General features: G+C 44.2%; 11 protein-coding genes and 2 long non-coding RNA genes across 25 annotated transcripts; 4 read left to right on the top strand and 9 right to left on the bottom strand.

The window, feature by feature from the left end:
• The first annotated feature begins 12,676 nt into the window (after nucleotides 1-12,676).
• Nucleotides 12,677-19,006, top strand: cckb (cholecystokinin b). Its single transcript, XM_029732285.1, has 4 exons — nucleotides 12,677-12,761; nucleotides 13,652-13,772; nucleotides 14,075-14,233; nucleotides 17,676-19,006. The coding sequence occupies exons 2-4, from the start codon at nucleotides 13,652-13,654 to the stop codon at nucleotides 17,816-17,818; spliced, it is 423 nt and encodes a 140-aa protein (XP_029588145.1). The 5' UTR covers nucleotides 12,677-12,761; the 3' UTR covers nucleotides 17,819-19,006.
• A 16,565-nt stretch (nucleotides 19,007-35,571) lies between these two features.
• trak1b (trafficking protein, kinesin binding 1b) lies at nucleotides 35,572-62,458 on the bottom strand. Its single transcript, XM_029732286.1, has 16 exons — nucleotides 62,319-62,458; nucleotides 61,942-62,136; nucleotides 52,064-52,257; nucleotides 51,645-51,748; nucleotides 43,336-43,517; nucleotides 41,730-41,860; nucleotides 41,555-41,629; nucleotides 41,320-41,457; nucleotides 41,101-41,177; nucleotides 40,705-40,953; nucleotides 40,208-40,482; nucleotides 38,955-39,073; nucleotides 38,685-38,880; nucleotides 38,300-38,405; nucleotides 37,005-37,136; nucleotides 35,572-36,811 (listed from the first exon to the last, which is right to left on the bottom strand). Exons 3-16 carry the CDS (start codon nucleotides 52,229-52,231, stop codon nucleotides 36,112-36,114), a joined length of 2,652 nt encoding a protein of 883 aa, XP_029588146.1. The 5' UTR covers nucleotides 52,232-52,257; nucleotides 61,942-62,136; nucleotides 62,319-62,458; the 3' UTR covers nucleotides 35,572-36,111.
• Nucleotides 62,459-70,698: 8,240 nt separating this feature from the next.
• Nucleotides 70,699-88,150, top strand: LOC115173843 (organic cation transporter protein). Its single transcript, XM_029732287.1, has 10 exons — nucleotides 70,699-71,864; nucleotides 72,099-72,202; nucleotides 73,244-73,398; nucleotides 73,776-73,944; nucleotides 77,888-78,002; nucleotides 78,081-78,181; nucleotides 80,542-80,753; nucleotides 82,465-82,573; nucleotides 82,656-82,868; nucleotides 87,981-88,150. Exons 1-10 carry the CDS (start codon nucleotides 71,487-71,489, stop codon nucleotides 88,072-88,074), a joined length of 1,650 nt encoding a protein of 549 aa, XP_029588147.1. The 5' UTR covers nucleotides 70,699-71,486; the 3' UTR covers nucleotides 88,075-88,150.
• Nucleotides 88,151-91,430: 3,280 nt separating this feature from the next.
• On the bottom strand, nucleotides 91,431-99,604 carry zgc:110239 (C1 family peptidase). Its single transcript, XM_029732288.1, has 11 exons — nucleotides 99,447-99,604; nucleotides 98,200-98,259; nucleotides 97,928-98,020; nucleotides 97,194-97,366; nucleotides 96,851-97,112; nucleotides 96,554-96,749; nucleotides 96,218-96,411; nucleotides 95,898-95,989; nucleotides 92,555-92,716; nucleotides 92,177-92,366; nucleotides 91,431-91,913 (listed from the first exon to the last, which is right to left on the bottom strand). The coding sequence occupies exons 1-11, from the start codon at nucleotides 99,490-99,492 to the stop codon at nucleotides 91,726-91,728; spliced, it is 1,656 nt and encodes a 551-aa protein (XP_029588148.1). The 5' UTR covers nucleotides 99,493-99,604; the 3' UTR covers nucleotides 91,431-91,725.
• Nucleotides 99,605-100,057: 453 nt separating this feature from the next.
• LOC115173845 (synaptotagmin-like protein 1) lies at nucleotides 100,058-110,873 on the bottom strand. Of its 3 annotated transcripts, none has more exons than XM_029732291.1 (16): nucleotides 110,697-110,873; nucleotides 110,370-110,502; nucleotides 110,074-110,196; nucleotides 109,310-109,458; nucleotides 109,118-109,229; nucleotides 105,401-105,464; nucleotides 105,279-105,312; nucleotides 105,102-105,157; nucleotides 104,878-104,979; nucleotides 103,032-103,198; nucleotides 102,817-102,919; nucleotides 102,493-102,654; nucleotides 102,233-102,311; nucleotides 102,034-102,133; nucleotides 101,657-101,862; nucleotides 100,058-101,587 (listed from the first exon to the last, which is right to left on the bottom strand). In XM_029732291.1, the coding sequence occupies exons 3-16, from the start codon at nucleotides 110,190-110,192 to the stop codon at nucleotides 101,445-101,447; spliced, it is 1,596 nt and encodes a 531-aa protein (XP_029588151.1). In that variant the 5' UTR covers nucleotides 110,193-110,196; nucleotides 110,370-110,502; nucleotides 110,697-110,873; the 3' UTR covers nucleotides 100,058-101,444. The 3 variants fall into 3 exon arrangements, with proteins under 3 accessions (XP_029588151.1, XP_029588150.1, XP_029588149.1); XM_029732290.1 differs by having other exon boundaries at nucleotides 110,370-110,626; XM_029732289.1 differs by lacking the exon at nucleotides 110,370-110,502.
• Nucleotides 110,874-112,268: 1,395 nt separating this feature from the next.
• Nucleotides 112,269-130,143, bottom strand: cd164l2 (CD164 sialomucin-like 2). 2 transcript variants are annotated; one of them, XM_029732292.1, is made up of 7 exons: nucleotides 129,775-130,143; nucleotides 124,975-125,134; nucleotides 121,676-121,762; nucleotides 121,317-121,394; nucleotides 121,078-121,113; nucleotides 120,795-120,942; nucleotides 112,269-112,769 (listed from the first exon to the last, which is right to left on the bottom strand). In XM_029732292.1, exons 1-7 carry the CDS (start codon nucleotides 129,787-129,789, stop codon nucleotides 112,754-112,756), a joined length of 540 nt encoding a protein of 179 aa, XP_029588152.1. In that variant the 5' UTR covers nucleotides 129,790-130,143; the 3' UTR covers nucleotides 112,269-112,753. The 2 variants fall into 2 exon arrangements, with proteins under 2 accessions (XP_029588152.1, XP_029588153.1); XM_029732293.1 differs by lacking the exon at nucleotides 129,775-130,143 and adding an exon at nucleotides 129,154-129,460.
• Nucleotides 130,144-130,360: 217 nt separating this feature from the next.
• LOC115173213 (G-protein coupled receptor 3-like) lies at nucleotides 130,361-133,570 on the top strand. The gene is made up of 2 exons (XM_029731131.1): nucleotides 130,361-130,580; nucleotides 132,118-133,570. Exon 2 carries the CDS (start codon nucleotides 132,136-132,138, stop codon nucleotides 133,135-133,137), a length of 1,002 nt encoding a protein of 333 aa, XP_029586991.1. The 5' UTR covers nucleotides 130,361-130,580; nucleotides 132,118-132,135; the 3' UTR covers nucleotides 133,138-133,570.
• A 13,416-nt stretch (nucleotides 133,571-146,986) lies between these two features.
• On the bottom strand, nucleotides 146,987-163,231 carry wasf2 (WASP family member 2). The gene is made up of 9 exons (XM_029732294.1): nucleotides 163,101-163,231; nucleotides 155,423-155,586; nucleotides 154,804-154,938; nucleotides 154,226-154,379; nucleotides 154,026-154,143; nucleotides 149,398-149,519; nucleotides 148,946-149,107; nucleotides 148,267-148,754; nucleotides 146,987-148,181 (listed from the first exon to the last, which is right to left on the bottom strand). Exons 2-9 carry the CDS (start codon nucleotides 155,553-155,555, stop codon nucleotides 148,024-148,026), a joined length of 1,470 nt encoding a protein of 489 aa, XP_029588154.1. The 5' UTR covers nucleotides 155,556-155,586; nucleotides 163,101-163,231; the 3' UTR covers nucleotides 146,987-148,023.
• Nucleotides 161,782-178,462, top strand: LOC115173850 (uncharacterized). 7 transcript variants are annotated; one of them, XR_003871677.1, is made up of 8 exons: nucleotides 161,783-161,947; nucleotides 164,569-164,780; nucleotides 174,654-174,990; nucleotides 175,270-175,363; nucleotides 175,512-175,792; nucleotides 175,952-176,145; nucleotides 176,277-176,398; nucleotides 177,436-178,462. It is a non-coding gene; the product is annotated as an uncharacterized LOC115173850 (long non-coding RNA). The 7 variants fall into 7 exon arrangements; XR_003871676.1 differs by having other exon boundaries at nucleotides 174,654-174,787; nucleotides 174,855-174,990; nucleotides 175,270-175,792; XR_003871678.1 differs by having other exon boundaries at nucleotides 161,784-161,947; nucleotides 175,536-175,792.
• Nucleotides 163,622-184,549, bottom strand: LOC115173849 (methyltransferase-like protein 24). 3 transcript variants are annotated; one of them, XM_029732295.1, is made up of 5 exons: nucleotides 183,789-184,544; nucleotides 170,329-170,427; nucleotides 167,865-167,995; nucleotides 167,126-167,378; nucleotides 163,622-164,801 (listed from the first exon to the last, which is right to left on the bottom strand). In XM_029732295.1, the coding sequence occupies exons 1-5, from the start codon at nucleotides 184,050-184,052 to the stop codon at nucleotides 164,565-164,567; spliced, it is 984 nt and encodes a 327-aa protein (XP_029588155.1). In that variant the 5' UTR covers nucleotides 184,053-184,544; the 3' UTR covers nucleotides 163,622-164,564. The 3 variants fall into 3 exon arrangements, with proteins under 3 accessions (XP_029588155.1, XP_029588157.1, XP_029588158.1); XM_029732297.1 differs by having other exon boundaries at nucleotides 167,126-167,318; nucleotides 183,789-184,404; XM_029732298.1 differs by lacking the exon at nucleotides 170,329-170,427 and having other exon boundaries at nucleotides 183,789-184,549.
• A 1,158-nt stretch (nucleotides 184,550-185,707) lies between these two features.
• ahdc1 (AT hook, DNA binding motif, containing 1) lies at nucleotides 185,708-211,300 on the bottom strand. The gene is made up of 4 exons (XM_029731144.1): nucleotides 209,978-211,300; nucleotides 208,107-209,836; nucleotides 205,945-207,844; nucleotides 185,708-186,810 (listed from the first exon to the last, which is right to left on the bottom strand). The coding sequence occupies exons 1-3, from the start codon at nucleotides 211,064-211,066 to the stop codon at nucleotides 205,951-205,953; spliced, it is 4,713 nt and encodes a 1,570-aa protein (XP_029587004.1). The 5' UTR covers nucleotides 211,067-211,300; the 3' UTR covers nucleotides 185,708-186,810; nucleotides 205,945-205,950.
• A 77-nt stretch (nucleotides 211,301-211,377) lies between these two features.
• Nucleotides 211,378-242,680, bottom strand: LOC115173851 (uncharacterized). Its single transcript, XR_003871680.1, has 3 exons — nucleotides 242,356-242,680; nucleotides 212,040-212,201; nucleotides 211,378-211,557 (listed from the first exon to the last, which is right to left on the bottom strand). It is a non-coding gene; the product is annotated as an uncharacterized LOC115173851 (long non-coding RNA).
• Nucleotides 242,681-245,156: 2,476 nt separating this feature from the next.
• Nucleotides 245,157-250,496, bottom strand: yrk (Yes-related kinase; the record flags this gene model as incomplete). 2 transcript variants are annotated; one of them, XM_029732301.1, is given in 12 exon segments in its annotated part: nucleotides 245,157-245,634; nucleotides 246,323-246,454; nucleotides 246,541-246,694; nucleotides 246,967-247,043; nucleotides 247,137-247,316; nucleotides 247,988-248,143; nucleotides 249,011-249,160; nucleotides 249,455-249,558; nucleotides 249,687-249,785; nucleotides 249,884-249,986; nucleotides 250,123-250,371; nucleotides 250,476-250,496. In XM_029732301.1, coding segments are annotated over 11 exon segments (1,593 nt in total). In that variant the 3' UTR covers nucleotides 245,157-245,425.

Below are 250,496 nucleotides of genomic sequence, written 5' to 3' on the forward strand. Positions count from 1 at the left end.
TGTGGAGGGTGCTGGGCAGTTGATCGGGGTAGTGGTAGCCAGGTGGAAAGCATGGCCAGCCGTAGAGAAATGCTTATTGAAATTCTCAATTATAGTGGATTTATCAGTGGTAACAGTGTTTCCTAGCCTCAGAGCAGTGGGCAGCTGGGAGGAGGTGCTCTTATTCTCCATGGACTTTACAGTGTCCCAGAACTTTTTTGAGTTTGTAATACAGGATGCAAATTTCTGTTTGAAAAAGCTAGCCTTAGCTTTCCTAACTGCCTGTGTATATTTGTTCCTAACTTCCCTGAAAAGTTGCATATCACGGGGGCTGTTTGATGCTAATGCAGAACGCCACAATATGTTTTTGTGCTGGTCAAGGGCAACCCAGTCTGGAGTGAACCAAGGACTATATTTATTCCTAGTTCAATTTTTTTTGAATGGGGCATGCTTATTTAAGATGTTGAGGAAAGCACTTTTAAAGAATAACCAGGCATCATCTACTGACGGGATGAGGTCAATGTCATTCCAGGATACCCCGGCCAGGTCGATTAGAAAGGCCTGCTCGCAGAATTGTTTTAGGGAGCGTTTGACAGTGATGAGGGGTGGTCGTTTGGTCGCAGACCCATTACGGATGCAGGCAATGAGGCAGTGATCGCTGAGATCTTGATTGAAAACAGCAGAGGTGTATTTGGAGGGCGAGTTAGTTAGGAGGATATCTATGAGGGTGCCCGTGTTTACGGATTTGGGGTTTTACCTGGTAGGTTCATTGATAATTTGTGTGAGATTGAGGGCATCAAGCTTAGATTGTAGGATGGCCGGGGTGTTAAGCATGTCCCAGTTTAGGTCACCTAGCAGCACGAGCTCAGAAGATAGATGGGGGGCAATCAATTCACATATGGTGTCCAGGGCACAGCTGGGGGCAGAGGGTGGTCTATAGCAAGCGGCAACAGTGAGAGACTTGTTTCTGGAAAGGTGAAATTTTAGAAGTAGAAGCTTGAATTGTTTGGGTACAGACTTGGATAGTAAAACAGAACTCTGCAGGCTATCTTTGCAGTAGATTGCAACACCGCCCCATTTGGCAGTTCTATCTTGGCGGAAAATGTTATAGTTAGGGATGGAGATTTCAGGGTTTTTGGTGGTTTTCCTAAGCCAGGATTCAGACACGGCTAAAACATCCGGGTTGGCAGAGTGTGCTAGAGCAGTGAGTAAAACAAACTTAGGGAGTAGGCTTCTAATGTTAACATGCATGAAACCAAGGCTTTTACGGTTACAGAAATCAACAAATGAGAGCACCTGGGGATGGGAGTGGAGCTAGGCACGGCAGGACCTGGATTAACCTCTACCTCACCAGAGGAACAGTGGAGAAGTAGGATAAGGGTACAGCTAAAGGCTATGCGAACTGGAGTATCAACTTAAGTATCAAGTTTTCATTAGCATGCTGTTTGTACTGTTTTCCCTCCTCTCATCTCCTCTCTTCTCATTCCTTTTTCCTCCTCTCTCATCATGCTCTCCTCTTCTTTTATCCCTCTCCTCATCCCTCTCTCCTCTCCTCATCCCTCTCTCCTCTCTTCACCACTCATCTACTCTACTCTTCTGAAAATGGGTGCTAGTTCCATAAGTTAAAAAAACTGTGTGTGAGAGCTTGCCTTTTCTTTGACTCTAATGTCGCATGTTGCATCCGCTTGGAGCCAGTGGCTCATTCACACCAGTAGGAATAGCCACCTGACGACTCCTTGGAGAGAATTGACAAATCTTGACGTCTTGGAATGACTCATCTTGGGCTCGATTCCATCTATATCGCCGAAGTTCAGTGCTAGAGCGTGATTTAAATTTAAAGGCAACGTTCCCACGTTCACGGAGACTGTAGCCCTGTAGGGGCATGAATATTAAGCCTGAGGCCCTACCCATACCCGCGACATTCAGGCCTTACCCTACCCAGACCCGCAACATTCAGGCCCTACCCTCCCCAGGCCTGATTGCTTCTGCCAAATTTAAGGCCCGGCTCTCTTCGAACCCGAAATCGGGAAAAAAAAAAAATGAGTATACATTAGCTCCTCATCTCTGTCTGTCCTTGCTCCCTGTGCTGCTCATGCTGCATGCAATCTGCTGCTAGTCTGCGTGTTTTATTTTACATAGCAACGGCTACACCTTGGGCTGTTCACGAGACATGACAGAGAGCAGTTAGCAGGTACCTCGCTACTTTTCTTCACTCTAAACTCAGACAAAAATCAAGGAACGTTACTATTTCTGTGAAATAATCTCACCTGTCGACTCAGGCAATGTTCTGGTCTTATATTTGACTAGGTTGAAGCACTTCTGACACCATGTTATGATCTTAGTCAGATATGACTTTACTGCGCAGCAGAGCACAAGCAAATGTCGGGGCCCTTCGGGCTCGGTTCAGGTAACAGAGCTCTAATTCACGGTAAACACTGCATATGTCGGCTAAATCGGAAAATACCTTTACAATTCAAGCGCGCTACAGCGCTGGACTTCAGCGATCAAGATTGAATCAAGCCCCTTAACCGCTTCACCCTCTCATGACTTGTGACTGTACTGGGCTTCCATATAGCAGAGGCAGTTTGATGTCTTGCCTGATGAGTATCCTTGCTTGAGACAGAAAGACTTGTGTTAGCTCCTTAATGCCTAGGCTTAAGTTCAAAGGGCAAACTCGGACTAGGAGTTGTGAGCACCACCCAGATTCGATACCTGGCCAGTCATACAAGAAAACTATTCAAACTATCTTTTCAGAAGCTTGAGGACATAACACCTGTCTCCAGATCACCATGTGAACATAGAATGCCAAACCACCCCCTCCAATACACTAGCATACAGACAGACTGACAGACAGACTGCCTGAGGAGCTTCAACACCATCCAGGACATCAAACTGTCTAATTAGTCTTCCTTAATAAACTTCACACTGGAGATTCAGTGACAGAGAAATGACTGTAAGTGTTCAAACTGAATTAATTCTGTCAGAAACCTCCCTTTTCCCATCAATACTGTCTAAGGATAATTATGCACACATAAATTATGTGTGTAATTGCTAGTATAGTTACGATGAAGCAGCTACAAACACTTGATCTGAGGATCAGGGACCTGTGTGTGTGTTCACATGTGTGGTCATGGATGTGCACTTAATAGGTCACGCATTTACGCACTTACGTATGCAAACTCACACGACACGACAAGACAATTAGCAGTAGGAATACCCGCATGGGTTCAAACCCTGGTTGATCTATGTGCCACAAGCCCGTGCTAGCCCTCTGAGCTAAAGCCTCTGAATTAACTAGGGGAGCCAACAAACGTTCCCCAAATCATCTCTGTTACATTAATAAATGTTGTTTGCTTGTTAGAACGTTGTCCTCTAACCAGTTTCTGCCCAGTTTTTATGTTTTCTCACAGGAAGTTTTGTTATCTCAGAAAGATGCATTAATAACGCGTGTGTGTGTGTGTGTGTGCATGTGTGTGCGTGTGTGTGCACGTATGTGTGTGTGTGTGTGTGCATGTGTGTGCGTGCGTGTGTGTGCACGTATGTGTGTGTGTGGGCGTGTGCGCGCGCGTGTGTGTGTGTGTGTGTGTGTGTGTGTGTGTGTGTGTGTGTGTGTGTGTGTGTGTGTGTGTGTGTGTGTGTGTGTGTGTGTGTGTGTGTGTGAAAAGGTGATGCTACAGAGACAGATGTATTAATACCTCTGTGAATAATTGATTGTGTTTACACGGAACTGGAGGCTCTGTCTATAATGTGTTATTTACATGCCCTCGGCAAGAGTTTCTCTCTCTTTCTCCCTCTCTCATTTCATTCTGTTTCTGTCCCCCTCTCACTCTGTCACTCTGCCTTTTTCTTCCTCTCCCTCTCCTTCTCTCTTTCTCTCTCTCGAATGTGTTTACATCGATAGAGGTCTGAGGAATGGTTGAGATGTTTCAATTCAAGGAGTGTTTCTATAATGGTGGAAGGTTTATATTGATAAAATAAAATTCATCTCATAAAGAATCTCTCTATGACATGGCAAAATGCATTCTGGGTCGTACATTCTGAGTGCCTTTTATGTCCTTCAGAGGTTATGTGAGTACATTTTGATAAAGTGTTACATTTAACAGCTGGATTACATACTGTATATCTATGCTCTAGAATAAAGTTCTAGGCTAGCAACCCAGAGTCGCCTCTTCACTGTTGACGTTGAGACTGTGTTTTTCGTGTACTATTCAATGATGCTGCCAGTTTAGGACTTGTGAGTCGTCTGTTTCTCAAACTCGACACTCTAATGTACTTGTCTTCTTGCTCAGTTGTGCACCGGGGCCTCCCACTCCTCTTTCTATTCTGGTTAGAGACAGTTTGCGCTGTTCCGTGAAGGGATTTGTACACAGCATTGTACAATATCTTCAGTTTCTTGGCAATTTCTCACATGGAATAGCCTTCATTTCTCAGAACAAGAGTAGACTGACGAGTTTCAGAAGAAAGTTCTTTGCTTCTGGCCATTTTGAGCCTGTAATCGAACCCACAAATGCTGATGCTCCAGATACTCAACTCGTCTAAAGAGGCCAGTTTTATTGCTTCTTTAATCAGAACAATAGTTTTCAGCTGTGCTAACATAATTGCAAAAGGGTTTTCTAATGATCAAGTAGCCTTTTGAAATGATAAATTTGGATTAGCTAACACAACTGGCCATTGGAACACAGGAGTGATGGTTGCTGATAATGTGCCTCTGTACGCCTATGTAGATATTCCATAAAAAATCGGCCATTTCCAAATTTCTTAGTGACCCCAAACTTCTGAACGGTAGTGTAATTTCTGAAGATTTGTACTTATTTAAAGGGGCAATCTGCAGTTGCTGTTGCTACATACAGTTTTGGATTTATACATTTATGAAAGGTACCCATTGATTCTTGAAGAAAATAACTTAGAAATGCCGCATGAGCTTAGTTCAATTGCTATACCCCATCAGAACCCAAAATATCAGCTTGTTTTACTCCAATGTTTTTAAACAATGTAAATGCAAACAATATATAGCCTCAAAACATGGTTAAAACTATATTTTGGTCAGTCATTGCATCCATACAGTAGCTCTGTCTATGAATTTGAGAGTGGGAACATTTCTTCAGCCCCATCCCTCAGCTTTTTAGCGAAACAGGGTTGGGGAGTCCACTTTGTTAGTTACAAATGCTGATTGGTGCTTTAAAGCGGTTTGTGATTAAAATGTTTCCCTTAGGTCTAAGGTCAACCCTGTAATGTGAACTGACCTCTTGTTTTAATAAGGTAAAACGATTCCTTTTTACATATTTTTATGGAAAGAAACACTGAACATCTAATAGTCATATCATAGTGTTAAAGCAGGTGAGCTGGTTCCACTCTTTTTGGCTACTTTCTAGTGTTTTGTGATGGAAAATGTAGCATGTCGAGCATCACACATCAACCCTGTTACCCATAGATAGGCAGGCTACAAATAAAACATTCCCAGGCTTTCAATTGTCCCTCCCTGTTGCGCACAACACTCTTACATTCCCCTTGTCGCAAGGGGAGTTTGGACTGATTTAAGATGAAAACAAACCCTTTAACTGTCACTGTCATTTTTTCTTGAGATGGGAAAATATGTTCGTTATGAAGTTGAACATGTGCTCTTTATGACAGTATTTTAAAATTAGGTTAAATAAATCATTCTTTTTTACAAAATGACACTACCCAAAATGTACTCTGTTCATAAAATGACACTTCTCTTTCAGTAGGTTTATTTAAGTACTGGATCACATTGGTTTCAGTTTTGTGCTGTCCTTACAAGTTGTGTGCTGTCCTTACAAGTTATGTGCTGTTCTCACATTTGCAAAAACGTTTCAGACAAAACACACACACCAAGCTCACACACACAGACACACACACACACATTCCTGCCGTAAAAAATGATAAAGATCGACAAGTGTCCAGGTTGGCTCGACACTGCTAAGGATCCAATCCCACACACCCACACACAACCACACACACACACACAACCACACACCCACACACAACCACACACACACAAATGCACCCACATTATCATACAAACAAACACACACACACACACACACACACACAAGCACGCAACTACGCTATTACACAAACACATACCCATGCTCTCACACACACCTCATACGCCACCCACAGAAGAGATAATCAATTCAAATTGGAACAGGCTTGGCTGCGCCTCCCACACTAGTGTATGTGTGTATGTGCAGAGTGCGAATTAAATGGGGTGTGTGTTAGTATGGGTGTGTGTGTGTGTGTGAGGGAGAGAGAGAGAGAGAGCGAGAGAGTGTGTTTTTAGCAAAAGGCAAGAGGGATAGTTTAGAATATGAGAAAAAGAGAAGGAGGAAGTATAAGAGAAAGACTCTCAGTTCACATGCTTACAAGCTTAATCTATGGTAATGGTATCATAATATAAGATTCAGGAACATTTAACAAGTGGCTTGAAAGTTTCCTTGGAGCTGGAGGAGACCAGTGAAAAGACAAGTGAAGACTTTCTCTCTGTGACCCTCTGATAGATCGCTAGAATGTTGTTCCCTTAACGAGGATATTAACCTGAGACAGCTGATCAATGCCTAATGATTGACCAGGTCCCACAGTAATCAATGAGTCGCTTTAATCCCTCTTATTCCCATCCAATCAACTGAGAGAGAGAGATAAATGGAGGATGAAGGGGGAGAAAGGAAAAAGAGAGAGAGAGGGGGAAGAGAGAGAGAGAGAGGTGGGGGAGAGAGAGAAAGGAGAGGGGGGACACAGTTGAAGTCGGACTTTTACATACACTTAGGTTGGAGTCATTAAAACTCGTTTTTCAACCACTCCACAAATTTCTTGTTAACAAACTATAGTTTTGGCAAGTCGGTTAGGACATCTACTTTGTGAATGAGTAATTTTTCCAACAATTGTTTACATACAGATTATTTCACTTATAATTCACTGTATCACAATTCCAGTTGGTCAGAAGTTTACATACACTAAGTTGACTGTGCCCTTTAAACAGCTTGGAAAATTCCAGAAAATTATGTCATGGCTTTAGAAGCTCCTGATAGGCTAATTTACATAATTTGAGTCAATTGGAGGTGTACCTGTGGATGTATTTCAAGGCCTACCTTCAAACTCAGTGCCTCTTTGCTTGACATCATGGGAAAATCAAAAGAAATCAACAAAGACCTCAGAAAAAATTGTAGACCTCCACAAGTCTGGTTCATCCTTGGGAGCAATTTCCAAATGCCTGAAGGTACCACGTTCATCTGTACAAACAATAGTGTGCAAGTATAAACACCATGGGACCACGTAGCCATCATTCCACTCAGGAAGGAGACACGTTCTGTCTCCTAGAGATGAACATACTTTGGTGCGAAATGTGCAAATCAATCCCAGAACAACAGCAAAGGACCTTGTGAAGGTGCTGGAGGAAACAGGTACAAAAGTATCTATATCCACAGTAAAACGAGTCCTATATCGACATAACCTGAAAGGCCGCTCAGCAAGGAAGAAGCCACTGCTCCAAAACTGCCATAAAAAAGCCAGACTACGATTTGCAACTGCACATGGGGACAAAGATTGTACTTTTTGGAGAAATGTCCTCTCGTCTGATGAAACACAAATAGAACTATTTGGCCATAATGACCATCGTTATGTTTGGAGGAAAAAGAGGGGAGGCGTGCAAGCCGAAGAACACCATCCCAACCGTGAAGCATGGGGGTGGCAGCATCATGTTGTGGGGGTGCTTTGCTGCAGAAGGGACTGGTGCACTTCACAAAATAGATGGCATCACGAGGAAGGAAAATTATGTGGATATATTGAAGCAACATCTCAAGACATCAGTCAGGATGTTAAAGCTTGGTCGCAAATGGGTCTTCCAAATGGACAATGACCCCAAGCATACTTCCAAAGTTGTGGCAAAATGGCTTAAGGACGACGAAGTCAAGGTATTGGAGTGGCCATCACAAAGCCCTGACCTCAATCCCATAGAAAGTTTGTGGGCAGAACTGAAAAAGGGTGTACGAGCAAGGAGGCCTACAAACTTGACTCAGTTACACCAGCTCTGTCAGGAGGAATGGGCCAAAATTCACCCAACTTATTGTGGGAAGCTTGTCGAAGGCTACCCAAAATGTTTGACCTATGTTAAAGAATTTAAAGGCAATGCTACCAAATACTAATTGAGTGTATGTAAACTTCTGACCCACTGGGAATGTGATGAAAGAAATAAAAGTTTAAATAAATCATTCTCTCTACTATTATTCTGACATTTCACATTCTTAAAATAAAGTGGTGATCCTAACTGGCCTAAGACAGGGAATTTTTACTAGGATTAAATGTCAGAAATTGTGAAAAACTGAGTTTAAATGTATTTGGCTAAGGTGTATGTAAACTTCTGACTTCAACTGTATAGAGAACATGGCTGTGTAATTGTGGGACTGGAGAGGTAGATACCAAGGACCTCTCTCTCTCTCTCTCTCTCTCTCTCTCTCTCTCTCTCTCTCTCTCTCTCTCTCTCTCTCTCTCTCTCTCTCTCTCTCTCTCTCTCTCTCTCTCTCTCTCTCTCTCTCTCTCTCTCTCTCTCTCTCTCTCTCTCTCTCTCTCTCTCTCTCTCTCTCTCTCTCTCTCTCTCTACATGTGGAAATCTGTCATACCTAACTCAAAATCTAAATTCCGTTGATGTGTTTACTGGTTGCAATCCAGGTTAGCTGGTCTGGTCTAACATTACATTTACATTTACGTCATTTAGCAGACGCTCTTATCCAGAGCGACTTACAAATTAGTGCATTCACCTTAAGATATCCAGTGGAACAACCACTTTACAATAGTACATCTATATCTTTTTTTTGGGGGGGGGGGTTAGAAGGATTACTATATCCTATCCCAGGTATTCCTTAAAGAGGGGGGGTTTCAGGTGTCTACGGAAGGTGGTGATTGACTCCGCTGTCCTGGCGTCGTGAGGGAGCTTGTTCTACCATTGGGGTGCCAGAGCAGCGAACAGTTTTGACTGAGCTGAGTGGGAACTGTGCTTCCGCAGAAGTAGGGGGGCCAGCAGGCCAGAGGTGGATGAACGCAGTGCCCTTGTTTGGGTGTAGGGCCTGATCAGAGCCTGAAGGTACGGAGGTGCCGTTCCCCTCACAGCTCCGTAGGCAAGCACCATGGTCTTGTAGCAGATGCGAGCTTCAACTGGAAGCCAGTGGAGTGTGCGGAGGAGCGGGGTGACGTGAGAGAACTTCGGAAGGTTGAACACCAGACGGGCTGCGGCGTTCTGGATGAGTTGTAGGGGTTTAATGGCACAGGCAGGGAGCCCCGCCAACAGGGAGTTGCAGTAATCCAGACGAGAGATGACAAGTGCCTGGATTAGGACCTGCGCCACTTCCTGTGTAAGGCAGGGTCGTACTCTGCGAATGTTGTTTAGCATGAACCTACCGGATCGGGTCACCGCCTTGATGTTAGCGGAGAACGACAGGGTGTTGTGCAGGGTCACGCCGAGGCTCTTAGCACTCTGGGAGGAGGACACAATGGAGTTGTCCACCGTGATGGCGAGATCATGGAAAGGGCAGTCCTTCCCCGGGAGGAAGAGCAGCTCCGTCTTGCCGAGGTTCAGCTTGAGGTGGTGATCCGTCATCCACACTGATATGTCTGCCAGACATGCAGAGATGCGATTCGCCACCTGGTTATCAGAAGGGGGAAAGGAGAAGATTAATTGAGTGTCATCTGCATAGCAGTGATAGGAGAGACCATGTGAGGATATGACAGAGCCAAGTGACTTGGTGTATAGCGAGAATAGGAGAGGGCCTAGAACTGAGCCCTGGGGGACACCAGTGGTGAGAGCACGTGGTGCGGAGACGGATTCTCGCCACGCCACCTGGTAGGAGCGACCTGTCAGGTAGGACGCAATCCAAGAGTGAGCCGCGCCGGAGATACCCAACTCGGAGAGGGTGGAGAGGAGGATCTGATGGTTCACAGTATCAAAGGCAGCAGATAGGTCTAGAAGGATGAGAGCAGAGGAGAGAGAGTTAGCTTTAGCAGTGCGGAGAGCCTCCGTGACACAGAGAAGAGCGGTCTCAGTTGAATGACCAGCCTTGAAAGCTGACTGATTTGGATCGAGAAGGTCATTCTGAGAGAGATAGCAGGAGAGCTGGCCAAGGACAGCACGTTCAAGAGTTTTGGAGAGAAAAGAAAGAAGGGATACTGGTCTGTAGTTGTTGACATCGGAGGGATTGAGTGTAGGTTTTTTGAGAAGGGGTGCAACTCTCACTCTCTTGAAGACAGAAGGGACGTAGCCAACGGTCAAGGATGAGTTGATGAGCGAGGTTAGGTAAGGGAGAAGGTCTCCGGAAATGGTCTGGAGAAGACAGGAGGGGATAGGGTCAAGGAGGGAGTGAAAAGATGCCAGGTCCGCAGGGAGGCTAGTTTTCCTCCATTTCCGCTCGGCTGCCCGGAGCCCTGTTCTGTGAGCTCGCAATGAGTCGTCAAGCCACGGAGCAGGAGGGGAGGACCGAGACGGTCGGGAGGATAGGGGACATAGAGAGTCAAAGGATGCAGAAAGGGAGGAGAGGAGGGTTGAGGAGGCAGAATCAGGAGATTGGTTGTAGAAGGATTGAGCAGAGGGAAGAGATGATAGGATGGAAGAGGAGAGAGTAGCAGGAGAGAGAGAGCGAAGGTTGCGACGGCGCAATACCATCTGAGTAGGGGCAGAGTGAGTAGTGTTGGAGGAGAGCGAGAGGGAAAAGGATACAAGGTAGTGATCGGAGACTTGGAGGGGAGTTGCAGTGAGATTAGTAGAAGAACAGCATCTAGTGAAGATGAGGTCAAGCGTATTGCCTGCCTTGTGAGTAGGGGGGGACGGTGAGAGGGTGAGGTCAAAAGAGGAGAGGAGTGGAAAGAAGGAGGCAGAGAGAAATGAGTCAAAGGTAGACGTAGGGAGGTTAAAGTCACCCAGAACTGTGAGGGGTGAGCCATCCTCAGGAAAGGAACTTATCAAGGCGTCAAGCTCATTGATGAACTCTCCAAGGGAACCTGGAGGGCGATAAATGGTAAGGATGTTAAGCTTGAATGGGCTAGTGATTGTGACAGCATGGAATTCAAAGGAGGCGATAGACAGATGGGTCAGGGGAGAAAGAGAGAATGTCCACTTGGGGGGTACATAGGCTGATATGAACTCTGCCTTGTTGGCCGCAGACCGGCAGTTCCAGAGGCTGCCGGAGACCTGGAACTCCACGTGGGTCGTGCGAGCTGGGACCACCAGGTTAGAGTGGCAGCGGCCACGCGATGTGAAGCGTTTGTATGGCCTGTGCAGAGAGGAGAGAACAGGGATAGACCGACACATAGTTGATAGGCTACAGGAGAGGCTACGCTAATGCAAAGGAGATTGGCATGAAAAATTAACTAAACAACTGGGGAAGCGAGAGAGCAGGGCCTCCCTCACTAACAATTCACTGAAACACTAAAACACAAAAATATAACTTTTCTAGCTACCACTAGAAATTAAAATTGATGTAAACTACAGTGGTTCAATGTTTCCAGGAATAGGCTCAAACTTAGTTTATTCCGCTAAATAACTTGGTACAGTATTCTTCCGTGAAAACCCACCTAGTGCATCGTGTCCTATGACGCCGTAGCTAACTAGCTAACTAGCATGCTAACATCCTATAACACACGGTTAGCACCAATACTTGGTAACAACAAGCTACCAATGGATCATTCGTGTCCGTGTCTAGTTCATAACTCAGAAGTAATTAAACGTTGGCTAGCTAACACAAAGTCAGTCCTGCTAGTTACACAAATGGACTACACATCTCGTTTGTTCAGAATGTTAAGCTTACGTTGCAAAAATCTTATTGACTAAAAATGATACAGCTAGCTGGTAGGGTTAGCTAGCTAGCAGTGGGCGCGTTGTAGACTATGTTAGAAAATGAAGCTGGCTAGCTAACCTCGATAGTTACTCTGTACTACGCCTTTATCTTGATACAAAGACAACTATGTAGCTAGCTAACATTACACTAGTCAAATCGTTAAGTTGTAATGTATATAGTTTCTACAGTACTGCTAACTGGTAAAGTTGGCTAGCTAGCAGTGGTGTTATGGTGTTGACGCCGTTTCGGGAAAACGGCGTGAACGAACGAATACAGCTGGCTAGCTAACCTTGTTAGTTCCTCAGAGCTACACCTTTATCCTTGATACAAAGACAGCAGATACAACTATGTAGATAGCTAACAATACACTAATCAAATCGTTCCAATGTAATGTAATGTAATGAAATGTAATATTACCCGCGGAGCGAGGTGCAGCACGACCACTCACTCCAGCATCCGGAGTAACATATAGGTAATGCCCCCTAGAGGCTAGCTGGTCTGGTCTAACATATAGGTAATGCCCCCTAGAGGTTAGCTGGTCTGGTCTAACATATAGGTAATGCCCCCTAGAGGTTAGCTGGTCTGGTCTAACATATAGGTAATGCCCCCTAGAGGCTAGCTGGTCTGGTCTAACATATAGGTAATGCCCCCTAGAGGTTAGCTGGTCTGGTCTAACATATAGGTAATGCCCCCTAGAGGTTAGCTGGTCTGGTCTAACATATAGGTATGGGCATAACCAAGCTCTCACGCTGAGAAAACCCACTGACACACACACTGACTCATCATTGAGGTAAAAGCTGACACAAAACTCAGCGCGCACACAAACACACACACTGGGTGGAGAGCTGGGGTGTATATAAGGGTTGTCTCTCTCTCTGAGCAGAGAAGTCCCTTCATCCCTCTCTCAAACACTCCTCCAACACAAGGACTCTCTCTTTCCTCAAGGTAAGAACAGAACTTCTTCCTTCCTTTTCTCTCTCGCTCTGTGAGTGTTTTTCTTTGTATTTCTCTACCTTTATTCAGTTAATTGAGAACAAATGAATTACCAAGTTGGATGTAGTTGTTCTTCAGTCAGGAATAAGAACAAGATCTCTGGAGAACAATATTTTAACGTAATTCTTTTTTTCATGAATAGAAATGCTATATTTTCTTGTTAGGTTGTGTTTGATCAAGTAGATAAACGATGTAGCGTGGACTGCTGTGTGTGTAATGAGTGATGTGTTGAAGTGTATGTAAACGATCAGTTGAAGGGCAGCAGCTGAAGTGTAGGTTTAGTGATGGGAACAACTGACAGTGACCTCACTGGTCTCCCCATAGACCACTTTACAGACTGTCGACATTTATCAGTCATTCAGATTGACAATTACTGTGCCACACTTACATTTGTGTCATTTTATCTTTTAGGGTAAAATATGTACAATTTTTAAAAGATCACTTTAGTCTACATTCTATTATATTCTGTTATATTCTATTGTAGCATCTTTTATTTTGACTAATAATCTGGACAAGAAGTTCAGTAATACAGTTATATTCTGACTCAATGAATGAAGAGATCTCTGAGGGGAGGGAAGAAACAGATCAGGAGTGAAAGAAAAGGAAAAGGTTTTGCTAAGTCTCTCCAGAACATTTCAATGACCACATCACATCACTAATGCCTCTTTGGGATAAACAAGTCAAGACTTCCAGTAAATTAGTGAAGGGGTATCTTGGTTTTCACCGAAGCAGCGCTGAACATAGCAGATAGAAGAGAGAAGTAGTTTAACCATTCACACCTTTATGTCACATTCCTCTCCACTCCTCTCACCGCTACCCCTCTTCCCCTCTCTCTCCCCTAGATGACGGCGGGGTTGTGTGTGTGTGTTCTGTTGGTGGTCCTGTCCACTAGCTGTTTGGGACGACCCCAGTCCTCTCCCCCCCTCCAAGAGGGTGGCCCTGCCATGCCCCCTTCCTCTGAAGGTAAGAACAGTACCACATCTGGATGTCAAATACATTTCAATCAAATACGTTCAAATACTTTAGCTGCACTTGATTTATCTTTCCTGGTACAATGGAACTGATGGATACGTTTTGTTCAAACTGGTGTCCTGATGATATGATGAATGTTTATGCTTTTACGGAAATCCTTGGGCTCTAGAAAGACGCACTAGCAATAATCAATCAATTATTATCATATTTTTTTACCTATGTCATTGAATTGCACCAACCAACCCAAGACAGTAGACAAACGCTAACAAGGTGTTTCGTCCTCCCTTGGATAGCACGTCTTGAAGCCTACGCCCACTTCCTCTCCAAGCCACGCCTCAGACAGACACGCTCCGCCCCTTTGGACAATACCGTCCCATATACGGCAGAAGAAGATGGAGACTCCAGAGCCAACCTCAGTGAACTGTTGGCTAGACTCATCTCTTCACGGAAAGGTGAGTGAGTGAGTGAGTGAGTGAGTGAGTGAGTGAGTGTGCATGCATGTAAGAGACAGAGAGAGAGATTGAGAGAGAGAAAGAGAAAAAGAGAGAGACATGCAGGAGAGAGAGAGAGGCTTGAGGGTGAGAGTGGAAACAGAGATGAGGGAGAGAGAAAAGAGAGAATGAGAGAAAGGTATGAGGGAGAGAGAAAAGACAGAATGAGAGAAAGGTATGAGGGAGAGAGCGAAGAGAGAATGAGAGAAAGGTATGAGGGAGAGAGGGAAGAGAGAATGAGAGACAGGTATGAGGGAGAGAGGGAAGAGAGAGACAAAGGGGAGAGAGAGGGAAGAGAGAGAAGATGAATAAAGCTCACATTGTTCTCTTCAAGTCATTTTTAAAGTCCGTTCAGGACCTCTCCCTCTCTCTTTCACTTTGACCTCTAGTACAGTGAGAGTTGTTTGGTCTAAATGGCTGGTGGTTTAGAAAAGCTTTGGTGGTTTGTACATGAAAGTTTGTGAGTGTGTATATCTTTCCGGTCTTTGGCTTTTGTTCCATCTCCTTGTCTCTGCTTTGTCAGTGACAGGATCTATAAAGATACTTGTTCTGTGACAGGATCAGGGAAGATCTCAGTCAGGGCTTTTACACTAGCTGACAACAACTGTAGAGATATTCTGTCTGAGCTTTAGATATTCTGTCTGAGTTAGTGTGACGTTATACACATGCACACACACCTCCTTTCAGAAGATAACAGACAGAGAACAGCATGATGACACCATGTGGACAGATAGACTGTCTTCAGTAGCCCCATGGTGCTATCTAATGAGTTAGTATTAGACGTATTCTGCAAGAGGTGGCATTATACTCAAGCAGTTGAACATGTAAGTGCCCACTTCAACAACTGTTTTGTTAAAGTTCACAAAAACAATTTACTACTACTTCCATCTGAGAGAAATATATAAGTGCTGAGTTCACATGTTAAACTCATGGGTTAAAAACTGGTTAAGGATCGGCCCCGTTTTTTTCAATTTTTGCCTAAAATGACATACCCAAATCTAACTGCCTGTATGTAGCTCAGAGCCTGAAGCAAGGATATATATATTCTTACTACCATTTGAAAGGAAACGCTTTTAAGTTTGTGGAAATGTGAAAGGAATGTAGGAGAATATAACACAATAGCTCTGGTAAAAGATAATACAAAGACAAAAACAACGGTTTTTTTTTTTTTGTACCATCATCTTTGAAATGCAAGAGAAAGGCCATAATGTATTATTCCAGCCCAGGTGCAATATAGGTTTTGGCCACTACAATGCAGCAGTGTATGTGCAAAGCTTTAGACTAATCCAATGAACCATTGCATTTCTGTTCAAAATGTTGTATCAATACTGTCCAAATGTGCCTAATTTGTTTATTAATAACTTTTCAAGTTCAAAACTGTACACTCTCCTCAAACAATAGCATGGTATTATTTCACTGTAATTGCTACTGTAAATTGGATAGCGCAGTTAGATTAACAAGAATTTAAGCTTTCTGCCAATATCAGATATGTCTATGTCCTGAGAAATGTTCTTGTTACTTACAACCTCACGCTAATCGCATTAGCCTACGTTAGCGCAACGTCCCGCATGGGACCCACCGATCCTGAAGAAGTTTTTAAAGGTCCAATGCAGCCATTTTATTTCAATATCAAATCATTTCTGGGTAACAATTAAGTACCTTACTGTTATTGTCTTCAATTAAAATGGTTAAAAATAATAGAAAATAGCTTCTTAGCAAAGGGACATTTCTCAAGCAAGAATTTTGCTAGGACTGTTTGGATTGGTCTGAGTGGGGAGGGAAAAACAGATAATTAGCTGTTATTGGCAGAGAGGTTTGGAACACTTTCTTATTGGTCCATTAACTAATTTACCACATGGTGATGTCACCTAGCCTGATGACTCACACTAAATTGTTCCTCTGCTCTGTTGTTCGCTACATACTTTAGTCTGAGGCTGCCATCATTGAAGTTGTTTGTGGTGAAGAGAGACGTTGTACAAAACAAAGACATCATCGATCTGATTGTCTTCAACAAATCAGAGTATCAAAGCCAACGACGAATCTTCCACATGTGTTCTGGCTCTGGCCCAACCCATTGGTTTCTGGACCATTTACACGGCCCCAAATGTGTTCGCATCCGGTGAACGGTCGGGACGTACCCAGATCCATACTTACTGCGAAGAAGAAACTAAAGTCCGTAGACGTGGCGTAGCGTTTGGCCGGAGCAAGGAGTCTGGGTTGCCAGATGTCACCATTGAAGGCCAAAACTCCATACCACCAAAACAAGCTGAAATTTCAGGCAACCTTTTCAAACAGCTCTTACACTGAAAAGGCATTATAATAATTGTAAAAATATTATTCCAACCTCATTATGTGGAAATATACATAAAACACGGGAAAATCTCATTTTTGGACTGCACTGGGCCTTTAAAGCAACAAGCCAGAAATTCTAACTTTATAGTTTCAAAAGTTCATGTTCACAGTTTGTACCATGAAATCACAACCTACACAGCTAGTCTTTTATTATGTGCATCACTCTACTGTGTCAATGAGACAGAGGCAGGGGGAAGGGTCAGAGAAACAGATGTAGAGAAAGAGAGAGAGAGGGAATAGAACAAGCCAGAAAAAAGAGAGAGGGAGAAAGAGAGATGGAACAAAAGGGGCATGATATTGCAGCTCTGAACCCTGTTAGTAAAGACTGTCATTAATTCTATAATCAGACGGAGGGTTGGGCTTAGAACACTGGCCTCTGACACACACACACACACACACACACACACACAGAGAGAGAGAGAGAGATCATTCTGAGACCTGTGAAGTGTCTTTACTCACAGGAAGCATGTGAAAGACTCTCTGTAACACGCTTGACATTTACACCTCCTACAATGAGAGTCTGTCTGTCTGTCTGTCTGTCTGTCTGTCTGTCTGTCTGTCTGTCTGTCTGTCTGTCTGTCTGTCTGTCTGTCTGTCTGTCTGTCTGTCTGTCTGTCTGTCTGTGTCTGTGTGTGTGTGTGTGTGTGTGTGTGTGTGTGTGTGTGTGTGTGTGTGTGTGTGTGTGTGTGTGTGTGTGTGTGTGTGTGTGTGTGTGTGTGTGTGTGTGTGTATATATGTGGGTGGCGTGGGAGGAGTGTTAAAAGATTCCCAGTGACACGAACACCATTGATATTACCATAGTTCACAGTCAAACAACCACGGCCAGATATCTCCAGTGTTAGCCATGTCGTATGTTACCTACTCTCAATCTGGGTAATTCATTAGCTAATAAATTACATTCCCACAGCGCTTCTGTTAATACAGTATGTTTCTGCATGCGTGTGGGGCAGCCAAATTGTTCAAAACGCCACAAAGACTCACACCAGTAGAAGATAAACAGGTGTTATAGCTCTCTCTCTCTCTGCTTTCCTCTGTTCCTCCCTCCCTCTAGGTTCTATCCGTAAGAACTCAACAGTGAACAGCAGAGCTAGCGGTCTCAGTGCTAACCACCGGATAAAAGACCGAGACTACAATGGGTGGATGGACTTCGGCCGCCGCAGTGCAGAAGAGTACGAGTACGAGTACTCCTTGTAAAAAAGTAGTCACTCTCTACGAGAAAACAACAAACTCAGTCACTGTCCCGCGATAAGAGTATATTTATTCTGTATTTGTTTGTAAACACTAGATGATGCAATATATACATATGCCAAATTTTTCAGGAAATCTTTAAAGTTCTGGTTTTCTTTCCTGGTTTTCTGTCTGTTTATGGTTTTGGAGGGAATTGAATGGAATGAAAAAAGGTCAGGTGTTAATGGAAAAATATATATGATGTCATGAGATTAACTTGGATCAATAAAAGTGAAAAATGAAGAGTATCTTAACAAATGAGTTCCCAAAGACACATGCTCACACCCACGTAAGCACGCATGCACAGATAACAACTCACACAAATAACATAATACCCTCATGGTATCACCCTAAGACGTTAAACTAGAAATATAAATAGTGAGCAGTGGCTCATTATAATACATAAAACTGGTAGAACACAGAGCTCACTTCTCTAGGACCCCAGTCCTGCTGCTTTTCAGTTCTCTCAGTTAACCAATGAATATCATTTCTGATGTATAAAGTGCACACACCTGGTTTCCCAGGTCTGAATCAGACTTTGATTAAAAGGATGAAAACAAGCAGACACTGCAGCTGTGCTCCCTTCACGTACAACATGTCCTTTGTGAGCAACAGTACTGCCTGACATAACTGGTGTGCTACAACAACCCACTGGGGACACACTTCAACATCACGCTGTGATTCATATTTACGGTATGTTGTTGACCAACATCATTAAATGGCAGATGTACCAAACATCAAGCCCAGTCACTGAAATTGAAGTTGAAATTATATAGGGAAATGTAGATCTTGATGTGTTACCAATTCAATTTCCTTTTTTGTTTTTTTATCAACTACTTAAGTTGACAAAACGTTTAAATAACATGAATGTGACATTAGGTTAACCTGTTTGTGCCCGATCGGAATGTTGGCTTACATACTAAACTGAAAATGAAAGCGTGTTTGGAGATACAGTATCGTGGGACAGACCACAGTGAAGTGTTCTATTACTTGATGTGAATATCATACCATGAATCCGAGATGAGAAAACACAGGAATCTGGAAAATACTCTAATCATAAAATAGCCTTTATTTTATGTTCTGCTTGGTTTGTGTTCAGTCTGTTCTGTTTCTCTGTACCTGCTGAAATAAAGACTGTTGGAGATAGACTGTAAAGTGACTGGAATGATGGTGTTCTAACTGGTGGAAATAAAGAGATACTGCTCGTTCATTTCCTAATAAATAAACCAATTAATAACCAAATCACATCATCAATAAGACAATCTGGAGACAATCTCATGAGCACAGTAAACACAGAAGGGGTAAATATTGACAGAGCTGTGGGAATGAAGAGAAATGGACAGAGATTAAATGTGAAGAACATATTCACTTATTCACCTCAGGACAGAGAGTAGTGCATGACAAGTAGAAGAATAGACAGAAATACAGCACATCATTGCTATAATGAATATTCAGCAATGGGTATTATAGCCCAGACGTTCCCAAACTTTTTTGCTTCCTGACCCACCAACTGAGGTGTCTTTCGAGTCGCGGTCCATCATAAGGGTTGAGCGGTGAAGAAACATACACAGACCAAAGAATAAGTAAATAATATTATCAAGGCAGTGGAGAGAACATTCTGCCCCTTCATAGTTCATCTCCTACAATCCTATACATCCTGCCATGTTGCAGTGTTCTTATGCTCAAACATAACAAAACCAGTGGAGGCCCGATGGTGTAGCTACAGTTCTGTTGATTGTAAATGCTCAAAGATTATAGGCTATTATTGAAGAATATATAGCTCCATTATCTTTTCTACATTATCTTTTCTACATTTCTATTTGGTTTTAGTCATTTAAGTTTACACAGTTTGCGAACCACCGCTATAGGCCTACATTGGTGGTACATGGAGTGAGATTAAATGCTTCAGTGATAATGGTTCAGATGTCCTACAGAGAATTTCAAAGGGCATTTCCATGTAAAGAGCCCTATGAGCATTAACATGAAGTTCATAAGAGCACATTACATTTGGTTGCAAATTAAAGCTAAGAGTCAGTTTTTTATGCTTTATTAAGGCATAGACGCATGTCTACTTTCCATTAAAAAAGTTAGGAATAGGCAAAGGCTTAGATTTTTGGTCAAAGCGATGGAAAAGGGTCTTAGAAAACAGTTAGCAGCAAAAGTCTTAAAAGGTATTAGAAATACATCCAAACACAATGTTGAAGTAAAGACCCCTGACAACTAATAGCAACACTTTGATTTAGTTTTGCAAAAATGATTTGCCTTCTGTAAGTTTAAGAAATATTGCCTAGTGTCTTTTCATTTTCAAAATACAGTATAACTTACTGTATTGTGTACTATATTGTACTGTACTGTACTCTACAGAACTATACTCTACTATCAAGGCACAAGGCGAGACCCAGATGCAGACACAGGAGACAGATGGTTGGAGTCTTACAATGTTTAATAATCCAAAGGGGTAGGCAAGAGACAGGCAAAAAGGTCAAAACCAGATCAGAGTCCAGGAGGTACTGAGTGGCAGACAGGCTCGTGGTCAAGGCAGGCAGAATGGTCAGGCAGGCGGGTATAAAGTCCAGAAACAGGCAAGGGTAAAAACCGGGAGGACTAGAAAAAGGATGATGCAAAAATCAGGAGAACGGGGAAACCGCTGGTTGACTTGGAAACATACAAGACGAACTGGCACAGAGAGACAGGAAACACAGAGATAAATACACTGGGGGAAACTAGCGACACCTGGAGGGGGTAGAGACAATAACAAGGACAGGTGAAACAGATCAGGGCTTGACACTCTACTGTACTGTACTGTGATGTCATGACTTGTTTGGGGGGGGGGGGGGCGCCTTACAATAATAGCCAGTGTGTAGAATAATACCCAAACATGCAAAGGAGGATATTACATATTTCTACCTTTGTGTTGCTATTCAGGATACATCACCATGAAGAGAATGACATGCATAATGATGCATTTCTTTATAGTACAGATCAGGAACCCATGATATCATTCTGTTACCGTCATTCTGTTACAGTGTGTTAATTCACTTCACTTACTATAGTTCAATAACCAAAGTCAAGGTGTCATGTCATAGCTGACACCCCATTTTTTCTGCAGGTCACATAAAAAACTGAGGGAGATTTCATTCATTATGTTACCAAATTTTACATGTGCACTTTTATTTGAGTAAATGTGTTTTTGGAAAAGAATTCAGTGTAAATTGTTAAAAATAGTAATTGTGTATGTACAGTATTGGTGGGGTCTGAAATGATTGAAACCCTTCATAAAGATATGCAATAATGACGGTATGATCAGTGACAAAGTTACAGAGGGTCAAAGATCATAACGCCAAGATATGGTAATTGTAGCATGTCTTGGCTGTATGATCTTTGAACCTCTAACTTTCTCATTCATCATTATTCACGATTAATTCATGATTATCCGTTCCCATGGTAGCATCCAGATTAATTTAGAAGTTTTTCGAAACATATTCTATTCTAATTTACAATAAAAGTGACTCTTGTCACCTTTATTGTCACGGTTGTCGTAGGAAGGAGCGGTCCAAAGTGCAGCGTGTGTGTCGTTCCACATTTTATTTACACTGTGAAACTATGCAGTACATACAAATAAACTCAAGAACAAAAACAACAAACCGTGACGAAGCAGTGAAACATACACTAACTCGAAAACAATCTCCCACAAACTCAAGTGGGAAAAACACCTACTTAAGTATGATCTCCAATTAGAGACAATGATGACCAGCTGCCTCTAATTGGAGATCATCCCAAACAAAACCCAACATAGAAATACAAAACTAGAACATAACAACATAGAAAATCTAAACCCTAACAACCCCCTGTCACGCCCTGACCTACTCTACCATAGAAAATAACTGCTTTCTATGGTCAGGACGTGACAAAAATGACATAATCAGTTATTTATTCGGCACAAAACATTTGAATCTCTTTCTCTGAGCATTTGTGTTAGTATAAAATACATACAATATAGCTCAGTATTTGAATTATTTATTTTATACAGTCATTTTATACGCTCCCCAAAGCACACATATCCTTGGGTTGCTCGTCTTTTCAGTTCGCTGCAGCTAGCGACTGGAACGAGCTGCAACAAACACTAAAACTGGACAGTTTTATCTCTTCATTCAAAGACACAATCATAGACACTGACAGTTGTTGCTGCTTTGTGTGATGTATTGTTGTCTCTACCTTCTTGCCCTTTTTACTGTTGTCTGTGCCCAATAATATATATATATAATTTTGTATTTTTTCTCAGGGGGTGGATCAGCTTTAATATTGAAGATAGATTGTTGCTTCCATCAATGTAATTATCTGCATCACTTTCCAATCCCTCATATATTTTTGGGGTAAATATATATATCTATATACACATATACATACACATACCCATATACATATACATATATACACACATAAACATTCATACATACATATACATACATACACATACATTTATACAAACATACATATATATACACCCTTTTTTTTTGAATATACCTTTATTATTCCCCGCGAACCTACCGCCCCTCCCCCAACTAGAGGAAGGTCAGGACTAAAAACAAACAAAATATAACTATTGTAAAATGGATTGTGTCTATAAAATGTGTATAGTCTGTATAAACTGAAGGTAGAAGCCTAAGTGCTATTGTTTATTAGTTTACTCCATTTCTGATGTCCATCACGCTTGATTTCTATTTGTAACTGTGCTATTTCACAACATTTCTGAACCTATATATATTTTACAGACCCCGTATGTTTTACATGTGTTATCTTGTTGTTAATAGTCCCACCCTTCAGCTCCATTCAACCCTTCCCATCCATCTCTTAACACCATCCATTTTGGATTTCTATTTGCCATATATTTTTCAACTGTGCTGTGATGCTTCACAACAGTACTGGCCCTTTCTATTATCATAGCTTCTACATATTGTAAATTAAAGATAAGCATTTTTGCTAAAATAATTATTATATTATTGATTGATTGACTATGACTTTTCAAATCACCCAGTATTGCTATCTGCAGCGTTAGTTCTAGGCAAATGTTGCAATTCTCCAGCCATTCCTGGACCCGTGACCAAAAACGAGCTACATATGGACAATACCAAAATAAATGATCTAATGACTCTGCCTCCTCACAGCAGAATCTGCAGAGCTGGGAAGATTGTATCCCCCATATATATAACATTCTATTGATTGTAAGAATTAATTATAATAATCTAAATTGAAAAATCTGAAGTTATCTGTGCCCAATAATGTTTGTACCCTGTTTTGTGCTGCTACCATGTTGTGCTGCTGCCATGTTGTGTTTCTACCATGTTGTCATGTGTTGCTACCATGCTGTGTTGTCATGTGTTGCTACCATGCTGTGTTGTCATGTGTTGCTTCCATGCAATGTTGTTGTCTTAAGACTCTCTTTATGTAGTGTTGTGTTGTCTCTCATGTTTTGTCCTTTATTTTAATTTTTTTTATTTTAATTTTAATCCCAGCCCCCGCCCCCACAGGAAGCCTTTTGCCTTTTGGTAGGCCGTCATTGTAAATAAGAATTTGTTGTTAACTGACTTGCCTAGTTAAATAAAATTAAATAAACAATTATTGCTAATCTTTATCAAGGGCGTCAACAATTTCAGACCCCACTGTAGTTATATGGTTTGTTTTTTTGTTTTTACATTTAAAGTGAAAAAGTCTCAGCGTCTTTCTGTTACTGTGGAATTAGTTAGGTCTCCTCCTAATGCAAAGTGCTTTGAAAGCTTTAAAGTGTGATACGGTACTGTACAGTTCAGCCAGTCCATTCAGTATCACATGCTCTGACTGCTGCTGTCGAACCCATATAGCAGAGCAATCCAGACCCTATATCTAATCAAAGGTTTTAAATACAATTTGAGATGTTTTAGAGAGAATTTCTGATTTGACAGTTTGACATCTCTTTCAGTCATAGGCTAACTTATTAAATAATTTAACTGAAGGAAAATGTGTGTGTGTGTGTTGGTAAAAGTAGTGAATTATTCAGGTGGTGTGATGAGATCTTTAGGGAGAGATGTGAGGAGTGAGTGTAAACAGAATTCCCTGAGGAGCTGCTAACAACAGATCTAGGATCAGTTTACTCTCCCCAATCCTCACCTCAATCATTAGGAGAGGAAACATAACACACTGATCATCGTCTAGTGGACACTTCATCCTTCTCCCTGAGGAAGTTCGTACTATCACGATTCAGGATAAGACCCAGATGCAGACACAGGAGGCAGATAGTACGATTCACACAATATTTATTAGAACAAAGGGGGAAGGCAAAAGGCAGGTCGAGGGCAGGCAGTGGTTCATAAACCAGGTCAGAGTCAGGCAGGTACAGGACGGCAGGTAGGTAGGCTCAGGACAGACAGACAGAAAGGTCAGAACCAGGAACATTAGAAAACAAAAACTTGAGAACAGGAAAAACGTGAAACACGCTCGTACGACCTGACAATACGAACTGGCAACAGACAAACAGAAAACCCAGCAATAAATACACAGGGGATAATGGGAGACACTTGGTGGGGGTGGAGACATTTTACATTTTAGTCATTTAGCAGACACTCTTATCCAGAGCAACTTACAGTAGTGAATGCATACATTTCATTATTGTTTTTTCTCCATACTGGTCCCCCATGGGAATCGAACCCACAACCCTGCTCTACCAACTGAGCCACAGGACCACTCAAGAGAGACAAGCGAAACAGATCAGGGAGTGACAAACTCCTAACATTAGCCCTAACCCCTAGAGCTAGCTAACATTAGCCATAACCCCTAGAGCTAGCTAACATATTGTACATTTAGCATACATTTAGCATATTTAGCATATTCAGAGCATTTTTTTTTGCCTTTATTTAACTAGGCATGTCAGTTAAGAACACATTCTTATTTTCAATGACAGCCTAGGAACAGTGGGTTGACTGCCTTGTTCAAGGGCAGAACAACAGATTTTTACCTTGTCAGCTCAGGAATTTGATCTTGCAACCTTCCGGTTACTAGTCCAAAGCTCTAACCACTAGGCTACCTGCCTCCCATAGCATACAAATTGTAATTCGTAACATATCATACGAATTGTAATTTGTAACATATCATACGCAATGAATGATGGAGATCCACAAATTAATATTGTACATACCATACGAAACATAACATATCATACTAAATGGAGTATCTCGGATTGACACGGAAAATAATACAAAATACTCTGAAACCAGGTCATAAGCAATGCTTACCCTGTGATAATCTAATAAAAAAGCTGTTATGAAAAGCCAAATAATAATTAAAAAAAATATGTAATTAAAAAATGTAAATAAAAATCATAATTTTTTGTTATCTATTGTTTTTTCTCAATGATTCTGGTGGCTTTTATGGTCAAAATAAATCGAAAAAAAAATCTAAAACTGCATCAGATCCTCAGGAAATGCGACAATGTATTCATGCCTTCCTTTTCATCCATGCAAATGATTGACACGCGTGGCCATTCCTGACTCCAGTCACTGGTAATGGACAGGGTCAGCACACTGCTTTACCTAGCTTGAAGTAGCTTCATTCGCTGCACTGAGCGGTTTTTATATTTTGCGCATGCGTATTGCCTAAACGTGAAGAGGGCACGACAAAGCCTTTTCCCTCTCAGGAAACAAAAAAGATTTGGCATGGGTCCTGAGATCCTCAAAAGGCTGGGGCTAAGCTGCCTGCCATCCAGGACCTCTACACCAGGCAATGTCAGAGGAAGGCCCTAAAAATTGTCAAAGACCCCAGCCACCCCAGTCATAGACTGTTCTCTCTACTACCGCATGGCAAGCGGTACCGGAGTGCCAAGTCTAGGACAAAAAGGCTTCTCAACAGTTTTTACCCCCAAGCCATAAGACTCCTGAACAGGTAATCAAATGGCTACCCGGACTATTTGCATTGTGTGCCCCCCAACCCCTCTTTTACGCTGCTGCTACTCTCTGTTTATCATATATGCACATTCACTTTAACTATACATTCATGTACATACTACCTCAATTGGGCCGACCAACCAGTGCTCCCGCACATTGGCTAACCGGGCTATCTGCATTGTGTCCCACCACCCGCCAACACCACCCGCCAACCCCTCTTTTACGCTACTGCTACTCTCTGTTCATCATATATGCATAGTCACTTTAACCATATCTACATGTACATACTACCTCAATCAGCCTGACTAACCGGTGTCTGTATTTAGCCTCGGTACTTTTATAGCCTCGCTACTGTATATAGCCTGTCTTTTTACTGTTGTTTTATTTCTTTACATACCTATTGTTCACCTAATACCTTTTTTGCACTATTGGTTAGGGCTTGTAAGTAAGCATTTCACTGTAAGGTCTACACCTGTTGTATTCGGTGCACGTGACAAATAAACTTTGATTTGATTTGATTATGTTATGTAGTTAACCTGGGGTAAACTCTGCACATCTGGGGGATGTCTACATAATTTTGCATTCGCATCCCTTGAAATGAACAAAGGTGAAGCTAGCTAGCTAGGAAAAACAACCTGGCAAATGGAAACTATACTGCACCACAAACAATTTCCCAAGTTGGAATAATGTAACATTACATTTGGAGGGTTCGTAGAGTGAAACGTCAACTACACTGAGTGTACAAAACATTAGGAACACCTTCCTAATATTGAGTTGCACCACCTTTTGCCCTCAGAACAGCCTCAATTCATCAGGGCATGGACTCTACAAGGTGTAGAAAGCGTTCCACAGGGATGCTGGCCCATGTTGATTCAATGCTTCCCAGAGTTGTGTCAAGTTGGCTGGATGTCCTTTGGGTGGTGGACCATTCTTGATACACACAGGAAACTGTTGAGCATGAAAAACCCAGCAGCGTTGCAGTTCTTGACACAAACCGGTACACCTGGAACCTACTACCATACCCCATTCCTGGATTCACCTGGTCAGTCTATGTCATGGAAAGAGCAGGTGTTCATAATGTTTATACACTCAGTGTATAATGAAAGGTAAGGCCAGACAGAGGCAGCATACAAGAGCTCTACAAGACATTATTATATTTATGACTGGCAACCACCATCTCCCTCACTGCTAGCTGTCGGGGAGGGGAACAATGAGTGCTGGACTGTCCATTTGTCTGAAACGTCATTACCAATTAATACTTTTTACCCTGACTTTAATACTTTGACATTTACTTTTGCTTTGTGGATGTTATGGGAATGGGGCTTCTCCTGCCACCAAATGCGGGCTTGAGCCTTGGCTTCTACAAAATGGATACGACTAACATGATTCTACATGTATTGATGCATGGGGGCGCACTCGGCGGGAGGAGTCTGCTCTCTGACCGGCTGGATGCCCTAATGGAGGTAGCTGCCTTTCTGTGTGCTGAGTGGGAGAACTGTGCTACCAGCTACTGTTTGTGTGTGTGACTTGTGTCAGTGTGAAAATGGAACCGAAGGAGGCCTTAGGGATGCATCTCCAGTCCCACACGACCGTTGGCCTTTTGTGTGCATTCCCAATAAAATAATGGAAATAGGGTTTTGCTGTGACTTCCACAACGCAGTCCCCGAGAGGTTCACCCTGAAGGACAGACGACTGCACTTCATTTAAGGTAGGCCAAAATGCATTTTTCTTTGCAATTTTCGGGTTAGGCTACTGAACATGAGAACAGACAACATCTCTTTGAATGCATTTTATATAAAAAGCTAGAATTTTGTTTTGATGAGAAAGTTTTTTGACATTTGTACTGCATTTCTCAGTCATTTCGATGGTTGTTATGGAAATTTCATTAGAACATTATTTATTATTCAGTTCATTCGGAAAGTATTCAGACCCCTTGACTTTTTCTACATTTTGTTACGTTACAGCTTTATTCTAAAAATGATAAAAATATAATTTATACCACATAATGACAAAGCAAAAACAGGTTTTTAGAAGTTTTGGCATTTACAGCCTTGCTTCTTCTTGGGTATGATGCCACAAGCTTGGCACACTGGTATTTGGGGAGTTTCTCCCGTTCTTCTCTGCAGATCCTCTCAAGCTCTGTCAGGTTGGATGGGGAGCATCGCTGCACAGCTATTTTCAGGTCTCTCCAGAGATGTTCGATCAGGTTCAAGTCTGGGCTCTGGCTGGGCCACTCAAGGACATTCAGAGACTTGTCCCGACGCCACTCTTGCGTTCTCTTGGCTGTGTGCTTAGGGTCGTTGTGCTGTTAGAAGGTGAACCTTCACCCCAGTCTGAGGTCCTGAGGACTCTGGAGCAGGTTTTCATCAAGGATCTCTCTGTACTTTGTTCATCTTTCCATTGATCCTGACTAGTCTCCCAGTCCCTGGTCGCTGAAAAACATCCCCACAGCATGATGCTGCCACCACCATGCTTCACCATAGGGATGGTGCCAGGTTTCCTCCAGACGTGATGCTTGGCATTCAGGCCAAAGAGTTAAATCTTGGTTTCATCAGACCAGAGGATCTTGTTTCTCATGGTCTGAGAGTCCTTTAGGTGCCTTAAGACAAACTCCAAGTGGGCTGTCATGTGCCTTTTACTGATGAGTGGCTTCAATCTGGCCTCTCTACCATAAAATCCTGATTGGTGAAGTGCTGCAGAGATGGTTGTCCTTCTGGAAGGTTCTCCCATCTCCACAGAGGAACTCTGGGGATCTGTCAGAGTGACCATCGGGTTCTTGGTCACCTCCCTGACCAAGGCCCTTCTCTCCCGACTGCTCAGTTTGGCCGGGCGACAGTCTTGGTGGTTCCAAACTTCTTCAATTTAAGAATGATGGAGGCCACTGTGTTGTGGGGGACTTCAATGCTGCAGAAATGTTTTGGTACCCTTCCCCAGATCTGTGCATTGACACAATCCTGTCTTGGAGCTCTACGGAGAATTCCTTCGACCTCATGGCTTGGTTTTTGCTCTGACATGCAGTGTCAACTGTGTGACCTTATGTAGACAGGTGTGTGTCCAATCAATTGAATTTACCACAGGTGGACTCCAATCAAGCTGTAGAAACATCTCAAGAATGATCAATAGAAACAGGATGCACCTGAGCTCAATTTCGAGTCATTATGGGGTATTATGTGTGGACAGGTTTTTTTAATCAATTTTAGATTAAAGCTGTTACTTAACAAAATGTGGAAAAAGTGAAGGGGTCTGACTACTTTACGAATGCACTGTATATGTGTGGGTAATAATATTTCACATAATAATATTATTGTGTGTGTTTGTACTGTGCGTTTCCCGGCCTCTGCTATTATCCTATTGCTAGTTACCCATTCTAAAACTGGCTATATGTTAAGGGTGTCAGTTATTTATTTTACTGTTGCAGCCGACGTGTATAGTTTTGAGTTGTCAGCGTACATAGACCCACAAGCTTTATTCAAGGTCAGTCGTATATCATTAGTAAAAACAGAAAACAATAATGGTCCTAGTCAGTTGCCCTGCAGTACACCAAACTCAACTCAATTTGCATGAGAGAGGCTTCCATTAACGAAAACCGTCTGTGTTCTATTAGACAGGTAACTCTCAATCCATAATAAGGCAGAGGATGCAAATTCATAACACCTAAGTGTTCAGCAATAGATTATGATCAATGACATCAAAAGCTGCACTGAAATCTTACAAATCAGCTCCCACAATCGTCTTATTATTATGGTGGCAGAATCTTTGGATAACATTTTCCACAACACTATCAATTTCTTTCAGACAATTATCATTTGTGTCAGTGCCGAGCATGTTGAGTGCCCTTCCCTATAAGCATGCTGAAAGTCTGTTGTTAGTTTTCTGTAAAATAACTTTATATTTGATCAAACCATTTAAAAAAAAATGTTTTGCTGAGCACTTGTAACAGGCTTATTGGTTGGCTGTTTGAACCATTAAAGGGTGCTCTGCTATTCTTGGGTAGCGGAATGACCTTTCCCTCCCTCCATGTTGGAGTGCACACAGTCTTCTAGGCTTAAATTGAAGATGTGGCAAACAGGAGGGTATTCTGCTACCAACCTCAGCAATTTACCATCCAAGTTGTCGGTACCAGGTGGTTTGTCCTTATTTATAGATCTGCCTCAATGAAGGATGGAGCCGAGTTTGCTTTTTTTGTCCTAGAATTATTTCAATTACTCCAGACATTTTTACTATTTCATTCTTTATATCATTCAACTTTGTTCCATAGTGTAGTTTCTTCTTCTTTTTGTTTAGTTATGTTATTTCTCAACTTACTGTATGTTTGCCAGTCTGCTGTGTTTCAAACTTATTTGCTATTCCCTTTGCCTCATCGCTCTCAGCCATACAGTTTTTCAATTAATCATCTATTCACGGGGATTTGGCAGTTCTGACAGTCAGTTTCTTGATGAGCTCATGCTTATCCATAACCGGAAGAAGCAGTTTCATATATGCTTCAAGTGTAGCGTCAGGATATTGGTCATTACACACATCAGACCAACAAATATTTTTCACATCTTCGACAGGTAATGGCTCAGGTGTGTTAGGATTGGAGACCGGGGGAAATGTATGACCCGGGGACCCAAACTGCCATCCCTTCATCTGGAAGATAGCAAAAATAATAGTGTTCAGACTGCTAATACCCTGGAGAATTGCTCATCAATCCAAACTCACTTCAGTCTGATACACGACATCTCTCTGTCTCTGGCAATCACTCTCCCCATCTCTCTTTCTTTTTCTCTCTTTTTCTTTTTCTCCCTCACTCTCTCTTACTCTTCCTGTATCCCCTTTATCTTTCTATCTTTCTTTGTTTCTCTCTCCCTCCCTCCCCATCTCTAACCCCCTTTATCTCTGTCTCTTTTCTTTAAAGGAACTCAAATCTGACACACAATCATTTCCGTTCACATTACATTACTGAAAACAAGTTTCACCGTTCCTCAGGTACAGTTTGATCTCAATGACTTATAGAATGTGATTACAATATTATGAAACTTTACACACATTATCTTAATGATCGACACCAATGGCATTTGAAACGCAATAATCGTCTGTTGTCATCTAATTGTGTTGGATTAGAGGCAGCCGCAGTGATATTTGTGGTTATTGAAAGGAGAACACACACACACACAGGTATGAAGGTTGAATTGTTCCTGTTCATTTCTCATTTATCCACCAATCATCCTCCATCTTCCTCTCAGCGGCAGTCGCAACACTTATGGAGAGGGAAACATTATATCTGAGTGTGTGCGTGCACGTGTGTGCGTGTTCTGAAAACAAGACATATTCTAGGAAATAAGCTGTCAAACAGTGCCATCAGCTGGTAGTGTTGTGCAGGCTTTTGCTCGCCCCACGCTCTACCGAAATAACTCTACAAATTATTAAGACCTTGATTAGCTAAATCAGGTGTGTTACAGTATGGCTTGAGCAAAAGCCTGCACTCCAAGCAATTAATCATTATCAGGAGAAGGGTTAGCCACAAACTCTTATAACTCTATACAGTGCCTTGCAAAAATATTCACCCCCTTGGTGTTTTTCCTATTTTGTTGCATTACAACCAGTAATTTAAATGGATTTTTATTTGGATTTCAAATAACTTGTTTCAAAAAATAAAATAAAAATGGAAAAGTGGTGTGTGCATATGTATTCATCCCCTTTGCTATGAAGCCCCTAAATAAGATATGGTGCAACCAATTACCTTCAGAAGTCACATAATTAGTTAAATAAAGTCCACCTTTGTGCAATCTAAGTGTCACATGATCTGTCACATGATCTCAGTATATATACATCTGTTCTGAAAGGCCCCCCGAGTCTGCAACACCAATAAGCAAGGGGCACCACCAAGCAAGCAGCAGCATGAAGACCAAGGAGCTCTCCAAACAGGTCAGGGACAAAGTTGTCCCTGACAACTTTGGGTTGGGTTAGGGTTAGGTTATAAAAAAATATCAGAAACTTTGAACAACCCATGGAGCACCATTAAATCCATTATTAAAAAATGTAAAGAATATGGCACCACAACAAACCTGCCAAGAGATGGCCGCCCACCAAAACTCACAGACCAGGCAAAGAGGGCATTAATCTGAGAGGCAACAAAGAGACCAAAGATAACCTTCAAGGAGCTGCAAAGCTCCACAGCGGAGATTGCAGTATCTGTCCGTAGGACCACTTTAAGCCGTACACTCCACAGAGCTGGGCTTTATGGAAGAGTGGCCAGAAAAAATAAGCAAACATGTTTGGTGTTTCGCCAAAAGGCATGTGGGAGACTCCCCAAACATATGGAAGAATGTACTCCGGTCAGATGAGACTAAAATTTAGCTTTTTGGCCATCAAGGAAAACACTATGTCTGGCGCAAACCCAACACCTCTCATCACCCCGAGAACACCATCCCCACAGTGAAACATGGTGATGGCAGCATCATGCTGTGGGGATGTTTTTCATTGGCAGGAACTGGGAAACTGGTCAGAATTGAAGGAATGATGGATGGTGCTAAATACAGGGAAAGTCTTGAGGGAAACCTGTTTCAGTCTTCCAGAGATTTGAGACTGGGACGGAGGTTCACCTTCCAGCAGGACAATGCTAAAGCAGCACTCGAGTGGTTTAAGGGGAAACATGTAAATGTTTTGGAATGGCCTAGTCAAAGCCCAGACCTCAATCTAATTCAGAATCTGTGGTATGACTTAAAGATTGCTGTACACCAGTGGAACCCATCCAACTTGAAGGAGCTGGAGCAGTTTTGCCTTGAAGAATGGGCAAAAATCCCAGTGGTTAGATGTGCCAAACTTATAGAGACATACCCCAAGAGACTTGCAGCTGTAATTGCTGCAAAAGGTGGCTCTACAAAGTATTGACTTTGGGGGGTGAATAGTTATGCACGTTCAAGTTTTCCGTTTTTTTGTATTATTTCTTGTTTGTATCACAATAAAAAATATTTTGCATCTTCATAGTGGTAGGCATGTTGTGTAAATCAAATGATACAAACTCCCCCAAAATCTATTTTAATTCCAGGTTGTAAGGCAACAAAATTGGAAAAATGCCAAGGGGCGTGAATACTTTCGCAAGCCACTGTAACTGCAGAAACACAACTGTTTAAATATACACTGAATTAAAATATAAACACAACATGCAACAATTTCAAAGATTTTACTGAGTTTCATATAAGGAAATCAGTCAATTGAAATAGATTCATTAGGCCCTAATCTATGGATTCCACATGATTGGGAATACAGATACGCATCTGTTGGTCACATATACGTAAAAAACAATGTAGAAGCGTGGATCAGAAAAACCAGTCTGTATCTGGTGTGACCACACATTTCCTTCCCATGGAGTTGATCAGGCTGTTGTGGCCTGTGGAATGTTGTCCCATTCCTCTTCAAAGGCTGTGCAGAAGTTGCTGGATATTGGCGGGAACTGGAACACGCTGTCATACGCATCCCAAACATGCTCAATGGGTGACATGTCGGGTGAGTATGCAGGCCATGGAAGAACTCTGACATTTTCAGCTTCCAGGATTTGTGTACAGATCCGTGCATTATTATGCTGATACATAAGGTGATGGCGGCGAATGAATGGCACAGCAATGGGCCTCAGGATCTCATCACGGTATCTCTGTGCATTGAAATTGCCATCGATATAACTTTGACATCAGCAAACCGCTCACCCACACAACGCCATACACTCTGTAGGCCATCTGCTTCGTACAGTTGAAAACGGGGTTCATCCGTGAAGAGCACACTTCTCCAGCGGGCCAGTGGCCATCGAAGGTGAGCATTTCCCCACTGAAGTCGGTTACGACACCGTACTGCAGTCAGGTCAAGACCCCGGTGAGGACGACGAGCACACAGATCAGGTTCCCTGAGACAGTTTCTGACAGTTTGTGCAGAAATTCTTTGCTTGTGCAAAACCAGTTTCATCAGCTGTCCGAGTGGCTGGTCTCAGACGACCCCGCAGGGGAAGAAGCCGGATGTGGAGGTCCAGGACTGGCGTGGTTACACGTGGTCTGCGGTTGTGAGGCCGGTTGGACGTACTGCAAGATTCGATGTTGGAGGTGGCTTATGGTAGAGAAATTAACATTAAATGATCCCTGCAGTCAGCATGCAAATTGCATGCTCCCTCAAAACTTGAGACATGTCTGGCATTGTGTTGTGTGACAAAACTGCACATTTTAGAGTGGTCTATTATTGTCCCCAGCACAAGGTGCACCTGTGTAATGATCATGCTGTTTAATCAGCTTCTTGATATGCCACACTTGTTAGGTGGGTGGATTATCTTGGCAAAGGAGAAATGCTCAATAACAGGGAGGAAAACAAATTTGTGCACAAAATTTGAGAGAAATACAAAAAAAATGTGTGGACAATTTCTGGTATATTTTATTTCAGCTCATGAAACCAACACTTTACATGTTGCGTTTATATTTTTGTTTAGCATAGAACTCCACCACTCTCACCGGGATTGTTTTAAATGAGTGTTCCAGTACTAAAGACAATGAATGAATATAGTGTTATATACCGTATATACCACAAATGTGTTTTATGTGTTAAATCTTAACATGTGAAAAGCTTGTGAATAATAATAGTTTTGCATATTCAATCAAAAGACTGTTTAGTCAATAAATTACATAATTACACATGTCAATGTAAGAGCTAACGAGCTAACGAGTGTGACTCAGTGGACAACTCTTTTGTTAGAATAAGAACATAAACATCCAGTATGAGCATAGTGATGTAGAAACCATATTGAGGCACTAATGCTTTTTTATTCATTTAAGCAATTGAAATTGTCTGAAGTAAGAAGCAGGAAAAGCTTCTGACCACAAAGACGGTTTAACCGCTATCCATTTCCCTCTGTTCCTCCTTCCCTGTCTCCATTCCAGCAGTGGATATATTGATCCTTTCAGAATTCCCTCACTCACTGACCACTCTGAAACCACTATCCCTTTCCCTTTGTCTATCGTCATTTAGAAAAATAACACTAATGAAACTTTAACACACAGACAAAACATTAACAAGACTCTTAAAGGTGAACTATGACTTATTCTTCTCATTTAGAACAGGGTTGGGGGGGAGAGAAAGAGAGAGTCGAAGAGAAAAAGGAAGAAGGAGAAAGAGTTGAGCAAAAAAGTTGATCATCTATTTCATGAATATGGTGGAAAATCTTTACCATTAGCAATGGTACATATTCAACATTATCTGACAATCCATTATTACTTAGGAAGAAAGGTTTAGACTATAGTTAATGGTGCTACATGATACTAGTCATCTAAATGCATGGTGATGAAGAAGCTCCAAATCCAGCTGACATGACAATCACATGACGTGTAAGTTTGATCTAACTTACTCAGCAAATTGTCAAAGACTCCAGCTACCCAAGTCATAGACTGTTCTCTCTGCTACCAAATGGTAAGGGGTCTGAAACAAAGTCTGAAACAAACAGGATCCTGAACAGATTCCACCCCCAAGCCATAAGACTGGTAAATAATTAGTTAAATAGTTAACCAATAGCTGCCCAGACTATCTGCATTGACCCTTTTTGCACTAACTTTAACTCATCACATACTCTGCTGCTACTGTTTATTATCTGTTACTTTATCCCAACCTATATGTACATATCTACCTCAGTTACCTCGTACCCCTGCACATGGACTCGGTACTGGTACCCTGTGTATAAAGCCAAGTTATCGCTACTCATTGTGGATTTATTCCTTGTGTAATTATTACTTATTTCTCTCTCTGCATTGTTGGGAAGGGCCCTTTAGTAAAACTTTCACTGTTAGTCTACACCTGTTGTTTACAAAGCATGTGACAAATACAATTTTATTTGAACTACATACAGTAGGCTTAGTCTACATGTGAGGAGCTTACCCCCCCACTGGGCGCAGACATCAATTCAATGTCTATTCCACATTGGTTCAATGTCATTTCATTGACTACAGCAGGGAGAAGTAGTTGTGTTCAAGGGCTAGAGAGGAAAAGTTTGAGCTATTATGGAAGATCATTGTTTATTGTTAGTACTAGTTTGGTAGCTGGTTAAACAGTAGCAGACAGCAGGGTAGCCATTTGGTTTTGGAGCTGGAAGGATAAGCATCGGATAGAACAAGAAGACCAATTCATTGTCAGTAGCTGATGACTGGTTGTCAGGTGACTGGTTGTCATTTGTCAATAGCTAGACCAGGAGTACCAATAGTTTGTAGGATTTTGAAAAACTAGCTATAGTACCAGAGGTCTAACAGGTAAGTAACAAGTAAGAAGTTCAGTCTCCTGGGGAAACTAGTTGGTTAGTGTTAATATTAGGGGTCAGGGGTTAGAGGCCAGAGGTCCCAGACTCTACTTGAGGCTCTTCTCTTTATGCATTTTGTTAGGAGGCAGGAGTAGTTCTGAGTCCTCCTGGGGCCCCGGGCCCTTCATCGCCATACTGGCCCCTACCATAGCTGGATAACTCCTGTTCCTCCTCATCCCCTCTGGTCCAAAGGGCGACCCGGGCCTCCGTAGCCCACCCAGAGGCCCCAGGAGGGGGCTTGGTCCCCCGGTTACACCCCCTGATCCTGGAGGACACCCAGCCACACCCAGGCGCCTCACCTTGTCCACCAGGTTGAGGTTATGAACTGTGACGCTAACATCTGTCTGGCTCTCACAGTCTCTCCCCCTCTGCTGCCTCCTGCTCCGGCTGCTCCCAATCCCCCCCGCTACTTCCTTCAGAATGGACCGTGCTGGCTTGGAGGCCAGGAAGTTGTCATAGGAAGGAGACTTGAAGTCGAAGCCCGCGGGGGTGTTGGTCCCCGAGGATGGGGGGTCGTGTCCTGTGGGGGAGTTGGGGGGAGTGGAGGGGCGGAGGGAGTCGGGGTGGGGGGCTGGGTGGAGGTTAGGGGTGATAGATGTACTGAATAGCACCCCTCCGCTCCCCACTCCGGGCCCGCCAGCCCTGTCCCAGCCCTGGGTCTGGTGGTGGTACATGGCTGCAGAGATGCCTCTCTCCTGCAGAAGACGCACTAATCCCAGAGAGGTACTGGTGGTACGTGTGGCTTCCCTGAAGAAGGGGAAATCATATACACACACGGGCAGGTGCACACACACACACACACACACACACAAAGTCCTGGGAATGAGACGTAGTAGCTAGAGTCAATCTATCAAGTTTTATATATTGTGTGTGTGTGTGTGTGTGTGTGTGTGTGTGTGTGTGTGTGTGTGTGTGTGTGTGTGTGTGTGTGTGTGTGTACCTGAGGTTGGTAGAGGACTCAGAGGGTCGTAGTAGACTCATCCTGCGGGGTGTGTGACAGGGCGTGGCAGCGGGAGTGGCCAGGATAGATGATGTCATCACACAGGATGACGAGGACATGCCGGGGTTAACACTGGAGAGGAGGGAAGGGAGAACAACACCATTTGAAAAAGACGGGCAGAGAAAGAACAGAGAACATTGAGACTGCACACTGCAACAATTTTGATCTATTAGATAACGTGTGGACAGTGAACAAGTGTACACTGTAGAGAGAAGAGGGAGGAGGAGTATGGTGGTAGAGAATGAGGACAGGGAGGTGTATGGTGGTAGAGAAGGAGGAGAGGTAGGTGTATGGTGGTAGAGAAGGAGGAGAGAGGGGTGTATGGTGGTAGAGAAGGAGGAGAGGTAGGTGTATGGTGGTAGAGAAGGAGGAGAGGTAGGTGTATGGTTGTAGAGAAGGAGGAGAGGTAGGTGTATGGTGGTAGAGAAGGAGGAGAGGGGTGTATGGTGGTAGAGAAGGAGGAGAGGTAGGTGTATGGTTGTAGAGAAGGAGGAGAGGTAGGTGTATGGTGGTAGAGAAGGAGGAGAGGTAGGTGTATGGTGGTAGAGAAGGAGGAGAGAGGGGCGTATGGTGGTAGAGAAGGAAAAAAGGTAGGTATATGGTGGTAGAGAAGGAGGACAGGGAGGTGGATGGTGGTAGAGAATGAGGAGAGGTAGGTGTATGGTGGTAGAGAAGGAGGAGAGGTAGGTGTATGGTGGTAGAGAAGGAGGAGAGGTAGGTGTATGGTGGTAGAGAAGGAGGAGAGGTAGGTGTATGTTGGTAGAGAAGGAGGAGAGGTAGGTGTATGTTGGTAGAGAAGGAGAAGAGGTAGGTGTATGGTGGTAGAGAAGGAGGAGAGGTAGGTGTATGGTGGTAGAGAAGGAGGAGAGGTGGGTGTATGGTGGTAGAGAAGGAGGAGAGGTAGGTGTATGGTGGTAGAGAAGGAGGAGAGGTAGGTGTATGGTGGTAGAGAAGGAGGAGAGGTAGGTGTATGGTGGTAGAGAAGGAGGAGAGGTAGGTGTATGGTGGTAGAGAAGGAGGAGAGGTAGGTGTATGGTGGTAGAGAATGAGGAGAGGTAGGTGTATGGTGGTAGAGAAGGAGGAGAGGTAGGTATATGGTGGTAGAGAAGGAGGAGAGGTAGGTGTATGGTGGTAGAGAAGGAGGAGAGGTAGGTGTATGGTGGTAGAGAAGGAGGAGAGGTAGGTGTATGGTGGTAGAGAAGGAGGAGAGGTAGGTGTATAGTTTGTCTCTGTACCTGGGTGTGACGCGGGTCAGCTCGTCAGTTGGGTGTAGGATACGACAGGTAGTGAAGGTGTAGGTAGAGCTGGTATGGGCCATGCATTTACCTGGGTAGTACACCGCTGAAAATACAAAGACACAAACACACAGAATAGTCTATCTGTTCTCCTCTACCTTTCCTGGCTGGAAAAGTGGCAGTGAACCACTGAACCACTCAGTGAACCACTCAACCATTCAGTGAACCACTGAACCACTTTCTGTTTCTCTATTTCTATCGCTCTCTCTGTCTTTTGAATCGCTCTCTCTATATCACTTTGAATATAAATGGTTAAGTATTCTTAGTATCTAACATGTTCTTGTAGCATATATCATAGTATCTGTATGTGCATATAGAAACATACCTGCAGGATCAGTGTTGCTTAGGTGAGGGGAGGGAGAGGGGGTTGAGGGTGAGGCGAGGTGGCTGGGGGGGGTAGAGGGGTGAGGAGGGTGAGGCTGAGGGGGGAGGGCGGGGGAGGCGGAGGCTGAGGAGGTGGGGAGACTCTGGAAGTACTGCTCTCCTGGTTCATCCTCCTCGAAACCACCCCATGGATACACCTGCAACACCCAAACGCACAGGTTATTCCATATACACACACACCCATGGGAAACACACACACACACACACGTACCTGTTCCAGCTCTAGTTCCAGAGGCCTGAAGCCTTTAGGTACAACCCCAGGTCTAGCATCCAGGATCACTCCTAAGTGGGGCTGAGCCAACTGCTGCCAGTGGTGAAGGGTCGCAGAGCCTGGAGAGGACAGGACCAAGAGGGAAATGCAAAGGGTGAGGGAAAAATAATACACTCAAGCACAGGCACACACACACACACACACACACACACACACATACATTTTCACAATTTGCTATACATGGTTAAACATTTGAGAGACGTGAGGAAAGTGGGTGTGTTTTATAATACTGCATGAAAACATCTCAACTGTAGACTATGGTTAAAGCCATAACAGTAAAGCCCAACACAAAGCTAGGGACGCTGCAGAGAAAATGAAAAAACACACACAGCTAAAAACAGGAAACAGAAGTGAAAGAATAAAGAGAGCAAAAGAAGAGAATGAGATCAGGTTTTTATTGAAGATGCAGAGTAAAAGTTGAGTTAAACAGAAGATGAAAAATGAACAAAGGATTTCATTAAAATGAGTAAATGACATGACAGAAATGAAAGTATTATAACAAGATAGAAAGTAGCAGAGGAAAAAAAAGCCCACCAAAACAGATGGAATGGTAAACTAAAGACAAAATAAAGAGTTAGACTCAGATATCTAACATATTTAGGGGGTGGTAAAGTTGACTAAAACATTAACGTTACATCAAAATGTTATCATGTTGTATGTTTCTCCCCTCACCAGCAGAGGGTAGAAGCAGCACGACCAAACACCACACTGCTCATGATTAAACTTATATTTTTAGGTTATCCCCAGCCAGCCTCTAGGCTGAGGGTCTCTATAGTAGGAGTGTTGTGAGGTGGAGAGGCCTGACTTACGATGGTGATGCATCAGAGACCAGAAGGAGTTAAACAACATTAAAGATACAGGACGCTCTCCTCTTTCTATTCCTTCTTCTGTCTCTCTCCCCTGTTCTACCTCTCTAGCCCATCTCCTCCCTCGCTCCCTCTCTCTATCCAACCCCCTCTTCCTGCTCCAACTTCTTCTCCCTCTCTCCCTCTCTCCTCCACTCTTTTCCCCATCCCTTCCCTCTCCCTCTCCTTCTCTCTCTACCTCTCTCCCTCCTTCCACATCTCGCTGCCATTCCCTACCTCTCTCCCACGGCTTGGCCAGCCCCTCCCTCTCTTCCCTCTCCCTCTCTCTCCTCCACCCCACCTTTCTCTTCTCCTCTCCCCTCATCCCCCTCTCCTTCTCTCCCTCACCTTCCAGGGGTTTAACGATCTGTAGTTTGTCGGGGAGGTATGGTCGGGAGGCCCACAGGTGTAATGACCCCAGAGACATGATGCTATCTGAGGGGGTCATCCCGCCCCCCTGCCCCCCCCCATCCTGCGCAACTCCTCCTCCACCTCTCCTCCTTCCTCTCTCCTCCTCGAAGAAGCGTCTCTCGCTCAGATTGTTCTGGCGACGCAGGGACAGGCGGCGTAACGCCAGCCTCAGGTCCTCAACACCAGCTGCTTTCTTAGCACGGGCGTCCACACTAAAGCCCAAACAGAAATACATAAATATTACTAGACTGATGCACAGAAATTGACCATTTAAAAAAATGTACCTGGTGAATATGAAAAGATTGCTCTAATTTCATTTTAATATGGTTTGTTAGATTTTAAACATTTCTTCAGGCGAGATCTGGTAAACTGTACAACTATACTGTGTCAAAGACAGGCTGGAACAATCACAGCTTCAGGTATGCACGACTTACCTGTCCTGATTGTCTGCTGCTGACTCCATGAGCATGCTCTGTTGTCGGTTGTCAAGGGCGACGCCGTCACCTCTGACATCCCAGCTAATGCTACCAGCCATGGGCGTGGTCCTGCCACTTGAGTGAGCGGAGCTAAGAGACGACGCCTGATTGGATCCCGGGATGTTGGCGTTGGACGGGATTGGAGAACGCTGTCGGACCATCTGGTTGATGTTCTTCACTGTCTCAAACACACGCTTGTGGTGCACCCTGTTCACGCACATGAAATGAAATAGGCATGAGTGTAGGCATGTATGGTAGCTATGAGTATATATTATGAGTATAGGTGAGTTTATGTTACTAGATAGTATTGAGAAAGATTAGAAGAGTGTTATAAACTAATAGAAGCATGTGTACTTCTGTTCCTCGCACTCAGGGTCGTCCAGACTCATCTCCTTCCTCATCGTCCCCTCTATCTCTGCTGCCAGGGAGTCCTGCCGTACACACACAGCATACACACACACACACACACAGCATAGACACACACACACCATCAGCTCTATGATACGCACCTACACTCTCAAAAGGAGATCACTCTTTGAGAGTGTATGTTGTGATAACCCCTACCACACATACCATAGGGTAGAGACCCAGAGGGTGGAATCTACGTGGTGTTCCAGCAGGATGGTTTCTGTTCCTCAAGTACTTCAGCTCTTCCTGAGCCTCATGGAGCATCTCTATACACTCTGAATACTTATCATCCAAATCTGTTAGCTAGAGAGAAGGAACAAAAGAGAGCAGGCTTGATTACTTTTTCTCATTGGTAAAGTATTCATGAGGTGTAGGTTGGCAAAGGGGTAGGATGTCTAACCTCGACTGTGAGTTGTCTCTGGGCATCTTTAGCTGCCCCTAGGTGCTGAGAGAGCTCCTCATTCTCCACTGCGTACTGAAGAAACACACACACACAAAGAGAGTATTGTACTGAGCATATACCACATTGCGTGCAGTGTAGAACTGAGTGTAAAGCATGCGTATGCGTCTCTCACCGACTTGGCTTTCTTCTGTAGGTCAACTATCTGAGAGAGCAGGTGTGTGATCTCCTCCTGCTGTCGCATGGCGTCCTCGGTCTTCCGAGCCAACTCCTCCGCTATGGTGTTTATCTGCAGACTGGACTGTCCTGGAGACAGGAGAGAGGAGAGGGGAGATTCATTAGGGGTTCATCTGCAGACTGGACTGTCCTGGAGACAGGAGAGGGGAGAGGGGAGATTCATTAGGGGTTCATCTGCAGACTGGACTGTCCTGGAGACAGGAGAGGGGAGAGGGGGGATTCATTAGGGGTTCATCTGCAGACTGGACTGTCCTGGAGACAGGAGAGGGGAGATTCATTAGGGGTTCATCTGCAGACTGGACTGTCCTGGAGACAGGAGAGGGGGATTCATTAGGGGTTCATCTGCAGACTGGACTGTCCTGGAGACAGGAGAGAGGAGAGGGGAGATTCATTAGGGGTTCATCTGCAGACTGGACTGTCCTGGAGATAGGAGAGGGGAGATTCATTAGGGGTTCATCTGCAGACTGGACTGTCCTGGAGACAGGAGAGAGGAGAGGGGAGATTCATTAGGGGTTCATCTGCAGACTGGACTGTCCTGGAGATAGGAGAGGGGAGATTCATTAGGGGTTCATCTGCAGACTGGACTGTCCTGGAGACAGGAGAGGGGGATTCATTAGGGGTTCATCTGCAGACTGGACTGTCCTGGAGACAGGAGAGGGGAGAGGGGAGATTCATTAGGGGTTCATCTGCAGACTGGACTGTCCTGGAGACAGGAGAGAGGAGAGGGGAGATTCATTAGGGGTTCATCTGCAGACTGGACTGTCCTGGAGACAGGAGAGGGGAGAGGGGGGATTCATTAGGGGTTCATCTGCAGACTGGACTGTCCTGGAGACAGGAGAGGGGAGATTCATTAGGGGTTCATCTGCAGACTGGACTGTCCTGGAGACAGGAGAGGGGGATTCATTAGGGGTTCATCTGCAGACTGGACTGTCCTGGAGACAGGAGAGGGGAGAGGGGAGATTCATTAGGGGTTAATCTGCAGACTGGACTGTCCTGGAGACGGGAGAGGGGGGATTCATTAGGGGTTCATCTGCAGACTGGACTGTCCTGGAGACAGGAGAGGGGAGATTCATTAGGGGTTCATCTGCAGACTGGACTGTCCTGGAGACAGGAGAGGGGAGAGGGGGGATTCATTAGGGGTTCATCTGCAGACTGGACTGTCCTGGAGACAGGAGAGGGGAGAGGGGGGATTCATTAGCTGCTCTGGCAACATTCTTTTAAATCCATGCCAATAGAGGCATTCAATGCCAGTGAAGTATATTTTAATCGATAGAAAAGGAAGGAGAGCATAGAGAGAGAGAAAGAGAGAGAGAGGGAGAGAGAGAGAGAGAGAGAGAGAGAGAGAGAGAGAGAGAGAGAGAGAGAGAGAGAGAGAGAAGAGAGAGAGAGAGGAAGAGAGAGAGAGAGAGGAAGAGAGAGAGGAAGAGAGAGAGAAGAGAGAGAGAGAGAGAGAGAGAGAGAGAGAGAGAGGAAGAGAGAGAAGCTCAGGAGGTATGGATCATGAGGAAAGAAAGAGTATAAGAGAATAATACTCCTCCACTCACTGAGTTCTTTAACACAGTCGTTGACCAGCTGTTGTTCCTTCTCCTCGTAGGTCTCAGTCTCAGTCTTCAGATTACAGGCCTCTGAGCGAAGAGATAGGTTCTCTTCCTCCAGATCTCTGAGTTTCCTCTGCATAGAGTCAGCTCCAAACCCTGATACACCCAGCAGCTTACTCCGCTTACTCCTAGATGTAGAGAGAGCGGGAGAGGGAGAGAGAGAGAGAGAGAGAGAGAGAGAGAGACAGAGAGAGAGAGAAAGCGAGAGAGTGAGAAAGAGAGAGAGCGAGAGAAAGAGGGAGAAAGAGAAGCTCAGGTGGTATGGATCATGAGCTCAAGGGCTCCTGAGTTCTTCTGAAAAAAATAGAATTATAGTTGGATAAATGTGGATAAACTTCAATTTTTTTGCAAGGACTTATACAGGTTACTACCCTCTACATCAAAACCTTCAAATAAAAATTCCTTGATGTTGGACAAAATTACCTGAATGGATTCTTACTACCAAGGACTATCAAAAAAGGATTATCAACAAAAAAAACGTCTAACAAACCAAAACCTGCAGAAGAAACACAGCAGAAACCTGGAAACACCATCCAACACAAAACTGGGTGAGTAATGTTCAGTCTGAACCTACTTTTAAAGTCAAAAAGTATAAGACAATAATCTCTAGGTAATTTTGTTATATAAAGCTTAATAAATAAGGCTACTAAGCTACCAAGCTGCTAGGACAGAACTGACCTGTCTGCAACTTCAATTAGCACTGAAGTGTGAAATGAGAGGTGTGAAAAGTCTTGAGCCCAACAATGGCAGCAGTTTCACAGCCTCCCCCACCCAAATGCAGAGGCCTTTGAAGTCCCTCTCTTAACAGACCCCCTGTCAGCTCTCCCGATAGCTCTCCTGACAACCCCCACGCATCCACTGAGGACACCCAAAAGCAAGAAATTGTGCTCCTCATTGACTCAAATGGCAAATACATTAAAGAGAATAAATGTTTTCCCAAACACCAAGTGGCTAAATTCTGGTGTCCAAACACTAGGCATGCCCTGGAGTGTTGTCAGAGGACAGACTAGGGTCCCCCAGCCACATCATAATTCACACGGGCACAAATGACCTGAGGGCCCAGCAGGAATGGGTGGCCACAGCACTCAAGGGAGTGATTGAAAAAGCTTCTTCCACTTTCCCCAATGCACAAGTGGTCATCTCCACCCTGCTACAGTACCAGGAAAAGAAAATCGCCTTTGCACCATACAGCGGGTGAATGCAAGCATTTCCCGGGACTGTGCCTCAAAACCTAATGTCTACCTGGCACACCACTCCACCCTAGACTTGAACAGCCTTTATGACCAGGTCCACCTCTACAAGGCAGCAATCCCAACTTTTGCCAGGACCCTGGAGGACGTCACCCTCAACCGTAGCCGCAACACCTCACACACGAGCAACAGAGCAACGGGCATCTTACCCAGACCAGCGAGACACCCTCCCAGACCTGCAAGACCCCCTCCTGAAGGACCTGCATCGAGAGAACCCACGCCAAGAGAACCTACACCCAGACCACAGCTTCACCAGCTAAGACCACCCCAAACTAACCAAATTAGCTTAATTTGGTATAGAGCAGACCTAACTCACTCTATTAAATTAGTCAAAACAGGAACAGTTTACATCTGGCTCGAAATTAATAAGGAAATGATCTCAACAGAGAAAAATGTCCTCATGTGTGCTACCTACAGTATCTCTCCCCATACTTTAACGATGACAGCTTCTCCATCCTAGATGGGGAGATGAACCATTTCCAGGCCCAGGGACATATACTAGTCTGTGGCGACCTAAATGCCAGAACTGGACAAGAACCTGACACTCTCAGCACATAGGGGGACAAACACCTACCCGGAGGTGACAATATTCCCCCCCAAACTATGACAAAACAACCAACAAAAACGGGTCACAACTCCTGCAGCTCTGTCGCACACTGGGTCTGTACATAATCAATGGTAGGCTTCGAGGAGACTCCTATGGTTGGTACACCTATAGCTCATCTTTTGGCAGGAGTACTGTAGACTACTTTATCACTGACCTCAACCCAGAGTCTCTCAGAGCGTTCACAGTCAACCCACTGACACCCCTATCAGATCACAGCAAAATCACAGTCTACCTGAACAGACCAATACTCAATCATGAGGCATCAAAGCCAAAGGAACTGCACAATATTAAGAAATGCTATAGATGGAAGGAAAGTAGTGTGGAAACCTATCAAAAAACAATTAGGCAACAACAAATTCAATCCCTTTTAGACAACTTTCTGGACAAAACACTTCACTGTAATAGTGAAGGTGCAAACTTGGCAGTAGAAAGCCTAAACAGTACACTTGACCTCTCAGCTTCCCTATAAAATCTAAACATTTTAAGCAGACTACCTAAGAAAATGAACAACAATGACAAATGGATTGATGAAGAATGCAAAAACCTAAGAAATAAAATGAGAAACCCATCCAACCAAAAACATAGAGACCCAGAAAACCTGAGCCTACGCCTTCACTATGGGGAATCACTAAAACAATACAGAAATAAAGTACCGAAAAAGAAGGAACAGCACGTCAGAAATTAGCTCAATGTCATTGAAGAATCCATAGAATCTAACCACTTGTCACGATTCCCACCGAAGGTGGCGCCCCCTCCTGCTCGGGTGGCGCTCGGCGGTCGTCGTCACCGGCCTACTAGCTGCCACTGATTCCCTTTTTGTTTTCCCCCCTTTTGTGATTGTTTGCACCTGTTCGTAGTGGGGGTGATTAGCGGGGCTATAATTATTAGCTGGCCCGCCTTCTCTTTGTGCGGGATTGTTTATTCTGTTGTTGCTTGTGTTTGCGCTTGTACGTTGGTTTTGCGCCGACTGTGTTTTCCCCTGTGTTTGGGGCACTTTGCTTTGTGTGCGCGCTTATCGCTGTTTGGGGTGGCTTGTGTTTGTTCGCCTCTTGGCCCATTAAAAGCCACTACCCTGTACTCGCTGCTTCCTGCGTTTGATTCCTCACCCACGACGCCCGAGCATTACACCACTTCTGAAAAAATTGGAAAACACTAAACAAACAACAACATGAAGAGTTATCTGTCCAAAACAGAGATGTATGGATAAACCACTTGTACAATATTTTTGGCTCTATAACAAAGTACAAACAGCAAAAACATCTATATATGATCAATTACAAATCTTAGAATCAGCTATTAAAGACTACCAGAACTCACTGGATTCTCAAATTACATTGAATGAGCTACAGGACAAAATACAAACCCTCCAACCCAAAAAGGCATGTGGTGTTGATGGTATCCTACATAAAATGATAAAATATACAGACCACAAATTCCAATTGGCTATACTTAAACTCTTTAACATCATCATCAGCATTTGGAACCAAGGACTGATAACCCTAATCCACAAAAGTGGAGACAAATTTGACCCCAATAACTACCGTGGGATATGCGTCAACAGCAACCTTGGGAAAATCCTCTGTATTATCAATAACAGCAGACTTGTACATTTCCTAAGTGAAAACAATGTACTGAGCAAATGTCAAATTGGCTTATTACCAAATTACTGTACGACAGACCACGTATTCACCCTGCATACCCTAATTGACAAACAAACCAAAACAAAGGCAAAGTCTTCTCATGCTTTGTTGACTTCAAAAAAGCTTTTGACTCAATTTGGCATGAGGGCCTGCTATACAATTGATGGAAAGCGGTGTTGGAGGAAAAACATATAAAATCCATGTAGACAAACAACAAGTGTGTGGATAAAATTGGCAAAAAACACACACATTTCTTTCCACAGGGCCGTGGGGTGAGACAGGGATGCAGCTTAAGCCCCTCCCTCTTTAACATACATATCAACGAATTGGCGAGGACACTAGAACAGTCTGCAGCACCCGACCTCATCCTACTAGAATCTGAAGTAAAATGTTTACTGTTTGCTGATGATCTGGTGCTTCTGTCCCCATCCAAGGAGAGCAGTGAGCAGCACCTAGATCTTCTGCACAGATTCTGTCAGACCTGGTCGCTGACAGTAAATCTCAGTAAGACAAAAATAATGGTGTTCCAAAACAGGTCCAGTTGCCAGGACCACAAATACAAATTCCATCTAGACACTGTTGCTCAAAAGCACACAAAAAACTATACATACCTTGGCCTAAACATCAGCACCACAGGTAAGAGACAAGGCAAGAAGGGCCTTCTATACCATCAAAAGGAACATAAAATTTGACATACCAATTAGGATCTGGCTAAAAATATTTTAATCACTTATAGAACCCTTTGCCCTTTATGGTTGTGAGGTCTGGGGTCCGCTCACCAACCAAGAATTCACAAAATGGGAAAAACACCAAATTGAGACTCTGCATGCAGAATCCTGCAAAAATATCCTCTGTGTTTTTTATTTTATTTATTTCACCTTTATTTAACCAGGTAGGCTAGTTGAGAACAAGTTCTCATTTACAATTGCGACCTGGCCAAGATAAAGCAAAGCAGTTCGACAACATACAAAAACACAGAGTTACACATGGAGTAAAACAACATACAATCAATGATGCAGTAGAAAAAAATAAGACTATATACAATGTGAGCAAATGATGTGAGATAAGGGAGGTAAAGGCAAAAAAGGCCATGGTGGCAAAGTAAATAAAGTATAGCAAGTAAAACACTGGAATGGTAGATTTGTAGTTTGAAGAAAGTTCAAAGTTAAAATATAAATAATATGGTGCAAAGGAGCAAAATAAATAAAATAAATAAATACAGTAGGGGAAGAGGTAGTAGTTTGGGCTAAATTATAGATGGGCTATGTACAGGTGCAGTGATCTGGGAGCTGCTCTGATAGCTGGTGCTTAAAGCTAGTGAGGGAGATAAGTGTTTCCAGTTTCAGAGATTTTTGTAGTTCGTTCCAGTCATTGGCAGCAGAGAACTGGAAGGAGAGACGACCAAAGGAGGAGTTGGCTTTAGGGGTGACCAGAGAGATATACCTGCTGGAGCGCGTGCTACAGGTGGGTGCTGCTATGGTGACCAGTGAGCAGAGATAAGGGGGGACTTTACCTAGCAGGGTCTTGTAGATGACCTGGAGCCAATGTGTTTGGTGACGATTATGAAGCGAAGGCCAGCCAACGAGAGCGTACAGGTCGTAGTGGTGGGTAGTATATGGGGCTTTGGTGACAAAATGGATGGCACTGTGATAGACTGCATCCAGCTTGTTGAGTAGGGTATTGGAGGCTATTTTATAAATGACATCGCCGAAGTCGAGGATTGGTAGGATGGTCAGTTTTACGAGGGTATGTTTGGCAGCATGAGTGAAGGATGCTTTGTTGCGAAATAGGAAGCCAATTCTAGATTTAACTTTGGATTGGAGATGATTGATGTGAGTCTGGAAGGAGAGTTTACAGTCTAACCAGACACCTAGGTATTTGTAGTTGTCCACAAATTCTAAGTTAGAACCGTCCAGAGAAGTGATGCTGGACAGGCGGCCAGGTGCAGGCAGCGATCGGTTGAAGAGTATGCATTTAGTTTTACTTGTGTTTAGGAGCAGTTGGAGACCACGGAAGGAGAGTTGAATGGCATTGAAGCTCGTTTGGAGGGTTGTTAACACAGTGTCCAAAGAATGGCCAGAAGTATACAGAATGGTGTCGTCTGCGTAGAGGTGGATCAGAGATTCACCAGCAGCAAGAGCGACATCATTGATGTATACAGAGAAAAGAGTTGGCCCAAGAATTGAACCCTGTGGTACCCCCATAGAGACTGCCAGAGGTCCGGACAGTAGGCCCTCCGATTTGACACATTGAACTCTGTCAGAGAAGTAGTTGGTGAACCAGGCGACGCAATCGTTTGAGAAACCAAGGCTACTGAGTCTGCCGATGAGGATGTGGTGATTTACAGAGTCAAAAGCTTTGGCCAGGTCAATGAATACGGCAGCACAGTATTGTTTCTTATCGATGGCGGTTACGATGTCGTTTAGGACCTTGAGCGTGGCTGAGGTGCACCCATGACCAGCTCTGAAACCAGATTGCATAGCGGAGAGGGTGCGGTGGGATTCGAAATAGTCGGTAATCTGTTTGTTGACTTGGCTTTCGAAGACCTTAGAAAGGCAGGGTAGGATGGATATAGGTCTGTAGCAATTTGTCATCCCCCAATTTGAAGAGGGGGATGACAGCAGCTGCTTTCCAATCTATGGGAATCTCAGACGACACGAAAGAGAGGTTGAACAGGCTAGTAATAGGGGTTGCAATAATTTCGGCAGATAATTTTAGAGAGAAAGGGTCCAGATTGTCAAGCCCAGCTGATTTGTAGGGGTCCAGATTTTGCAGCTCTTTCAGAACATCAGCTGAATGGATTTGGGAGAAGGAGAAATGGGGAGGCTTGGGCGAGTAGCTGTGGGGGGTGCAGTGCTGTTGAATGCAGTAGGGGTAGTTAGGTGGAAAGCATGGCCAGCCGTAGAAAAATGCTTATTGAAATTCTCAATTATAGTGGGCTTATCGGTGGTGACAGAGTTTCCTATCCTCAGTGCAGTGGGCAGTTGGGAGGAGGTGTTCTTATTCTCCATGGACTTTACAATGTCCCAGAACTTTTTAGAGTTTGAGTTGCACGAAGCAAATTTCTGTTTGAAAAAGCTAGTCTTGGCGTTTCTAACTGCCTGTGTGTATTGGTTTCTAACTTCCCTAAAAAGTTGCATATCGCGGGGGCAGTTCGATGCTAATGCAGAACGCCACAGGATATGTGTGTACAACGCAATACACCAAAGAATGCATTCAGAGCAGAATTAGGCCGATACCCACTAATTATCAAAATCCAGAAAAGAGCCATTCAATTATACAACCATCTAAAAGGAATCGATTCCTGTCACGTCTGCTCCTGCTCCTCCCGCCGGCGTACGATGGACTCCATTACCTTCATCATTTCCTCCCCTTTATATGTCACTCTCCCATGTTCACTCACCAGTTGGTATTGTTCTTGTGTATCAGCGTACTGCCTTATGTTAGTGTCGTGTTCTTGGTTTTGTTGTTTTATTAAAACGTTTCACCTGCACCTACTTCTGACTCCCTGCCCATCATTACAATTCCCAAACCTTCCATAACAAAGCCATCACCTACAGAGAGATGAACCTGGAGAAGAGCCCCCTAAGGAACACAATTAGACCCAACCAAATCATGAGAAAACAAAAAGATTATTACTCGACACATTGGACAGAGCAAATTGAAAACAGAGCAAACTAGAATGCTATTTGGCCCTAAACAGAGAGTACACAGTGGCAGAATACTTGACCATTGTGACTGACCCAAAATTAAGGAAAGCTTTGACTATTGTTAGATTCTATTATTAGAGTAAGAACTCGACGGATACTCTGAAAGCTTAAACCAAGTTTATTCTTCCCAGAGGGTCAATATATTTAAGCTTTCAGTGTCCGTTGAGTTCTTCCTCCTACAGATAACAATTAACTTCTGGTGTAGACCCTCTAAACCTCAGCACCAAATATTTTAATAGGATACCTGATAATGAACCCTATCCCAAGTTTAGGAGTTAGTACCCAGAATCCATCACTATGTACAGACTCAGTGAGCATAGCCTTGCTATTGAGAAAGGTCGGCGTTGGCAGACCTGGCTCTCAAGAGAAGACAAAATGAGGTAGAAACTGAGCTGCACTTCCTAACCTCCTGCCAAATGTATGACCATATCAGAGACACATATATCCCTCAGATTAAACAGACCCACAAAGAATTCGAAAATAAATCAAATTTTGATAAACTCCCATATTTATTGGGTGAAATACTACAGCGTGCAATCACAGCAGCAATATTTGTGACCTGTTGCCACAAGAAAAGGGCAACCAGTGAAGAACAAACACCATTGTAAATACAACCCATATGTATTTATTTTACCTTTTGTACTTTAACTAATTGCATATCGCTAAAACACTATATAGACATAATATGACATTTGCAATGTCTATTATTTTGGAACTTGTGTGAGTGTAATATTTACTGTTCCCTTTTTATTGTTTATTTCACTTTTGTTTATCCATTTCACTTGCTCTAGCAATGTAAACATATGTTTCCCATGCCAATAAAGCCCATTGAATTGAATTGAAAGGGAGAAAGAGATAAAGCGAGAGACAGGGAGAGAGAAAGAGGAGGGGTGAGAGCGAGAGAGAGGGGGGGGGGGGAGGGTGAGAGAGTGAGACAGAGAGAGAGGAGGGGGTGAGAGAGTGAGACAGAGAGAGAGATGAGGGGGTGAGAGAGTGAGACAGAGAGAGAAAGACAGTCAGGAATAGTAAGCACACAGACAATACTAACGTGGGTGAGCCAGTAGTAGAGTCCTCTTCACTCTCCTCTGATGCATTGGTGTAGAACTGCAGCAACTCATCCTTCAGGTTCAACTCATGATGCAGCTGGGCCACCTGAGAACACAGATATCACTGAGCTGCTGATGCAGCACTAGCACTGTGTTGTTTACTGATATCAAAAACGAAATACCTACAACAGTGGACCTTTAAAAAGTCACGTTTATACTACTGAAAAAATTCTGTTTACTCTTTCATATACCCAAAATGTATTGAAAGAAAAAATTACCAATGACACCTAACTTTGCAACATTGGCAAAAACCAGAGCTGGGTGTATGCATGAGGAACTAGTGCCCTTGTAACTCAGTTATTATAAATGCATGTGTGTGTAAATGCACGTGTGCTCTTCTGTGACCCAATGTCTCTCTCACCTCCTCTGTGATGTGTCCCACCTGTACCTCCAGGTAGTCATTCTGCTCTGTGAGCGTTCTGTTCTTCTTGAGCAGGGATTGGCCGATCCGAGCAGCCAACTCCAGGTCCCTCTCTTTCTCCTCCAGCAGACGTGTGACAGCATCGATGTCATTGTAGGTCTTCGTCATCTGGCCCACTCTGTCTGCACATAGCACTGTGGATGGAGAGAGGAGCTAGAATACACACACCTGACTTGACACACACTGTTTATAGAGAAGAGTAAGAACACATTGAAATCTGATTTTAACCAACAGCCATAACCTCAACATATCCTTAACCATACCCCTAAACCAAACACTAAATTACACTAACTTACTTGCTAATCAATTCGAATGATATTGTCCATTTCATCATTTACAGCATGGCCATCTAGTGAGAACCGGGGAATAGTGGTGCGCGGGTCAGCTGTTTGTTTACCCGCACCCACCCGCAATTGTTAATAACCAATCCGCAAGCACCCAACTATCAGAGACTATATGTGATAAAGTGAAAATCTGATGCCCGATCTTGACACTAACCCGCTAATACAGAACAGTCAGACACGTAAGAATTTGTTTTTTAACAGGAGTGCAGGATTTTTGTTTGCCTAATTTAGATATAGTGCCTTCAGAAAATATTCACACCCCTTGACTTTTTCCTCTTTTTGTTGTGTTACAGCCTGAATTTAAAATTGATTATATTGAGATTTTGTGTCACGGATCTACCCACAATACCACATAATGTAATAGTGGCATAATGTTTTCAGAAACGTTTACAAATTTATAAAAAATGAAAAGCTGAAATGTCTTTAGTCAATAAGTATTCAACCCCTTTGTTATGGCGTACCTAATTAAGTTTAGGAATAAAGATTTGCTTTAAAAGTTACATAATAAGTTGCATGGGCTTACTCTGTGTGCAATAACAGTGTATAACATGATTTTTTTAATAACTTCCTCATCTCTGTACCCCACACATGCAATTATCTGTAAGGTCCCTCAGACGAGCAGTGAATTTCAAACCCAGATTCAACCACAAAGACCAGGGAGGTTTTACAATGCCTTGCAAAGAAGGGAATACTATTGGGGAACTGTGGGGGGGGGGGGGTCTTGGAGGGCTGGTGGCCTGGCGGTTGGGAGGTTGAGCCGGTGGCTGGTGGGTCGCTGGTTCGGGAGTCTGTTAGAATAATGACTAATGTGATGTAGACGTTGAGCGGCTTCATTGCAAGTAGATTGTATGTTTGAAATATTCAATAAAAATCTATTTTTTAAAAGGACAGGCAACGTCCTCCATGAAAACCTGGTTCAGTCTGCTTTCCACCAGACACTGGGAGATGAATTCACCTTTCAGCAGGACAATAACCTAAAACACAAGGCCAAATCTACACAGGAGTTGCTTACCAAGTAGACAGTAAATGTTCCTGAGTGGTCGAGTAACAGTTTTGACTTAAATCTACTTGAAAATCTATGGCAAGATCTGAAAATGGTGATCAATGATCAACAACCAATTTGACAGAGCTTGAAGAATTTAGAAAATAATACTGGGGAAATGTTGCACAATCCAGGTGTGGAAAGCTCTTAGAGACTTACCCAGAAACACTCACAGCTGTAATCACTGCCAATGGTGATTCTAACATGTAATGACTCAATAGTGTGAATACTTCATTTTTAATAAATATGAAAACATTTCTACAAACATGTTTTCACTTTGTCATTATGGGGTATTGTGTGTAGATTGGTGAGAAAAAAACAACAATGTAGTCCATCTTGAATTCAGGCTGTAACACAACCAAATGTGGAAAAGGTCAAGGGGTATGAATACTTTCTGAAGGCTGTACATGTACGTTTCTGCTCATAATTTCCACCATTTTGGTAGACTATTTGATAGTCAACTTGTCTATAATTAGATACATACAGCTTCTCTTCTGTCATTATATGTTGCCCTAGAACACTAATAGACCCTTGCTCACCAGAATAATGTCAGAAATCAATAGAATGAATGCTTTAATCTAGTTGCCATGGGTAATGTTCTCTGTCATCTCTGCTTCTTTCGCAGAGCAAAGACGATTAGGGACCTGGGAGAAAAATTCAATAACAAAACAAAACATTTAAAGATTTTCTGTGCAAAACTTCAAAATGACATCAGTTTGACTGGTGGTAAGGAAATAGAAAGCTGTGAAAACGACCCAACATGTTTCTGATAAGATTTCAGTTTGGATGTATATTTCATGTGGTTGAAATACTATCATCTTTTATGATGCTGATAAATATAGTACCTCTACAGACGGTATCTAATTGCATTCACATTCTCTTAAGATGCTGAAAGAAATCATATTTCTCCACTCATGTTCCCAGTCTAAATGTTGCATATATTTGGTGTATAATTTTACTGAAAGAAATGCTTAATTCTGCAGGAATTAATATTTAGGCTATGTGAGAAGTTATAGACCTACAGTCAGTGTCCAGATTTCAGTTTCCATTTAACCCATCTGAACAAGTCCCCGTCTTGTGACTGTCAAATTTGTATTGCGCCTCACATTCATCACACATAACATAAACACCAAATCTTCCTCAAACATTACTTTTCTAGCCCTCCCTTGTCTTTATTTTCAACTCTCCATTGTGCAGCTTTTCTCTTATTGAATTAAACTTAACACCTCAGACACATTGTCCTTTTTGCCTTCATGGATCGACGTTAACTTTTTTTGCCCATTACCAAAAATATTTTCCTATTTTGCGCGTGTAAGTTTAGGCTTACGCACTAATGCCAGATAGCCTAAAATAATAAGAAAAAAAACTCAATGTGTAGCCTATAGATATATTATTACACAAAAATGATACATTTATGGATTTAAGGTATTGTTTTCTCTTTATTCAGACCGCCCGCAAGCCACCCGCCCTTCATCCACACAATATTTCATTACCCTAAACCTGCCCCAGATTATGAGTCAACCTGTGCATCACTACTGGGGAATGCTTTTCCTGGAACACACTGAGGGTTCAGCTATGGGGACTATTTTCCATGTCGCACACAGCTGATGCGCTCAATAGGCCTGAAACTGATATTGATCAGAACTCTAATAATCAATTTAATTAGTTTTGACCTAGAAACTCACTAAAACATAGCCTCTTCTAAATCAACCAGCTTTACAATAAACTTCTAACTAAATTACAGTTAGAGAGAGTTAGAGCATCCATAAAATACAATGCTTCTTTAGCTTCCTCAACCTCCAATAGACAGACACTTCCTAAAACCTGACATTCTGTCATTAAACCAAGTACCAAAACAAAAACAAACATGAATGGAGACGCTGAGAAACTGAGACATATGATGTACGGGAGTGTTTGTGAGCCTGAGGGTAGACAGGTCACACTGAACCAGCTCAACTTCACACAGCTCCATCAGTTCCTCTTTAAACCTATTATAACACATTATTAAACATTATTTTAACTGGGTGGTTCGAGCCCTGAATGCTGATTGGCTGAAAGCCGCGGTATATCAGTCCGTATTCCACGGGTATGACAAAACATTTATTTTTACTGTTCTCATTATGTTGGTAACCAGTTTATAACAGCAATAAGGCACCTCAGGGGTTTGTGGTATATGGCCAATATATCACGGCTAAGGGCTGTATCCAGGCACTTAGCGTTGCGTCCTGCGTAAGAATAGGCCTTAGACGTGGTATACTGGCCATATACGACATATACCTTGGACCTCAATGCTTAATTATACACTTACTAACCTTTACTTCTCTGGAGCCACAACATGAGAGTCAACTATGAGCGGAAAACAAGCTACACTAAAACAAATTACAGACAAATCTCAAATATGAGCCTGAAGCACCATTCTCTGTACACAATACAGAACTGAATCCCTTAATGATAGGGTCTAACAATCTCTCTACAACAAACTGAAAAACAGGTTTACACTTAACACAACTCTCACCCTCTTTCTCTCTCTCTAAAAAACAAAGACACACACACACACACACACACACACACACACACACACACACACACACACACACACACACACACACCAGTGTTACCCTCAGTTCCCTCCTCATAGCACCAGTCCTCCAGCTCACATCCATCCCCTGTTATTCTCTCCATCCTCCTCGTCCTTCTTTCCACTCATTCCCTCCCTCTTCTCCTTTCCACAGTGACAGTACTTAGGTAAGGAAGTCACACACACACACTCTAGTGTACTGCTGAGTGAGAGCTGTAGCTGAGATAGCATCCTGATTGGAGGGGAGGAAGACAGAGGGAACCAATCAGAGATTGCAAAATCAGGGACAGACCCTCCTCCTTTCCCAGTCACACCCACAGTCATGCCCACAGGCCATCTCAATACAGTAAACACAAACACACACACACGTATTCCCTCTCTGTCCAAGGACAAAGAGCATCCATCCACCTATATAATCACGGTTAAGTTTCCATCCACACTCTGAACACACACATCTCATCCCACACGACCAAAACAAGGCTGGGAATGATTGATTGGACTTCCCCCTGATGGTGTAGACCATGCCTGGGCAATTATTTCCCATGGAGGGCCACATTAGGATATCTTTTTTCCATCGTGGGCCAGAATCATATTACAGGATTATACATCATGTATATGACTGTGTTGACAGATATATCTACTGTAAATCACGTCCAGATATGCTACTTATTTTACTTTTTTAACATGCACAGAAATAAACCACATCCATGTTCTCCTTTTGGGAGGTATTTTCATTATTAAACATGCAATGAACTACATGGAGGGAAAAGTACACTGTGCATTCAGCACCACGGACAGAACTCCTGTTAACGGGTATGCACAAAAACACAAGAAACAGAGAGAACTCAACATTACATTTAAACTTCTCAATCAGTGTGAGGAGTGAAGTCTCTGATGGGCATTGACTAGAGCAGTGAAGTCAGGTATAGTTTCTGACGTCACTATTCGCAGGATTGCTGAGAGGTGAGAGTCAGTAAGAGATGATCTGTGTCTTGACTTGTTATATTTCATCACTGAAAATGTCTGTTCACATACATAGGTTGACCCAAACAGTACAAACATCTTCTGAACATGACTCCAAATCTTTGGAAAGTTTTGTTCATCGAGAGATGCATAGAACCTCGTCAGTGACATTGTTTTGAATAGTTCTCCAATCACTGCATCAGACTGAAGATTGATAAGCTCAAGTTGCAGGTCAGTGGGAGGGTTATCCACATTGAAGGTGAACTCAGGTTGCAGGTCAGTGGGAGTGTTGTCCACATTGAAGGTGAAAGGAGAGGAAACCAACAGCATGTCATTTTCCAACACTTTGAAATACTCAAAACGACGAGAAAACTCACCGTTCAAAGCACGCAGCAGCGATGTATACTTCTCCCGCTGGTCATCTGATAGGGAACAGACTAGTAGTGTCAGAAGGTGGGTCAGATTGTTGGCTTCTACTTGCCGGGTCAGGAGGAGTCATTTTCACTTGAAGGATTTGACAAGGCTGTACATCTGATGTACAAAAAGGCCCTTCCATTGTTGTTTGGAATTCAGTTCATTCATGAGGTCCATGATGTCTATGGTGAAAGCAAAATCAGCCAACCATTCTTTATCTTGCAGTTGAGGGAAATCCACATATTTTCCTTTCATTTGCAAAAACTCAGCAATCTCCGACTTCAGGTCCCACACCCTTTTATGCACCTTCCCCAAACTCAGCCATCTCACGTTTGTGTGGTAGGGGAGATCTGCATGACCCGACTCTGTCTCTTCCAACAGTGAGACAAACTGCCTGTGGTTTAAAGATGTTGCTCTTAGGAAGTTTACCACTTTAGTGACTGTATCCATAACATGGCTCATTTTCAGAACACATTTCCAGAGCACCTCTTGATGAATAATGCAATGCAGGAAAATCATTTTCTGATCTGGGTTCAGCTCAGCTACTTGATATTGTATCCTTTTCAAAAGGCCAACGTTTTTTCCTGTCAAGTTTGAGCACCCATCAATGGTCACACTGGATAACTTTTCAAAACTCAGTCCCAGCTTTTACACACACTTATTAACCTCCTCCAATAAATCTTTCCCTGTGGTGGTGTTCTTCATTGACTGCACTGAAGCCCCTCGGTAATTTCAAAGTCTGGGGTTCATGGGGTTCTGGGGTTCATGGGGTTCATGGGGTTCTGGGGTTCATGGGGTTCTGGGGTTCATGGGGTTATGCCTCGTAAGAATATCAACAACTGCGCCGTGTCACGTGCATCACTGCTCTCATCCAGGGCCAAGGAAAAATAGGTAAAATCCTTTACCTTGTCTTTCAACTGTTGTTCCATATTCTCTGTGATGTCCTCAACACACCATGTCAATGTTCGTCTTGATAGGGAAACATTGTCAAACAGCTCTTTCTTGTCGGGACAAAGTATTGCTGCAGAGTCAATAAAAAATGATTTAATGAATTCGCCCTCAGCGAATGGCTTGCTATGTTTAGCAATTTTGTGGGACAGTACATAGCTAGCTCTCGCAATTTGGTTGTTTGTTGAATGCAGTTTTGTGAAAAGTCCTTGCTGCTTTTGTGTAACGCCCTGGCCATAGAAAGGGGTTTTTTGTTCTTTATTTTGGTTAGGCCAGGGTGTTACATTGGGTGGGCGTTCTATGTTCCTTTCTCTATGTTTTTGTATTTATTTGTTTTGGGCCGTGTGTGGCTCCCAATCAGGCACAGCTGAAGCTCGTTGTTGCTGATTGGGAGTCACACATAAGGAGCATGTTTTTCCTTTGGGTTTTGTGGGTAATTGTTTCTGTTTAGTGTTTGCACCTGACAGGACTGTTTGGCTGTCGGTTTCTTGTTTTTGTCTAACGTGTTCTTTCTTTAATAAATTCCTGAAGATGAACACATCCTCCGCTGCACCTTGGTCTCATTTGAACGATGGCAGTTACATTTTGCAACTGAGAAATAAATTATTTCGATGCACTTGCCCTCTGCTCTGAAGACATATTCCTATAATTCTCTGCATGCTTCATCTAGAAGTGTCGGGACAAGTTGTAGTCTTTCAAGACAGCGATGCTCACTTTGCAAACTAAGCACACAGCTTTCCCTGATACCTCAATAAATACATATTTAGATGTCCACTCTTGCTGGAACACCCTACATTCATTGTCTACTTTCCTTTTATTTGAAATCTTTGAAAAACTCATTTTTTGTGCAATTTCTAGCTAGCTACTATTTGTAACTGTGACGTGTTTGTCAGCCTGTCAGTCACTGTCTGTCCTCGTGCAGTTGTTATTTATACATGCCTTCAAAATAAATGTGGGAGTTAAATTAAATCATTACACAAAGGCGAGTATTCCTTGGGCTTTTAATTTGAGTAACAAATACGTTTTTCAAAACTTTACAATCGCTAATTCTTTATGTGATCTGAGCAAGATTCCGCGGGCCGTACAAAATCAGTTGCGGGCCGCATACGGCCCCCGGGCAGGCCTTTGCCCAGGCCTGGTGTAGACCCATTTGATATCGATTCAGGAATACACTGTACACCAGAGATGGGAAACTTTGATGGGGGTGGAGCATTTATTGACAATTTTGATACCTTCTGGAAACAAAGCTTGTATTATAATCATTTGGGTTCCTCAACCCAGCCTTATAAGGCTGCGTTGAGACATTGTGTCACTGAGTTGTCATTCTTCGGCAAATGTACAGTCGTGGCCAAACGTTTTGAGAATGACACAAATATTAATTTCCACAACGTTTGCTGCTTCAGTGTCTTTAGATATTTTTGTCAGATGTTACTACGGAATACTGAAGTATAATTACAAGCCTTTCATAAGTGTCAAAAGCTTTTATTGACAATTACATGAAGTTGATGCAAAGAGTCAATATTTGCAGTGTTGACCCTTCTTTTTCAAGACCTCTGCAATCTGCCCTGGCATGCTGTCAATTAACTTCTGGGCCACATCCTGACTGATGGCAGCCCATTCTTGCATAATCAATGCTTGGAATTTGTCAGAATTTGTGGGGTTTTGTTTGTCCACCCGCCTCTTGAGGATTGACTACAAGTTCTCAATGGGATTAAGGTCTGGGGAGTTGGACCCAAAATATCGATGTCTGACAACTTGGATGATAGCGTATGATATTGCCACTCCTATTTGCCATATCTTCAATTTAAGCCTACTAGAAAGTGTATGCCCTCAGGCCTGGAGGGAAGCAAAAGTTATTTTATAGTAAATAAATTGACAACAAACTTTCAGCACGCTTATAGGGAAGAACATTCAACAAGCACAGCACTTACACAAATGACTGATGATTGGCTAAGAGAAATTGATGCTGAAAAAATTGTTGGGGCTGTTTTGTTAGACTTCAGTGTGGCGATTGACATTATCGATCATAGTCTGTTGCTGGAAAAATGTATGTGTTATGGCTTTACACCCCCTGCTATATTGTGGATAAAGAGTTCCCTGTCTAACAGAACACAGAGGGTGTTCTTTAATGGAAGCCTCTTCAACGAAATTCAGATAGAATCAGGAATTCCCCAGGGCAGCTGTTTTGGCCCCTTACTTTTTTCAATCTTTACTAACGACATTCCACTAGCTTTGATTAAAGGCAGTGTACTATGTCTATGTATGCGGATGACTCAACACTACACACATCAGCTACCACAGCGACTGAAATAACTACAACACTTAACAAAGAGCTGCATTTAGTTACAGAATGGGTGGCAAGGAATAAGTTAGTCGTAAATATTTCAAAAACTAAAAGCATTGTATTTGGGACAAATCATTCACTAAACCCTAAACCAACTAAAACATGTAATGAATAATGTGGTAATTGAGCAAGTTGAGGAGACTAAACTGCTTGGTGTAACCCTGGATTGTAAACTGTCACGGTCAAAACATATTGATACAACAATAGCTAGGATGGGAAGAAGTCTGTCCATAATAAAGTGCTATTCTGCATTCTTAACAGCACTATCAACAAGGCAGGTCCTACAGGCCATAGTTTTGTCGCACCTGGACTACTGTTCAGTCGTGTGGTCAGGTGACACAATTAGGGACAAAGGAAAATTGCAATTGGCTCAGAAAAAGGCAGCACGGCAGGCCCTTGGATGTACACAGAGAGCTAACATTAATAACATGCATGTCAATCTCTCCTGGCTCAAAGTGGAGGAGAGATTGACTTCATCACTACTTGCATTTGTGAGAGGTATTGACATGTTGAATGCACCGAGCTGTCTGTTTGAACTACTGGCACACAGATAACATCAATAACATCAACTGCTAACACACCAACTCATGCAAGCAGTAAAATTAGAATTAAAAAAATGGATAAAAATGCACCTTATGGAACAGCGGGGACTGTGAAGCAACACAAACATAGGCACAGACATATGCATACAAACACACGATAGCATACGCACTATACACACACGTACACATGGATTTTGGGTTGTGGATATGTGGTAGTAGAGTAGGGGCCTGAGGGAACACACTTAATATGTTGTGAAATCTGTTGTGCAAAACTGAAAGCACGAACCACAGCATTTAACCATGGCAAGGTGGCAGATGCACAATTGAGAGCCTCCTGTCAGGCTGTATCACTGCCTAGTACGGCAACTGCACCACCCGCAACCACAGGGCTCTCCAGAGGGTGGTGCGGTCTGCCCAACCCATCCCCGGGGGAAAACTACCTGCCCTCCAGGACATCAACCACCCGAGCCACGGCCTATACACTATACATTATACACACAGAGATCTAATATACTTGCTGAGTTATGCAACAGAGAAGATCTAGAACCTGTGTGGAAACTGTCTGTCATCTCCCCAAGCATTAGAAGAGCAAAACCCCTACACTATACTGCACACATAACCGCCCTCACACACAAACACTTACAGAAGTATTTGAGCGTCTCCTCGATCTGTTCTGTGGTCAGGTCGATACGTGCATCTGGTGACAGTAGCGGTGTGTGTAGCCAGTCGTCATGGTCGTAACCGAAGACGGTGTCGGCACGTAACCGATACACCGGCAGCTGCTCCTCCAACAGACTGATGATCTCAACTTCCGGCAGGTTAGCAGTGTTACACACATCTGTGGGGGGGGGGGGGGGGGTCAAATCTGTATACTTATTTATGAATAAGAAAAGTATCACAGCCAGAAACAGGAGACACATCACATCCTATAACTATTTTCTCATTCCTGTTAGTAGATGCACACACACATTCATACACACTCACACAGACTTACAAACATACTCACACACACACACCTACCAGTGAGGGTCTCAGCATCCCTGCATGGTGGTGGTGGGGTGGGTGGTTCAGGCAGGCTCACATACTGCTCCTCCTCTCGGCTGGCCGGGCTGGGCTCTGGCTCTGGCTCTGGGTCCGGGGGCAGGGCGGGGGCTGGGGAGGCCAGCGTGGCTCACCTCTCACTGGGGGAGAGAATGGAGGGCCATGGGCCTACAGACCTGGAGTTCTATCTGGGTTACCAGGTACCTAAGGAGGAAGGCGAGGTGCAGAGGTCTGAACCTGAGAAGGCGAGAGGGGGCTGAGAGAGAGAGGGGTCTGAGAGGGGGGGTGAGAGAGAGAGAGAGAGAGAGAGAGAGAGAGAGAGAGAGAGAGAGAAGGGGGGTTGGAAAGAGAAATTGAAAGGGTAAAGAAGAGAGATTAGATAAATGTTGGGGAAAGAGACAGACAGAAGACACTTTATAAATCAGTAGACCACTAGAACATGCTGACAGTGCACCAAACATGCAATGGACAGACCATGGGCACATAGTAACTCACAACAACTACTGCAGTGACACTGCTTCTACTCTGGATACTATTTACTTCTATTTGTACTTTCATACCCTGGTCCATGAATCTGTTTGTGCTGTCTTGTCAACTCCTATGGTCATTGTCACACAGCGTGTGACAATGGCAAGACAGCAAGACAGCACAAACAGATCTGGGACCAGGTTAGTGCAGTACTTTGCTGATGTACTAGAATATCCATGTTTGCCTACCACTCTATTTTAGACTGCAGATGGAGAGAGTAGAGAGGTGAGCAGAGGTTTCATCTGAACAGCTGGCTGCAGTCACACCACACACAGTTACACACACACACACACACACACACTCACTCACACACCTCGCAGCATCTAACATTCTCATTAAAAACTACATCACATCCCTCAAGTCATATCATTCAACTAACTAACAATCAATCAATTCAGAAGTCAATCACTCAGTACATTTCAGACAATGTCATTCCAAACATGTAACATTTCATCTATTATTCACTGGTTCCTATTTACTCCAGGTGACATATGTTCTAATGTAATTAATGCAGCAGCTGGCTGTGACGTCGTCACTATAAAGTCTCTGTAATGTTGTTACTATAAAGGGCTCTGTAATGTTGTTACTATAAAGGCTCTGTAATGTTGTTACTATAAAGGCTCTGTAATGTTGTTACTATAAAGAGCTCTGTAATGTTGTTACTACAAAGGCTCTGTAATGTTGTTACTATAAAGGGCTCTGTAATGTTGTTACTATAAAGGCTCTGTAATGTTGTTACTATAAAGGCTCTGTAATGTTGTTACTATAAAGGCTCTGTAATGTTGTTACTATAAAGGGCTCTGTAATGTTGTTACTATAAAGGCTCTGTAATGTTGTTACTATAAAGGCTCTGTAATGTTGTTACTATAAAGGGCTCTGTAATGTTGTTACTATAAAGGCTATGTAATGTTGTTACTATAAAGGCTCTGTAATGTTGTCACTATAAAGGGCTCTGTACTGTTGTTACTATAAAGGGCTCTGTAATGTTGTTACTATAAAGGCTCTGTAATGTTGTTACTATAAAGGCTCTGTAATGTTGTTACTATAAAGGCTCTGTAATGTTGTTACTATAAAGGCTCTGTAATGTTGTCACTATAAAGGGCTCTGTACTGTTGTTACTATAAAGGGCTCTGTAATGTTGTTACTATAAAGGCTCTGTAATGTTGTTACTATAAAGGCTCTGTAATGTTGTTACTATAAAGGCTCTGTAATGTTGTTACTATAAAGGCTCTGTAATGTTGTTACTATAAAGGGCTCTGTAACGTTGTTACTATAAAGGCTCTGTACTGTTGTTAATATAAAGGGCTCTGTACTGTTGTTACTATAAAGGCTCTGTAATGATGTTATTATAAAGGCTCTGTAATGTTGTTACTATAAAGGCTCTGTAATGTTGTTACTATAAAGGCTCTGTAATGTTGTTACTATAAAGGCTCTGTAACGTTGTTACTATAAAGGCTCTGTAATGTTGTTACTATAAAGTCTCTGTAATGTTGTTACTATAAAGGCTTTGTAATGTTGTTACTATAAAGGCTCTGTAATGTTGTTACTATAAAGGGCTCTCTAATGTTGTCACTATAAAGGGCTCTGTAATGTTGTTACTATAAAGGCTCTGTAATGTTGTTACTATAAAGGCTCTGTAATGTTGTTACTATAAAGGCTCTGTAATGTTGTTAATATAAAGGGCTCTGTAATGTTGTTACTATAAAGGCTCTGTAATGTTGTTACTATAAAGGCTCTGTAATGTTGTTACTATAAAGGCCTCTGTAATGTTGTTACTATAAAGAGCTCTGTAATGTTGTTACTATAAAGGCTCTGTAATGTTGTTACTATAAAGGCTCTGTAACGTTGTTACTATGAAGGGCTCTGTAACGTTGTTACTATAAAGGCTCTGTAATGTTGTTACTATAAAAGGCTCTGTAATGTTGTTACTATAAAGGCCTCTGTAATGTTGTTACTATAAAGAGCTCTGTAATGTTGTTACTATAAAGGCTCTGTAATGTTGTTACTATAAAGTCTCTGTAATGTTGTTACTATAAAGGCTCTGTAATGTTGTTACTATAAAGTCTCTGTAATGTTGTTACTATAAAGGCTCTGTAATGTTGTTACTATAAAGGCTCTGTAATGTTGTTACTATAAGGGCTCTGTAATGTTGTTACTATAAAGGACTCTGTGATGTTGTTACTATGAAGGGCTCTGTAACGTTGTTACTATAAAGGGCTCTGTACTGTTGTTACTATAAACGCTCGGTAATGTTGTTACTATAAAGGCTCTGAAATGTTGTTACTTACTATAAGGGCTCTGTAATGTTGTTACTATAAAGGGCTCTGTAATGTTGTTAATATAAAGGGCTCTGTAATGTTGTTATTATAAAGGCTCTGTAATGTTGTTACTATAAAGGCTCGGTAATGGTGTTACTATAAAGGGCTCTGTAATGTTGTTACTATAAAGGCTCTGTAATGTTGTTACTATAAAGAGCTCTGTAATGTTGTTACTATAAAGGGCTCTGTAATGTTGTTATTATAAAGGCTCTGTAATGTTGTTACTATAAAGAGCTCTGTAATGTTGTTAATATAAAGGCTCTGTAACGTTGTTACTATGAAGGGCTCTGTAATGTTGTTAATATAAAGGGCTCTGTAATGTTGTTATTATAAAGGGCTCTGTAATGTTGTTATTATAAAGGCTCTGTAATGTTGTTACTATAAAGAGCTCTGTAATGTTGTTACTATAAAGGCTCTGTAATGTTGTTACTATAAAGGGCTCTGTAATGTTGTTATTATAAAGGGCTCTGTAATGTTGTTACTATAAAGGCTCTGTAATGTTGTTACTATAAAGGCCTCTGTAATGTTGTTACTATAAAGGCTCTGTAATGTTGTCACTATAAAGGCTCTGTAATGTTGTTACTATAAAGGGCTCTGTAATGTTGTTATTATAAAGGGCTCTGTAATGTTGTTACTATAAAGTCTCTGTAATGTTGTTATTATAAAGGGCTCTGTAATGTTGTTACTATAAAGTCTCTGTAATGTTGTTACTATAAAGTCTCTGTAATGTTGTTACTATAAAGGGCTCTGTAATGTTGTCACTATAAAGGTGCTGTAATGTTGTTACTATAAAGGTGCTGTAATGTTGTTACTATAAAGGCTCTGTAATGTTGTTACTATAAAGGCTCTGTAATGTTGTTACTATAAAGGGCTCTGTAATGTTGTTACTATAAAGTCTCTGTAATGTTGTTACTATATAGGTGCTGTAATGTTGTTACTATAAAGGCTCTGTAATGTTGTCACTATAAAGGCTCTGTAATGTTGTTACTATAAAGTATCTGTAATGTTGTTACTATAAAGGGCTCTGTAATGTTGTTACTATAAAGGCTCTGTACTGTTGTTACTATAAAGGCTCTGTAATATTGTTACTATAAAGGCTCTGTACTGTTGTTACTATAAAGGGCTCTGTAATGTTGTTATCACAAAGGGCTCTGTACTGTTGTTACTATAAAGTCTCTGTAATGTTGTTACTATAAAGGGCTCTGTAATGTTGTTACTATAAAGAGCTCTGTAATGTTGTTACTATAAAGGCTCTGTAATGTTGTTACTATAAAGTCTCTGTAATGTTGTTACTATAAAGTCTCTGTAATGTTGTTACTATAAAGGCTCTGTAATGTTGTTACTATAAAGGCTCTATAAAGGCTCTGTAATGTTGTTACTATAAAGGCTCTGTAATGTTGTTACTATAAAGGGCTCTGTAATGTTGTTACTATAAAGGCTCTGTAATGTTGTTACTATAAAGAGCTCTGTAATGTTGTTACTATAAAGGCTCTGTAATGTTGTTACTATAAAGGCTCTGTAATGTTGTTAATATAAAGGGCTCTGTAATGTTGTTACTATAAAGGGCTCTGTAACGTTGTTACTATAAAGGCTCTGTAATGTTGTTACTATAAAGTCTCTGTGGTGCTCCTATATTATAAAGCCTGACGCATAGAGACACTGCAACCTTGGGATGTCTCTCTCTCTATGCAGTAAACCTATACACTACAGGTAGATCCTGCAGTCACATTACACCTTACAGCTTTGGTCAAACACACAGGTGCACAAGAACGCACGCACAAACAAACGCACACACCACAATACTAATGTATGGTATGAATTTGGCTGTAATTTCCCTGGTAATACCCCAGTCCATGTTTACATAAGCTGATGTGAGCTAGGGCAGGGGGATAAATATGAAAAATGCTTTGGGCCAAGCTAAGGAGAGATGGAGGGATAGAGAGATGGAGAGAGAGGGGGGATTACAAGTCACACATGTTATCACACTCTCACTGACCCTGTTCCCCTGATTTATTAACACTGAATCTGCCCTATAGGTTTTTTTTCTCCGTATTGCTAGTAATGATAGACCTTCCTATCTAATCCTTTGTACATGTAATGGATCCAGTTCCCTAGGGGTAGGAGCAAGGGGTTCAAGTGGCATTGGTCAGAAAAGCTTCTTGAATCACTGCTCTGTAATCACTGCTCTGTAATCAGTCAGTTCTCTCCACTAGAGAATTAATAGGCTGACCCAATAGGCTGACCCTATGACTGGCCCATAGACCTACAGGCATCAGCAGGATGGGACATAGTGTTCAGGTAGAAATACCTAGTATAGAACACACATGATCATTCTCTGTCATGTACAATTAATTCTACTACTTCTACCGCATACATCTCTGTCTACATCATTGATCCACAAAAAGCCGCTCCATAGGCCAACATTTACCTCATATACTATTCACTGCCTATTATAAACCCGCTATGATTTTACATCCCGCTTTACATCCGCACTGTACCCACGCTGGGTGTGGCCACTGCCCGGATACATCATGACGTTACGTGCGCGGATGCAGTGTGCTCTCTCCCCTCTCATTGCATAAACAAAGGCAACGATGTGTAGGTGACATATTATCACAAAAACCTCAACCGTTACAAATACCTCAACCGTTATTGTACCCCGCAATACCACGTTGTACGTTGTTAGTAAACAAAGATGCTTCATTAGGGAGTATAAAAACGCTTACTCACGCACAATCAGGATTCAAGAAATCCAGTCGATTACAGCCGATTTCCCCTCGTATATCAAGACCAACCGGGTGGGGAACTATTGTAGTAAATGTGGAATGTGGATTTTTATTCTATGTGCTGCAAGGGCACGCGGTAAAATCCCGGGTACGGTATGGAGAAGAAGCGTAAAACGGTAACGTCAAACACTGGAACTTTTCCTACCGGAAAAACGGCCGTTATGTCAGTTGATCAAGATGATGGATATGTCTGTCTAGTCAAGGTCATCTCAGATTTACTCGTTTCTTCTATTTCCGTCCGCCTTCCCATGCCCATAGCCATCTCTCTCTATCTCTCTTTCTCTCTCTTGCTCTCCGTCCAGCCCCTGCCGAAAAACACCGACCGCACTGTACCGACTGTGACGTCACGAACGTCCACAGCTGCTGCAGGAGGATAAATGTATATTAGAGCCTGTGGTTTAAATAAGCAGCAATACTACCACCTTGTCTTGTAATCAAATTAGTACTGTCACTATGAACAAAAATCGTATACATGGTTATGGATGGATAAAATTAAAAAACGAGGCTAACTCTGGCTTTTGAAAAGAAAAAAATGGTATCATAAAATGAGCGTGGATGTTTGATATGATTTTGAAATAGCCCATTTTGAAATAGCCCATTTTGAAATAGCCCATTTTGAAATAGCCCATTTTGAAATAGCCCATTTTGAAATAGCCCATTTTGAAATAGCCCACATTCTGTTTGCAATGAGTGAATGTTGAGGGAAAATAGATAAATGCCTAAAGGATTGTAGATAGCCCAAGCATGCTTCATGAAAATCTAAGTCCTTATTTTGGCAGTAGTCCTATGCCACAGTCACAAATAGGCCGAACTGATTTTCAACCCACTGACAGGCACATGACGTGCCCACTGGTACACTCTTCTAACTGACTAAGCTGTGTGTGTGTTTTATTTAATGTAACCACTGTATTTTAATAGGTAAATTGACTGAAAACACATTCTCATTTAAAGCAACAAACTGGGGGATAGTTACAAGGGAGAGGAATGAGCCAATTGGAAACGATTAGGTGGCCATAATGGTATGAGGGCCAGATTGGGAATTTAGCCAGGACACCAGGGTTAACAGCCCTACTCTTACAGTAAGTACCATGGTATCTTTAGTGACCACAGAGAGCCAGGACAATCATTTAACATCCCATCCAAAAGACAGCACCTTACACAGGGCAATGTCCCAATCACTACCCTGGGGTATTTTTTTTAAAGCAGATGAAAGAGTGCCTCCTACAAGCCCTCCAACACCACTTCCAGTAGCATCTGGTCTCCCATCCTGGGATTGACCAGGACCAACCCTGCTTAGCTTCAGTGGAAAGCCAGCAGTGGGATGTAGGGTGGTATGCTGCTGCTGCTGGTCTGTGTGCGTGTGTGTGTGTGAGTGCGTGTGTGTGTTTGATGAACTGTGTGAGTTGGGGACACAGAGGCCCCATTGTCTCTAGGGAAAAATTAACAGCTATTGGCTGAGTTTCAATCCAGAACGTTGATCCCTCCCCTCTGCCCTCATTTCCTGTCCTTCACAACAGCTGAGATAACAGTGTGTCCCAATAGTCGGAAGTGGTTTCCTTCCCCATCTCTCCTTCATCTGAACTCAATGTAACATCTCATCTGGAGAACGGTACACTTTAGAGGGCAGTGTCCCCATCACTGATCAGGGGCCTTGGAGTCTCCACTTCCAGCAGGACCTGGTCTCCCAGTCTTATCCAAGAATTGACTAGGACCACTCTGCTTAGCTTCATAGGCCACCCTGTATACATAGTAGTATTCATGGCTACTATGTTATGACTCTATCTTGACCTCTGATTGGCTAGGTGGTTTCCACCATATTGTTAGAATCCATTCAGTTTTGGGATTGTTTTGGGTCTTGGCTTATGTGGGGTTTTTATTGGACTACATCAAGGATCAGGTCCCCGTCTTAAGTGAACGGAGGGTCCTGCAGTACCACATGTGAACACAAAGCGTCAGTATAGCGCCACAGTCGAGGCTTTCACAGAGGAGAGGTTTCCCTGAATGTGACACCAACGTCCATCATGAGTGCAGTGTGGGGACTTTGTCACCAGAGTAAAAGGTCCGATGGTTCTAATGGAAATTAGCCTAAACAAAGAAGCTAATAATAACAGCGATTCAGCACAACTGAAGCGGAAAGAGGCAGAATCAGAGTTACGAAGTTCACCACTAAATTTAGCACCACCAAACAGTGGACATGGACGGTCACAGGTGCAGCGTCTAGGGCTGCGTTTAGACAGGCAACCCAATTCTTATCTTTATGTCACTAATTTATATTTTGACCAATTACATCAGATATTTTCACATCTGATCTTTTTCAGAGCTGATCTGATCGTTCAAAGGACCAATTAGTTTAAAAAAAATCTATCAGGATTGGACTGCCTGTCTAAACGCAGCCTATTAGGCCTAGGCCTATACTGTCGATTGTTAGCATATTTATTACCTAACAAATAGGAAATTAAGTGAAATTAAAGAAGACTGACTAGACTACATCCAAACACAAACAAACCACTCGGATGATGATAAATTAATTCTCCAGCGATTATTATTCATAGACTGACTACCTATCTATAAAGTGCCCGTTCATGTCTCTCCGCGCTCTGCTATTGGTCCGCTCGCGCGGTTTCCCGTGGTTCAACAGTTTTGTATCAACAGCCCCCCTACCCCAACCCCCACCCCCACAAAAACACCGTATTTATAACATCCACCCTCGGGGACGCGCACGGGACACTGGCTTTCACTGATGCATATTCTTTTCTGGGACAATGTTCTGCGTAATTTGTGCGTTTGGTTGACTGATTATCTGATTTCCAGTTGATTTATGATTTGAGGTGCATGTTAATACAGAAGATTGTTGTGCCGTTCTGGGTTTCGGAAGGGTTTATTCAGAGGGACTCTGCCCGAAGCGCGATTCTGAGGATTTATTTTATTGACGATTTTCTGAGAGAAGGTTTTGATTGTAATATACAACTGTGCACACTTGCATGTGAGAAACTATTATGTATAGTTGTCTACCATTGTAAGGAAAGGGAAGATAGTCTACTGCAACTGATTTTCGAGAGAGGAGGAGGAGGAGGTGGATTGTTAGATAAGAGGGATTTTTAAGAGGGCTTTTGTAAGGGGCTCAGCTAGGACATGTGAGAAGAACAAAACTATGCCCCTCACTGACGGACGAGAGCGGACACCGGATACACGCACCTGTCTGTCCACTGTCACACCGTGGCACATGGTGGTGTGTTGTTGTCTGGTTTTCTAGGAGAGATATGATTTACAGCCTTTTGCAGGCTATAGTGATTTGATTTATTTTTGTCCAACCTATAGCCTAGTACAATGGGATACAATAGGAGATACTTGCACCCAAATATATTCGTTTTTTAAATTTGTATTTATCCAGATCACTTTAATCTCAGATAAAATCTACTTTGCAAAAGAGACCTGGTCGAATAGCAGCAATAGACCTATTGTGTCATTGCGATTTAAATCATTCCTTCTTCAAAAGAGCATTGAATTGATTGAAAATGAATTTCGACCAGATTCTAACAGCTGTAGGAGGGTTTGGAAAGTACCAGAAGATTTTGTATGTGTGGATCTGTCTGCCTCAGATACTACTGGGTTTTCACATGATGGCCAGCATCTTTACCGGGGCTACACCAGGACATCGCTGCCGGGACAGCCCGAGCTCAGGCCCCGGTAATAACATTCATAATGGTAGCCTGGCCTTGACTTCATCCGTTACTGTTCCTGCAAAGCTGAACGTCAGCATCCCGGTGGATCAACAGGTGGACGACTCCTGCGTCCTCATGGACATTCTAACAGAGAACGGGACTGTGCGCGCGCCTTGCGAGCACGGATGGGTGTACAGCCAGGAGATTTATCAAAGCACTACCATCACCGAGGTAAATAATGCCTTTCCCTTATGTTGTGTTCAGATTAATGGGGTTACTAGGAAAATGTTAGTCTCATCTGTTCACTTCCCTACTACAGCGCCATGGTCAACAGGGTACCATGGATGGAGACTAGGTGGAACCTCACCTGTGCCCTGTGCCAGGGGAAGATGTTATGAACAGTTCTCTCATCAGACCTGTTCCCTGTCTCACCACACTCACTCACACACTCTTTCTCTCCTACAGTGGGACTTGGTGTGTGACAAGGCATGGCTCAACAGTCTGGGGTCTTCTGTCTACATGTTGGGTCTGCTGGTGGGAGCAGTCATCTTTGGAGCTATGGCAGACAGGTACATAACATAACCCTTGACCCCAGACCTCTAACCCTCTCTACATGTTGGGTTTGCTGGAGGAAACTGTCGTCTTTGAAGCTATGACAGACAGGTATAGATGTAGGTTCTTAATTTGAGACAGTTTACTACAACAGGAAAAAAAATCCTACAGCAACAGGAATTTGAATTATTATGTGGATTATAATTAACTTACATTTTTGTAGGGGTTGATACATTTTTTGTGAAAATACAAACTTCAGAATCATTTTTAAACATCAAATGCACTACAAGTGTTTCTTCATTGCAGGAATGTTCTCTGGCAACAGGGTGATCAGATTAAGATCCTACATCTGTAGAATCTTCAATAACCCTTGACCCCTACCACCAGACCCTAAACCAGCCATACTCCCAGAATGGGGTCAATACGGACCACAGGTCCGACTTAAAGGAACTCAGTCGGACTTTCAATTTAATGCTGTTATGAGTTGTAATAGTAAAATGCACAAGGTGCAAATTCAAAATTTGGTAATGCATGGGCAGTTTTCCTCTTGTTATGTCATTCACTGACAGACCTTAGAGAGAGCTATTCATAACCTGTCAGGAATTTACAGTTTATTAAGTACCAGCCCATGTTAGCTAGGTTAGGATGTTAGCTAGGTAGGTAAGTTAGGCTAACTAAGCAGCTATCTAAATCTTGTAGTTACCATGGCCAGATTATGTGCCCATGGGGGCCTCCATGCCTGCAATTATGTGTATAATTGCAGGAACTTATCTTTAAAACTGCAAAATGTTCTCTCAACCAAAAAGAGGGGTGTGAACAGTTTGGGATCGCATGGGTCGCGAGGTGGGGGTTTGTTACTATGCCGATAAATGACAATATCCATCCGGACCTTAGCCACCTAGGAAATTGGCTCTGACCCCTACTTAAAACCTAACCCATGGTCAACAGGTACAATACTGAATTTATAACTTCAATGTCATACATTTTGATAAATACTCACAGTCTCCCTCCCTCCCTTCCCTCTCTCCCTCTCTGTCCCTCTCTCCCTCTCTCTGTAGGATTGGTAGGAGGTATGCCCTGCTCCTCTCCCTAGCACTACAGACAGTGTTTGGAGTGGCTGCGGCTTTCGCTCCAAACTTCCCTGTGTATGTCCTGCTGAGATTTATTCTAGGGACTACTATCTCTGGAGTCATCATCAACGCCTTTGTACTGGGTACACACACACATGTATACCCCCCCCCCCCCCCAAATGTTAACTGTAATCGATATGACTGCTATTTACACAGGACTGTAATTTACATGACACCATTCTGCCAAACATTCAATCCATTATTAGAATTTAAACAGTACCACAATGACATCACCTATATTCCTTCTTTCCAACCCCAGAACACACATTATTCCTAACCCCTGACCCCTAGCTCCATTCTCAGAAACCTAAACCCCTTAGTTCCACACCACCCCATCCACTCAAACCTTAATCTCCCCTTCCCCTTAACCTAACCCTTATTATACCTCTCCTTCCTTTCTCCTCTGCTTTCCTTCCACCCTCTCCTCCCCGGCTCCTTCCATCCCTCCTTCTCTCCACAGGTACAGAGTGGACGTGTACCCAGCGTCGTATGTTAGCTGGTGTATTCACTGACTACTTCTTTGGCCTGGGCTACATGCTAATAGCTGGACTAGCCTACCTCATACGAGACTGGAGAAAACTACAGCTGGCTATATCTGTTCCTGGCTTTCTGTTCATCTTCTATATATGGTGAGGACACACACACACACTTATGCTTGGCCGGTTGCTCTTCACTATTCATGTCTCTTTCTCTCTCCCAGAAGTAAAAAGTAATGTCCGCAACTCTGGTATTCTCCCATGGTGATTTAATCAGACGCACAATAAAGACAACGTTTCGATCCGAGTTGGATCTTCGTCAGGTCATCATACACCACTGTGAAACACACCTACCTAAAAAACCTCTAGATGCATTAACATCTGGTCACTTGAATACATACACTGCTCAAAAAAATAAAGGGAACACTTAAACAACACATCCTAGATCTGAATGAAAGAAATAATCTTATTAAATAATTTTTTCTTTACATAGTTGAATGTGCTGACAACAAAATCACACAAAAATAATCAATGGAAATCCAATTTATCAACCTATGGAGGTCTGGATTTGGAGTCACACTCAAAATTAAATTGGAAAACCACACTACAGGCTGATCCAACTTTGATGTAATGTCCTTAAAACAAGTCAAAATGAGGCTCAGTAGTGTGTGTGGCCTCCACGTGCCTGTATGACCTCCCTACAACGCCTGGGCATGCTCCTGATGAGGTGGCGGATGGTCTCCTGAGGGATCTCCTCCCAGACCTGGACTAAAGCATCCGCCAACTCCTGGACAGTCTGTGGTACAACGTGGCGTTGGTGGATGGAGCGAGACATGATGTCCCAGATGTGCTCAATTGGATTCAGGTCTGGGGAATGGGCGGGCCAGTCCATAGCATCAATGCCTTCCTCTTGCAGGAACTGCTGACACACTCCAGCCACATGAGGTCTAGCATTGTCTTGCATTAGGAGGAACCCAGGGCCAACCGCACCAGCATATGGTCTCACAAGGGGTCTGAGGATCTCATCTCGGTACCTAATGGCAGTCAGGCTACCTCTGGCGAGCACATGGAGGGCTGTGCGGCCCCCCAAAGAAATGCCACCCCACACCATGACTGACTCACCGCCAAACCGGTCATGCTGGAGGATGTTGCAGGCAGCAGACCGTTCTCCACGGCGTCTCCAGGCTCTGTCACGTCTGTCACATGTGCTCAGTGTGATCCTGCTTTCATCTGTGAAGAGCACAGGGCGCCAGGGGCGAATTTGCCAATCTTGGTGTTCTCTGGCAAATGCCAAATGTCCTGCACGGTGTTGGGCTGTAAGCACAACCCCCACCTGTGGACGTCGGGCCCTCATACCACCCTCATGGAGTCTGTTTCTGACCGTTTGAGCAGACACATGCACATTTGTGGCCTGCTGGAGGTCATTTTGAAGGGCTCTGGCAGTGCTTCTCCTGCTCCTCCTTGCACAAAGGTGGAGGTAGCGGTCCTGCTGCTGGGTTGTTGCCCTCCTACGGCCTCCTCCACGTCTCCTGATGTACTGGCCTGTCTCCTGGTAGCGCCTCCATGCTCTGGACACTACGCTGACAGACACAGCAAACCTTCTTGCCACAGCTCGCATTGATGTGCCATCCTGGATGAGCTGCACTACCTGAGCCACTTGTGTGGGTTGTAGACTCCGTCTCATGCTACCACTAGAGTGAAAGCACCGCCAGCATTCAAAAGTGACCAAAACATCAGCCAGGAAGCATAGGAACTGAGAAGTGGTCTGTGGTCCCCACCTGCAGAACCACTCCTTTATTGGGGGTGTCTTGCTAATTGCCTATAATTTCCACCTGTTGTCTATTCCATTTGCACAACAGCATGTGAAATTTATTGTCAATCAGTGTTGCTTCCTAAGTGGACAGTTTGATTTCACAGAAGTGTGATTGACTTGGAGTTACATTGTGTTGTTTAAGTGTTCCCTTTATTTTTTTGAGCAGTGTATAATACTTTAACCTTACAATAAATATTACACAGTAGACATGATGGAAAAACATAAATACATTTTGTTTCGTATCCATGTAAATATACAGTGCCTTCTGAAAGTATTCAGACCCTGTCACGTCCTGACCATAGTAAGAGGTTATTTTCTATGGTAAAGTACGTCAGGGCGTGACAGGGGGTGTTTTTCTATGTTTTGTATTTCTATGTTTAAGTTCTAGTTTTTCTATTTCTATGTTTTTTGGGGGGGGTTGATCTCCAATTGGAGGCAGCTGGTCCTCATTGTCTCTAATTGGAGATCATATTTAAGTAGGGGTTTTTCTTCCTGGGTTTTGTGGGTTATTATCTTTTGAGTAGTGTTTGTTTCTCTCTGCGTCACGGTTTGTTGTTTTGTCGATTCAGTTATTTATGTTTTGCAAAGTTTCACGGATTTAATAAAAATGTGGAACTACAACCACGCTGCACTTTGGTCCGCTCCTTTGAACAGCCGTGACAGACCCCTTGACTTTTTCCACATTTTGTTACTTTACAGGCTTATTCTAAAATTGATTAAATAAAAAAAATCCTCAGCAATCTACACACAATGCGCCATATTGACAAAGAAAAACAGGTTTTTCGAAATAAAAACAGAAATACCTTATTTACATAATTATTGAGCACCTTTGCTATGAGACTCGAAATTGAGCTCAGCTGCATCCTGTTTCCATTGATCATCCTTGAGATGTTTCTACAACTTGATTGGAGTCCACCTGTTGTAAATTCAATTGATTGGACATGATTTGGAAAGGCACACACCTGTCTATATAAGGTCCCGCAGTTTGACCATGCATGTCAGAGCAAAAACCAAGCCATGCAGTCAAAGGAATTGTCCGTAGAGCTCCGAGACAGGATTGTGTCGAGGCACAGATCTGGGGAAGGGTACCGAAACATTTCTGCAGCATTGAAGGTCCCCAAAGAACACAGTGGCCTCCATCATTCTTAAATGGAAGATTTTTGGAACCACCAAGACTCTTCCTAGAGCTGGCCGCCCAGCCAAACGGAGCAATCTGGGGAAGGGCCTTGGTCAGGGAGGTAACCAAGAACCTGATGGTCACTCTGACAGAGCTCTAGAGATCCTCTTTGGAGATGGGAGAACCTTCCAGAAGGACAACCATCTCTGCAGCACTCCACCATTCAGGCCTTTATGGTAGAGTGGCCAGACGGAAGCTACTCCTCAGTAAAAAGCACGACACCCCACTTGGAGTTTGCCTAAAGGCAACTAAAGATTCTCAGACCATGAGAAACAAGATTCTCTGGTCTGATGAAACCAAGATTCAACTCTTTGGCCTGAATACCAAGCGTCATGTATGGAGGAAACCTGGCACCATCCCTACGGTGAAGCATGGTGGTGGCAGCATTATGCTGTGGGGATGTTTTTCAGTGGCAGGGACTGGGAGACGAGTCAGGATCGAGGCAAAGATAAGCAGAGCAAAGAACAGAGAGACACTTGATGAAAACCTGCTCCAGAGCACTCGGGACCTCAGACTGGGGCAAAGGTTCACCTTCCAATAGGACAATGACCCTAAGCACACAGCCAAGACAATGCAGGAGTGGCTTCGGGACAAGTCTCTGAATGTCCTTGAGTGGCCCAGCCAGAGCCCGAACTTGAACCCAATCGAACATCTCTGGAGAGACCTGAAAATAGCTGTGCAGCGACGCTCCCCATCCAACCTGACAGAGCTTGAGAGGATCTGCAGAGAAGAATGGGAGAAACTACCCAAATACAGGTGTGCTAAGCTTGTAGCGTAATACCCAAGAAGACTCAATGCTGTAATCGCTGCCAAAGGTGCTTCCACAAGGTACTGAGTAAGGGGTCTGAATACTTATGTAAATGTGATATTTCTGTTTTTTTAAATAAAAACCTATTTTTGCTTTGTCATTATGGGTTTTTTTGTGCAGATTGATGAGGGATTTGTTTTAAAAAAAATACATTTTAGCATAAGGCTGGAAAAAGTCAAGGGGTCTGAATAATTTCTGAAGGCACTGTAGGTGTGCAATAGATAAAAAAATGGGTGAGACAAATGCATCAATCATTTTGTATACAATATGATATTATATACTCTCTCTCTACCCTCAGGGTGCTTCCTCAGTCAGCTAGGTGGTTGCTAGCCAATGACAGGAGAGAGGAGGCCATTGTTCTACTACGCAAAGCTGCTACAGTTAACGGACGTGTATTACCACCTACTATACAGGTACCACACAGACACATCTTATGTTTTTCACAGTGTTTCAGCATGCAAATAAAACATTTTATGTGCGTGTATGTTTAGGTGGACAGGTGTGATATGGAAGGTAGAAGGAGTCACTCAGCTGCAGATCTCGTCAGAACACCCCAGATGAGGAAAAGAGCTCTTATCCTTTTCTATGTCTGGTAACTAAGAAGTGTGTGTGTGTGTGGACTTGTTTAACTATACAGTGGATATAAAAAGTCTACACACCCCTGTTAAAATGCCAGGTTTTTGTGATGTAAAAGAATGAGACAAAGATAAATCATGTCAGAACTTTTTCTACTGTTAATGTGACCTATAATGTGAACAATTCAATTGAACAACAAACTGAAATCTTCGAGGGGGAAAAATGAAAAATAAAAACCTTACAATAACCTGGTTGCATAAGTGTGCACACCCTCTTATAACTGGTGATGTGGCTGTGTTCAGAATTAACCAATCACATTCAAACTCATGTTAAATAGAAGTCATTATACACCTACCATCATTTAAAGTGACTCTGATTAATCACAAATAAAGTTCAGCTGTTCTAGTAGGATTTTCCTGACATTTTCTTAGTTGCATCTCAGAGCAAAAGCCATGGTCTGCAGAGAGCTTCCAAAGCATCAGAGGGATCTCATTGTTGAAAGATATCAGTCAGGAGAAGGGTACAAAATAATTTCCAAAGCATTACATATACCATGGAACACAGTGAAGACAGTCATCATCAAGTGGAGAAAATATGGCACCACAGAGACATTACCAAGAACTGGACGTCCCTCCAAAATGTATGAAAAAACGATGAGAAAATTGGTCAGGGAGGCTTCCAAGAGGCCTACAGCAACATTAAAGGAACTGCTGTGTGCTACATGTGACAACAATCTCCCGTATTCTTCATATGAATGGGCTATGGGGTAGGGTGGCAAGACGGAAGCCTTTTCTTACAATGAAAAACATCCAAGCCCGGCTGAAGTTTGCAAAAACAAACATCAAGTCCCCCAAAAGCACATGGGAAAATGTGTTATGGTCTGATGAAACCAAGGTTGAACTTTTTTGGCCATAATTCCAAAAGGTATGTTTGGTGCAAAAACAACACTGCACATCACCCAAAGAACACCATACCCACAGTGAAGCATGGTGGTGGCAGCATCATGCTTTGGGGCTGTTTTTCTTCAGCTGGAACCGGGGCCTTAGTCAGGGTGGAGGGAATTATGAACAGTTCCAAATACCAGGCAATTTTGGCACAAAACCTTCAGGCGTCCGTTAGAAAGCTGAAGATGAAGAGGAAGTTCACCTTTCAGCACGACAACGACCCAAAGCACACATCCAAATCCACGAAAGCATGGCTTCACCAGAAGAAGATTAACGTTTTGGAATGGCCCAGCCAGAGCCCAGACCTGAATCCAATTGAACACCTCTGGGGTGATCTGAAGAGGGCTGTGTACAGGAGATGTCCTAGCAATCTGACAGATTTGGAGCGCTTTTGCAAAGAAGAGTGGGCAAGTATTGCCACATCAAGATGTGCCATGCTAATAGACTCCTACCCAAAAAGACTGAGTGCTGTAATAAAATCAAAAGGTGCTTCAACAAAGTATTAGTTTAAGGGTGTGCACACTTATGCAACCAGGTTATTGTGAGTTTTTTATTTTTCCCCCTCAAAGATTTCAGTTTGTTTTTCAATTGAATTGTTCACGTTATAGGTCACATTAAAGGTGGAAAAAGTTCTGACATGATTTATCTTTGTCTCATTATTTTACATCACAAAAACCTGGCATTTTAACAGGGGTGTGTAGACTTTTTAAATCCACTGTACATGTGGGGACCAGAAGTCCCCACAAGAATAGTAAACAAACAAAAATTTGACCAACTGGGGACATTTTGTTAGTCCCCACAAGGTCAAATGCTATTTCTAGGGGGTTTCGGGTTAAGATTAGAATTAGTGTTAGGGTTATAATTAGGTTTAGGGTTGTTGCCAAGGGCTAAAATAGAAGTCAGTTCTATTTCTGACGCAGATTGATCTGCAAGTCCTGCCTCTCCCATCTCCTCATTGGTTTATAGAAGCAGATACCCACGTGCCATTTCCTCATTGGTTATACCCACGTGGGTGACTGGAAGACAAACGAGGTCGGCGGCGGTAATGCACCTAATTTATGAAAGTTTCCAATCGCAATATAAAATCAAGAGAAGAAAAAGCCTAGAAGGAGAGATGACTAGAAACAATTCGTTTGACCGTTTTATGTGTGGATTAATTGTCGGAGTAGAGGACCTTGTGCATTTCAGGTAAAATAACTCAATGTTTATATCCCAGGACAAATTAGCTAGCAACAGCAAGCTAGCTAAATAGAACAAATTAGTTAGCCGGTTTGGGTTACGTGTTAGGGTTTGAGTAAGGGTATAGGTTAGGGTTAGGTTTAGGGTTAGAGAAAATAGGATTTTGAATGGGACTGAATTGTGTGTCCCCAGAAGGTTAGTTATACAAGACTGTGTGTATGTGTGTGTCTAACCATGCTCTTTCTCTCTCTAGGTTTGTGAATGTATTGGTATATTATGGACTGTCTCTAGGTGTATCTAAACTGGGCTCAGACCTCTACCTGACTCAGTTCATCTTTGGATTGGTGGAGATCCCTGCCAGGTCATTGGTCCTCCTGTTCCTCCCTTGGAGCAGACGCCTATCCCAGAGTGGCTTTCTGGCCCTGGGGGGCGTGGCCTGTCTGCTCACTCTAACTGTACCTACAGGTGTGTTTGTGTGTGTGTGTGTGTCAGTGGAGACTCCTCAGAGGAGGAAGGTTATCCTTTTTAGATAAAACTATACTAAATATAATCACGTCACCAAATAATTGATTAAAACACACTATTTTGCAAAGGTCTACTGTAGCCTCAACAGCACTCTGTGGGGTAGCACCATGGTGTAGCCGGAGGACAGCTAGCTTCTGTCCTCCTCTGAGTACAATGATTTCAATACAAAACCTAAGAGGCTCATGGTTCTCACCCCCTTCCATGGACTTTCACAGTAATTATGACAACTTCCGGAGGACTTCCTCCAACATATCAGAGCTCTTGCAGCATGAACTGATATGATCCAATCAAAGGATCAGAGAATTAATCTAGTATTGAAAGCTTAAGCTACAGCTAGCTAGCACTGCAGTGCATAAAATGTGGTGAGTAGTTGACTCAAAGCGAGAGTAAGAAAATAGTTGAACATTTATTCATAAATGAAGGAGAAGCAAGAGAAATAGAGATTATAATTTTTTTCAGTTTCACTTATTTAGCTAGTAAATGCAGCTAGCTAGTTTAGCCTACCGAAACACCCTGCTCAAACAAAGGGATGCTGTATTAGTTAGCTGGCTATGACTATCCAACACAACACTGAAACTCCTAAAGTCAAGGTAAGCTTTTGGTTTTACTAATTTATTACCACTGGGGCCCGGTGGTGTAACTGCTTACTGGCTGTACACTGTAACGTTACTGCATGATTGTAGCAGATTTACTAATGCATTAAACCATGATGTTACTTTAGCTAATAAGGTGATAACGATGTAAATTTTTTACATGTTTAGTCATTTAGCAGATGCTCTTATACAGAGCAACTTACAGTAGCGAAGGTATACATTTCATACATTTTTTATTTTTTCCCCCGTACTGGTCCCCCGTGGGAATCGAACCCACAACCCTGGCGTTGCAAACACCATGCTCTACCAACTGAGCCACACAGGACCTCCGTGTGTAGGCTGTGTGTAGCGGTTTGGCTTGGAAAGGTTTTTTCAGCTGATGTGTTGTGCATTGAAGTCCACAAGCGAAGGGAAGAGGTGAAAGGAGGAGAGCGCATAACCTAGATGCGAGAAGGAATACAACATGGCTGATATGAAACTGTGTACTGTGTTTATTCGTGATCAGGGGTGTATTCATTCCACATATTCTGTTGAAAAACGTTTCTTAAACAGAAGCAAACTGAACAAAACGGGGATTAACAGACCTGAATTTGTCCAATAGAAACTCTCATTTGTAACTGTTAGAGTTATGATTACACCCAATATCAGCTAGATGCAGGCAAGAGCGTGCAAGGTGGTATTGAATTTCACTGTCTGTCACATGAAATTAGTCTCTCAACCTGTGTGTACCTATGTTGTAAACTTTCATTCATAGGCTAGGTTGTAACAACCTCATGATGGGTATAGAGAAAATTCTAGTATCATGTAGTAGCCTAAACCTATCAATGTTACATTGAACTGTAATAGAAATAAGGCCATGCTCATGAAAAATGGTCCTCCCTGAAACGGCACTGACCGCCACTGGTGTGTGTGTGGGGGGGTTGTAACATATTGGGTCCACAAAACAGCTGTTAGTCTGTCTACAAAACACCACGGCAGGTAGCCTAGCGGTTAAGAGCGTTGTGCTAAATGACAAAATCATGTAATAAACATTCTCTCTCTCTATCCTTCTCTCTCAGACCATCCCAACCTGATAACAGGTCTAGCCATGGTAGGAAAGTTTGGTATCACTGCTTCCTTCGCTGTTATCTATGTTTATACTGCTGAGATCTTCCCTACTGTACTACGGTAAGAAGTGTGTGTGTGTGTGTGTGTGTGCACATTCATTTGTGTGATTGCTAACTTCTATTACCACTGTGTGTGTCTACAGGCAGACAGGGATAGGTGTGTCCAGTATGTTTGCCCGTGTAGGGGGTGTGTTAGCCCCCCTTATCAACATGCTCCATACCAGAAGCCCCTCTCTACCCATGCTCATCTTTGGCTGCGCCCCCCTGCTTGGCGCAGTTCTCGCCCTGGCACTGCCAGAGACTGCCAACAGACCACTACCGGATACCGTGGAAGACGCAGAGAACTGGGATACTAGGTACTATATCTACTGACAGACAGACACACAAACACACACCAGGGTTGGGGTCAATTCTGTTGTGTATTGATATTCTAGTTTTGTCCCTTTAGGGCACCTGTAACCCCCCCTACGTTAAAAACGCTTGAAATGTTCCTAAACAATGCCCACGTTAATTTCTACTCCCGTCTCATGTCCTGTCCTTATATTAGTTGTATAAGTAATACAGTGTGCTATACAACAAAACTGGCGACGAGGAAGAAACGTTCTTACGTTTGTACTCATCATTTTCGGCAGAAAGTTTGAGTTAAATTCGTTTTTTTTCCGCTGTAGAAAACGCAAACAAAACGTGGAGCTAGCCAGTCGAGTGATGCTAGCTAGCCTTTGATGTCACGGCAACGAGAGTCTCGAGGGGATAGGAAGAGTTTCGCTGCGGGGTGGGGGGGGGGTCTGGTGTGTAAGGGACCGTCTGAAAAGTGTGAGTTAGAAAAATACACCGAAAATGTCTGCATTGATTGGAAATATAGGAACATTTGATGAATCAGTGGAACAATGGAGTTCTTACACAGAACGTTTTGAGTACTTTGTGTTGGCAAATGGCATTCAAGCAGAAGTCGTTGTGCCGACATTTTTGACTGTTATGGGAGGAAAAACATTCAATCTACTGCGCAGCCTAGTAACGCCTGAAAAACCTGGTGATAAATCATATGATGAAATTGTGGCGACCTTAAAAGGACATTATTCTCCCAAACCACTGATAATCGCAGAGAGATTCCGGTTTCATAAAAGAAATCAAGAGGAGGGGGAATCAATCTCACAGTTTGTGACTGTATTGAAACAGTTATCTGAACACTGTGGGCGATCAATGAGGGACACTATACGTGATAGGTTAGTGTGTGGCATGCGCAGCGAGGCAATTCAGAAACGCCTTTTGACTGAGAGTAACTTAACATTGCAGAGAGCAATAGAAGTGAGTACATCAATGGAAATGGCAAATAAAGACGCACAACAGCTAAGTGCATCGACCCAAGTACATAAGGTGTCTACCGAGTTAAAAAAACAAGGCAGGAGGTGGCAAGCCATGCTATCGCTGTGAGAAACCAGGTCACCAAGCAGAAGAGTGTTGGTGCAAAGACTTAGACTGCAGAAGTTGTGGAAAAAAGGGTCACATCGAACGTGCATGTAAAAACAAAAAGACACAATCAAACAAAAGTACTGAACAAAGGAAAAGCGACTTCAGGAAGTACAAAAAGAAAGTTCATAAAATGGAGCACACAGAGGATGAACAAAGTTGTACCCTGTCTGAAGGGGAAGAATCTTTGCATGTTATGTCAATTTCAGACAATGGATACGGCTACTGGGTGACACTGCTACTGGATGGAAACGCTGTACGGATGCAAGTAGACACTGGAGCAGCCATATCTTTGCTGTCTGAGGCTGTATACAAGGAGAAACTACATCACCTCACACTACAGCCCACAAAGATGACGCTGAAAACACACCGGTGAGATTGTTCCAGTGAGAGGAAGCGTGATTGTTACAGTGGAGCTCAACAAACAGAAGGTAAAGCTACCACTCTACATTGTGAAAGGCAACCATCCAGCATTGCTAGGACACACATGGCTGGAAAAGATCAAACTAAACTGGCAGGAAATTCACATGGTTGCAAAAGAGGACACAAACCTACAAGGGATATTGAGGAAACACGCGGATGTGTTCAAAGGAGACCTTGGCAGTATGAAGGACATAACAGTTAAACTGAACGTGAAACCAGACAGCAAGCCAAAATGCTTCAAAGCTAGACCTGTCCCATACGCCATAAAACCAAAAGTTGAAATTGAGCTAAACAGACTAGTGGAGAGTGGAGTATTGGATCCAGTGAATGTTAGTGAATGGGCTACATCCATTGTTCCAGTCATAAAAAAAGATGGATCACTCAGACTCTGTGGTGATTTCAAAGTCACAATTAACCCAGTCTTGACTGCTGAAAAATATCCACTACCCCTCATTGACGACCTCTTTTCTGGTTTAGCTGGAGGACAAAAATTCAGTAAGATAGACTTAGGCCTGACATAAGTCTATCTACAGATGCATGTGGACCAAGAGTCACAAGAACTGTTGACCATAGTGACTCACAAAGGACTGTACAGGTACCGGAGGCTTCCTTTTGGAATCACTTCAGCTCCGGCCTTGTTTCAGAGAGCTATGGACCAGATACTGAGCGGGCTCACTGGGGTCCAATGTTACCTCGATGATCTACTCATCACCGGCAAAGACGAGCAGGAGCACCTGAGAAACCTGAACGCTACACTACAGAGATTGAAGGAGTACGGTCTGAGGGTCCGGAAGGACAAATGCGAGTTTTTCCGGCCCTCTGTTGAGTACCTGGGCTACGTCATCGACAGTTCGGGGCTCCACAAGGCGCCATCGAAGGTTAAGGCTGTTGTGGAAGCTCCATCCCCACAGAACGTGAGTCAGCTGAGATCATTCTTAGGACTACTGACATACTACGCAAAGTTTGTGCCAAACCTAGCTAACATGTTGAAGCCACTGCATGAACTTTTGAACAAAACCAAACAGTGGAAGTGGACAGACAGATGTGAGGAGGCATTCAAGAAAGCGAAAACAGCCTTAGCTCAGTCAGAGGCCCTAACCCACTTCAACCCCAACTTGCCAATACAGTTGGCATGTGATGCATCGCCTTATGGCGTTGGTACAGTTGTCTCACACATCATGCCATCAGGTGAAGAAAGGCCAATTGCTTTCGCATCACGGACCTTAAGTAAAGCCGAGAGCAATTATGCACAGCTAGAGCGTGAAGCACTCGCCATTGTGTTTGGAGTTAAGAAATTTAATCAGTTTCTGTTTGGCCGACGATTCACACTGCTGACGGACCATAGACCCCTCACCTCCATCTTTGGTCCCCACACCAGCATTCCGTCGCTTGCAGCCAGCCGCATGCAGCGATGGGCGTTATTGTTATCTGCTCACCAGTACGATATCAAGTACAGAAGGTCTGAGCAGCACTGCAATGCAGACGGCCTCTCAAGGCTTCCCTTACCTGTCGCACACACTGAGCACTCCCAGGCTGAAATCTTCTACTTCAAGGAAGTGACGAACGCCCCAGTTACATCTGTCCAAGTGAAAAAGTTCACCCACACTGATCCAGTGATGTCTGAGGTCGTGGACATTGTCACTCGTGGAAAAGAAGGAGAGATGTCGGACAGCCTACAACCTTACCTAGTGAGGAGAAACGAGCTCACAGTTCAGTTTGGATGCTTGCTATGGGGTTTTCGAGTCATCATACCGCCGCCACTGAGAAGGCAGGTGCTTGAAGAACTCCATTCTGGGCACTGTGGCATGGTGCGAATGAAGGAGATTGCACGCAGCTACTTTTGGTGGCCAGGTCTGGACGCAGCTATCGAAGACAAGGCCAAGTCATGTTCTGCATGTCAAAAGATGAGGAACATGCCTCAGCTAGCGCCACTACACCCATGAGACTTCCCAGAGGAGCCTTGGCAGCGAGTCCACATAGACTGTTCAGGCCCACTGGAGGATCGTATGTTCTTAGTCGTAGTTGACGCACACAGCAAATGGCCTGAGGTCACAGTGATGAAGAGCACCTCAGCGGAGAGAACCATCGAAGAGCTGCGGTCAATCTTCAGTCGCTTCGGCTTGCCAACGCAACTCGTTAGTGATAATGGCCCCCAACTGGTGTCTGAAGAGTTCCGGTCATTCATGGAAGCAAATGGAATTCAGCACATCAAGTCAGCGCTGTATCACCCTGCAACGAACGGCCTCGCTGAAAGGTTTGTCCAAACGATGAAGCAAGCTTTAAAATCATCACAAGGGAACGGCTCCCTCAATAGGCGTCTAAACACCTTCCTGTTAACCTACAGAAACACTCCCCACGCTACAACCAAAGTGGCACCCGCGTCAGCCATGATGAAAAGACAGCGTCGCACGCGACTCGACCTCCAAAGACGAAACCGGTTGTACAGACACAACAGAGAGCACAGGTGGAGAGACGGAGCAAAGCAAAAGACAGAAGCTTCATAGCTGGAGAGAGAGTTCTTGCTCGGAACTACTGCAAAGGTCCAAAGTGGATACCAGCCACAGTGATTGCACAAACAGGGCCTGTGTCCTACACAGTTCACACACCGGAAAACATCATCTGGAGGAGACACGTGGATCAACTGTTGCCAGGAACCAACCTCAGAGAGTACTCATGTCAAGTGACAAACCAAGATCAGTTACTGGAGACCTACCATGACTACGAGCTATCACCTGAACATCCACAGCAGCAACCGACAAATGTGGAAAGTGCTCCAGACTCACCTGAACCAGCCAGAGTGCCTACTCAAGGGTACTGTTGCACCCCAGTCTGGGCATACACCATCACCACTCAGACTCAGAGATAATGCGACTGTAGACTCACCTGTACGTCATCATTACCCTGCAAGAGAAAGACGACCCCCTGACAGGTTGACTATTTAGTTCAGACTAACCTCCGACATTGGGGCAGAATACACCCCAGGGTTAAGTCTGGGGACTGAGGCAGTCTACCCTCTATCCCTAGTTTAGAAAGGGTTATTCTGAAATATTATATTAAAAAAAGAAAACAATAGGCAAAACAGTGAATATTTACTTTTTCCTTATTAGTCATCAAAGGTAAAGGGGGAGGAATATGTTGTGTATTGATATTCTAGTTTTGTCCCTTTAGGGCACCTGTAACCCCCCCTTGCTTACCTACGTTAAAAACGCTTGGAATGTTCTTCCTGTGAAACGCTTTAAACAATGTCCACGTTAATTTCTACTCCCGTCTCATGTCCTGTCCTTATATTAGTTGTATAAGTAATACAGTGTGCTATACAACAAATTCTATTTCAATTCCAGTCAATTCAGGAAGTACAATGAAATTTAAACTCCAATTCCAATTATGTTCCAATGCTTTTCAATGAGGAAAATGTGGAATTGGAATTTGGTTAACATTCTGAATTAACTGGAATTGACCCCGACCCTGACACACACACACAATCAAGTCCACAAACTGAACCCTATTGCCAACCATAACCTGTGTGTTTGTTGACTGTTTTTGTTTAAAACATTTTATGAGTTTGTTTTCTACTTCAGGTTTCCTCCAAAGAAGGGCCAAGGAGAGGACATTATCCAATCAGCAAGCAGCACAGAGGGGCAGGAACTACAGCGCCTAGCAACGGAGTCTTGACCACTCACACACATGCACACATCCCAGCAACCCACACACAAACACACATACAGTTGAAGTCGGAAGTTGAAATACACTTTAGCCAAATACACTTAAACTCAGTTTTTCACAATTCCTGACATTTAATCCTAGTAAAAATTCCCTGTCTTATGTCAGTTAGGATCACCACTTTATTTTAAGAATGTGAAATGTCAGAATAATAGTAGAGAGAATTATTTATTTCAGCTTTTATTTCTTTCATCACATTCTCAGTGGGTCAGAAGTTTACATACACTCAATTAGTATTTGGTAGCCTTGCCTTTAATTTGTTTAACTTGGGTCAAACGTTTCGGGTAGCCTTCCACAAGCTTCCCACAATAAGTTGGGGAATTTTGGCCCATTCCTCCTGATAGAGCTGGTGTAACTGAGTCAGGTTTGTAGGCCTCCTTGTTCAGACACACTTTTTCAGTTCTGCCCACAAATGTTATATGTGATTGAGGTCAGGGCTTTGTGATGGCCACTCCAATACCTTGACTTTGTGGTCCTTAAGCAATTTTGCCACAACTTTGGAAGTATGCTTGGAGTCATTGTCCATTTGAAAGACCCATTTGCAACCAAGCTTTAACTTCCTGACTGATGTCTTGAGATGTTTCAATATATCCACATCATTTTCCTGCCTCATGATGCCTTCTATTTTGTGAAGTGCACCAGTCCCTCCTGCAGAAAGCACCCCCACAACATGATGCTGCCACCCCCATGCTTCACGGTTGGGATGGTGTTCTTCGGCTTGCAAGCCTCGCCCTTTATCCTCCAAACATAACGATGGTCATTATGGCCACCAATTCTATTTTTGTTTCATCAGACCAGAGGACATTTCTCCAAAAAGTACAATCTTTGTCCCCATATGCAGTTGCAAACCATAGTCTGGCTATTTTATGGCAGTTTTGGCGCAGTGGCTTCTTCCTTGCTGAACGGCCATTCAGGTTATGTCGATATAGGACTCGTTTTACTGTGGATATAGATAATTTTCTACCGGTTTCCTCCAGCAACTTCACAAGGTCTTTTGCTGTTGTTCTGGGATTGATTTGCACTTTTCGCACCAAAGTACGTTCATCTCTAGGAGACAGAATGTGTCTCCTTCCTGAGTGGTGTGACAGCTGCGTGGTCCTATGGTGTTTATACTTGCATACTATTGTTTGTACAGATGAACACAGTACATTCAGGCATTTGGAAATTACTCCCAAGGATGAACCAGACTTGTGGAGGTCTACAATGTTTTTTCTGAGGTCTTGGCTGAATTCTTTTTATTTTTCCCTTGATGTCAAGCAAAGAGGCACTGAGTTTGAAGGTAGGTCTTGAAATACATCCACAGGTACACCTCCAATTGACTCAAATGATGTCAATTAGCCTATCAGAAGCTTCTAAAGCCATGACATCATTTTCTGGAATTTTCCAAGCTGTTTAAAGGCACAGTCAACTTAGTGTATGTAAACTTCTGACCAACTGGAATTTTGATACAGTGAATTATAAGTGAAATAATCTGTCTGTAAACAATTGTTGGAAAAATTACTTGTGTCACGCACAAAGTAGATGTCCTAACCGACTTGCCAAAACCATTGTTTGTTAACAAGAAATGTGTGGAGTGGTTGAAAAACGGGTTTTAATGACTCTAACCTAACTGTATGTAAACTTCCGACTTCAACTGTAGTAGAATCCACGAGGCAACCTCTCACTTGTTACAAGATTCAAAACCACATACCATACAGAAGGTCTGTATAGAAGTACTATGCAATGCAAGTAGCAGACCAACATGTCCACATGTTTATTCATCTTGAACATAGAGGAACTGTTTTCTCCTATACTCATATACACATACAATAAGGGGGTCATTCATAAATCATACAGTAAATGAATCGCCCATGTTTTCCTATAGATAAAAAACACTCAACTTTTTAGCGCTCTTCATTCAAACATGTAACATTGTTTTTGGTTTTCAGAAATTTGATAACATTACTGGGGTGGTAAAAACAAATGAATAGCCCCAAAACACACACAAAACGTGCCAACAACATTTTAGGTGTTTGGTGAAACATGCTCATGTGATGAGTAACCTTGTCTGAGACCTGAAGATTTGCATTAACTCCCTGAGCAAATGCCTAGGCTTTAGTTCAGTAGGCTATAGCTTTTATTGTGCACTGATGACCTGTCAACCGTCTTTCTAAAACATTATTGAGAACCAATTAACTATTTTCTTGGTACTGTAAATCTATGTCATTACATATCTAAATCGTATGTGGTATATCTATGCAATATGTCTATCTATGCCGTTTTGGTAGTTACCATCTTACTGCCTTATCTTCTTTTCCAGATAACTATTACTCGAGAATGCTAGCTTGAGAGTACATCAGAATATTGTTCATAAATGTGAACACATGCACTAGCTTTTTACAATACTCATTATGTAGCTATAATAAAAGTCTATTATGCAGGTATAATTCAGAGGTTTGCAAGGGTTTTGGTTGAGTGTAGTAATATGTGTTGGTGAAATGGAGTACATCTAACTGCTATAGCTTTTTTTGGCTGATGTGTATTTTGTTCTGAGGGCATCATTGACAATTGGCAAAGGTTAGATTTGATCCATAGCCATATACACTACATCACCAAAAGTATGTAGACACCTGCTTGTCGAACATACATCCAAAATCATGGGCATTAATATGGAGTTGGTCCCCCCTTTGCTGTTGCCACAAAGTTGGACGCAGAGAATCATCTAGAATGTCATTGTATGCTGTAGCGTTACTGGAACGTCCAGAGGCAATTTGTAACTCGGTGAGTTTTGCAACCAAGGACAGGATTTTTTATATATTTTTTTAAACACGCTACAGCGGTGCCATTCTGTGAGACGTGTGTGTACGGCTGAGCCGTTGTTGCTCCTAGGATGTTTCCACTTCACAATAACAGCACTTACAGTTGACCGGGGCAGCTCTAGCATAGCATAAATTTGACAAACTGACTTGTTGGAAAGGTGGCATCCTATGATGGTGCCATGTTGAAAGTCACTGAGCGCTTCAGTGAGACCATTCTACTGCCAATGTTTGTCTACGGAGATTGCATGGCTGTTTGCTCGATTTTATACACCCGTCAGCAACAGATGTGGCTAAAATAGAATCCACTAATTTGAAGGGGTGTCCACTAATATATATATATAAAAAAAAGTGGTGCTACTGCTAGCAGCAGCAAGGCATACGTGTGTTCATCATGTGTTTAGAACGACTGAGTGTGTTGGGAAGAGTAAGGTCTTATTTTTGCATGAGTTAGCAAAACACTTGAGTCACAGCATGATGCACCCATGTCATGAACAAAAAAAGAGCAGCAAGTACAAAAACATTCCACATTTATTGAGATGATTCCACGATTCCAGAGCACAAGTGGGTGTATAGCAGGATTCAGTGGGTGTGCGGACGTTTGTGTGACAAAGTGTATATGACAGGGAGAGGAAGGCACTGTGCGCCGACCAGCAATAAACATATCTAAAAACCTCACTGCCTAAACATTACTTCCTCCCATGCACAACACACTTCCGATATTATTCCAATTTCAAATACCCCCTCCTATCATCATTTAAAAAGGAGTGGTAACACCTGTGCGTGCGTTTGGTGTTTCTCCCTCGCTCTATGCCAGCGTAACATATGTAGCGTCAGTGGTAACACCACAGTTGTTATCCTTCATAGACATCAGTATGTACCCGTCGTTGCCCCAGTAGGTTGACCAGGAGTTCTTCACCAGCCAGTAAGGCTCTGCCTCCATGACACCATAACCCACTGCAAGCACCGCGTGGTCCAGGGAGTCAGTGGTGTTTCCTAGGAGTGAGGGAGAAGAAAGGGATCGCAAGAGAGAACAAGAGCCCTGGGGAACACCTCAAACAGATTTGAAGAATAGCTGTGTATGTGTACCCTATAGCAGGCGTATTCAACTCTCACGCTACAAAGTCTGGACCCTGCTGGTTCTGGTCTACCTCATAATTAATTAATCAGTCCCTGATTAGAGGGGAACAATGAACAACCGCAGTGGAACTGGCGTTGAGGTCCAGAGTTGAGTTTGAGGGCACTATAGTATAACTCACCACATTTGGGTTCATAGTAGACCCCGTGGCTGTAGAAGACAAAGGATCTATGTCCTGCGTCAATACTGACGGCCACTGGGCCGTGTTTAAACAGCGCCACCTTCAGGGCCTCGGCATCACCTGACGTCACATTGGTGTAGCTCTGGATACGAGCTGTCAGCTGGGAAGTGTTGAAGTGGCACAGGCCGTTCTGTTAGGAGAGTAATATACTAGGTTCAAGTACAGTATATTGTGAAGACTTACATGTCCTGTTTGTCAGAGTATGAGTTTATAAACAAGTGTGTGTAAGACGTGAAAAGCAGCAGGCAAAGCATAGAGCCCTGGGGATTACCTCTAGACAAGCTCTCCTCTCGCTCTCTGTGTTTGTGTGTGTCTCACCATGCCCATGTAGGAACCATAGGTCTCCGTAGTGGCGATGCCGCCGTGTTTCATGATCCACTCGTAGGCCCTCCACTCCTCTCCTCCGTCACATCCGTTATTACCAAAGCCCCAGCTACAATCTACCAACATCTGCTGGGACAAGACCTGGAGAGACCCTGACTACAGGGAGAAAAGAGAATAATTGACAATTATAACTGAGTGAGAAACATTCTACTTCTCCGGGGCAATAAATAAACCTGCTAACAGAAGACTGGAAATGAAGAGTTGAATGGGGGGGACTGAGAGACCAATTACTGTTTTTTCACAGCAACTTCCACAGCTGCATCTGTGGGTTGCTAGGAGTTCACAGTGGGGAAGAATCTGATTGGCCCCCTGGGAAGTAGTATGTTTATGAACCTGCCAATGCGGCAGGACACAGCACCTCCCGGTCACTTCCTACTGAGAGGACAAGCTCATTTCCTTAGAGCTGGCAGAGGTACAAAGGAGGACCACTGTGACAAGACTAACAACCATCCCCTCAACTCACACCGCTCAACTCTCCCAAATAAGTCCCAACTTCACCTTAAATTGCCTCCTATGTAAGTTCAACAAACTCCTTGAACCACCACACACACGTGGCTCATTAAATCTCCTGAACGGCCATCAGCTACTACTGCTAATGAGTGTGTGTTGTTCAAGGGAAATGGTGAATCCTCAGCGCGACAGCCCATAATAAACCCGTCTTGAACATTTCTAGAGTTGCTAGGTAACACCAGTGAGGAAGGAACACCTGTGGATATGGATTATGGGGTGCAGGGAGACCAGAGATGGTGGTGATACATGCAAGTATATTACAGCTAGAGATCTTACAACACCTCAACCACATAATTATCAACTGACAAACTTCAAGTCATTAACATAATGTGTAAGAACATAAGATAAATATACAAAGCAGAGGACTAGAGGTCAAGAGGGAATTACCAGTCAATGGAAATAGTGTCAGTTCAACATCTGAGTATGGGGTTCCAGTCAGGGACTCATAGCTACATGTGGCAAATTCTCATTGGTCCAAACTGTCTATACATTGAGCCTGGGATACTTGGTATTTGGCTAATTTTACTGCAAGAAATTCTAAATTGGTCAAACACAGGCTAGGCTTGAGTATAAACTACATTCTGTCTCCTTGTTAAGTGGAGAAACATTGAGGACATGGAAGAATAAACATCTACTTTCCAGCATAACTTCTTGGAATATATTTATCTCCCTGATTTGCTTTGATGTTCTTCAATAACAGACCAACTGCTAACAAATGCAAATACGTGAGAGGAAAAATAGTGTTCACAAGCTACAGCTAATTGTGAACAAGTTGACATTCTATTTATTTTCATCCATTTTACCTTCTGAATAAATAGACAATATTAATTATCCTCCTTAGAGATGAGCTACAGCTCTGACTGTTGATATTATGGGTAGAAAATCCAATTCATTTCCATCATTCACTAAGTTGTTGGGTAATTTATAACAACCTTTCAGTGCAGCCTAAGATGTTATTGAAAAAAATAACTTGCTATGGCTTTAATTCACCTGTTCTGAAGATGGAAGGGGTGTTATAAAAATATGATTTTTGTGTAGAACACAGATCAACTGTACTTGACCATATTACCGGACAGCAAAAGACCTAGCAAAACAGAGCAGCAGACATGAAATGCGTCGCTTCTAGATATGAGCCTGTGATGAAAATTCCAGATTGTCTGCACAAGCAAATAACATTCAGCTCAGACACCCATACCCAAGTCCGAAAAACATTCACAGCAACGCACAGGATTCAGAGCAAATTACTCACACAAACAGCAAAATTCCCTTGAAAGAAACTGATGAAAACATTATGGGACACAAACAGGGTTTTCTAATTTACTGGAATTAAATTGGCCTGTGTGCATTTTACTTATCAAACAACTATCCCAAGCACACAGCATACAGAGCCTAGTTTGAGTGAGATTTCTCCTGCAGCTTCTCTGCTGGAGTAAAACATGTGCTTTTATGAGCACCTTCATTGCACATTTCTAAAATGTAATAATGTGTTAAAAACAGTTACGGTGCATTATTTTAAAAAAACAGCTACTATTGTATCTCAACTGGTAATTGAAGCGCATCTCCCATTCACCATCAAGTGCAGGCAACCTACCATCAGCGCATCACCCATTCACCATCAAGTGCAGGCAACCTACCATCAGCACATCTCCCATTCACCATCAAGTGAAGGAAACCTACCGTCAGCGCATCTCCCACCACTTTACAACATGAGCTGGAGCTGCATTTTGAAAACATACTTAATTGTTTGAAACCTGAATGTTTGTCTTACCTTGCATCAAAGTAGCCTATAGGCAAAATCTGACCATGGAAACGTGGAGGCAATTATTTAAAAAAAATAAAGTTTGGGGAAGCTTACAATTTATCCTACTATTCTGCGTGCCAGTTATGATTTTCATATGCGCATTTCTCATGGAAGTTTCATTTCAATAATGTTTTTCATTTCGCAAAATCACTGTCACGTGGTTAATCATAAGGCCAGGTACTTGTGTGTGCTCAGGCGCGCGCTCCCTCAACATTATCAGGAGAGAAACCAGACATGGCCACATTGTCTTTTTGTTTGAAACAAATCTCTTAAATGGTTATGAAAAACAAACTTGTTTCTCACCAGTGTAGCAGGTTCTGAACTCTGCAAAGAACGTTGTAAATTAATCTAACCAAATGACAAGGATTAACAGTGCATTTACTACTGGTGACAATCCCCATTACAAAATAAATTAAAAATAATCTAAGGGCGAACAATGAATGCGCAAGAATTGGCAGGAGACAGCTGAGCCATTCTGGAGAGACTGGCCTATATCTACGCCACACAACCCTCCCCTTCTTGTCACAACATTTAAAATTATACTCAAGACATTATCGTCACACATTTGAGATGTTTTTCACTGACACCCGCAACTCAATAACCAGCTTGGCCCATTGCCACGCGTGCTGCCCAAATTGCAGACTTCCAATAGTCATAGGCCTACGAGCTTGTGATTTGAAACAATCCACAGCAATTTTTTTTAAGAATCCAATAATCCTTGATTCCTCTGCACCTAAATCATGCTTTCTGGTGAATTATTTTATTTCTGTAGAGACAGGAGTAATTATATAATTTGGGCACATGCATTTCCATTTAATTCCCTGTTGGACCCACCGCTATGACATTTCTCTCCTGGTTTTCATGTCAACTCTATTTCATTGTCCAGAAGCCAAAGGCACCATCCTAGTCATATTAGCAACCCATCCTAGTTATTGCATCTTTAAATCACTGTGAGAGAGATATTACTGTCAGGAAGAGAGCGCCCTCTACTGCTCCAGTGGTGGCAAAGCTCCAACATGAACCACAGATGGCCTGGTCCTTCACCGGAGTCACAGCACCTAGAAAATACACACAATGTTGTCACACATGCATGCACACGCACATGGAAGCTGGTGGGCGGAACTATAGGACGGGCTGAGTAGTCGCTGGAAGAGAATAAATGGAACGATATCAAACAAACATATGGAAACCACGTTTGACTCCATTCCATTCAGCTCATTCCAGCAATTACAATGAGCTCATCCTCCTATAGCTCCTTCCACCAGCCTTCTCTGCTCCACACACACCATAGAGCCTCCAGTCCAGCTGATCAGGGACCTGTACTCCAGTGTATAGGTGCATGGGGAACGGCAAGCCATTGTTGGGCCTCTTCCCTCGGTTTCTGCCCCTCATAGCAGACAGCTCCGACATCGAGAGGTCAGACAGAGAGTTAACCGCCAGGGAGAACGACAGGCCAGCACGGTTCATAGAGTGGACATACCTGGCAGAGGGAGTGATGAGGGAAGAGCGAGAGGGGAATAAAGGAAGACAGAATTTGTAACCATCAAATTATATTCACCTAAAACTCTTTCAATCACTCATTTGTTTCTCTTGCCCCCTCCTGCTTTCCCCAGCACTCTCACCGGAGGTTGTGAACAAATGCGTGCTCTCTCTTCTCGTGCTCCCTCTCATCACCATAATGACGCCCAAACTGCTCCTTGAAGTGGCCGAACAACCGCTGGGCGTGGCCTAACGAGGAAGTGTGAATCAGATCTTTCATCGGATTGGCCAGCAGGTGGTGCTCCACCCCCAGACCAGGAAATGAACCACAGCTCATCCCTGAAGAGAGAGAGAGATGTGACCGACAAGGACAAGAAAGTGATTAAGATTGTTTGCTAATTGTAACATGGCATGAGAGCCGTGTCTGTGCACATGCGAACCGTCAGGCAGGGAGAAGACTTTGGGGTCAAACTTTGAGCTGAACTCCTTGTAGTCGACCAGATATTTATCATAATGGGACCCCAGCAGGGTGTTGTAGCCCATCATCTCGTAGTGTAGGGGCGTGGTCACCTCAGCTCCTCCCATAACCCCTCCTTCAGGGCGTGTCACCCAGAGTGTGTAGGTATTCTTCTTGTGTCCGACTACTGTCACATTCTGCCAGACCTCACACAGCACACCTCCATAGTACTCCATCCTGAGGAACTACACACAAAGACCATTTATTACAAATAACTCTTCAAAACTACCTGTATTAATTGAAAAACTCAATGAACTACCACACACCATGAACCCCTGGAGGTCAGGTAGGGATCCTTGAGGTGTGACTGGCTCTTCTTTTGTTCCATTGACCTGGAAACACTTCATAATGTTTAGCTCCACCTCTGTGGTCTCAGGAGTGATCTTATAGGATGATCCCCAAGGAAGCTCCAACCCCATCTGGTATGTTGACACCTGGCCTGCGGGTCACCATGACAACACAGAAAATAAGAACTGAGGTTGACTGTGTGTTAGTGCTGGACTGTAACAAAAGTCTGCACACCCTAGAATAGAGTTAGAGATCCCTGGTCTTAGTGGCCCGCTCCTCATCTCCAGGATTTTATAGCATGATTTAAAAGAAGCTGTAGTTCACTGCTTAGTTGACAAGTTTCACTGTCTAGAAGTGCTGAGGTTTCAGTCTACTGACCTTGACTCAGAACAGAGGCCTCTCAGTTCCACACGTGATTCACTGACAGTGCGTCTCAAATAACATCCACAACAACTCTGCTGCTAACATGCACTACTTCTGATCAAAGCTGCAGCACAGGGGTCTGCTCAAAAGGATGTCATTTGAGACCCAAAAAATGTAATAAAAAAATCACAGGTCCTGTCCACCCAAGAACAACCCCTAGCCACTTGCTTAAATCTGCAAGGATTTTATAGACATAAGCAATATGGTGGACATTCCAGCTTACCTGAGAGAACATAGAACATGGAGCCATATTGCTTGAATATTGTATAGCTGGTGTGTAAATAGTTACCGTGGTAATAGTCGATGCGGCTGGTCCTCCCCTTCAGGTCGAACCAGGCCTCAAATGGTTCCTTTATCTCAGCATAGGGCAGGGAGATCACACCTGATACACAAATGTAATTAAACTAACTAAGTCGCTCTGGATAAGAGTGTCTGTTAAATTATTAAAATGTAAATGGTGTAGTCTTGTAGTTACTGACAAGTCATGCAAAAGTACAGGATATATTATTACCATACATTAAGTGACCACTCCTCAGTTCAATAACAATAGGTCTCACTCACCTTTGACATGGTATGCCTTCCCAAAGTCTGGGACTGAAGGGAGGGCTTTTCCCTCTGTGGCTGTGGAGAAAGATCATGTCAATGCCAGAGGTGTATGAAGAGGTCATATCCCAGAGTCTACCCTTAACCCTTCTCATACTATTACTGCTAACATTACCCCGCCACTGTGACCTAAGAGAAGCAAGTGGGTTACAGATGTGGAGTGGGGTATGTGCTTGTTGCAGGACTGCAAAGTAAACAACACATATGATAACAGTAGAGACCAGGCATGTGACCACCACTGGCCAAAGTCTAACGCTGGTGGTGTGGTTGGCTGGATGACCTTTGAGGACTTGTCACAGACTGGGCAGACAGACTAAAATATGAGATTTGCCTTTTCACTCATTATTGTTGAAAAATAATAATTTGTTGCCTACTCTAGTCAGAAGTAACGCGAGTTAACAGTCGAGGCCCACAGATGGTATATATTTATCCATCCTTTTATTTAACTAGGCAGGTCCGTTAATAACAAATTCTTATTTACAATGACGGGCTACCCCGGTCAACGCGACTCCCAATCACCGCCGGATGTGATAAAGCCTGGAATTGAAACAGGGATTGTAGTGACGCCTCTTGCACTGAGATGCAGTGTCTTAGACCGCTGCGCCACTCGGGATACACGAATCCAGTTTAGAGATATGTAATTTGGCATAAAATTAACACTGCCAGTTTAGTGACACACAGATACTCTAAAAAAATGTATATATACAAATGTTTATCACGATGTTGTACCTAAATCAGTTTGACATAGTAAACTACTTAGGTTACTAGCGTTAGCTGACTAAACTCCAGTCTGGGTTCATTCACCATGGATTGGAGTTCAGTCAGCTCCAATAGAGCACTATCCTACCCGTGAGTCACAGTCAACAACATTTGTTTACCAGTGCAACATGCAGGGTCTTGTCACAGAAGTTGGTATAATTTGAACCCACTCATTCCAAGATATTTGACTGGGAGTTTTAGCAGTGCGGTAGGGTCGCCCCGGTGTCACGAGATCTGTACTGGCCCGGCAACAGTTATGTTCCCAATTAGCATTTTATCCAAAACACCCAAATACAATTCAGTTCATACAGTAACACTACAAATAATTGTATAGTAGGCCTACATTTGGTTTAGTAAAGAGAGGACGCATCGAATACGCAAAACATAAACAACCAGAATCTATCAACTTTTAATAAACTGTCTTAACAAAAACATCGAGATCTTACCTAGTACGCTCCACAATAGCACAGTTACAATGTACCAGTCCCTCATAGCTTCTGGTCGTAGGCTGTTCTGCGCGTATATGAGCGCAGTCAGAAAGACATAAACATACCGTATTTAGTTCTGCAACGACGACTGATTTAAAATGTATCGAATTTAAGTCCATGCTGTAAACGATTGGCATCTATGTTGGCCAATCAGAGGAAAGTCCTGATAGATGCCCTCCAATCACAGGACAGGGGTGGGTGATTTGGGCAAGTCATGTGATTTCGGTCATATGAGGATTTTTGGTATTTATTGTGCATTTCTACAGATATTTTGGCATTATTCGGCATCTTTAGAGTCTGTTTGAGAGAAACGGACATAATCATGTGTATTTACTGTCAGAGCTTTTTTCGCATTTGATAACATTCCCCAGGTCTTCTATGGCTGTATTCCGCAGTGTGGCAGAATGCCATTGCTTCAAAAAACGACAAATACAATTGCGAACCAGTGACACTATGTGGATCCATGTTCTTGCTGTCAGTGATTCTATGTGAGATGGACACTATTTCGGAAACACATAACTAAAATGGTGCGTAATTGAGTCAGATAAATGAGTAGTGTACTCTGTCCACGAGATTACAAAATTGTAGTTTAATCTAGGTATTGATATTTAATTGATAATGTACAATACCATTATTACACAGAAACATTCATAAAGGCTGATTCGTACAGTAAATTGAACTTCACAACAGAGAACCAGAACTGCGTCATAATATATTGGTCAAATACCTGAGTTGGGCTTGAAGTCTAAACGGTGGAGGTGTCAGAATACCCACAAAACCCAAACAGGGAATTGGTTTCAATCGTATTTTCACCATTCATTTTTCCCATAGGGGATTTGAGACACACTTAAAATAAGGGCTGTGTTTCGTGTAGGCTTACCGTGGCATGATGTTTTGATAACCATGTAAATCTCTCCTGGCCAAATTGACTTGTCAATATATTCTACTCAGATACGAAAATGCATATTAGCATAAAAGTAAACATCATGCAAGACTACAAATCCCTACAAGCTCCTGCATTTTATCCCTAGCTGACACCTTTGCTAACAGGTATTGTGCCATTAAAAACTTGCACGAGACAGTTTACAGAATATGTCAATTTAAAGAAATGTAGCCAATTTATTCATTACTACATTTAGCTAACATTTGATAGTTAATCCAGAGATTCTTATCATTGCCTGATTCCACAGTCTCCTCCAGATCATCATGGCATTTGTAGTGCTTTGTGATAGCCACATTAGCATTTCATTTTTTTGGGGGGGGGGGTAAATTCAAGAAAATATATTGATAAAAGTCACCTTGTCCTAAAGAGATTTAGACGGTTATCAAAACGTTACACCAGGGTAAATCTACACAAAACACAGCCTTTATTTGAAGTGTTTCTAAAATCCCCTATGGGAAAAATAAATGGTGGAAAAACGATTGGAACCATTTCCTTGTTTGACAGCTAGGTTATCGCTATTATGACTTATACTGTGGAATAGTACAAAAAGTACCAACTCCAAGCTAAATTAAGTGCGTCTCAAATACTCTAAATTGTTTACTTGACATATGTATGACACAAGTCTTTAGATTACACATTTTATACAGCAGTTTTAACAGAACATGATTAAGAGTTAATGTCTTTGTTAACTAACACACTGTCATATGCATTTCCTCTCCCTAGTTTCTTCTTTCTAGTTCCTTATTATTGTGCAATACAATCGTTTGGGCATTTATAAACCACAAGCTAGGCTTGAGGAAGTATAGCTGACCCTATCCTAATTTAAAACAATAGCTCTACACTGCCCTAACTGAAATGTATTTGATTGATCTGGGTCTGTAAAACTAGCCCTACAGGTAGGCTAAAACTATACCCATACGTATCCTACCGTAGGCAACAAAACCCAACACATACTACCAGCAGCACTACCTTTTATATGTACAGATTCTGGTGGGAAGTGTAGTGTGTGTGTATTATTCTGGGCGGTCAGCCAGGTTAGTTCTGATAGGTAGTGTAGTATCCATCCAGTGGTTGGGGTTCAGGATCATGGAGTTCCACACAGATGCTTCTTCCTCTGTTGAATCCATCCAACACACTGCCACTCCGTAGCTCAGACCTGTAACACACACCTTATTACAATGTCATCTGTGCATACACAGTGTGTATCTATCTGTGTGTATCTCACCTGTCCCACGGCTGAGTCGGACCCCTCCTAGCAGGTGTGTTTTTAACCCTTCACGGTGCCAGACGGTCAGCTCGGCACAGGCCTCTCTCAGGTCAGCAGGCTGGAACCCGTCATACACCATGGTGTGGTTGTAGGTCGGACTGACCGACCGCTTAACCACGCGTGTCTTCTGACCGCTCGACCGGCTGGTGTCCGGCAGCACGTAACTTGGATTAAAGTCAAAGTAGGGTTAAAGAACAGTTATTATACACGTTCCACTATACTGTAAACACAGTCTTATCCCAGTAACTCTAGACCCCCGTTCCACAAATCCAGACCTTAAGAACGGCCACACTGCGGGTTTTCTTCCTAGTCCTGACCTCTGAGCTCTAACCCACCTCTTGATGAAGGAGTCGACGGCACCCCCTTTGGTGGAGAGAAGACCCTGCGCTTCCCGCAGCCAGATGTGTAGCTCCCCTGTTAAAGGTAGACCTCCACCTACACAGAATACGTTCAGAGTAAGTTCAGACAGAGAGAAGGAGAGAAAGTGAAAGAAAGTGCTGGGTGTGTGTGACGAGTGTAGTGAGCTCAGTTTACCCTCGGACCCTGCTGGGATGAACTTGATAGAGAGCAGGATGTTTCCTCGACTACTGATAGACTCTGGCCTACACTGGACCTGAGAGAGAGAGAACAGACAAAGAGGAGAGCGGGAGATTGAAGAGAAGAGAGATTAGGTTAGAAGGGTTACATAAGAGTTCATTGAAATTCTCAGCACATTCTCTTCTCCTGGCCAGTTAAGACCACATACAATGTAAGACTTACTGCATGCTGTGGTATGTGTGTATACCAGCTCTTACCCGTGGCTGTAGCTGGTACCAGTCAGAGTGTGTGTGTTTCCAGTCCCAGTGAGCCAGCTCAAGCTCCACCTCTCCTAGGAACAGGTTTCTGCCCAGGGGGGCTGCGTGCCACACAGACAGGTTCAGAGTCCTGCCACGCACCTCTGACACACTCATCTTATACTGAAACAAACACAATTATACTGAGAGACACAAGTGATTCATATATTGACATGTATCAGACCGGACAGACAGAAGACAGACCGGCAAGTAGACAGAGAGAGGTAACAAACAAGACAGATGCTGAGGGAAAGGAGTCGAGAAAGAGAGTGTGTGTGCTCTCACTTTCAGTGTCTGGTCAAAGACTGGGTTGAGAGTCTTTTTCTTCACTGATGTTTTCTTCTTACTGTGAGATGACTTATCAGGCAGGAGATATGCCTTCACATACCTACAACACACACACACACACTTCTTAACACAAAACAAGTGCTTCTCAAAGGGATAGTTCACATCAATGATGCCTGTAAGCATCCTTGAAACAGCAACCCTCCTTTACTTACGGGTCGGAGTGGTTTTTGCGTGCGGCGGCCAGGTCTTCACAGCGACACACTCTGATCTGTAGCTCCTCCCTCTGAGTGTCATAGTCCAATGAAAACAGGACACGCCCTTTCACCTCCACTGCTCCGAACTCCCCCGAACTGAACAGACTCATCATACTGCCACTCAACTACACACACACACACACACACGTATTTTGTATGTATGCATGTACAGTTCAAGTTTGAAGTTTATATACAGTTAGGTTGGAGTCTTTAAAACTCGTTTTTCAACCACTCCACAAATTTTTTGTTAACAAACTATAGTTTTGGCAAGTCGGTTAGGACATCTACTTTGTGCATGACGCAAGTAATTTGTCCAACAATTGTTTACAGACAGATTATTTCACTTATAATTCACTGTATCACAATTCCAGTGGGTCAGAGGTTTACATACACTGAGTTGACTGTGCCTTTAAACAGCTTGGAAAATTCAAAAAAATGATGTCATGGCTTTAGAAGCTTCTGATAGGCTAATTGACATCATTTGAGTAAATTGGAGGTGTACCTGTGGATATATTTCAAGGCCTACCTTCAAACTCAATGTCTCTCTGCTTGACATCATGGCAAAATCTAAAGAAATCAGCCCAGACCTCCACAAGTCTGGTTCATTCTTGGGAGCAATTTACAAATGCCTGAAGGTACCGCGTTCATCTGTACAAACAATAGTACGCAAGTATAAACACCATGGGACCATGCAGCCGTCATACCGCTCAGGAAGGAGACGCATTCTGTCTCCTAGAGATGAATGTACTTTGGTGTGAAAAGTGCAAATCAATCCCAGAACATCAGCAAAGGACTTTGTGAAGATGCTGTAGGAAACAGGTACCAAAGTATCTATATCCACAGTAAAACAAGTCCTATATCGACATAACCTGAATGGCCGCTCAGCAAGGAAGAAGCCACTGCTCCAAAACCGCCATAAAAAAGCCAGACTACGCTTTGCAACTGCACATGGGGACAAAGATAGTACTTTTTGGAGAAATGTCCTCTGGTCTGATGAAACAAAAATGGAACTGTTTGGCCATAATGACCATCGTTATGTTTGGAGGAAAAACGGGGAGGCTTGCAAGCCAAAGAACACCATCCCAACCGTGAAGTATGGGAGTGGCAGCATCATGTTGTGGGGGTGCTTTGCTGCAGGAGGGACTGGTGCACTTCACAAAATAGATGGCATCATGAGGGAGGAAAATTATGTGAATATATTGAAGCAACATCTCAAGACATCAGTCAGGATGTTAAAGCTTGGTCGCAAATGGGTCTTCCAAATGGACAATGACCCCAAGCATACTTCCAAAGTTGTGGCAAAATGGCTTAAGGACAACAAAGCCAAGGTATTGAAGTGGCCATCACAACGCCCTGACCTCAATCCCATAGAAAATTTGTGGGCAGAATTGAAAAAGCGTGTGTGAGCAAGGAGGCCTACAAACCTGACTCAGTTACACCAGCTCTGTCAGGAGGAATGGGACAAAATTCACCCAACTTATTGTGGGAAGCTTGTGGAAGGCTACCCGAAATGTTTGACCCAAGTTAAACAAATTAAAAGGCAATGCTACCAAATACTAATTGAGTGTATGTAAACTTCTGACCCACTGGGAATGTGATGAAAGAAATAAAAGCTGAAATAAATCATTCTCTCTACTATTATTCTGACATTTCACATTCTTAAAATAAAGTGGTGATCCTAACTGACCTAAGACAGGGAATTTTTACTAGGATTAAATGTCAGGAATTGTGAAAAACTGAGTTTAAATGCATTTGGCTAAAGTGTATGTAAACTTCCACCTTCAACTGTATGTGTGTGGCTCACTGTGTAGTTAGACTGTAGACTGCTGACTGAGCTCCCAGGCCTTAGAGGTGTCGGATCAGCATCTGTCACACCACTGGACACCGAGTTTGTGTCCTCTGAGTCCTACACACACAGATGGGAATACACACACACACACACACACACAGCATGTTTCTAGAACAGAAAGAGGCAATAGTAGGATAAAACGTTATCCCAAACAAGGAGTGAGTGTCTGTAGACTGTACCTGCAGTGTTCCCTCCCCTGTCTCCTCTCTGTGTACATTCCTCCTGCTGTAATACTCTGGGAGGCGCAGACACAAACACATTAATCAGACAGAATGAGAGAGGGAGAGTGCGATGGAGGAGGGCGAGAGAAATGAACGGGGGGGGGGGTGAAGAGAGAGACAGGGAGGAATGTGTACCTGAAGATGATATGCTGTTGCTGTCCTGGAGACTCTGGAAGGAAAGAGAGAGGAGAGAGATTACCTCTCCACAACTAGACAGACAATCCTCCTCCTCTTACACACACACACACACGACTAACCTGTGTGTTTGGGCTCCTGGTTCTGGGTCTGGGTGTAGGTGTGAGACGATTTTGACTCCTGTAACTGAAATTTTAAAACTAAAACAACATACATTAAAACTGTACATACAAGTACTTCTTCAACCATACATGCACTTCTTTAAGCATTACATTTATTTTTGTTTGAATGTCCACACTCAGTTCTACATGTGAATCATATCAGATTTGCACATTCACACTGATGTAGCCTCTCAAAGAGCACACAGATACAATGCTCCTGTTTCTTAAACGTTGGATGGTTGTCATGGTAATGGATGTGGTATGACTCAGAACTGAAAAGATCAGATTCTACGTGCTTTTTGCTGTTTACACATTGGGGAAAAGATCAGATACTGTATGAATCACATATTTCAATACATCGGAATTGATGTGTAAAAACACAAACACACAAACATACAGTTGAAGTCGGAAGTTTACATACACCTTAGCCAAATACTCTTAAACTCAGTTTTTCACAATTCCTGACATTTAATCCGAGTAAAAATTCCCTGTCTTAGGTCAGTTAGGATCACCACTTTATTTTAAGAATGTGAAATGTCAGAATAATAGTAGAGAGAATGATTTATTTCAGCTTTTATTTCTTTCATCACATTCCCAGTGGGTCAGAAGTTTACATACACTCAATTAGTATTTGGTAGCATTGCCTTTTAATTTGTTTAACTTGGGTCAAACATTTCGGGTAGCCTTCCACAAGCTTCCCACAATAAGTTGGGTGAATTTTGTCCCATTCCTCCTGACAGAGCTGGTGTAACTGAGTCAGGTTTGTAGGCCTCCTTGCTCACACACGCTTTTTCAATTCTGCCCACAGATTTTCTATGGGATTGAGGTCAGGGCGTTGTGATGGCCACTTCAATACCTTGGCTTTGTTGTCCTTAAGCCATTTTGCCACAACTTTGGAAGTATGCTTGGGGTCATTGTCCATTTGGAAGACCCATTTGCGACCAAGCTTTAACATCCTGACTGATGTCTTGAGATGGTGTGTCAATATATCCACATAATTTTCCTGCCTCATGATGCCATCTATTTTGTGAAGTGCACCAGTCCCTCCTGCAGCAAAGCACCCCCACAACATGATGCTGCCACTCCCATGTTTCACGGTTGGGATGTTCTTCTGCTTGCAAGCCTCCCGGTTTTTCCTCCAAACATAACAATGTTCATTATGGCCAAACATTTCTATTTTTGTTTCATCAGACCAGAGGACATTTCTCCAAAAAGTACGATCTTTGTCCCAATGTCCAGTTGCAAACCGTAGTCTGGCTTTTTTATGGCGGTTTTGGAGCAGTGGCTTCTTCCTTGCTGAGCAGCCTTTCAGGTTATGTAGATATATAAGACTCGTTTTACTGTGGCTATAGATAATGTTGTACCTGTTTCCTCCAGCATCTTCACAAGATCCTTTGCTGTTGTTCTGGGATTGATTTGCACTTTTCGCACCAAAGTATGTTCATCTCTAGGAGACAGAATGCGTCTCCTTCCTGAGCGGTATGACGGCTGCGTGGTCCCATGGTGTTTATACTTGCGTACTATTGTTTGTACAGATGAACGTGGTACCTTCAGGTGTTTGGAAATTGCTCCCAAGGATGAACCAGACTTGTGGAGGTCTACAATGTTTTTTCAGAGGTCTTGGCTGATTTCTTTTGATTTTCCCATGATGTCAAGCAAAGAGGCACTGAGTTTGAAGGTAAACCTTGAAATACATCCCCAGGTATACCTCCAATTGACTCAAATGATGTCAATTAGCCCATAAGAAGCTTCTAACGCCATGACATCATTTTCTGGAATTTTCCAAGCTGTTTAAAGGCACAGTCAACTTAGTGCATGTCAACTTCTGACCAACTGGAATTGTGATACAATGAATTATAAGTGAAATATTCTGTCTGTAAACAATTGTTGGAAAAATGACTTGTGTCATGCATAGAGTAGATGTCCTAACTGACTTGCCAAAACTATAGTTTGTTAACAAGAAATTTGTGGAGTGGTTGAAAAACTAGTTTTAATGACTCCAACCTAAGTGTACAGTGAAGAAAAATGTATTTGATCCCCTGCTGATTTTGTACGTTTGCCCACTGACAAAGAAATTATCAGTCTATAATTTTAATGGTAGGTTTATTTGAACAGTGAGAGACAGAATAACAACAAAAAAGTCCAGAAAAACGCATGTCAAAAATGTTATAAATTGATTTGCATTTTAATGAGGGAAATAAGTATTTGACCCCCTCTCAATCAGAAAGATTTCTGGCTCCCAGGTGTCTTTTATACAGGTAACGAGCTGAGATTAGGAGCACACTCTTAAAGGGAGTGCTCCTGATCTCAGCTTGTTACCTGTATAAAAGACACCTGTCCACAGAAGCAATCAATCAATCAGATTCCAAACTCTCCACCATGGCCAAGACCAAAGAGCTCTCCAAGGATGTCAGGGACAAGATTGTAGACCTACACAAGGCTACAAGACCATCGCCAAGCAGCTTGGTGAGAAGGTGACAACAGTTGGTGCGATTATTCGCAAATGGAAGAAACACAAAAGAACTGTCAATCTCCCTCGGCCTGAGGCTCCATGCAAGATCTCACCTCGTGGAGTTGCAATGATCATGAGAACGGTGAGGAATCAGACCAGAACTACACGGGAGGATCTTGTCAATGATCTCAAGGCAGCTGGGACCATAGTCACCAAGAAAACAATTGGTAACACACTACGCCGTGAAGGACTGAAATCCTGCAGCGCCCCCAAGGTCCCCCTGCTCAAGAAAGCACATATACATGCCCGTCTGAAGTTTGCCAATGAACATCTGAATGATTCAGAGGACAACTGGGTGAACGTGTTGTGGTCAGATGAGACCAAAATGGAGCTCTTTGGCATCAACTCAACTCGCCGTGTTTGGAGGAGGAGGAATGCTGCCTATGACCCCAAGAACACCATCCCCACCGTCAAACATGGAGGTGGAAACATTATGCTTTGGGGGTGTTTTTCTGCTAAGGGGACAGGACAACTTCACCGCATCAAAGGGACGATGGACGGGGCCATGTACCGTCAAATCTTGGGTGAGAATCTCCTTCCCTCAGCCAGGGCATTGAAAATGGGTCGTGGATGGGTATTCCACCATGACAATTACCCAAAACACACGGCCAAGGCAACAAAGGAGTGGCTCAAGAAGAAGCACATTAAAGTCCTGGAGTGGCCTAGCCAGTCTCCAGACCTTAATCCCATAGAAAATCTATGGAGGGAGCTGAAGGTTCGAGTTGCCAAACGTCAGCCTCGAAACCTTAATGACTTGGAGAAGATCTGCAGAGAGGAGTGGGACAAAATCCCTCCTGAGATGTGTGCAAACCTGGTGGCCAACTACAAGAAACGTCTGACCTCTGATTTCCAACAAGGGTTTTGCCACCAAGTACTAAGTCATGTTTTGCAGAGGGGTCAAATACTTATTTCCCTCATTAAAATGCAAATCAATTTATAACATTTTTGACATGCGTTTTTCTGGATTTTTTTGTTGTTATTCTGTCTCTCACTGTTCAAATAAACCTACCATTAAAATTATAGACTGATCATTTCTTTGTCAGTGGGCAAACGTACAAAATCAGCAGGGGATCAAATACTTTTTTCCCTCATTGCATGTAAACTTCAAACTTCAACTGTACATATAACAGCACAATCCAACCCCTCTTTATTATAAATGCCTTTACCTCCTCTTGTCATCCTCGTCTTTCTTGTCATTTATCTGAGAAGTTGGGTCTTTGTTGTTCGTGGGAGGAGCATCTTCTGTCTGCCCGTTAAACACCCCACTCAGAGGCAAATCTGTCAATCAATAAATTAATCAATCTATACCAGATGTCCTGCTTCTTGGTTATTATTGGTGTGTGTGTGTGTAGTCTGACCTGTTCTTGGCTTCCTGCGTCGTATAGAGGCCTGTACGATGTCAACGCTGTTCTTCGCGTCTCGGTGGCGTTTGCTTCTCTCCTCATTAAACCACGCCCCCGACAGTGACCTCAAACGCACTGGGTCTGCCTCTTTCTGCTGCAGGGCCCTGAAGGTTAAACATCATGTTCACTATATTTAAGCAATAAGGCCCAAGGGGGTGTGGTATATGGCCAATATACCACAGCTAAGGGCTGTTCTTATGCCCGACGCAACGCGGAGTGCCTGGATAAATCCTTTAGCCGTGGTTATTGCTATTATAAACTGGTTACCAACATAATTAGAGCTGTAAAAATAATTGTTTGGTCATACCCGTGGTATATGGTCTGAAACACCACAGTTGTCAGCCAAACAGCATTCAGGGCTCGAACCACCCAGTTTATTATAATATCATTTATAATACCGCTTATTAATGAGGGTTACTTGCCATGACAGTCAGATGCGGCTGTTTTCACAACCAAACTTAGTTGAATGCACTGACTGAGTCAGCTTACAAAAATGGGTCTGATAAATGACTAAAATGTCAAATAAAACAATGTTTAGTTATATGAATCAAGTGCTGGGTAAAAAAAAAAGCTTGCACCCACACTGGCCCTCTGTGGATAACATTAACAGCCCCTGGGTTTGACAGACCTCTATATTTGGAAAAACGTCACTCAATCAATCTGTCAACTTGATGCCCATAAGGGACCTAAAGGGTTAAATAATAATAATCACCTCTCACCTTAAACGACCTTCATCACGGGAACGCAGCTCAGAGTCCCTTAGCAACACTTCCAAGATGGAAGACTGCTCTGCCTCTGACAGGTGACTCAGGTCCAACAACTCCCCTTCTCCCTCCATCACCCTGAGAGCGAGAGAACATTGTAAAGTACAGTACTACTAGTATGACAGAATGCCTGACAGGGATCGGTTTACTACGTTTATCAGTTGGCACTTCCTCCTAAAATGAGGCTATTGTAGAATCTCTATAGTGTGTTTGTACTGTATGGTCTGACAGCATGTAAACGGTGGTCTCACCTGGGCGATTAGTGCATGCGCTCAGAGCTTCCGTGTGTTTTTTTAGATTTATTTTGCAATCAGGATACAAAGCGCAACATCCGCGGCGCGCGAGCTTTCCACGGTACAACACTTCCCCAACAGCCTGTTTTAACTTGTTAGTAAAAAGTATGTTAGGCACCTGTGACCTCGGTACACACCTTCTAAAAGCAAACATGCAGAATACACATAAAACAAACAGTGCGAGAGAAGGCTACCTGTCCCAACTTGCTCTGAAACTGGAATGAAACTGGTAAAAAGTTTGAAAAACAGGCTGGGGAAAAAATACAAATAACCGTTTATACTTACATCAATGATGTCCAGTGTTGGTGTATATTTTTTCTCCAGGAGAAGTTTTGGTGTCTGAAAAGTCCAAGCGGTGTGGTGGAACTTGGCGAGGTTGACGTGACACGGTAGACTACTGAATAAACGCGAACACGCCTTCTCTTCCAGGCAGGATGCAAAACACGAACTGGAGCTAAAAAAAGAAATAGCACCAGATAAACCTGCAGGCTATTAGAGTGTTATACGAAGTTTACAACATATTTATATAATGGGATGTTGTAGACACGTAGCCTATACATATGCTTACGAGCATCTTGCTCTTTATTTACGCGAAATCGGCCTAGGCTTAATAATAATCAATAATCGGATCCGACAGGAGCAGTTTGTGTGAGCCGGTTAATTTGCTAAGTTGCATTTGCATATTCGTTGCGGAAAGGAGAGGGGAATTGAAGAGGGTGGTAGAGACAAAGCTGATGTGGCTTGCTGTGTGTATATTTTTTGGTACATCATGATAAGTGTTATCAGACAGTATCGTGATGTGTTTGATAAAAAGGTGTGTGTGTATATGTGTGTGTGAAAGAGAGAAATAGTTGTATTTGATAGAGGGTAGAACATTTCCTTCAGGGATATCTGGCCATATGGCTAGGTGGGGTACTTTACAGTAGCTGCCCCACCTTTTAAACACACATAGGTAAGCCTACACAGTCTCAAACACGCAGAGAAATCCATACACTTACACAGTCTCACACAAACACAGCTACACCAGTACAGAACAGTGTGTACTGACAGTCTGTGTGGTTCAGAGAGAGTGTTTCAGAATGAGAGGGAGAGAGACTGTGTGTGTGTGTGTGTGTGTGTGTGTGTGTGTGTGTGTGTGTGTGTGTGTGTGTGTGTGTGTGTGTGTGTTTGTGTGTGTGTGACTCCAGCACTAAGCCTTTTGTCCGTGTGTGTGTTTGTATGTGTGATTTTGAGAGAGAGACAGAGAGAGAGAGAGAGAGAGAGTCCAGCATTCAGTCCTTTGTCAGTAGAACTGGAGGACAGCCAGTTTGTTTGTGGGATTTCAGTTCACTGAGTTGGGAGGTTTTAGAACCAATCAGTCCAGAAATTACATTCTGTCTGAACAACCCAAAACAGCCCCAACCAGCCATCTAATCAACCAACCAGCCAATCAGCCAGCCAGCCAACCAACCACCCACTGATCAACCAACCAGTCAACCAACCAATAGCACCAGGACTGGGTCATGTTCAGGGGGTACTAAATGTGATAAAGTGTTTTGAAATGGAATGAAACAGGGAGGTACCAACTGGACTTTCTTTTGTCCAACTGAACCTGGCAACTGTTCCCCGATCCAGGCTCTGTTCCCTCTACTATCCTCATGTTGAGGCACCCAGACACACCCAGCTCTGCTAGCCTAATATTGAGGAACCCAGACACACCCAGCTCAATGTCACTTCATATCCGTATCATCTAAACACACACACACACACACACACACACACACACACACACACACACTCCTTTTTAACTCACTCTCTCCCTCTTTATTTCTCTCTCTCTCACACACACACACACACACACACACTCACATAAACACCTATTATTTTGCATGATCTTTATTTTCATAAACAACACAACAACAGAACAGATCCCAGATCCCTCCCTCCTGAACGCAGTTCAAGCCAAACCAGTTCAACAACACAAATGAACGAACATGTTTAAACACAATTGAAAAACAATACACATTCACATAACTACAACCCTCTAAGACACTACTATTTGCAAACTGTAAATTCAGAAGGCATTTAGGCCAACTGACAGGAAACAGGGAATACAAACACACACATGGGCACACACACACACACACACACACAAATAGGAGTTACACAACATAATGGACGGTCAGTCAAACAAACAAAATGACCGACAGGTGCACATCTGGGACACACAAACAAGTATAACACACACACTGGAGTATGGCAGATTGACGTCATACAAAGCATCGTGACAGCATGGTGAGTCACAGCTCCCCCCTCATCCCTCCCTCCTTCATCTTTCACTGTCCTCCTCTTCTCTCTCTCCTCTAGGCTGGCTGCTCTCTGTGGAGGGAGAGAGAGAGATTATTGTTCAGCCTATTATATTACTTCAACTCTCTAGATGTCACTGTGGAGCAAACACACACACACACACTCTCTCAATTTTTGAATTTCAATTTAAGGGCTTTATTGGTATGGGAAACATATGTTAACATTGCCAAAGCAAGTGAAGTAGATAATAAACAAAGTGAAATGAACAATACAAATTAACAGTAAACATTACACTCGAAAAGAATAAAGACATTTCAAATGTCATATTATGTGCAAATAGTTAAAGTACATAAGGGACAAGAAATAAACATAAATATGGGTTGTATTTACAAGGGTGTTGTTTTTCACTGGTTGCCATTTCAAATCAAATCAAATTTTATTTGTCACATACACATGGTTAGCAGATGTTAATGCGAGTGTAGTGAAATGCTTGTGCTTCTAGTTCCGACCATGCAGTAATATCTAACAAGTAATCTAACAATTTCACAACAACTACCTTATACACACACAAGTGTAAAGGAATGAATAAGAATATGTACATAAAAATATATGGATGAGCGATGGCCGAACGGCATAGGCAAGATGCAGTAGATGGTATAGAGTACAGTATATACATATGAGATGAGTAATGTAGGGTATGTAAACATTATATAAAGTGGCTAGTGATACATTTATTACATCCAATTTTTTTTTATTAAAGTGGCTAGAGATGAGTCAGTATGTTGGCAGCAGCCACTTAATGTTAGTGATGGCTGTTTAACAGTCTGATGGCCTTGAGACAGAAGTTGTTTTTCAGTCTCTCGGTCCCAGCTTTGATGCACCTGTACTGACCTCGCCTTCTGGATGATAGTGGGGTGAACAGGCAGTGGCTCGGGTGGTTGTTGTCCTTGATGATCTTTTTGGCCTTTATGTGACATCAGGTGGTGTAGGTGTCCTGGAGAGCAGGTAGTTTGCCCCCGGTGATGCGTTGTGCAGACCTCACTACCCTCTGGAGAGCCTTACGGTTGTGGGCGGAGAAGTTGCCGTACCAGGCGGTGATACAGCAGTGTTTTTGGTGACAAGACAAATTTCTTCAGCCTCCTGAGGTTGAAGAGGCGCTGCTGCGCCTTCTTCACCACACTGTCTGTGTGGGTGGACCATTTCAGTTTTTTCGTGATGTGTACGCCAAGGAACTTAACTTTCCACCTTCTCCACTACTGTCCCGTCGATGTGGATAGGGGGCTGCTCCCTCTGCTGTTTCCTGGAGTCCGCGATCATCTCCTTTGTTTTGTTGACATTGAGTGTGAGGTTATTTTCCTAACACCACACTCCGAGGGCCCTCACCTCCTCCCTGTAGGCCGTCTCGTCGTTGTTGGTAATCAAGTCTACCACTGTAGTGTCGTCTGCAAACTTGATGATTGAGTTGGAGGCGTGCATGGCCACGCAGTCATGGGTGAACAGGGAGTATAGGTTGAGGGCTGAGAACGCACCCTTGTGGGGCCCCAGTGTTGAGGATCAGCGGGGTGGAGATGTTGTTTCCTACCCTCACCACCTGGGGGCGGCCCGTCAGGAAGTCCAGGACCCAGTTGCACAGGGCGGGGTCGAGACTCAGGGTCTCGAGCTTAATGATGAGGTTGGAGGGTACTATGGTGTTAAATGCTGAGCTGTAGTCAATGAACAGCATTCTTACATAGGTATTCCTCTTGTCCAGATTGGTTAGGACATTGTGCAGTGTGATTGTGATTGCGTCATCTGTGGACCTATTGGGGCGGTAAGCAAATTGGAGTGGGTCTAGGGTGTCAGGTAGGGTGGAGGTGATATGGTCGTTGACTAGTCTCTCAAAGCACTTCATGATGACGGAAGTGAGTGCTACGGGGCGATAGTCATTTAGCTCAGTTACCTTAGCGTTCTTGGGAACAGGAACAATGGTGGCCCTCTTGAAGCATGTGGGGACAGCAGACTGGGATAAGGATTGATTGAATATGTCCGTAAACACACCAGCCAGCTGGTCTGCGCATGCTCTGAGGATGCGGCTGGGGATGCCGTCTGGGCCGGCAGCCTTGCAAGGGTTAACACGTTTAAATGTTTTACTCACGTTGGCTGCAGTAAAGGAGAGCCCACAGGTTTTGGTAGCGGGCTGTGTCAGTGGCACTGTATTGTCCTCAAAGCGAGCAAAGAAGTTGTTTAGTTTGTCTGGGAGCAAGACATCATGGTCCGTGACGCGGCTGGTTTTCTTTTTGTAGTCCGTGATTGACTGTAGACCCTGCCACATACCTCTCGTGTCTGAGCCATTGAATTGCGACTCTACTTTGTCTCTTTACTGACGCTTAGCTTGTTTGATTGCTTTGTGGAGGGAATAGCTACACTGTTTGTATTCGGTCATGTTTCTGGTCTCCTTGCCCTGATTAAAAGCCGTGGTTCGCGCTTTCAGTTTTGCGCGCATGCTGCCATCAATCCACGGTTTCTGGTTGGGGAAGGTTTTAATAGTCGCTGTGGGTACAACATCACCGATGCACTTGCTATTAAACTCGCTCACCGAATCAACGTATTCATCAATGTTATTGTTCAACGCTATGCGGAACATATCCCAGTCCACGTGATCGAAGCAATCTTGAAGCGTGGAATCCGATTGGTCGGATCAGCGTTGAACAGACCTGAGCACGGGCGTTTCCTGTTTTAGCTTCTGTCTATAGGCTGGGAGCAACAAAATGGAGTCGTGGTCAGATTTTCTGAAAGGAGGGCGGGGGAGGGCTTTGTATGTGTCGCGGAAGTTAAAATAACAATGATCCAGGGTTTTGCCAGCCGGGTCGCACATTCGATATGCTGATAAAATTTAGGGAGTCTTTCCTTGTGGCAACAGGTCACAAATATTGCTGCTGTGATGGCACACTGTGGTATTTCACCCAGTAGATATGGGTGTTTTCGAATTTTTTGTGGATCTGTGTAATCGGAGGGAAACATGTGTCTCTAATATGGTCATACATTTGGCGGGAGGGTAGGAAGTGCAGCTCAGTTTCCACTTCATTTTGTGGGCAGTGTGCAAATTGCCTGTCTTCTCTTGAGAGCCAGGTCTGCCTACGGCGGTGTCATGACTGTCCTGTGAGGATCTGAATGGGTCAGATCTGCTTTGCAATGGATAACTTCAACCAGACCCTCTCTCACCCACAGAGGGGGTAAGGAGGAAACTAGTGGGGGGTTGACATCCCAGAGAACATCCCTCTCCAAATTCACACAGGAATGTGGCTTTGTTTCACAGACATTTTCCCGCCAAAACTCTAACATGTTCTAAAGCGAATACTGGAACAATATTTCTAACATAGAAAGTGGGGAATGGACAGAGGCGATCCAAAGACCACTAATGTCATTTGGTTGTTATTTTTTGATGACATTAAAAATGTCATAAAGGAAATACTGTAACTTGAAAGTAGACACTATATGTGTGAAGTTTCCATCCTCTACGTTGTGTATGAAATAGGAACAATTATAAAGTGTTTTTGGTTAGAGAGGGATGTGATCTTCGAAACTATAAGAGGAAATTGTTTCTATAACTTTGTACAAGTAAGTAATCACCGCCCCCTTGAGTGAGGTCAGAGAGCGTGTCAGCCTCACGAATCACCCCTTTTGAACAAACTGTATAAAATGATGGGTTAAGAATTAACATATCAGACCAGAAAGACGTTGCGCTGCAGCTCACATCCAAAGTGGTTCGAACTCTGAAATCTCAACACGAGGTAGAGACGATGAAGTCATCTCCCAGACAATCACTGGTATGGCTGATTAGCTGTCCTAAGGTAAATATCTTGAAAAGCTAATTTAAGTGGGACCATTCTACTACTCTCTTCAAACCACCATAGTACGCTACTCTCATCACCCCACTGAGAGCCATCGACACGGCTGGCTAGCCTATCTTCAAATAATCATCTTCCAAAGCAAGTGGAAGTAGAGTGAGCTCTGTAGCTCTGTTCAGGACTACACGACGGGTCGCCAGATACCGGACGACAGCAGAGGAGAACAACAGTAGAAGAGATGGGTGGGGACCCCTTTTGGACAATCAGAGCTTTACAAGCGTGTCACAAAAAGGTCCAACACCTTTTCCAAGAAGGCCTGGTTCTATCAGAAATACAGAGTGAAACAAGGCACTACCACGTAAATACATTCATGATTTCTTACTCCGAACAGGCGGCAGTTTGTGTGCAAAGTAAATGATTACTTTGAGAGTAGTTTCTAAAATGTACCAAAATTAAGTGTCTTTATCTCTCACTCTCTCCATGTCTTTTGTAACAAACCGGCATATTGTGTCAGTCCGCTAGGGATTTGTTTCTAATGTATTAAGTGTGTATGTTTATATTTTAGTTAGCTAGTAAATAAATAATTAAACCAATTTGTGTAGTATTGAATCATAAGTAAGGCCGGGTATTTGCAGATGCAAGGAGGATACAAAGTTATGATTAATAAGTTGACTGTTTATGGATGTGATAGGTAAAGACCTTAAAAGTTTAATTCGGGAGTTTAATTTGGTGCCACAAATCCTAATGAGTTAATAGTTACATGATTCATTTAAATTGGGTAACAATTAAACATAGTTAGTTGATTAGATAAATACCAGTCATCAGATTAATGAAAGTAAAGTCATGACAGCAGCCTTTCTCAATAGCAAGGCTTTGCTCACTGAATCTATACATAGTCAAAGCTTTCCTTAAGTTTGGGTCAGTCACAGTGGTCAGGTATTTTGCCACTGTGTACTCTCTGTTTAGGGCCAAATAGCATTCTAGTTTGCTGGGTTTTTTTGTTAATTCTTTCCAATGTGTCAAGTAATTATCTTTTATTTTTCTCATTATTTGGTTGGGTCTAATTGTGCTGCTGTCCTGGGGCTCTGTGGGATCTGTTTGTGAACAGAGCTCCAGGACCAGCTTCTTCTCCAGGTTTATTTCTCTGTAGGTGATGGCTTTGTTATGGAAGGTTTGGGAATCGCTTACTTTTAGGTGGTTGTAGAATTTAACGGCTCTTTTCTGGATTTTGATAATTAGCGGGTATTGGCCTAATTCTGCTCTGCATGCATTATTTGGTGTTTTACGTTGTACACAGATTATATTTTTGCAGAATTCTGCATGCAGAGACTCAATTTGGTGTTTGTCCCATTTTGTGAATTCCTGATTGGTGAGCGGACTCCAGACCTCACAACCATGAAGGGCAATGGGTTCTATAAGTGATTAAAGTATTTTTAGCCAGATCATAATAGTATGTCGAATTGTATGTGTCAGGTGTGCTCCCTCTCCGGCCCCTAGGTCACCAGGCTGCTCGTTATGGTGCAAACTTGTCACCATTGTTACGCGCACCTGGACTCCATCACTTCCCTGATTACCTTCCCTATATATGTCACTCCCTTTGGTTCCTTCCCAAGGCGTTATTGTTTCTGTTTCATGTCTGTGCGTTGTTCGTCTTTCTTATTTGTATTATGTTGGGTTTATTTATTAAAACACTCACTCCCTGAACTTGCTTCCCGACTCTCAGAGCACAACGTTACAAAATAATGCCTCACCTTAGGGAAGCATCAGGGAGTGTTTTTTTCTGGCGGGAATGACATCGGGTCCAGGAACCACTACAGGCTCTCATGCCTCAGACAGATCGCCAGGCTCCCCTGCTTCCACTGGCTCGTCAGGCTCTCATGCTTCAGCCGAATCGCCAGGCTCCCCTGCCTCAGCCGGTCTGTCAGGTTCCCTCGCATCAGCAGGGGTGACCGGTCCGCTCCTGATCCCCGGGATCATCCCTTTGGTTGGCGTCCTGCGGCTGGAGCCGAATGCGCCGGGGAGGGGGTACCGTCACATATGTGCTCTCTCCGGCGCTCTAGGTTGCCATGCACCCGCTTCTCAGCCGGACTGACAGGTTTCCCGCGCCTCAGCAGAGGTGACCGGTCCGCTCCTGATCCCCGGGATCGTAATTTTGGTTGGGGTCCGGCAGCTGGAGCCGCTCATACAGGAGGGTGTATGTGTGCTCCCTCTCCGGCCTCTAGATCACCAGCCTGCTCGTTATGGCGCACACTTGTCACCATCGTTACGCGCACCTGTGCATCATCAGACTCACCTGGACTCCATCGCTTCCCTGATTACCTTCCCTATATATGTCACTCCCTTTGGTTCCTTCCCCAGGCGTTATTGTTTTTGTTTCATGTCTGTGCGTTGTTTGTGTTTCTTATTTTGTATTATGTTGTGTTTATTAAAACACTCATTCCCTGAACTTGCTTCTCAGCTCTCAGCGCACAATGTTACATTATTAACTAAGAAGGACATTGTGACCTCTGGTGGACAACCAGAGACTTACATCAAACCACTTCCCATAGATGGATCAAGTGGTGATGACAGAGAAAGACATCTACATGTAAATATATATTGCATTTCTGTGGTTGTTAGTGTGCTAAGTATTCCGGTTACGGTGAGCACAGTTTCCTATGATAAGTTGACTCTTTTTCCTTCCCTTTCCATTGCGTAACCAATCGGTCATGCTTTTGTTAGTCAACTAGGGACCTGTTTTCATTGTATTATGTATGTAATCAATAACCTATGCTGTGTGTGTTTACGTATTTGGTGTGATGATTTAGTTAGTTAATAAATAATTAAGCCAATTGTGTATCGCTGATTCATCACTTAGGTTAGAGTTCGTGCAGATATCCAAGGATTATGCGACATTCAGAATGAGACTGATGAGGTAATAATTGACTATTATTGATGTAAGAGATATTTAGATCATCTTTAGAGTTTAATTCAGGAGATAGTAACTGTTCCCGTGGTGCCCCAAATTCCGAATGAGTTAATTGTTACATGATTAATTTAATTGAGTAATAAGTAAACGTAGTAGGTAATTATTCGATAAATAGCAGTCATCCCATTGATGATAGTCACGCCACATTTTTTTCCCAACATCACTTTCCATGAATTTGTATAGCAGACCCTCATGCCAAATTTAGTCAAAAGTTTTTTTGAAATCAACAAAGCATGAGAAGACTTTGTCTTTGTTTGTTTGTCAATTAGGGTGTGCAGGGTGAATACGTGGTCTGTCATATGGTAATTTGGTAAAAAGCCAATTTGACATTTGCTCAGTGCATTGTTTTCACTGAGGAAAGGTACGAGTCTGCTGTTATTGATAATGCAGAGGATTTTCTCAAGGATGCTGTTGACGCATATCCCATGGTAGTTATTGGGGTCAAATTTGTCTCCACTTTTGTGGATTGGGGTGATCAGTCCTTGGTTCCAAATGTTGGGGAAGATGCCAGAGCTAAGGATGATGTTAAAGAGTTTAAGTATAGCCAATTGAAATTTGTGGTCTATATATTTTATCATTTCATTGAGGATACCATCAACACCACAGGCCTTTTTGGGTTGGAGGGTTTGTATCATGTCCTGTAGTTCATTCAATGTAATTGGAGAATCCAGTGGGTTCTGGTAGTCTTTAATAGTTGATTCTATGATTTGTATTTGATCATGTATATTTTTTTGCTGTTTATTCTTTGTTATAGAGCCAAAAAGATTGGAGAAATGGTTTACTCATACATCTCAATTTTGGATAGATAACTCTTCATGTTGTTGTTTGTTTAGTGTTTTCCCATTTTCCAGAAGTGGTTAGATTCTATGGATTCTTCAATTACATTGAGCTGATTTCTGACGTGCTGTTCCTTCTTTTTCCGTAGGGTATTTCTGTATTGTTTTAGTGATTCACCATAGTGAAAGCGTAGACTCAGGTTTTCTGGGTCTCTATGTTTTTGGTTGGATAGGTTTCTCAATTTCTTTCTTAGGTTTTTGCATTCTTCATCAAACCATTTGTCATTGTTGTTAATTTTCTTCGGTTTTCTGTTTGACATTTTTAGATTTGATAGTGAAGCTGAGGTCAAATGTACTTTTTAGGTTTTCTACTGTCAAGTTTACACCTTCAGTATTACAGTGGAATGTTTTGTCCAGGAAGTTGTCTAAAAGGGATTGAATTTGTTGTTGCCGAATTGGTTCTCCCGCTCTCTCGCTCTCTCTTTCTCTCACACACACACACACACACCCTTCCCCTCTCACTCACATGGGGTCGTAGGTGGTATCTTTCTTGAGGAAGCGCATGGCGAAGAATCCCCCAGCCTGGACACACAGCACCAGGATGATGCCTCCTATGAAACTGGACAGGTCAAAGCTGGCCTGGGAGAACTCTGATGGCTCTGGAGGAGACCCATCTGACAGGGGGAGATATATGGGGAGGGAAGGGGGAGAAGGAGAGATATGGGAAGAGAGAGGGGGAGAGGGATGAGTAATAATAGAGAGATCAATAAGGGATGGATGAAGTGATGGAATGTTGAGTTTAAACTCACCTGAGCCCCCTTCACCTTCTTCCGCTATCTCTATGACTAAAAACACATAAGGAAATGTAATCAATGTTATTGTTACTTAGCAAATAGTTTTTACTCGTGTGTGTGTGTGTGTGTGTGTGTGTGTGTGTGTGTGTGTGTGTGTGTGTGTGTGTGTGTCTGTGTGTGTGTGTGTGTGTGTGTGTGTGTGTGTGTGTGTGTGTGTGTGTGTGTGTGTGTGTGTGTGTGTGTGTGTTACTCACCTGTGCACATGGCTGGGTCGTTTGTCACATTGCAGTTCTGAGAATCATCCTGATCGGATACACACCCAGTATCATTACCTAGAAGAGAGAGGAGGGTGGGTGTGTGTGTGTGTGTGTGTGTGTGTGTGTGTGTGTGTGTGTGTAGCTCAGATCCTGACACACTGAATCATTTAATCATCCGGTAAAGACCTGGAGGGTTGTCTTACCTACAGCAAGGGATCCAATTTCTATTAAATGTGTGTGTGTGTGTGTGTGTGTGTGTGTGTGTGTGTGTGTGTGTGTGTGTGTGTGTGTGTGTGTGTGTGTGTGTGTGTGTGTGTGTGTGTGTGTGTGTGTGTGTGTGTGTGTGTGTGTCTCACTGTTCCCGCAGACCGTCCAGACACAGCCAGTCAGGTTTAGGGTGGAGTCTCCGACACACAGGTCACATGACTCAGCCTGGGAGCAGTCTATCGGAGGCAACAGTTGTCAATCAATCAGCCAGGGCAGAATAACACACATAAACACACTCAGGGCGGACCTCTGCTTTCCTCATAACAGGAATCAATGAGTTATTCAAGATAAATTGAACTTTAGTCACAAAATATTTAGTCACAAAAAAAATTCTCATCCAACAAACACAACCAATAGTAGATGGGGAGAGGAACACAGAAAAAGACAAAATGTAAAAAAAATGCTAAAAATACATTTAAAACCTTAGGCATTGAGCTAAATCCCAGGCATTGAGCTAAACCCAAGGGATTGAGCTAAACCCTAGGCATTGAGCTAAACCCTAGGCATTGAGCTAAACCCTAGGCATTGAGCTAAACTCTAGTCAGTGAGCTAAACCCTAGGCATTGAGCTAAACCCTAGGTATTGGGCTAAACCCTAGGCATTGAGCTATACCCTAGGCATTGAGCTATACCCTAGACATTGAGCTAAATTCATTGAGCTATACCTTAGGCATTGAGCTAAACCCTAATCATTGAGCTAAACCTGTAGGTATTGAGCTAAATCCCAGGCATTGAGCTAAACCCTAGGCATTGAACTAAACCCTAGGTATTGGGCTTAACCCTAGCTAAATCCCAGGCATTGAGCTAAACCCTAGGCATTGAGCTAAACCCTAGGTATTGGGCTTAACCCTAGGTATTGAGCTGAACCCTTGGCATTGAGCTGAACCCTAGACATTGAGCTAAACCCTAGGCATTGAGCTAAACCCTAGTCAGTGAGCTAAGCCCTAGGCATTGAGCTAAAACCTAGGGATTGAGCTAAAACCTAGGATTCACTTAAATCCTAGGCATTGAGCTACACTCATTGAGCTAAACCCTAGGCCTCGAGCTAAACCCTAGGAATCGAGCTAAACCCTAGGCTTTGAGATCAACCCTGGGCATTGGGTTAAACCCTAGGCATTGGACTAAACCCTAGGCATTGGACTAAACCCTAGGCATTGGACTAAACCCTAGGCATTGAGCTAAACCCTAGGCATTGAGCTAAACCCAAAGCATTGAACTAAACTCTAGGCATTGAGCTAAACACAAAGCATTGAGTTAAACCCTAGGCATTGAGCTAAACCCTAGGGATTGAGCAAAACCCTAGGCATTGAGCTATACCCTAGGCATTGAGCTATACCCTAGGCAATGAGCTAAACCCTAGGCATTGAGCTAAACTCATTGAGCTAAACCCTAGGTATTGGGCTAAACCTTATATATTGAGCTAAACCCTAGGCATTGAGCTAAGCCCTAGACATTGAGCTAAACCCTAAGCATTGAGCTAAAACCTAGGTGTTGAGCAAAACCCTAGGTATTGAGCTAAACCCTAGGCAATGAGCTAAACCCTAGGCATTGAGCTAAACTCTTGGCATTGAGCTAAACCCTAGGAATCAAGCTAATCCCTAATCATTGAGCTAAACTCTAGGCATTGAGCTAAATCCCAGGAGTTGAGCTAAACCCTTGGCATTGAGCTAAACACTAGGTATTCAGCTAAACCCCAGGAATTGAGCTAAATCCTATGCATTGAGCTAAACACAAGGCATTGAGCTAAACCCTAGGCATTGAACTAAACCCTAGGCATTGAACTAAACCCTAGGCATTGATCTAAACCCTAGGGATTGAGCAAAACCATAGGCATTGAGCTATACCCTAGGCATTGAGCTATACCCTAGGCATTGAGCTAAACTCATTGAGCTAAACCCTACCTATTGAGCTAAAACCTACATATTGAGCTAAAACCTAGGTGTTGAGCTAAACCCTAATCATTGAGCTAAGCCTGTAGGCTTTGAGCTAAACCCTAGGTTCTGAGCTAAACCCTAGGTTTTAAGCTAAAACATAGGCATTGGGCTAAACCCTAGGCATTGAGCTAAACCCTAATCATTGAGCTAAGCCTGTAGGCTTTGAGCTTAACCCTAGGTTCTGAGCTAAACCCTAGGTTTTAAGCTAAAACATAGGCATTGGGCTAAACCCTAGCATTGAGCTAAACCCTAGGCTTTGAGCTAATCCTAACTCATTGAGCTAAACTCATTGAGCAAAACTCTAGATATTGAGCTAAATCCTAGGTATTGAGCTAAAGCCTAGGCATTGAGCTAAACCCTGTGGATTGAGCTAAACCCTAGGCATTGAGCTAAAACCTAGGTGTTGAGCTAAAACCTCATCATTGATCTAAACCTGTAGGCTTTGGGCTAAACCCTAGGCATTGAGCTTTACCCTAGGCATTGAGCAAAACCCTAGGCATTGAGCTAAACTCATTGAGCTAAACCCTACCTATTGAGCTAAACCCTAGATATTGAGCTGAACCCTTTGCATTAAGCTAAACCCCTGTCATTGAGCTAAACCCCAAGTATCGACATAAACCCTAGGCATTGAGCTAAACCCTAGGCATTGAGCTAAACCCTAGGCATTAAGCTACATTCATTGAGCTAAACCCCAGGTATTGAACTAAACCCTATGCATTGAGCTAAACCTTAAGCATTGAGCAAAACCCTAGGCATTGGGCTAAACCCTAGGCATTGAGCTAAACCCTATGGATTGAGCTAAACCTCAGGGATTGAGCTAAACCCTGGGCATTGATCTAAACCCTAGGCATTGATCTAAACCCTAGGCATTGAGCTAAACCCTAGGCATTGATCTAAACCCTAGGCATTGAGCTAAACCCTATGCATTGAGCTAAACCCTGGGCATTGAGCAAAACTCATTGAGCTAAACCCTAGGCATTGAGGTAAACTCATTGAGCTAGACCCTAGGTATTGAGCTAAACCCTAGGTATTGAGCTAAACCCTCGGCATTGAGTGTAACCCTAGCCGTTGAGCTAAACCCTAGGCATTGAGCTAAACTCATTTAGCTAAACCCTAGGCATTGAGCTAAACTCTTTGAGCTAAACCCTAGGCATTGAGCTAAGCTCAATGAGTTAATCCTAGGCATTGAGCTAAACACTTTGAGCTAAGCCCTAGGCATTTAGGTGGTCTGAGCATTGTTTGGCAAACTAACAATGTTTAATTTGCTTACACATATCATGTCATTTTAAATGAGATGTCATGAAGAATAGGAGACAAGGGAAGGAGTCGAGGGAAGGAGGAAACAATACTATAAATGGAAGTGGGGCTAAGAAGAACAGAGGGGCCAAAGTTGAGAGTCAGGAAGTACAAAGGGTGACAGACCACACACACAAACATGCTCACATACATACCAACCTGAAGAGTCCGACTGACAATGAGAGGTGCTCACCACTGAAAGGACCAGCAACGCTGCACCGAGGGCCTTTAGCTCTAACCCTCGCATCCTGACCACTACAGACCAGTTCAGACTAGTACAGACCAGCAAAGACCAGTACAAACAGGTAGAGACCACAGACTAGTCAGAGAAAAACAAAAAATAGCTTCAGTTCCTCAGGTGGCTTCAAGATGTCAACAGGGATCATAAGGTTCTAAAAGGTTCCAGAAGGTTCCAGAATGTTTCAGAACATTCCAAATGTAAGATTAAGTACTTTTTAGTTGGTTGTAGATTGCTTCCCTTGCAGAAGCCTCAAACTCAACAAAAAACAAATGGAGTTCTAGCTTTAGAAAAGATGAAATGAAGAGAAGAGGAGTTATCTGCATTTGGGAAAGAGAGAGACAGGAACCGGTGTAACTCGACCCTAGTCTACTTGGTTACCTAGCCATCCCCCTCCCCTTCTCCACCACCCTGAAACCCACACCACTGAGACAGATTGACACCTTTTTACCTCAGAGCCCCAGGACATACACACATACAAAAGCATGCTCGCAAGCACGCACACACACACACAGGCATGTGCGCCCACACGCTGATTATCATTCCGACACAGATATTACAGGTACTGTATAGACACTGTCACACAAGGACATGTGTATTTTGTCAAATGCGTATTTATGTGGTGTATATATACAATGTGTTGTTAATTCCTGTCTATACATTGTTTTTCTAACTGTATAATTAACATATTGATTGACACACGCACATTGCAATAAATAATGCTTTAATAAGTCAATAAACACTTGTCACCTTCACCTCATACAAGCCCATGCCTTCTCCATTACATACACTCCTCCCACACACACAACCCAACCTCCTCTCCTCCTCTCCCTTCTCCTCCTCTCCATCCTCTCCCTCCTCCCACACACACAACCCAACCTCCTCTCCTCCTCTCCCTTCTCCTCCTCTCCATCCTCTCCCTCCTCCCACACACACAACCCAACCTCCTCTCCTCCTCTCCCTTCTCCTCCTCTCCATCCTCTCACTCCTCCCACACACACAACCCAACCTCCTCTCCTCCTCTCCCTTCTCCTCCTCTCCATCCTCTCCCTCCTCCCACACACACAACCCAACCTCCTCTCCTCCTCTCCCTTCTCCTCCTCTCCATCCTCTCCCTCCTCCCACACACACAACCCAACCTCCTCTCCTCCTCTCCCTTCTCCTCCTCTCCATCCTCTCCCTCCTCCCACACACACAACCCAACCTCCTCTCCTCCTCTCCCTTCTCCTCCTCTCCATCCTCTCCCTCCTCCCACACACACAACCCAACCTCCTCTCCTCCTCTCCCTTCTCCTCCTCTCCATCCTCTCACTCCTCCCACACACCCAACCCAACCTCCTCTCCTCCTCTCCCTTCTCCTCCTCTCCATCCTCTCACTCCTCCCACACACCCAACCCAACCTCCTCTCCTCCTCTCCCTTCTCCTCCTCTCCATCCTCTCCCTCCTCCCACACACACAACCCAACCTCCTCTCCTCCTCTCCCTTCTCCTCCTCTCCATCCTCTCCCTCCTCCCACACACACAACCCAACCTCCTCTCCTCCTCTCCCTTCTCCTCCTCTCCATCCTCTCCCTCCTCCCACACACACAACCCAACCTCCTCTCCTCCTCTCCCTTCTCCTCCTCTCCATCCTCTCCCTCCTCCCACACACACAACCCAACCTCCTCTCCTCCTCTCCCTTCTCCTCCTCTCCATCCTCTCCCTCCTCTCACACATTGATTTGTGCTGGAGCGTCAGAGGTGTGTATGTGTGTGTGTGTGTGTAGGGGGAGAGGCAGTATGTGTGCCTGTTAGATAACCGAGGAATTTCCGCAGTCACACGAGCACGAGCTTGAGCTTCCCGTTACAGCTCATAAATCCCACCTGAGAGCAGTCAGACGGTAAGGAACAGATCTAACTGCCTGTCTCCTCTCTATCTAGCCCATATAGGTGTTAAAAGGTAGTGTAGAAGAAAAAGAAACGCACACCTATTAAGGCGAGGTGCTGGCTAGCGGAGTAGAAAACTTGAAAATAAGGGAGAGCCGCACACTCTAGGAGCTCAGATGCAAAAATGTAATATCCAACGTTTGGACAGCCAAGCTGTCTTCATCAGGGTATGATCACAAACACTGCGAGATGACTCGTTTATATAGTGTCAAAAGACACACAGGTATCTGTAATCATGGCCAAGTGTGGCCTAATATCATTGGTTAATTCTCAAATATAAAAATGGCATACAAAGAACACCATACAAAAAAACAAATGGATAGCATACGATCATAAATTCCTTTTAGACTACACAAGCTTACAAACAATTACAGTGGCAAAGTCACAATAATCACAAGAATGGCTTAAGATCAAAGTCTACATTGAGACCGAAGGGAGCAAGGGTCTTTAAGTTAAAGATCCAGGCAGCCTCTCGTTTTAACAATAAATTATCAAGGTCACCCCCTCTCCTAGGGAGGGTGACATGTTCGATGCCAATATAACGCAGAGAAGAAATCGAGTGGTTTGGAAGCAAACCACTCGATTTGGCAGTACATCCAACCGGCCTCACAACCGCAGATAACGTGTAACCACACCAGCCCAGGACCTCCACATCTGGCTTCTTCACCTGCGGGGTCGTCTGAGACCAGATACCCGGACAGCTGATGAAACTGTGGATTTGCATAACTAAATAATTTCTGCACAAACTGTCAGAAACCATCTCAGAGAAGCTCATCTGCATGCTCGTCGTCCTCACCAGGGTCTTGACCTGACTGCAGTTCGGCATCGTAACTGACTTCAGTGGGCAAATGCTCACCTTCGATGGCCACTGGCCCGCTGGAGAAGTGTGCTCTTCACGGATGAACCCCGTTTTCAACTGTGCGAGCCATTTGCTGATGTCCACGTTGTGAACAGAGTGCCCCATGGTGGTGGTGGGATTATGGTATGGGCAGGCATAAGCTACGGAAAACGAACACAATTGCATTTTATCGATGGCAATTTGAATGCACAGTGATACCTTGACGAGATCCTGAGGTCCATTGTCCTGCCATTCATCCGCCGCCATCACCTCATGTTTCAGCATGATAATGCACGGACCCATTTCGCAACGATTTGTACACAATTCCTGGAAGCTGAAAATGTCCCAGTTCTTCCATGGCCTGCATACTCACCAGACATGTCACCCATTGCATGTTTGGGATGCTCTGGATCGACATGTACGACAGCATGTTCAAGTTCCCGACAATATCCAGCAACTTCGAGCAGCCTTTGAAAAGGAGTGGGACACAATTCCACAGGCCACAATCAACAGCCTGATCAACTGTATTTGAAGGAGTGTCGCACTGCATGGCTGGTTTTCTGATCCAGGCCTCTACCTTTTTTTTAAGGTATCTGTGACCAACAGATGCATATCTATTCACAGTGATGTGAAATCCATTGATTAGGGCCTAATGAATATATTTTAATTGACTGATTTCCTTATATGAACTGTAACTCAATAAAATCTTTGAAATGATTGCATGTTGCCTTTATATTTTTGTTCAGTGTCATATAATCGGCTGAAATATATCTCCCTCTTCTCCCTCTCTGTTTTTCCCTCTAATGTGTAAATGAGTAATGCTATACATTTCTCCCAAAGAGAACCGGAAGTCAGTTTCCTTACATGGTTCTATGTCAACGACAAAACGAGGGTCCCCCTATCTGCGCAGTGCCGTGGCCCGTGCGTAATCACGTAGACACATTGCAGCAACCACTGCAGCCAACGCACGCTGTTTACCGGGGAAACCGAGAATCTCAGTTGCCAGATAAATCATCCATGACCGGGTTTCCCAGATATATCTATCAATCATCTCTCATCCGATAGCCTACATCATTAACCAATCAACATTAATCAGCTGTTCATGTTTCAAAATAGATAGTAAGCCTATACATGTTCAATGTCGTGCCTTTCAAAACACCCAAGGACATGTAGGCCTAGAGAGAGAGATATATAGCCTACGCAGTTTTTCTCAAAACGAGACCTTGGGACTATAAGGTTCTATATGCGCAAAGCATAGTTCTGAGATATTGAGCATCAAAGTTTTCACATCCCTGAATTAAAAACTGTTTTGTAGTGTTTTGTTTTTTCTTAAAGGTACCTAAAGTGCAGAGTATCAAAATCTTGTAACATTTGTAATCCGTTTTTTTTAGGGGGGTGCAATCGCAGATAGATCCTGGCTCCAAAATGTCAGTCTGGGTTCAGCTATAAGGTTCAGCTATAAGGTTCAGCTATAAGGTTCAGTTATAAGGTTCAGTTATAAGGTTCAGCTATAAGGTTCAGCTATAAGGTTCAGCTATAAGGTTCAGCTATAAGGTTCAGCTATAAGGTTCAGCTATAAGGTTCTATCTGACACTTCTGAATTAGACATTGAGACATTAAGACAACTGTAGCTATTTGAATACATAAATTATAGAATAACACTATTTTACCAAGATAGAGTCAGAGCACATTAAGAAATGTATTCTGATCATCAGACGAATTACTGTCGTCACTGAACAAACCACGTGACAACATCAACTTTCTAGTTTTTCATTATTTCACTTAAAAGGTATTTTTTCAAGCATCTATCTTCACAGATATATGAAGAACCATTTAAAGATAAATTAAATATGACTATACATTTAAACAAAAAAAGTCAGATAGAACCTTATAGTCCCAAGGTCACGAAATGATCATGTATGATTCATCCGAGACAAAGGGTGCTTAGCCAGTGACTCACCTTAGGACACTGCATGTAGCCTATTCATGCACTTAGATCCTATTTTGCTCTTGCTTATTGAATGACGTACACGTTTCAACTGTTAACTTTTCTAATTCTGCAGAGACAACTACACATATGATCTCAAATGTTTTCTTATAGTCTTATTCAATACCGCCCAAAAAATAAATGACAACAATCGATTATGCAAGCAAATTCTAGCATACAACTACGTTTCAGAACCTTGGACAGCTCCTCTATGTGCGAGCCCCCCTACGCTGCGAGCCCCCCTACGCCCTTTTCTCGCTCTCAACCATTTACACTTAACACGCATCTCTACTGCGGTGTGTGTGTGTGTGCGTGCGTGGATGCGAGTGTTTCGGAAACCCCTGTCCGACATTTTTAAGGAAAAGTTGCGCGCGAGGCAAGCCGCAGTGGGAGGGGCGGGAAGCTGCCGCATTTTTCTGAATGAAATTACTCTATAGGAGCCCCCCATCCCACCCCACACTCCCGTCTCTCCGAGCGCCTCATTGGCTAAAGCCTGCCACCACTGACGTCAGTCAAACCTTCCCTAGTGAAGGAACATGCGCGCAGGACATCCATCCAGTCATTCCGGTGTTCCACCACTGGAGAAACGGAGACAACCTAATCGCAAGGAGGATATGTTATTACTCTGATGGGGACAGACAAGCCTTACTGAGATATTACCGACCATCGATATACCACGAGACAAGCTGGACACAGACAGCATCACGGCATCACAGTCTCCTGGATTCTCTGTGAACAGAGCTGATTTGAAAGAATCGTGATCAAGGTCTTGTTAGAAGGTAAGATCTTCTGTAGTGTCTGTCTGTATGTCAGTCTGTGTGTGGGGGCGGTGTATGTCATGTGTATGTAAACCTCAATTTATATCAGAGATAAAGCATGAGGACATGGTTTTCCAAGCTAGTGGGCATCTGTTACACAACACTCCACATGGCACTATAGAAGAGTGGAGAGGAGACACCAGAAGGGCTGCATTCCAATTCTGTCTTCTCCACCTTCTCCCTGGAGTGTGTACTCGTTCACTCCCCCTTGTATATTTAAAAGCATTGGCTAGACATACATATAGGCTAGACAGGGCTTCTTCCTCGTATATCTCTTACATTGCTTGAGGGGAGTGAACAAGGGCACATTTCGGAGAGAGAAGGGTAGATATCAGGCAATTAAATGGAATGGTCCCATAGTAATGTGAGGAGCATGCAATGTCTCTCCTTTGAGATTAACCAGTATCACTGTGGTTCAAGTGCACTACCTCCTGTGCCATAAATGCCCAGATCTTTTGACAGATGCCGAAGTGTCCTAAGACCCAAGAGAGGAAGCCACTGTAGACTATTGAGATGCAGGAGACGTGGAGAGGAAGCCACTGTAGAATATCGAGATGCAGGACAGGAGACGAGGAAAGGAAGCCACTGTAGACTGTTAAGATGCATGATAGAAGATGAGGAAAGGAAGCCACTGTAGACTATTGAGATGCAGGAGAAGAGACGAGGAGAGGAAGCTACTGCAGACTATTGAGATGCAGGAGAGGAGACGAGGAGAGGAAGCTAATGTAAACTATTGAAATGCAGGAGAAGAGACGAGGAGAGGAAGCTACTGTAGACTATTGAGATGCAGGAGAAGAGACGAGGAGAGGAAGCTACTGTAGACTATTGAGATGCAGGAGAAGAGACGAGGAGAGGAAGCCACTGTAGACTATTGAGATGCAGGAGAAGAGACGAGGAGAGGAAGCTACTGTAAACTATTGAGATGCAGGAGAAGAGACGAGGAGAGGAAGCTACTGTAGACTATTGAGATGCAGGAGAAGAGACGAGGAGAAAAAGCTACTGTAGACTATTGAGATGCAGTTGAAGAGACGAGGAGAAAAAGCTACTGTAGACTAGATGCAGCCCCAGTGCAGGGTGTCTGTCTGCTGCTGTTATGTAACAATAACAAACCACATGCAGGAACAGAGGGAGAGGGAGACTTGCTACTATTAGTTCCGTGACATTGTTAATTAACATCTGTCTTCTCTCTCTCTCTCTCTCTCTCTCTCTCTCTCCCTCTCTCCCACTCCCTCCCCCTCTCTCTCTCTCTCTCTCTCTCTCTCTCTCCCTCTCTCCCACTCTCTCTCTCCCTCTCTCTCTCTCTCCCTCTCTCTCTCTCTCCCTCTCTCACTCTCTCCCTCCCTCTCTCTCTCCCTCTCTCCCTATATACCACTCCCTCTCTCTCTCTCTCTCTCCCTCCCTCCCTCCCTCCCTCCCTCTCTCTCTCTCTCTCTCTCTCTCTCTCTCTCTCTCTCTCTCTCTCTCTCTCTCTCTCTCTCTCTCTCTCGCTCTCTCTCAGGTGTTGTGTGTGTGACCCATGATGACCCAGAATGACTCGGACATCTGGTTCGAGGAGTCTTCAGGTTCAGGGATGACTTCGCCCCTTTCCCAGCTGGACCAATCAGATCCCACAACGATTCCTGAGGCCTCTCCTCTCAGCCTATGGGGAGTGGCACTGTGCGTCTCCGGAACCCTCATTGTGTCCGAGAACACCATTGTAGTGGTGGCCATCTTGGCCACGCCTTCTCTCCGTGCTCCTGTCTTCCTGCTCCTCACCAGCCTGGCATTGGCCGACCTGCTGGCGGGCGTGGCCGTGATCCTCCACTTCCTCTTCCTGTTCTGTGTGGAGCCCACGGATTGGTCAGATCTGATGACGTCAGGGCTTCTGGCGACATCACTGACCGCCTCCCTCCTCAGCCTGATGGGCGTGGCCCTGGACCGTTACCTGTCGCTAAGCCACGCCCTCACCTACGGCTCCCGCCACTCGCGTCGATGCGCCGCTGGTCTGCTGGCACTCGTCTGGCTGGGGTCATGTCTGATCGGCTCGGGCCCGATGCTGGGGTGGCACTGCCTCAATGACATCACATCCTGTTCCGTGGCGCGACCCCTGACCCGGACGTACCTGTCGTTGCTTTGTGGCGGCTTCCTGCTGGTCGTCATGGTAACGCTGCAGCTATACACCGGGATCTGCCGCGTCGCTAGGCGGCACGCCCACGCCATCGCCACGCAGAGGCACTTCCTGCCTGACGACCAATCGTACAACAGCAAGCACGGGGGCCGGGGGAAGGGCCTCTCTCGGCTGTTGTTAGTCCTCGGAGTGTTCGTCAGCTGCTGGACGCCCTTCGCCCTTTACGGTTTGCTGGGCGATGCATCTAGCTCGCCCCTGTATACGTACGCTACGTTAGTGCCGGCGGCGGGGAACTCTCTGCTCAACCCTCTGCTGTATAGCCTGAGGAACCGAGACATACGCAAGGTGCTGCTGCACGCCTGCTGTCCTCACAGACACACACACAACACACACAGGCCTGTTGACGTGTAGGATGGAGACACACACAGACACACACATACTGTCCCATATAACTGTAACGCATACAAATAGCACATCATCATCATCACTTGCACTTCAGATAAGAAGCAATCAGAATGTACTGTTCCAGAAGGCAGCCATCTTGGAGTCAGCTGGAATAAGCTCTGTCATTGGCTGTGAGACCTGATGTACTGTATCATCTCAACATGTGCCTCATCCTCAACTAACATGAAGACAATCCACTCTGATGCAATCACAGAGCTGCAACTATCGTAATTCATCTGGGTCCTTGGTGGGACTATGCTATGCTGCTGTCGGTGATCCAAAGGTCAAATGCAGAGTAACTTGAAGGACTCTTAAACTCTTATCAAGGGTTTGCACTAATACTGTAAAAGGCACCTCAACTATCTCTGAAAAGGTTTGAGTTTGCCAATGTTTTCTAAAATAAAATGTATGAATGTTGTCTTTTTCTACTTCCTAAATAAAAACGACTTTATTTTGTACTAAAAGTGAAGTGGAGTCTCCTTCTTTCTATGCGCACGCACGCATGCGCACACACACACACACACACACACACACACACACACACACACACACACACACACACACACACACACACACACACACACACACACACACACACACACACACACACACACACACACACACACACACACACACAGAACACAGACTTACTTGACTTAAGCCTGTTGACAATTGTCCTGCATCTCGGTTTGGAGCAAGTTTTCCCAGGTCACACCAGTTGAGGCGGCTCTCAGTCATTTCTGCCTGGACTTTCTGGGTTTCTGGGTGGCCCTCTGTTTCTTTTTCCCTGTGGATTTCATTTCAACCACTGGGACAGACGTCAATTAAACGTCTATTCCACGTTGGTTTGATGTCATTTAATTGAAATGACGTGGACATAACATTGGTTCAACCAATGTGTGCCCAGTGGGCAGGGACTGGCGAGTGATGATGGTGGTCGGTTTCTGAAGGGTGTCCAATCCAGCTCCACTCATCTTTTTATTTTTCAGGAGGATCTTGAACATGGTGGATGACTGACAACCTGAAAAATGTGGACCTGTGGGAGAAGCCATTGACCTACACAAACTTTTTAAATATTTTATATGAATCCACAAATCACATTACAGTTGAGAAGGATTCAAACATTTCATAGGTCATGGATATACAACACAAGAGGTTGGTGGCACTTTAACTGGGGGAAGACGGGCTCGTGGTAATGGCTGGAGCAGAATAAGTAGAATGGTATCAAATACATCAAACACATGGTTTCCACATGGTTTCCACATGGTTTCCACATGATTTCCACATGGTTTCCACATGGTTTCCACATGATTTCCACATGGTTTCCACATGGTTTTCACATGATTTCCACATGGTTTCCACATGGTTTCCACATGGTTTCCACATGATTTCCATGTGTTTGATGCCATTCCATTCGCCGTTCCAGCCATTATTATGACCCGTCCTCCCCTCAGCAGCCTCCACTGATATTCAGTATGGACACATGGATACAGAAAGAAACTTCTCCATACAGTAAGGCTACCCATGACAGCTGACACAGAGCAGTACCTCGCTGGCTGCTTTGCCTTTGTCCTATGCAGGCCTACAATATGAAGCCCACGCACTGTCAGCCTATGTACATGGCCATGACTCCCAAATATCAGCAATACAAGTTTGCACTGATAACCTGGTATTTCAGCAACTTGTCAGCTGAGGCCTGCTCCACTTACGGGTGAAAATAGCAACCCACTTCCAATATGAGGACTTCCCTCCGGCCTCCCTCACAACAACACCATCTGAACCCCTCCCTCTGGCCTCCCTCCAGTACCTCCCTCCGGCCTCCCTCACAACAACACCATCTGAACCCCTCCCTCCGGCCTCCCTCCAGCACCTCCCTCACAACAACACCATCTGAACCCCTCCCTCTGGCCTCCCTCCAGCACCTCCCTCCGGCCTCCCTCACAACAACACTATCTGAACCCCTCCCTCTGGCCTCCCTCCAGCACCTCCCTCACAACAACACTATCTGAACCCCTCCCTCTGGCCTCCCTCCAGCACCTCCCTCACAACAACACCATCTGAACCCCTCCCTCTGTCCTCCCTCCAGCACCTCCCTCCGGCCTCCCTCACAACAACACTATCTGAACCCCTCCCTCTGGCCTCCCTCCAGCACCTCCCTCACAACAACACTATCTGAACCCCTCCCTCTGGCCTCCCTCCAGCACCTCCCTCACAACAACAATCTATCTGAACCCCTCCCTCTGGCCTCCCTCCAGCACCTCCCTCACAACAACACTATCTGAACCCCTCCCTTTGGCCCCCCTCCAGCACCTCCCTCCGGCCTCCCTCACAACAACACTAACTGAACCCCTCCCTCTGTACTCCCTCCAGCACCTCCCTCACAACAACACTATCTGAACCCCTCCCTTTGGCCCCCCTCCAGCACCTCCCTCCGGCCTCCCTCACAACAACACTATCTGAACCCCTCCCTTTGGCCTCCCTCCAGCACCTCCCTCCGGCCTCCCTCACAACAACACTATCTGAACCCCTCCCTCTGGCCTCCCTCCGGCCTCCCTCACAACAACACCATCTGAACCCCTCCCTCTGGCCTCCCTCCAGCACCTCCCTCCGGCCTCCCCAACAGCAACATCTGACATATTTGGTATACAAGAAAACATCATCAACATGCATGAATATTCACTGGTGTTACTGCCCGTCTCATCTCATTAGCTATCAGGTTGACGAAGCGGTCATGTTTAGCGATGTATAAGTCCTTGTATGAACAGCAACCATTAACAATATGTGAAACAGACTCCATTACATTTGACTCATGTAAGATAGAAAATGGATCATGGTTTGCAGGGTACCAGAGTGCTAGGTTGTATTTTGTTGGTAGAACCTGAAGCCTTAACAGTGGTGTGAGTGTCCTCGCCAATAGCAGCATTCTGGTACATGGGATGGTAGCTGGCGAGTTGGAGAGAACAAGTTGAAGAGCCCAGAACATTTCCCCTCTGCCTGTGGTCATGAAGCTAAAGACTGTGAGAGAAGTGGCTTTAGCAAAGGTTCAACATCTGTTTGCCAAAGTGCATATCCCACAGAAGCCAATGGGCGAACTCTACCAGTTCACGCTGAGTTCATAGACCAAAAAAAGTATCCAGAAACAGAAGAGAAAGCGAGACACCCCACTCAAAAGTTTTTTTCTGGTTCAATGAAAGTCAATGAACTAAGTAGACCAGACCCAGCTGGGGTCATAATCTTAGAGCACAAATATAAAATGCTAATATCTTCAGCTGTGAGTGATGGGAAAAAAACGGCCTTGGTGACAATAATTTGAATAATTTTACTTCTCTGTGGGAATTGTCTCTGTGGGAATTGTCTTTCTCGGCTGTGTTTCAGTTAAACTGTAGTACCGAAGCAATACTGTAGGTGCAGTCAAAAGAGTGCTTCCAGACTGGAACCTTGGCCCTCATGCAGCAATGCTGCTCAATGACCAAAGGAATTTTTTTGGCGGGAAAACAGATCGAGCACCAAGAGTTATGCTAATTATCTAGATTTACGTGGGAGGTGTGAATTGCATGCCATTACCACTGCTATGTGACAGGTAGCCTAGAATCCACATTAGCCTAGCCATTAGCCCAAACAAAGAAAACGATGTTTGTGCATCCAGGTATACTTATATGGGTGAATCAACGTATTTTTATGACATTATTTCATATGATTTAATACATGTTATTAACAAAGTGTGCTCCATTTGAAGTATAATTAAGTGATAATGCCGAGAAGCCGTGTTTGGAGGATATATTTGCACGGGTGTTGTCGTCGAGGGCCGGCAACCGTGCCAATATATCCTTCAAACACGGGCATTATCACTTTTATACAGGGTTGGGTAGGTTACTTTGTAAATGTAATCCATTACAGTTACTAGTTACCTGTCCAGAATTGTAATCAGTAACGTAACTTTTGGATTACCCAAACTCAGTAAGGTAATCTGAATACATTCCTTTACTTTTAGATTACTTTCCCCTTGAGAGGCATTAGAAGACAAAAATGTATGTTACCAATTGAACAACATCTACTGCAGGATAAATCAATGTTAAAGTTTACATAGCTGGCCATATATGGATATTACATTTTACTTTATGGGTTGGTTATGTTGGCTTCTTCTAACCCATCACTTTCTACTACAGATAATAATATGATTAAATTATATCTTTACATTAAAAACCAAAGTCTATCAGATTCCAGTCATTCCAGTAAATGTTATACCCCTTGATCTTCAAGAATAGGACTTGGAAATATGGAAGTATAGATTAGCCAAATTGTTTTACCTGCTCATAACCCCAAAACTAAGGACTTATTAGCCAGCCCTACTCTGTTGTTTATGATTTTGTTGTCATGGAGAACTGATTGGGCTCATTAATAAATGCTGCGCTCATGGAATGGCATGCTTTGAGCACTACTGAAAAGTGCTATTTACATGTGAAAAATGAATGCCATATGCTGCATTTACTATAGGTGTATTGTTTACCTTTTTGTTGGTGAAACTTAGATATATTGATAATATGCAACTGTTTAAAAGGAAAATCCACAGATGAAACCATATCAAAACGGACGCCTGCCTCTGTTTTGGTAAACAGCTAAGGGATGGGTCTGGAGAAATGTAACCACTCTCAAATTAGTAGACAGAGCTATGGATGCAAGGACTGACCATGCATGATATCAAAATTGTTTTAACCATGTTATGAGGCTATACAGTGTTTGTTTACATTTACAATGTTGACAAACATTGGAGTAAAACAAGCTTATATTTTGGGTTCTGATGAAATGTGACATTTTAACTAAGCTCATGAGGCATTTATAAGTTATATTCTTCAAGAATCAAAGTCCAGTCGTTCAGTCTTTTTGTTCTGTATCTATGGACGCGACCCAGTCGTTCAGTCTTTTTGTTCTGTATCTATGGACGCGACCCAGTCTTTCAGTCTTTTTGTTCTGTATCTATGGACGCGACCCAGTCGTTCAGTCTTTTTGTTCTGTATCTATGGACGCGACCCAGTCTTTCAGTCTTTTTGTTCTGTATCTATGGACGCGACCCAGTCGTTCAGTCTTTTTGTTCTGTATCTATAGACGCGACCCAGTCGTTCAGTCTGTTTGTTCTGTATCTATGGACGCGACCCAGTCGTTCAGTCTTTTTGTTCTGTATCTATGGGTAGTCGTTTGTTTTAAACGTTCTTATCCCTTGCTTGCTAGCTAGCCAACTACGGCTAACTTACCGTCATGTCAAACAGTGCAGACCAAATAACAACAATAGCTGCATTTGTTTAAGCTGTTTTCTAGTCAAATTTATTTGGATACATCCATAACAATGAGCCAATGTGGCCCGATTTCGCCTGGCATAGAAAATGTGCTCTTTCGTTAGGATACTGTTGTTCAAATGAGCCAGCAAACAACACAGCTAACACAATAACTCCAAACTGAAGCTGGAAAGACTGCAAACTAGCTGCACTTCGTTTCGTTTGACTTTCTTTCAATTGACATTTCTTTGTATATAGCCATAAAAATGATGCCAGCTGATTTATGATTTCGACAGGCGGAGAACCGCTGCCTGCCTGTCTCTCTCGTCCTGACTCCGACCCCTACGTTCATCATATGGCCGGGACACTGAATATTGAAATAATGTTGCAAATATCGAAAAGACAGACAGTAAGTTTTACAAATCTCCGCTGTTGAAAACGAAATGTTAGTCCAAAAAAAATTTGAGATAATGTCTAGATGCCTTTTATAGTGGAGATCAAGTTTAGAACTTCTCTGCCTGGACTGATGAGACAGTGGATTGGGCAGTCAGATGGAACAGAGTAAATAGGTATTTTAAAGGGGAATGTAAACACTTTAGGAAGTTAATCTAATCAAAGATATGTATTGAATACACAAATACTAAACATGTGCATTTAACATAAAAACATCTCTATATTTAGTATTCTGATCGTCAGCGCCATTTTAAATCAACAAATTGTCTGTGGTATTGAGTATTTGCGCAGAGAGTTAATTGAAGAGAGTGAGGTTAGGTGCAGACAACGAAGATGGCAATTACAAGTAGTAATTCAAACATGAACTGTATAGCACCAGGCGGTATGGTATGAATTGGCTCCAAAAAAAATCCCTTGGTAAGCTACCATCGGCTGACCAAGGACCCACAAGCTTTGAAGAAGTGGCTCCATGTCCTAAAGAGGAATGACGTGCCAGCTCGAGCTAGCAGGATCTGCAGACTTCGCAATGAAGGGCACTTTCGATGCGGCAACCGGGAGTTTCTGAATGGAAAGGAGTCATTGGCATACGTTGAAGCTTGCGCCTCTATTTTACATTTCGAGGGTTATGGTGTCGGGGTCACCGACCATCATCAACATCGCTGCGGTCATGACTGTTGTTGACTAGGCTAGCGTTAGACACTGGACAACTTTGTTGCAACTCTAGGTAACTAGCTAATTGCGTCTGAAGTGTTTTGTGTAACATCTCCCAGCAAATAACGTTAGCAAGCAACTCAACTGCAACTAAAATTGCTACACAGTTTATCCGTGTTCCCCAGTTTTTAGGTAGTTACTGTAGCGAGCTTCCACCTCAGATAGTCAAGTACTGTATTACATTTTGTTGACAGATTTGATTTTGTAATGTTTTGTTAGCTCCACCTCATTTAGCTAGACTGAAGTTGACATAACTAATGTTTGCTGAAAAATAAATGTCCCTGTATTTGCTGTGTGTGTGTGTGTGTGTGTGTGGACAAAGCATACAAGACAAGTAGCTTGTTAATGCCAACTGATATATTTGGGTTCAGTTGGCTTAACAAAACGTTTGTTTGTTTTCAGGATGACATCTTCATCCATGACAAGGTTTTCATCCTGGAGGAGACTGTGCAGGAGGCAGAGGAGGTACATTCAAATCCATGTTATTTCTAAGGCTATTGTTTCTTTCAAGACACCATCTGTCATCCCTGAGGCCATTTTGGATATAAAATGGACAATATACAGTATATGCAGTGATTCTTGAATATAACTATAGCCTAATAGATGCCATAATAGTTTTCTACCAACAGGAAAGAAGGGTTAGTACAGCATGCCAAAGTGACCCCTGGGTGCCAGTGTTCCTGTGCTGCGGTGGAGAAGAGGTCCACCAGGACCATCACTAAAGACCTCGGCCCCAGATAGATTGCGCTCATGACCATCAGTATACAACTGAGTCCTGCCCCTATACGCCACAGATGGAGCAGACGGAGAGTGAGATCAGTGAAGACCAGAACTCGCTGTATGAACCTGAGAGCTCAGAATCACAATCATCACAGTGCCAGCCAATGTAACAGTGTAGGTTCCGTCCCTCTCTTCGCCCCAACCCGGGCTCGAACCAGGGACCCTTGCACGCATCAACAACTGACACCCACTGAAGCATCGTTACCCATCACGCCACAAAAGCCGTGGCCCTTGCAACGCAAGGGGAAACCCTACTTCAAGTCTCAGAGCGAGTGACGTCACTGATTGAAACGCTATTAGCGCGCACCACCGCTAACTAACTAGCCATTTCACATCGGTTACACCAAGATATAGTGGGCTGGTGTTCCGAAAATGGGGAAGGAGCAGGCCATACAACAGCGAATTCAAAGATACACCCATCCATAAAGGGAATCGGAGTGGAACTGTTTTTCCACTGATTTTTTTTACCTGTTTCAACAGACATGCTACCTTGTCCCGGTCCTGCTGTTTTGACTCTCTCTCAACCTATGAATGCTCAGCTATGAAAAGCCATTTGCTCCTGAGATGCTGAGCTGTTGCACCCTATATAACCACTGTGGTTATTATTTTGATGTAAAAAGGGCTTTTGTAAAATACATTTGATTGATTGATTGGTTGTTTGCTGTGCTGGATACTGTGTATTCACTGTCTGAGTGATGGGACATTTTTATAGTATCAGTAACATATTTTTGTGTGTATTTAATCTGCATCTTAACTTCTTAAAATGGCAATCTGCAGTAGAAGCAATAACAAAGTGTCTCCCTGTTCCTCTTTCAGTTAAAAGCTGAGGGATAGGGCTGGAGAAATGTAACTACTCTCAAATTCATAGACAGAGCTATAGATGCAAGGACTGACCATCCATGATATCAAAATTGTAATCCTGTTTCTGTGATCTGTTTCCACTACCATCTACCCAGTTCGCTTTAGATAAAGGCGTCTGCTAAATGGCATATATTATTAAAGTCTACTTTGACTCTGCCAACTGGCTGCCCAGTGTAGTTACCATTCCTTTCCTATAGATGGCAGCCAAAGCTAGTTGAAGTCACTATAGCCACAGGGACGCGGGTTTAGTGCGCGTTGAAAGTAGTTTTATCTTCAAAGCTGGTTACGCTTGAACCTGTTGTTATAGTGGACAAGCTATTTTTACATAAGGTGCAGGCATTAGGTCTTACAGCAGGCTAGATTTACTAAATCAACTGGTTTTATTCGAACTCAAACCCTATGTAAATGCCTTTGTTTCTGGGTTGCGTGCCTTATGGAGGAATCGACACACGCAAGGATGAGACTGCGTACACCTCGTCCAATTCTCCCCTGTGCCCACAGAGTATTTTTCAGTACACCAAAACGCAAAGTAAGAACCCTAGTAGCCTAATATCTCAAAGACTAGTTGATAAAATGTTCATAAGAAAGAAATTCAATTCTAATGGAAATGTTTCACAATGATGTCATTAGGCAGAGCAGGCAACAGATGGCACACAGACAGCAGATTTGGGGACATATGCAGGGACAGACTGGTAGACGGAGTCTCAGGTAAGTTTGTTGAGTCTTTGTTTGGCAACATTATGAAAGGTTCTCAATTTTTTTGACTTGTAAAATAGGAACATAATTGGAAAATGCCATGGATACCCCCACTCTCAACTTAAACTGGTGACTGAACTAAGATTTGTTAAAGGCAATGGTATTGCTGTTGTGATTAGTTGTGTAGTTTTGGGTACCGGTAGTTAGGAGTACGGCAAACACCTTATTTCTTTGGTTCCTCAATATACATTTACCATATTACAATGTAGGCTATGTGTTACAGCACTACTTTTGGTGTCCCCCTCAGGAATTGCTCTTGAGAAAATGTCATGTAATTGTCCCCTCCAAAGTTGATATCAGATTTTTGCCCCTGCCCATAGTGTTTGAATGTTAAATGACGAGACAGAGGCATGGATGCGAGTAACCAGTCTTGTTCAGTATATTGCCATACATCCGGGTATTTCAAGCACACCGGTAAAACACTGGAGTTGCAGTAATTAACATTTACCAACAGATGGCATCACTGTGCCATCTTACACCCATAACACATAGGGTGAACTGGCGATAAACGGCCAGCCTGTATGCGCTGCAAACTAAATCACAATGCACTTATAATGAGCACGCCCCATTATTGGTTAGAATGAGATTTCATGAATCATGATGCTGTCTGCGATTCCAACTCCGGTCGTCTAATCAAAAGGTAAATGTGTTACCATCACGCCAAACAGCGCTGGTGATAAACACCGTTGTAGGATACTGATTATACATACTGATTATATATACTGAGCACCTACCCACTATTGATATTATCCTTAAACAATATATAATCTAGCAACATTTCAGCAATTATTTAACTGGCATATCTGCTGCTGACTGGTCGAGTAACCCCTTCTGCCAGGAAGTCCATCATAAGGGTTAGTGGTGCGTGTCGCTGCAGCACGCCCACCGTTGTGACTCGCTGGTGGGCGTGCATGTTCGATCGTGTGTCAAAAATTCATCATAGCATGTTTGTATGGTCTGGTTATTAAATGGGTACATAGTTCAATAGTAATATCCTCTAAAACTCAAATGAGCTAGATAGTTGGCTAGCTAGCTATCTAGCAAACTTCACATACTGTATAGATTTGTAAGTCGCTCTGGATAAGAGCGTCTGCTAAATGACTTAAATGTAGATAGCTAGCTAAGTTATTTAAATATCACCAGCTACCTAACTTCATATTAGCTAGCTATCTTGATGTATTTATCACTGTAAAAAACAAACTCCAAATGCATTTGTAGGTAGCTAGCTAACAGCCATGGAGGAGGGTGAAAGGATAGCAGCCCCAACTGTCAGTGAGAGAGGAGGCTATTCTGGATAGGGCAGGTACTTTTGTGTAGTTCCTGTCCCTAGAAGTGAGGACGGAGATAATAGTAACATAATATTCAGTTCGGTGTAATTTGACTATAATGAAGTCTGTTTCTTGTGAGGTTTTCTGTCCTCAGATAAAGAGCGCTATGAAATCGTGTCTACATGTGAAGAGCAGTGATTCTCAGTTCTGGTCCTGGGGACTCAAAGGGGTGCTAATATTAGTTTTTGCCTTAGCACTGCACAGCTGATTCAAATGATCAACTCATCATCAAGCTTCAAGTGGAATTTATGTATTGTGACGCTATCCTTGATATGATCCTGTTATTGTCACATGCTACACATGCACATACAGTTGAAGTCGGAAGTTTACATACACTTAGGTTGGAGTCATCAAAACTCGTTTTTCAACCACTCCACAAATTTCTTGTTAACAAACTATAGTTTTGGCAAGTCGGTTAGGACATCTACTTTGTGCCTGACACAAGCAATTTTTCAACTACAGCGACTGAAATGACCGCAACACTTAAAAGAGTTGCAGTTAGTTTCAGAGTGAGTGGCAAGAAATACGTTAGTTGAGGTCTAGGGTTTAGTGAATGAGGACTAAATCTTGTAATAAATAATGTGGAAATTGAGCAAGTTGAGGTGACTAAACTGAAGTAACCCTGGATTGTAAACTGTCATGGTCAAAACATATTGATACAACAGTAGCTAAGATGGGGAGTAAGTCCATAATAAAGCATTGCTCTACCTTCTTAACAGCACTATCAAGAAGGCAGGTCCTACAGGCCCTAGTTTTGTCAAACCTGGACTACTGTTCAGCCGTGTGGTCAGGTGCCACAAAAAAAGGACAGGAAAATTGCAATTGGCTCAGAACAGGGCAACATAGCTGGCCCTTGGAGGTACACAGAGAGCTAATATTAATAATATGCATGTCAATCTCTCCTGGCTCAAAGTGGAGGAGAGATTAACTTCATCACTACTTGTATTTATGACATGTTGAATGCACCGAGCTGTCAGTTTCAAAAACTGGCGCACAGCTCGGACACTGTCATGGAAAATTACATAATAATAACTATCCTGTGTTGTACTACTTAAAGAATAGTCTCTTGTTATATGCTAGTTTTTTCTAACCAGATTAAGATGGATTAGAAGGAGCATTTCACAATTAAATGATGTTCCAATTGAGTCACCACAATCCTCGGAACTTGAAAAGTCGGCGCAGGTTAATTCCTTGGTATGGGGCATTGGAAAATGCCCATGTTTTAGATCGATTAGGATATCATTTAGAATCTTTGGTAAATTTAACCACTTCAGGATTTTCGATAATAAGACCGGAATTGTAAGCCTCATGCCTCACGGCTATACAGAATAGGGTAGCGCTTGACATGTTGCTAGCACGGGAGGGAGGAGTGTGCAAAATGATAGGTGACCATTGCTGTACATTCATACCCCGGGGTGAGGGTAATTTGACTATGGTAGTGGAACATCTGAAAGAGCTCAGCGGTGATCTCGCCAACCAGACAATGATTGGAATCCATTTGGATGGGTTTAGTCATTATTTGATGTTATGGGAGCTACAATATTTCATTGGTTGATTTATGGCTTAGTTATTTTTTTTACAATAATGCTTATTATAATTTCTGTTAAGAAATTGTGCAGCAAAGTCGTTGAGACTATTCTTGCCATGCCATTACTGACCCCTGAAGGAGACGCCTCAGAACCCTATTTACCTGATTTATTTCCTATGTCTGATTACATGTCTGATGAAGACGATGATGATCCCTAACGCCAAGGTAAAAACATTGAGTTAATGGTGCAGCATGACCATAGGCCATGCTCACGGCGGGGGTTCTGTAAATAATGCTCCCAAGGTAGAGTTAAGCGCCAACCGTCATGGTGACCCTTTGGTATATGGACAGTCTCAACAAAGCTATTGCCTTGTGTGTAGTGATAAAGTATGTACCAATGTTTATATTCATATGTTCCTTTCCCCCTTTCTTCCACTATGTGAATGTTTGAAACTCAATGACCATGGAGGTCATTTACAAATTGTAATGTTTTGTAATGTACTAAGTATAAGAAGTCTTTTCTTTTTTTCCTCATGTTTAATGAAAATGCTTGTAAGTAATTTTATATTAGGTTGAGACTTAGTCTCAAAAGGGAGGAAATGTCATGGAAAATTACATAATTAGTCATGCTATCCCATGTTTTACTGCTTAAAGAATAGTCTCTTGTTATATGCTAGTGATTTTCTAACCTGATACAAACTTCTCTTGGTGTGACTTAGTCATAAAACTGGGCTTACAGCTAGCTAAGAGATGTTTGGGTGCAACCGCAGCATGTGAAATCCCGTGGGTTTACTATCTACAGAAAGTCACATGTATGGAACCTTGCAGAAACGAGTACAATATAGTGTTTGTTGTTGTGAATGCAGTTAGCACGAGGGCTCAACCATCTATCTTAAAGTCTGCACAGACAACTAATGCCCTTTTACACACTATCTGCTGACTGCCACGTATACAGAAAGGGGTTGTATCTATCAAAGCAGAGACCTGGCTATGTTTGTTAAGCTTTCAACTCAACCATTCTTGGTGATGCTGATTGCTTCATTTTTGCAAATCTTATAATAAAGCTGTTGTTGGAAGAACAGCCTCTCTTTTCCTCTAGAATTTCCCTGACAACACCCATGCATACCCCACAAGACATGCCACAAGAGGTCTCTTCACAGTCCCCAAGTCCAGAACAGACTATGGGAGGCACGCAGTACTACATAGAGCCAAGACTAAATGGAACTCTATTCCACATCAGGTAACTGATGCAAGCAGTAGAATCAGATTTTAAAAACAGGTAAAAATACACCTTATGGAACAGCGGTAACTGTGGAGCAACACTAACATAGGCACAGACACATGCATACACACACACACAATAACATATTCACTATATACACACACACACATGGACTTTGTACTGTAGATATGTGGTGGAGTAGGGGCCTGAGGGCACACAGTGTGTTGTGAAATCTGTGAATGTATTGTAATGTTTTTAAAATTGTATAAACTGACAATTTTGCTGAACACCAGGAAGATTAGCTGCTGCCTTAGCAGCATAATAAATACAAATATAAATAATCATACTCTCTTGCCATTATCTGGCAGCATCCACACTCACACCAGTTTGTGTTGGGCTACGTTGACCCTCTAGCTGATGTGTTTCAGGTGACATGCCTGTGTTGTTACTGCCACGAGAACAAACTCTTTGATCTGGGGCAATGATAATCTCAAACATGAACAGCTTCAGTAGGTTTATTGTCTCCCTAACTAACATTATTTCATTATCTGTAATAAACTCATTCTCAGTCTTGGAGCTACTCGGTCATTTCAGCCATTTTTGGGAGTTCCAAAAAAAACTAAAATAAACATCATTACATGAAACAAAACATTTAGTCATTTTTGAGACTACAGGAAATAGGTTTACCACTATGTTAAACAACTGCAATAATGTATGCGTTGGTTTTCAACAGCATGGCGGCTATTGTAGTCTTTTGACTGTAGAAAAACAGGGATCTCTAAAGTTGTGCCAGGATGTGCAGGCAGCATGCGAGGGAGGGGCAACTGTGCAGGCACCATAGCTAGTCGGTCTGGAACTCAGCCATATACATAATTTACACAGCACACAAATGCACTTGAAACAGCAGTATAGTTCATTGTATCTTTATTATTGTAATAATCGTCACTGATAAAGTTGAGACAGACAGGACAAGCAGAAACAGGTGGTTGGATATTAACATGCTCAGGTCTGATTGTGGCATTACACTTTGGCTTTAAAACAAACAGAAGGCACTTAAACAGAAGAGGATCAAGTTGTCTCTTAGGCACAGATCTAGGATCAGGTACCTTTCATCCAATCCTATGGTTATGATGGGAAAGAAGCAGAAACCTGACCTTAGATCAGTGTCTAAGGTTAACTTTATCCTCCTCGCACATAAACATGAAAAGCAAAGGCACTTATGGAGGGGCGGGACTAGGGCAAGAGAGGGATCACTGATTGGTCAGATAATGTTTAACTGATAGGGGGCAGCATGGTTTTAGTATTCAGCTAGCGCTGACTCAGAACATTACAGAAATGTTAGATATGGTTCAGAACCCCCCCCCCCACTCATCTGTGAATGAGACCCTCTGTCGCCCAGGTAACCGTTCCCATGCCAACCACAGAGAGGGAAAGACAGGTAAAAAAAGAAAAAGGAGAAAACAGCAATAAAACCCTTTCTTTGTGCTCTTGGTATTATTTAACACATCTTAAAGTAAAATATTAATACAGTTCATCAATTATACCATAATTGTACTGTCTGTGTATGCATGTAAGGATCAACATCTGTACGGTATACTGTATGTTTGTTGATATCTGTGTGTAGCCTATGAGGGTATAATTATCATTACCTTTGGCCCTGTGCCCCTTATATTAATAGTTGGCTTTTTGATATTTGGACTGTTCTCATAATTAAATCATTGGCTTCTCAGTTCAGTTCTACATAAAACATACAGGGAATGTGATTGGCTTAGGAGTGGGGAACACTGAGGAAGAGTGTAGTAGTGATACACACACAGACACACACTTATCTTTGGACCTCTACTCCTTAGATCATAGGTTATAAAGAAGTAATGGGATAAGGATATGATGCATTCTCTCTGAGGAGGACCGAGGAAGACCATGAGGGTGGCGATGATGAAGGTCTCACTCGGACCAATCGTCATCGCCCAACTCTGAGGAGTCGTCCTCGCTGTCGCTGCACTCCACAGCAATACGGCGAGACAAGATGGCCGCCACATCGTTGCCGTAGTTATCCTTTTTCTCCTGCTCTTTCTGTTCCTCCACCTTACGCAGGTTAAAACCTGCCAGAGAGAAAGAGGATTAGGGTGTGTGTGTGTGTGTTTATGTGTGTTCGTATCGGACTGTCTGTGTGTATGTGTGTCGTACCTTGCCGGATAGCCGACAGGAGGTCACTGTGAGCGTCAGCGGGGGCTTCTGGCTGAGCTTGGGTGGATTTAAGAGGAGGGGGAGCCCCAATGGAGAAGGAGGGGGGAGGAGGGCCAGAAGTGGGGGGAGGAGGGCCTGGGGGAGGCGGGGGAGGAGGAGGAGGAGGTGCGCCACCACCCTGGGGGAGAGAGGGGGGAGGAGGCGGAGAGATGGAGGCCTGATAGCAAGGAGGAGGTGGGGCAGGGGGGGAGGGATAGGCGGAGGAAGAGTGGGGAGTGGGAGGGGAAGAGTCAAATCCAGAGGGGGGAGGGGGAGGGATTCCGAAGCCAGGGGAGGGGGGAGGAGGAGGTGGGGCAGGAGGAGGGGCCAGGTTGGGCCGTGTGCCAATGGGAGCAGTAGAGGGCATGGGAGGGGCTGGAGGGGGGTGTGTGGGGCTAAGAACGCTGGTGCGCTTTTGGGTTGATGCTCCGTACTGTCCGTCATGATACCTGCCAATGAGAGAGCAGGGGAAGGATTAAGGTCAGCACAAATAATTTTGTCCACTTGAGATGAAGGGTGTTGACTGGAGAGTAAACACTAATGCCAAAAATGCTAAATTAGCATAAAATATGTGTAAAAACTACAGTATATGCACAATTTCTATGTGCATACACTACTCCACTCCATCCCCGTTACTTACGCCATGTCTGGTGGTGGAGGGGGCAGGAAGTCGTCCGGGGCGGGGGGAGGGAGGGGGGAGCCAGGATCGAAGGCGTACGACCCTGTACTCTGGTCCAAACCATCAGGGGAGTAACAGCCTTCTCCTGAACCAATACTGCCATTCAGACCCTCAAGAGATTCTCTACACACAAAATGCACAAAAAAAAGAGTGAATATTTTCATCAATAAACAGTTTAAAATCATTCTATAGGACATCACTCTCCCCGGCACACTCACAATCTCCTTCCCTCATATTCTCTTTCTCCTCACTCCACTTCAAACATTCTCGCTCCATCCTCTTTATCCTCATCTCTCACCCTGTTCTCATTCTCTCTCCATCTCTCACCCCATGTCATTCTCTCTCCATCTCTCACCCTGTTCTCATTCTCTCTCCATCGCTCACCCTGTTCTCATTCTCTCTCCATCTCTCACCCCATGTCATTCTTGGGCACCACAAACTCCTCTCCCATCTTTAGCCGTTCCCACTCATCCTTCCTGGTTTTGATCTTCCTGGGATTCAGAGTCCGCATATTCTGATTGTCCTTCTTCTCCTTCTTCTCAGACAGAGAGACAAAGAGAGGGGGGGGGACAAAGAGAGCGGGAAGGAGGGAGAGAGAGAGGAGCGACAGCAAAAGAAAGAGAGAAAGACAGAGGGAAAGAGAAGAGAAACAAGAAAGGGCATTTAACAGTGCTATAAGTGCACTTCCTTGTTTTGTTTAAGCAGAAGATGGGATGCATTTCCCAACAGGCCGAAAACAAACTCCACTGTCTCATTGAAGGACGCGTGTGTGCGCGTGTAAACTAACCGGTGTAGACTAACAGTGAAATGCTTACTTACGGGCCCTTCCCCACAATGCAGAGAGAACCATAGAAACATAATAGAAAGATAATAACACCAGGAATAAATACACTGAGCAACGATCAGACCCGTGGCTATATACACGGGGTACCAGTACCCAGTCGATGTGCAGGGGTACAAGCAAATCGAGTTAGATTTGTACAGTGCATTCGGAAAGTATTCAGACCACTTCCCTTTTTCCACATATTGTTATGTTAGAGCCTCATTCTGAAATGGATGTAAATCAATTGTTTTCCTCATCAATCTTCACACAATAGCCCATGATGACAAAGCAAACAGGTTTTTAGAAACTTTTGCAAATTTCTAAAGATATGAAATATTACATTTACTTAAGTATTCAGACCCTTTGCTCAGTACTTTGTTGATACACCTTTGGTGGCGATTACAGCCTCGAGTCTTCTTGGGTATGATGCCACAAGCTTGGCACACCTGTATTTGGGGAGTTTCTCCCATTCTTCTCTGCAGATCCTCTCAAGCTCTGTCAGGTTGGATGGGGAGCATCGCTGCACAGCTATTTTCAGGTCTCTCCAGAGATGTTCGATCGGGTTCAAATCCGGGCTCTGGCTGGACCACTCCAGGATGTTCAGAGACTTGGCTGTGTGCTTAGGGTCGTTGTCCTGTTGAAAGGTGAAGCTTCAACCCAGTCTCAGGTCCTGAGTGCTCTGGAGCAGGTTTTCATCAAGGATCTCTCTGTACTTTGCTCCGTTCATGTTTCCCTCAATCCTGACTAGTCTCTCAGTCCCTGCCGCTGAAAAACACTCATCATAGCATGATGCTGTCACCCCCATGCTTCCCCGTAGAGATGGTGCCTTCAGATGAGACGCTTGGCATTCAGGCCAGAGTTAAAGCTTGGTTTCATCAGACCAGAGAATCTTGTTTCTCATGGTCTGAGAGTCCTTTAGATGCCTTTTGGCAAACTTTAAGTGGGCTGTCATGTGCTTTTTACTGAGGAGTGGTTTCCGTCTGGCCACTCTTCCATAAAGGCCTGATTGGTGGAGTGCTGCACAGATGGTTGTCCTTCTGGAAGGTTCTCCCATATCCACAGAGGAACTCTGGAACTCTGTCAGAGTGACCCTCAGGTTCTTGGTCACCTCCCTGAACAAGGCCCTTCACCCCAAATTTCTCAGTTTGGCTGGGCGGCCAGCCCTAGGAAGAGTCTTGGTGATTCCATACTTCTTTGATTTAAGAATGATGGAGGCCACTGTGTTCTTGGGGAATTCAATGCTGCAGAAATGTTTTGGTACATTTCCCCAGATCTGTGCCTCAACACAATCCTGTCTCGGAGCTCTACGGAGGATTCCTTCGACCTTATGGCTTGGTTTTTGCTCTGACATGCACTGCCAACTGTGTGCCTTTCCAAATCATGTCCAATCAATTGAATTTACCACAGGTGGACTCCAATTAAGTTGTAGAAACATCTCAAGGATGATCAATGGAAACAGGATGGACCTGAGCTAAAATTTCAAGTCTCATAGCAAAGGGTCTGAATACTTCTGTTGATAAGTTATTTTCGTTTTTTATAAATGTGCAAAAATGTATAAAAACCTGTTTTCGCTTTGTCATTATGGGGTATTGGGTGTAGATTGATGTGGAAAAATTAATTTAATACATTTTAGAATAAGGCTGTAACATAACACAATGTGGAAAAAGGGAAGGTATCTGAATACTGTACATATACACTGAGTGTACAAAACATTTGGAACACCTTCCTAATATTGAGTTGCACCCACCCCCCACTTTCGCCCTCAGTACAGCCTCAATTTGTCGAGGCACGACTCCACAAGGTGTCGAAAGCGTTCCACAGGGATGCTGGCCCATGCTTCCCACAGTTGTGTCATGTTGGCTGGATGTCCTTCGGATAGTGGACAATTCTTGCTACACACAGGAAACTGTTGAGCATGAAAAACCCAGCAGCATTGCAATTCTTGACACATTCAAACCGGAGCGCCTGGCACCTACTAGCAAACCCCGTTCAAAGGCAGTTCAATCTTTTGTCTTGCCCATTCACCCTTTGAATGGCACACCAACACAATCCATGTCTCAACTGTCTCAAGGCTTAAAAATCCTTCTTTAACTGGTCTCCTCCCCTTCATCTACACTGATTGAAGTGGATTCAACAGGTGACATTAATAAGGGATCATAGCTTTCCCCTGGATTTACCTGGTCAGTCTTTGTCATGGAAAGAGCATGTCAGGAAGCCCAGGATTCAGTTGCAGAAGGTGTTCAGTCTCAGGATCCTGAGCTTAATGATGAGCTTGGAGGGCACTACGGTGTTGAACGCTAAGCTGTATTCAATGAACAGCATTCTCACATAGGTGTTCCTCTTGTTCAGGTGCCCTAGCGGTTGCGTCATCTGTGGCTCTGTTGGGCGGCAGGTAGCTTAGCGGGTAAGAGCATTGGTCAAGTAACCGAAAGGTTGCAGGTTCGAATCCCCAAGCTGATTAGGTGAAAATCTGCCAATGTGCCCTTAAGCAAGATGCTCTTGACAAAAGCATCTGCTAAATACCTAAAATGTAATTGTAATGTTGGGGTGAATTTGAGTGGGTCCAGACCACCCTTTCAAAGTATTTCATGGCTACAGATGTGAGTGCTATGGCTACAGATGTAAGTGTCCTGGTAATCCCTCTGGTCCTACAACCTTGTGAATGTTGACCTGTTTAAAGGTCTTACTCACATCGGCTACGGAAAATGAGATCCCACAGTTGTCCGGAACAGCTGGTTGCATGATTCAGTGTTGCTTGCCTAGACGTGAGCATAGAAGGCATTTAACTCATCTGGTAGGCTCGCGTCACTGAGCAGCTGGGTTTTCCTTTGTTATCCGGGATAGTTTGTAAGCCCTGTCACATCCGACGAGTGTCAGAGCCAGCGTAGTAGGATTCAATCTTAGTCCTGTATTGACGTTTTGCCAAAAATCCATAGCGGGATTTCTTAGAAGCGTCCAGATTAGTGTCCTGCTCCTTGAAAGCTGCAGCTCTAGCCTTTAGCTCAGTACAGATGTTGCCTGTAATCCATGGCTTCTTGTTGGGATATGTACGTACGGTCACTGTGGGGACGAAGTTGTTGATGCACTTATTAATGAAGCTGGTGATTGATGTGGTAAACTCAATGTCATCGGATGAATCCCGGAACATATTCCAGTCTGTACTAGCGAAACAGTCCTGTAGCTTAGCTTCCACTGCATCGGACCATTTCCATATTGAGCGCGTCACTGGTACTTCCTGTAATGAGTTTTTGCTTGTAAGCAGGAGGATAGAGTTATGGTCAGATTTTCCAAAGGGAGGGTGAGGGAGAGCCTTGTATGTGTTTCTGTGTGTGGAGTAAAGGTATTCTAGAGTTTTGTTGCCTATAGTTGCACAGGTGACATGCTGGTAAAAATTTGGTAAAACGGATTTCAGTTTCCCTGCATTAAAATCATCGGCCACGAGAAGCGCTGACTATGGATGTGCATTTTCTTGTTTGCTTATGGCCCTGTACAGCTTGATGAGTATGGTCTTAGTGACAGCATCAGTTTGTGGTGGTAAATAGACAGCTACAAAAAAATATAGATGAAAACTCTCTTGGTAAATAGTATGGTCTACAGTTTATCATGAGATATTCTAACTCAGGCGATAAAAACTCAAGACTACTTTAACATTAAAGATTGCGCACCAGATGTTGTTAATAAAGAGACACACCGGTCCCCTCTTCGTCTTAACCGGGGCTACCGTCTGGTCTAGACAATGGATTGAAAAAACAGCGTCCTTGTTCAGCCACGACTCCAATAAACATAGAATATTACAGTTCCTCAGGTCCCGTTGATAGGATATTCTCCAATGGAGCTCGTCCAGTTTTTTAATCTTGTGACTGCACGTTCGCCAATAGAACGGAGGGTAGAGGCGGTTTATTTGCTCGCCATCGTAGTCTTGTCAACGTAGTCTCGTCAACGTAGTCTCTTCTACCTCTCTTGCACCGTCGCTTCCTCTTTCGAGTCCCAGGGATTAAGGCCTGGTCCAGAGTAAGCAGAACGACCAGAGCTGCCGATTCGTTAAAGTACAAATTGTCATCCAAATCAAGGTTAGTGATCCCCGTTCTGATGAAATGATGGCGGAGACATGATGTACAAAAAAATATATATCAGAATTGGTCAGGAGCCAGTTAAACGGCTGCTATCCTCTGCAGTGCCATTTTACTTTGTGTGTGTTACCCGTTACCCTGTGTTTACCCTGTGTTTGCGTCTCTCCTTCATGATGTCCTTGGTGTCCTGCAGCATCTTCTCCTTCCACAGATCAAAGAAGTAGGAGGGATCCGTGTAGAACTTCAGAGCATCCTTCCCATCATCCCTACACATGTCAACAACAACAACAAACAATATCAGTATGTGTGTGTGTGCGTGTGTGTGTGTGTTTGCATGCGTGCGTGTACCTGTACTGGCTGAGGTTGTTGAGTGGTGGAGGTGGGTTGCAGGTCAGATAGGTCTCCTGTACAGGCAGTGGTAGAGAGGGTCTACAGAACAACTGCTGGTCCTGAGTCAGATTACTATGAAACGCTTTCTTCTGGGTGATGGCCTGCAGAGACACTGAGAGAGAGATGGAGGGTGGAGAGAGAGAGAGAGAGAGAGAGATGGAGGGTGGTGAGAGAGAGAGAGAGGTGGAGAGAGAGCGATATGGTGAGAGAGAGACAGATATGGAGAGAGAGAGAGAGCGAGAGAGAGACACAGTTAGGGTTAGTATTCCGTTTGTTTGGGACAAAGGAATACAGTATGTGCCAGTATGTGCTGCATTACATTATACTTAAAGTCCACTGAATTCTCACTTTGGATACTAAATACATGGCACTGTTTGCTTGTAACATACAGCGGTTTTCCCAGACACAGGTTGAGCCTAGTTATGAACTAAAGATCATGTTCAATGAAGATTCTCCCTTTAAATTGCTTTTAAATCTAATAGGCTTAATCAGCATGCGGGGAAATCACCCCATGGTATATAATGTCAGTCTCTTACCCTCCTCCTCTTTAGGGTCGAGCTGGGTGACTTTGACCTGTAGACGGTCCACTCTCTCTCCCAGTGTGTTCACCCGGACAGCAAACACCCCCGCCTGCACAAACAGCTCTCCAAACACATCCTCTGCATACTTACCTACACACACAAACAAATGTATATTATGGCCTAAATACACTGAGTGAACAAAACATTATGAACACCTGCTATTTCCATGACATAGACTGACCAGGTGAATCCAGGTGGAAGCTATGATCCCTTATTGATGTTAAATCCACTTCAATCAGTGTAGATGAAGAGGAGGAGACCGGTTAAAGAAGGGTTTTTAAACCTTGAGACAATTGAGACGGATTGTATGTGTGCCATTCATAGGGTGAATGGGCAAGACAAAATATTAAAGTGCCTTTGAATGGGGCATGGTGGTAGGTGAGGCTGTTCTGAATATTATGAAGGTGTTAATATTTTGTACACTCAGTGTATATACACATGATTACATATCACAAGATACATACTTGCAATTTACACACACAATCTCATATTACAATACACATACACTGCACTGTTTTGCATGTAGCACTTCCCTAGGTATAAACTCCCCAAACACATTGAGTGAGTAACTTACTGAGGCTGCCCAGCTGGCGTATGATGTTGGCGAGGCTAATGTTGGTGACACACTCCAGCTCGCTGCGGATGGTGTTGGGGATTGTCTGGCGGCACACATGGCGAGGCTCGATGTTCCTCGTCACCAATGGCATTCTGGGACAGGAGGGGGAGCGGGGGGCTTCCCTGGAGGGGGGGCAGCATGTGAGAAAGGTCCATCACTCTATGACACGCGCTACTGAAATTGTTATATTATGTAAGAACAAGCTGTTGAATTGGCTGGAGCCTTTTCCTAGACCATGTTGCTATGTGCATAATGGCAAAGTTAACCAGCATATTGGTGTTGAGAACAATGTGGAGGAGGCAGCAGAGGAGTGAGGAGACGAGAAAACAGCCCTTGCCTTAATTGTCTAAAAGTGAAGAGAGAGGAAACCCCAACTTAAATAGTCCTATAATCAATAGCCTAACTTAAATGTGCCTGACTTTATAAATCATCCATATATATCTACAGATAAGAGAGATCCTGCTTCTGTTACCTGTTTGAGTGTTTGTTTAATAGCCTGATTGCGTGAACTCCAAGCCTCACGCAACCACAAAATGTCGGAAAAAGCTATTTCACAAATTCGTTTTTAATCTTTGTTATGCTGTAATTAATGCTTTACTTTTTTTTTGCTTTACAATGTTCCAAATGGTCAGAAAAATAATAATATTGTAATCTAACAGCACCTGTTTGTCACACATAATATGCATGGGGCTCTCGTTCCAGTCCTATACCCTCCTTTTTCTTGATTTTCTCCTATTTATTATTGTTACAAACATTATAATAATAAGTAATGTCATTATCATTAGTAGGCTTAGTATAGCAGCCTTGTATAACCACCATCGAGCTGTAGGCCTAAAAGCACATCTTGTTACCGTAACTTACTTAGGGCTAAAAGTCAATATATAGGCTACTGTACCAATCAATCATTCATTCGTTCATGTCATCATACAGCATATGAGTCATTCATGATTTGAAATGCAATGAAGCATTTTTGTTTTAAAATGAAATAACAAAAGAAGCCTTGAATAATTAGCCTAAACAATAAATAAACCTTTAATGTTGGCAATTGCATTCCTGAATGCATGTAACTCTTTTTAGTCTTTGCTTGAATAAAGGCTTTACAAAAAAGGTACGCTTATAATTTATCTAGTGTTGTTTACACTGTTCCAAATGGTCAGAAAAAAACATATTGTAATCTAACAGCCCCTGTTTGGCACACATAATATGCACGGCTATGCAGCGCTTTGTACTTGCCTTCCTTCTTTATCTGGATCTCCAGTAGCTCCACAAGTACGTCTAATTTCTTCCACACATCTGACTTCCCCTTTCCCACCTGAGCAACCAGTAAACCTTCCCCGTTTAAAGTTTTTTTTCCCACGTCCTCCTCATCCATTTTGCTGTCACAAATGTAACGGTGTTAGTTTGTTATAACTAATTTATTAATGTGATTAGCATAGGCTATACCAACATATTGGCCACGTGCATGCGGCGCATACATGTGTCATGTAAAGAGAGCAAGGGTTTAGAGAATAGGGAACGTTTTTCCTAAACAAAAGGAGGATTTCGGTGACAGTACTTTTCAGCTACAAATGGCTTCAGCAACACAGACTGCGCAATATACACTGTTGATGTTCTGTGGTGGTCGCTACAGCAGGGAGTAGAGAGAGATTCAAGGGGTGCTAGTCACACAGGCAGTCGCTGTCTTTTTCTAACACAGCGCAGCAAGTCTGAGCCTGGCACAACACAAACAAATCAATTTCGGTTAATTGACTCCCTCTAGGGTGATTTTGTCTTAATTATTTCAAACAGTGCACGTAAAACATCAGACAAGCTCAGTGCATATAGTTGATTTTATTTAAACACATAGAGTACCAGTCAAAAGTTTGGACACACCTACTCATTCAAGGGTTTTTCTTTATTTTGACTATTTTCTACATTGTAGAATTATAGTGACGACATCAAAACTATGAAAGAAACATATGGAATCATCTAGTAACCAAAAAAGAGTTAAACAAATATTTCATATTTAAGATTCTTCAAAGTAGCCACCCTTTGCCTTGATGATAGCTTTGCACACTCTTGGAATTCTCTCAACTAGCTTCATGAGGAAGTCACCTGGAATACATTTCAATTAACAGGTGTGCCTTGTTAAAAGTTCATTTGTGGAATTTCTTTCCTAATGCGTTTGAGCCAATCAGTTGTGTTGTGACAAGGTAGGGGTGGTATACAGAAGATAGCCCTATTTGGTAAAAGACCAAGTCCATATTATGGCAAGAACAGCTCAAATAAGCAAAGAGAAACGACAGTCCATCATTAGGTCAGTCAATCCGGAAAATGTCAAGAACTTTGAAAGTTTCTTCAAGTGCAGTCGCAAAAACCATCAAGCGCTATGACGAAACTGGCTTTCATGAGGACCGCCACAGGAAAGGAAGACCCAGAGTTACCTCTGCTGCAGAGGATAAGTTCATTAGAGTTACCAGCCTCAGATTGCAAATAAATGCAGACACATCGCAAAATCAACTGTTCAGAGGAGACTGCGAGAATCAGGCCTTCATGGTTGAATTACTTGGGCCAATAAACACGAACAATGGACATTAGACCAGTGGAAATCTGTCCTTTGGTCTGATGAGTCCAAATGTTTGATTTTTGGTTCCACAACCTCTGTGTCTTTATGAGACGCAGAGCAGGTGAACAGATAATCTCCACTTGTGTGGTTCCCACCGTGAAGCATGGAGGAGGAGGTGTGATGGTGCTTTGCTGGTGGCACTGTTGGTGATTTATTTACAATTGAAGGCACACTTAAGCAGCATGACTACTACAGCATTCCGCAGCGATACGCCATCCCATCTGATTTGCGCTTAGTGGGACAATCATTTGTTTTCAACAGGACAATGACCCAACACACCTCCAGGCTGTGGAAGGGCTATTTGACCAAGAAGAAGAGTGATGGAGTGCTGCATCAGATGACCTGGCCTCCACAATCACCCGACCTCAACCAAATTGAGATGGTTTGGGATGAGTTGGACCGCAGAGTGAAGGAAAAGCTGCCAACAAGTGCTCAGCATATGTGGGAACTCCTTCAAGACTGTTGGAAAAGCATTCCAGGTGAAGCTGGTTGAGAGAATGTCAAGAGTGTGCAAAGCTGTCATCAAGGCAAAGGGTGACTACTTTGAAGATTCTAAAATATTAACTGTATTTTGATTTGTTTAAAAAATTTTGGATACTACATGATTCCACGTGTTAATTCATAGTTTTGATGTTTTCACTATTATTCTACAATGTAGAAAATATAAAAAATAAAGAAAACCCTTGAATGAGTAGGTGTGTACAAACTATAGACTGGTACTGTATATGGAAAAATACACATTTAAAATATTTATTTTAGTCTGGGACAGCTCAAAGATGCTACTGTAACTACTTTAATGCCTATTGACGATTGTATCACTATCTTCGGACCGAGTGAGTTTTGTTAAGAGCCCCGACGCTGGTACTGTTATGGAAACATATATATTTTTTTAATTATACAAACTAGATGGTAACTTTACAAGTAAATTTGGTGGGGCTAGCTAAAGCTCTTTAAACGTTTGCGGTAGTGAAAGAACTGTAAAAATTTCATTTTTAATTCCCATCGAAGGTCAGTAGATTTGGTCAGAAGTTGTGGTAGTAGTGGTCAGTAGGTATGTGGTTCAGTAGTTGTGGTCAAAAGCTGTTTGGATATGGTTAGTAGTTAAATGTGTGGTGAGAAGTTGTGTTGCTGTGGTATGTAATTGTGTGGTTGGGGTCAGGAGTTGTGCGGTTGAGGTCAGAAGTTGTGTTCAGTAGTTATGTGGCTCAGTAGTTGTGTGGTTGTGGTAAAAAGTTGTGTGTAAATGGTAAGTAGTGAGATGTGTGGTCAAAAGTTGTGTGGTCATGGTATGCAATTGTGTGGTTGTGGTCACTAGATAGGGTCAGAAGTTGTGTGGTTGAGGTCAGAGATTGTGTGGTTGCTGTCAGAAGTTGTGTGGTTGTGGTATGTAATTGTGTGGTTGTTGTCACTAGATATGGTAAGCAGTTGTGTGGTTGCTGTCAGAAGTTGTGTGGTTGTGGTATGTAATTGTGTGGTTGTTGTCACTAGATATGGTAAGCAGTTGTGTGGTTGCTGTCAGAAGTTGTGTGGTTGTGGTATGTAATTGTGTGGTTGTTGTCACTAGATATGGTAAGCAGTTGTGTGGTTGCTGTCAGAAGTTGTAAGGTTGTGGTATGTAATAGTCTTAGTGGTCGAAACAGCAGCTGTTTGGGAAAGTTTGAAAAACACTTGGTAATGCAGTTACAAAAACAGCTGTACCGTAAGTTACGTATTGAATATTTTTATTCTGCTCACAGCTATGAATAGCAGAGAAGTAGATGAATATCCCATATACTATATATTTTTGTCTAACTTGTTGCGGTAGTGGTCAAAACGGACGTTGTTTGCAAAAATGTTACAGAAAATGTTGTTGATGCGGTTACTTAAACTGCTGTAAATATTGATCCAAATGTTATGTTTAGTCCAACCGCCAGATTCGAGTAGCAGAGAAGTAGACAACGCTGGTAAGCTTGAAATATTTTGTCTACGTGGTTGCAAAGTGGAGTTATTTTCTGATTTGTGTCAAAAGTTGCATGATTTCACTTACAGAGAATGTCAGTTGGAAGTGATGACGTCACAATTGGGAACTTTAGTATCTTGAGAAATCCAATGAAAGCGGATGGAGGGAAAAAGTGATTTGTTTCCAGCTTAAACGTGTAGGAGGAGTATCTGTTCTCTCTCATGACTGTGGCAGTGTCTGCGAGTATCCTAGCAACGGCTCCTTTTTGGAATCTCAATATTGACACAAAGAGCTGTTTTCAGAAGACAGCAGGTGAGGGGTTACTTTAACACAAAAATCTCTAAAACTGGAAACACTAATCTCCCTCACTAGCTTTAAGCACCAGCTGTCAGAGCAGCTCACAGATCACTGCACCTGTACATAGTCCATCTATAATTTAGCCCAAACAACTACCTCTTCCCCTACTGTATTTATTTATTTTGCTCCTTTGCACCCCATTATTTCTATTTCTTCCACTGCAAATCTACCATTCCAGTGTTTTACTTGCGATATTGTATTTACCTCGCCACCATGGCCTTTTTTGCCTTTACCTCCCTTATCTCACCTCATTTGCTCACTTTGTATATAGACTTGTTTTTCTACTATATTATTGACTGTATGTTTGTTTTACTCCATGTGTAACTCTGTTGTTGTATGTGTCGAACTGCTTTGCTTTATCTTGGTCAGGTCGCAATTGTAAATGAGAACTTGTTCTCAACTTGCCTACCTGGTTAAATAAAGGAGAAAATAAAAAATAAAAAAAATATATATATATAAAAATCACTCTCCCTCGAGAATGGTACACCCGATTTAAAAACCGCTTCCGCCTTTGACAAGCAGATAAGTAGAGGAATATTTTAAGCCAAATATTTTTGTCTACCTCTGGTTACTTGGTCAAAACGATAGTTGTTTGGAAAGTAATGAATTGACTTGCTTCTGACATGATTTACAGACGCTTGAAAGACAGACGATGGGTTACGAAAACAGCTCTAGTTACAGATTGGTAGCCCCGATTTAAAAACCGACTACTATACAGAGAAGTAGGGGAAGCTTTTAGGTAGGGTTACTTTTTTTCTTTAAAACACTCCGAAAGTGGTCAAAACGGCAATTGTTTGTGGAAGTTTGAAAAACACGTGGTATTGCAGTTACAAAAACAGCTGTGCCGTAAATTCCGTATTGAATATTTCAATTCCGCGCACAGCTATGAATAGCAGAAGTAGAGGAATATCCCATAAACATGTTGCGGTAGTGGTGAAAACAGACGTTGTTTGCCAAAATGTTAGAGAATTATGTTGATGTGGTTACTTAAACTGCTGTAACTTTTGATGCGAATATTATTTGAGTAGTAGAGAAGTATACGAAGCTGGTCAGCCTGAAATATTGTGTCTAAGTGGTTGCAAGAACAATTATTAGCTGATTTGCGTCAAAAGTTTCGTGAGAAAATTACAGTTGGAAGTGATGATGCCACAATAGAGGATTAAGATCTTGAGATCCCAAATTACCAGATTTGGGGGGAAACGGACGAAAAGTTGAATAACGTAAAAAGTATAACAGATATCAAAAAGTGGTATACAAGCAACTCGATCGAGACCGTTCTGCACGTTTTGACCTTGGAATGGCGTTTCTAGCTCAAATGCTGTTGGAGTAGTATGTGGCGGCGGAATAATGATAATTATGTCGAATACTGAAGAGGACCAATAAGGTAAACGACTACACCTTTATAGGGTTAATGTTCCCACACGGCCATATCTCCATGTTACACCGCGTGTTTACGGAAGACATAGGCCGCCATTTTTTCTAATTAGCTAAGAGTGCTCGGAACACCTGTGTAAACTAACTGGGAGGAAGTGTAGTTGGTCAACCCGAGGCACAGTGTATGGATCTGTGCAAAACTGCTACAGTAAGAGCATGTTTTATTTGTAAGCTTATTTGTCGCTGACAAAGATAAGAGGCATATCTTTAGAAAACCGTTTTATTGACGTTTAATGTTAAAACAGCGTTGAAATTTAACATTTACACGGAGCCAAATGTGAATGAATGTAATGGCCCCTAACTTACGGAGAAGAAAGGTATTGTCTAGAACAGACATGTCTTTGTAATTCAAATTAGGTACGCTCCATTTATATCTAACGTTACTGTTTAAAAAAAAGGTCCATTCAGACACACAGCAGGGCTAACTAAAGCAGAACCAAAACCACAGCCTAGTTCTATCCTGGTCATGCCCCTTCAATGGGGACACATCTGAGAGGAGTGAAAACAATATGGTGGACTGGTGGTCAAGGCTCAACGTACACGGGGAAAGACTAAGGATTTATAGATGTTACATCAACTTTAGCACCAGAATACTGCAATGCTCTAGTCAACACCAACTCCCTTTATAACAACCACAGCCTAATGGAATTATCCTCGGCTTTAAAAATAAAGTGCATTTTTTGCTCCGTCTCCGGAGTCTATAAACTATGCAGCGCTTCTATTGACTTAACAAAAAGCCAACTTTCTAGCGGAGTAGAGTTACTAGCTTTACAAGTGCATTTCACTTGACAGGCAAGCTCATTGGTTTACTATTTACTCGTTAATTTAAACGGGTTGGATGTGATGTAAACACGAAAAACGCCCTTTGACCAAACAGAAAGTTAAAGTAGTCAGATGATCCCAGATGTTCCATCGCCCAAACTATGTAGCAGGGAGATTGAAACATTGTACTACCAACACCCTACTACCCGGCCACAGTGGCATGCACCGGTGAGTCACAACTTCACTTTTACACTGACACAACAAACAAGAAAGCCTATCCCAACTCTGTGCCTGAGAAATCATTTATTTCTCAAGATAAAACTCGTCTAAATGCGAGCTGTTTTTAAGTCTCAAGCTCACAAACGGCATTAAAATAATTAGGGCGAGGGTAGGTGACATGAAACTTCGTCTGTCGGCCTTGTCACTGTAGCAGGAAGTGAAGTTGAAAACGCCCCTCATTATGTCCGAAAATCGTCGGGAAAACCGATTCTTATTTAGTAACTGCTGAAAAAGGCGCAAATGAAACACTGATCGCTTACCGTCAGCCAAATCAGTCTTGTTGCTTGGTTGAGTCTTTCAGTAGAAACAAAAATGACGGTTTACTGTAACCAGGGTGGGGAGACTTGGGATAACACAGAAGTCTCAGATTTGTTAAACTTCTGATTGGACAAGGCTTCGACATTCCAGGCGCTGATTGGTTCCTCTCACTGTCCGTCTGTGTCAGGGGCGTGGACATGGAAATGTGGACGTACAATAGGTAACTCCACCCAGTTTAGTCGTAAACATCTGTCCCGTTTGCGTAGGGAAGGGTGGACATACGTAACGTACATTCCATTCTGCTCAAGCGGGTTGCAACCTGTCCCAGGAATTATGAGTGAATATTGAATAAGAAGGTTATAATGCAGAATACGAAGTTATGACGGTTTATAACTTCCCCGTGACACCGTCATGTGTAGTGTACGATCTGTGAAATGTTCGCGTGTGCTGAACATTCTACACATAGAACACTCACTCATTATGAAACCAGTAGCGGACTCTACATAACGACATACAGGACAAATGGGGTGTCAACTGTTTTTATTGCACTTGTAAAAATATGAAAACATCTTTGAAATCAATAAATGTCTTTACATTGCACATGTCGGTAGATAATCAACCCCACATAACACTGTAATTATAACACAAAGAAAGATTATATTCATGCTCAACTCACATAAGTAGATTATACAAATGTATAAAAAAAAGTACATAAAACCTTAATGATTAATAAAGCAAAGGTGACTAACGTGTTTGAATGAAGGACTGGCGTTGACCCCTGATCGGTATTTCTGCACTGCGAAGTCCCAGGTAGAATAGATTACTTTATTACCATTCAACAGTTGTCAGGGGTGTGCTCAATGACAAGCTATGCCAGCCAGTATTGCCTGTAGTGGGTTAATAGAATAGGCAGGCTAATCTCTAGCTGTGCCTGGCTGGTTCCCAGAACTTTGGTGAGCCCACTGCCCAGACTTTTTTTTTTGGCTGCTGGGAGGCTTCAATGAGGTTTTAGGTGAGGGACCTGCCTAAACCTTCAAAATAAAGCCCTGAACCAATGGGAGTGGTTTTGGTTGCAACCGACTAATAGTTCCAGACCCTTCCACTGGGTAACACTGGTGTAGATTCCTTTTTTCACCACCAGAGGGACACACTGCAGTGGAATTTTACTGACTGACAGACAGTGACAGACTGGGCTTGTTCGACATTGCCTGCGACAGTGCAGGTGACTGCCGGCTGACTGATCTACAAATCACCTTGCATCATAAATAACGACTCATTATTACTTGTAGATCAGTCAGTCACAATTTACCCATGACACATCATGGTTTTGGTGATCTTGAACATAATCACTGACTATTCTGTGTATGTGCGTGCGTAAGCCGTGCGCATGTGTTTGTCTCAGTTTATAGGCCCAGTGTTAACCCAGCTTAGTGTATAAGAGCTGTGTGCATTGTCCACTTTGTGCCTTAGGACACTTTTTCCCGCCCCCGGAGAGCTATGGACCAATCGAAACCCAGCGTCCTGGAGCCCCTGTAGAACACTGAACCAATAGCGGACCACCTCAGCCTCTGTCCCGCCAACCTCAAAGCCGGCCCACTGGAGGTGCACCGTGGCAACCAGGTGACGGATGCGCCCCAGAGTTCCGAGCTCTGCCCAGTTCTGCAGAACCCTCCACTCAGCAGGTCAGCATACAGGAAGTCCACCTGGCAAAAACAGACAACCATGTGTGTGTATATTTACACATCATTGGTCACAACACACTTTTGACATCACTAAAAAGCAGCAAAACAATGAAAAGACAGCTTAGGGCTATGTTTCATCAGTGTGTGTGTCTATATACAGTATCTATGGCTCTTTGTTCTAATTACCACCATGCTCCAGAGCAGGCGAACAGAGCACAGCAATGGGTTTGGAAGGTCGGTGTATGAATCCCATTCTTATTGGGGATGACACCCCAAAATCTGCCCTCTCTTTATTTCCTACCTCCTATGCACTTGTGGAGATGTGAGAGGTTAGAGAAGAAATATGGAGAATAAAAGGAACATTCTACTATATTGCTTATACTTGTCCAATGGTCGAGATGTACACTGGGGCTAGTGCAGGGTTTTCCAAACTCAGTCCTCGGGACCCCAAGAGGTGCACGTTTTGGTTTTTGCCTTAGCACTACACAGCTGATTCAAATAATCAACTAATCATTAAGCTTTGAACATTTGAATCAGCTGTGTAGTGTTAGGGAAAAATCCAAAACATGCACCTCTTGGGGTCCCGAGGACCGAGTTGGGAAACGATGGGCTAGTGGGATCCATTTGGGAGAAGAAAGTGAATTTCACTCCCCTCCAGTGGTTGCAGTGTGTAACTGCAGCAGTGGTGTGATTCCCTGTTGCTATGGTAGCCAGGGTCAGCTCATCCCTGTTGCCATGGAAACGGGAGTGCATGCAACTCTGTCTGTGAGTACTGTGAATGTTACATGTGTATATCTGTTGTGTACTGTAGTGTGAGTTAATGTATGTGTTGGTGTGTGCCTGTTTGAAAAAATAAATACAAAAATACGACTTATGCTTGATCTGGCAATGTGGTCCGGAGGGTGTGACGCAATTGCGTAGCCTCTGGAGGACTGCGGAGACCAAATCGAGTTCCGTACGGTGATCCGTGCACCTCCAAAATGTAATGCTTCGCATAGTGCTGTATAGCTCCGCATTGACATGATTGGTTGATGGTAGGTAGGGGCTGTACATCCTGTATAAACAAGCTCACTTCCTTGACAACTTCCTTCACAACAAACATGCAGAACTTTGACGAAAGGCTATCAGGACAAGTTCACCCAAAAAAATTTGAATGGGAAGGTAATGGGGTTAGATGTGGTAAAGACGTCAATGGAATGCAGATGTTGGGCTCTGGATTAGCGCACAATGAACTACTCTAGGTAGGGCGTGGATCAGAAAAACAGTCAGTATCTGGTGTGACCACCATTTGCCTCATGCAGCGCTACACATCTCCTTCACATAGAGTTGATCAGGCAGTTGATTGTGGGCTGTGAAATGTTGTTCAATGGCTGTGCGAAGTTGCTGGATATTGGCAGGAACTGGAATACGCTGTCGTACATGTCGATCCAGAACATCCCAAACGTACTCAATGGGTGACATGTCTGGTGAGTATGCAGGCCATGGAAGAACAGACCTTTTCAGCTTCCAGAAATTGTGTACAGATCCTTGCGAAATGGGTCCGTGCATTATCATGCTGAAACATGAGCTGATGGCGGCAGATGAATGGCAGGACAATGGGCCTCAGAATCTCGTCACAGTATCTCTGTGCATTCAAATTGCCATAGATAAAATACAATTGTGTTCATTGTCTGTAGCTTATGCCTACCCACACCATAACCCCACCGCCACCATGGGGCACTTTGTTCACAATGTTGACATCAGCAAACCGCTCGCCCCACAACACCATACACGTGGTCTGCGGTTGTAAAGGCCGGTTGGACTGCAACAGCTCTGGTGGACATTCCTGCAGTCAGTTTGCCAATTGCACGCTCCCTCAACTTGAAACATCTGTGGCATTGTGTTGTTTGACAATACTGCACATTTTAGAGTGGCCTTTTATTGTCCCCAGGACAAGGTGCACCTGTGTAATGATCATGCTGTTTAATCAGCTTCTTGACATGCCACACCTGTCAGGGGGATGGATTATCTTGGCAAAGGAGAAATGCTCACTAACAGGGATGTAAACATAAGCTTTTTGTGAGTATCACATTTCTGGGATCTTTTATTTCAGCTCATGAAACATGGGACCAACACTTTACATGTTGCGTTTCTATTTTTGTTCAGTGTAGCTAGATGGCTATAGAGATTAGACCTGAATCACTATGAGGGGTGCGTTTGAAGTGGTGCAGACTGATTTATTGGGTGAGTATGACAGCTCCCCGATGCGCAAGAACTATGAATGCTCTGACTTCTGCAGAGGCCGCATTGCCGTAAATGCTGTATGGCCACTGCAGAACACGGATTGACCATAAATCGGCTTTTACCGTGTGATGTCCCAGAGTCTCCATGATGTCCTTGAGTGTCCGGGACCCGCTACACAGAACCCCCTTCTTCTTCTGCTTGCGTCCTCTCGCTGCTCGCCAGTCCAGCCACGCCCGATACTGTCGGAACCCACCGAAACCATCGTCACGGTAACCACTGCTGGCTCTGTCACCATGCTGACCACTGGGGTCAAATCTGTGGACATCACAGGCCTTTGAGAGAGCCTCTAGAAACCCTGTATCACCCTCATCCATACTACACACAGAGACAGATGGAGAGAGAGAGTTGTAGATAAGAGAGATATTTGAATGAGGAAGAGATTATAATTTGTTTAAAACTGTTTTACATTATTAACTACTTGTACAAGTTTGGGGGAGGGAGCATGTTTATTTAAGGAAGTGAGCTTGTTTATACAGGATGTACAGCCCCTTTATTTAACTAGGCAAGTCGGTTAAGATCAAATTCTTATTTACAATGACGGCCTACCCCGGCCAAACCTGGACGACGCTGGGCCAATTGTGCACCACCCTATGCGACTCCCAATCACGGCCGGATGTGATGCAGTCTGGATTCGAACCAGGGACTACAGTGGCACCTCTCACACAGATGCTGTGCCACTCGGGAGCCCATGATGATATTGTAGAATGATGGTAACAAACTGTTTGGTTCACATTGCTATAGAATAGGCTATATTGTATTGAAGTTCCAGTGGCACGTTTACATAGACACACATATACACACCTGAAAGAGTATGCTACACACGGAGGACCCTGGCTTGGCAGGCTCCAGCCCTCCACACACAGCAGCCAGAGAGCTCCAGAGGCCTGTGAAGCCTGGGACTCACCTGGTAGAAGCACCCGGGAACAGTTAACCTGCAGGGGGACAGGACAGAGTAATGAGGGGCCTGGCTGGAGGAGGAATGGAAGTGCTGAGTCATCATTAGGCCTAGAGGAAGTCATGTGACACAGACTTCCTGTCTGAGCGAGAGAGGGGATGTTGGGAAAAATGCAGCCTGTCACCCCTAATCTGCTTTTTAGGGGGCTTTTTTCCACTGACCTCTCACGTGTTGCTCTCCCTGGGTCAGAGGTTTTTAGGTCAAACATTTACGATGGTTAACATTGACATGTTAAGTGTCTGGTCTCAAATACCACACTGTCATTACTCACTGACCCTAGCGTCTTTGAAATATGATGAAATACCTCAGAACCTAGGCTGTATGTGTCAAGCCTCACAAAGTAGGAGTTCTGATCTAGGACATACCTGGGTTCAAGTATTTGAACAATCATTTCTAATACTTTGAGTGTTTGCTTGAGTCTGCCTGGAGTGCCAGACAGGCAGGGTTCGCCGTTTTAGGAGTTTTGTTATTGGTTTATTAAGCCAGGCAAGCTCACAGGCACACGTAGTTGATAAAATGTTGCAAGTATTTGAAACCCAGGTCTGATCTAGGATCAGTTTTATAATGAAAAATATTATATACTGCTCAAAAAAATAAAGGGAACACTTAAACAACACAATGTAACTCCAAGTCAATCACACTTCTGTGAAATCAAACTGTCCACTTAGGAAGCAACACTGATTGACAATAAATTTCACATGCTGTTGTGCAAATGGAATAGACAACAGGTGGAAATTATAGGCAATTAGCAAGACACCCCCAATAAAGGAGTGGTTCTGCAGGTGGTAACCACAGACCACTTCTCAGTTCCTATGCTTCCTAGCTGATGTTTTGGTCACTTTTGAATGCTGGCGGTGCTTTCACTCTAGTGGTAGCATGAGACGGAGTCTACAACCCACACAAGTGGCTCAGGTAGTGCAGCTCATCCAGGATGGCACATCAATGCGAGCTGTGGCAAGAAGGTTTGCTGTGTCTGTCAGCGTAGTGTCCAGAGCATGGAGGCGCTACCAGGAGACAGGCCAGTACATCAGGAGACATGGAGGAGGCCGTAGGAGGGCAACAACCCAGCAGCAGGACCGCTACCTCCGCCTTTGTGCAAGGAGGAGCAGGAGGAGCACTGCCAGAGCCCTGCAAAATGACCTCCAGCAGGCCACAAATGTGCATGTGTTTGCTCAAACGGTCAGAAACAGACTCCATGAGGGTGGTATGAGGGCCCGACGTCCACAGGTGGGGGTTGTGCTTACAGCCCAACACCGTGCAGGACGTTTGGCATTTGCCAGAGAACCCCAAGATTGGCAAATTCGCCACTGGCGCCCTGTGCTCTTCACAGATGAAAGCAGGTTCACACTGAGCACATGTGACAGTCTGGAGACGCCGTGGAGAACGTTCTGCTGCCTGCAACATCCTCCAGCATGACCGGTTTGGCGGTGGGTCAGTCATGGTGTAGGGTGGCATTTCTTTGGGGGGCCGCACAGCCCTCCATGTGCTCGCCAGAGGTAGCCTGACTGCCATTAGGTACCGAGATGAGATCCTCAGACCCCTTGTGAGACCATATGCTGGTGCGGTTGGCCCTGGGTTCCTCCTAATGCAAGACAATGCTAGACCTCATATGGCTGGAGTGTGTCAGCAGTTCCTGCAAGAGGAAGGCATTGATGCTATGGACTAGCCCGCCCGTTCCCCAGACCTGAATCCAATTGAGCACATCTGGGACATCATGTCTCGCTCCATCCACCAACGCCACGTTGCAGCACAGACTGTCCAGGAGTTGGCGGATGCTTTAGTCCAGGTCCGGGAGGAAATCCCTCAGGAGACCATCCGCCACCTCATCAGGAGCATGCCCAGGCGTTGTAGGGAGGACATACAGGCACGTGGAGGCCACACACACTACTGAGCCTCATTTTGACTTGTTTTAAGGACATTACATCAAAGTTGGATCAGCCTGTAGTGTGGTTTTCCACTTTAATTTTGTGTGACTCCAAATCCAGACCTCCATGGGTTGATAAATTGGATTTCCGTTGATTATTTTTGTGTGATTTTGTTGTCAGCACATTCAACTATGTAAAGAAAAAAGTATTTAATAAGATTATTTCATTCATTCAGATCTAGGATGTGTTATTTTAGTGTTCCCTTTATTTTTTTGAGCAGTGTATAATGAAAAAGATTGTGGACAGGAGGGACCTGATCCTAGATCAGCATTCCTACTCTAAGACGCTTCATGACTACGGCCCCAGGTCTGTTCTATACAGTGCATTTCTATCTGAATTATTTATGATGTGTGGGCCAAGGTGTAAAGTGGGCATGGTTATGTACCTGTGGTGTGGTAATGTAGGCGATGACACGTTCCAGCTCTGCAGTGAAGGAGGGCTCACCTGATGCCCACTGCTGCAGCTCAAACCCTCTACCTCTCTCCTGTGGGTAGACACGTGTCAGCAGGGTAACACATGCACACCACTCGCAATCACAAACACACATAAGCTGTGTTCGAATACCCATACTAACATACTGTATACTACATACTTAATGAGTATATACTACATGCTATTAGTTCATTTTAGTATACTGTAAACGAACAGTATACTTTCAGTTGAGTGTACTAGCGCTTCGACCGGTCTACAGGAAGTTGATGCTGTTGCTATGCAACTTCTTGCTAGCTTGTTAGCATACCTAACAAATTACTAGCTAGACATCTTACGACTTCATAAAAAATGTCCATTGAGAACGCACAATGACTATACCGCTTACAGTGCATTCGGAAAGTATTCAGACCCCTTGACTTTTCCACATTTTGTTAAGTTACAGCCTTATTCTAAAATGTATTTAATTGTTTTTTTCCCTCATCAATCTACACACAATACCCCATAATGACAAAGCAAAAACTAGGTTTTAGAAATTTTAGCAAATGTATATAAAAAAAAAAACTGATCACATTTACATAAGTATTCATACTCTTTACTCAGTATTTTGAAGCACCTTTGGTAGCGATTACAGCTGCGAGTCTTCTTGGGTATGACTCTACAAGCTTGGCACACCTGTATTTGGGGACTTCCTCCCATCCCTCTCTGCAGATCCTCTCAAGTTCTGTCAGGTTGGATGGGAAGCATCGCTGCACAGCTATTTTCAGGTCTCTCCAGAGATGTGAGATCGGGTTCAAGTCCGGGCTTTGGCTGGGCCACTCAAGAACATTCAGAGACTTGTCCCGAAGCCACTCCTGCGTTGTCTTGGCTGTGTACATAGGGTTGTTGTCCTGTTGGAAGGTGAACCTTCACCCCAGTCTGAGGTCCTGATCACTCTGGAGCATGTTTTCATTAAGGATCTCTCTGTACTTTGCTTCATTCATCTTTCCCTTGATCCTGACTAGTCTCCCAGTTCCTGCCGCTGAAAAACATCCCACAGCATGATGCTGCCACCACCATGCTTCACCGTAGGGACGGTGCCAGGTTTCCTCCAGACGTGACGCTTGGCATTCAGGCAAAGAGTTCAATCTTGGTTTCATCAGACCAGAGAATCTTGTTTCTCATGGTCTGAGAGTCCTTTAGGTGCCTTTTGGCAAACTCAAAGCGGGCTGGTGTGCCTTTTACTGAGGAATGGCTACCGTCTGGCCACTTTACCATAAAACCCTGATTGGTGGAGTCCTGCAGAGATGGTTGTCCTTCTGGAAGGCTCTCCCATCCCCACAGAGGAACTCTGGAGCTTTGTCAGAATGACCATCGGATTCTTGGTCACCTCACTGACCAAGGCCCTTCTCCCCTGATTGCTCCATTTGCCCAGGTGGCCAGCTCTAGGAAGAATCTTGGTGGTTCCAAACTTCTTCCATTTAAGAATGATGGAGGTCACTGAGTTCTTGGGGACCTTCAATGCTCCCAACATTTTTGGGTACCCTTCCTTAGATCTGTGCCTCACAAAACAGACAATTCCTTATGGCTTGGTTTTTGCTCTGACATGCACTGTCAACAGTGTGACCTTATGTAGACTGGTGTGTGCGTTTCCAAATCATGTCCAATCAATTTAATTTACCATAGGTGGACTCCACTCAAGTTGTAGAAACATCTCAAGGATGATCAATGGAAACAAGATGCACCTGAGCTCAATTTCGAGTCTCATAGTAAAGGGTCTGAATACTTACAGTTGAACTCGGACGTTTACATACACTTAGGTTGGAGTCATTAAAACTTGTTTTTCAACCACTCCCCAAATTTCTTGTTAACAAACAATAGTTTTGGCAAGTCGGTTAGGACATCTACTTTGTGCATGACACAAGTCATTTTTGCAACAATTGTTTACAGACAGATTTTCACTTTTATAATTCACTGTATCACAATTCCAGTGGGTCAGAAGTTTATATACACTAAGTTGACTGTGCCTTTTAAACAGGTTGGAAAATTCCAGAAAATTGTCATGGCTTTAGAAGCTTCTGATAGGCTAATTGACATAATTTGAGTCAATTGGAGGTGTACCTGTGGATGTATTTCAAGGCCTACCTTCAAACTAAGTGCCTCTTTGCTTGACATCATGGGAAAATAAATCAGCCAAGACCTCAGAAAAAAAATTGTAGACCTCCACAAGTCTGGTTCATCCTTGGGAGCAATTTCCAAACGCCTGAAGGTACCACGTTCATCTTTACAAACAATAGTATGCAAGTATAAACACCATGGGACCACGCAGCCGTCATACCGCTCAGGAAGAAGACACATTCTGTCTCCTAGAGATGAACGGACTTTGGTGTGAAAAGTGCAAATCAATCCCAGAACAACAGCAAAGGACCTTAAGAAGCTGCTGGAGAAAACAGGTACAAAAGTATCTATATCCACAGTAAAACGAGTCCTATATCGACATAATTTGAAAGGCTGCTCAGCAAGGAAAAGCCAGACTACGGTTTGCAACTGCACATGGGGACAAAGATCGTACTTTTTGGAGAAATGTCCTCTGGTCTGATGAAACAAAAATAGAACTGTTTGGCCATAATGACCATTGTTATGTTTGGAGGAAAAAGGGGGAGGCTTGCAAGCTGAAGAACACTATCCCAACCGTGAAGCACGGGGGTGGCAGCATCATGTTGTGGGGGTGCTTTGCTGCAGGAGGGACTGGTGCACTTCACAAAATAGATGGAATCATGAGGCAGGAAAATGATGTGGATATATTGAAGCAACATCTCAAGACATCAGTCAGGAAGTTAAAGCTTGGTCGCAAATGGGTCTTCCAAATGGACAATGACCCCAAGCATACTTGCAAAATGGTTTAAGGACAACAAAGTCAAGGTATTGGAGTGGCCATCACAAAGCCCTGACCTCAATCCCATAGAAAATTTGTGGGCAGAACTGAAAAAGTGTGTGAGCAAGGAAGCCTACAAACCTGACTCAGTTACACCAGCTCTGTCAGGAGGAATGGGCCAAAATGCACCCAACTTATTGTGGGAAGCTTGTGGAAGGCTACCCGAAACATTTGACCCACGTTAAACAGTTTAAAGGCGATGCTACCAAATACTAATTGAGTGAATGTAAACTTCTGACCCACTGGGAATGTGATGAAAGAAATAAAAGCTGAAATAAATCATTCTCTCTACTATTATTCTGACATTTCACATTCTTAAAATAAAGTGGTGATCCTAATTGACCTAAGACAGGGAATTTTTACTAGGATTAAATGTCAGGAATTGTGAAAAACTGAGTTTAAATGTATATGGCAAAGGTGTATGTAAACTTCCGACTTCAACTGTATATATTGAGGACTAATCTAAGGTGAGTTGTTTATTTAGCCAAATTATAACTACATTTTCCACTTGTGCGTGATGCTTTTAAATATTGTGGCCATTGCATCGGCACCTAGCTAACTGCGTTTCGCACTCGCTCTGTAACCAGTTCATTTTGGCGGTCTTGTAAGACTGCTCCTAGAACATGACAACATAATATTAGTGACTAGCTGGAATTATGAGTGGATTTTACTGGACTAATTAGGCCGTGTCCATATTTTGGGACAGTGAATGTGAGTTGAATAGTCTGTCTGCTGTAGTTTGGGACCTGCTTCAAGTAATATCAGAAAAGTTGTGGTCATGATCCAATATGTTCAAAATATACTTTGAAATGATCATTACTTAAGTAAAGGAGTATTGGTGAAATGTTTGTAGTCATCGTGATATAATGTATAATGATTTGAAATACAAATGTAATGCTTTTCATCCATGCTGGCCTTATCTCCTAACTGCTTTCAGACCTAGTCATGCTGATCAGGGTGAAATTCAATGGTGAACAAAAATATGGCAAGATCACTAACCTGACACTTAAACCTTTTTGATTGGAAATAAATGTATTGTTTTCATACAAGTCAGTCTGATTACTCGTACCATTACAATTGCAATTCTAATTGTAGGTTGTTGTCTTAATGTTTGTCACAGCTTTCCTGAAATTTGAGGAAAGTTACTAGTTTATCAGAGGTAAAGCTGTATGATGGGTCTGGAACTGAAGTTAATGGGGATGGGTTTGAGGAGGTGGTGACACGGCTAGATCTTGGTGTTTTCAAGCTCACACTGAACAATGATGCTAAAGGTATGTGCTGGTTTTCAAGTCTTGGTTACTTGTGGCATCACTTTCAATATAACCATACATTTGACATGCCTGTATTGTTGTCTTTGTGTATTTCAGAATCTTCCCTGATGAGTCCTGTCTCTGCCAGTTCTATGATGGGTGGTTCAGACCATGAGTCGGATACAATCATTTTGAGCGAGGATGGAAGCCCCTCACGGAAGTGTCAAAGATCTGATGATGAAGCAAAAAATGTAAGTTTGTAATTCATTCTTCAATTAACTTGTCATAAAATGGATTTCACACTGCTGTTTTTTTTAGTTTTTTTTTACAGCTAATAGAGAGCATACTGAAGAAAAAGCCTGGTGGAGAGGTTGTCATCAAGGAATACTCCAAAACTAAAAGCTAGACGAAAGATGATCAACATTCTTGTTTCGGCAATGACAGAGACTCATGGGTAAGTTTAAAGGAAAGATTCATTATGAAAATTGTTGAGCATTACTTGCTCCCATATCTGCTGAATGTTAAAAATGACTTCTGTATCAGTATCTCAGTCACATAATTGGTTAGGCTACTGCTGACCATCCACTGCTATTGGTAGAAGACTTCTCTTGTATCAAACTCGATGGGCATGATACTGATTCAAAAATCACTCCTGATATTTAGCTGACTGGGGACCAGTGCTGCTTGTGAAGATTCTGATTGCCACCTAAACATAACATTATATTCTTGTCAGGACATCACCACCGTGCAGTGTGAGAGAAACGTTTGCACAAGGCATCGTCTCCTTGTTCCCATACCTGAAGGATCCCTACAGCGCAAATGGTTATGTAAGTATACATTACGACTGATAAAGGGCATCTGCGGTTAATTCGTCTGGTATGGTATCTGAGGAAATAGGACGTGGTTATTTGTTTTTTCTTTCAAGATTAGTAACCATGTTCATATTCTTAAGGAACATTTTTACGACCCTAATAGTGGAGAAGGGTACCTCTCATATAGAATCAAGGAATTTGGTTTCATCAGAAAAACGGCCCATTCAACTATACTTTGGAGGGCCAACTGAGTCCAGTCCATCCACTTTGGCTACCCTGAGTGAAGACCAGTGCCGAGAGGCCATTTCTCTTATAAAGCATTCTTCTGATGAAGAAACGGAAGATGAGATTGACCTTTGAGTACAGGAAGAAGATGACCCACGACCCGAGTAAATGCTCCACCATCCTAACCCAATTTCCACGCTTTCTGGATGTGAAGGGTTGGTAAGACTTTAAAAAAAAAAGTTTTAAGTTGTATAAATTGTGCTTAATCTCCAGATGCCAATTTAGGTTGGCCAGTAATAGTAGTTCAATTAATGTGTAGGCTGGTGATTTACTCAAACTCGTTTTGGAGGTTAAAGTGGAATGTTTTTGTCTTATTAGTTTCAGATTGAACAGGATTTTGTGCTGCTGTTTGGAGGGAACATCAGCCAAGTTTTTGGAGAGGTGGCCAACTATATTCAAGCAAAAGATCATCATGCTGTGCAAGGCCCTAAGCAAGGCCCTAAGCAAGGCCCTAAGCAAGGCCACTCAGTGAGCTGAACTTCAGGAGCTGATCCAGATGGCTGAATCTGCAGGTGATGAGGGAGCTGACACGAATGCTGATGGTTAGATGATCGTAATTTATCATTTATATTTCAAATAACTCTGAAATGTTCATGTCACTGATGATGGAATGTACCATTTTAATCAGGATCTCTTTGTTTAGGATGGGAAGGTGACGTTTCCTCCATCCTTCTCCATTTGATTCCTCCTTCATCACAAGGCCGCAAAAGACCAGGCAAGATGTCTGCATCCCAAGCTGAACAGCATCTTGTGATATTCCAAAAGGTTTGTATTGACATTCTTATTAATGGACAGTACTGCAGCCGTTATGATGTACTAATGATGTTGACATTCTTATTAATGGACAGTACTGCAGCCGTTATGATGTACTAATGATGTTGACATTCTTATTAATGGACAGTACTGCAGCCGTTATGATGTACTAATGATGGTGACATTCTTATTAATGGACAGTACTGCAGCCGTTATGATGTACTAATGATGTTGACATTCTTATTAATGGACAGTACTGCAGCCGTTATGATGTACTAATGATGTTGACATTCTTATTAATGGACAGTACTGCAGCCGTTATGATGTACTAATGATGTTGACATTCTTATTAATGGACAGTACTGCAGCCGTTATGATGTACTAATGATGGTGACATTCTTATTAATGGACAGTACTGCAGCCGTTATGATGTACTAATGATGTTGACATTCTTATTAATGGACAGTACTGCAGCCGTTATGATGTACTAATGATGTTGACATTCTTATTAATGGACAGTACTGCAGCCGTTATGATGTACTAATGATGGTGACATTCTTATTAATGGACAGTACTGCAGCCGTTATGATGTACTAATGATGTTGACATTCTTATTAATGGACAGTACTGCAGCCGTTATGATGTACTAATGATGGTGACATTCTTATTAATGGACAGTACTGCAGCCGTTATGATGTACTAATGATGTTGACATTCTTATTAATGGACAGTACTGCAGCCGTTATGATGTACTAATGATGTTGACATTCTTATTAATGGACAGTACCTCGGCCGTTATGATGTACTAATGATGGTGACATTCTTATTAATGGACAGTACTGCAGCCGTTATGATGTACTAATGATGGTGACATTCTTATTAATAGACAGTACTGCAGCCGTTATGATGTACTAATGATGGTGACATTCTTATTAATGGACAGTACTGCGGCCGTTATGATGTACTAATGATGGTGACATTCTTATTAATAGACAGTACTGCAGCCGTTATGATGTACTAATGATAGTGTTTGTTTTTATCGTCTTCAGGCAGGAACCAGTATCCAGGAGCACCATGATGCGATTGGCCAGAGCCGCCAACCATATCTTCTTGCAGTCGGGACCAGGAAGAGCAGCATCCATGCTTACTTCATCATCCTGGACAAGAGCGCCTTGCAAGTCAACGAGCGCTCTTGGTGCTTCGATGAGCTTTTCAAGACTCACTTTGTTTTTGGTACTGCTTACAATACAATGCTGAGCAACATGTCCACCTTCATAAGACAACTGTGTACATCATAGACATTGGGAAGGTTAAGGAGACTCCAAGGGTTTCTGAGCTCAGAGCTAGACTCCTGCACTAATGCTGATTAAGTGATGATATGTTTTGTTTGCCATGCTATGTCATGGAAGTACCAACTTGCTCGTGAGACATCTGAAGTACATGCATGGAATGTGCCCTGGTAGAACTCAGACTAAAATGTGGTCAAGCAGATTGTTGTCGTGTATTTGGTCCATTTTCAGACTTTAGGAAGCATTTGAACAAGGCACAATCCGGAGACTGCCAAATGCTAACGAATGCTAATACAGCCGTTGATGATCAGCCAAGTAATGCTGATTTTCCTTCAAATTCTAGTTGTAACCATGTACCAATATCTAACAAGAACACACTTGATATGTGTGCGTCTGCTATTGCACAACTGCAGGCTGCAGGTGTAGGTCAGAATGTAAATAGTTTTGTATCTTCCACGGCAGAAGAGGTTCAAGAGATACAGGGTCAAGCTAAAGCGACTGCTCTTACATGTATATCTTCAAAAGACACATCAATTGTCAGAAAAATACATTCTTTTCAGGATATTGAAAATCCTTTCACATTTGTTGAATTCAGTATCAAAACGACATGCTTATTTTATACAAAAATAAGGAACAGTTCAACCAGTTGAGAAAGTCCTCGGTGTTAGATTTGACAACTGAAGAAACAAAACTACTGGAACTTATGATCAAACCGTCATAACTGATACATTTTCTTATGTTCCAATTCTCCAGACGTTGCAGTCAATTCTGAAGAACCCAAACACAAGTGGCATGTTTAACTCGGAACAATTTTAAAGATGGAGTTTACTTTGATTTGAAAGATGGACTATACAGTCATGGCCAAAAGTTTTGAGAATGACACAAATATTAATTTCCACAAAGTTTGATGCTTGTGTCTTTAGATATTTTTGTCAGATGTTACACTGAAGTATAATTACAAGTATTTCATAACTGTCAAAGGCTTTTATTGACAATTAATTGAAGTTAATGCAAAGAGTCAATATTTGCGTCATTCTCAAAACTTTTGGCCACGACTGTACACAGAGAGGAGGAATCGTCCACCTGCACTCAAATTGGATGATGGGAGCAATGATTTGGGTCTAAATGCTGTTCAGTCTTGGTGTCTTCTCCGTAATTCGCCATTGATATTTGGTGATCTGGTACAGAAAGATGATAAATACTGGCAGCTGCTTCTGTTACTACTACACATTGTAAATATTGTGTTTTCTCCTATACTAACAGAGGGCATGACTATCTATCTGAAGCACTTCATTGCTGAACATCATAGGCTTTTCAAGTATTTGTTTCCTGATAGAAATCTGTTACTGAAACACCACTTCATGATACATTATCTCGTTGTACAGGGAATATTGGGTCCATTCTTCAGTCATGGTGTATGCGCTATGAGGCAAAACATTTCTTTAAAAAGCAACTGAAGTTTTAAGAATGTCACTATGACCTTAGCCAAGAAACACAAATTACATGGCATATAATTGGGAAACCTTCAGCCAGGATAGACTAGCTATAGGTCCAGGAAAGATGTCAAGGCTCAATGACCTGAAAGAAAGCCATGAGATTGCTGCCAAGTTGAATGTCTCAGGGCACACAAATGTTTAGTCAGTTAAATGGGTAAAGCACCATGGTACAGAATATCATCTTGATTTGGTCATATGTGGTGAAGTAGTCATTGAAATGCCAGTATTTTACAAAATGAAGGCTATTGTTCTGAAAGAGGAAAATGTTTTTTAGGTTGGGTCAGCTCTTGAAACCTTATGTTTTGATGATCATTTGCATGCATTTAAAGTTTTGAAGCAAAGTCCACCATGCAAGGTATTTCATGTAAATAACATCATGTACCACAAACCTATTGATTTGCTCATGTCATATGGAGCAAGGGATTCTTTTGACTAGATTCTACTCTCACTTGATAACAGTTTAAGCCAGGGCTGGGACTTATGGTTTGGTCATAATAAACATATTTGAATGTTGAAACAGCTTTGATTGAGTTTATTGTGAAATTCCAAGTGCTTTTACAAAATCGAATTTCCATTTACATGGGGGAAGAGTAAACACATTAACACTGAATAGAGTAAACACATTTTCTCTAGGAGTCACCCTAGATCAACACTAGTGAGTGTCACCAACACTCAGTGTTGATTACCTCTTAGTGTTACATTTGATCAACATCGGCCAGTGTAGTGTTAACTTTTTGCACTCTTTTTGCACTCCACTAGAAATGTAACACTTGGATCAGTGTACTTTTTACTCTGTGTATAGTGGGACCATATGTACTCGCTGACAGTGTTAAATTTAACACTTTCAAATGTACTGTGTAGAATGAAATGAAGGGAAAAGGTGAGGAGTGCATAGATGTGAGAAGAAATACGTGGATGCTATAAATGTCAGTTCTGTTAACGTGTAACCAGGGGTTTATTCATTCTGTGAAATGTTTCTTAAACTGAAGTAAACTAAAAACGGGGACAAACATACCTGAATTTGTCCAATACAAACTCTCGTACTAATGATTACACCCTAGATCAGCTAGATGCAGGCGAGGCTGTGTCACTGTCACAACATTTTCTCTCGACCTGTGTGCACCTACGTTGTAATCTTTCATTCATAGTTTGTAGCAACCTCATGTTAGGGAACATTTGAGTATCATGTAGTAGTCTAAACCTATCAATGTTACATTGAGCTGGGTGAATGGAATATGGATGACAGTCATCTAAGAAGGCTGTAATAGAAATAAGGCCATGCTCATAAAACAAACATTGCCCTCCATCTTAAAACGGCACAGACCGCCACTGACATACCGGTACATACAAGCAGTGGTGACCCGTCATTCAGGGCAGGTGGGGCAGAGCACCCTCTTGTTTTGAGCTCTACCTGTTTAGCTGAAGAAAAAAAAGTTTTGCCTGTTTTTTTGGCATTAATACATGTCACATGAGTTTGCAAACAATGTAAAAATAAAAAAATTAATGTAGTTACTCAAGAAAGCAATGTGGCTTTATTAAGGCAGCTCCAAAATGCAGGTGTTTCAGCCTAGCTCAGTGCTTTCTGTAGTGGTGGGGCAGCCAGCAGAAAATACAGAGCTTAGGGGTTGGTAATGTTCTCTAGTTGCACCATGATTGGCTCAGTGTTCTGTCACTCATGTAGACCCTACGTCACTGCAAATTCCACAGGGAGAGCTCAAATTCCAGCCCCTTGGGTGCTGCCATAGTTGCATTAGAAGTGCCCATCCAAGAAGGCTCAAGGTCATTGGCCACAGATAAAATGTCAAATCACATATCAACCGTAGCTTTGGTTGGACTGATCATGTCAACATCATACTTTCAAAATCTTAGCTAGCAAACTAGACAAGCAGTCATCATGAATCAAGTCGACAATCTACTGGCAAATCCTTTTCAATCCTTGTCATATGAAGAGAAATTCTAGATAAAATGTATAGGTGCTAATCGGCCATAAACATTACACAACAAGATGGAAATCGCAAATTCAACAATGAGTGGTTTGGAAGGAATCAGTGGCTAACTGCAAGCATTACAAAGCAATCACTAGCCTGATATTCAGTGGAGTGGGTGGGTGTGTGTGGTCCAAGTCTGGGTTTTAGGGTGTCTTTTCCAAGCTTAAAAGAATAAACATTCATATGCAACACCACGGGCCAGAAAAGGTTGAACACACAGGCCATGCTGTCAATCCAGCATGACTTCTGCTGCGTTCAAAACAACTGGAAACTCGGAAATCTCAGACTTTAGTGAGTTCAAAACAACTGGGAACTCTGAAAAAATCTTAGCTCCGACTGGGAAAATACGTTTTGAACGGTCATCCAACTCAGAATTGCAAGTCGGGAACTCTGGCCTCTTTCTAGAGCTCCGAACTGAAGATCACTAACATCATGATTCGATTGTTTTTTCCGAGTTCCGAGTTGTCTTGAAAGCACCATAAATCCAGAGAATGCCAGACTTTGATGACAAATTTTGCACAAAAGAAGGACCGCCGCACCACCTTCCTGTTCAAGTGAACACAGAACAACAAGGTGAGTCCAAACATGTCTTGTATGTTGCTGCTTAAACGATGTTATATTCCAGGGAGCTATGTATACTGTAGCTAAGAAAGTAATACTAAGTGTATGTTGTGTAGCAAGTTGTTAGTAGCCCATGTGCCTCACCCTAATAATTTGGTCCCTTTTCCCCTCATAACTTAGCCTACTGTTACATTTACATTTTAGTCATTTAGCAGACGCTCTTATCCAGAGCGACTTACAGTAGTGAATGCATACATTTTTTTATCCATATTGGTCCCCCGTGGGAATCGAACCCACAACCCTGGCGTTGCAAACACCATGCTCTACCAACTGAGCAACACGGGACTTGTTCTGACTTGGTGGTGCACATGTAGCCCATAGCCTGTTTTAGAGAAATGTAATTAAAATATTGTAAGAGCTTTCATTGTCTGCTTATATGCCCCCTTTATTTATCTTTCGGTTCTGACTTGGTGTACAGGGAGAATACTGTAAGAAAGGCCCATGTTATGAATTCTGTTGCTGTACATTTTAAAAGTCCTGAACAAATAGTTATATTGACTACGTCTGTCCTAGCTCGCTCATTAATGTCTTAATCGAAATTATGGATTGCCTCTTATCCGCTTAACGTCCGCTTATGCCATAGTTTGTACATCTCCATAGAATCCACATTTTTTTAAGCAAGTCAGCCATATCAGCTATGTTTTTTTTAAAGGCAGTAAATGAGGCTGAATGAACTGTTTCACAGCCAGACGAGGCTCCACTGATAGCCAGGTGTAGCGGTGGCATGGTGTTGGGACTGATGTTGAGACTCTGCTGTTGGGACAGTTTTATGTAGGCCCTAACAGTTTGTGGGCACTGTTTGTCACTGTTATTGTGCAATTAATGTATTGTGTTGTGTAGTGGCTTTCCTGGTATGCATCTAAAAAAATTGGGGGGGACTTTGCCCCACCAAGATTTACATAATAACATCGCTGCATACAAGCAACGGCTGTAATGATATGCGGTTCGTAAGGCTACCGTAGCTAACAAATTGTCAGCCAACATAACGTGTAACGTAACTTATTTGAAAACGCATTACTTTATTACATTGCTCAACATTTTCTTAACATTTTGTCATAATTAGTTAAAGCTGTGAATTTGTATCCACTCTCGTCGGACTCCTGCTGCATATTTTCCGCCATTTTTTTATCTAAAAATGTTGTGAAGCCACGCCCATTTTCTGAAGAATTTCATTATGGGCCCAGAAAGCACAGAAATATTGTCCACCGCTTGTATACTTCATATTTTGGCGAATGTAGTACAACATCCGGGAACTTCTGCCATACTAACTATCCATACTGTGACCAATATGCATACTACATAATCAATTTATGTCACAAATAGTACGGTCAGTATGAACATTCAAACACACGTCAGCTCAGTATTTGTAAATTAATAAAATGTAAATGAAACACACACATACTCCATAGGTGTCAGTGGGAGTGGAGATCAAAGAGCGGAGAAGAAGAAATCATGTAGAGGAATGTGTGTGCCCGAGCGAGCGAGCGAGTGTGCGTTGGCCCCTCAGGTATGAGAGATGTACAGACAGGTCAAGGGCTCTGACTCCAGCCCTGCTAGTGACATGCATGCCTGAGGCATACTAACACACACACACACACACATATACACACACAAGCACACAGCCCACCCCACCCTTGGAGACCACTGTGGTCACCATGGCAACCCAGGAAGGAGGAGGGAGAGGAGACTATGATGACTCACCAGACTGACTAGGAGCTAGCCTTAGGAGGGGAGAGAGAATTAGAGAGCCAAAGCGAAACATCCTAAATGAGAGAGGGGGAGATGATGATGGGGGATTGACAGGAAAGGAGGAGAGGGGGGTGAGTGGAGAGATGGGGGATGTATTATTGAAATACCAACAAAAATGAGCAGCTGAAACCTGCTCCTCCCTGACCACTGATCACTAGAGCTGCAGGACAGCTGCCACTGTCACTGATCGGGGGTCAGTCTGCCCTATCTTGTCCTCGTCCCAACTGTGTGTGTTTGCGCGCTCGTAGTTTGCTCTCACCCGGTCGCCAATGGGCATCTCGTTTTCATCTTCGTACCCGCGGTTCGCTCCCGTCTCATCCCGTAAAAAATCCAATGATCCCGTTTGGCGCGCGCTCCTTCTCTCCGGTTCTATGCTGATCACCGTGAAGGCGACCCCGTCTTTAAAGGCCCCGGGGCTACCTGCGTGGTCTGCTCGCGGCAACCGGAGCCCGACCAGGAGCTGTAGCGCGAGTAGAAACATCGGGATAATTAACAGCAGCACGCGACCGCCACCGGCTGACATGCCTCCTCCGGGAAACCGGTGAGCATCTCGTGCCTTTGTTCTCCTTCCCAACTGGACCGGCCTGGTGCCTCGTGGGAGTCAACTGACCAAATGGCTGCTGCGGAACTGTGGGGAGTTAAAAACAGTAGCGTGAAACAGTCGGTTGCCTTTCAAGAACTCCGCTTCCCTTTGTTCTGCCCACTTTCAACTGGAGGCTACAGACCCGTTCTCCTGCTCTGGGACCAGCTGGAGGGCAGGGTGGTGACGCACAGCTCCAGGGTCAGTGGCCGATTGGTTGATATCGAGCCTATTACGGTATTTTTAGAAGTCTGTTTCTCACAGAAAAACAGACCAAACTCCAAACAGGACCTTTATTAGCCCATGGGCGTTCTCATCAACAAGCTGAGTGAAGTCTCATGGGAATTACGGAATAGAATGGTAACGGAATTACACTGAGCCTCACTTAAAAATGGATACCAAACAAACACCATTGATTTCGAAGTTTAAAAAAACCATACAACTCTATGCATAAAGACTACTTTAAACAATTTCCACTGAGGATTTTACAAAAACAAATTTACAGGAAGATACAAACTTTGAATCTACACAGCTTTTACATACTCTTTTTGTATTACTGTATAAATAGTTAAGAAGCCATTGTGCATAGAGTCACATGTTCTGATCTACTTTGAAATCAATGTATTTTGTTTGGAATATACATTTTAAAGTGAAAAATCAGGGGCTCAGTGTAATTACTTTACTGTGGAATCTCTAATAGTCCCCCCCCTTCCTGCCCTCTCCATCTCAACTCCTTCCTTTCTCACCCGCCCTCTCTCTCCCTCTCCAAGTTGTCCCATAGACTAACCCCTCCCCCTCCGTCCAATCACCAGATGAGGAACATCACTCTGTCCAGTCAGCCTGTTGACAAACTGCTTCATATGTAAACACAGTCAAATATACAAATACAGTAAAGCCCTTCACAAACACACAATACACACACACCACACCATACACACACACATGGGCAGACTAACCAGTGGATATCCAGTGGGTGGGGAAGCATGACTGCCCCCCAGGGTTTAAAGTCCCTCTCAGGATTCATTTTAGACTGGACTCATGAACAATGTAGCCAGTCTTTCTCCTCTTTCATCCCAGTCTCAATCCCATCAAGCGTCTATTTTCCTGTCATCTTTCTATTTCCCCTTGTCCCTTCCTCTCTCTGTGCCACTCTCTTAACTCCCTTTCTTTCACTCCTCCTCGCTCTCCCTTCCTCTCTCTGTGCCACTCTCTTAACTCCCTTTCTTTCACTCCTCCTCGCTCTCCCTCCCTCTCTCTGTGCCACTCTCTTAACTCCCTTTCTTTCACTCCTCCTCGCTCTCCCTCCCTCTCTCTGTGCCACTCTCTTAACTCCCTTTCTTTCACTCCTCCTCGCTCTCCCTCCCTCTCTCTGTGCCACTCTCTTAACTCCCTTTCTTTCACTCTCTCGCCCGCCTCCTTCCCTCCCAGCCGTGTCCCTGTCTAAACTCGCTCCCTGCACTGCATGAGCAGTGCTGAATACCAAGGAGCTCACACACACACACACACACACACACACACACACACACACACACACACACACACACACACACACACACACATCCCTCCCCCACCCTATAAAGCATTAGGAGTCCAGGCAGTTCACCAATGGCCAGATCAGAGTGTATTGAAATATTGCGCTGTAGATACATCATGACATTAACAGACATATACAACTGTTTATCACAAAAAACACCAAACAACACGAGACCACAGAAAAAAGGAGCGAGTAAAAGAAGGAAGAGAAGCCCTGTTCATCCATCCACCATTTCAGATGTAGAGCTCTACCCCTTTAGACCCCAAACACACATACATACACACAAGTCCATCCGCGTGGTTACACACACACACACACGTCAGTCTCTTTGGGGTCAGATTGTGTGTCCGGTCTCTTTCCCTCCTAGTAAAAACAGTGAAACACAGGATGTAGTGTCTCCATGCTGGAGTCCTTCCATCAGAGCAGAGACCATGGCAGAACGTTAGAGAAACGATGATGGAACGTTGTGTAGAGCTGTTGTAGCACAGCTGTGGTCAGGGGTGGACTTGGACCAGAAATTGGCCCTGGCATTTCTAACACATAGGCCCATTTCTTATTAGCCAAATAGTGATCTTTTTGCGTGAAAAAAGTTAGATAGGCCCACTGGGCTTAAAATGGACCAGCCCATCTGGAATTTGCCCAAAATGCCAGATGGCCAATCCGCCCCTGGGTGTGGTTGTGGGTCTGTGGTCCTGGCTAAAAGCCTGAACGTTAGAAAACACTGATGGAACATTAGTAACGTTGTCTTAACTGTTTCAATGTTGTGGTGAGGTTATGGGTCTGTGGCTGTTGGAGTCTATGTACAGATGCTGGTAATTCCGAGCTGATGCTGCAGTCCACTTCTCTCATATAGCACACACAGAGCGAAGGGTGTATGGTTTCGGGGATATGGGATTAGTGTGTTTAGCGTTGGGGGCGGGACTTTTCCATTAGACCCCGCCTCTCTGTTCCTCAGCGTCTGTCACTCCTCCCACAGCTCCTCTAGGCCACTCCCTCTTTCCAGCTGTGTCTCTGTGTGTGTTGCAGTGGGCTTTTGATTGTCATAGCTGGAGAACTGAAGATCTACTGCCCAGAGTTAGCAGATCAATTCTGATCCATCATCTTGTGTCTGAAAGTCTCTCCTTACAAAAAGTTTACAAATCTGAAAAAAGTTGAGATTTAATGCACCTGAAAGAGAGAGAGAAACCGTAATTATGATGTGATTGTTAGACAGTAAAACCTTTACATAGCTAAATGGATGAAACAGATGTTAATACATGTCTTTGGGTCTTCTGTCTAACCCTTTAGTAGAGAGAGAGTAGGTCCTCTTGTGTCTAACACTTTAGTAGAGAGAGAGAAGGTCCTCTTGTGTCTAACTCTTTAGTAGAGAGAGAGAGAGAGTAGGTTCTCTTGTATCTAACCCTTTAGTAGAAAGAGAGTAGGTCCTCTTGTGTCTAACCCTTTAGTAGAGAGAGAGAGAGTAGGTCCTCTTGTGTCTAACCCTTTAGTAGAGAGAGAGTAGGTCCTCTTGTGTCTAACCCTTTAGTAGAGAGAGAGAGAGTAGGTCCTCTTGTGTCTAACCCTTTAATAGAGAGAGAGTAGGTCCTCTTGTGTCTAACCCTTTAGTAGAGAGAGAGAGAGTAGGTCCTCTTCTGTCTAACCCTTTAGTAGAGAGAGAGAGAGAGAGTAGGTCCTCTTGTGTCTAACCCTTTAGTAGAGAGAGAGAGTAGGTCCTCTTGTGTCTAACCCTTTAGTAGAGAGAGAGAGTAGGTCCTCTTGTGTCTAACCCTTTAGTAGAGAGAGAGTAGGTCCTCTTGTGTCTAACCCTTTAGTAGAGAGAGAGAGAGTAGTTCCTCTTGTGTCTAACCCTTTAGCAGATAGAGAGTAGGTCCTCTTGTGTCTAACCCTTTAGTAGAGAGATTGAGAGTAGGTCCTCTTGTGTCTAACCCTTTACTAGAGAGAGAGAGTAGGTCCTCTTGTGTCTAACCCTTTAGTAGAGAGAGAGTAGGTGCTCTTGTGTCTAACCCTTTAGTAGAGAGAGAGAGAGTAGGTCCTCTTGTGTCTAACCCTTTAGTAGAGAGAGAGAGAGAGTAGGTCCTCTTGTGTCTAACCCTTTAGTAGAGAGAGAGAGTAGGTCCTCTTGTGTCTAACCCTTTACTAGAGAGAGAGAGTAGGTCCTCTTGTGTCTAACCCTTTAGTAGAGAGAGAGAGTAGGTCCTCTTGTGTCTAACCCTTTAGTAGAGAGAGAGAGTAGGTCCTCTTGTGTCTAACCCTTTAGTAGAGAGAGAGTAGGTCCTCTTGTGTCTAACGCTTTAGTAGAGAGAGAGTAGGTCCTCTTGTGTCTAACCCTTTAGCAGATAGAGAGTAGGTCCTCTTGTGTCTAACCCTTTAGTAGAGAGATTGAGAGTAGGTCCTCTTGTATCTAACCCTTTAGTAGAGAGAGAGAGTAGGTCCTCTTGTGTCTAACCCTTTAGTAGAGAGAGAGAGAGTAGGTCCTCTTGTGTCTAACCCTTTAGTAGAGAGAGAGAGTAGGTCCTCTTGTGTCTAACCCTTTAGTAGAGAGAGAGTAGATCCTCTTGTGTCTAACCCTTTAGTAGAGAGAGAGTAGGTAATCTTGTGTCTAACCCTTTAGTAGAGAGAGAGAGAGAGTAGGTCCTCTTGTGTCTAACCCTTTAGTAGAGAGAGAGTAGGACCTCTTGTGTCTATCCCGTTAGTAGAGAGAGAGAGTAGGTCCTCTTGTATCTAACCCTTTAGTAGAGAGAGAGAGTAGGTCCTCTTGTGTCTAACCCTTTAGTAGAGAGAGAGTAGGTCCGCTTGTGTCTAACCCTTTAGCAGATAGAGAGTAGGTCCTCTTGTGTCTAACCCTTTAGTAGAGAGAGAGAGTAGGTCCTCTTGTATCTAACCCTTTAGTAGAGAGAGAGTAGGTCCTCTTGTGTCTAACCCTTTAGTAGAGAGAGAGAGAGTAGGTCCTCTTGTGTCTAACCCTTTAGTAGAGAGAGAGAGTAGGTCCTCTTGTGTCTAACCCTTTAGTAGAGCGAGAGAGTAGGTCCTCTTGTGTCTAACCCTTTAGTAGAGAGAGAGAGTAGGTCCTCTTGTGTCTAACCCTTTAGTAGAGCGAGAGAGTAGGTCCTCTTGTGTCTAACCCTTTAGTAGAGAGAGAGTAGGTCCTCTTGTGTCTAACCCTTTAGTAGAGAGAGAGTAGGTCCTTGTGTCTAACCCTTTAGTAGAGAGAGAGAGAGTAGGTCCTCTTGTGTCTAACCCTTTAGTAGAGAGATTGAGAGTAGATCCTCTTGTGTCTAACCCTTTAGTAGAGAGAGAGAGTAGGTCCTCTTGTATCTAACCCTTTAGTAGAGAGAGAGAGTAGGTCCTCTTGTGTCTAACCCTTTAGTAGAGAGAGAGAGTAGGTCCTCTTGTGTCTAACCCTTTAGTAGAGAGAGAGTAGGTCCTTGTGTCTAACCCTTTAGTAGAGAGAGAGTAGGTCCTCTTGTGTCTAACCCTTTAGTAGAGAGAGAGAGTAGGTCCTCTTGTGTCTAACCCTTTAGTAGAGAGAGAGTAGGTCCTCTTGTGTCTAACCCTTTAGTAGAGAGAGAGAGTAGGTCCTCTTGTGTCTAACCCTTTAGTAGAGAGAGAGAGTAGGTCCTCTTGTGTCTAACCCTTTAGTAGAGAGAGAGAGTAGGTCCTCTTGTGTCTAACCCTTTAGTAGAGAGAGAGTAGGTCCTCTTGTGTCTAACCCTTTAGTAGAGAGAGTGTAGGTCCTCTTGTGTCTAACCCTTTAGTAGAGAGAGAGAGTAGGTCCTCTTGTGTCTAACCCTTTAGTAGAGAGAGAGAGTAGGCCCTCTTGTGTCTAACCCTTTAGTAGAGAGAGAGAGTAGGTCCTCTTGTGTCTAACCCTTTAGTAGAGAGAGAGAGAGTAGGTCCTCTTGTATCTAACCCTTTAGTAGAGAGAGAGAGAGTAGGTCCTCTTGTGTCTAACCCTTTAGTAAAGAGAGAGTAGGTCCTCTTGTGTCTAACCCTTTAGTAGAGAGAGAGTAGGTCCTCTTGTGTCTAACCCTTTAGTAGAGAGAGAGAGAGTAGGTCCTCTTGTGTCTAACCCTTTAGTAGAGAGATTGAGAGTAGGTCCTCTTGTGTCTAACCCTTTAGTAGAGAGAGAGAGTAGGTCCTCTTGTGTCTAACCCTTTAGTAGAGAGAGAGAGTAGGTCCTCTTGTGTCTAACCCTTTAGTAGAGAGAGAGAGAGAGTAGGTCCTCTTGTGTCTAACCCTTTAGTAGAGGGAGAGTAGGACCTCTTGTGTCTATCCCGTTAGTAGAGAGAGAGAGAGTAGGTCCTCTTGTATCTAACCCTTTAGTAGAGAGAGAGTAGGTCCTCTTGTGTCTAACCCTTTAGTGGAGAGAGAGTAGGTCCTCTTCTGTCTAACCCTTTAATAGAGAGAGAGAGAGTAGGTCCTCTTGTGTCTAACCCTTTAGTAGAGAGAGAGTAGGTCCTCTTGTATCTAACCCTTTAGTAAAGAGAGAGTAGGTCCTCTTGTGTCTAACCCTTTAGTAGAGAGAGAGTAGGTCCTCTTGTGTCTAACCCTTTAGTAGAGAGAGAGAGAGTAGGTCCTCTTGTGTCTAACCCTTTAGTAGAGAGAGAGTAGGTCCTCTTGTGTCTAACCCTTTAGTAGAGAGAGAGTAGGTCCTCTTGTGTCTAACCCTTTAGTAGAGAGAGAGTAGGTCCTCTTGTGTCTAACCCTTCAGTAGAGAGAGAGAGTAGGTCCTCTTGTGTCTAACCCTTTAGTAGAGAGAGAGAGTAGGTCCTCTTGTGTCTAACCATTTAGTAGAGAGAGAGAGTGTAGGTCCTCTTGTGTCTCACCCTTTAGTAGAGAGAGAGTAGGTCCTCTTGTGTCTAACCCTTTAGTAGAGAGAGAGTAGGTCCTCTTGTGTCTAACCCTTTAGTAGAGAGAGAGAGTAGGTCCTCTTGTGTCTAACCCTTTAGTAGAGAGAGAGTAGGTCCTCTTGTGTCTAACCCTTTAGTAGAGAGAGAGAGTAGGTCCTCTTGTGTCTAACCCTTTAGCAGAGAGAGAGTAGGTCCTCTTGTGTCTAACCCTTTAGTAGAGAGAGAGAGTAGGTCCTCTTGTGTCAAACCCTTTAGTAGAGAGAGAGAGTAGGTCCTCTTGTGTCTAACCCTTTAGCAGAGAGAGAGTAGGTCCTCTTGTGTCTAACCCTTTAGTAGAGAGAGAGAGAGTAGATCCTCTTGTGTCTAACCCTTTAGTAGAGAGAGAGTAGGTCCTCTTGTGTCTAACCCTTTAGTAGAGAGAGAGTAGATCCTCTTGTGTCTAACCCTTTACTAGAGAGAGAGAGTAGGTCCTCTTGTGTCTAACCCTTTAGTAGAGAGAGAGAGTAGGTCCTCTTGTGTCTAACCCTTTAGCAGAGAGAGAGTAGGTCCTCTTGTGTCTAACCCTTTAGTAGAGAGAGAGAGTAGGTCCTCTTGTGTCTAACCCTTTAGCAGAGAGAGAGTAGGTCCTTGTGTCTAACCCTTTAGTAGAGAGAGAGAGAGTAGATCCTCTTGTGTCTAACCCTTTACTAGAGAGAGAGTAGGTCCTCTTGTGTCTAACCCTTTAGCAGAGAGAGAGTAGGTCCTCTTGTGTCTAACCCTTTAGTAGAGAGAGAGAGTAGGTCCTCTTGTGTCTAACCCTTTAGCAGAGAGAGAGTAGGTCCTTGTGTCTAACCCTTTAGTAGAGAGAGAGAGAGAGAGTAGGTCCTCTTGTGTCTAACCCTTTAGTAGAGACAGAGAGTAGGTCCTCTTGTGTCTAACCCTTTAGCAGAGAGAGAGTAGGTCCTCTTGTGTCTAACCCTTTAATAGAGAGAGAGAGAGAGTAGGTCCTCGTCTGTCTAACCCTTTAGCAGAGAGAGAGTAGGTCCTCTTGTGTCTAACCCTTTAGTAGAGAGAGAGAGAGAGAGTAGGTCCTCTTGTGTCTAACCCTTTAGTAGAGAGAGAGAGAGAGTAGGTCCTCGTCTGTCTAACCCTTTAGCAGATAGAGAGTAGGTCCTCTTGTGTCTAAGCCTTTAGTAGAGAGATTGAGAGTAGGTCCTCTTGTGTCTAACCCTTTAGTAGAGAGAGAGAGTAGGTCCTCTTGTGTCTAACCCTTTAGTAGACAGAGAGAGTAGGTCCTCTTGTGTCTAACCCTTTAGCAGAGAGAGAGTAGGTCCTCTTGTGTCTAACCCTTTAGTAGAGAGAGAGAGTAGGTCCTCTTGTGTCTAACCCTTTAGCAGAGAGAGAGTAGGTCCTTGTGTCTAACCCTTTAGTAGAGAGAGAGAGAGTAGATCCTCTTGTGTCTAACCCTTTACTAGAGAGAGAGTAGGTCCTCTTGTGTCTAACCCTTTAGCAGAGAGAGAGTAGGTCCTCTTGTGTCTAACCCTTTAGTAGAGAGAGAGAGTAGGTCCTCTTGTGTCTAACCCTTTAGCAGAGAGAGAGTAGGTCCTTGTGTCTAACCCTTTAGTAGAGAGAGAGAGAGAGAGTAGGTCCTCTTGTGTCTAACCCTTTAGTAGAGACAGAGAGTAGGTCCTCTTGTGTCTAACCCTTTAGCAGAGAGAGAGTAGGTCCTCTTGTGTCTAACCCTTTAATAGAGAGAGAGAGAGAGTAGGTCCTCGTCTGTCTAACCCTTTAGCAGAGAGAGAGTAGGTCCTCTTGTGTCTAACCCTTTAGTAGAGAGACAGAGAGAGAGTAGGTCCTCTTGTGTCTAACCCTTTAGTAGAGAGAGAGAGAGAGTAGGTCCTCGTCTGTCTAACCCTTTAGCAGATAGAGAGTAGGTCCTCTTGTGTCTAAGCCTTTAGTAGAGAGATTGAGAGTAGGTCCTCTTGTGTCTAACCCTTTAGTAGAGAGAGAGAGTAGGTCCTCTTGTGTCTAACCCTTTAGTAGAGAGAGAGAGAGAGAGTAGGTCCTCGTCTGTCTAACCCTTTAGCAGAGAGTGTAGGTCCTCTTGTGTCTAACCCTTTAGTATAGAGAGAGAGTAGGTCCTCTTGTATCTATCCCTTTAGTAGAGAGAGAGTAGGTCCTCTTGTGTCTAATTAGCCCTTTAGTAGAGAGAGAGTAGGTCCTCTTGTGTCTTACCCTTTATTAGAGAGAGAGTAGGTCCTCTTGTGTCTAACCCTTTCGTAGAGAGAGAGAGTAGGTCCTCGTCTGTCTAACCCTTTAGCAGAGAGAGAGTAGGTCCTCTTGTGTCTAACCCTTTAGTAGAGAGAGAGAGAGAGAGTAGGTCCTCGTGTGTCTAACCCTTTAGCAGAGAGTGTAGGTCCTCTTGTGTCTAACCCTTTAGTATAGAGAGAGAGTAGGTCCTCTTGTGTCTATCCCTTTAGTAGAGAGAGAGTAGGTCCTCTTGTGTCTAATTAGCCCTTTAGTAGAGAGAGAGTAGGTCCTCTTGTGTCTTACCCTTTATTAGAGAGAGAGTAGGTCCTCTTGTGTCTAACCCTTTCGTAGAGAGAGAGAGTAGGTCCTCTTGTGTCTAACCCTTTAGTAGAGAGAGAGTAGGTCCTCTTGTGTCTAACCCTTTAGTAGGAAGAGAGAGAGAGTAGGTCCTCTTGTGTCTAACCCTTTAGCGGAGAGAGAGAGAGAGAGTAGGTCCTCTTGTGTCTAACCCTTTAGTGGAGAGAGAGAGAGTAGGTCCTCTTGTGTCTAACCCTTTAGTAAAGAGAGAGAGTAGGTCCTCTTGTGTCTAACCCTTTAGTGGAGAGAGAGAGAGTAGGTCCTCTTGTGTCTAACCCTTTAGTCGAGAGAGAGAGAGTAGGTCCTTGTGTCTAATCCTTTAGTAAAGGGAGAGAGAGAGAGAGAAAGAGAGAGAGAGAGTAGGTCCTCGTGTCTTACCCTTTAGTAGAGAAACACCATATCTCCTGAAACATCTTCCCCAGCTATACAGACAGCCCCCCCAACACACCATATCTCCTCAAACATCTTCCCCAGCTATACAGACAGCGCCCCAACACACCATATCTCCTCAAACATCTTCCCCAGCTATACAGACAGCCCCCCAACACACCATATCTCCTGAAACATCTTCCCCAGCTATACAGACAGCCCCCCAACACACCATATCTCCTCAAACATCTTACCCAGCTATACAGACAGCCCCCCCAACACACCATATCTCCTGAAACATCTTCCCCAGCTATACAGACAGCCCCCAACACACCATATCTCCTCAAACATCTTACCCAGCTATACAGACAGCCCCCCCAACACACCATATCTCCTGAAACATCTTCCCCAGCTATACAGACAGCCCCCCAACACACCATATCTCCTGAAACATCTTCCCCAGCTATACAGACAGCCCCCCCAACACACCATATCTCCTGAAACATCTTCCCCAGCTATACAGACAGCCCCCAACACACCATATCTCCTGAAACATCTTCCCCAGCTATACAGACAGCCCCCCAACACACCATATCTCCTGAAACATCTTCCCCAGCTATACAGACAGCCCCCCCAACACACCATATCTCCTGAAACATCTTCCCCAGCTATACAGACAGCCCCCCCAACACACCATATCTCCTGAAACATCTTCCCCAGCTATACAGACAGCCCCCAACACACCATATCTCCTGAAACATCTTCCCCAGCTATACAGACAGCCCCCCCAACACACCATATCTCCTCAAACATCTTCCCCAGCTATACAGACAGCCCCCCAACACACCATATCTCCTCAAACATCTTCCCCAGCTATACAGACAGCCCCCCAACACACCATATCTCCTGAAACAGCTTCCCCAGCTATACAGACAGCCCCCCAACACACCATATCTCCTGAAACATCTTCCCCAGCTTTTCAGACAGCCCCCCAACACACCATATCTCCTCAAACATCTTACCCAGCTATACAGACAGCCCCCCCCAACACACCATATCTCCTCAAACATCTTCCCCAGCTATACAGACAGCCCCCCCAACACACCATATCTCCTGAAACATCTTTCCCAGCTATACAGACAGCCCCCCCAACACACCATATCTCCTGAAACATCTTCCCCAGCTATACAGACAGCCCCCCAACACACCATATCTCCTGAAACATCTTCCCCAGCTATACAGACAGCCCCCCCAACACACCATATCTCCTCAAACATCTTCCCCAGCTATACAGACAGCCCTCCAACACACCATATCTCCTTAAACATCTTCCCCAGCTATACAGACAGCCCCCCAACACACCATATCTCCTGAAACATCTTCCCCAGCTATACAGACAGCCCCCCCAACACACCATATCTCCTGAAACATCTTCCCAGCTATACAGACAGCCCCCCCCAACACACCATATCTCCTGAAACATCTTCCCCAGCTATACAGACAGCCCCCAACACACCATATCTCCTGAAACATCTTCCCCAGCTATACAGACAGCCCCCCCAACACACCATATCTCCTCAAACATCTTCCCCAGCTATACAGACAGCCCCCCAACACACCATCTCTCCTCAAACATCTTCCCCAGCTATACAGACAGCCCCCCAACACACCATATCTCCTGAAACATCTTCCCCAGCTATACAGACAGCCCCCCCAACACACCATATCTCCTGAAACATCTTCCCCAGCTATACAGACAGCCCCCCAACACACCATATCTCCTGAAACATCTTCCCCAGCTATACAGACAGCCCCCCAACACACCATATCTCCTCAAACATCTTCCCCAGCTATACAGACAGCCCCCCCAACACACCATATCTCCTTAAACATCTTCCCCAGCTATACAGACAGCCCCCCAACACACCATATCTCCTGAAACATCTTCCCCAGCTATACAGACAGCCCCCCCAACACACCATATCTCCTGAAACATCTTCCCCAGCTATACAGACAGCCCCCCAACACACCATATCTCCTGAAACAGCTTCCCCAGCTATACAGACAGCCCCCCAACACACCATATCTCCTCAAACATCTTCCCCAGCTATACAGACAGCCCCCCCAACACACCATATCTCCTCAAACATCTTCCCCAGCTATACAGACAGCCCCCCCAACACGCCATATCTCCTGAAACATCTTCCCCAGCTATACAGACAGCCCCCCCAACACACCATATCTCCTCAAACATCTTCCCCAGCTATACAGACAGCCCCCCAACACACCATATCTCCTCAAACATCTTCCCCAGCTATACAGACAGCCCCCCAACACACCATATCTCCTGAAACATCTCCACACTTTATCATTTTATAGAACTCAAACTCAACCCTAAGGCGTGCAGAGACCATCCCATTAAACACTAGTAAAGGGTCTGTTATCCCCCCACCTTTGACCCTGTTCCTCCTTGTTAGCCAAATAGATAACTTTGCCTGAGCAAACAAAAAATTCAACAAAACACACTTTTCCTTCTCCTTATTCGAATACCTGCACCCCATTATAAACATCCTAACAGTAAAAACCACCCCCAACCTCTCACACAGACATTCCAACAGAGACATTAGTGACATTAACCTGGCTCACACAGAAAACACATGAATCACACTTTCTTTCATAACACAGAAAGGACACCCCTGTCTGATTCCCGGTTCAACCCATGCCAGCCAGCTGTTAGTGGCCAGGGCTCCATGAAGAACCCTCCACTGGAGGTCCCCTAACCTCTTTGGTACTGGGGGTTTGTAGAGCCCCCTCCATCTAAAACCCACCATACTCTCCGCCCCACATTCCCCCTGCCACTGATGTGCCTTCACTTCTGTTAGGCTCCTAATGTTCCTAACCTTAACGCAGAGGTTGTAGAGGGCTTTACCTCCCACCCCCTCAAACTCCCCCAGGCTCGGAGTGTTAAGATCTAACAAGTCCTCCAGACCCCCTTGCCAGTCTCCAGTCTCTGCCGTCACCTGCAGTGGCGGAAAACTTGGTGGCCCCTCTCCCTTTGGCTGCTCAAACATCCCCCTTACCGGCTCAGACAGTGCCTCCTGGACCTCCTCCAGGAATCTCCCCAGCAGTCTAAGAGACGTTATTCCTGTTTGCTGTGCCAAGACTTCTGGGCTTTTCCACCCCTCCTCTCCCAGCAGTCTCAGGTCACCCAGCCTTTTTACACCCCCTGCCATCAGTTGCCTCTGCAGGGTGGCCGACTGGACCGATCTCAAAGGAATGGCTGGGTTGTGGAAGATAGGCTCCTCCCACACCCACAGCCCAGGCTCCACACCCCCTTCTCGTGTGTGCCTTAGCAGCTGCCAGGCCCTCACCATTGCAGAGTAAAAATCTGAGAGACCTGCTGTACTCAGCCTCTCCAGCTTCATGAGGAACAGCTGCCGATCCAACTCTAATCCGCCAGCTCTCCTCAGCAGCGCGCATGCTGGTTCCCTCCAGCCAACATCAGTATGGTACAGCAGTCTCTGCACCGCCTTTAGCCAGAAAGCAGCCACCCTGCTCTCCAGTTCCACCAGGCCCTGTCCTCCTTCGTGGACGGTCATATACAACACAGTGATGGCCCGACCAGAAGAAGTCCACCAGCTTGCGTTGCAGGTCTGAGAGCAGACCGGCGGGGGGGTTGAGGACAGCCAGTTTATGCCACAGGGAAGATACCACCAGGTTGTTGATTATCAGCACCTTCCCTCTATATGACACTTGGGACAGGAACCACCTCCACCTGGCCAGTCTTGACACCACTGCCTGTGACAGCACTTCCAGTTCTTCCTGACCCACATCTCTGAGCCCAGGTACACCCCCAACACTTTAAGCCCTTCACAACCCCACTGCAAACCCCCTGGAAGCAGAGGAAGAGCCCTATCCCCCCATGCCCCACATAACAGAGCTTTGCTCTTGCCCCAGTTTACCTTAGCTGATGAAGCTCCCTCGTACACCCTCAGACTGGTCTCTAGTGCCTGCATATCCTGACCATCCCTGACCATCACAGAGACATCATCTGCATATGCTGACACTGCTATTCCTGTCAAAACATCCATGCCTGTCCAGCACACTCCCTGCAGTCTCCTGCGTAGCAGTCCCAAAAAAGGCTCAATGGCTGGTGTGTATAACTGCCCAGATAGAGGGCATCCTTGTCTAATGTCCCGTCTCACCCAGACTGGCCTACTGAGCCCCCCTCCCACCTTAACCATACATGGCGCCCCAGCATACAACAGCTTCACACATGTTAAAAAACTCTTCCCAAACCCAAACATCACATTAAACAGATACTCATGGTCCACTCTATCAAAAGCCTTCTCTTGATCTAAAGAGACCCGTCCAAAGTTCACATTAGAACCTCTCGACAAGTCCAACATGTCCCTAATTAAGAACAAGTTGTCCGTGATTGAGTGTCCCGGTACACAATATGTTTGGTCCTTATGTACTATCGAGTCCAAATGGGACTTCAGTCTGTTAGAGAGGACCTTGGCAAATATCTTGTAGTCCGCACAGAGTAATGCCACAGGCCTCCAGTTCTTAAGTTCACACAAGTCCCCTTTTTTGGGCAGGAGAGTCAGAGCCGCCGGACGGCAGCTCATCGGCAACTCTCCTACCCCGACACATTCACGCAACACGCAAAAGAAGTCCAGTCCAATTATTCCCCAGAATTTTTTATAAAACTCCACTGGGAGTCCATCAACCCCCGGTGCACGACCGGGGGTCATCTGGGTTACGGCCTCTGCCAGTTCATGGGACTACAGAGGAATGCCCATTTCATCCCTCTGTGCCAGAGAGAGCTTAGGGAGTCCTGCGAACAAGACCTGAGCACACATAGGATCACACATTTCTGCCCTATACAACTCAGTATAAAACTCCACAGTCCGATCCCGCATCTCCCCCACCACAGAGGTCACCCGCCCATCAGACAGCCATAGACAATGCATACCCTTGGCTTCACTGCTCTGTCTTTCCAAACCAAAGAAGAAGGAGCTGGGAGCATCCATCTCCTTGAGCATGGAGAACCTAACTCTTACAAGTGCTCCCTTTGCTTTAACCTGGAAAAAACTGCCCAGGTCCCTACGTAAATTCAGCTAAATTAGCCTGGAGGCCTACATTGCCTTGCCCCACCATCTCTACCTCCATCTCACTAATACAATGCTCTAGTTCCCCCAATACTCTCCTAGCCTCTGAGGATGAGAGAGCTGTGTACTGTTGACAGAAAAGCCAAATTTGGACTTTCCCCACATCCCACCATTGGCTCAGAGACTCACACTCCTCTATTCGCTGCCTCCACCTTTCCCAAAAGGTCTGGAAACCTGCGCAAAAAGTGGCATCTTGTAAGAGCTTTACATTGAACTTCCAATAGGATGCCTGCCGAGGCCCTGGTGAAATAGACAGCCATGGTTATGTGATGATCGGAAAACCCCACTTGGAGAATGGTAGCGCCCAACAGCCTATTGCTCCGATTCCTAGACATATAAAAAAAACGATCAAGTCGGGCTGCACTCACCCTAGCCCCAAAAACCTTCACCCATGTATACTGTCTTGTGTTTGGATGTTTAGTTCTCCAAACATCTACTAGATCGAACTGATTAATAATGTCCCTCAACACTCCCACTGACACTGAATGAGGCTCTTCCCCATTTCTGTCTTTTGTAAAATCCATTGTGCAGTTCCAGTCCCCTCCAACCACCAGTGTCTCCTCAGGCGCTACCTGTGAGAGTTCCTGTCTAAGACTCCCAAATAGAACCCCTCTTTCTCTCCCTGTGTTAGGCGCATACACATTTATAAAGACAAAACCCATGTTGTTAATTTCTGCTTTAACAACAAGGAGCCTACCCCTACACACCTCCTTTGAGGAGCAAATCTTTACAGACAGACCCGGTGCAAAAAGGACTGCCACTCCTGCACTAAGATTTGTCCCATGGCTCAACACACTTTCCCCTTTCCACCAGAGCCCCCAATCGACTTCATTCATCACATCACTATGTGTCTCCTGCAGAAACAACACCTGTACTTTTTTTGTTTTACATATTCACCCAACACACTCCTCTTTCCCGCATCTCTGGCGCCATTTATATTGAGCGATCCTACCCGTAGAGTCTCCATAAGAAGTGGGAGAAAAGCCAGCAAAGAAAGAGACCAATAGCAAAGCTCAAAAAGCCCAGTGTCAGAAAGAAAATATACATCTAAACAGTGTCTGAAGGTAAACCTTTACGCACTGTTGTGACCCACTTCCTCAACCTAAACCGTTTCCTGGGTGAGAGGACACCATGCCCCTCATTTTTCACAGCATGTTGTACTGATCGTACAAACTTTCTTGGATCAGGGAAAAAAGCCTCAAGAGGAACTTTTTTCCCCTTGGTCTCATTCAGGAACCTTGTCAGTTCTCTCAACGTGTACTTAGACCCCTCTGCTTGACTGGCTGTCAGCTCCGGGCCCATTGAAGAGGAGTCTGAAAAAAATAACTCCTCATCCTCTTCCTCAGACTCACTTTCCTCCTCATCTCTATCTCCCACCCTGACCACCTGCTCTTCCTCTCTGGTCGGGGCATCCCCCACAGCAACAGGCAAAGTTTCCATGGTGCCTTTGACCACACCCTTTTTCCTTTTCCGCTTGACACCCTCCTACTACCCCCCTAGTCTCTTACACTTCCCCACTGTACTCTCCTCATCCACTAGCATAACCTGACTAGACCCAGCCTCATCTACACCACCCTCCATAGCATGACTAGGCCCAGCCTCATCTACACCACCATCTCTAGCCTGACTAGACCCAGCCTCAGCTACCCCACTATCTCTAGCCTTGACTAGACCCAGCCTCAGCTACCCCACCATCTCTAGCCTGACTAGACCCAGCCTCTGCTACCCCACCATCTCTAGCCTGACTAGACCCAGCCTCTGCTACACCACCATCTCTAGCCTGACTAGACCCAGCCTCTGCTACCCCACCATCTCTAGCCTGACTAGACCCAGCCTCAGCTACCTCACCATCTCTAGCCTGACTAGACCCAGTCTCAGCTACACCACCATCTCTAGCCTGACTAGACCCAGCATCCGCTACCCCACCATCTCTAGCCTGACTAGACCCAGACTCAGCTACACCACCATCTCTAGCCTGACTAGACCCAGCCTCCGCTACACCACCATCTCTAGCCTGACTAGACCCAGCCTCTGCTACCCCACCATCTCTAGCCTGACTAGACCTAGCCTCAGCTACCCCACCATCTCTAGCCTGACTAGACCCAGCCTCAGCTACACCACCATCTCTAGCCTGACTAGACCCAGCCTCTGCTACCCCACCATCTCTAGCCTGACTAGACCCAGCCTCCGCTACACCACCATCTCTAGCCTGACTAGACCCAGCCTCTGCTACCCCACCATCTCTAGCATGACTAGACTCAGCCTCCACTACCCCACCATCCTTAGCCTGACTAGACCCAGCCTCAGCTACCCCACCATCTCTAGCCTGACTAGACTCAGCCTCCACTACCCCACCATCCTTAGCCTGACTGGACCCAGCCTCAGCTACCCCACCATCTCTAGCATGACTAGACTCAGCCTCCACTACCCCACCATCCTTAGCCTGACTAGACCCAGCCTCCGCTACCTCACCATCTCTAGCCTGACCAGACCCAGCCTCAGCTACCCCACCATCTCTAGCCTGACTAGACCCAGCCTCAGCTACACCACCATCTCTAGCCTGACTAGACCCAGCCTCAGCTACACCACCATCTCTAGCCTGACTAGACCCAGCCGCCGCTACCCCACCTACTCTAGCCTGACTAGACTCAGCCTCCGCTACCCCACCATCTCTAGCCTGACTAGACCCAGCCTCAGCTACCCCTATCTCTAGCCTGACTAGACCCAGCCTCTGCTACCCCACCATCTCTAGCCTGACTAGACCCAGCCTCAGCTACCCCACCATCTCTAGCCTGACTAGACCCAGCCTCAGCTACACCACCATCTCTAGCCTGACTAGACTCTCGCTCCGCTACCCCACCATCTCTAGCCTGACTAGACCCAGCCTCCGCTACCCCACCATCTCTAGCCTGACTAGACTCAGCCTCCACTACCCCACCATCCTTAGCCTGACTAGACCCAGCCTCAGCTACCCCACCATCTCTAGCCTGACTAGACCCAGCCTCCGCTACCCCACCATCTCTAGCCTGACTAGACCCAGCCTCAGCTACCCCACCATCTCTAGCCTGACTAGACCCAGCCTCAGCTACCCCACCATCTCTAGCCTGACTAGACCCAGCCTCAGCTACACCACCATCTCTAGCCTGACTAGACCCAGCCTCCGCTACACCACCATCTCTAGCCTGACTAGACCCAGCCTCCCCTACCCCACCATCTCTAGCCTGACTAGACCCAGCCTCAGCTACACCACCATCTCTAGCCTGACTAGACCCAGCCTCTGCTACCCCACCATCTCTAGCCTGACTAGACCCAGACTCAGCTACACCACCATCTCTAGCCTGACTAGACCCAGCCTCATCTACACCACCATCTCTAGCCTGACTAGACCCAGCCGCCGCTACACCACCATCTCTAGCCTGACTAGACCCAGCCTCCGCTACCCCACCATCTCTAGCCTGACTAGACCCAGCATCCGCTACCCCACCATCTCTAGCCTGACTAGACCCAGCCTCTGCTACCCCACCATCTCTAGCCTGACTAGACCCAGCCTCAGCTACACCACCATCTCTAGCCTGACTAGACCCAGCATCCGCTACCCCACCATCTCTAGCCTGACTAGACCGAGCCTCTGCTACACCACCATCCATAGCATGACTAGACCCAGCCTCATCTACACCACCATCTCTTGCATGACTAGACCCAGCCTCCGCTACCCCACCATCTCTAGCCTTACTAGACCCAGCCTCCTCTACCCCACCATCTCTAGCCTGACTAGACCCAGACTCAGCTACCCCACCATCTCTAGCCTGACTAGACCCAGCCTCCGCTACACCACCATCTCTAGCCTGACTAGACCCAGCCTCCACTACACCACCATCTCTAGTCTGACTAGACCCAGCCTCAGCTATCCCACCATCCCTGGCATGACTAGGCCCAGCCTCTGCTGTCTGCATCTCATTACCCCCTGCACTTTGATCTCGATTTCCCCCACTGGCGCTTGTACCCTCACTTTGTCTACGGCCTTTATGTGGGCATGCAAAGCTCTTATGCCCCAAATCCCCAAATCCCCACACTCAAAACACCGTAGACTGTCTGTGCTGGCAAACCCTGCATAGAGCCCCTCCCCATGCCTCACTTTAAAATGCACATTTAGCTGTTGCTCATTGTTGTTCAGAAACATAAACACTTGCCTCCGGAAGGAAACAACGTGCTTAACAGCAGCTGCCTGAAAACCTGCCGACAGTACACGAAACCCGCTAGCAAACATACCAAAACGACTCAGCTCTTTCCTGATTTGATCATCCGTAATAAATGGAGGCAAATTTGCAACAACTACTCTTGTTGAAGGGGTAGAAAGAGGTAAAACTGGCACCAACAAATCCCTTACAAATATTCCGCTAGCAATTAGCCTACCAACCAAATTTTCTCTTATCATGAACACAACCACAGCTTTGTTCATTCTAGAAGCAGAATGTATAAATTCAGCTCCTACCTGTTCGCCGACCGCGAGCAGAACCTCCTCCACCTTAACTCCATTCTCAGGAACACACCTGAATCCATACCGTATCGACAGCGTCTCCTCCACCTTAACTCCATTCTTAGGAACACACCTGAATCCATGCCGTATCGACAGCGTCTCCTCCACCTTAACTCCATTCTCAGGAACACACCTGAATCCATGCCGTATCGACAGCGTCTCCTCCACCTTAACTCCATTCTCAGGAACACACCTGAATCCATGCCGTATCGACAGCGTCTCCTCCACCTTAACTCCATTCTCAGGAACACACCTGAATCCATGCCGTATCGACAGCGTCTCCACCTTAACTCCATTCTCAGGAACACACCTGAATCCATGCCTTATCGACAGCGTCTCCTCCACCTTAACTCCATTCTCAGGAACACACCTGAATCCATGCCGTATCGACAGCGTCTCCTCCACCTTAACTCCATTCTCAGGAACACACCTGAATCCATGCCGTATCGACAGCGTCTCCTCCACCTTAACTCCATTCTCAGGAACACACCTGAATCCATGCCTTATCGACAGCGTCTCCTCCACCTTAACTCCATTCTCAGGAACACACCTGAATCCATGCCGTATCGACAGCGTCTCCTCCACCTTAACTCCATTCTCAGGAACACACCTGAATCCATGCCGTATCGACAGCGTCTCCTCCACCTTAACTCCATTCTCAGGAACAAACCTGAATCCATGCCGTATTGACAGTGTCTCCTCCACCTTAACTCCATTCTCAGGAACACACCTGAATCCATGCCGTATCGACAGTGTCTCCTCCGCGCTAGGCTGAGAAGCCATCGCGCACACCACACCTTGCAAACCCCAGAAAACTTACTCTGTCCTCTTCCACCCTAACTTTGAAAAAAAACTGTGGATACCGCTAAAACAAATATTGCATTAACCGTACACCATAGAAAATAAAATGTAAGGAAAAGATCAAGAAAAGAGTCTAGAAAGTTAGTTAGGACAGAGCCCTCCACACCAAACACTCAAACAACTCCCAGCATGTAGAGAGAGAGAGAGAGAGAGAGAGAGAGAGAGAGAGAGAGAGAGAGAGAGAGAGAGAGAGAGAGAGAGAGAGAGAGAGAGAGAGATGTTAATTAACAATGTCACGGAACTAATAGTAGCAAATCTCCCTCTGTCCCTGCATGTGGTTTCCTCTTCTGTCTAACCCTTTAGTAGAGAGAGAGAGAGTAGGTCCTCTTGTGTCTAACCCTTTACTAGAGAGAGAGTAGGTCCTCTTGTGTCTAACCCTTTAGTAGAGAGAGAGAGAGTAGGTCCTCTTGTGTCTAACCCTTTAGTAGAGAGAGAGTAGGTCCTCTTGTGTCTAACCCTTTACTAGAGAGAGAGAGTAGGTCCTCTTGTGTCTAACCCTTTACTAGAGAGAGAGAGAGAGTTGGTCCTCTTGTGTCTAACCCTTTAGTAGAGAGAGAGTAGGTCCTCTTGTGTCTAACCCTTTAGTAGAGAGAGAGAGAGAGTAGGTCCTCTTGTGTCTAACCCTTTAGTAGAGAGAGAGTAGGTCCTCTTGTGTCTAACCCTTTAGTAGAGAGAGAGTAGGTCCTCTTGTGTCTAACCCTTTAGTAGAGAGAGAGTAGGTCCTCTTGTGTCTAACCCTTTAGTAGAGAGAGAGAGAGTAGGTCCTCTTGTGTCTAACCCTTTAAAAGAGAGAGTAGGTCCTCTTGTGTCTAACCCTTTAGTAGAGAGAGAGAGAGTAGGTCCTCTTGTATCTAACCCTTTAGTAGAGAGAGAGAGAGTAGGTCCTCTTGTGTCTAACCCTTTAGTAGAGAGAGAGTAGGTCCTCTTGTGTCTAACCCTTTAGTAGAGAGAGAGAGAGAGAGTAGGTCCTCTTGTGTCTAACCCTTTAGTAGAGAGAGAGTAGGTCCTCTTCTGTCTAACCCTTTAGTAGAGCGAGAGAGAGTAGGTCCTCTTGTGTCTAACCCTTTAAAAGAGAGAGTAGGTCCTCTTGTGTCTAACCCTTTAGTAGAGCGAGAGAGAGTAGGTCCTCTTGTGTCTAACCCTTTAAAAGAGAGAGTAGGTCCTCTTGTGTCTAACCCTTTAGTAGAGAGAGAGTAGGTAATCTTGTGTCTAACCCTTTAGTAGAGAGAGAGTAGGTCCTCTTGTGTCTAACCCTTTAGCAGAGAGAGAGTAGGTCCTCTTCTGTCTAACCCTTTAGTAGAGAGAGAGTAGGTCCTCTTGTGTCTAAGCCTTTAGTAGAGAGAGAGTAGGTCCTCTTGTGTCTAACCCTTTAGTAGAGAGAGAGTAGGTAATCTTGTGTCTAACCCTTTAGTAGAGAGAGAGAGAGTAGGTCCTCTTCTGTCTAACCCTTTAGTAAAGAGAGAGTAGGTCCTCTTGTGTCTAACCCTTTAGTAGAGAGAGAGAGAGTAGGTCCTCTTGTGTCTAACCCTTTAGTAGAGAGAGAGAGAGTAGGTCCTCTTCTGTCTAACCCTTTAGTAAAGAGAGAGTAGGTCCTCTTGTGTCTAACCCTTTAGTAGAGAGAGAGAGTAGGTCCTCTTGTGTCTAACCCTTTAGTAGAGAGAGAGTAGGTCCTCTTGTGTCTAACCCTTTAGTAGAGAGAGAGAGAGTAGGTCCTCTTCTGTCTAACCCTTTAGTAAAGAGAGAGTAGGTCCTCTTGTGTCTAACCCTTTAGTAGAGAGAGAGAGAGTAGGTCCTCTTCTGTCTAACCCTTTAGTAAAGAGAGAGTAGGTCCTCTTGTGTCTAACCCTTTAGTAGAGAGAGAGAGAGTAGGTCCTCTTGTGTCTAACCCTTTAGTAGAGAGAGAGTAGGTCGTCTTGTGTATTACCTGCAGCTACAAGCTGGTGACACTGAAGCTGTCATCGCTGGGGGGGTCTAGTAGCTGACAGAGCACCCCTCCTCCTCCTCCTCGAGGCGGGGGCTGTGGGTGGTAGCGTGGGTGCATCCCGGGGTACGGAGGGTAACCCAGGTCCTCAGAATGCGGCGAGGACGCCAGGTGAGGCTTGTGGGTGGGGGAGGTGTACGGGGAGAGCTGCAGGGGGGCTGGTCGCAGCCCTGAGTTGAGGTGGGGAGGCAGGTCCCGTTTGTGAGGTTGCGTGGGCATGGCGCTGTGAGGGGGGCGCTCCTCATAAAGCAGGGGGTGAGTGTGGGAGTGGGGGGAGAGGTTAGGGTGGGGGTGAGTGTGTGGGGAGAGGTTAGGGTGGGGGTGAGTGTGTGGGGAGAGGTTAGGTTGGGAGTGTGGATGAGGATGTTGGATCTGGTTTGAATGAAGGTGTGTGTTGATGTGCGGGTGTGTATTGATGTGGGGGTTGGTGTGTGTGTGCGGGTTGGTGTTGGGGTTAGGGTGTGTGTGTGGGCTCAAGCTTGTCTTAGGTGTGTGTGGACTCATGTTTGCATGAGGGTTGCTGTTAGGGTGTGTGTGTGTGTTGGTGTGTGCGGTAGTGTGAGTGTTAGGGTTGTTGTTAGGGCTAGTGTGAGGGTTAACATTAGCGTGTACATGTGTGTTGTTGTGTGCATTAGCATGTGTGTGTGTAGGGGTGTGTGTGTTAGCGTGGGGGCTGCTGCTGAGCGATGCCCCTCCATACCAATAGGGGGAGCTACAGTAGCTGGGAGAATCATACTGGGAGGGGAAGTGGTCCTTGGAAACGTTTGCCAGGTTACGATGGGGGGGGCTCTGCGCTGTTCCACAGTGTGGCAGTAACCGTGGCAATGGTGAGCAGGAGGGGGAGAAGGAGGCGGGGGGAGGAGCAGGGGTGAGAGGGGGGTGGTAGGGCTGGGGAGCGGGGGATAGTTTGGGAGGATAGGAGGAGGATGTGGAAGTCATTCCAGGGGAGAGAGAGGAGGAGGCCTCACCTGGGAAGAGGGCTGGGTAGTGCTCCTCTGAGGACGGGGTGGAGGGGTGGGCGGAGTAAGGGCACGGGGAGGGGTACTCACAGGGCTCGGTGGGGTAGCCGAGATGTGAGGTGGGGTTAGGGAGGGGGGAGAGGCTGCTGCTGTCTCCACTGTAGTAGTCAAGGCCTTCCTGGAACAACCCCCCCTGAGCAGCACTCCCTCCACCTCCAACCCCACCCCCAGCAGCCTTACCCTTCTTCCCCCCTGGGGGGCGCTCACCAGGGGACGGGGACAGCCCCCCTCCTCTGCCTCCTCTTACCCCCCTGGCCTGCCGTCCCCCCATTCCACTGCGTTTTCCACCAGAACCCTGGGTTGGGGTGGAGGGCTGGGTCTGGCCTGAGGGGCTGGTGGGAGAGTCTGGGGTGGTCCCTGGTCCTGCTCCTGGTCCGCCACCCCCCTCCTTCTCCGTTTGGGGTTCGGCAGCATTCCGTTTCCTGCGCCCCCGGCTGGGCTTCCCCTGCCCCTGGAAGAGAACGTTCTGGCTCCAGTTGTAGGAGGGGCCTGAGGCGCTCTCATGCCAGTCCATCATCAGCTTCTCCAGACTTGATAGGCTGGACTGGCCTTGACCTCCCTCTCCACCAATAGGAAGAGACTCCCTCCCTCCCCCCTGCCTGTAAGCTCCGCCTCCGGAGCCTGACCCCGAGCCTCCGCCACTGACCCCACCTCCTGACCCGGTGACCCCTAGGTGGGAGGAGTCAGAGGAGGACTCTGATTGACTCTCGAGGAAAGGTTGTCGCTTGGCCTTCTGGGGGGTGTAGTTGGAGATGTCCAGGATGTCTTTGGGCTCGCTGGGGCCTGGGTCACTGTAGCCTCCTGGGTAGCAACCATAGCCCGGCCTGCAACACACACACACACACCCAGCAGAGGATCAGTTTCAGCAAGGCAAACCACAGAAACTCTAACCTTGATAACATAAGTACTTATTTGGGACCCGAGGTGATTTTGTAGATCAGGGTTCTGAGCAGTCCAACTGCAATGTAGCGTAATGTATCTCAAACACTGTACACACTTATAAGAGGTTAGGGTAGGATTGTAGTAGAGTTTTCTAATCCAAATGTTGTGGTTCCAGATAATTTAGACCTACCTGAAGCTACTTACCTGTAGTTACACTGGTTGGAGGGGTAGTGTCTGTATCCTTCTGGGGAAGATGAGGAGGGGAAGGGGCTGTTCTTGGCCATATACCCCCCTCTTCCTGGAGAAGATGGTCCAACCTGCCCAAGGTAGCCCCCATAGCCCCGCTTGGAAAAACTGGAATATCCCATCTGACCCTGGCCCATGGGGGCGGCCGTGGAGGCCTTACTCAGCCCGGCTGCCCCATAGGCTGCGAAGCTGCAGTCTGCGGGTCTTTGTGGCGCTGCGCTGCCCCCTGCAGGAGAGGAGGAGGAATAGCCAGGCGGGTAGTGACCGTAGGAGGAGGGATGGGGGGAGCTGGGGGAGCGGGAGGGAGGGAGGGAGGGAGGGGTGGACTTGGGGAACGAGGAGGAGGTGGGGGAGTTCTGGGACAGGTTATAACTGTAAGGAGGTCTGGAAGAGGAGGAGGAAGAGGGATGATGTTGGGTTGGGTTCTCCCTTGGCTCTCCTTTGGGGCTGCGTTTGGGGAAGGCTGGGGACCAGCGAGGGCCTGGGCCGCGGGCAGGGCTGGAAGAGTCGTAGTCCAGGGTGGGAGGAGGTTTCCTGGGGTCAGGGCGAGGGGAGGAGATGTCCAGGAGGTCTGAGGAGTTGTCAGAGTCCAGCAGGGAGCGGAAATATCCGGCGAATAAACCCTGCGCCTCCTCTCCACCTCCACCGCCTCTGCTGCCGCCAGGGCTGCCATACGCACTCCCTCTCCCCCCCTCACAGGACGGGAAGCCCCCCCTCGGGGAGCCACAGACCTGGTACCCTCCTGGCCCTCTCTCCCTCATGCCTCCCCCCTCCTCCCCCCAGACACCTCCCCCATTAAACCAGTCTTGTTCCAGCTGCCCCCCTGCCTCCCCCTTTAGAACCCCATTCTTGCGCGAGCGTCGTTTCTTAACCGGCTTCCCCCCCTCACCCCCAACCCCCATCTCCCCCCCTGCAGCCCCTCCTCCCCTGCCTCCCCCACCCTTCCCTCGTTTCTTGAGTAACCCTGGTTCTGACAGAGCAGGGGTCACTTTCCTTTTCTTCCCGATCGTCTCAAAAAAGTCACTGAAGGAGCTCTTGGGGCCCTCTACCCCAGCTCCTCCTGCTCCTCCCCCTGCTCCTCCTCCCCTGCCTCCAACACCTCCCCCCCTACCTCCCCTGCGTCTGAACCCTGTGAGTCGGTGGAGCAGGGCGGAGATCCCAGGGTTGTCGGACGGTGTGTGAAAGCTGTCCGGTTCGCTGGGTGTCCAGCAGCGTGGTGGGGAGCAGCGGCCAGTGGCTGGCGGTTGGCGGTTGAGGAATGCCAGTTTGGACAGAACGTCTCCGTACTCCGTCTTCACGTCGTTGGTGTCGTTCACGTACGACGGTTGCGGAGACGGGAGCTTGGCCCGCCGGCGCCGACGAGGTTTCTTGGGCTCGCCATTCCCACCGGTGGTTTTATCCGGCGTTCCAGGTACAACCTGTTTGGGAGGTCGGCCACGGCGACGTTTCAGGATCACCGGAAGTTCTCCAGGCGGGAACATGACCATCACGCTCTTCCCGTTGTTCTTCATACGGAGGAGCGCAGTTGGCTCTCGGACTACCATTGTCCCCCCCTCGGCTCCCTCCAACCCGCCATCGCCACCTGCCCCGCCCTTCTCAACTGTCTCCATGGAGGAAATCTTGTAGCTCTTCTGGCGTCGGCTGAGGTTGACTGGGATACGAGCTACCTTCACCACGATACGCCTCACCTGGGGAACAAACACAAACAAACAAATGTTATTTCCCGGGTGAAATCTAGTTGTCAAGTGATGTCAAATCAACATGACAAAATGGGTTTTGGTTTCTTTTGACTACTATGTGATTAATAATATCATAGAACTTGAACTTACACCAACAAACCGGCGTTTCCGTTTGGTGGTGGGATCTAGTTCACCAGGCTCCTCCTTCTTCACTGCCGGCCGGGGCACGGTATTGGTCAATGGACGAGGCAAGGGATTGGTTGCTGGTCTGGGATTGGTTGCTGATCTGGGCAAAGGTTTGGGCGAGGCTTTCATCGATGGTCTGGGTTGGGATTTTGGTTTGGCATTGGTTGAAGATTTGGGTTGGGGTTTGGTTGAAGTTCTATATTGGGATTTGGGTGATGGCCGGGGGGCGGAGTGAGAGGAGGGGCGTGATGAGGGGTGTGTTGAGGGGAGTGGTGCTACAGGTACTGGTACAGGTGAGGCTGCAGGCTTGGAGGCTGCAGGCTTGGAGGCTGCAGGCTTGGAGGCCGCAGGCTTGGAGGCCGCAGGCTTGGAGGCCGCAGGCTTGGAGGCTGCAGGTAGACACTCCTCCACTGTGGGGCGCTCTACCTTCACATGTACACTCACCCTCTCTTTCTCCTCTTCCTCTTCCTCCTCCATCTCCTCCCCCTCCCTCTCACTCTCCCTCCCTCCCCTCCCCTCCTCAGTGCATCTGCGGATGCGGGAAGACTTGCGTAGCTGGCAGGGGAAGCGAGGTCGACCGGAGCTACGAAGTGCATACTTTCTCTCACCTTCGACAGGTACAGGGGAGGGGTCTACAGGGGCTGGACCAATAGTAGAAAGGTCTGGACAGACTGGACCAATAGGAGAAAGGCCTGGAGGATTTGGACCAATAGCTCTTGAGGGTTTAGAGAGATCTAGAGGTGTTGAACTAATATTAGGGGCAGGGCTAATGGCTGGGGGCATATCTCTGTTTGCAGAGTGTGGAGGAGCGGGGCTGCAGGGAGAGAAAGCAGCTTGCTGATTGGTGCAGGCTGAATGATTGAGAGGCAGGAGGACCTGTCGCTGAGGTGATCTGGTGTGTGTCTCTGGTGATGAATCAGTTCTGGGCTGCTCTGGACCGGCAGAGTCCAAGTGTGTGTGAGCATCCATTTGTCTGTGAGCACTTGTGTGTGTGTGAGCGTCTATGCATGTCTCTGCGGGTGTCTGCATTTGGATGTCCTTGTGTGTCTGCATGCCTATGACGGTCTGTCCAGGTGTGTGTGTTGGAGCGTCGTTGCGTGTGTGTGTCTCTGTCTGCCTCCGTCTGCGTGTTCCAAGGACAGGCCTCCTGTGCAGGTGAAGACCGTTAGACAGGGAGGGGGGCGAGGGGGAGGGTAAAAGATCAAGGGTCTCCTGAGCTCCAGCCTCAGCGCTGGGTTCCACTGTGACCTCCTCCTGTACCCCTACAGCCCTTTCCCCCCCAAACGCCACCCGCGGCCCCTCACACCCCTGCTCCTCCACTACGGCCCTGCCGTCGCACCCCACCCTCCCCCCTCCCCCCGACCGAAGGCGTCCAGACAGGCGGCTCATCCACCCAGGGCGACAGCGATGATGATGTCAAAGTGAGAGTGTCAGTGTTGGGCCCCAGTGATCCTCTTCAGAGAGGTTAGGGAGCTCTCTCCCTTTCTCTGTGTTTATGTGTGTTCCTCTGAAGTCACAGGCCTATATCCTGAAGGGTTGGGGACCTGAGGAGAGAGAGATACATAAGATCAACACACTCCAAACAGTAAATTCTAACAGAGAATTAACGTAATGATAAAGGGAGAAATTGGGATTAGGTGCCAATCATTCTCATTCATATAGGATTGGGATTGTTTTGTAAACAGATTTCGGGCTCTAATCAATCCGTATCGCAGAAGTTTAGCGTTACAGCGTGACTGAAATTTAAAGGCAATCCCACGTTAGCGGAGACTGCATTCACGGTACAGGCGGCATATGTCTGCTCAATCAAAAATGACCTTTTACATTTTTATCGAGCAATCTGTAACGCTTCAGCGATCCAGATTGAATACAGTTTATAGTTTGGACCACAAATACTTTAATGTAACAGATCAGTAACTTTGATGTATGATAGTTTCATTTTGGGGTGAACTGTTCCTCTACTGTTACCAATAAGTAACGTTGATAGAACATTGACACAGCATAACATCCCAGTGCTGTCATTTACCATTCTGGCAGAGTTTATCCAGACCAGCTGTCTGTCTGCTGCGGTTCTTTGGGTCGCCAGTATGTCAGTGCAGGTCATACACACATACTACACACTCGTCTCTAACACACACTATAAACTCTACTCTCTTTCTCAGCTGCTGCTCTTGACTGCCCATCACTTCTAAAGAGAGAGAGAAAGAGAAAGCACAAAGGGGGGGGGGGGGGGGGGAGAGCCAGAGAGAGAGAGAAAAGGAGGAAGAGGGAGATGGACAGCCATTAACAGGACAGCCGTGATGTTTGACTAGAAGGTTACACACACACACACATTGTGACTTCACAGTCCCAAACAGGGAAAGAGAAATGTGTGAATATTAACCAGCAGGGGGAGGCAGAGAAATGATGAATAGAAGTCACATTCTGTTTGGTGGAGAGGGAGAGATGGAGGGATAGAGAGATGGAGGGATGTATACAAAAAAAACATAGTAAGACCTTGTGAATTTTTTTTAAAGCCAAATGAGAATGGAATGGTATCTTAAAAAACACACACACACAATCATTTCCATTGTCAGCAGTGTTGGGGAGCAGTGAACTACATGTAGTTCAAAGTCATTCAAATATTTTTTTCCGTAGCTTGGTGGTGGTTGAACTAAATAAAAATCTTAGTAGTGTTTTCAAAAGTACTTTTTGCCATGTAGTGGTGCAGCTAACAGCTAACAGCTAACAGCACACACTACTTGTTTTGCAAAAAGATAAGAAAATATGAGTGAAAAAGGCAATTTATTTAATATTTTTATTTCAGACCTATCTAGCACATTTGGTTCCTTGGAAGTTTTGGGGAACGTCTGTTTTTGGTTTCTCATTGGTTCTGGGAACGAAGCCATAAGTTTCCTGAGCGGTAAAATGGAACGTTTAAAAAACATGTTTCAATAAGACTTTTGATAACACTGCTAGCTTAGGTTAACTGTTTTGAACTTGAAGCACAGATTGGACACATTAAATGAATTTGCTTAATCATGCAAACACATACATTTTTTTTATTGTGGCACGATGTCAGCGTACGGAAGTCCAGAGAGGACATATAAATAAAACAATTATTCCCACGTTATGTCGAGATCACAACTTATTTATCTCATTATCACGACATAACAAAAGTTGTTTTGTCGAGATCACAAGATAAACTATAAATAGGAGTGGACGTATTGATGACAGATTGACAGTATGGCTGATACGGCAGCGCATACGTTTTTATTGATTGCTACACTAAGGAATGCTACATTTCATGCTAACATCATGCTTTCATTTGTGTTTGGAGCTCATTATCTGTTTATAAGTTAGAATGTTAGCAAGCTAAATGTCCCTTACCTTGAGCTAAGAGCTCTTGGGGCATCTAAACCCTTGTGGGGCATTTAAGCCATGAACGATGGCTGACAGGCAGCCCTGTCTCCCAGGCTCTGTGTCACCCCCAAGACCACAGCCAATCGCATTCAAACAACAACACAACTAACTTGACTAGTCTTGTGGTTGGGTAAGCTAGCTAGGTAGTTTTGTTAGCTAGCGAGCTTGTAATCTATCTTGTTATCTAGCTTGCTTAACTGATACAGTATGTGTATAATTGTAAGGGACACTTCATGTTTTATGGATAATATTTAAAAGTACAAAGTGGGTGAGCTCCATTCCTGACAGGCTGATCAGATTCAATTTCAGCCTCAGTGCTTGATCAGATACAGTAGCAGCCTCAGAGGCTGATAAGTCAGGATTCTGCCCTTTTGGCTGTTTCATGGGTGAAGCTCCTTGCAGGCAGATTAGCAGTCAGGGCATTATGTATATGTGACTGACCGCCTTGATTCGCTCTTATGTAGCAACATTTGAAATTGTGTTTTTTACATTGGATAAAAGCAGAGACACAGAGCTACAAAATGGTATATCATGCACTACATTTGACGAACAATGGGAAAGTAATTCTGCTTTGAAAATTGATACACTTTCAAATCAAATGAAACTTTATTTGTCACATGCGCTGAAAACAACAAGTGTAGACCTTACCGTGAAATTCTTACTTACAAGCCCTTAACCAACAGTGCAGTTCAAGAAGAGTTAAGAAAATATTGACCAAGTAGACTAAAATAAAAAGTAATAATAAAAAGTATCACAATAAGAATAAAAATAACGAGGTTATATACAGAGGGCACCGGTACCGAGTCAGTGTGGAGGCTATATACAGGGGGCACCGGTACCGAGTCAGTGTGGAGGGGTACAGGTTAGTTGAGGTCATTTGTGCATGTAGGTGGGAGTGAAGTGACTATGCATAATTGTTCAGCAGTATTATGGCTTGGGGGTAGAAGCTGTTGAGGAGCCTTTTGGTCCTAGACTTGGCGCTCCGGTACCGCTTGCAGTGCGGTAGCAGAGAAAACAGTTTATAACTTGGGTGACTGGAGTCTCTGACAATTTTATGGGCTTTCCTCTGACATCGCCTATTGTATAGGTCCTGGATGGTAGGAAGCTTGGCCCCAGTGATGTACTGGGCCGGTCGCACTACCCTCTTTAGCGCCTAACGGTCAGATGCCGAGCAGTTGCCATATCAGGCAGTGATGTACCCGGTCAGGATGCTCTCGATGGTGCTGCTGTAGAACCTTTTGAGGATCTGGGGAACCATGCAAAATATGTTCAGTCTCCTGAGGGGGAAAAGGTTTTGTCATGCCCTCTTCACGACTGTCTTGGCATGTTTGGACCATGATAGTTCGTTGCTGATGTGGACACCAAGGAACTTGAAACTCTCGACCCACTCCACTACAGCCCCATGCCTTTTCCTGTAGTCCACGATCAGCTCCTTGTCTTGCTCACATTGAGGGAGAGATTGGGCCAGTAGCTGGAAGGTTGCAAGATTGAATCCCCGAGCTGACAAGGTAAAAATCTGTCGTTCTACCCCTGAACAAGGCCGTTAACCCACTGTTCCTAGGCCATCATTGTAAATAAGAATTTGTTCTTAACTGACTTGCCTAGTTAAATAAAGGTAAAAAAATGAGGGGGGAACATTATTTAATCCATTTTAGAATAAGGCTGTAATGTAACAAAATGTAAAAAAGTCAAGGGGTCTGAAGACTTTCTGAATGCACTCTATATTTCCAGGCTTCAGGTCGATGAGGAGAGTTACCCCACAGAAAAAGAAGAAATGCATAAGAAGAGTGAAGGAAGCAGATGATAAGTTTGAATCCGATGAAGCAACGAGGGAGACAGTGTGTCGAGGAAGATTGGTGTCAAGTACAAACAGAATGAGCTCTACTCCAGACCGAGCTGATTCAGAGGGGTTGGGTTAAATGCGGAAGACATATTTCGGTTGATTGCAATCAGTTGTGCAACTGACTAGGTATCCCCTTTCTCTATAATGGAAGAGAATGAGGATGAATTATCTGAAGTGGCAAGTGTGGTGAAGATCTCGATGGTCACGATAAAGATGAATCTGGTCTAGTAGGAATGAAATCTTTGGAGAAAGTGGACCCCTGCCTTTTGGCTGACCCATAAGTAGTGTCAGGTTGGGTGAAAAAAGGAGTTGGGTACTGTTGAATCGGTGAAGATAACCCGAAGTGGTTTTGTGGTGTTTTTTTTGTTGGTGTTTCTTCCGCCCAGAGGGAGCAGGCGCTCCGCATCACATGGAAGAGGACAAGACCTGTTACTTGCTTTGCTCTTGAAAGGAGTGATTACTGGGGTAGTGGTAATGGTGCAGGTGGATCAACTGAAGTTGAAGATTCCAGGTGTCTGTGACGCCCGCCATTTGGTGCGACACAAACCCGGTGGCGAGCGTGGTGAAACAGTAGAATCACTGTCTGTGCTTTTGAGTTTTGATGTTGAGTCATTACCCGACAAAGTAATGTTATGAAATATCAGTTATCCTGTACGAGCTTTTGTGCCAAACCCATTATGTGTTTTCAGGTGCCACGCTCACGGTCATGCTGCAGCAGTGTGTAGGAGGGCAATTCCTAGATTTGAGAAGTGTGCAGGAGGGCATGGGACAAAGGAATGTGTAGTATCGGTGAAAGAAGCGGTATGTGTTAACTGTAGGGGTGCCCATGTTGCTGGGGATCAGAAGTGTCCGGTGCGAGAGGCAGGTTGAGGTTGCCAGGGTCAGAGTTGTACAGAAGGTGTCGTATGCTGAGGCAGTGAAGAAAGTAGAAGAAGATGGGTCAAGTGTCAGGGATCCTAAGAGGCTCCTAGTGAGTAGGAGACTTTTGTCAGTACAGAGTGATAGGCCTACAAATGAAATGTGCTTCAGTAATGTTAGCTTTGTAGCATTCATTGTCATGGTTATCATCTGTACTGCAGGAATGGAACTCACCAAAAATAGTGTTGTGGTGGCAGGGGCAGAGAAGTACTTGGGATTACGAGATTTTATTGCAGAAGAGTTACGGGGTGTATTGAGTGGTAGTGTACAGTCCTCCTAGGCCATCGGCCTGGTGTAGGATCAGATAGGGTCAAAATAGTGGAATGGGATGGTGGGTTTTAATGAGTGTAAGGTTAAGTTGGCAGGATAATTCTTTCCCTTTTCCCATTTTTGTATTCAAAGAATGTCCTAAGAATGTTATTTAAAAACACATACATTCTGTTCTCAGCATCTACAAAACGCTCTTCTTCGGTGGGGTTAAACGGTGGTTGGCATCCAATATTAATGGTGCATTACCGCCACCAACTGGACTGGAGTTGTGCACCATTAATATTGCATGCCAACCACCGTTAAACCCCACCGAAGAAGAAGAGCGTTTTGTAGATGCTGAGAACAGAATGTATGTGTTTTTAAATAACATTCTTAGGACATTCTTTGAACGTTACTAATGTTTTTCTTGTGGTTTTTATGGAAAGTTTTCTTAATGTTCTGAGAACATGACTAAGGTAACCTGCAGAAAACGTTATGTTGAACTACTGAAATTCCCACAGAATGTTGTTTCTGAACGTTTGACATTCCCACAGAAGAACGTCGTTTCTTAACGTTCACTGAACAATTTGAGAACATTACTTTAAATAGAACCATAAGGAAACGTTATGCTGTAGTACTGACATTCCCACTAAGAAACATATGGTTCTCAGAACGTTATGTGCTAGCTGGGCTGCTAAGATAAATTTCACATTATGTTAACACCTGACCCCAGAGTGATCTGTTCTTGGAATTTGTAGTCTATGACATTTCAGATTTAGATATTATATTTTTTCCCAAGTAGCTTGGATGTAGTGAACTACTTAAACAACTTACTATTCTTAAGGGTTGCTTTAGTGTAGTTTAACTTCTTCTAGTGTGAAGTAATTGGTAGTTTGGTAAACTATGATTTTAGAGTAGCTTCCCTAACATTGATCGTCAGCCAGCCTTCCTTTCCAACATATGGCTCTGATTATAGCACAGAGGGAGAGAGAGCTACTTGACAGAGGGGGTGGGGGTAGAGGGGGTGGGGGTAGAGGGAGTAGAGAGAGATAGAGAGAGAGAGAGCAATACAGAGGCTCTGAAGGGGAGAAGAGAGAGAGAGCAACACAGAGGTTATATGAAGGGGAGAAAAGAGAGAGAGAAAGGGAAAGAGAAGTTTGGGGTTGCATACAAGGAACAACATCTACATTCCTGGAAAAACTGGGACACACACACACACACACACACACACTCTCTCTTACAAAGACACAATAACACCCATAGATCTTTTACAACTTTCAATGCCCTATGTGCACCCACTGGGGAGCCAGGCCCACCCAATCAGATTGTTTTTTTCATACACTTTACTTGTCAGTGTTCCAAACAGGACATGATTTGTTTTTTTACCTAAACATGCAAATACTATCAGATAGAATTCATAGCAAGCAGTGCACTGGAATGACATTCACTCTCATGGGATGGGTGGCAAAAATAACTAACTGAAAGCCACACCCCTAATAATCCATTAATATGACTGCATGTCACTGTGCTTCTATGGCAATATGCACCATGCCACTGCCTACTTCATTTGTTCCTTTAGCAAACAAGACAGCTCATAATCCAGTGCCTTTATCACAATAAACACACATATATTTCATTTTTAAATAGCTTTATGGTAAAATTTGTAGAATTGTAGGAAATTAGCTGTTTCACCCAAAAATGTGAATTTTTTGCATTCATTTTTTGGCCCACACAAATTTCTGCGTGCCCACCAACACATTTCTGGCTATGGTACTACTTCTGTGTCATCTTGACCCCTGTCTCCCTCTCCTTTTCCTTTAACACTGTCTCTCTCTCCTTCCTTCCTTCCTTCCTTCCTCTCTCTCTCACTGGCCCTCCCTTCATCTCTCTTGGTCTCCCTTCCCTTCTCTCACTCTCTAATTAACAGTATTCATTAATTAAGGTTCTATCCGGCCAGAGACAGGAAGGAGCCTAACCTCGCAACACAAGTTTTAATTACACACACACACACACACACACACACACACACACACACACACACACACACACACACACACACACACACACACACACACACACACACACACACACACACACACACACACACACACACACACACACACACACACACACAGCCTCTGTGCTCCATGGGGTTTATCCAAACACCCAGGCTTGGCCGGCCAATCAAAAACTCCTTCCTAGACTTGTCGTCCTATCAAACTCCCCCACCTGTCATTCACTACCAATCAGCTGAAGCCGCTCGCCATGGCAACTAAACATCAGCTCAGATGAGTTCAGGTAGTGTGAATGTTTCTTGAACGTTGTTTGAAGCCCTTGATCCAATGAGTCAGGTGTGCTAGTTCTGGAATAGAACAAATATGTGCCACGTCTGGGGGTCCCATGACAGGGTTTGGAAACACTTTGTTGACTAGTGTCAGTCTGACATAGGCAGAGCATCAGATCTCTAACCCATCTATCATTTCAGACACTATGAGGAGATGAGTAGATGGAGAGATTAATGAAGCTGATATCTGAGAGCTAAGGCCTTCCATGAGTAAGGGCATGTGTCATAGAAATAAATAGAAGTCTTCAAAGGTTAATGAGGTAGACTATAGATATAATCACTGTATTAATTTATCCAAGTTATTGGAATTCCATATCTAATCCCTCTACATCAGGGATGGGCAACTGGTGGCCTGTGGGCCACACCCCCCTTTTGTAGGCCTGCGGATCAATAAAACTCAGTCAGGGTCTCAATTTACTGTTGAGAGTTACAATTGTAAAATACACAAGGTGCAATTTCGAAATTTGGTTGCGCTTCAGCAGTTTTTCTCTGATGTCAGTCATACTGCAGGTGGTGGGCCAAAGCCAAAAAACGTGAAGTTGATCAATCCCCAGCGAGGGAGGAGCAGATTTTTTGTATATGACATTAAAACATTCTTATGATGACTATAACATTTGTTGGCACCATCAATTCTTGCACATTTTCTCATAAAAAGTATATTAAAATTCTGTCTGCTTAGGCAAATTTGCCGAACTGCTAAACTTGGAACCAATCAGAACTCCCGTACATACCCTTTGTGATGAAGGCAGCCAATGGTCTGAATCTATCCAGGATGTAAACACAGCGGAGCCTCTGGTGAAAATAACAAACTGCTGTCTGATGAAGAGGAACAGATTTTGTATTTTTGTATTTATGATGGATCCCCATTAGCTGCTGCCAAGGCAGTCGCTACTCTTCCTGGGGTGCGGCAAAATTAAGGCAGTTATACAATTTTAAAAACATTACAATACATTCATTACAGAATTCACAACACACTGTGTGCCCTCAGGCCCATATTCCACTACCACATACAGTTGAAGTCGGAAGTTTACATACACCATAGCCAAATACATTTAAACTCAATTTTTCATAATTCCTGACATGTAATCCTAGTAAAAATTCCCTGTCTTAGGTCAGTTAGGATCACCACTTTATTTTAAGAATTTGGAATGTCAGAATAATAGTAGAGAAAATGATTTAGTTCAGCTTTTATTTCTTTTATCACATTCCCAGTGGGTCAGAAGTTTACATACACTCAATTAGTATTTGATAGCATTGCCTTTAAATTGTTTAACTTGGGTCAAACGTTTCGGGTAGCCTTCCACAAGCGTCCCACAATAAGTTGGGTGAATTTTGGCCCATTCCTCCTGACAGAGCTGGTGTAACTGAGTCAGGTTTGTAGGCCTCCTTGCTCGCAAACGCTTTTTCAGTTCTGCCCACAAATCTTCTATAGGATTGAGGTCAGGGCTTTGTGATGGCCACTCCAATACCTTGACTTTGTTGTCCTTAAGCCATTTTTCCACACTTGGGGTCATTGTCCATTTGGAAGACCCATTTGCGACCAAACTTTAACTTCCTGACTGATGTCTTGAGATGTTGCTTCAATATATCCACATAATTTTCCTGCCTCATGATTCCATCTATTTTGTGAAGTGCACCAGTCCCTCCTGCAGCAAAGCACCCCCACAACATGATGCTGCCACCCCGTGCTTCACGGTTGGGATAGTGTTCTTCAGCTTGCAAGCCTCCCCCTTTTTCCTCCAAACATAACAATGGTCATTATGGCCAAACAGTTCTATTTTTGTTTCATCAGACCAGAGGGCACTTCTCCAAAAAGTACGATCTTTGTCCCCATGTGCAGTTGCAAACCGTAGTCTGGCTTTTTTATGGCGGTTTTGGAGCAGTGGATTCTTCCTTGCTGAGCGGCCTTTCAGGTTATGTCGATATAGGACTCGTTTTACTGTGGATATAGATACTTTTGTACATGTTTCCTCCAGCATCTTCACAAGGTCCTTTGCTGTTGTTCTGGGATTGATTTGCACTTTTCGCACCAAAGTACATTAATCTCTAGGAGACAGAACGCGTCTTCTTCCTGAGCGGTATGACGGCTGCGTGGTCCCATGGTGTTTATACTTGCGTACTATTGTTGGTGCAGATGAACGTGGTACCTTCAGGCGTTTGGAAATTGCTCCCAAGGATGAACCAGACTTGTGGAGGTCTACAATTCTTTTATGAGGTCTTGGCTGATTTCTTTAGATTTTCCTATGATGTCAAACAAAGAGGCACTGAGTTTGAAAGTTGGCCTTGAAATACACCCACAGGTACACCTCCAATTGACTCAATTTCTGGAATTTTCCAAGCTGTTTAAAGGCACAGTCAACTTAGTGTATGTAAACTTCTGACCCACTGGAATTGTGATACAGTGAATTATAAGTGAAATAATCTGTCTGTAAACAATTGTTGGAAAAATTACTTGTGTCATGCACAAAGTAGATGTCCTAACCGACTTGCCAAAACTATAGTTTGTTAACAAGAAATTTGTGGAGTGGTTAAAAAACAAGTTTTAATGACTCCAACCTAAGTGTGTGTAAACTTCCGACTTCAACTGTATCTACAACACAAAATCCATGTGTACGTGTGTGTATAGTGCATATGTTATCGTGTGTGTATGCATGTGTCTGTGCCTATGTTTGTGTTTCTTCACAGTCCCTGCTGTTCCATAAGGTGTATTTTTATGTTTTTTAAATCTGATTCTACTGCTTGCATCAGTTACCTGATGTGGAATAGTGTTCCATGTAGTCATGGCTCTATGTAGTACTGTGTGCCTCCCATAGTCTGTTCTGGACTTGGGGACTGTGAAGAGACCTCTGGTGGCATGTCTTGTGGGCTATGCATGGGTGTCTGAGCTGTGTGCTAGTCGTTTAAACAGACACCTTGTGCTTTCAGTATGTCAATACCTCTCACAAATACAAGTAGTGATGAAGTCAATGTCTCCTCTACTTTGAGCCAGGAGAGATTGACATGCATATTATTAATGTTTGTTCTCTGTGTACCTCCAAGGGTCAGCTATGTTAAAAAACATCTTAAGGATCCGCCCCTTTTTTTCAATTGTCGCCTAAAATGACAAATCTAACTGCCTCTAGCTCAGAGCTTGAAGCAAGGATATGTATATTATTGGTACCATTTGAAAGGAAACACTTTGAAGTTTGTGGAAATGTGAAAGGAATGTAGGAGAATATAACACATTAGATCTGATAAAAGATAATACAAAGAAAAACCCAACCATTTTTTTGTACCATCATCTTTGAAATACAAGACAAAGGCGATAATGTATTATTCCAGCCCAGGTGCAATTTAGATTATGGCCATTAGATGGCAGCAGTGTGTGTGCAACGTTTTAGACTGCTCCAATGAACCATTGCATTTCTAAAAAAATTGTATCAAGATTGTATCAAATGTGCCTCATTTGTTTGTTAATAACTTTTCATGTTCAAAACTGTGCACTCTCCTCAAACAATAGCATGGTATTCTTTCACTGTAATAGCTACTGTAAATTGGTCAGTGCAGTTAGATTAACAAGAATTTAACCTTTCTGCCAATATCAGAGATGTCTATGTCCTGGGAAATGTTCTTGTTACTTACAACCTCATGCTAATCGCCTTCGCCTACATTAGCTCAACCGTCCCGCAGGGGACCCACTGATCCTGAAGAAGATTTATTAAGAAGGTAGAGCAGCACTTTATTATGGACAGACTGGTCCCCATCTCAGCTACTGTTGTATCAATATGTTTTGACCACGACTGTTTACAATCCAGGGTTACTCCAAGCAGTTTAGTCACCTCAACTTGCTCAATTTCCACATTATTTATTTCAAGAGGTTTAGTTGAGGTTTAGGGTTTAGTGAATGAGGACTAACTTATTCCTTGCCACCCCTTCTGAAACTAACTGCTACTCTTTGTTAAGTATTGCAGTCATTTCAGTTGCTGTGGTAGCTGACGAGTATAGTCTTGAGTCATCTGCATACATAGACCACTTTTATTCAAAGCCAGTGGCATGTCGTTTGTAAAGATTTTAAAAGGTAAGGGGCCTAGACAGCTGCCCTGGGGAATTCCTGATTCTACCTGGATTATGTTGGAGAGGCATCCATTAAAGAACACTGTGTTCTGTTAGACAGTTAACTCTTTATCCACAATATAGCAGGGGGTGTAAAGCCTTAACACATTCGTTTTTCCAGCAGCAGACTATGATCAATAATGTCAAAAGCCGCACTGAAGTCTAACAAAACAACCCCATCAATTTATCTCAGCCAAACATCAGTAATTTGTTTAAGTGCTGTGCTTGTTGAATGTCCTTCCCTATAAGCGTACTGAAAGTGTTGTCAATTTGTTTACTGTAAAATAGCATTGTATCTGGTCAAACACCATTTTTTCCAAAACTTTACTAACAGGTTGATTGGTCTACTATTTGAGCCAGTAAAGGGGGCTTTACTATTCTTAGGTAGCAGAATGACTTTTTCTTCCCTCCAGGCCTGAGGGCAAAAGTAATTCCACTACCTAAGAAGATATGGCAAATAGGAGTGGAAATATCATCCCATATTATCCTCAGTAATTTTCCATCCAAGTTGTCAGACCCCGGTGGCTTGTCATTGTTGATAGACAACAATAATTATTTTACCCCTTCCACATTAATTTTACGGAATTCAAAATTACAATTCTTGTCTTTCATAATTTGGTCACATATACTTGGATGTGTTGTTGCTGGCATGTCATGCCTAAATTTGCTAATCTTGCCACTGAAAAAATCATTAAAGTAGTTGGCAATATCAGTGGGTTTTGTAATGAATGAGCCATCTCATTCAATGAATGAGCTGAGTTTGCCTTTTTGCCCAACATTTCATTTAAGGTGATCCAAAGCTTTTTACTGTAATTCTTTATGTCATTTATCTTTGTTTAATAGTGTAGTTTCTTCTTCTTTTTATTCAGTTTAGTCACATGATTTCTCAATTTGCAGTATGTTTGCCAATCGGTTGTACAGGCAGACTTATTTTCCATTCCTTTTACCTCATCCCTCTCAACCATACAAATGTTTAATTCCTAATCAATCCACATGGATGTAACAGTTTTTACAGTAATTTTCTTAACCTGTTTGGGATAGGGGGCAGTATTTTCACGGCCGGATAAAAAAACTTCCCGAATTAATCTGGTTACTACTCCTGCACAGAAACTAGAATATGCATATAATTAGTATATTTGGATAGAAAACACTCTAACGTTTCTAAAACTGTTTGAATGGTGTCTGTGAGTATAACAGAACTCATATGGCAGGCCAAAACCTGAGAAGATTCCATACAGGAAGTGCCCTGTCTGACAATTTGTTGTCCTTCTGTTGCATCTCTATCGAAAATACAGCATCTGTGCTGTAACGTGACATTTTCTAAGGCTTCCATTGGCTCTCAGAAGGCGCCAGAAAGTGGAATGGGGTGTCTGCTGTCTCTGGGCGAAGAAGAGCAGGAGAATTTGTTAGTGGTCAGCCTGGGAACAGTGAGACTGAGAGGCGCGTTTTGTCACGAAATGCGCTCGCGCGTCACCCTTCGGATAGTGACCTGAACGCACGAACAAAACGGAGCTATTTGAATATAACTATGGATTATTTGGAACCAAAACAGCATTTGTTATTGAAGTAGAAGTCCTGGGAGTGCATTCTGACGAAGAACAGCAAAGGTAATCCAATTTTTCTAATAGTAATTCTGAGTTTAGGTTGTCCCAAACTTGGTGGGTGTCAAAATAACTAGCCGTGATGGCCGGGCTATGTACTCAGAATTTTGCAAAATGTGCTTTCGCCGAAAAGCTATTTTAAAATCTGACACCGCGATTGCATAAAGGAGTTCTGTATCTATAATTCTTTAAAAAATTGTTATGTATTTTGTGAACGTTTATCATGAGTAATTGAGTAAATTCACAGGAAGTTTGCGGTGGGTATGCTAGTTCTGAACATCACATGCTAATGTAAAAAGCTGGTTTTTGATATAAATATGAACTTGATTGAACAAAACATGCATGTATTGTATAACATAATGTCCTAGGAGTGTCATCTGATGAAGATCATCAAATGTTAGTGCTGCATTTAGCTGTGGTTTTGGTTTTTGTGACATATATGCTTGCTTTGAAAATGGCTGTGTGATTATTTTTGGCAGGGTATTCTCCTGACATAATATAATGTTTTGCTTTCGCTGTAAAGCCTTTTTGAAATCGGACAATGTGGTTAGATTAACGAGAGTCTTGTCTTTAAAATGGTGTAAAAGTCATATGTTTGAGAAATTTAAGTTATAGCATTTTTGAGGTATTTGTATTTCGCGCCACGCTCTACCATTGGATATTGGTGAGGCGTTCCGCTTGCGGAACGTCTGTCCTTAAGAAGTTTTAATGGGTGGATGCTTATTAGTAACTGGGATAAGCAATTTCATAAATGTGTCAAGTGCAATGTCTGTTTGCTCCTCATTACACACCACAGACCAACAAATATTCTTTACATCAACAACATAGGAATCACTACAAAACGTATTGCATGACCTCTTATACACTATATCAGGCCTAGCCTTTGGAACTTTGGTTTTCCTAGATATGGCTACTATATTGTGATCACTACATCTGCAGCATTAGTAAAGATGTGATCAATACATGTTGATGATTTCATTCCTGTGCTGTTTGTAACTACCCTGGTAGGTTGATTGATAGCCTGAACCAGGTTGCAGGCACTGGTTATAGTTTGAAGCTTTTTCTTCAAAAGGCAGCTTGATGAAAGCCAGTCAATATTTAAATCACCCAGAAAATATACCTCTCTGTTGACATCACATACATTATTAAGCATTTCACACATGTTATCCATGTTAAGTTCATGTTTTAAGTATCCCTATATTTCTGTTATTACGGGGCTATCACTCAGTCAAGAGTGCGCCTGCGCAGGAAGTCTGTTCGTTGATGGACCTAGCCGAGAGTGCAATGGCTACCTTGTAGTGTGTTCATACGGTATAGTAAACTTTGTTAAACTGGAACCTTGTCGTTGTGTCATTTCGAGTTAACAATCCAGATACTGACTGTTAGCACTTGGTGGTCTATAGCAGCTTCTCACAAAAATGGGCTGTAGGTGAGGCAGATGAACCTGTAGCCATTTTACTTCAACAGTATTTAACATGAGATCCTCTCTAATCTTTACAGGAATGTGGTTCTGAATATAAAACAGCAACACCTCCACCACTGGCATTTCTGTATTTTCTGTAAATGTTAAAACCTTGTATTGCTTCCACTGTATCATCAAAGGAATTGTCTGAGCTTCAGAGATAGTCAGAATATGAATGTCATCTGTTCTTTGCAAGTTATTAATTTCATGAACCTTGTTTCTTAAGCTACATAAACTCAGCAAAAAAAGAAACGTCCTTTTTTCAGGACCCTGTCATTCAAAGATAATTTGTGAAAATCCAAATAACTTCACAGATCTTCATTGTAAAGTGTTTAAACACTGTTTCCCATGCTTGTTCAATGAACCATAAACAATTAATGAACATGCACCCGTAGAACGGTCGTTAAAACACTAACAGTTTACAGACGGTAGGCAATTAAGGTCACACTTATGAAAACGTAGGACACTTAAGAATGCCTTTCTACTGACTCTGAAAAACACCTAAAGAAAGATGCCCAGGGTCCCTGCTTATCTGCGTGAACGTGCCTTAGGCATGCTGCAAGGAGGCATGAGGACTGCAGATGTGGCCAGGGCAATAAATTGCAATGTCCATACTGTGAGACGCCTAAGACAGCACTACAGGGAGACAGGACGGACAGCTGATTATCCTCACAGTGGCAGACCACGTGTAACAACACCTGCACAGGATTGGTACATCCGAACATCACACCTGCGGGACAGGTACAGGATGGCAACAACAATTGCCCGAGTTACACCAGGAAAGCACAATCCCTCCATCAGTGCTCAGATTGTCTGCAATAGGCTGAGATAAGCTGGACTGAGGGCTTGAAGGCCTGTTGTAAGGCAGGTCCTCACCAGACATCACCGGCAACAACGTCGTCTATGGGCACAAACCCACCGTCACTGGACAAGACAGGACTGGCAAAAAGTGCAAAATGAGCGTTACACCGAGGCCTGTACTCTGGAGCGGGATTGATTTGGAGATGGAGGGTCCGTCATGGTCTGGGGCGGTGTGTCACAGCATCATCGGACTGAGCTTGATGTCATTACAGGCAATCTCAACGCTGTGCGTTACAGGGAAGACATCCTCCTCCCTCATGTGGTACCCTTCCTGCAGGCTCATCCTGACATGACCCTCCAGCATGACAATGCCACCAGCCATACTGCTCGTTCTGTGCGTGATTTCCTGCAAGACAGGAATGTCAGTGTTCTGCCATGGCCAGCAAAGAGCCCGGATCTCAATCCCATTGAGCACGTCTGGGACCTGTTGGATCAGAGGGTGAGGGATAGGGCCATTCTCCCCAGAAATGTCCGGGAACTTGCAGGTGCCTTGGTGGAAGAGTAGGGTAACATCTCACAGCAAGAACTGGAAAATCTGGTGCAGTCCATGAGGAGATGCACTGCAGTACTTAATGCAGCTGGTGGCCACACCAGATACTGACTGTTACTTTTGATTTTGACCCCCCCATTGTTCAGGGACACATTATTCCATTTCTGTTAGTCTGTGGAACTTGTTCAGTTTATGCCTCAGTTGTTGAATCTTGTTATGTTCATATAAATATTTACACATGTTAAGTTTGCTGAAAATAAACGCAGTTGACAGTGAGAGGACGTTTCTTTTTTTGCTGAGTTTATGTTAACGTGGGCTATTTTCAGCACTTTTCTGGGATGCTTGCTTGTTTTCATTGCTTTACTGGGAAGCTTAGGAGAAGTAGATATTCTCATGTTATTTATGTTAGTGCAGGGTGAGCTGCACACAGTGGACTTCCTACTAGGACACATCACCTCAGTGCTAACAGCATAAATCTGGTTAATAGACACATGATTGCTGCATATAATAGCAGTTAGAGGGACATAAATTAGGTTACTTACATTGTGTCTACCAATGCCCCTGGGATAATGTACATTTGCTGAAGCATTATGATGACTTAGGGACACAATGGTAGGGATTAACTGAGCTGGGCTTGATAGATCTGTAATGCTGCGTTGAGACAATGATTTATCTCCCAAAGACTGAAGTAAGATACATATCTGTTTTCGAGTGCACTTGAAATATGCAGCATGCAATACGAATTGTCTTGATCGTATGAAGAGGTAACGCCATTGACCATTTAGCCAATTTATTAAAAGCTAGCCAATGTTAGTTTGACTAGCCTAGCCAGCTGCTGTACATGTCACTTTGTGTTTATCTATCCCCATGTAAGTGAATAACATTTTTTTTTAATCATGTTTGTCATGTCTCATTTCAAGTAACTGTCACGTCTGCCACCCCCCCCCCCCCAGACGCGCACTCCTATCATCCATTACGCACACCTGCCTTCCCTCCTCGCGCACATCAGCGATATTGTGGACTCACTCATCACCTATTATTACCTCTCTTATATTTGTCAGTTCCCCAGCTCTGTTCCCCGCTTCTGCATTAATTGGTTATTGTTTGTATTACTAGTTTGCTGACGCTGTTCCTGCCTCGTTCCATGTCCGTTCTTTATTAAATGTTTGACTCCCCGTACCTGCGTCGTCTCTCCAGTGTCATCCCATGTGACAGTAACTAGCTGCAGGCTTAAAGAAACATTCCATCATATACTTTGCATAGCAACCCAAATAAAAGCATGTCATGTATGCGAGGTTTAAAAATGACAGCTGCATATGCATATTAGCCAATACATATGGCATAGCCTAGACATATAACATACCTTGCAATACAATCTTCTCTAAAAACAGTTGTACAATGTGCTCTGTAATAAGATAACCAGAGTATGATTTCTAAACCAGATGAGTTCTCAAATAGCAGCTCCCCAATACCATGGTGGGCATGCATAATGTTGGATGGCCAATACCATGGTGGGCATGCATAATGTTGGATGGCCAATACCATGGTGGGCATGCATAATGTTGGATGGCCAATACCATGGTGGGCATGCATAATGTTGGATGGCCAATACCATGGTGGGCATGCATAATGTTGGATGGCCAATACCATGGTGGGCATGCATAATGTTGGATGGCCTATACCATGGTGGGCATGCATAATGTTGGATGGCCTATACCATGGTGGGCATGCATAATGTTGGATGGCCTATACCATGGTGGGCATGCATAATGTTGGATGGCCTATACCATGGTGGGCATGCATAATGTTGGATGGCCTATACCATGGTGGGCATGCATAATGTTGGATGGCCAATACCATGGTGGGCATGCATAATGTTGGATGGCCAATACCATGGTGGGCATGCATAATGTTGGATTGCCAATACCATGGTGGACATGCATAATGTTGGATGCATTGGAATATAAGATATGGAGAATGATAAAGAGACTGTAGGATTATAGAAAAAGTATTTGGGAAAGGAATGTTTGAGTTTCAAATACTACATGTTCAAGGAATGTGAGAATATGTGGGTAGTTTAAATGAACTTTCTTACTAACGTTCTAAAAGTTGACGGTGCCAAAATCTTGCCAATCAATTAATTATTCTACTAACTATGACTGTGTGAGACATATTTTCCATAATTTATGTTTCATGCATATACATACGAACAAAGAACACCATCCCAAATATTGTTTCACCACTTACTGAGTACGGGGACAAATAGCAAAGGTGTCTCAGGCAGTATTTGAAGTATCTAAATATAGTGTTACCTACCATTCAATGTATATCAAATGCCGTGGAGGGCACAATCTTACAATGTTGCGGTCCAGAAATTAGAGCTTTACCATCTATGCCAAAAGCCTGGGCCTCTGATGGTGACTGTAGAACTGTCATCAACACGTGCTTCAGTATTCCCCCTTATCTCTATAAGCCTTTGTGTGCCCAAGCCTCAAAAGGCATATTTAAAGGATCCCACCCTGGTCACCAATGTAGCTGAATGATGTAGAGGGACAAATACCTGAGCAGAATGCAATCTAAAGCTTGTGTGGTCCAGAGATGAGAACTCTACCATCTATGGCAAAAGCTTGGACTCCTGGCGAGGACAATAGAATTCTCCCAACTGCATGTTACAATAGTAAAATAATCTGCTTGTAAACTGTTATATTTATTCTACATTGAATTTGGTCTTTGAGATGCTCAAAAAAGCAAGTATTTCTGTAGTTGGTGTTCTTCAACTCCAAAATGACGACAGCCAAATGCATATGTGGTTCCAATGTGTAAATAGTGACGGCAGGGCTAGTTCAAACTGCAGTAGGATGGTTCTCCTCACAGATGAGTTAATCAGCTCATGCTTGGTGAATAGCACTTGGTTGATCTCTGGGGGCAGGATACCGGAGAGCTGAATAGATGATATGATAGATCACATCCTGACAGTCTGAGGCGGGGTGTTCTGCAGTCATCCTACGCCAACTATTGACGGGGATAAAGTGGCATTTCTTATTTGTCAGTATGAATGAAATTACTGGGTCCTGCCTTGATGACTGTATTAGATTTACACTACTTGTCCTATATATTTTTGTAGTCTTAAATGATTACTTGGAACTAACTAAAACGCTCCTTGTCTCAGAATGACATGCTAGCTATTGATAAAGCTATCTGCTCCTGCTAGCTAGCAACAGATCTACTTGTTGTAACTAGCTAAGTAACTAGAAAGCTAGCTACATTACTAAGGTTGCTGTGTTCTAAGTTGGGAGTCATTTTACAGTTTGCACTGATGGTATCACGTTTCTATGACTAAAAAGTTTGATTACAAATTTTTAAAAATACTTTACCTGATAGCAGTTTGTCAGACGGATTGATTCCGATAACGTGATTGGCAGACGACGTGATCAGCAGAGATAGTACCATGGATAGTACACGAGTTTTGATTGGTTTACAGTTTAATACTGGGTTGCGTTTTCCTGTGTCACGATCGTCATATAAATAAGTGGACCAAGGCGCAGCGCGAGTAGAGTTCCACATTTTATTAATAGTGGAACTTCCAAAAAAACAACAACGATATAACAATCGTGAAAATACATAGCGCACATAGGCACTATACAAAAACAATATCCCACATCGCAGGTGGGAAAAAGGACACACTAAGTATGATCCCCAATTAGAGGCAACGATTATCAGCTGCGTCCAATTGGGAGCCATACACATACACCAACATAGTATATTTCTATCTAGAAACCCCCCCCAGTCACGCTCTGACCTATTACACCACAGAGAACCCCGAGGGCTCTCCACGGTCAGGGCGTGACAGCCTGTCAAGGTTAGCGAACATAAAAGTATCTTTAAAAAATGTGCAAGAATTAATTAACATTGCCAACAAATGGAAATGTGTTCAGAATAAACAAACATACACAATATGTAAAAACCAGCTCCTCCCTCAACAGAGATCGATCATCTCGAAAACTAAAGCAGAGAGCTTGCTACGGCCCACCCCCTATCACTAATAGTCACTCAATTAGCCCATGTCAGCAAACTTTTTTTAGTTCGGGAAGTTAGTTGGCTAGACTATCTAAACTTTTTGTAATCAGAAAAAGGCTAGGGCCAGCTCTGACTGCATGTGTGGGTATGGATGTGGGTACGCAGATACTGTGGCCCCTCATGATGAGTTCTGATTTTATGTGGCCCCCACCCCCATCAAAATTGCCCATCCCTGCTCTACATCAATATCTGTCTCTACGTCACATTGAACTGCAGTAACACTTCAGACACACTCAATGATCCAGACACTGTGTGTGTGTGTGTGTGTGTGTGTGTATGTGTGTGTGTGTGTGTGTGTGTGTGTGTGTGTGTGTGTGTGTGTGTGTGTGTGTGTGTGTGTGTGTGTGTGTGTGTGTGTGTGTGTGTGTGTGTGTGTGTGTGTGTGTGTGTGTGTGTGTGTGTGTGTGTGTGTGTGGAAAAGCACTCACTCAGCTCTAACGGGTGTGCAGTTGTTGCTAAGAGACAGGCAGCAGCCGAAACTGAGGGAGAGATGAATTGAAATTGAGAGAAATAGGAAGGCAGAGAGAGGGGGGTAGATAGGGAAAGTAAAGGGGCAGGGAGAGAGTGGTGTAAGGAGTTAAGAGAGAGAGAAAAAGAGTGAGGTTTATATAAAGATGGGCAAGCAAGCTGAAGAGAGAGAGAGCGAGAGAGAGAGAACTAGACAGAGAAGGAGAGAGGGGGTGGAGAAAGAGATACAGAGAGTCAGGGTGAGTGAGTTTGAGATAAAGAAAGTGATGGTGGAAGGAACGAGCAGAAAAGAGAGAGGGAGAAGGGGAGAGAGGGATAGAGAGAGGGTGCCGAAAATTGGAGAGAGGGGAGAAAGAGAGGTAAGTGGGTCAGGAGGTACACAGAAACTCACCTGTCTACCGCCCCCTAACCTTTCAACAACCTAAACGCAACCTTTAAACGATCCATAAATAACCTAAACACAACCCTCCCACAACCTATACACAACTAACCACAACCTATACACAACCTCCAGACAGCACAAACACAATATCACCTTCACATACAACAACCCCCTATCCTCCAGAAAACCCACTCAATTATGGTAAACTCTAAGTAATATGGTATCGATTAACTTTGCCGTCTGATAGGCTACATAGAATTTTTCTCCAATCCTTATCGATGTCACTAGTTACCACAGCTAAATCAAATAAAATTTTTACATCAGCAGATGTCACAAAGTGCTTATACAGAAACCCAGCCTAAAACCCCAAACAGCAAGCAATGCAGATGTAGAAGCACGTTGGCATGGAAAAATTCCCTAGAATGGCAGGAGTCTAGGAAGAAACCTAGAGAGGAACCAGGCTCTGAGGGGTGACCAGTCCTCTTCTGGCTGTGCCGGGTGGAGACTATAAGACTACATGGCCATTAAGGCCAGATCGTTCTTCAAGATATTCAAACGTTCATAGATGACCAGCAGCTACAATTTATCTTATTAAAATCTGACTTTAAACCTGACCTTAACCCTAACATTAACCACACTGCTAAATGTATGCCTAACCCTAACCTTAAATTAAGAACAAAAAGCACATTTTTGTTTTCATGAATTTGTACAATATAGACCATTTTGTGGTAACTAGTAGAAACCAGGCATGGGGGTTTGCTTACATAAAGTCTCACCCTTCATTCACAACCTCTAATTTAAACCCTCAACACCTACACAACCTCAACCCAACTCCCACACAACCTAGAGAACCCTCAGACAACCATCACACAATGTCTGCTTTATATATTATGTGAAGCCTCATGGGACAGTTGCATTCACAATACAGTACACCAATACAGTTTACTATGACTATAACTGAGGAACAGGTAGAAGTATTCTAATCCCCCTCTCATCCCTTACCCTCTACCCCCCACACATACCAGTCTACTCCTCTTCTTCACTAAATGCTCTCTCTCTCTCTCTACCTACCCTCACTCTTCCACCTCTCTCCCTCTGCTATATTTCTCCCCTCCTTCCCTTTGCTGTCTTCCTCTCGCTCTTCTTCCCTCTCTCCCTACCGCCCTCCCCTCTCTCCACTACCTCCTGTCTCCCCTCTCCTCCTCTCTCCCTCTCTCTCCCCTTGTTTCTCTCTCTCTCTCTCTCTCTCTCTCATCCCCAGCCGCAGGAAATTCCTAATGATCTTCATCATCAGTCTGTGTTCAACACTACCTCCAGCCAAGAGCACATACTGTACACGCACACACTCACAGACACACACACACACACACACATATGCACACACACACTCACAGACACACACAGCACATTGCATACACAAAAGAGGTTAATGCACAGACAAACTGAAGCAAACACCAGACTACACTGGCTCAGCTTTTCTCTCTATGTCTCTCTGTCTTCTAATCCCCCTTCTCTCTCCCCTTCTCTCTTTCTAATGTTGTTTCTACAGTAACCTACATGCTGTAGCTAGTTATTTTAAGACAAGAACCGTACGAGCCCTTTCCCCTGCTCCCCCTACCACCACTCCCTCTCCTACAACCTCTCTCCCCTCCCCCTCATCTCCTCCCCCTCCTCCCTCCACATCCATCCTTCGCTCTCCCCTTTGCCTGCCCCCCTCTCTTCTTCCCCCCACCTCTTCTCCCTCCCTCCCTCCTCTTTCTCTCTCTCTCTCTCCTCCAGGCAGTTTCCTGGCTCTGTTGATGGCCGCCCCTCAGTCGGTCATGTGACGAATAGCGGCAGCTGGGAGCAGCCAGGAGTGCACACGCACACACACTGCACACACACACACAGTCAGACCTTGAGGCCAGTGTTTTGGAGAGGGGGCTCTGTGCTGCGGCCTGACTTCCTGACTCCTCCCTCTGTTCCTCAGTTGCCGTGGGTTACTGCTGCAGCTCCGGTTGCCAAGGAGAAGGCTGCTGGCTGTTTGAACAACAATGGCCGTGAACATTCCAACTGTAGGTACTGTCTCTCACACACACACTCACCAGAGAACACACACACGTAAGAACGCACATAGCTCCACACACACATATTCATGTAACACGTTGAAACATGCGCACATGCAAACACAGACTAATATACAGTATCTCCATCCAAATCCTGATCCCACATATTCAAACTTAAATAACCCCTCCAAACTCACACTCCCTCCCTCAGATGACTGATTTTGTTGAAAGGATAAGAATATAAGAATAGCCCTTCTCTCTGTCAGTCTATCAGACGCTTTCTCAATCCATCTCTGTTGTCTCTTCTCTCTCTCCACCCATCCTCCTCCGTGTCTGCCCCCCTCTTTCTTTCCAGGAGCCTGAGTGTGCAGTGCATTCATCCATCTTCCCCCACCCTGTCTTCCTCCCTTCTCTCTCTCTCTCTCCTTCTCTCTCTCTCTCCTTCTCCTCTCTTGCCCTCACTCTCCTTCTTTCTCTCTCTTTCCTTCTCCTCTATCTCTCTCATTTTCCTCTGTCTCTCTCTCTCTCATTTTCCTCTGTCTCTCTCTTTCTCTCTCTGAGGAAGTGTGTAATCCCAAGGGACAAAAAGCTCCCTACCTTCCAGCTGAGAAGGGGGGAGGAAGAGGGAAAGAGAGGGACATAGAGAGGACTGGGTTGGAAGAGAGAGAGAAACACAGTGGGAAGAGAGGGGGGAAGGGAGAGAGAGGGGGAAGAGGGAGGAGATAGAGAGGGGAAGAGAAAGGGAAAACTATCATCATTAGGATTCGTAGAGCAGAACCTTTAGCTCTGTTGCGTTAATGATGCGACAATGTTACAAGAATGTCAAATGAATGTATTTTAAACATTTTCAAATCTGTCACCTTTCTGATCATCTGCTTCATCTTTTTGTGAACACACATCTACACATAATGTCATCTTTTTGTGTACACACATCTACACATAAATGTCATCTTTTTGTGAACACACATCTACACATAAATGTCATCTTTTTGTGAACACACATCTACACATAAATGTCATCTTTTTTCTGTGTTCCAGTGTGTGTAATCAATACACAAATGAGACTCTGTACGTGTGCATGTGTGTGTGTGTCAAAAGAGAGAGAAAGATATAGAGAGAGCAGAGGTCTGTGTGTATGAGAGAGAGTGAAGGTGTGTGTGTGAAGGTATGGGTGAAAGTGTTTCTCGTCTTTAATAATTGAACTGATTCTGTCCAGCTTGTTAGTGAGGTAGACACACAGTTTCTATCCCTCTTTTTCTCTGCCGGGTCTCTCCTCTCTCTCCCTCTTTCCCTCTCTCCCTCCCTCTCACTCAGACACACACACAAAGACACACACATCCCCCCCCCATCTCCAATCAGAGGTTAGGGGTCATATAGCATCAAACCAGCTGTGTGAGAGGGGGGATGAGAGGGAGAGAGCCAGGAGTGGCCCGAGAAATGTAATTAGTAGAGAGAAAGAGAGAGCTATGTGAATGCATTGTGTGGGAGTTGATATTATATAGACCAAACACAGACAGACAGACAGACAGACAGACAGACAGACAGACAGACAGACAGACAGACAGACAGACAGACAGACAGACAGACAGACAGACATCTAAGAGAAGGATGTTAATAGTCTGATTGGTGAGTTATGAAAGTATACTGCAACATAAATGTGCCCTAGGACTTCTCAATGGTCTGGAACTTAGCCAAAACTTAGTATACTCAACCTGCCTCAGGGGAAATAATGCAAACTACAGTACAACTAGCTAGACTAGAGAACCACAGAACACCAACTAACTAGACTAGAACCACAACTAGCAAGACTAGAACCAGAACCACAACTAGCTGGACTAGAACCAGAACCACAACTTTCTAGACTAGAACCAGAACCACAACTTGCTAGACAAGAACCAGAACCACAACTAGCTGGACTAGAACCAGAACCACAACTTGCTAGACTAGAACTAGAACCACAACTAGCTGGACTAGAACCAAAACCACAACTAGCTGGACTAGAACCAGAACCACAACTTGCTAGACTAGAACCAGAACTACAACTAGCTGGACTAGAACCAGAACCACAATTACAACTAACTGGACTAGAACCAGAACCATAACTAGCTGGACTAGAACCAGAACCACAACTAGCTGGACTAGAACCAGAACCACAATTACAACTAGCTGGACTAGAACCAGAACTACAACTAGCTGGACTAGAACCAGAACCACCACTTGCTAGACTAGAACCAGAACCACAACTAGCTGGACTAGAACCAGAACCAAAACCACAACTAGCTGGACTAGAACCAGAACCACAATTACAACTAACTGTACTAGAACCAGAACCACAACTAGCTAGACTAGAACCAGAACCACAACTTGCTAGACTAGAACTAGAACCACAACTAGCTGGACTAGAACCAAAACCACAACTAGCTGGACTAGAACCAGAACCACAACTTGCTAGACTAGAACCAGAACTACAACTAGCTGGACTAGAACCAGAACCACAATTACAACTAACTGGACTAGAACCAGAACCATAACTAGCTGGACTAGAACCAGAACCACAACTAGCTGGACTAGAACCAGAACCACAATTACAACTAGCTGGACTAGAACCAGAACTACAACTAGCTGGACTAGAACCAGAACCACAACTTGCTAGACTAGAACCAGAACCACAACTAGCTGGACAAGAACCAGAACCAAAACCACAACTAGCTGGACTAGAACCAGAACCACAATTACAACTAGCTGGACTAGAACCAGAACCACAACTAGCTGGACTAGAACCAGAACCAAAACCACAACTAGCTGGACTAGACCCATAACCACAACTTGCTAGATTAGAACCAGAACCACAACTTGCTAGACTAGAACCAGAACTACAACTTGCTGGACTAGAACCAGAACCACAATTACAACTAGCTGTACTAGAACCAGAACCACAACTAGCTAGACTAGAACCAGAACCACAACTAGCTGGAATAGAACCAGAACCACAACTACAACAAGCTGTACTAGAACAGAACCACAACTACAACTAGCTGGACTAGAACCAGAACCACCACTAGCTAGACTAGAACCAGAACCAGGGGAAATAATGCAAACTACAGTACAACTAGCTAGACTAGAGAACCACAGAACTACAACTAGCTAGACTAGAACCACAACTAGCTAGACTAGAACCAGAACCACAACTAGCTGGACCAGAACCACAACTAGTTAGACTAGAACCAGAACCACAACTAGCTGGACTAGAACCAGAACCACAACTTGCTAGACTAGAACCAGAACCACAACTTGCTAGACAAGAACCAGAACTACAACTAGCTGGACTAGAACCAGAACCACAACTTGCTAGACTAGAACTAGAACCACAACTAGCTGGACTAGAACCAAAACCACCATTAGGTGGACTAGAACCAGAACCACAACTTGCTAGACTAGAACCAGAACTACAACTAGCTGGACTAGAACCAGAGCCACAATTACAACTAACTGGACTAGAACCAGAACCATAACTAGCTGGACTAGAACCAAAACCACAATTACAACTAGCTGGACTAGAACCAGAACCAAAACCACAACTAGCTGGACTAGAACCAGAACCACAACTTGCTAGACTAGAACCAGAACCACAACTTGCTAGACTAGAACCAGAACCACAACTAGCTGGACTAGAACCAGTACCACAATTACAACTAGCTGGACTAGAACCAGAACCACACAAGCTGGACTAAAACCAGAACCAAAACCACAACTAGCTGGACTAGATCCAGAACCACAATTACAACTAGCTGGACTAGAACCAAAACCACAACTAGCTGGACTAGAACCAGACCCAAAACCACAACTAGCTGGACTAGAACAAGAACCACAACTTGCTAGCCTAGAACCAGAACCACAACTAGCTGGACTAGAACCAGAACCACAATTACAACTAGCTGTACTAGAACCAGAACCACAACTAGCTAGACTAGAACCAGAACCACAACTAGCTGGACAAGAACCAGAACCACAACTACAACAAGCTGGACTAGAACCGGAACCACAACTACAACTAGCTGGACTAGAACCAGAACCATAACTAGCTGGACTAGAACCAGAACCAAAACCACAACTAGCTGGACTAGAACAAGAACCACAATTACAACTAGCTGTACTAGAACCAGAATCACAACTAGCTAGACTAGAACCAGAACCACAACTAGCTGGACTAGAACCAGAACCAAAACCACAACTAGCTGGACTAGAACAAGAACCACAACTACAACAAGCTGGACTAGAATCAGAACCACAACTACAACTAGCTGGACTAGAACCAGAACCACAACTAGCTAGACTAGAACCAGAACCAGGGGAAATAATGCAAACTACAGTACAACTAGCTAGACTAGAGAACCACAGAATTACAACTAGCTAGACTAGAACCACAACTAGCTAGACTAGAACCACAACTAGCTAGGCTAGAACCAGAACCACAACTAGCTGGACTAGAACCAGAACCAAAACTAGCTGGACTAGAACCAGAACCACAATTACAACTAGCTGGACTAGAACCAGAACCAAAACTAGCTGGACTAGAACCAGAACCACAATTACAACTAGCTGGACTAGAACCAAAACCACAACTAGCTGGACTAGAACCAGAACCACAACTTGCTAGACTAGAACCAGAACTACAACTAGCTGGACTAGAACCAGAACCACAATTACAACTAACTGGACTAGAACCAGAACCATAACTAGCTGGACTAGAACCAGAACCACAACTAGCTGGACTAGAACCAGAACCACAATTACAACTAGCTGGACTAGAACCAGAACTACAACTAGCTGGACTAGAACCAGAACCACAACTTGCTAGACTAGAACCAGAACCACAACTAGCTGGACTAGAACCAGAACCAAAACCACAACTAGCTGGACTAGAACCAGAACCACAATTACAACTAGCTGGACTAGAACCAGAACTACAACTAGCTGGACTAGAACCAGAACCAAAACCACAACTAGCTGGACTAGACCCAGAACCACAACTTGCTAGATTAGAATCAGAACCACAACTTGCTAGACTAGAACCAGAACTACAACTAGCTGTACTAGAACCAGAACCACAACTAGCTAGACTAGAACCAGAACCACAACTAGCTGGAATAGAACCACAACCACAACTACAACAAGCTGGACTAGAACAGAACCACAACTACAACTAGCTGGACTAGAACCAGAACCACCACTAGCTAGACTAGAACCAGAACCAGGGGAAATAATGCAAACTACAGTACAACTAGCTAGACTAGAGAACCACAGAACTACAACTAGCTAGACTAGAACCACAACTAGCTAGACTAGAACCAGAACCACAACTAGCTGGACCAGAACCACAACTAGTTAGACTAGAACCAGAACCACAACTAGCTGGACTAGAACCAGAACCACAACTTGCTAGACTAGAACCAGAACCACAACTTGCTAGACAAGAACCAGAACTACAACTAGCTGGACTAGAACCAGAACCACAACTTGCTAGACTAGAACTAGAACCACAACTAGCTGGACTAGAACCAAAACCACCATTAGGTGGACTAGAACCAGAACCACAACTTGCTAGACTAGAACCAGAACTACAACTAGCTGGACTAGAACCAGAGCCACAATTACAACTAACTGGACTAGAACCAGAACCATAACTAGCTGGACTAGAACCAGAACCACAATTACAACTAGCTGGACTAGAACCAGAACCACAACTAGCTGGACTAGAACCAGAACCAAAACCACAACTAGCTGGACTAGAACCAGAACCACAACTTGCTAGACTAGAACCAGAACCACAACTTGCTAGACTAGAACCAGAACCACAACTTTCTAGACTAGAACCAGAACCACAACTAGCTGGACTAGAACCAGAACCACAACTTTCTAGATTAGAACCAGAACCACAACTTGCTAGACTAGAACCAGAACTACAACTAGCTGGACTAGAACCAGAACCACAATTACAACTAACTGTACTAGAACCAGAACCACAACTAGCTAGACTAGAACCAGAACCACAACTTGCTAGACTAGAACTAGAACCACAACTAGCTGGACTAGAACCAGAACCACAACTTGCTAGACTAGAACCAGAACCACAACTAGCTGGACTAGAACCAGAACCACAACTAGCTGGACTAGACCAAGAACCACAACTACAACTAGCTGGACTAGAACCAGAACCACAACTACAATTAGCTGGACTAGAACCAGAAACACAACTACAACTTGCTGGACTAGAACTACAACTAGCTGGACTAAAACCAGAACCACAACTACAACTAGCTGGACTAGAACCAAAAACACAACTACAACTAACTAGACTAGAACCACAACCACAACTAGCTGGACTAGAACCAGAACTACAACTAGCTGGACTAGAACCAGAACCACAACTAGCTGGACTAGAACCAGAACTAGCTGGACTAGAACCAGAACCACAACTAGCTGGACTAGAACCAAAACCACAACTACAACTAGCTGGACTAGAACCAGAACCAGAACTAGCTGGACTAGAACCAGAACCAGAACTAGCTGGACTAGAACCACAACCACAACTACAACTAGCTGACTAGAACCAGAGCCAGAACTAGCTGGACTAGAACCAGAACCACAACTAGCTGGACTAGAACCAGAACCAGAACTAGCTGGACTAGAACCAGAACCACAACTAGCTGGACTAGAACCAGAACCGGCTGGAGTAAAACCAGAACTACAACTCTGAGTGGGAGGGTCATGACCTTCAGTTAGAAAGTGTGTTTGTGTGTGTCAGTGTGCATGCTGTCAGTTCCATCTCCATAGCTACTTCTGAAACTAGGAAGCCTGGCAGGGCCTGCTGATAGGCTGAGAAAAGAGACAGATGATTGGTTGAGCTGTGGCTGTCATATCAGCAGAGTGTATCTGCAGCACCACACACCCTCTCTCTCTCTCTCTCTCTCTCTCTATCATATACTCATACACACACTCCAGCCAAACAAATACATGAAGCAGTCCAAGACAAACATTCAAAGTAAAATGTTCTATATAGATATGTAAGAATGTGTGTGTGTTGACTGCTGACCTGGCTAATAGGGTTAAGGACAGAAATAACATCAGCTGAGATGCAAGGCCGTTTCTATGACTACCACCACCACACACAGGTACACAATAGGCCTATACTGTTTGTTATATGTTGTGCAATGACACACACACACACACACACACACACACACACACACACACACACACACACACACACACACACACACACACACACACACACACACAGACATCTCTCTCTTTAATACCTCTTGCTCAGCATCTGTCAGCATCCCACAGACAAGTCACATGGAAAGGATGTGCATGTCAAAAAAGGCCTGAAATAAAATGACACTGTCACAACACAGACACTGGCCCCAGGCGCGCTCTCACCATCTAGCCCCCCCCCCCCCCCCCACTCCCCACGAGCTCTGCACCACCATGAGCTCTGTGTCTCGAGGCTGATGTGGGCGTCACTCATTCAACGCACCGGGTGGTTCGTGCCTATACCGGATGAGCGCGTCAGGACAGCTCAATTTGTTACCGGGGGATTATAGCCCGGCTTTACAGGGGAACGGGATGACGTCTCTCGCGCTTTAATTACAGGAAACATCTGTCGGAGCGCGCTCTGAGCTCGCGCCACAGCACGTACCGAATGGTATATGTAGGTGGAGACCGACGGTGAATCTAGCCTACCTGAGAGACAGTCTCAGTGACGGATCCGGTCCTGTGTGAATGTGTGTTTGTATGGTAAAATCTTCGCTTTCACAACGAACCAGCATATACACACAATCAGCCCTGCATGGAGATGCTTACTTAACAATAGCCTTAACTCGTGTGTGTGTGTCACCATCACTAATGAGAGGAGCCCACCTCAGCCATAGTGGCAGACTGACCCAGTGCATGAATTCCCTTTAAAACGGCACTGACGAGGTTAATACAAATTCCTTCAATAAAAAAAAATGCAGCGGTGCCGCGCGCATCTGGCAGCGCCGCTAGAACTGTCCGGTATGCAAATATGAGTGGTGTACACAGATAGACACTGTATGCGCACTCACCGGGAGAGGCTCGTTGCTGCAGCGGGGCTTCTCTTCTCTCGTCGTGCGGATCACTGAGTTCTCGGTAATATCACAGCTGCCACTGCTGGCGCACAGCATTTTCCGTTCATTCCTACGGTTAACGTCTCCTCTCCGTGCTTCGCGCGCATCTGTCTGTATGCGTGCAGGGCTCCACCACAGAAAACCGTTTCTCTAAAAACAAGCTGGTCTACATCAACAGCAGAACCCTGGAAACGGAGGAAGGTAAAATATAAAGAAGCGAAGGAGAAATTGACCGGGGGGCGTATATCCCCTTCTGCACGCAAGAACGCGAACACTCCTTAAACCCCGCGGTAACGATCCCGTGGCAGACAGGCGTGGGACAGACGTTCCTAGGAGAAAAGGAAGGAAAGAACCAAATCTTTCTTCCGTTTTTATCTCTCCGCGATATCCCCCTTTCTCTCTCTGTCTCTCTCTCACACACAGTGCAATCTCGCCTCTCTCGTTTCTCGCCAGATGTGCCTGTCTGTCAGTCCCATCCAGGGACCCGTAGCTGTCCTCAGTTCTATGGATAAAAAGTCTGGGAAGTGTAGTTCTTTTTTGTTATGAGAAACTGTTGTCTGGGTTACGCAATGCAGACGTGGGCGAGAGGAGTCAGAGAACGATGGAGAGAGGGAGTTGGACACTGACTGGAGTCAGTTCTATAATTACGCATTAAGTCGAGGGGTTATATTGGCCATTATAAACTGTGTGGTTCCAGCCCTGAATGCTGATTGGCTGACAGCCGTGGTATATCAGACGTATTCCACGGGTATGACAAAACATTTATTTTTACTGCTCTAATTACGTTGGTAACCAGGTTATAATTGCAATAAGGCACCTCGGGGGTTTGTGATATATGGCCAATATACCACAGCTAAGGGCTGTAACCAGACACTCTGTGTGGCGTTGTGCATAAGAACATCCCTTAGCCATGGTATATTGGCCATATACCACACCCCCTCGTGCCTTATCGCTTAAATATACCACAGCTAATTTGGGGAGGTGCTTACATTTGTCCTGTTACACACTTGTAGAAGTGTGTAATGGAGATGTGTTTTTTGCATATTCCAACTCCCTGAGACACCTGCAAGGAGTGGGATCAAGGCCAGGGTCACCGTTGTCCAACGCCCCAGGACCAATTGGGGTCATGTGCCTTTCTCAAGGGCACAGCGACAGGTTTTGACCTTGTCTGCTCCGGATTCAAACCAGCAACCTTTCGTCCATAACCAAGTGGGAAGGTGGTTTTTACCACATACGACAGGGAAAAATCCCCAATCCATATGAAGTGGTAATTACTCGTGGAAACTCATCTATCATCCCTGAGCTCTGACTTCTCACATCTGCTGACCTCTGACGTTACCTATTCATGAAATGACCTTGATTACAGCATTTTTCAGCAGTTAAATAAATGCAACATTAAAACATTTATAAAAAGCAATCTATTAATATGGTTTTTGAACAGAAATCTGTTTACAAGCATGATATCTGTACTTTTAGTTTATGGTTGACGCAGCTTGTTGTACATTAGCCAATCGGCATTTCTCAATGAGTTCAAAGCACGTGAATATATCCAACTGGTATTTAGGTAATTACCACCTTCCCACTTGGTTATGAATGCAGCATAAGGGCTGCTCTTTCCATGACAGGAAGCGAGTGTCTGGACACAGCCCTTAGCCGTGGGATATTGGCCATATACCACAAACCCCAAGGTGTCTTATTGCTATTATAAACTGGTTACAAACATAAATAGAACAGTAAACAAAGATTTTTGTGTCATACCGTGGTATATTGTCTGATGTACACACTGCTGTACTAGTGTTTTAGCCAATCAGCATCCATGACAGAAACTACCGGTTATAACCCTATGGTTATAATGAACAGCGCTGGGTGCTCACACAGATAAAACAGCAGACAGACTTACCACAGGAGGGACCCAATTTCAAGTAGACTGACCACACTAGACAGTCCAAATGTGTGTGTGCATGTGTCTGTGAGTAAAGAAATACGTGTTTGCAGGCTAGACCTAGAAACTAAGAAAACAAGACACATGTATTGTGGAAAATAACTTTACCACAGGCACAGAAACATCTGAAACAACAGAAAAGTTAAATTCATCATAAAAACCCACACTCCCGCTCACGGTCCCAACTCCGACCTCTGTGCATTCATTTGACCCTTTGCCTGGCCCTCCCATTGGCAGAAGGCTGTATACAGAACATGCGTGGATTCAGAGAGGTGAAATAGTCAGAACATAGCACATAAAACATTTACGAATAGAGCTGGTACAAACGCCTATTCTACCTGATAAAAATATACTGTATAGAACATATATGATTGTCTATCTGAACATTCTGAAACGTTGCACCCTGCTGAACAGACCCCATGTGTTAGTTAAGATACAAACAGTAGATATACGAGCATTAAATAAAAAATAAAAAAACAGGGTTGTCGATATCAGGTTTAAGAAAGGTTACAGTAAAAATCCACTTTGACGTCATGAAAGATGCTTAGAGAGTAAAAAGCATTGGAGTGAAGTCATCACCATCATCATCTTACACGAGTAAAGATTTTAGGCACAAACTGGTCCCCTAACCCCCTCTAACCTTAACCCCCCTAACCCCCTCTAACCTTAACCCCCAACCCCCTCTAACCTTAACCCCCCTAACCCCCTAACCCCCTCTAACCTTAACCCCCCTAACCCCCTCTAACCTTAACCCCCCTAACCCCCTCTAACCTTAACCCCCCCTAACCCCCTCTAACCTTAACCCCCCTAACCCCATCTAACCTTAACCCCCCCCAACCTCCATCTAAAGACGAAGCCTTGTTGTCATGGTAACTCAGTAAAGCTATTAAGGCTTAGTACACTGACAACAATCCCATTTCCTCTGCTGGTCTAGGCAGCCGAGCACAGATAGGAGGAGAGGAAGAATTCTGGCTCGTGTTTGATTGCTCTGCCCTGACAGACAGCAACATATAGTAGATAAGGCTTACAGTATGTATAGGTCGTGTGTGTGTGTGTGTGTGTGTGTACACTTGTGTCTGTGTGCGGTCACAGGTTCTCTCCAGGCTGGTACTGGGGTTCAGTAGCAGTGAAGTAGTCTTCCAGGAAGCCCTGCAGGTATTCAAAGGTGTGTCTCTCGTCCGCCTCTCTCCGCCAGCACTGCACCATCAGCTCATGGAGGGAGGCAGGACAACCCACCGCACAGGGCATCCTGTACCCCCTCTCCACCTGCTCCAGGACCTCACGGTTATTCATACCTAGAGAGAGGAGGGAGAGAGAGGAGGGAGAGAGAGGAGGGAGAGGGAGGAGGGAGAGAGAGAGAGGAGGGAGAGGGAGGAGGGAGAGAGAGAGAGGAGGGAGAGAGAGGAGGGAGAGGGAGGAGGGAGAGAGAGGAGGGAGAGAGAGAGAGGAGGGAGAGGGAGGGAGGTAGAGAGGGAGGAGGGAGAGAGAGGTAGAGGGAGGGAGGTAGAGGGAGAGGGAGGAGGGAGAGGGAGGAGGGAGAGAGGAGGGAGAGGGAGGGAGGTAGAGAGGGAGGAGGGAGAGAGGTAGAGGGAGGGAGGGAGAGGGAGAGAGGAGGGAGAGGGAGGAGGGAGAGAGAGAGAGGAGGGAGAGGGAGGAGGGAGAGAGAGAGAGGAGGGAGAGGGAGGAGGGAGAGGGAGGGAGGTAGATGGAGGGAGAGGAGGGAGGGAGAGGGAGGGAGAGAGAGGTAGAGGGAGGGAGAGGGAGGTATAGGGAGGGAGAGGGAGGGAGGTAGAGAGAGGGAGGGAGGGAGAGGGAGGGAGGGAGAGGGAGGGAGGTAGAGGCAGGGAGAGAGAGCAGGTAGAGAGAAAGACAAAGACAGATGTTTTTCAGTGTAACACACAGCATATCCATCATAGAGACAGATGGAAAGACAGAGGGCTGGAAAAAAGGGCGACAGAGTAGGAGACATCTACACCCCCATACCTGGGTAAGGCACGCGTCCTTTTGTGATGAGTTCAGTGAGCAGGATACCAAAGCTCCACACATCAGACTTGATGGTGAAGCGCCCGTATAGAGCTGCTTCAGGAGCTGTCCACTTGATGGGGAACTTGGCTCCTGTAAAATCAATCAATCAAATGTATTTATGAAGCCCTTTTCACATCAAGTGATGTCAAAGTCCTAACACAGTAACTCTCTTCTACCTTGTCTGGCTGTGTACTCATTGTCCTCTATGAGTCTGGCCAGACCAAAGTCAGCTATCTTGCACACCAGATTTTCCCCGACCAGAATGTTAGCCGCTCGCAGATCACGATGGATGTAGTTCATACGCTCTATATACGCCATGCCTGCCGCTATCTACACACACACACACACACACACACACACACACACACACACACACACACACACACACACACACACACACACACACACACACACACACACACACACACACACACACACACACACACACACACACACAGGAGGAAGGGTTAGAGGTGCAAGCCATCCAATCCCACACGTGACTCCCAAATCGACCTCACATGGCAGCAGCACCAGAAGCTCTGAACCACGGCCCAACCACAAGAGGAGCATCAATGGACTGCCAAGATGGTTTGTGTTCTTACCTGTGCAGCCATATCCACCAGCTGAGGCAACTTCAGATTCCCTCCTTCCCCATCCTTTAGGAAGTCCAGTAAGCTACCTGAAATACACAGTTTAATTCATTTCAGAAATAATTGTGAAAACATGTGGTGTGTGTGGCTCTGCTTGCATATGTGTGTGCTCGGTACAGCACCTTGGCTCATGAACTCTGTGATGATGTAGATGGGTTCTTCAGAGACCACAGCGTACAGCTGCACCAGCTTGTCATGTCTCAGTCTCTTCATGATCTGAGCTTCTTCTAGGAAGGCCTCTGGAGACATGGTGCCTGGCTTCAATGTCTTCACTGCTACCTTGGTGGTGCCGTTCCACATACCTGACACACACACACACACGAGTTATAAAGAGGGTATGCACGGAGGTGGCGGGGTGGGATAAGGAAGGGAAGGAGAGAGGGAGAGTCAGCTGGACCAGGAATAGGATTGGCTACCTCCTGGTCCGGACACACAGAGAGACTAATACACTGACACAGAACAACACTGGAATGGAAACTGGGAACAGCTGGCCGTGGGAAAAGAGAGCACTACACCCCACCACATTGGGAATAATCCCAGACACACTGAGAAGCACTTCTGGGACCAGTTGTGAAGACCGCTATAGTCCAGGGTTTCCCAACTGGCCCCCAAGTTTTTTTAAATTTTATTTTCAATGTCAGACATAAGACTGTAGAAACACCAGGAAATCAGCTCAAAGGGATTTTCACTTAAAATATATTTTCCTAAGTATTCCCATACAAATGTAAGCAAGGTTTGAAATGATTATGTTTTAGTCAAACATATCTGTTCTTGCGGTCAATTTGCAGTCTTCAAATGATTTGTCATTATGTTCCGGCCCCCCAACCATCTCCTCCAGAACATAAAAACATCCCACAGCGTTATGTAGTTGATGATCCCTGCGCTAGACTGGAAGTGGTCTCAACCTACAGTATAAGAAGGTGACTGATTGATTGATTGATTGATTGATTGATTGATTGACAGTTGGTCTCACCCATCCAGACGTCTCCGAAGCAGCCCTGGCCCAACTTTCTGTTTAGGGCCAGCGTTTTCCTGGCAACCTCCCAGGCATCCCGCCCCAGCCCCAGGGTGAGGGGCGTGGCATTGGGACAGGGTGTGGTCAGAAAGTAACACAGCCCATCGTTACAGCCTAGAGGAGTGAGGGGTTGGAGGGGGAAGGGGGGATGGTAGGAGTGGAGAGGGAGGGAAGGGTAGAGGGAGGGAGATGAAATGAGATGAAAAGGCATGCAAAGACACAGAACTTCCTACCCATCCAGACTTCTCCAAACTGCCCGTTTCCCAGCTTCTTAATCAGCTGGAGAGATTCTCTGGGAATCTCCCACACGTCCTTGGTCTTCACCGATAGGTCGGCTAGCTTAGGCATGCCCCGCCTACAGCTGCCAATCAACCTACAGCACAAACCTGCCGCTCGCTCTGAGGTGGGTGAGAGAGGGGTGGAAGAGAGAGAGACGAAGCAAGACAGACAGACAGACAGAATAAAGGAGAGAGCAAAAGCAAGGGACAAAGACAAAGAGAGAGAAGCAGACAGACAAGAGGGAGAGATAAATTGCTGAGGCACAAAAGCAACAAACACATATAGAACATAAAAAGCAACTGACTACAGTACCTTACTTGGATCTACTAAAAAGTGCTCGCATTTTACCGATACACATCAGTTTACACACACACACACACACACACACACACATACACACACACACACACACACACACACACACACACACACACACACACACACACACACACACACACACACACACACACACACACACACACACTACAGAGCAGAATAGCTCCTATACAAGACTGCACCACCAGAGGGCACACAGACACTGGGAAAGGGAGAGAAAAGAGGGATCTGAATTCCATTAGTCTTGGCCATGGAGAGAAAGCCCTCACCTAGGCCCTAAATACGTTAACCCTAGTCCATACACCCTAGCAGCTTTACCCACACACCCTAAGTTAGGTACTTCACCCCTAGCCCCTAAGCACTCACCTGTGTAGTGCTGCACCAGTTGATGCACGGTGTCGAACTGTGTGCGTGTTGTGATGTAATATCCTCCATTGTCCAGCTTCCTGATCTTATAATGCTTGACGTGGTCACCTTTCCCATCATCCCAGTCCCGGATGGACAGGGAGTATGCACCTGGAGATAGAGGAGGACACTTCATACTCTGACCACTCTGACCGGGACGATGACTATGTATGAATGAACAGAAACACATCTGTACTGAGATGTTTGAGAATACCTTTCTAACCACATATAGATATCTAATACAATTACAGCCAGTTGACCAGACCCAGATTCATGGAGATTGTCAAGGAAAAGTGCTTCTTAGTCCAGGACTAGGCTTAATCTGTGTGTGGGAAACCTTCAAACGTTTTGTGTAACTTTTAGCAAATGTGTGTGAACACTTTCTGAGTGCAGGTGTGTATGTACCCTTGGTGGTCTCACTCTCTCTGATAAGGAATGTTCCTCTGGGGTTCTCCAGTCCCAGGAGCTGTCTCTCTGCATCCTTCCTTCCCATCTTCCCAAAATACCACCTGGTAACACACAAACATTTACCCATTAGTCATTCAGCAGATGTTCTTGTGTGTGTGTGTGTGTGTGTATGTGTGTGTGTGTGTGTGTGTGTGTGTGTGTGTGTGTGTGTGTGTGTGTGTGTACTCACTCCTCAGCCTGTATAGAGTCTACAGGAGCTACATAGTTACTAGGGACGTAACCAGACTTCCCAGTGTCCAATGACCGGGCCTCCCACCAGTCCCCCTCTCTGTAGAGACAACCATCACATTGTAGGGAGCAGACACTTGATTTGATCTGGAAAGCCACTATCTGCAACTTATTCTGGAATTGTAATGTGACTCTCACGTGTTGTTGATAATGTGGAACTTCTCTCCCTTCTGGAAGGACAGGTCATCTTCTGTACGAGCATCATAGTCATACAACGCTATGAAGAGAGTTACACCTCCACCTACACACGCACGCACGCACACACGCACACACACACACACACGTCAGTATGCATACATTATACATCTCCCCTTCATGAACCTATTATAAGTCCTACATAAACACACAACACATTGTTTGAAGCCATCAATCTGTACCTGTGATGCCCCCTGCACAGGTTTGTGCGTTGGTATTAGGAAAACAGGCAGAGCCAAACGGCTTGTTGAAGTCAGGTATTGTCGGGTGGGTGGGGCCAGGATGATAACGGGGCGTGGCCGATGCTGTAGACACAACCCCATCAGGGCTGTTGCTAGGAGATGGGTCAGACAGCTCGACTGCAGCAGCCTTGGCTGCAGCCTTTTTCTGTTTACAGTGGGCACAGCCCATTATAACCACGGAGACTATCGCTACAGAGAGAGGGGGTGAGAGAGGTGGGGAGTTAGACACAGAGAGAGAGAGAGAGAGAGAGAGAAGGAGGAAGTGATATGGAGGGTAAAGGGCAGTTACTCACCTGCAGTCTTCCTCTGTCAGA

This window comes from Salmo trutta, chromosome 34, assembly GCF_901001165.1.
Source record: "Salmo trutta chromosome 34, fSalTru1.1, whole genome shotgun sequence".
In the NCBI taxonomy this organism is placed as follows: domain Eukaryota; kingdom Metazoa; phylum Chordata; class Actinopteri; order Salmoniformes; family Salmonidae; genus Salmo; species Salmo trutta.

Coding starts and splice junctions, on each gene's coding strand:
- cckb (XM_029732285.1), top strand. CDS start 13,652: ATGACGGCGGGGTTGTGTGTGTGTGTTCTGTTGGTGGTCCTGTCCACT. Junction 13,773..14,074: donor CATGCCCCCTTCCTCTGAAG/GTAAGAACAGTA, acceptor TCCCTTGGATAG/CACGTCTTGAAGCCTACGCC. Junction 14,234..17,675: donor ACTCATCTCTTCACGGAAAG/GTGAGTGAGTGA, acceptor CCCTCCCTCTAG/GTTCTATCCGTAAGAACTCA.
- trak1b (XM_029732286.1), bottom strand. CDS start 52,231: ATGACGAAGACCTACAATGACATCGATGCTGTCACACGTCTGCTGGAG. Junction 41,630..41,729: donor TACAGAAGAAAGCCAAGTCG/GTGAGAGACGCA, acceptor GTGTTTCTTCAG/TACGCAGTGGAGAATGAGGA. Junction 40,954..41,100: donor CCTGAGTGCGAGGAACAGAA/GTACACATGCTT, acceptor GTGCGTGAACAG/GGTGCACCACAAGCGTGTGT.
- LOC115173843 (XM_029732287.1), top strand. CDS start 71,487: ATGAATTTCGACCAGATTCTAACAGCTGTAGGAGGGTTTGGAAAGTAC. Junction 72,203..73,243: donor TTTGGAGCTATGGCAGACAG/GTACATAACATA, acceptor CTCTCTCTGTAG/GATTGGTAGGAGGTATGCCC. Junction 80,754..82,464: donor CACTCTAACTGTACCTACAG/GTGTGTTTGTGT, acceptor CTTCTCTCTCAG/ACCATCCCAACCTGATAACA.
- zgc:110239 (XM_029732288.1), bottom strand. CDS start 99,492: ATGAGGGACTGGTACATTGTAACTGTGCTATTGTGGAGCGTACTAG. Junction 97,367..97,927: donor CCGCATCGACTATTACCACG/GTAACTATTTAC, acceptor GGTGACCCGCAG/GCCAGGTGTCAACATACCAG. Junction 91,914..92,176: donor CTACTATGAACCCAAATGTG/GTGAGTTATACT, acceptor CCTCACTCCTAG/GAAACACCACTGACTCCCTG.
- LOC115173845 (XM_029732289.1), bottom strand. Junction 105,158..105,278: donor CAACAGCATATCATCTTCAG/GTACACATTCCT, acceptor TGCGCCTCCCAG/AGTATTACAGCAGGAGGAAT. Junction 104,980..105,101: donor CAGGGGAGGGAACACTGCAG/GTACAGTCTACA, acceptor CTGTGTGTGTAG/GACTCAGAGGACACAAACTC.
- cd164l2 (XM_029732292.1), bottom strand. Junction 121,763..124,974: donor TTGTCAGTCGGACTCTTCAG/GTTGGTATGTAT, acceptor TGCCTCCGATAG/ACTGCTCCCAGGCTGAGTCA. Junction 120,943..121,077: donor AGAAGGTGAAGGGGGCTCAG/GTGAGTTTAAAC, acceptor TCCCCCTGTCAG/ATGGGTCTCCTCCAGAGCCA.
- LOC115173213 (XM_029731131.1), top strand. CDS start 132,136: ATGATGACCCAGAATGACTCGGACATCTGGTTCGAGGAGTCTTCAGGT.
- wasf2 (XM_029732294.1), bottom strand. CDS start 155,555: ATGCCATTGGTGACGAGGAACATCGAGCCTCGCCATGTGTGCCGCCAG. Junction 154,144..154,225: donor AACAACCTCAGCCAGTACAG/GTACACGCACGC, acceptor TGACATGTGTAG/GGATGATGGGAAGGATGCTC. Junction 149,108..149,397: donor GTGCCCAAGAATGACATGGG/GTGAGAGATGGA, acceptor TTTTGTGTGTAG/AGAATCTCTTGAGGGTCTGA.
- LOC115173849 (XM_029732295.1), bottom strand. CDS start 184,052: ATGTCAGCCGGTGGCGGTCGCGTGCTGCTGTTAATTATCCCGATGTTT. Junction 167,996..170,328: donor CCTACATTACCACACCACAG/GTACATAACCAT, acceptor GTCCCCCTGCAG/GTTAACTGTTCCCGGGTGCT. Junction 164,802..167,125: donor AGACTCTGGGACATCACACG/GTAAAAGCCGAT, acceptor TGTTTTTGCCAG/GTGGACTTCCTGTATGCTGA.
- ahdc1 (XM_029731144.1), bottom strand. CDS start 211,066: ATGCAGACACACAAGGACATCCAAATGCAGACACCCGCAGAGACATGC. Junction 209,837..209,977: donor GGAAACGCCGGTTTGTTGGT/GTAAGTTCAAGT, acceptor TTTGTTCCCCAG/GTGAGGCGTATCGTGGTGAA. Junction 207,845..208,106: donor TCCAACCAGTGTAACTACAG/GTAAGTAGCTTC, acceptor TGTGTGTTGCAG/GCCGGGCTATGGTTGCTACC.